This window comes from Cricetulus griseus, chromosome 2, assembly GCF_003668045.3.
Source record: "Cricetulus griseus strain 17A/GY chromosome 2, alternate assembly CriGri-PICRH-1.0, whole genome shotgun sequence".
Lineage (NCBI taxonomy): Eukaryota > Metazoa > Chordata > Mammalia > Rodentia > Cricetidae > Cricetulus > Cricetulus griseus.
In genome coordinates this window covers 341,567,693-341,819,454 of record NC_048595.1, presented here as the reverse complement: position 1 = coordinate 341,819,454, position 251,762 = coordinate 341,567,693, and the positions used below count along the sequence as shown (strand labels likewise).

At 39.6% G+C, this 251,762-nt stretch overlaps 1 protein-coding gene across 1 annotated transcript; it reads left to right on the top strand.

The window, feature by feature from the left end:
* Nucleotides 1-12,886: 12,886 nt before the first annotated feature.
* Nucleotides 12,887-239,347, top strand: Wdr70 (WD repeat domain 70). Its single transcript, XM_027401331.2, has 18 exons — nucleotides 12,887-13,016; nucleotides 13,113-13,178; nucleotides 15,958-16,041; nucleotides 28,001-28,121; nucleotides 32,736-32,931; nucleotides 60,879-60,938; nucleotides 62,630-62,763; nucleotides 72,596-72,749; nucleotides 94,420-94,496; nucleotides 151,110-151,284; nucleotides 198,158-198,257; nucleotides 200,217-200,301; nucleotides 201,728-201,866; nucleotides 223,966-224,066; nucleotides 225,847-225,926; nucleotides 227,738-227,854; nucleotides 229,793-229,955; nucleotides 239,145-239,347. Exons 1-18 carry the CDS (start codon nucleotides 12,992-12,994, stop codon nucleotides 239,230-239,232), a joined length of 1,965 nt encoding a protein of 654 aa, XP_027257132.1. The 5' UTR covers nucleotides 12,887-12,991; the 3' UTR covers nucleotides 239,233-239,347.
* Nucleotides 239,348-251,762: the final 12,415 nt, after the last annotated feature.

Sequence of the window (251,762 nt, the reverse complement as noted above, 5' to 3'; positions counted from 1 at the left end):
AGTCTCATGATGTCCAGGCACACACCTGTAATTGGAAGCCAGCCTGGGCTATGTAGTGAGACCTGTCTCAGAAACAAAAAGATAAAAAATACTATGATGATAGGCTTCGCTGTAGATTTTCTAAGGTGGAATATATATATATATATATATATATATATATATATATATATATATATATATATTACTTCAGAGGAGCAATGAGAGAGAACAAGGACTTTGTTTGCAACAGAAAGAAACTTCAGTAGAGAAGGCAACCACCCACCTGCTCAAAGCTGCCAGGGTGTTGTCTTTTTGTCGTGTCATGTTGTCCCCCCCCATACATCCATCCGTCTTTCCTGTCAGTGTCGGTCCTCCTCCCCCTCCGCCTACAGAGTTTCTCTGTGTAGCCCTGGATGTCCCAGAACTTGCTCTGTAGACCAGGCTGGCCTGGTCCAACTCACAGAGATTCACCTGCCTTTGCCTTCTGAGTGCTGGGATTAAAGGCATGTTCCACCAATATCACCTGACTTTTTTGTTTTTGTCATTTTTTTTCTCTCTTTTTATTATTATTAATTCAAGTTAGGGAACAGGCTTGTTTCACATGTACTTCCCCTCTCCCTCTCCCTCTCCCTCTCCCTCCCCTTACCCCCATTCCTTCTCCCCCACCTCCAACCTACCCCCCACCCCATCCACCCACCACTCCCCAGGCAGGGTAGGGTCCCCAACCGGGGCTCCAAGTCCACCAAATCTTCCTGTGCTGAGCCTGGGTCCCTCCCCATGTGTTCAGAGACAGAGTGCATCCCTTCAAGTGGGATGGGCTCTCGAAGTCCCCCACATACACCAGGGCAAAAAGCCAGTCCACCTCCGGAGGCTCCCAGGAGTGCAGGAGCCTCCCGGATGGCATCCATGATCAGGGGGCTGGATTAGTCCCGTACTGGCCTCCCAAAGAGCATCTGGGGTCGATATGCTTTCCCTTTTTCAGGCCACTTTTTTTTTTTTTTTAAGAGACAGTGTTTCACTAATTCCTGAACTCACAATGTAGTCCATGCAGGATTCAAATTTACAATCCTCCTGCCTCAAGGACCAGAATAGCTGTGATTATAAGCATCATCTACCATACCCAGCCCAATTTTTTTAAGTGTGTCTGTGTAGACAGGGTTCTCTCTGTAACCACCCTGGCTGTCCTGGAACTCACTCTATAGGCTATAGTGGCCTTGAGCTCACAAGAAATCTGCCTGTCTCTGCCTCCCAAGTGATGGGATTAAAGGTGTGTGCGACCTCCACATAGCCGCCTTATTTTCTTAAATAAGACTCTAAATTCCTGTTAATTGTATATGTTCTGAGGAAGTCAGTCTGCTGAAGGAGAGATACTTTGTATTCTATGTTTAATTAAAGATTTTTATTTGTCTATGTGAATGTATGTCATGTGTGCAAATGGCCACAGAGGCCAGAAGAGGGCATCTGACACCCTGGATCTGAAGTTACAGGCAGATGTTATTAATCCCAAAGATAGAAGGAGAAAGACCACCAACCCAAATCATAATGGCAAAATTAATTAAAACAAGCAATTAATTAAGAAGCTTTTTATTAACGTACACAGGCTGCTTCCCCTTAAAGCAGCGTTTGAGAGATCTGTATTGGATGTGAGGACAATAAGGCTTTTATAGATCAGGGGTAGGAGGTTTCCAAATGGATTTGGCAGGTAAAATAGGTTGGGTCACAGGAGCAGAACATAAGCATAACAAATTAGTCTTTCCTGTAACAAAAGAGGTAGTTGCAAGGTGGGCAAAACAAGTTAGTCATAGTCATAACAAGATAGTCACATAGCCTTTTGAAATAAAGTTGGGGTTGCAAGATAGTTATAAACAACTTTTGAAATAAGACATAATTGTCATTCATGGAACAGGCAGTACAGAACCATTTGTAGTTAAGGTTGCATGTGGGTCATACCCCAGTCCTTGAAAAACCTAGGTTTAATCATAAACAGGAATGAACCTAGTTTGGCTTTACTATAAGATGGCTTTTAATCCCAGCACTCAGGAGGCAGAGGCAGGAGGATCTCTGTGAGTTTGAAGCAAGCCTGGTCTACAGAGCGAGTGCCAGGATAGGCTCCAAAGCTACACAGAGAAACCCTGTCTCAAAAAACCAAAAAAAAAAAAAAAAAAAAAAAGGCTTTTAAGGTTAAGATGGAGGCAAACAAGCTGGTTCTTCAGTGTGTTTTGTTCTTAACAAAATCTGAATTGTTTGATTTTATCAATAAAGACTCAGTAGCCAGATGCTGGGGTGAAAGTCTGCTACCTCAGAGAGGCTGAGAAAGCACCCAGCTGGCCTTCTTCCTCTGTTGCTGTATCTGAAAACCCCCTTTTCTCCTATGTCATCTCAAACAAAAATCTCCAACTGACTGTCTGTTCCTTCTACTGCCTGTGTGCCTCTCTACCCACCTCCTGACTCTCTCTTATTCTCTATTGTTTTCTCTTAATCATCCTATAATCACTTCCTGTCAACTGATTGCTTGCTCTGCTTCTTGACCTATGGTTGGCTTTATTTAATCCTGTTTACAATATTCAAAGAGAAAGCTCTTGAATTATAGGTGTGTGCTAAGGTTGAGCCACACCACAACTAGAAACAGGTTTTCCCAGCAAATAACACAATCTCAGGGTTCACAGTGTGATAAAATAACCTGCAACAGATGTGAGCTGCCCAGTGTGGGTGCTTGGAAAGCAGACTCAGGTGTTCTGGAAGAGCAGGAAGCACTTTAATCATGGAGCCACCTCTCCACCTCTTTAATCTGAATAATTAATGCAGCATTTATGCATTATGTCTTTAATTTTAAGGCAAATATTTATATTGCCTATAGGATACCAATTATGTGATAATGTGACTTCCTATCTCTCTTACTGAATGCATACCTCAAGATACTGTCTCCTCCTTTGGAAATGTGGCATTAGAGGGGAACTACAGTAAGAAAAGCAGTTACTGGGCTGGAGAGATGGCTCAGTGGTTAAGAGCACTGACTGTTCTTCCAGAGGTCCTGAGTTCAATTCCCAGAAACCACATGGTGGCTCCAAACCACCTTGAATGAGATCTGGTGCCCTCTGCTGGCATGCAGGCAAAAGACTTTAAACATAATAAATAAATAAAAATATAAAAATCTTTAAAAATAAAAAAGAAAAGCAGGAACTTTGGATGTTTACTGGGGAGAACTTAGTAATGAGCAGGCCAGAATATATCCCATGTGGCTATGGTAAGGTTGAAATTATCATTGCTATGGTAAGGTTGAAATTATCATTACATTGCCATTAATGTCTCCATGGGAATTCTGAAAAATACCATTCCTTATTTCTTCTTAATTAAGGAAGCTTTTTTTCAGTTCATGTTTTGGCAAGTCAATACTTGAGTTGCTCAAAACTGTGTTTAGCCAATTGAATTGATTTTTACCTCCTAAAATAAAAAATTCTTTTTTTGTTGTTACTTTTTGAGACAGGGTTTTTCTGTGTAGCCGTGGCTGTCCTGGAACTTGATTTGTAGACCACTCTAACCTTGAACGCACAAAGATTTATCTGTGTTTCTGAGATTAAAGGTGTGTGCCTCCACTACCTGTCCAAATTTCTCAATATTAAAATTTCCCCAGCATTACTTATCTACTTATATTTTCACCTTATAGCAAAGCAGTTCCACCTTATCTAAAGGAAATGGTCCCATGTTCTCAGAGAAACCATAGTAGAGCACAGCCTAAGATAAACTTTGTTTTTCCCATACATTTGAAGCTATGATAAACTTTATAATAGGCATGGTCAGAGATTAACAACAATAATAAGGTAACACTATCAAAACAATATCCTGCAATTAGGATTTACACTTGGGAGGCAATAGGTGAAAATAAGTGTTACTTGCACAAAAGTAGTGTGACACCATTGTGACAGTGAATTCTGTGTGCACACACTGGACAAAAGGGTGGTTCACATTTATGCAGGACAGAGCAGCTCGGTGTGACATTTCATCATGGCTCAGAACAGTGTCCATTCAAAACTTATAATTGGTTTCTTAAAAAAAAACTATTTTACGTGTACCTGTATATGCCTGAGTGAATGTCTGTGTACCATATGCATGCAGTCCCTAAAAGGTGAGAAGAGGCTGTCAGATCTCTGGAACTGGATGGCTGTGAACTGCCATATAGGTGCTGGGAATTGAATTCAGGTCCACTGGAAGAGCTGCCAGTGCTTTTAACTGCCAATGGCTCTCTCCAGTCACAAGTTGTTTTGTTTCTGATATTTTCTGTTTAATATTTTTGGACAGCAATTGACCCATGGGTAACTAAAATTACAGAAAATAAAACAATATAAAGATCTAATATACCAAGAAAAAAATAAAACTTTTGTTATTGATTTGTAAACAAGCAGTTGTGTCTCTGTATGTTAATTTACTCTCATTTTGTAGATCACAGGTCTGGCCTGGTGACTATTTTTATTTTTGTTTACTTTGTGTTTTGTCTTCATGTATCTATATGCACCACCATACATGTGCCTAGTGCCCTCAGAGTTCAGAAGAAGGCATTGAATACACTGGAGCTGGAGTTCAGGATGTTTTTGAGGCACTCTGTGGATGCTGGGAACCTAACCCAGATCTTTTCAAGGACCAAAATGCTCTTATCAGCCGAGCCATTCTCCAGACCCCCGATAGTTGTTCTTAAGTTGACATAAAATAGATGCTTGAGTGATTTCTATCACATAAACTGAATGATCTAACATTGTTGGCCTAATATTTCTTCATAGTAACAGTGTTCCCAAAAGTTAAACTCAGCTGCTTCTATTTTAAAAAATATGTGTATGTGTGTGAATACAGTGTTTAGCAGATAAAAGTGATATTTCAATGTCATCAACAGCCCAATTATTGATTGTTTTCTTTTAGATAACTGTGGTTCTTTGATAAATATCAGAAGCACATTATGCATAATTCTCAATTTGCTGACTAAGTGAAGGGAGCAGGCAAAAACTTGGCCTGAGTATTGCCATTTTGAGTTCAGACCCCATTTTGCCTGTAGGGTGAAATAAAGTTCAGGTTCCCAAGCCCTAGAGGAGCTGAGAACGTTCCGATGGCTGATCAACCTCCTCCTTAAACAATGGAAACAGTCTGCTATGCCCCTTAGTTCTCATATGGTCCTAACAACCGAAAAGACAAATGAATCTGATTGGATGTACTGAAAAGCTTATGTACTCTATCTGTTTACAATGATGGAATGCACAAAGAAGTCCCTAATCTTTGACTCTTGATTGGTGAAAAATGTAATTATAACATGGCAACAAATGTTTGTGGGTTTTGAGCTTATAAATACCACATCTGCCCCTGTTTGGAGCTGCCAGGAGAAGCAAGGCTCCCAAGTCCTTGTCCAGCAGCCCTGGATCAGCTACTCCACCTATGTGGTGATTTATTAAAGACTTTGGAACCCATAACTGTTGTCTCTCTCCTTTCTTGTGGTGCGCAATGGACACAGGTGTAATGTAAGTACTAGAAAGACATACTCAGGGGTCAAGACCTAGTTAATACTGTTTCGTTAAAGACATTTTTAAAAGGAAGTGATTCCTTTGTAGCAGGGATACGACATAAGTAAACATAAGGATTACAACTCCAATTTGCTTGTCACTGCCTTGGTTTTTGCTTTAGCTCCTGCTTTACCAACTGTGGAAGTGATGACTTGGGAGACAGTAGACCAAAGCAGCTCCAGAACCCCAAGTTCTTACAGAAGCAGGAGCTGGGGACGGGCTCAGGAGTTAAAGTGCTTTCCATCAAGCATGAGGACCCACGCTGAGATCCCCAGGATCCATGTCAGAAGCCGGGCAATAAAGTGGAGGCCAGTCAGAAGTATTTCTGGGGCTTACTGGGGTTTGCTGACCAGCTAGTCTTCAGGAATTAGTGAGTCCCAGGTTCTGTAAGAGATGCTGTGTCAAGTAATAAGGTTGAGGAATGGAAGACACCCGCCATTGATATCTGATCTCCACACATGTGTATGTGCATTTGCATGCACACAAACATGAACACATGCATACACTACACACACACCAAAATTCTGATTTGCTATAAATGCTCATATTTTACACCTATCAGCAACATGACTGGGACTGGAGAGATGGTTTAAGAGCACTTACGGCTGTTCCACAGGAGTTGAGTTTGATTCCCAGTGTCCATATGGTGACTTATAACCATCTATAACTCCAGTTCCAGGGGATCTAATACACTCTTCTGGCCTCCACAGACACCAGGCATGCATGTGATGTACAGACAGACACCCATACACATAGAATTAAAAAAAAAGACTCAGCTGGGCATTGGTGTTGAACGCTTTTAATCCCAGCACTGGGGAGACAGAGGCAGGTGGATCTCTGTGAGTTCCAGGCCAGCCTGGTCTACAGAGCAAGTTCCAGGACAGGCCCCAAAGCAATACAGAGAAACTCTGTCTCGAAAAACCAAAAAAAAAAAAAAAGACTCGAAACCATCTGTAACTCCAGTCTTAGGAGATACAATGCCATCTCTAGCTTCTGAGGTTACAGGGCACATATGTGGTGCACATACATGCATGCAGGCAACATACTCTTATATATAAAAGAGAATCTTAGAAATGAAACAGAACTGAGCCTAGCATTGTGGCCTGTATTCCCAACATTTGGGAGGCAGAGAGAGAAGAGTCATTATTGTAAGGCCAGTTTCTGCTATAGCTATGCAGATAGTTTGAAATCATTCTGGGCTACATGACGCCCTGCTTCCAAAATAAAATCAAGAACTAACCTCAAAGACTGTTTATTCTCTTAAGAAAAATTTTTGGTCAGTCATGGTGGTGCACACTTTTCATCTCAATACTGGAAAGGTAGAGGCAGGCAGATCTCTGAGTTCAAGGCAAGCCTGGTCACAGAGTGAGTTCCAGTATTTCCAGGGCTACACAGAGAAACCCTGTCTTGAAAAAGAAATAAAGGAAAGGAAAGGAAAGGAAAGAAAGAAAGAAAGAAAGAAAGAAAGAAAGAAAGAGAGAAAGGGAGTGAGAGTGAGAGAGAGAAAGGAAGGAAAGAAGAGAGAAAAGAAAGAAAGAAAGAAAGAAAGAAAGAAAGAAAGAAGGGAAGGAAGGAAGAAAGGAATAATGATTGGGGGCTTGAGAAATTGTTCAGTGATTAGAACTAGATGGGACTTATGCTCCATTCCAGTACCGACACAGAGGCTCACAACTTTATGTAACTCAGGTTCTGGGGACCTGTGATGGCATCTTCTGGCCTTAAAAATGAAAAAAATACATTACTGTGTATGTGTGTGCTTGAATATATACTTGTAAATAATACATGTCGAGGTCAGAGCCCAACTTGTGGGAGTTGGTTCTCACCTTTCACCTTATGGAACTTGGGGGTTGCACTCAAGTACTTAGCCTTATTGCCAAACACCTTTATCCATTGAGCCATCCTGTAAGCCCAAGGAATACATTATCTTTTTTGATGGGGAGGATTTCAAGACAGGGTTTCTCTGTGCAACAGTCCTGGATGTCCTAGAACTCACTTTGTAGACAAGGCTGGCCTTGAACTCACATCCACCTGCCTCTGCCTCCCAAGTGCTGGGACTAAAGGCATGTGCCACAACTGCCTGGCTGGAATATATTAGTCTAACCAATGGGAGATTACAGACTAACCTGTAAGGACTTTCCACTAGAATGATCCAAAGCTGCTATTCTACTGTAAGCAATCATTTTCTTTGCTTTGGTTTTTTGGTCCTTCTTGCCCAGTGGGTAAACTTAAATGGCCTACTATCTATCCTTACCCAACTGATGAATCACTGAGTGTTCAGAAAAACCAATATTCTAGTGTGCCCTATTTTATGTTCTAACACATCATTATTTTTGCTTCTTAGTCAAATTAATAGTATAGTGAAGCAATCCCCAAATGATATCTTAGAATTATTTACAGAGTTTTGATCTCCTGGGCACTCTAAGGCAGGTCTGCTGATTGCACTGGGAATCTGCTTGAGTGGCTTCCTGTTTTGATTAATGAATACATTCATTTTCTTCAAGAAAAGTAAATTGCTCATTATGCTTATAAAGTTGTTTCACACAGACACAACAGAAATACTTTAATGTGGAAGCTGCTCATATAAAAATATTGTCTATCATTTATCAAGAATGAAACCATCTTTTTGTGATGTTTATGGTGATGGGCCTCAATTCCAATGGGCGATGGAGTAACTATTGCCTATTATTGTTTTCCCTCTAGTGCTTTGAAGTTTAAAGTTTAATAAACCATGCATCCCAAAATTTCACCTACTTGACTACTGAGGAACTGAAATAGCTATTGAAGAGCTTACGGCCATGGTTTCATAGTAAACTTCATTCATAAAGTGCTACTCCAGCTGGGGTGGGGGGCACACACCTTTAATCCCAGCACTCAGGAGACTGAGGCAGACAGATCTCTGTGAATTCGAGGCCAGCCTGGTCTACAAACTGAGTTCTAGGACAGCCAGGACTCTTACCTAGAGAAACACTGCCTTGAAAAAACAAGCAACAATAACAAAAGATAAAGTTCTACTCTAGTACGTAATCTGTGCACAGGAAAGACATATCAGCATTAGCAATAACTTATTTTAGTGTAACATAAATTAGCCTTACTGATTGAAATTCAGGGTGTTTTTTGTGGTTAATAATCTCTTGGGACAGACACAAACTTTGTTGCTACAAATTATATGCATCTTGCGCATAGGAAAAGTAACTTTTGCCTGCAGAAGTATTTCTTTTATGAATTCATTTAACCAAGTACTCAGACTGCCTTCCCAGCAATTGTACTATCACGGAAGAGTAAGGCACCATGTGGTAGGTGGGCCTTATGTAGTTGGAGGTCTACAAAGTTCTACAGATGCTTGCTAAGAGCTCATTAGCTTAGTTTGACAACTGGATGATGAGTGGTAGAATCAAGGGCCCAGAGCTTGGTAAAGAGTCAAAGATTTCAGGACACTATGTTCTGAGGTTGCTTATTGCACCAAATGACTGCTGAAGTTGAATGGAAAAGTTTGGGAAATCATGCTTACTTTTTTTGTTTTAATTTGTTCTTTTGGTGCTGGATATCCAATACAGAGCCTTGTACTATGCTCAGCAACCACAAATTTACAGTTTCCTATTACTAATAAGTCTGCATTTTATTACAAGGATAATGGAAATGTCAGATGATGTTTTCATTTAAGAGGTTCAGATAAACAAAACAGAGAGAGAGATAGGACATTAATACTAAAGCTCATGAGTAACTTTATCAAACTATTTTCATTCTTGAGTGAGTAAGAAGGCTCAGTAGGGAAAGGTGTTTTCTACTAAACCTGTTACCTGAGTTCTACCCCCAGAACCCAGAGGGTGGAAGAATACATTTTCAAGTTGTTCTCTAATCCCCAAATGCCCACCATGGTATGTTTATGCCATTTCCCCAATAAATAAATCTACCTGAAATGGTCACACACACCTTTAAAACAACATTTGGGAATAAGGCAGATGGGTTATGAGTTCAAGGTCAGACATGGGTTACATTGTGAGACTCTGATTCAAAACAATTTTTTAAAAGATTTTATTTATTTATTATGTATACAACATTCTGCTTCCATGGTTGTTAGCCACCATGTGGTTGCTGGGAATTGAACTCAGGACTTCTGGAAGAGCAGTCAGTGCTCTTAACCTCTGCTCCATCTCTCCAGCCCCAAAACAATTTTTTTTATTCAACCAAGTATTTCTCTTTTTTTTTTTTGTTTGTTGTTTTGTTTTTTTGAGACACGGTTTCTCTGTAGCCTTGGAGCCCGTCCTGGAAGCCACTCTGTAGACCAGGGTGGCCTGGAACTCAGAGGTCTGCCTGCCTCTGCCTCCCAAATGCTGGAATTAAAGGCGTGAGCCACCACCACCCGGCTCACCCAAGCATTTTTTTTAGACTTTAAAAACAGAATAAATGACATGCCATTAATTCATAGCTTAAGTAAGGAACTAAGTTGTAAATAAGCCAAAATAAATCGGAAACACAGTAGACATGTAACATTTGGAACCCTTGCTCTGTAAACAAGGCTAGCCAGGACTGTTATTCTTTTGTTTAAGCTGCAGCTGCTAATAAGGAAAGGAACAACGAATAAGCAATCCACGTGGAGTTTATTTACCAGAAAGGGGGGAAAGGGGGGATGGGCAGTCAGCCAACCCTAGGGGAGCCTAGAGAAAGAGAGAGCGAGGGGTATGGGGCAGGACCTTTTAAAGGGAAGGTTGCATATGCGCAGTAGGGCAAAGGTCGAAAGGCATGGTGGGTGAGTGAGTGCCTGGGTTGTTAGGGGGCGGGGTTAGGGTCATCCAGGTGTTTTGTTCTTACAATCCCGGCTGTTGTTTATTATAAAAGTTAGAGAATTGGGCGTGGCAGGTTAGGGAAGTAGGGGCGAAGATGTCTTAAGGCTGCTTCCTGCTGGCCTGGGGCGTTGACCATCTTTGGGGGGGTTGGGGGTGCTGCCATGTCCTGGAGTTGATTGTTGTTTCATTGTAGTCCGGGCCACTCTGGTGCCTTTTAGTCCTGGCAAGATGTTTGTGAAAGACCCGCTCGGAATGCTTCTGCATGCCCCCTGCCCCTCTGTCTTCCCCGCCTGTGCCGGTGCTGGGTGTTCTCTCTGGAGCAGGCGGGAGCAGCAGTTGATTGAGGGCAGCGCGGCGGGGACTGAGCAGGGCAGGGCCAGGGTTCGGCCAGGGGCTGGAGAATGCAGCGCGGGCGGCGCCTGGAAGGGGAACTTGAGCTGGGAGAGCAGCGGTGCTGCTTGTCCAGGAGCTGCGAGCGGGGAGCCGCCTCCAAGGCCAAGGACACGGGGGCCGCGGAGCTGCCGGGGCCTCCCAAGCCTTCACCCCGGCAGGGCTCGCGCCCCCGGCCCGCCCCGCCTGGCACCGCGCCTCGGGGCTGGGGCCGAGCAACGAGCACCAGGTGGGCCGGCCCGAGGGCGAGCACCAGGTGCGTTGGCCCGAGGGCGAGAGCACCAGTTAGGCCGGCCCGGGGCCCCGCCCCCACACCCCCACCCTCCGTCCCAAGGTCAGCTATCTGGACGCGGAGGGAATTGAATCTGTTGTACCAGACACCAGACCTTGAGAATATGCTGATCTGGAATGGCTCTGTGTCTCATTTGAACCATCCAATAGAAATGATTCTGTATTTCGCCTCATTTGAAAGACTCTGTGTTTCACCTCATTTGAATGACTCTATACTTCGCCTCATTTGAATAACCCTGTATAGCGCCTCATTTACATTGACCAATGGGAATAGCTCTGTACAATGCCTCATTAGAATTATCCAATAGAATCCCTGCTTCTAGCTTGCGCCTTTTTCCCTATATAAGGACCCCTTTCCCTTGGCTTGGCGCGCTTGGCCTAACAGAAGCTAAGTCGCCCCGGGTACCCGCGTCTCTAATAAAACCTCTTGCAGTTTGCATCCAAGTTCGTGGTCTCGCTGGTTCCTGGGTACGGGTCTCCTTCTACGAAAGTACCTCTTCCGGGGTCTTTCATTTGTAGAGGACATTTGTATAGAGGACAAGGTTAAGTTTAGGAAAAAAAATTTTTTCTTAGGTCCTGTCATTTGACGGGAAGATTATAAGATGAGGGAGGAGTTCCCGAGGAGTCCCAAGATGAGGGAAGGGAAATTGGGACTGGGGAAGGGTTGGATATTACCTGGAGTGAATCTGACCTGTTTGGATCTGATTCGGCTCCCTGGAACTTATAAGAGTCCTTAAAGTTTGGGAAAACAAAGATTAGACATATTAAATCATATCTAGGTGGTATGAAATCTTTCTGGTTACCTTTAACCAGAAGGCACAAACACTTGGTGATCCTTGTATCTTTAGATCCATGGTTTTTAGGCTGGCATTCCTGTAACAACAGCTAAGTTGGGCGCCAAAATGTTATTGTTTTGTTTAAAAAGAAGAAAAGAGAAATTATGAGACAGACATATTGACTATAAGTTTATTATAAGGGCCGGTAGAATGGGGAGACTAAGAAGAGGAACAGGGTAATGGCTGACCGCCATGGCCAGTCGCCATAGACAGACAGAGCAGGAAACAGAGAAACGGGGAGAGAGAGACAGACAGACAGAGAGAGTAAAGAGGAGTAAAGGGGCAGGAGCCTATCTTTTAAAGGGGTCCTCTGCACCTGCGTGCAGACTTCTTTCCCATGGAACCTTGGGCTGACCAGGGTATTGCCTGAGTGGATTCCACCAGGTAACAGGGGCAGGCCAGCATAATGCCTGAACCTTTCAAGGACAGTGGGAGTCTGTGACCGAGGGCAAACATTTAAACATTCCCCGCAATTCTCAGTGTTTTGGCTCCTTAGTGCTTGAGTCATATCTAGATCCTAGTTTCTTCCTTCGAGGACACGGAGAAGGTGAGCAACTGTGTGAGCTTCGTCATGTACATCATAGAGGAAGAGTAGCACTAAAAGAACAAGATCCTGTTGACTTCTTAGAAATATGCGAGGGCCGGGCATTGGGGGCGCATGTCTTTAATCCCAGCATCGGGAGGCAGAGGCAGGTGGATCTCTGTGAGTTCGAGGCCAGCCTGGTCTCCAGAGCGAGTGCCAGGATAGGCTCCAAAGCTACACGAGAAACCCTGTCTCGAAAAACAACAACAACAACAAAAGAGAAAGAAAGAAAGAAAGAAAGAAAGAAAGAAAGAAAGAAAGAAAGAAAGAAGGAAAGAAAGAAAGAAAGAAGGAAAGAAAGAAAGGGAGAGAAAGAAAGGGAGAGAAAGAAAGAAAGGAAGAAAGAAACATGCGAGGACTATCACCTTTCTGTCAAAGTTTTTAGGACTGATCCACAGTTTGAATTGGGATGCGGTCTCCGTGACGCGTTCCCTCCGCGCCGCTAGGGGGCGAGAGTCTGAATGCCTCTCTTACTGCGCGCGCTCTTGGCGACGCGGAAGGGGGAGATGGTACTTCCGGTTTGGCTCGCCGGCAGTGGCGCGCTGCTTGCACGGGTGCTTCTGGAGAGCCTGTGGGGCTCCGTCAGCCATGGAACCCTCCGGGCCCAGCGAAGGTGGGTTCGACGCGGCCAGCGGGGGTGGTGGGCCGTGCTGGGGTGGGGGGCCGGAGCGCCGCGCTGACGGGCTGTTTGTCTTCCCTTCTTGTCCAGTGACAGGCGCAGACGCGGCGGGACCCGACCCTCAGCTGGCGGTCACCATGGGCTTCACAGGGTTCGGTGAGTGACTGACCTCGGCAGAGCCCAGCGTGGTTTGCAGAGGGCTTAAGAGCTGACGGTTAGGAGAGCTGTCACTTTTGACCCGCGTCTTCTGCCGGTCCAAAACCGAATTGCTTCGGTCCCACTTAGTTTGTTGAGACCAGTTCAGATGACACTTGGGGACCTTGACTGGAAGGGATTACTGTTGCGACCCAGTCTGAGAAGGACATTTATTGGTGGCCATTAAGTAATATTATGGTGGCTGTCGATTCCTTCTTTTTGGTTAGTCTTTCTCGTCCAGAATCCGCACTTCAATCTTTCTATAAACCTTAGATATGACAATTATTAGGCGATAAAAGATGTTAAAACATCTAATGTTAAAAACATTAGTGCTAGAGCTGGAGAGATGGCTCAGAGGTTAAGAGTACTGACTGCTCTTCCAGAGGTCCTGAGTTCAATTCCCAGCAACCACATGGTGGTTCACAGCCATCCGTTATGAGATCTGGTGCCCTCTTCTGGTGTGCAGATATACATGGAAGCAGAATGTTGTGTACATAAATAAATAAATAAATAAATAAATAAATAAATAAATAAATAAAATCTTTAAAAAAATTAGTGTTAGCAAAATTCGAGTGGAACTTGTTTTGTAATTCCTTCTTTCCTTCCTTCCTTCCTTCCTGCCTTCCTTCCTTCCTCCCTTCCTTTCTTCTTTCCTTCCTTTTTTAATTTTTTGGGACAGGTTTTCTCTGTGTAGCATTGGAGCCTGGCCTGGCACTCGCTCTGTAGACCAGGCTGGTCTCAAACTCACAGAGATCCGCCTGTCTGTGCCTCCCTAGTGTGTGTGTGTGTGTGTGTGTGTGTGTGTGTGTGTGTGTGTGTATAATTTAACTGCTCCTGTAACAAATTGTAACATATTTAGCACTTTAAAACAACACAAAGGATTGTGGGTTTAGTGAGCATAGGGCCCTAGGTTCCACCCCCCAGATCCAATACATAAAACAACCCACAGATATTTTTCTGGTAGCTTTGTAAGTTCATGTGAGCCGAATTGAGTTCCGTCTTCTAGATACCAAGCCTGAAATTAGTTGTAAATGCGTGTAGGCTGTAATCTGGTAGCTCTGTTAAGGAAGTTGCTTTTATTTCTTGGTAATAGGACTGTAGTATCTTTGCTTCCCGCTGTCTCTTAGCTCATTAGATTATCTTTAATTCTCATTTGCTACTTTTCTCTAAGTCAGTGGTTCTCAATCTGTCAATTGCAACCCATTCACAGGGATCACATATCTGATAACCGGCATATCATATATTTACATTACAGTTTATAACAGCAAAATTACAGTTATGAAGTAGCAATGAAATATTTATGGGCGGGAATCACCACACCATGAGGAACTGTATGAAAGGGTCACAGCATTAGGAAGACTGAGAACCACTGCTCTAAGTCAACTACAGTGCCTTGATTCTTTGTCAGGCTTTGACTTTTGAATTCTGACATACCTGTTCTTTTTTTTTTTTTTTTTTTTTTTGTTTCTTTTTTTTTTGGATTTTGGAGACAGGGTTTCTCTGTGTAGCTTTGGAGCCTATCCTGGCACTTGCTCTGGAGACCAGGCTGGCCTCGAACTCACAGAGATCCACCTGCCTCTGCCTCCCAATGCTGGGATTAAAGGGGTGGGCCACCAATGCCCAGCTGACATATCTGTTGTTAAGGACTTCTTTGAATAGAATTGGCTAACTAGGATAGTCTATCTATTTTATTTTCTTGTCGGAGAAATGGTCGTCTTATTTATCCTAGGTTCACCTTGCATAGATAAGGGTAATCTTGAACTTCTGATCCCTTTGCCTCCATATTCTGAGTGCTGAGATGATCGGCATGTATATGCAGTGCTGTGGCTCAAACTGTGGGCCTTGTGGTACTAGACAAGCACAGTTGTAGGGCATCCCTGAGTCAGGTAGTCTTTCTGTCTGAAGTCTGTATTGTTATATCTGAGGAGTCCCTCTGCCATGTGTCAGGGTATTCTCAAAGTCTCAAAGGATAGTTCTCATTTTCCCTGACAATCAATGTTGTTTCAAGGTGTAGATATCTAGCTAAGTTAGGTGAAGATGAGGAAGTTGGCTGGTTAATGTTTGGTAGGCTCACAGTCCTAATTTAAGAATCTAAAATTTGTAGTTTTTAAGCATTATGTTCTCAGATGTTTTGGATTTTTGCTTACTATGTTTGTGGATAACTGTAATAATCCCAACCCTTGAGAGGCTGAGACAGGAAGATTGTGAGTTTGAGCCTAGCAAGACTATGTCTCTAGAAAAACTGACAACAAAAAGTTTTGTATTTTATATTTTGAATTAGGGATGCTAAACTAGTAATAGCTGTTTATAAATATCCCAAAGTTCAATAAACAAACAAACAACTCTTGATACTTAAAACACTCTGGTCCCAAGCATTTTGGGTAATGGGTAAACTTGTATTGTTTTTCCTGTTACTGTTTTATCATTATCATGGAAACATGCTGTCAAGTAGATAGACTTGAGTGGTTATTGATCAGTCAGTAAAACTGGAGTGACTATAGCTGGTTGATAGTGCCACATGTCTTTAATCCCAGCACTTGGAAGGCAAGGCAAGTGGATCTCTGTGAGTGTGAGGCCAGCCTGGCCTACAAGGTGAATTCCAGGATAGTCAGGACTACATAGAGAAACTCTGTCTCAAAAAACAGAACAAACAAACAAAACAAACAAAAAACCTAGAGTGCCTTGAGTCCCTGGTCAGCTCATTGCAAGAAAGTCACAGTAATGTTTGTTCTGATCCTAGGGAAGAAAGCCCGAACATTTGACTTGGAGGCCATGTTTGAGCAAACTCGAAGGACAGCTGTGGAAAGAAGTCGGAAAACACTAGGTAAGAAGCACAGATATTTCCTCCTTCTATTGGCTTAAATGTTATATAAACATACAATTATGTTGACAGGAATAAGACAAAAAAAAAAAAACTCTCAAATTCTTGTTTTTATTACAGACACCCATCTTTAATCAGAATTGTTAAGCGATTGTAATTGTTGGTTCCTTTTGAAGCAGAATTTAAAGCATTTATTTTCTGTTTTAAACATGACAAAACTTGTATTTTGATGCGCGGTGGTAATCATGCCTTTAATATCAGTACTTGAGAGGCAGAGATAAGTGGATCCTTTGAATTTAAGGCCAGCCTGGTCTATAGAGTGAGTCTCAGGATTGCCAGGACTGTCTTGAAAAACCAAAACCCCCCAAAACTTTTATTTTGCTTGGATAAAGAACGTCTACATAACCTGTAGAACACATGTGAAAGTGTGTTCTATGGGGGCTGGAGAGATGAATCAGTGTTTAAGAGCACTGGCTGCTCTTCCAAAGGACCTGGGTTCAATTCCCAGCACCCATATCGCTGCTGTGATTCCAGTCCCAGGATCAGATACTCTCTTAGGGTCTCTGTAGATAGTAGGCACATGTGGTTCACAGACATAGATGCACAGAAGATTTAAACAACAACACAAAATGTGTTTATGAACTATTATTACAGGACGCAGAATAGCGGTTTCTTAATTATCTCTCCTCCCTTCTCTGTCTGACTTTCATTTCATTTTTTCTTTCCTGCTTACAGCGGAACCAGTATTTGGAAGGCTGGGCCAGAATGGCTGTCACCATTGCTTGTTGACCCAGACAGTATAGAACATTGTGACATACACTGAATGTGGCTGCTGCTGGTGACTCCCTGGTTTAATGAGCTGTAGGAGATACTTACTGAAGCCTTATTTCCAGCCTGGCTTGATAGCAGATGGCTGGCATTTCTAGGGACCACCTCAGGGTCTTCAGAGGACATTGGTGCTTTGCTTTCTGTGGATATAACTCAGATCTCTCTTACACTAGAAGAAGGTCTGGAGTCTGGGAACAACTGGATTTAAATCAGTGCTGTGATAGTACTTCTCATGTTAATTTATTTCATCTTGTTTGTTTCTTGTCTTGTTTTTGTTTATCGTTTTGAGACAGGGTCACACTGTAATCCTGGGTGACTTGAACTCCCTGTGTAGACCAAGCTGGCTTTGACTTCTGCCAGTATCTACCTCAGGCTCCTGAATGCTGAGATTATAGGAACGAGCCACCGATATCTTGATCATACTCTAGAGGAGATATGGGGGATCTTACTGTGTTACCCTGGGTGGACCAAGTTATCCTTCCATCTCAGCCTCCTGAGTAGCAGATATTACAGGAGTGTACCATTGTGTGCAGTAGTTGGTTTCGGTTTTAAAATGATGAATTGTGGGGCTGCAAAGTGGCTCTGTGATTAAGAGCACTAGCTATTCTTCCAAGGCACCTGGGTGGAATTCCCAGCACCTATTTGATGGCTCACAACTCTGAACTCTAGTCCCTGGGATATGACGCCCTCTTCTGGCATCTGTGGAGACTGCACATATATGGTACCCAGACATACATGCAAACAAAATATTCATACATATAAAAATAATAAATAAAATGCTCAAAAATTAAAATGGTGAATTATTTAGCAATAACATTTAATATTTGGTTTGTGAACTTGAAACTAATATCTTTGGAAGTAAGCCTTTTATGTGTGATGAAAAAGCAGCTATACATACATAGTTTTTTGAGAGACGCTCTCACAATTTAGTCTTGGCTGTTTTGGAACTCCTCATGTAGACCAGGCTGACCTCAAACTTATAGAAATTCTCTGTCTTTGTTTACTGAATGCTGGAATGAAAGGCATGTGCCACCATGCCTACTTTTTTTTTTTAAGACAAAGTCTTACTATATAATCTGCAACTTGGTATGTAGGCTAGACTGGCTTCTAACTCACAGAGATCCACCTACCTCTACCTCCCTAGTAGTGGAATTAAAGGCATATGACCCTATATCTGCTGGCTATTACTATTATTTCTTTTTTAAAAAACTTCATTATGAGAAATTTCAAAACCACAAGTATTACTATTTATATAAATTACTATAATTATTCATGGCTAGTTTTGTTTTTTTTTGTTTTTTGTTTTTTTTTGCTTTCTTTTTATCTGAGACAGGGTTTCTCTGTGTAGCTTTGGAGGTTCTTCTGGAACTTGATCTATAGAACAGGCTAGCCTTGAACTTACAGAGACCTGCCTGCCTCTGCCTCCCCAATGCTGGGATTAAAGGCATGAGCCACCACCCCCCAGCTGGCTAGTGTTATTTCTATTTGCTAAATCTTAGCCATGTTGTGTCATCAATAAATATACGAGTATGTATCTTACCCCTCTTCCATTGCATTGCCTGTACCCAACTCCCCATGCAGTTGATTGAACCCAGTTCCTAGCATATGCTTAGGCAAGTGCTCTACCAGTGAAGTACATCTTTGTTCATGTTTTTTTTTGTGACAGTCTTTTAAGTCTCAGCTATTGAACTCTCAATCATCTTACTTTAGTCTCTCAAATTTGGGATCATGGGGATGTACCACCATGTCTAATAGTGTATTTGTATCTATTTACATGTAAAGCTAGACATGGTAGTATGCATCTCTAATCCCATTGTTCTTACATCGGGATCACATGGAGACAGGAGATTCTTTGGAATTCATGGGTCAACTAGTCTGATGTACTCAGAGGCAAAAGAAAAGCACTTTACTTGACAATAAGGTAGAGGGCAATAACACCTGAAGTTGATCTCCGATCCGGGGGCAGGGGAAAAAAAAACCCCAAAACCCCCCAACAACTCAGTATTTTCTAAAAGGATGAACTAAATTGTTTTTCCTACTTAATACTTGTACCAGGAAGTGTGAGAGTAAAACAAATAGATGATTTGTTGGCCCAACTGAGTATCCAGCAATTTAGTTCAGTTTTGTTGTCATCTACCTAGAGAAGTCATAGGATTTCTTCAATTTCAGATGCTAATCATTGATCTGTATAATGTGACTTTGTATCTGATCCCCTAGGAAACGATTATGCTGACTGGTTTCTATGAATTCAGGGTTCCATGCTTTCTTTGTTTAACCCTCCCGCCTCCATATTCAGCAGGTCTAGCTATGCCAGATCTAGTACTTTTCAGAAGCATTTAGAGGATGAATCTCTGTCCACTGCACTACTTTCCTACAGTAGTGGGCTGCTAGGGACCCTCCCTAACTCCAGTAAGGTAAATGCTGGTGTGGCCAACGGGTTCCTAGTAAATAACAAAAGACAGTTTTTATCACCTTAAGTATTTTAGGAGCCTTAGGACAAAATGTATTTTACATCTGAAAAGGTCAATTCTGATGATGAGTTCAAAACAAAATTAAAAAAAAAAACATGCTGTCTGGGTATATTTGGAAATACTTCAAACACAAAGGTTTTAGTGAGTGTCTTTATTATCAGAGGAGTCTTATGTTGAAGTATCTCATATTAAATGCTTTGGACAGTGGTTGTTTTATTTAAATAAGTTTTGTAGTTCCTGGCAATGTAGGTTCTTAATACACACTTGAGAAGATTAAATTTAATTTAGAACTAAAATAATCACATTATTTATCATCTATCTATCTATCTGTCTGTCTACCCACTTATTTTCATGTAGCCCAAGCTGGCCTGGAAACTATATATAGCCTTGACCCTACTGTCTCTACATCTCATTTACTGGCATTTCAGTTATATCAATAATGCCTGTTTTATGTGCTACTGGGGGTGGAACCTAAGGCTTTGTGAAAGCCTCGTCTATATCACCAACCCAAATACTGCTTTAATAATCAAATCCTTATTATTTGGAGATGGTTTTAAATGGCCCAACCTGTTAGAGCTTGGCATTTCAAGTTGGAGAACCTAGGTTTAAAAAGCAGATTCACATTCCACTTGAAAACTGGACAGGATTTCAGATTTTTGACCTTGGTAAGTGGTATGATATCCTCAGCAAGTTCTTAGGTAGGCTAAAACATTGGACATAGTACCTTATAAAGGACTGCTTATGTATCCTTTTTAATTTTCTTTTTCCTAAAGTATGTGTCATACTCTTCTTCTTCTTCTTCTTCTTCTTCTTCTTCTTCTTCTTCTTCTTCTTCTTCTTCTTCTTTTTTTTTTTTTTTTTTTTGTTTTTTTTTGTGTGTGTGTGTGTTTTTGAGACAGGGTTTCTCTGTGGCTTTGGAGGCTGTCCTGGAACTAGCTCTTGTAGACCAGTTTGGTCTCAAACTCACAGAGATCCATCTGCTCTATCTCCCGAGTATGGGATTAAAGGTGTGCGCCACCAACGCCTGGCTCATGTGTCATACTCTTATAGGTTTTGAGGAATAAGGTTTGAACATTAAGAAATAGTTTGTGGGCCGGGTGGTGGTGGCACACTCCTTTAATCCCAGCATCGGGAGGCAGAGGCAGGTAGATCTGTGTGAGTTCCAAGCCAGCCTGGTCTACAAAGCAAGTTCCAGGACAGGCTCCAAAGCTACAGAGAAAACCTGTCTTGAAAAATAAAAACAAAAAAGAAATAAAAAAGTTTGTGGATAAATTCAATGTGTCTTTGTTGGCCTAGTACCACATTCTTGGTTTGACTTTGACTGGCTTCTACTGATTTGAACATGTGAATATTGAACACTGCTGGAGAAGTGAACCAGGGTTCTCCTTAGCTTTACTATTGTTTGGGATATTTATGTGTATACAGAAAAAATCACATTCTGTGGGAAATTATTCATTGTTATAGTTGTTAGAGATTATTTCTGTGTTTTCCCAACCTTGGTCATTAAATTATATTCAGATTATAAAATTAAAGCTGATATGCAAGTTCACTGACTTCTAAAAACAATATTTGTGTGTGTGTGTGTGTGTGTGTGTGTGTGTGTGTGTGTGTATCTGTGTCTGTAGGAGGATTGAGAGTTACAAGATGATTTGCAGGAGTTGTTTCTCCCATCATGTAGGACATGGGGCTTGAACTTGGGTCAATAGGTTTGGCAGCAGGTGCTTTAACTCTTCTCAAAAAGTGGACAAATTGTAATATGCACCATGATTCTTTTTTTGGGGGGGGGGCTGGTTTTGAGACCGGGTTTCTCTGTGACTTTGGAGGCTGTCCTGGAACTAGCTCTTGTAGACCAGGCTGGTTTCGAACTCACAGAGATCCGCTTGCCTCTGCCTCCCGAGTGCTGGGACTAAAGGTGTGCGCCACCAACGCCCGGCTGCATCATGATTCTTATGGTTGATCTTGTTACTGAAATCATACTTAAGGGAATAAGTCAAACTTGATGTGTGGCTGAGGATGGCCTTGAACTCCTGATCTTTCTGCTTTCACTTCCCATATCCTGTGATTACAGACGTGTAATCCTGCCTGGGCTTTGAATATGATTTCAGTGAGTAAAGTCTGAAAAGAGAAAATGCTGAAGAAAAATTTAGAAACTAAGACTTGTTTTTAAACCTCAAGTTTTTTCCTCTAGTTAAATCCTACATCTTCCACTGACCTAGATTATATCTTACCTTTTCCTGGGATTATTTCATACCTTGTTCCATTAGTACTTTATAAAATATTTAGTTTAATATTTTCTATGTTTTGAAGCCAAACCTCTTTATTTTTGTTTGCTTTCATAATTAGAGTCCCTAACTTGATCCATAGTAGTATATTGCCAATATTTAATGTGACTAATATAGTTTAAATGCCAACATCTAATTTTGTTTTCTTAGTATTTTGTTATTAAATAGATTAAAGTTAAGAGTGAATCTTAAGAAAATGGGAGGCTAGTGAGTTGGTACAAATAAACAAGTGAAACATTTTCTTTTTTGAAACATTTTCACATTTAATTCCTATGGGTAAATCACATTAGAAAATATTCAGATTCATATTTTTAGTGATTTCTGTTGTCTTGGCTTTTGTTGTTTTTGTTTTGAGACAGGGTCTCTAGCTGGAGCTCACCTGGAGCTCAGTGTGTATGCAGCTGAAGCTGGCCTCAGATTCATAATAGTCCTTCTCCCGCCTGCTGAGCACTGAGATAACAAGCATGAGCCACAATGCCTGGCTTGCCTTGATACTTACTGTCTTCCTTTCTACAGTGGTTCTGAGTGGTTGACTGAAGTTTTTAGATGATAAATTTCGTTCATTTGACTCTGTTATTTAGCTTAGTACAGATTAGCCGTAAATAGTTAGGCTGTCCATTTAAAGTTGCATAAAATATGATGTGCTTTTAAAGAAATGGTTATCTAAAATTGATATCCAGACCCTTAGAAGAAAAAAAAATGTGTAAGGAGTAGGTTTGCTTTTGTAAGGGCAAGGCATATGTAGAGTTTTCACTGTATTAGATTCTGAATTGGGTAAAAATGCTAGGGCATCTGGTCTGTGGAATTCTGTTTAGCTTTGGTTTTTCATCAGCCCATAATGAAAACACTAATTTTTTTTTTTTTTTTACTCTGCAGTTTCTTCCTTGAACCCAACCCCCCACTTTGATCTAATGAAGCAATAGATGAACACAAAACATTCCTCAATTGAAACGTTAAAGTTTTGGTAGTAAAAACAAAAGTTAACTCTTTTTTGTTTGTTTCTTGAAGTGTGATGTCACTATATAATTTGTCTGGCCTGGAACTCACTTCTCACTTTATAGACTAGACTGGGCTTGGACTCAGAGATCCTGTCTCCTGAGAGTTGGGATTAAAGGTATGCACTAGCTTGCCCGGCAAAAGTTGGGAAAAAACCCTAATGTTTCACTAGAATGAGACAAGTAGTTTGGAGTACTTATTACTGTTAAATTCTGGATGCCAGGCTTTGGTGGTGCATGCCTTTAATCCTAGCACTCAGGAGGCAGAGGCAGACATATCTCCATGAGTTTGAGACCAGCCTGGTCTGCAGAGAGACCAGGACAGTTCCAGGACAGGTTCCAAAGCTACACAGGAATTCTGGTAGTGGGTGGGTCTGCTGTACAAGCAAGTGGTGAAGGTTGATAGGCCTTGGAAGAGAAGCATGGTTACTATTATACAAGGTATCGGATGTTTGTTAGTTACTCTTATAGCCACTAGAAGTCTAATCACATCAAGGAAGGGCCCAGCTGTGGGCCCAGACCTCTTGTTGTTGCTGAGGAAACTAATGTTTCTATTCAGTGGGCAAGTTAGTTTATGCATTGGGGTTTTCACCTGGAAAGTAGGATAATAGTTAATTTCAGAGGTTGTTACAAAGATTAATTTGTAGGGAAGTTTTAAAAGCACCTTGCACTTAGTGGGCTCCATCTATGTGGTGACTTATTTGTGCTAAGGTAAGATTGATGGCAACACGCTATGATTCCTTGCAGAGACATCATAGAAGACCCAATTAAGAATGACTCATGTAAGAAAAATTTAGTATCTCTTAGGACAAGAATTCTAGCATGGGGCCTTTATCTTCTGAGTCCTGGCATGAGGGCCGTGAAGCTTTCCTCCCTTTTTCTGCTTTGCCAGCTTTAGAGTGTTGGTTTGTCCTGAATGAATGTCTTCATGACCCCTAATTGTCAGAAATTTGAATTGTCCAACACAGATGAGCACATGATAGTCACCGGAGGGGAGCTGTTTTGAATACCTGTTTGGGAATAAAAAATGTATACCTAGTATACATAATATTGTATTCCAAAAATGGCCATTGAAAGAACAATGTATTTTAACATGGAATGGAGTTCTGCCTTCCCTGGGCAGGGAGAGGCCCAGCATGACCAGAAGCATCATATCGACCTCTCCCTGTAGATTTCTGCCTTTCTGTCTGTCCTGATTAGGGACAGAATATGCCTTAAAACCTGGGAGAGAATCAGAGTGTAGAGAACAGATGTCTCCAACTGTCATCAGGTGGAAAGATTGACGAAGAATATGTGAGGATAGGAACAAAGCTGCTCTGCTCATTAAACTGACCACAAGGCTTCTGTTCTTTATGTTGTCCAGGCACCTTCAGCATCAGAATATCAGCTCTTGCCCACATTGGTTCAGTGGAGAGCACAGAGAAAACAGCATTTGCCTTTCCTCTTCCTGGAGGGTTCTTACTTTCTGTGTTTAACATGAAACACTAGTTTCTTTAAATACTTGCTGGGTATCTCTTTGTTTCTTGTCTTCTATGACCCAGCAACAAAGACTCCAAAGTGTGCCCGGTGGTGGTAGTGCACGTCTTGAATCGTACCACTCAGGAGGCAGAGGCAGGAGTGTCTCTGTGAGTTTGAGGCCAGCCTGGTCTACAGAGTGAGTGCCAGGACAGGCTCCAAAGATACAGAGAAACCCTGTCTCGAAAAACAAAAACAAACAAACAAAAACAAAATTAAAAAAAAAACTCCAAAGAATATAATATTCTCTCCTTTTTTCATTTTTTTGAGACAGGGTTGTAGCACAGGTTGGTCTTGAGCTCTTGGCAATCCCCCTGCTTCTGTCTCCCAAGCACTAGGATTGTAACTATAGGCAACAACTCTCAGCTTTATTGCTTAAAGAGGAAATAAAAAGTTAAGATTATTAGGATGGTAGCAAATGAAATGATTCATATAATCTTGCTATGTATGTACCCTTCTCAGTTGCCAAGTGAGATTAGCAAAGGAACAATTCTTTTGGATAACTTTTCTGTGTCTAAAAACCAACCAACCAACCCCTTAGAGACTTATTGTAGTTGAACATTTCTCAGATTTTGGTGGTCTGGTAAAAGGTCCAGTATAGGGAATTCAGAAATGAGTGAGGGCTGCTTCCAGCCTAAAACACTGAGAAGGAGTTACCCAGCATTTCACTTCTGAATGTTTTCCATGTCTATCTTTTTACATAGTGCATTTGTGTTTCACAAAAATTTGCTTTCTGTATCTATTTTCTCTATTTTTATTCACAGTAGTATGTAATACTACTACCATATTGTTTCATCTATATGAATGAAAAGAAAAAAAGATTTCTTCTAGCAGTCTATTGATAATTTTCCCCTCTTGACTATAGTATAGTTGCTTATCACTATTTTTATTGCCTGTATTTTATACTATATTGAAAGGCTTTATATAATAATTTTGTTCATTTCTTTTCTCACTGTTGGTCATTTTAGGTTGAGAATTTATTTTCTATTGTATAAAGTTGTGATAAAATACAGTATAATGGGCCGGGCGTTGGTGGCGCACGCCTTTAATCCCAGCACTCGGGAGGCAGAGGCAGGCGGATCTCTGTGAGTTCGAGGCCAGCCTGGTCTCCAGAGCGAGTGCCAGGATAGGCTCCAAAGCTACACAGAGAAACCCTGTCTCGAAAAACAAAAACAAAAATACAGTATAATGTTTATTATCTTAAACCTTTTTCTTGATTTGATACTGGATCTTGTTGTGTAGCTCAGGCTGACCTTGAACTTGTAGTTCTGCTTCTGCCTCAGGAGTATTGGGAGTACAGGCATACATCATCATGCTTGTCCAGCTCATTCATTAAAAAAAAAAAAAAAACTAGTTGTGTGTGTGTTGTGTGTGTCTGTGTGTGTCTGTGTGTGTCTGTGTGTTGTGTGTCTGTGTGGTGTGTGTGTGTGTGTGTGTGTGCACATGGAGGCCAGAAGGTGAAATTGTTTTCCTTCATCAATCTCTATATTATTGTTGTTATTATTATATTTTATTATTATTATTATTATTATTATTATTATTATTATTACTGTTATTAAACACCGGGTCTCTTTTTAGCCTTGGCTGTGCTGGTACATGCTATGTAGATCAGGCTGACCTGGAACTCACAGAGATTCAGCTCTCTCTGCCTGCCAAAGGTTGTAATAAAGGTGTGTGGCACCACACACAGCTCCTCTCAGTGAGCCTTTGTCACTGACTTGGTGCTGGCTGGTTCAGGAAGGTGGGGTCAGCAAGCTCTAGGGATCAGCAAGTCTCCACTTCTCACCTGAGACTATAGACACACTCACATGAGTTCAGCTTTAAAATAAATGGGTGCTGCTGGAGAGATGGCTCAGTGGTTAAGAGCACTGGCTGCTCTGCCAGACGACTCTGGTTCAATTCCCAGCACCCAGATGGCAGCTTACACCTGTTTGTAACTCCAGTTGCAGGGGACCTGACACATTCACATTGATACACATAAAATAAATAAATAAAAACTGAGGCATTTTTCCAGTGTCTTTAACTATTAAAACTTTGTGTTTTGTTTTTCAAGACAGGGTTTCTCTGCATAGTCCTGTCTATCCTAGAACTTACTCCGTAGACCAGGCTGGTCTTGAACTCACAGAGATCCTCCTGCCTCTTCCTCCCTACTGCTGGGATTAAAGGTGTGCAGCACAAGCTCTGTTAAAACCTTTAAAACCCCATCCATCCATCCATCCATCCATCCATCCATCCATCCATCCATCTATCCATCCATCCATCCAGTATGTGTGTTTTAGGGGGGCAGTAGCTATAGGCCATTGCACATAGGTCAGAGGACAACCTGCATGAGTTAGGTCTTGGGGATTGAACTGAGGTGGTCAGGCTTGGCAGCAAGCATCTTTACCTGCTGAGCCATCTGTCCCCATTTTGAAGTGTATAGCTGTAGCCACAGTCCATCTCTGTAACTCAATCCATCTTGTAAAACTGAAACTTTTTGTCATTTAATAAGTCCTTATTTTTCTTCAGCTATCGGCAACTCTGTTTTCTGTTTGATTTTTTACTGTTGTAGGTTATTTTGTACATCATACGCTAATGCATTGGTATATTCAATATTTATCTTTTTTTAAAAAAAGATTGTTATTTATTATGTATACAGTGCCTTGTCGGCATGTATGCTTACACATCAGAAGAAGGTGCCAGATCTCATTACAGATGGCTGTGAGCCACCATTTGGTTGCTGGGAATTGAACTCAGGACCTCTGGAAGAGCAGCCAGTGTTCTTAACCTCTGAGCCATTTCTCCAGCCCAGTATTTATCTTTTTTTTTTTTTTTTTTTTTTGTGGCTGGTTTATTTCACTTAGAATAGACTCCTTGACATTTATTCATTGCAGAATACCCTTTCATTTTAAGACTGAATTATAATAATCTATGTATGGATATATACTACATTTTTCTTACCAATTCATCTGTAAATGAACAGTTTCCTCCACTATTTTAGATTGGAATAATGCTGCTATGATTTTGGATGAACAACCACCTCTGAAAAACCCTGTTTTCAAAGCCAAGCAGAATGGCTCATGACTGTAATACTAGCACTCAAGAGGCAGAGGCAGGACAATACACTAGTAATTAGAGACCAGCAGGTCTATATAGCATGCTTCAGGCCAACCAGGACTATGTAGTCAGATCTTGTCTCAAAAGAACCAAAACCAAAAGATACAACAACAGAATACTCCTGGACTCTTTCTTCAGTTGCTCCTACACCTAGAAGTAGGATTGCTATGTCACATTGTAACTTTTTAACTTTTCTTATGGTGACTTTGCCATAGATTATTTAGTTTTTGCTGTTATTGACAATGTGGTCACTTTTTTTAAAAAATATTTTTTATTGTTTTTAATCGTGTGTATCTGTGTGTGGATATGTTCATATGAGTGCAGCTCTCTTGTAGGCTAGATAGATCAGATTCCCCCTGGAGCTGGAGTGACAGTCATGTATTGCCTGATGTGACTGCTGGGAACCTGGTTCTTGCTAGAGTTCTTCTGTAGACCAGGCTGAAACACACAGAGATCCCCCGCCTCCTTCTTCCTAGCTTTGGGGTGAAAGGTGTGTGTGGCCACACCTTCCTTTACTATTGAGCTATCTTTCCAGCTGGGTCTCATGAAACCCAGACTGGTGACCCTGAACTCCTGCTTCCATCTCCCAGGTATTGCGATTATAGGTGTGTGCCGTCACACCTGGTTCATGCTGTGCTGGGGATGGGAGCCAGGCCTTTGAATTGCTTTCTTAGCACCTCTACTCACATTTTCTTTTGTGACTTAATTTTCAGCCTAACATTGAATAAATTCCAAAGTCTAACTGTTGGAAATTATTTCTACTTTTAATCTTCAGAAGCAAGAGAAAAAGAGGAAGAAATGAACAGAGAGAAAGAATTAAGAAAACAAATTGAAGATGTTGAACCAACACCATCAAGCTCCAGTGCAATCAGAGAGCAGTCAAAATCATCATCCAGGTGCCTGAATTTCTCAAAAGGCTTCTCTGCTCCTAAATTCTCATTCTGCAGATGTTCATAATCTAGTGTAGCCAAAAAGATATTTATTTATTTATTTATTTATTTATTTAATACTATTTCTCCACATTAGACAGTTGTATACTCCTAGACTGTGAAAATGCTGAGAGTTGCTGGGTATTGGTGGTTCACGCCTTTAATCCCAGCACTGGGTGGGGGGGGGCGCAGAGGAAGGGGATCTCTGTGAGTTTGAGGCCAGCCTCCAAAGCAACAGAGAAACCCTGTCTCGAAAAACAAAACAAACAAGAAAAGAAAATGCCTAGAGTTAGCTTTGGAATCCAGGAAGTGTAAAAAACAACATCAATAATCTCTAACTTTACATCATAATCAAAAAGAAAAAAAATCATACTCTTTTAAATAACTATTTGCCTTTATAGAATTTTAGGAGAAATACTTGTCCCATGTATTTTGTTTAAATAGAAACCTATTATTTGTTATTTTAAAGTTTATTTTTGGATCATCTTTGTGATTACATTGAAGAGTCAAGTATGATTCCAAGATTTTATACTAAGGATGTTCTGGTTTATGATTTGGTGATCATTTTCATTTTCTTCACATTGAGGGTGGGTTCAGTGTTTTTGAGATGAGGTTTCTCTGTTTCTACTTTCCAAAGTAGCTGGGATTGAAGTATGTGCCATACTCAGCACTGTTTTTCTAGTGCAGTTTTGGGAAGGATATACTTGAGAACAAGTAAGAGCTGCGCATGCTAAGTGAGTGCTCTACTTTTGAACTGTGTTCCCAGCTCTTTGTTTTTTACACAGGGTCTCAGATTGGTCAGCTGCTCAGGCTGGCCAGGAACTTCTTGATCCTTCTGTCTCTTCTTCCTGAAGATGGGTATTATAGACATGTGCTGTCAATGCCTAGCAATGCACATAGTGGTAAACTGCTACTTACAGTTTGAATTCATTTCTGACCATTCTTCTGTATTCCTGTTTAATTGAGAAATGCATGTACACACACACACACACACACACACACACACACACACACACACACACGTACATACACACTATCTTATTTTTGTATTTACTTTTATTTACTTACTTATGCATTTATTTATTTTTGAGACACAGGCTTGCTCTGTAACCACCAATGATCTGGAACTCACAATAATCCTCCGGCCCTCATCTCTTGGAGCCTTAGGATTGCAGATTTGTACCACCATGCCTGATCATTAATATATCTCACACACACACACACACACACACACACACACACACACACACACACACAAACACACACTTATTATTGTTGTTGAGACAGGTCTCGATAGGCATTGTGTAGACTAGACTGGCATTAATGTCACAGAGATCTGCTTGCTTCTACCTCGAGTGTTGGTATTAAATGTGTACCTCACTTTGCTCAGTTTTTAATATGTTCTTAAATAACTACTAGATTATTATTATTTTGCCTTTGTAGTGTGTTGGGAGTCAGTATCACATACCATGTAATACTAATACTTCCACATTTATTGGCTTTAAAGAAATTGTATGGGGCAGGTATGGTGGTGCATACCTTTAATCTCAGCACTTGGAAAGAAGCAGTAGGTGGATCTTTGTGAGTTCCAGGCCAGCTAGGACTATGGAGTAAGACCATGTCTCAAAAACAAAAACAAAAACAAAAGTTATGTGAACCTACCATGGTGGCACATGTAATTTTAGTTTGTATGAAGTCAAAGTGGGAAGATTAGGAGCTCAAGGAAGGGCTGTATGAGATCCTTCTCAATCAAATACCCAAAGCTAAATGATAACAAGAAGAAGCATTTTATCGATATAAGTTGTCACTCAATAATCATGAAAGACAGGTATCATTGAGCCAATGGACTGTCACTTCAGTTAGGAGAGAAATGTCATGTACTTACCATCTGATTTGTAAGGTAGAAGCTGGTTGGTCATTTGCCTTTCCTTTTAAGAGATTCACAGAAGGGGGCTGGAGAGATGGCTCAGAGGTTAAGAGCACTGGCTGGCTGCTCCTCCAGGGGTCCTGAGTTCAATTCTCAGCACCCACATGGTAGGTACTCATGCAGGCAGAACACTATATACGCAATACATAAATAAATAAAATCTAAAAAAAGTTATTTATAAAAAAAAGAGATTCAACCGGGCATTGGTGGTGCACACTTTTAATCCCAACACTCGGGAGGCAGAGGCAGGTGGATCTCTGTGAGTTCGAGGCCAGCCAGGTCTCCAGAGCGAGTGCCAGGATAGGCTCCAAAACTACACAGAGAAACCCTGTCTCGAAAAACCAAAAAAAAAAAAAAAAAAAAAAAAAGAAAAGATTCACAGTAAAAGTAGTGAATTTTGCTTACAAATTTACTTCCTGTACTAAAATTGGATTGTAGATATCGTTTTATGTTCAGTTACAAATGTCTTGTAAACAAGTCTGCTGGGAAAACAGAGCAGAAAACTTGACTCTTGGCTGTCTTCCTACCCAGTATGGACTGTTTTTCAGTCTCCAGTTCCTGTTTTGGCACCATACAGAATCAAGGAATACTTTAAACATGGAATGTATTTTGCTTTCTATCAGACATTTTTGAACATAATTTCATGGACTTTGTTTTTCAGAATTCTGAAAATATGTTGAATTCAATAAATTTTGGCTTGAGAATATTAGAAGTAAAAAGCCAGAAATGGAATTAGGAGCTAACACATTCCATCCAGATTTTATGGATATATTAGGCTTAGATAATGAACCATGAAATTAACACGGATCAACTTAGTTCCCAGTTTAATGCTTACCTCTGAACTAGTTAACACAGTTAACTTAGCATAGCTGCTAAGGATCAACATTTTAGTTTAATGGTCTCAATGGTCAGATATTTTTAAAAAGTCTGTGACTTCTCATATAATTGGAAAATTGGACTTTAGAACAGGGTGCATAACTGAGTATAAAGTTATTCAGCTGTTATTTATTATTTATTGAACATCCTCAGTGGGTAAACACTCTTAGGCAGTGGGTTATAGCTAGCAAGTCAGCTCTGTCTGTTCTCACTCACTATGTTCTTTTTTTTTTTGTTTTTGAGACAGGGTTTCTCTGTGGCTTTGGAGGCTGTCCTGGAACTAGCTGTTGTAGACCAGGCTGGTCTCAAACTCACAGAGATCCGCCTGCCTTTGCCTCCTAAGTGCTGGGATTAAAGGTGTGTGCTATCACCGCTCAGCATTCACTATGTTTTTATTGGAGCAGGAGCACTAAGAAGTAGATAACAGTCCGTGAACAACCAAATACCTGACCAAACATGGTAATTCAGCATCATGTAATGAAGATGAACAAAATAAAGTAGTTAGGCTAATGGTGACTGGTAGAAAGGTGTGCCCTGAAGCCTCTGAGGAGGTGACAAGCCATAGAACAAGCTATAGGGAGCGTGGTTCAACAGAGCAAAGACCCTTATGGTGAGCTTGTCTTACCCTGTCTAGTTAGGAAGGTGGTGCTGCTGTCATTGGAGAGTTGTGCTATCTCTTTATGTAAGGTTGACATGTATGTTAGACTGTTTTCCCTACAGTATTAAAACTAGATGAAAACAAAAGTTCCATTTTCCTTCAAGTAGCTATCGAGTGGCTTCTGTATACAAACACCATTGAGTTGCCAAAGAGCAATGGATAAGATAGAAATGTCTGCTTTCATGAAACTTCCTAGAGGGAGAAGTCAGTGCTATTTCATCTTATGAGATATTGAAAAGATTTACATATTTAGGGTTGCTTAGCTCTTTGGGGGGTGAAATAGAAGTATATTGGATGGTTTGTGGCCTTCAGAATGCCTGTAGATATTTGATGGAGACCTTAGTGAGAATGTGAAAGTTTCAGATGTGTGAGAGTAAAAGAAGAAAACAAAAACAAAAAAAAAATGGTCTGGGAATTAGTATGTTAAGGCCCAGAGCAAGGCATTTTTAGACTCTAAGAAGGCTATATTTGGTGCTTTAACCATGTGTAACTCTTGGGTTAGCATTGGAAAATAGTTCGTGTTTTCGAATTTGTGCCCCAAAGTTCTAGAATAATGCTAATTTCCTCACATGGATGGCTTTATTGGCTCCTTTGGTGACAGTGATTGGATTAAGTGCAGTTAACAGAGGCATTGGTTATCTCAGTGGTTTTCATGAATTAGTTTTTATAGTTTTCTTCTGAATTCTGCTGTCCTCCTGTCTCTTTTTATGGGTGATAATGACTTCATGAAGCTCCAACGGATAGTGCTTGAGTAAGATAACTAGATGAAAGTCTTTTTGTATGTTTCTATATTTTTTAAATACAGAGTCTTACTCTGAAACTCCAGCTGGCCTAGAACTCTCCATGTAGACTAGGCTGGCCTTAAACTCAGAGATCTATCTATGCTTTTTGAGTGCTGGGATTAAAGGTGTGAATGACCATGCCAGGCAAGATAGAGTAATATTTGAATACTGCATTTATTCACTTAATATTTGAACTGCAAATGTGAAAGTACTTGAAAAACTTGTCCATTATAAGGAGAGGTAGGATTTCCTGAGAACTTAGCGCTGTCTCCAGAGATACCCTGGAGAGGCAAAGGCTCTGTAGCAGAAGCAAAGAGTATCTGTTTCTGTGTTTTCAGGGACACAAGCAGCAGTGACAGTGAAGACAGTTCTGATTCATCTGATGATGAGTTAATTGGCCCTCCTTTACCCCCTAAAACGGTAGGAGAACCAGTTAACACTGTGGATGAAGATATCCTTGGCCCTTTACCTGCACCCCTCGGTGAAGGAGACGAAGATGATGATGATGATATAGAGGATGAAGGAGAAGAAGAAGTAAGTACTCAGAGGTTATGTAAGAACTCAGAGGAGTTACATCTTTAAAGTAGTAGAGAGAAGAGTTTCCTGCTAAATTGCCAGTCGAGTGGAATAGCCACCACATAGGGATTATGAAAATCAGACTTGGACAAGGTGTATAGCTTAGCCGGTAAAGGTGCCTGCCTCCAAGCCTGTAGACCTGAGTTCCATCCCCAGGATCATGTGGTGGAAAGGACAGAACTGACTCTGAAAGTTGCCCTCTGAACTCTACATGCACAGAGGCATACAACACATAAATAAATGGATGTAATAAAGTAGTTTTTAAAAGCAGATTTGTCTTAGTTAGTTTTAAATTTATTTCATTAGCCCAGGGTCTTTTGTATGCATGCAAGCACATATATGGTGGTGAAATGTCATGTGATCGTTGCCAGGCGATCACCACATAGGGCTATGTTTTTATGTGAGTGAAAGATGAAGCTGATTAGAAAAACATCCAGGAAGCTTGAAGATATGCTGTCAACAGGAGCAGAATTTAATTGACCATGTATCTGGTTACATGTTTTAGGGGCTTGGTCTGGGGTAAGTTTTATTCTAGCAAGAGTGATTGGAAGCAACAAAGGCACAGGGCACAATACAAGATTAAGGAGAAAATCAGCCTGTCTAGCACAGAAACTTCATAAGAAGAGCAGGCCTTTGACCTGGAACTGATGTGTGAGTAAACCCAAATTGTAGCTGTGCTGAAAAGTCAAAGTGTGGCTAAATTAAGGACTTTAGAAGTCCACTTGTAAGCTTAAGCTGTTCAACTTTTTACAAATGTATAAAATTATGTGGCAGTCAAAGCAAGGCTGTTAGTGATGCATGACCACTGGAGTTTAAAAGTACACACTTAGGGCTGGAGGGATAGCTCAGCCATTAAAGGCTAGGCTCACAACCGAAAGTGTACACTTAATGGTAATGCAAAGTGTATTAGTATCATTAGAGTCTTAAGTGAAACTTCCAAAGGAAAGACAGAATGGGATTGGGGAATTCCTTACATCTGTCCCTTCTTCCCTTCTTCCCTCCTTCCCCCCCTCCCCCCTCCCCTCCCTCCCTCCTTCCCTCCCTTTCCTTTTTTTTTCTTTTTCTCTTTTTGATTCATAGCACAGAATCTCCGAGAAGTTAGGGCAGTTATTTATGGTGGATGGCCATTTAGCTTGAGGATTTTGAAATGGGAATGACACCTTGCAGTGGCTTTCTTAGATCCCCAGAAATTATGTTACCTTCAAATAAAGGCTTCCCGTTTTCAGATGATAGTTTAATATTTGATAAGTGGAAGCTTCATGGGTTGTTTAAGGTTCTAAGTGAGCAGGCAACTTTCCTGTATTCTCACATTGATTCAGATATGTGGGATGCTGACAGCTTCTGAGGTCATATAACAGTAGAAATGAAGCTATTATGTCTTAAGCATAGATGTTATTATGAGATATAGCTGGATGATTTCAATAAGTGTATTACAGATAATTTATGTAGCAGTCATTGGCATGTATTTCAACATTGAATTCAAATTATTTCTGGCCTTAGAAATAATTTTATCTTGTCCCATTGTCTAGATTTTTGTACTTATTGATTTAGAAGCTAAGTTTAGTTCTTTCAGGAAACTGTTTCAAGGTAATAATCAGCAAAACTATAAGAGATTGTTTTACCAGGATGCTGTCTACATTTTTACAATCTAGGATATATCAGGTGGTCCATCTGCTTGAGCATTATGAAGTGCCTTTGCATTCTTCTTTTGTCTGTCTCGTATTTATATTTATACCATCAACCTTTTGTATCTTCTTTCCCTCCCCTTTCCCTCCAGCCTTTTCTTGTTTATTTACTCTTTGGCCCTAAGCTTATGAATTTACTGAAATCTTTTTGTAATCCACTTTTGTTTCCAAATTACTCACTGATCATCTTTCTCTATTACTGATGTTTCAGAAGTACTAATTTGTCCCACGTCACCAGTTTCCTTTCCAAGTCTGTGCTGTCAGCTTTTGCCCTTGTCACTGACACTCCTCTCAGATCAGTGACACTCTAAATATGCAAATTCAGTTTGGTGTGGTGGTACACCCCTGTGATTAGGAAGCTTAGGCTAGAGAATTGCTTTGATTTTGAAGCCAGCCTGGCCTATTATAGGGCATACCAGGCCAGCCATGGCTACATCAACACAAACCAATAACAAAACCAAACAGAATTAAAAGGAAAAAAAAATCCAAATCTAGACATCTTTTTCTCAGGTCTCATTCTACCACTGCTGCAACATAGAGCATAGTTGACCTGTGCCTTAACTCTTCCTTTCTTCCTTTGAGCTCTTGGTTTGCTGCCTGTCCCTTGACTTTTTTTTTTTCTTCCAGGAGATGTAGCTATCAAACACCTGTTATCAGTCAGGCACTTTCTACTGATGGGGGACACATGGGATAAAACATTCAAACTCTAGTAGTATTTACATTTCTGCTACTATTTCTTTGCACTAATATCGTCATGGGCATTTTCTAAGGACCTTGGCTTGCCTACCTTATCACTTGGTCTTGGGTAGTTTCTTGCATCTTTTTACCCTTATAACTTATGTTCATTCCTGGCAGCTAGTGAGTGGTATTGTGCAGTCTAGCTTACGGTCTAATTTCTGACTACTCATGAAACTAAGCTCTATGCTCCATATTCTAAATTCAACACATCTTGAGATCAAACTCAATGTTGTTTCTCTTGTGTAGACTCCTGTTTTAGCCTCTCAGCTGAACCGGTTGCTGTGGGATCTTCTATTTCAGTGTCTTCTCAGGGCTGCAGGGTTAAGCATTCCATAACAGGTCATGTCACAAACCATAGGAGAGGAGAGCAAAGCAGTCCATAGGCAGTGCTTCATCTGGAGGCTTCTGAAAATAATTTAAGCTTGTTGTTGCTCAGAAATCTTCAGAGCATTGTTACATCATATAGGAAAGCAGCCAAGTTCAAAGTCAAAAATACAAACTGGGACAACACTGAATATGAATGTAGAGTAAGTCTTAGGTACTGTTGAATAGTTTTACATCTTACCTTTTTCCAAGTGATTTGATACAGCAGTGTAAAAAATCATAAACTGGGAAAATGAAGAGAAAAGGAAAACAATGGGAAACTGAACTCTACCCTTGCTGGGTGAGGCACCATACCCTCCCCTCTTTAAAAAAAAAAGTCCAGGGGCAGGAGAGAGGACTTAACTGTTAGGAGCACTGACTGTTCTTCCAGAGGATCTGTGTTTGATTTCCAGTGCTTACATGGCATCTCATAAGTATCTGTAGCTCCAGTCCAAGGGGTTTGATGACCTCTCTGGCCTCCTATAGTCCCAGCACTTGGGAGCCAGAGGCAGAAAGATAAGGAGTTTTAAGTTCCAGACCACATAGGGCTATATAGTAAGACCTTGTCTCTAAAACACACCACACCACACACACACACACACCAGCAACACCCCCCCCCAAAAAAACACCAAGATGTTGTTGTATAGATATTCTCTTTAAAATTGGGATTAAAATACTTTCTTGTAATGTTTGTTGTTCTAGACATTTCTGCTCATTAAACAAAGATGATATGATCAGTCCTAAATTGAAGTGAGATTATTAATGGATATTAGTTTACCTTAGACTAAAAGGGACCGACTAAACTAGTTATATTGCTTCATTTTGGTTGAATAGCTTATAGTTCACAGATTTAAAAATTCAGAGGTTCTATTATAAAACATATAATACTCAACATTAGTAAATCTAGCATTTGATGTGTTTGTATATGAAGGAAAATAGACTTTTCAGTGCCTAAACTGTTCACTGAATAGTCAGTGAACATCTCTGTTTCCTTGTTTCTCCACAGAGATGAGCTAGTTAGCCCAACTTACTTACCTGCTTACTTCTGTCTGGCCATTAGATGGTGGATTGCTCTTTACATTGACACTGCCCATGGTATTTAACATCACTGTTTTACACCCCATTCTTGGAAGCCTCTCTGTGGCAAGCAGCCAGTCTATTTTACTACTTAGTACATTGTTGACTTGGCTGCCAGTGGCAGAAAATGCTGAGCAAAGATAGAAATCTTTTTCTCTCTTCCCACAAATCAGACATTAAATCAGTTTACAGGTCCAGTATATCACAGATAATTACTTTTTTTTTCTTTTAAATCCTGCCATCATTATTTGAACTTCAAGATGGATGTTCAAGCTGTAGTCATCATTTTTGTAGATCTGTCTGTCAGCAGGAAGACAGAAGAGATAAAGGGGCTACTTACTTTCAACCTAACTTCTTCCATTTGAGAAATATAGCATTTATTTTTAGTAGTCAAGATTCCAGCTAAAATTTAATGCTTCTCATACAAAGGATAAACTGATAGTAGGTAAAGTAGCTATCCTCCAAGCATATGTCTATACCTAGTATTTGATATTTGGTTATTGTAGTTGCAGATCTCTGCTTTGGATTTTAAAATTTTAGCCATTGTTAAACAATTTTTTCATAATGTATACTCTGTATATGTATATATTTGTAGTATATTTATTTGATGTTATTCATGCAGTTTGAACAAAAGCCACTCTCTCCAAGGGAACAAAAGACTTTTAAAATGTATACCCAAAAACAATGGCATTATTCAGTACTAAAAATGAATGGAAAGGTGGCTGGGTTGGGGATACAGCTCATTTGTTAGAGAGGTTGCCTATGATCTGGAATGACTCTGTGTGTGTGTGTGTGTGTGTGTGTGTGTGTGTGTGTGTGTGTGTGTGAGAGAGAGAGAGAGAGAGAGAGAGAGAGAGAGAGAACATTAGTAGGGTAATGAGTTTGAGACAAGCTTGAGCAAAACAGTGAGACTCTGTCTTAAACAAAAATACAGAACACCAAAGTTTGTGGCTTCTAATGCAATCTTTAGACTCTTAGGATTTGGTTCCGATCCCAGCTTGTGTGACTTTAATGTGAATTCTCTTGTGTCTGTCTGGTTTGCTATTTGCTTATTTTCTTTAGAAATCAAGTGCAATCTCTCTTTTTTTTTTTTTTTTTTTTTTTGAGACAGGGTTTCTTTGTACTGCTTTGGAAGTTGTCCTGGAACTCTCTCTGTAGACCAGGGTGGCCTCGAACTCACAGAGATCTGCTTGCCTCTGCCACCCGAGTTCTGGGACTAAAGGCGTGGGACACCAATCCCCGGCTGAAGTGCAGTCTTTGCAGTTCATTGAATTAAGGGAACACTCCATAAAACTAGCCTCAGCAAAGATCTTAGTTAGTGGAACTAAATATGTGTCCATTTCACTTGCAAAACCATTGAGATGCTTCTTTGGGAACTGAAGGCAGAGATTGTTTTGCTTTGTTGTGTTTGTTTTACAGAAGAATTTCCAGTAAAAGGTCTCATCAGAGAATGTGCATTTTAAATGCTTCCTGTAGAGTGACACTGTAGTGAAACAAGTTATAGAAGTAAACAACATAACTTTACCTCAGTTGAATTTGATCAACATTTTTAAAGAGGTTTCACGTCACCCCGATTCTTTCTACAACTAATAAGCAACTCAGCCCCCACTTCCTTTTTATGGACATGTCTAGATCTTCCATCAGAATAGGCTAAAATAGAAGCCTTGAATGACAGACAAATCAGATTTTTTTTTTCCTATTAAGTCTCTCTGACAAAGCAATCTGCTGGTGGAAATGAGCTCTTAATTGGTCTAGATAATAAAAACCTGGAGTCAGATATAGAGGAAAATGGTGTGGGATCAGAGAGAAGGAGCAAGCCACCGACACACCTTACCTCCTCCGAGTCTCAGCAGACAAGAGAGCCAGTTCCTGATTCTCCCTGCTTATATCCTGTTCCTGCCCAGCTACCTCACTGTCTGTCTGTCTGTACAGATGTCTAAACCTCTATGGTTAGCTAGTGGCAAGCTCCATTCTCTGACCTCCAGACAGGCTTTATTTGTACAAGCAAGATACCACCACATGCTGGTTTTTAGCTGATTCTAATTAAACCCTCAGTGCTCCTTTTCCATCCTCTGGATTCTCTTGATTAACGTTCTGACTCACCTTCGGGATGTGATGGCTAGTTTGCTGTCAACTTGACACAAGCTACGGTCTTCAGAGGGGAGCGAGCTTCAAATTAGAAAATGCCTCTATAAAATGGGCTTTAATCAAGCCTGTAGAGCATTTTCTTAATTAATGATCAATGAAGGAGGGCCCAGCCCATTGTGGGAGTTTCCATCCCTGTGCTGGTGGTCCTGGGTTCTGTAAGAAAGCAGGCCAGGAGAAGTAGTAGCACCCCTCTATGGCCTCTTTCATCAGCTTTTGCCCTGTTGTGTTCCTGTCCTGACTTCCTTCAATGATGGACTAAGATTTGGAATTGTAAACCAAATAAACCTTCCCTTGCCAACTTTCTTTTGGTCGTGGTATTTACTCATAGCAGTAGTATCCCTAATACAGAAGACCATTTCAAGTGTGATCTTCTTTCTCCACACCACTTTTCCTGATGCCAGCTGCATGTGCTACTTCCCAGGCTTGGTGAAGCTTGCTGTAGCAAACTTAACTTGCTCTTGTGATGCAAGGCGTTGGTGGTACACACCTTTAGTCCCAGCACTTAGGAGGCAGAGGCAGGCACATGTCTGAGTTGGAGACTAGCCTGGTCTACAAGAGCTAGTTCCAGGATAGCCTCCAAAGCCACAGAGAAACCCTGTCTCGAAAAAAAAACAACAACAAAAAAACAAAAACAAAACAAAACAAAAAAACTTGCTCCTATGTTGTCATTATTTGTGTGCTTACCTCCCCTGTCTCCCAATTGCAGTTATTTGTAATGACCTCAAATATAATTACTTTTTGGTGAAGTCTAATAGTTTTTAAAAGCTTCTAGTGCCTCTAGTACAGTGTTTTATGAATAGCAAGTATAGAATTGAATGTTTTTTGTTTTTACATTAAAATGTTAATTTTATGACAGTCGAGCTTTCTTTTTTAAATCATGGTGCATCCAAATGGAAGCAGAGATAGAGAATGGAAATAAAAAGCATAGAAATGCAAGTAAACCTGTCTCGGTAAGAACCATGATCTCTAAATATACGCAGTGTGTAGTGGTTAATGATTGTGAGTGAAGTAAATCATGTTGCCTGTGTCATAGTCACAGCACTTTGTAAAATGACTTTTTGATGGCTAGAGCTGGAAAGAAAAGCGCCAGAGCGCATTCAGTTTAGGACACTGTAAATGATGAAACCAAACTGTGATCAAATTACCTTTTTTCCTTTTTGTCAGCATCTTGCCTTAGTGCCCACCCGGCTCAGGAACTTTAAGAAGCTCCCTCTTCATCCACCTCTTTAGTTTGAGGATCACTGCTTTGAGTCCCCGGGTGGTTGGCTTTCTATCATTTTGCAATGCTGGACACTGAACTCAGAGCTCTGTATAAACATGACTGCTCCATGGTATGGTTAAGGGGAAGGCTTTTATTGTAGTTAGGAGGAGGAGGAGGACAAGCCAGAGGCACCTGGAGGCCAGCATGAGCTTTGATATGCTAACAGTCACCACAGGTGGCCATCTGTCCTTCTGTCAGAGGTAAGGGAAATGCCCCACCCCCCTCGCCCAAGTGGAGCCTATTTCTGGGTTTTTGGACTGCCCCTTGGAGTCTGAGGAATTGGAATTTCCTTTGGACCTGACAACCTCATTTTATTTTTATTTTTATTTTTTTTATCATTTTTTTACTTGAATTAGGAACAAGATTGATTTACATGACAATCCCAGTTCCCTTCTCCCTCCCGTCCACCCCTACCACCCCCCAACTAAAACCCTACCTATTACATATCCTTTCTTCTATTCTTTAACTGACTCAACCTTCCTGCTCCCTCATGACCTCTGCATCCTTCCTCTTCTTCCCTTCTCATTCTCATAGCTCTCTCCCCCCTCTTCCCATGCTCTCAATTTTGACAGCCTCATTTTAATATGCACATTTTACTTTAGTAGTAATTAGCTGGCTTTTGGGTTTAGTGTTACTGTTCAAGCTAGTGGATTGGAAATGTTAATATATTAAATTTTTTTAATGAATTTGCCTTTTACTCATACTTTATTCAGTTTTACTTATCTGAAGGGCAGTAAATTTGTTTATTCAAGTGGAATTTGAGGATTTATTTTTATTTTTAATTTTTTTTTGGTTTTTCGAGACAGGGTTTCTCTGTGTAGCTTTGGAGCCTATCCTGGCACTCGCTCTGGAGACCAGGCTGGCTTCGAACTCACAGAGATCAGCCTGCCTGTGCTGGGATTAAAGGCGTGCATCACCAACACCCAGCTTTTTATTCTTATTGTAAGTGAATAAATAACAGTTCAGATGGGAAATGCCAGAGTTGAGAAATAATTTTTTTTTTTAAAAACAATTCCTATTTGTAAATAATCCTGTTTTTATAACAAAGATTATAATGAGCAATTAAATGGCGACTTTGCAATTATTGAGGTTTTTCATTGACCTCCTGTTTTCATTGCTATCCTGTTTCACATTACAAGTTTAAATTTTATGACTGTAACTAAAGGCTAAGTGTAACAGTGATTTTTTTTTAGCTGTGAACACCTGTTTCCCATGAACTTTGTCTGACTCCCTGGCTGGCACGTTCTGTGGTAGAGTCCAAGTTTGGGCCACCACTGTTTTTCTCTGTCTTCTGGTCTAAAGCCTTTCATTCCCTTGGACTTGGTCCTTTCCAACCACCTGTATCAGTCAGTCTACTTCCTCATGCTTAGGGAAGGAGTGAAGAATTAAAAGTGGTGAATGTTCTCATTGAGTTTTGATGAGGTGATAAGGTAAGGTCATCATATATAATATAAACATGCTGGCCTTTTTCACTGCTTGTCTCTGTTTTAAAACAAAATAATTTTATTTGTGTGTGTGTGTGTGTGTGTGTGTGTGTGTGTGTGTGTGTGTGTTCGTGCGTGTGCAAATGCATGTGATAGTCAGAGGACAGTGTTCTCAGGTACTACCACATGTGGGGTTGAATTTAGGTCCTGAGGTTTGGAGCCAGAAGTCTTTACCTCCTGATCCATCTTGCCAGTCCTGTTGTTTTCATTGTCTATATTTGGTCACTTTAATTTGAAGCTGACTTTGAAGAGCTGTTTTATTTTAAAACAGTGGGAGGAAGCTGAATGACTTTTAACTTCAAAGGAGAATTAATATTAAAAAAAAAAAGTTACACCTGCCAAGTTCTGTCCACAGGGGGTGCTAGAAGCTTTCTTCCAAGTCCTCAGTGTGAGTCCATTGTGCTCATGTATACAGCCTCATTCTCTGACATGGGCACTAGGGGGAAGTAGAGACATTTTGGCAAGAGTCCATTTCCATTTCCAACTGTCTCCCGTTTATAGTGGAAGGGGAAAAGATTTTTTTGTTTGTTTTTTGTTTTAAAGCCAGGTCTGGCCTTGAAATTGTGAATCTCCTGCCTTTACCGCCCAAGTGGTAGTATTACAGGTGTGTACCATCATGCCTGGCTCAAGATCTTTGTTAAGTAATACTGCTTACAAATTGGCACAAGTGAGTTGTAGTTTGAGATAAATGCTGGAATGATTACTTTTAATTAAAGCACATAGTTTTAAATTTCATCTTAAAGCTTTTTAGTTAGCAGATTCCAATACAGGAAAAGGATTGCTAGCAGAAATTCTACATATAGGCACTTTATAATTTATGATTTTATTGGTAAGGTCAAATAACACTTATTTCTCTTATCTCCCAATTAAACAATATAAATCCAATCTTGTCAGGACCCTACTCTAAACCCTCTAATTCATTCCTATTATTTGAGAAGTAATGCAGGTTCCTTGCTTTGGACCCTGAGGTTTTGTTTGACTTGATTTCCACAGAGATTTCATGCTTATCCCCTTTAACTTCCTGGCTTTCTGCTTTTCTTTGAGCAACTAGAATGCTCCATGCAGAGCCCTTGCTTTTATCAGTCTTGTAAATGGCCTGATGCTCAAAGCTTTTGGTGGCCCCTTTGTCTTATTTGGACCTTTGTTTACTAGTCACTTGCTACTTTATATCAAAGTGGCTCCTCCAGCCCTCTGCTGTTCTCACTGTCTTATAGTACTGCTGTTGACATCTGACTGTTGGGTCAATGTCTCTCTCTGTGAGGGATTCACATTGACTCCATACTGCATCTCCAGTGGCTATAAAGGTACCTGGCATTGAGTAGGCCCTCGAGCAATATCTGTTGAATGAAATGGGAGAATGGGTCTTCTTGCTAGTGGTCACTTTTCTCTGGGCATATCATTGACTCAAACCAGATCTGATCTAATCTCAGTTTGCTTTAGAGACACTCAGAAGCCCTTATCCCACACTGGCAGGATGGTTCTGCCACAGTTATCTTGTAAAGGCTTTGGCCATTTTAAACTCTCAGTGTCAGGCAGGCCTTTTTTATCCATTCAAGTCCTCCATGCTTCTGAGCAGTGGTTTTTATTTTGTTCAGCAAACATCTTGTGACACCTGCTATGTGAATGGACAATGATAGTGGGGACTCTTCTCTTTTCTTTCTTCTCTTCTGTTTTAATGCGTGCGTGCGTGCGTGCGTGCGGCGTCTGGTGTATATACCTGTGTTCATGCACATGCCGGAGGAGGAGAGTGTGCCCTGCTGTTACCCTCTACCTTGTTCCCTTGAGACTGTCTTTCACTGAATCTGGTGCTAGGCTGACAGGCAGCAGTCCCCAGCAGTCCTGCTGTCTCTGCATCTCATGGTGCTGACTACTTCTCTTATAATCATGAAAAACTGCTGGGAGCATCTTGTTTGTATCTTACCATTTCTTCCCAGTGTGTGCTCATCTCCCCTCCCTGTGGCATGCCTGATGCTTTTTCTGAACCTTTCCCCCATTTCAACTAAGAATATTTTCTACCATCACAGTATTCTATAAACTAACAGTGACCTTTCTCATCATCTTTTATTCTTGCTTTCTTCTATTCTAGTTCTTCTCTCTTCCTGAATATACTTCATCTCTGGGCTGTTTTACCTATGTTTCATATTACCTTAAAACTTTTCTTTTGGGTGTGTGGAGTCAGAGTCTCAGTATGTAGCCAAGATTGGCATTGAATTTGTGATCCTCCTGCCTCAACCTACCAAATGTTGGCTTTGCAGGTTATGCCACCATTTCTAGTGAAGGTGGTGGTGACAGTAGCAGCTCTTTCCCTTCTTTCTTTTAGAACTGAATTTAGTGTAACAAAAAAGTTGTCCCTGTTTCTCAATCTCAGTTGTTTTACTTGCGTTACAATGTTAGACCCCCGAAACCTCAAGTATCCGGGGTCCCAGGCCACGTTCGCGGTCACCCCAATCACCAGGCGGATTCGAGAGCTTGCTGCAAACTGCATGAGGCTTTATTGTAATTTAACGAGCTAACCCCATGTTAGCTCGGGTCTTTCACCCACCCGCCATGGCGGATGGCTAGAAAAGACAGTTTGAAGCCGCTGCCTGATCTTTATAGGGCAGCGTAAGGGGAGTGTCTAGGGGTACGCACAGGCTCACGATTGGTGTGCCTCCAGGCTTGGAGGGCTTGCCCTGTGTTGATTGGTCAACTGGTTGTTATGGCCCATAGGCCCTCCCAGAGTGCTATGCTCTCTACTTCATTGCTGTGAGATTGTCCGTAAAGCACACCCAGGGTCGTAAAGCATAGCGCCACCAGCTAACTTCCGATTGGTTCCTTGTCACAAGACAGGCATCTGACTTTCTAGTGACTAACTTCTGATGGGTTCCTTGTCACGAGACAGGCATCTGACCTCTAAGTGACCAAGGCAGGTTTATGGCAAGCACGTGTTCGGCTGTTATGGCTGCCAAAAGGGAAGCTGGTCCCTTCAACAAGTTGGTATTTTCAACTAGTGACTGTTGCTAAAGAACTGAAATCACGTGATGATCTCATACAGTTCTCTGAATGTTGAAGGAAACGGCCATGGAAACTAGTGTCTCACCTCTTTTCAGTTCAGTAGGTGTAAGCATGGTGTTTGAAACTCAAGTAGAAGACTGTTTTGATTTTTTTTTTTAATACTGCTTGAGTCTTTTTTTTTTTTTAAGATTTATTTATTTATTGTGTGTATAGTGTTCTGCCTACATGTATGCCTGCAGGCCACAAGAGGGGACCAGATCTTATAATGAAAGGTTGTGAGCCACCATGTGGTTGCTGGGAATTGAACTCAGAACCTCTGGAAGAGCAGTCGGTGCTCTTAACCGCTGAGCCATCTCTCCAGCCGCTGCTTTGATCTTTGCCCCAATGTCTGTAAGTGTCAATTAGAAGACTTTGGCATGGAGTCAGCTACGATGGACAGCTAGGAGGCCTCAGGAGTCTCTTATCTCCATCTCCACCGTGTTGGAATTATAGGCACCCAGCACTTTGCCTGGGCATTTGTGTACTCAGAATGTGGGTGCTTGAGATTGAACTCAGCTCCTCATGCTTGTGTGGCAGTTACTTGAGGGACTGAGCCATCTCCCCAGTTCTGAATTGACAGACTAGCACACATGTATAAAAGAACTCACTTTTTAAAAGTCTCCAGACCTCGATCCTTGTCTGAAAGGACGGTCGTTCACTCCATTTGCTGCTAGGAGTGCAGCTAATTATGAGATAATTTGATACAAGAACAAGACCAGCAGCATGACTCCCGTGGCATGGCCTCCAGGCAGCTGTTAATGTGATTTTGCTGCTTCTATGTCAATCTGGGTGTGGCTGTTCTTTTGTAGCTGACAATGTGTGGCACACTCTAGACTAGATTTTTTTTTTTCATAAACTAATTAAATTAGTTATTTTTTACTGTTAAGGCACAGTCTTGATTTTTTACTGTCATAAAAGGTAATGCTGAAAAAAAAATTAGAGAAACCCTGTCTCAAAAAACCAAAAAAAACAAAAACAAACAAAAAAAAAAAAAAGGTAATGCTGCACCAGGTGGTGGTAGTGTGGTGCATGCCTTTAATTTCAGGAGATAGAAGCAGGCAGATCTCAGTTTGAAGTGATATTGCCGTGACCTGTACTGCTTTGAACTTGACCTGTGGCAGGAACTGAAGAAGTGACAGGTACTAAAGCTGGGATTAGGTGAGCTGTGTAGGTAGAATTGTACCTGCAGCAGCCCAGAAACTCAGTGCATCAGTTATGTATTGAACAAATGAGAGGATGCATCTTGGTAGGAAGTCTCTGTAGGAACAGTCTCAGGTTGCAGTTACCTGGGATGAGGAAGCTGCAGTTGCCACTTTCTGCACATACATACTAATTTTAGCTGAAATTCAACCATTCTCATAGCTCAGGGGGAACCTTTGCCATTCCCATGGGTCTGAGGCATTGGCATCCTTGACATAGATTGTCATGTCAACAATACACATTCACTTAGGACTTCATTTGCTCCCCACATGACAGCTATTTGTATTTTGATAAGTATTTTTCAAAATTTTATTTGTGGGGCTCTGGCTGCCCTGGAACTCACTCTGTAGACCAGGATGGCCTGGAATTCACAGAGATCCACCTGCCTCTGCCTTCCAAGTTCTGGGATTAAAGGCATGCACCACTACCACCTGCCCCACTCTGAGTCTTGAACCCAGGTCTTGTACATACAAAATAAGTTCTCTACTACTGAGCTACTTCCCAAACCTTTACCCTGTTTTAAATTGTGTTATTTTTTGCCCTATCTCGAAAAACAAAAAAAGCAAAACAAAACAAAGAAACCATCAGAATCATTAAAATTAATTAATTGATAAAATTGAAGCAAAAGACTTGAATAAGGAATTTCTCCAAAGATAAGCAAATGGACAATAATTTTTTCTTTCATAAAAAGAAAAAAAAACCTGCAATGTCACTAATGACTAAAACAAACACAAATCTAGATGGATGTAATGGCATATGCCTTTTATCCTGGCTCTCCCAAGGCAGAGACAAGTGGATTTCTGAGTTTTCAGCCAGCCTGGTCTGCATGCTGAGTTCTAGGCAAGCTGTGGCTGTACAATCAGACCCTGTCTTGGAAAAAAAAATCACCTGAGATGGAGCATTGGATTAAAAAGCACTTAATGCACACACCTGAATTCCTGAATTTTAACCCTTAAAGCCCATGTCAAAAGAGGGGACAGGGAAGTAGGGAGAGATATCTCTATGGTTAAAAAGCACTTATTGCTCTTGCAGAGGACTCAAGTTTGTTTTCTAGCACTGAAGTCCAGTAGCTCACAATAGCCTTTAACACCATCATCAGAGGATCCAACACCCTCTTCTGGCCTTTTAAAACACATACACTCAGGTGCACATGTACCCCCACACAGATACATATGCATACACATAATTAAAAATTAAAAAATGAATGATTTAAAAGTCGGATGTAATACCATGCACCTGTAATTCCAACACTCCTATAATGAGATGGGAGATAGAGACAGGAGAATTGCCTGAAGTCTTGCAGGGAACTAGCCTAGAGTGCACTGCATAGGAGAGACAAAAGAGAGCCTGCCTTAACATGGTTGAACAAGGGCTGGAGAGATGGCTCAGAGGTTAAGAGCACTGACTGCTCTTCCAGGGATCCTGAGTTCAATTCCTAGCATCCACATGGTACTTACAACCATCCGTTATGAGATCTGGTGCACTCTTCTGGTGTGTAGATATACATGGAAGCAGAATGTTGTATACATAATAAATAAAATCTTTTTTAAAAAAAAAACATGGTTGAACAAGAGAACTGACTACTGAATGTGGTTCTCAGACCTCCACAAACATACCATGGCACATGTGTCGTCCCTCTCAACACACGCACACACACAGAACTGACTACTGAATGTGGTTCTCAGACCTCCACAAACATACCATGGCACATGTGTCATCCCTCTCAACATACGCACACACACACAGGCACGCATATGCACACCACATCCATATGTCATTCCCCCATTTTGTGTGGGAGGGTATGTGCACATGTGCATAGGTGCCCCGGAGATCAGAGATCCCCAAGTAGTCTTTTTTATTATGGCTTATAGTATCAAACATACACAACTTTCTTAACTCTTGGCTTTTCACCTGAATGACTATGATTTGCAAATCTTTTGAAAACACTGTAGGGTGTTCCTCATATAGAATTGCCCAGGTTAGCCCAGATGTGCTTACTGTTGTTCTCTGAGATAGACCAAAGAGCCTGGGAAATACCCTTCAAGTGGCATTTAAAACTAATCCAAGACAGGAAGGAGTATCTTCTTTTTTCCATTAACATTGTAGCTTTTGTTAGGAGTTCTCCTTATTTTTTTTGACTTTTTTTTTATATGAATTACAAACAAGATTGAATTACATGACAATCCCAGTTCCCTTCTCCCTCCTGTCCTCCCCTACCACCCCTCTAACTAAAACCCTACCCATCACATATCCTTTCTTCTAATCTATACCTGACTCAACCTTTCTGTTCCCTCATGACCTCTGCATTGTTCCTCTTCTTCCCTTCTCATTCTTGTAGCTCCCTCCCCTCTCTTCCCATGCTCTCAGTTTGCTCAGGGGATTTGCCAAAGTAATTTAGTCTATGATGTTTCTTGGCAGCAAAATCTTGAAAATATTTTATTGTAATTGTGAATTTCACACTAAGCCATATTTCAAAGTCATTAGTAAAAAGTTCTGGAAAAAGTACAGTCACTAAGTGATAGGCTCCAAAAAGATGGATTGCTACTATTTTAGATGATTAAGTTCTGCCAGTTATATGGGCTTTTTATGAGTTATGCCCTCCATGATTTCCAGTAAAACTTTGGTTTTAAATGTAAACAACACTTTTAATTCACTCCTAATGTAAATATGAAGTTCTGTGGTCTAAGTTTTTGCTTAAGTGTTAGAAAGTGTCTATATATAGGCACATTCTGCACTGAATTAAACGAAATAATTCTCATACTAGCTTTTTTTTGTGATGGTATTTCTACTTGCTGAATGATTAAAAAGTAATTATGAAATGAAAGGCAGACTATAATAGTTTCTTCTTTTAAGTAATTAGTTATAAAATGAGATGGGGGTTATGATAGTTTCCTCTCTAACTCAAATGTTTCAAATGCTGTCGCCTAAACACAGATACAGCAGTGTCCTATGTAATTCAGTGGAGTGAGAGCTCAGAATCCATTTATTGGACATTTTAATTATTTTGATTTTGTGTTGGAATATTTTCATCTCTGAAATAGGTTATGTGTAATATTTCTCAGAAAATATTGAACCTTAAAGTACTATCTTTGTTTTGAAATAAACTGAAAATTCCCCAGCTGTTAATTTGTGTTCATCTCCCTTCTGGTTCCCAGTTGCCTTCAGTAATCTGTTGCAGCAGTAGACTATAGCAGCATTTCCCATGCACATGGCCTAAAACAAAACTGCCTTCACCTCTGTGCAGTTGTGGTGTTCAACCTGAATTTAGTTGTGATATAATCATTTCCTTACAAAGTTTTCATTTTGGGGTAACTGTTTATTGCTTCTCATTGGAAGCATGGACAGCATCTGCTTCTATTTATGGTCATACCCATCAATCCCAAAGTCTGACTTAAATGAACAATTACTGACTAACATGATCATCAAGATAGACAGGAGTAATTTATTCATTCCCAAAACTTTTCTGCATTTCCATGTGTTACATTCTTCATGAAGAGCTTTGTATGTGCCATGCCTTCATAGCAAACTCTACATAAATCCACAGTTTTCCAGGGAGGAGAATGAGAGTATCATTTAAGTTAATGACACAGTTAACAAGTGGCAGGACTACATTCTAGCATTCTTGGCCTTTTTATCCGGGGTGTTTTCGCTCAGGAAAGGACAGTTTAAAATGGAAAGATGGGTAGTCACCATGCTGTTGGGAAGCAGGCTAAGTCTGGGGCATTTACAGTGACTTGCTGATTTACTCAGTGCTTCTTGTGTGCCTTGATCAGTCCTAGGCACTAGGAATAAAATGACAGCTCACAAGTGGTAAAGTAGCAGATGGAAGGGAAAATAGAGACTAGGTGAAACCATACTTTGGAAAAAGCTTAATTGTGAGGGAAAAGGTAAACATTAGGTCATAAATATACATTAAATTGATAGTTTTTGTTTGCTTTGTTATGTTTGTCCTCAACTGCATGCCCTAACCCCCATTTGCTATACACAAGTACAGGGACTGGATTGAGGTATGCATTAGGCAGGCTTACTCTTCTCTTTCGGTGCAGCTAGGAGGCCTAGTTTATGGGAAGTACTTATCTGTTTTCATGTTAAGGAAAAAAGCCATAGCAGGAGAAAGATTGACGGTGGTGGTGGTGGTGGTGGGGGGAAGCACATATCCCATGTGTTTAGTTAAATGGATAACAAAGTAATCCATGAATTTTTGTTGCTCTTTTTGAGACAGAGTTTTGCTGTATAGCTCAGGCTGTTGTTTTTTTTAAAAAGTATTTATTTTATTGTATGTGTATGTGCTTGAGTGAATATATGTGTAGCATGTGCGTATGAGTCTGCAAAGGTCTAAAACGGTGCTAGATCCCCTGGAACTAGAGTTATAGAAGGTTGTGAACTGACATGTGGATGCTGGGAACTGAGTGTGGCTTCTCGACAAGAGCAGTAAGCTCTGTTAACCATAGCACACTCTTTCCAGCCCTGCAGGTTGGTTTTTAACCTACTATGTAGCCCAGGGTAGCCTTGAACTCAAGATCTACCCAAGCCTCTCAATTACTAAAACCACAGGCATAACCAGCATGTCTGGCTTGTAATGGACATAATTGTTGTTTTTTTATTATTCTTTTTACTCTTTGGATTTTTTAGGGGCATGGCACCTAGCTCCCAAATAAATCACACATAGTAGGCGTATTCTTATTTATGAGTGTCCGACTTTAGCTTGGCTTGTTTCTTGCCAGTTTTTCTTAACTTAAATTATCCAGACTACCTTTTGCCTCTGGGCCTTTTCCTTTCCTTACTTCCGTATATCTTACTTTCATTCTTACTCTGTGTCTTGCTGTGTAGCTGGGTGGTTGGCTCCTTGCATCCCCCTCTCCTTGTTCTGTCGTGCTGCTCCTCCCCTTCTTCCAGATTTCTCCTTCTATTTATACTCTCTGCCTGCCAGCCCAACCTATCCTTGTCCCTGCCTCCCTATTGGCTATTAAGCTCTTTACTAGACCATCAGGTGTTTTAGACAGGCAAAGAATCACAGTTTCACGGAGTTAAACAAATGCAGCATAAATAAAAGCAACACTGCTCTACATCGTTAAACAAATGTTCCAGAGCATAAACAAATGTAACACACATTAAAATAATATTCTACAACACATAGGATGTAAGTGTAATCTCCCTGCTTTTAGATAATGAAGATTTGATTAAATAATGAAGACTCATAATCACATGTTTATTGTGAACTCTTACATGTTATTCATGTGTCCTCTACTGTCTCTCACTTAATTGTTTCACACTTCTGTCATTTGTTACATTAAATTATAATCATAGCTGGGCAATGGAGGCATGTAACTTTAATCTCAGCACTCAGGCAGATGCAGGCAGATCTCTGTGAGTTTGAGGTCAGTCTAGTCTACAAAGCGAATTCCCAGATAGCCAGAAATGTTACATAGGGAAACCCTGTCTCAAAAAAGCAAAACCAAAAAATTGTAGTCATGCTGTCTGCCTCTTGGGTCATGAGCTTCTTGAGAGAGGAGGTTGGTAGATGCCTGATTCCACCTACTGGGTAGTATGACTTCACTTGAATAAATGGTTATTAAATAGGGGTGACTTATCATTCTACTTGGAGGTGTCTATATGTACTGTGTATGTGTTAAGTGTACATGGTATATATAGAGTGCAGAAAGAAGTGATCATGGTTTACTAAGATACAGCCAGATTTTTTCCAAGAAATTTTTTTTTATTAGTTCAAATTAGAAACAGCCTGCTTCACATGTCAATCCCTTCTCCCTCTCCCTCCCCACCCCTACAGCCATATTTTGATGTTTATTATTTATCTGAGAACAGTGTTTTATAGGATAAATTTATTTTAAATTTGTCATTAACATGATTGTTAGAGTAGTTTTAATTTCAAGCTAATTTATTGTTTCTTTAATGCCTGCTAGGTTCCCTTTATAATTGAGAATTTTGAAACATTCCCACATAATTTTGAGATGTATTTACTTATACAACAAAATACTGTACTTATAAAGATGTAGAGGTTTTGTTTTAAATTTATTCTTATGTGTATGAGTGTTTGGCCTACACAGATGTCTGGGTACCACATGCATTCCTGCTGCCTGTGGAAGCCAGAAGTCATTAGATTTTATAGAACAGGATTTGCAGATGGATATGAGCCACCATGTGATTGCTGGGAATCAAACCCAGTTTCTCTGCAAGACAGCACTTTTAACTGCTGATCTGTCTCTCCAGCCCCAATTTGGAGATATTTTTCAACTTTATTCAAATTTTTTTAACTGTAAACTTTATTAAAAACTTTTTTTTTCAAATTTATTTATTAGTTCTATTTAGGGAACAAGCTTGTTTCACATGTAAGTCCCTTCTCCCTCTCCCTCCCCTCACCCCATCCCTCCTCCCCCACCCCCAGCCTACCCCCCACCCCATCCACCCACCACTCCCCAGGCAGGGTAGGGCCCTCAACGGGGGCTCTGCAAAGTCCACCAAATCTTCCTGTGCTGTCCTGGGCCCTTCCCCATGTGTCCAGGGCCAGAGTGTAACCCTTCACTTGGGATGGGCTCTCAAAGTCCCTTCTTGCACCAGGGAAAAATACTAATCCACCACCAGAAGCTCCCTGGAGTGCAGAGGCCTCCTTATTGACATCCATGTTCAAGGGTCTGGATCAGTCTTGTAATGGCCTCCCAGACAGCATCTGGGGTGGATGTGCTCTCCCTTGTTCAGGCCAATTGTTCCTGTGGGTTTCTCCAACCTGGTACAGACCCCTTCGCTCTTCATTCCTCCCTCTCTTCAACTAAATTCCCGATTTCAGCTCAGTGTATATCTGTGGATGTCTGTCTCTGCTTCCATCAGCCACTGGATGAGGGCTCTAGGATGGCATAAAGAGAAGTCATCAATCTCATTTTAGGGGAAGGGCTTTTAGGTTATCCTCTCCACCATTGCCTGGATTGTCAGATCGTGTCATCCTTGTAGGTCTCTGGAGATCTCCCTGGTTCCAGATTCTTCTCGGACCTATAGTGGCTCCCTCTCATATGGTATCTCTCATCCTGCTCTCTCTCTTCTATTCTTCCTCCAACTCAATATTTCTGCCCCTCCATTTCCTCTCCTCTACTCCTCTTCTCTTGCTCTTATTGTAGCAGCTCCCTCCCCTCTCCCCTCATGCTCCCAATTAGTTCAGGAGTTCATGCCACTTCCATTCCTGGGGACCATTTATCCCTTAGAGTCCTTCATGTTTCCTAGTTTCTTTGGTGAAGAGGATTATAGGCTGGTAATCCTTTGCTCTATGTCTAAAATTCATATATGAGTGAGTACATACCATGTTTGTCTTTTTGTGACTGGGTTACCTCACTCAGGATGGTTTCTTCTAGTTCCATCCATTTGCCTGCGAATTTCAAGATTCCATTGCTTTTTTCTGCTGAGTAGTACTCCATTGTATAAATGTACCACATTTTCTCTATCCATTCTTCAGTTGAGGGGCATCTAGGTTGCTTCCAGGTTCTGGCTATTACAAACAATGCTGCTATGAACATGGTTGAACATATGTCCTTGTTGTATGAACATGCACTATTTGGGTATATACCCAAGAGAGGAATGGCTGGATCTTGAGGTAGACTGATTCCCATTTTTCTGAGCAGCCGCCATACTGATTTCCAGAGTGGTCTTACAAGTTCTCACTCCCACCAGCAATGGAGGAGTGTTCCTTTTTCTCCACATCCTCTCCAGCATAGATTGTCATTGGCATTTTTGATTTTAGCCATTCTGACAGGTGTGAGGTGGTATCTCAGAGTTGTTTTGAGTTGCATTTCTCTGATGGCCAATGATTTTGAGCACTTTCTTAAGTGTCTTTCAGCCATTTCAGATTCCTCTGTTGAGAATTCTCTATTTAGTTCTGCACCCCACTTTTTAATTTCATTGTTTGGTGTTTTGGTGGCTAGCTTCTTGAGCTCCTTATATATTTTGGAAATCAGTCCTCTGTCAGATGTGGGATTGGTGAAGATCTTTTCCCATTCTGTGGGTGGTCGTTTTGTCCTACTGACTGTTTCCTTTGCCTTGCAGAAGCTTTTCAGTTTCAGGAGGTCCCATTTATTAATTGCAGACCTCAATGTCTGTGCTACTGGCGTAATGTTCAGGAAGCCGTCTCCTGTGCCAATTTGTTCAAGGGTAATTCCCACTTTCTCTTCTAGGAGATTCAGTGTGGCTGGATTTATGCTGAGATCTTTGACCCATTTGCACTTAAGTTTTGTGCATGGTGACAGGTATGGATCTATCTGCAATTTTCTGCATGTCCAAATCCAATTGTACCAACGCCATTTGTTGAAGATGCTATCTTTTTTCCATTGTATATATTTAGCACCTTTTTAAAAAATAAGGTATTCGTAGGTGCTTGGGTCAATATCAGGGTTTTCAATTCGATTCCATTGGTCTATCTGTCTATTTTTGTGCCAGTACCAAGCTGTTTTCAGAACTATGCCTCTATATTGAAGTCGGGGATGGTGATACCTCCAGAAGATCCTTGATTGTAAAGAGTCGTTTTGGCTATCCTGGGTTTTTATTTTTCCATATAAAGTTAAGTATTGTTCTTTCAATGTCTGTGAAAAACTGTGTTGGGATTTTGACAGGGATTGCATTGAATCTGTAGATTGCTTTTGACAGGATTGCCATTTTTACTATGTTAATTCTACCTATCCAAGAGCATAGGAGATCTTTCCATTTTCTGGTATCTTCTTTAATTTCTTTCTTTAAATTCTCCAAGTTCTTATTGTACAGGTCTTTCACTTTTTTGGTTAGTGTTACCCCCAGATATTTTATGTTGCTTGTGGATATTGTGAAAGGTGATGTTTCCCTGATTTCTTTCTCATTGGATTTATCATCTGTATATAGTAGGGCTACTGATTTTTTTGAGTTAATTTTGTATCCTGCTACCTTGCTGAAGGTGTTTATCAGCCGTAGGAGTTCCCTGGTAGAGTTTTTCGGGTCACTAATGTAGACTATCATGTCGTCTGCAAATAGTGAAAGTTTTACTTCATCCTTTCCAATTTGTATCCCTTTGATCCCCTTTTCTTGTCTTATTGCTATAGCCAGAACTTCAAGTACAATATTGAAGAGATATGGAGAGAGTGGACAGCCTTGTCCTGTTCCTGATTTTAGAGGAAACGCTTTGAGTTTCTCTCCATTTAGTTTGATATTGGCTATTGCTTTGGTGTATATTGCGTTGATCATGTTTAGATATGTTCCTGTTATTCCTGTTCTCTCCAAGATCTTTATCATGAAGGGATGTTGGATTTTGTCAAAGGCTTTTTCAGCATCTAGTGAGATGATCATGTGGTTTTTCTTTTTCAGTTTGTTTATATAGTGGATTACATTGATGGATTTTCGTATGTTGAACCATCCTTGCATCCCTGGGATGAAGCCTACTTGATCATGGTGGATGATTTTTCTGATATGTTCTTGGATTCGGTTGGCCAATATTTTATTGAGTATTTTAGCATCGATGTTCATGAGGGATATTGGTCTGTAGTTCTCTTTCTTAGTCATATCTTTGTGTGGCTTGGGTATCAAAGTGATTGTAGCCTCGTAGAAAGAGTTTGGCAATATCCCATCTGCTTCTATTGTGCGGAACAGTTTGAGGAGTATTGGAATTAGCTCTTGTTTGAATTTCTGGTAGAATTCTGCAGTGAAGCCATCTGGCCCTGGGCTTTTTTTGGTTGGGAAGCTTTTGATGACTACTTCTATTTCATTAGGGGTTATATCTGATCTTGCTTTAATTTTGGTAATGATATTTATCCAGAAAGCTGTCCATTTCCTTTAGATTTTCCAATTTTGTGGAGTACAGGTTTTCAAAGTATGACCTGAAGATTCTCTGGATTTCCTCAGTGTCCGTTGTTATATCCCCCTTTTCATTTCTGATTTTGTTAATTAGCATGCTCTCTCTCTGACTTTTGGTTAGTTTGGCTAGAGGTTTGTCTATCTTATTGATCTTCTCAAAGAACCAACCCTTTGTTTCATTGATTCTTTGTACTGTTTTCCTAGTTTCTACTTTGTTGATTTCGGCTCTCAGGTTGATTATTTCATGGTGTCAACTCCTCCTTGGTGTGTTTGCTTCTTTTTGCTCTAAAGCTTTCAGTTCTGTCAATTCTCTAATGTGACTTTCCTCCAGTTTCTTCATGTGGGCACTTAGTGCTATGAACTTCCCTCTTAGCACTGCTTTCAGAGTGTCCCATAAGTTTGGGTATGTTGTGTCTACATTCTCATTAAATTCTAGGAAGTCTTTAATTTCTTTTTTTATTTCTTCCTCAACCCAGGAATGGTGCAATTGGGTGTTATTCATTTTCCACGAGAATGTAGGTTTTCTGTAATTCGTATTGCAGTTGAATTCTAGCTTTAATGCATGGTGGTCTGATAAGACACAGGGTGTTATTTCAATTCTTTTGTAACTGTGGAGGTTTGCTTTGCTGCCCACTATGTGGTCAATTTTTGAGAAGGTTCCATGTGGCGCTAAGAAGCAGGTAATTCTTTTGTGTTTGGATGGAATGCTCTATAGATATCTGTTAAACCCAGTTGGGTCATAACTTCTGTCAGATCCTTTGTTTCTTTGTTAAGTTTCTGTCTGGTGGTCCTGTCTAGTGGTGTAAGGGGGGTGTTGAAATCTCCTACTATAAGTGTGTGTGGTTTTACATGTGGTTTGAGCTTTAGTAATGTTTCTTTTACAAATGTGGGTGCTTTCGTATTTGGGGCATAGATAGATGTTCAGGATTGAGACTTCATCTTGATGGACTTTTCCTGTGATGAGTATGAAATGCCCTTCTTCATCTCTTTTGATTGCTTTTAGTTTAAAGTCTAATTTGTTAGATATTAGCATTGCTACACCAGCTTGTTTCTTGAGCCCATTTGATTGGAAAATTTTTTTCCCATCCTTTTACTCTGAGGTATTGCCTGTCTTTGAAATTGAGGTGTGTTTCTTGTAAACAGCAGAAGGATGGATTCTGTCTTCATATCCATTCTGTTAGCCTATATCTTTTATGGGTAAGTTAAGACCATTGACATTTAGTGATATTAATGTCCATTGTTCATTGGTTCTTCTTTGTTTTGGATTTATTGTTGGTGGTGGCATTGTGTGTAGATTTCGCCCTCCTGTTTCTTTTTGTGTTTGGTAAAATTAGATTATCTATTGCCAGTGTTTTAGTGAGTGTAGTTATGTTCGTTGAGTTAGAGTTTTCCTTCCAGAACCTTCTGTAGTGCTGGATTTGTGGATATGTATTGTTTAAATCTGTTTTTGTCATGGAATATCTTGTTTTCTCCATCTATAGTGATTGAAAGTTTTGCTGGGTACAGTAGTCTGGGTTGACATCCATGCTCCCTTAGTGCTTGTAGGGTATCTATCCAAGACCTTCTGGCTTTCAGAGTTTCCATTGAGAAGTCGGGTGTGATTCTGATTGGTTTGCCTTTATATGTTACTTGGCCTTTTTCCTTTGCTGCTCTTAATATTTTCTCTTTATTCTGTAGATTTGGTGTTTTGATTATTATGTGTCGGGGGACTTCTTTTTGTGGTCCAGTGTGTTTGGTGTCCTGTAAGCTTCTTGTATTTTCATAGGCATATCCTTCCATAGGTTGGGGAAGTTTTCTTCTATGATTTTGTTGCATATGTTTTCTGTACCTTTGAGCAGTGTTTCTTCACCTTCTTCTACACCTATTATTCTTAGGTTTGGTCTTTTTACAGTGTCCCATATTTCTTGGATATTTTGTGTTAGGGATTTGTTGGACTTGAGGTTTTCTTTGGTTGATGAATGTATATCCTCGAGCGAGTCTTCAATAGCTGAAATTCTCTCTTCCATCTCTTGAATTCTATTGGTTATACTCACATTTTTAGTTCCTGATCGTTTATCCAGCCTTTCCTTTTCCAGCATCACCTCATTCTGTGTTTTCTTTATTGTGTCTATTTCAGCTTTCATGCTTTGAAGTGTTTCAAGAACTTCCTTCAGTTGTTTGGATGTTTTTTCTTGGGTTTCTTTAGATTCTTTAAGAGATTTGTTTATTTCTTGAATTTTTTTGGTTTGTCTTTTCCTCCATTTCGTGTAATTTTTTTCTTGCTTTTTCTTCTATTTCTTTAAGGGATTTTCTTGTTTCCTCTTTAAAGGTCTCTATCATCTTGCTGAGATAATTTTTGAGGTCCATCTCTTCTTCATTTACTGTGTTGGGCTTTTCAGATCTCGCTGGAGTGGAGTCCCTTGATTCTGGTGGTGTCATATTGGTCTTTCTGTTGTTGAGTGAAATCTTATTCTGTCTTCTTCCCATATCTTCTTTTAGTGGGTGCAGGTGGGGTCTCTCTATCTCCTCTTGTGACCCAGTGGTGTGTGGGGGCCAGGAATTCAATGTCCACAAATCTGGATGGTCTTGCCTCTCTTGGTAGTCTCCTCACTCGTTGTGGATCGGTTGGCGGAAAGAGATGGAAGAGTGGGGTGTTTCCAGATTCAGGGAGCTCCTCCTTGTCTGTGGGTGTCTACCCCAAGCAGTCCTGGGGTCGTTGGGGTGAGTGATGGTTTGGGTGGGGGTTGGGTAAGGGTAGAGGCTCACTCACCTAGTTCCTGGGTCGGTCAGTGGAAAGGGATGGAAGAGTGGGGTGCTACCAGATTAAGGGAGCAGGGAGCTCCTCCATGCCAGGGTGTGTCTACTCCAAGCCGGCAGGCGCAGGTGGGGTGGGGGTGGGGTGTGGGTGGGGTGGGGGTGTGGGTGTGGGTGGTAATCGGGGTGAGTGATGTTTTGGGCGGGAGTTGGGAAAGGGCAGAGACTCACTCACCTAGTTCCTGGGTCGGTTGGCGGAAAGCTATTAAAAACTTTTTACATTTACCCTCTACCCACCTAGTCTCTCTCTATGTGTGTACACATGCTATGGGGTGCTTAGGGATGTTGAATGACAACATTTGGGAGTCAATTCTTTCCTTCCTTTATGTGTGGTCCTGAGATCCATCCCAGGCCATTAAGTCTGACAGCAAGTGCCTTTACCCATTGGGCCATCTCATTGGCCTTTCTTGTTTTTAAAAATATAACATTTTATTTATTAGTGTTGGGGGCATGCTTTTGCCATGTTACATGTTCGGAGGGCACGGGACAACTTGTGGGAGTCAGTTCTCTTCTATCCTGTTGGCCCCAGAGATAGAACTCAGGTAGTCAGCTTGCTAGCAATATTTTTGCCTATTGAGCCATCTCAGTGGCCCTAATAGAAAGTTAATCTTTTTTTTTTTTTTGATTTCTATAATTTGTGACTTTACGGAAAAACAGACCTTAATTTCTCAAATATTATCAGTATCTACTGATTTATTGTTCAATGTTTGATTTAGAATAAACAAGATATAATTTTTTTTAACCTAAAGAGTTTCTTGGAGCCAGGTGGTTGTGGCTTATGCCTTTAATCCCAGCACTTAGTTGTCAGAAACAGGTGAATCTCTGAGTGAGTTCCAGGACAGCGAGGCCTACACAGGGAAACCCTGTCTTGAATAACCCCTCCACCACTGGGAAAGGTTTCTTTGTTTAAAGTCAAGTTATTAATTGATAGGTCAGGATACCTGTAGACTCAACCACCAAGAAGGCTGAAGCAGGAACTCTAGGCATTCTAGAGTAGTTTGAGTAATCTAGTAAGAACTTCCACTTTAAAAACAAACAAACAAACAAAAAGACAGATAAAACAACAACAAAATGCTCAGGCTGGGTGGTGGTGGTTTATACCTTTGATCCCAGCACTTGGGAGGCAGAGACAGGCAGATATCTGTGAGTTGGAGGTCAGCCTGGTCTACAGTCAAAGCAACATAGAGAAACTCTGTCTCAAACAAACAAACAAAAAGAATGCTCAGATGACTTATAAGCGGAAATAGAGGAATTGTAGTGCATCTAGACACACAGAAGAAAGACATCCTCATTTATTTTCCTTTAAAGGAAAGATTTATTTATTATTTTTACATGTGTGTGTATGCCTGGGTGAGTGTGTGTGTACCACATGTGTGTAGGAGTCCATGGATTCCAGATGAGGGTGTTGTATCTCCTGGAGCTGGAGTTGTAAAGTTGTAATGAATTGTTGTGTGGGTGCTGGGTGCTCTTAACTGCTGAGCCATCTCTCCAGCTCCTTCTCCCTATTCCCCTTCTTTTTCTTTTAAGGCTTTGTGGTTAAAAACAAAGCACTGTCTCTGCTTATCAATTTATTTATTTGTTTGTTTGTTTGTTTATTCATTCACTCATCTATCTATCTATGTATATGTCCATTTATTTATTTTTGGGTTTTTCGAGACAGTGTTCCTATGTGTAGCTCTGGCTGTGCTCGAACTCTCTCTGTAGACCAGGCTGACTTGGAACTCACAGAGATCCTCCTGCTTCTGCCTCCCCAGTGCTGGGATTAAAGGTGTGTGCCACCACAGCTCAGCTGATTCTGTTAATCTTTATTTCACTGTGGACAGTGGCTCATGTTTTTGAGCACTAGCCACTCATGAGGGAGGCAGAAAGTTTGCAAGTTCAGAGCCTTTCTGGGCTATACAGCAAGTTGAAGGCTAGTGTGAGCAACTCAGAAAAATTTTGCTGAAAATTTTACACAAGAATTCAGAAAGGGCAGGTAAGATGGCTGGGTAGGTAAAGGCACTTGCTGCCAAGGGCGATGACCTGAGTTTCATCCCTGTGACCCACATAGAGGACACACATACACAAACACACACACACGCGCACACACATGCATGAATGCATGCTAGACAATTAGTAAGTTTTTTCAAACGTTCAAAGGGAAGAAAAGGAGGGACTGGGGAAGTAGCTGTGCCCTGGTAGAGTGCTTGTCATACATAGTCTTTGAGCATCGGTTGCACACACAGCAGTGTGCCCCCTTTAATGTGCTGCTTAGGTCCACATGCCTATCACTTCACTCATTGCTGTAATGGAACCTTCCTGTTTCAGAACCCCGTCCAAAGAATTCCTGACTCTCATGAGATAACACTGAAGCATGGCACTAAAACAGTAAGTTTAAATGTTGCTGTTCTTCTTTTCAGTTACATCTTTCCTTGTGCAGTCTGCTGATAAGATATTAACAAACCTAAGACCATTCTAAGGCCAGCAGATGTCATGAAAGGTTCAGACATCATGGAGTAGAAAGATGACTTTCACTTGCCGTCAGTGTTATTGTTGGCTTTAAGAACCTCTTTTCCTGGGATACAGAAACATTATAAAGTGACACTCAAATAATCGTTTTGTTTTTAATAGCTTGGGAAAATTTCCCATTGTCCTCAGTTTTATTCCCATATCATCGAAAGGCATGAATTTGTTCACATATGAATGCTGAGATAAGAACTACACTTTAAATGGTTTCTGTGTTGCTCTAAGATTACATCAATTGTATTGTATTTTCATATTATTTACCTACTTATGTTACTTAAAGCCTAATAATAGAAATACTTGCTATGTAAGATGAAATCACTAAGGGGAGGGGGAGGGAGAACGGATTGATATGTGAAACAAGCTTGTTCCTAATTTGAACTAATAAAAAAGAAAGAATACTAAAAATATATAAAAAATGATAAAAACTCTAAAAAAAAAGATGAAATCACTCTGTGTTACTGCAAAATTATTAAAAATGGTGGTTGAGTGAGCAAAGCTTGCATATGCACTGAAAGCATTAAAAACACTGAAATTGGGGCTGGAGAGATGGCCCATTGGTTAAGAACACTGACAGACCGTCCAGAGGCCATAAGTTCAATTCCCAGCAGCCCCATGGTGGCTCACAACCATCTATAGTGAGATCCGATGCCCTCTGCTTCTGGCATATAGGCTCTATGTGTAGATAGAGTACTATATACAGAAAATAAACAAATCTTTAAAAAAAAAACACTGAAATTTTAAATCATCATACTTTCTTATTTCACTGAAACTACCATTTATTTTTAGATGTATGGCAATAAGAAAACACATTGTATAATGAGAAAGAAAACATTAAGCAGAAGTAGATCCAGAAATGTGAAAATTAGTAGATAGGAATCTTATAATAGTGCTATTCATGCCACAGAAACTTTTCACTTGTAAAGATTGTTTTCATACATATATTTGTTAAGTATAATCAGTTTATTGTCATTTTCAATAATATGAAATGTCCTCATTTCTGGTGCTTAATATCAATACACATAAATATTGTATTAAAAATACTTTGTGGTCTTCAATAGATTCTGAATCTATTGATAGATTTTTAGCATTGGGAAGTTTCCCCCAAATATTTGAGAACCTCTGCCTTCATTTTTTTTAAAATTATCATATGCTTAAAAAATATCATGGGGCTGGAGAGATGCCTCAGAGGACTTGGGTTCAATTCCTGTACCCACACGGCAGCACATAACCTTCTGTCACTTCTCCATCTCTCAATAGCTCAGCCTTTATTTTTTTTTTATTTTTTTTGATGAACATATTCACAGATTCCATTCTGTGGATATACCATAATTCACTTATTTATTTACTTGTTGAGGCGTATCTTGTTTCCAGTCACTGATGATTAGGAAGGAGTAAAGCTTCGACAACGTGGACACATAGATTTTTCTGTGAACATGGGTTTTTAGTTCACTTTGGCAGTTGGCAGTGCCTTTCTGATAGCCATGGCACTGGGACTAGAAATGGGGATGGTAATGGTAACTTGCTTTCCTCCATTCATTGCTTGTTTTGGACAGGTTTCTGCTTTGGGTTTGGATCCCTCAGGTGCCCGTTTGGTCACTGGAGGATATGATTACGATGTTAAATTTTGGGATTTTGCTGGAATGGATGCTTCTTTCAAGGCATTTCGATCCCTTCAGCCTTGTGAGTGGTATGTATTTACTTATTCTCTTCATATTTGGCTTCTTTATCTTTATACTTGGAGACAATGCTGTTGTCATTTGACCTCAGTTTATAATGAATGATATTTAACTTATATAAATTATATCATTATTAAATGAAAATAAAACAAACCATACATTTCTTTTCCTTAGCTACACACACACACACACACACACACACACACACACACACGTATATGTGTATATATATGTGCATAAATGACAAGGTCTTATTGATTCTTAAAAAATTTTAATAAACTTAATTTCAGAAATTTTATTTATGGAAAATTGACAGATTAAATTTCTAAAATTAAACTTATTAATTGAGGATACTACTATTAAACAGGATAGAGAGTCTCACTATTCGTTGTCCTGGGGTATCACTGGCTTTAGGCAGAGTAAGCTAGAAAATACATGTTTATACTAATCTGTGTATGTCATATATCAGTAACTTTTGTATCTGTCTGAATCTGTATGAAGCTAATGTGAGTCGTAGGGTGCCTCTCATTCCAGTATCACCTGGGTTTATTCTGTCTACCTCTGTCTTGCATCTCCTCTTTTGAACACACCCACAGGGTAAGTGATCTAATGATCTGCTCTTGATATCTAGTTAGTCAGCAAAGCAATAGAACCTCTTGTGTTTTGGAAAGTATTCTTTAAGTTCCCTACCTAGTGTGACAGTTCCTGCACATAACCAGTGAATATTGGAAATATAGGTACCAGGTTATGCTTGTGTGAGTGTAGGAGCCCACGGAGGCCGGAAGAGGTGTCTGAGATATCCTGGAGCTGCTGCTACAGGTAGTTGTGAACTGCCTCACATGGATACTGGCAGCAATATTCGTTCTTAACTGCTGAACCGTCTCTTCAGAACCTAATGCACTTTTAAAAAGTGAAATGTTGTATGTGAGGGTGTTTCATTGTCCTAATTTTGTTGAATCATTATTCCAGTTCCTCATTCTATCTCTTAACATGTTAATGATCTGTCCTTTTTTGCCAATTAGAAATTTGATCCATTAATATCTCATTTAGTTAATAACAGTTGAATATGGTGGTTGTACTTGGCATGCCATTTGTGTTGTGAATCTGTTCTTTAAAATTCCTCAAAGTGGCTGAAGATGTAATCCAGCTTGTTGTTTTCTGACACTGTCCTATAGAAACCTGCTGTTGTACCACACACTCTGATTCCTTGGCTTGTTTCTGGCACGAGATATTACATGTTGAGTGTGTAAGCTCTCTATGTCTGTAGGTTCCAAATCCACAGATTCAGTCAACTGCAGATACAAAAGAATACTTGAAAAACATGCCTGTGAGGGATTTGAGCATCTGTAGACTTTGGTAACTGCAGTGACCCTTGAGTCAGTTCTTTCTGGGACTTGAGGGATGATTACATTATAACAGTACAATCTTATTCTTTGGAAATTAAGAAGTAATACTAGTAGCTGCTTCTTTCAAGGTCCTTTATGCATATTGTTATTATTTAATTTTGGATAAGTGTTATTTTATATGCATAGTTTTTTGTATATAGGTATTTGCTTGCATGTATGTATATGAAGCAAGTGCATGATATGTTCCTATAGAGAGGGTGTCCGATCCCCTGGAGCTGGAGTTACAGATGGTTGTAAATTACCCTGTGTGTGTGTTGGGAACCAAGTCCAAGTCTTTTTCAAGAGCAGCCAGAGCTCTTAATCTCAGAGTCTTTTCTCTATCTCCAGTGTATAGTATTATTTTTAAACCTTTATCTCAACCCCATAAGTTAAGTATTATTCTATTAATATTTAAAAGTTTTTTCAAAATTATATCTGGGTGTTTTGCCTGTCTGCATGTGCATCACATACATGCAGTGCCTGCAGTGCCCTGCAGAGACCAGAAGAGGGCATCAGATCCCCTGGAACAGGCATTACAGATAGTTGTAAGGAGCTATGCAGATGCTGGGAATTGAACCCAGGTCCTCTGGAAGAGCAGAGAGTGCTTAACCACTGAGTCATCTCTCCAGCACCAATATGTAATAATTGTTTTTAAAACCCTGTCCCAATCTTGTTAAGCTAAATATCCTCCCTCTTCAGTGGAGGAAACCAGGACTCAGCAGAATCACCTATGTAGCATATGAATGGTGTGGTTCAGGAACAGCTTTGTCTAGTCTGCCATCTGTTCCCATCTGTGGATTTTCTGTATAATAAGATGTCTGGAAGCAGAAGGGCTTGCTCATCATCATACAGCTAGTTAGCAGAGCAAGGACTTGGATCTCCAGACTTCTGACTCACATTCCGGTGCACTTTTCACTACAGCCGGACACCTTGGCTCATGAGCCCCAAGTGACAGCCCCAGACAGCTGTGTTTATCTGTCTTGCATGTCCCAGCTTGTTCTGCTAGCCAAGCAAAAAGTACTTAAAAGGATCCTCAATCTTCACCTTCCCACCCCCCTCACTTACACTCGTATACCCCCATTTTGCCCCATGAATAACTTCACAGAAAGAATTGTGCAATGCTACTAAGCCATTCTGTGGTGTCAGAGTTACTCCCCAAGAGAACATTCACTTCCTCATGACTCCAATTTACTGTCAGATTGGCTTTCTCTCTACTCTCTTTGATCGGAATCTCAGTTGTATAGGCAGGAATTTGAGGAGCAGATGTTCTGCCCCTTGAACAAGCCCTTTAATTCTCCTTAGTACTGTGTCTAATGATTCCTAATCCTGTCCTTTTAACTGAGTGGCTAGCAGAATTAATAGCAAAGTGGGACAGGAATGATGAGGCTGGTACTGGGCATTTTCATTTTAGCATGGGCAGAGTGGACTACAGAGAGCACATGAAAAATGTTAATGTTTCCCTTCCTAGCTAAACAGCAAGATGATGCTGATGTGGGATTGCTGAGAATTTAGGTCTCCCTCTGAATGTAAACAGAGCATTTGGTAGAGTGGTTAGCCAGGGCGATGGAGTCATTGCCTGTTTCTACTCCCACTCCGTACATTTTTGCTATTTTTAAGATTTTAACTTCACTTTGAAAACAAAAATTAATCACCAGAAAACACTGATAACACATAGGACTGGATCTCTTAGTCTTGATTGGAAAACAAAACAAAAAACAACTAGCACTTCTCAATGGGAATAGCAGAGATTTGTCCCATGCACTAGTAAGTTTTCCCAGTCTTAGAGACCTTTGTTGAGCAGTCTCAAATGTCTAATTATCAAAGATCTGATGTGTTTTGTTTATACATAAAAAACCCATTTGGTCTAAATAGACTATAATTTTCTCAGTTCCTGATTAATTGCTTAAAATTTGATCTGTCAGGGTCTTATTAGTATATAGAAATCTGATATAATTCGACTAGAAACACTATAATCAGCGTTTGGAAATGTGAAAGACTGATTGGTAAAAAGAGAAGTGTAAAGAATATGCACAGCAATACTATCTTTGGGGCTGACATAGCATTCAAGGAGGAGCCTCTGGGGTTAAGGTCCAGAGCTTTTCTGAAAGGGCATGTCTGTGGATCACTGATTAAGAGGAGTGGCTATGTTTCTATGATGGTAGAACTTTCCAGAAATCAGTCTCACCAGCCTAAGACTGTCTGAGGGAACTGCTGTTGGCAAACATGCACTCTAGGAACCTGATGTGGAGAAAACTGCCCATTTCTGGAGCTGGACACTGGCAAAGCTGTGACCATACAGAAGTCTGTCAAGAGGACCACACTAGACACTCCTTCCAATGTCTTTCTAATACCCTTTTGATAAAACTTAACAATTCTGTCTGTCTAACAAATGCCAGCTGGCAAAGCAAAAGTATTTCCAGGGTTCATTTCCATTTTTACAGAGCAGACACTGAAGGGTGGATTTGGAGCTGAGAGAAAATAAATGAGCAATTCATACATAGAATCAAACAAGTAATTTTATATTTTATGGGCAGACTTAAATGTAAGTCCAGAAGGTACGGTCTAAGGAAGTGCTTAGTGCACAATCCAGGACAGAACCTGCTTAAGAGTCTGATTCCCAGTATTTACAAAGGATGCCTTGAGTCCAGAGGTGCTGTCTTCCTCGGAGGTCCGGGGCGCTAGGGAGGCCTTTGCTTTTCTAGACCTGTCTCCCACAGCCTTTTGGTTTGCAGCATCACTTCTTTTAGTACTCTGACATGTTGATGATGAACTTGAGGTGACATGTCTCCTGTGGTCACACATTGTTTTATTTTTATGTGTGTGGAATATGTGTGTATCAGTGCGAGCATGCAGAGGAGGAGGTCAGATGTCCTGCTCTCCTCTTATTCCTTACAGAAAAGTGGTTTCGAGCAGCTCTGTGACTTAGCTGCCAGCCAGAATAATAATTTTCTTGAGCTTCTGACAGATAGACATGAATTTTATTTTATTTTATTCTTTTTCTTCTGTAAATTCTGGTTTTAGAAGATAAAATCATCACAAATTAATAGTTGCTTTTAGCATATGCATTTCTAAGCTTTGGAGTTACAAACAATAAATGGGATCAAATGGGCTAGAATTTGTTTAAATGATTAATATATAAAATAAACCAAAATCCATACCAATGTAAAATATTTTGAGATTGATTTTTAGATTAAGGTAGATTTAATAATCTGTCCTCCCCCCATTTTTATATCATATCCCCTTCTTCTTTAAAAAGAGATTGACTATGACCAATAACAATTTATAATCAACCCCCCTTAACCGAGAACAAACATTTATAAACAATATTTTGGGAATTTGAGTGTAGTTCTCTAGACTATCTCCTGCTGATTGTTGGGTGCTGGTAATCTTTGAGGAACTCTGAGAAAATTTAGAATATGGTTAAGTCCTTACTGGGGTGTTTTGTGTGGTTGATGCATCCCCTCCAGCAGCCTTGAGCTGTTGTGGATGTTGGATCACCTGGGCCATCGTTCCAGTGGAGACCTTTCAGGGGGTTTTGTTCAATCAAACCATCTGAACCTGGAAGGAATCTGCAGCTTCTCATCTTCTGTGGAAACAAAAGCAGAATCTCTTTTCCAAAGCAACATATCCTTATACCCAAATTTCGAAGTCAAGATACCTTTAAAATATATATGTTAGTGGTGGCACACGCCTTTAATCCCAGCACTTGGGAGGCAGAGGCAGGGGGATCTCTATGAGTTCGAGGTCAGCCTGGTCTACAGAGCGAGTGCCAGGATAGGTGCCAAAGCTACACAGAGAAACCTTGTCTCCAAAAATCCAAAATAAAAAAACAAACTATATATATTTATGTTGGTTTAACTTAGTGGCTTCCACAATCAAATATATTTGATCAGTTAGCTCATTAACAGTCAAAAATTCAAAGAAAACACAATAATATACATCATCCAGAATTTCCGTGTATTTTCCATCTTTACATGGCTTATTATAATTTTTTATTACTCTATTCCTTTTTCAAAGACTATTTTATTTTCTTTAGAGTATTCTTTTAATCTATGACTGTCTATCGTACCTTCTCTCTCTCCCAAGCCTATGTACATTTTTAAAACACACTGTGACACATTTAGAGTTTTTTTTTCTTTTTCTTTCTTTCTTTCTTTCTTTCTTTTTTTTTTTTTTGGTCTGAATTTGTCTTTATTGCATAACTGTAATTCTTTTCTGACCACTGCTTTAAACTGCTAAATGGGCATGGCTAGGACTAAAGTGGCAGCTTTTGCTGCTGGCTCCACCCCCTTAGGCTTTTCCACATTGTGGAGGTACCAACGAGCATCACTGGAGCATCACACTTACCTCCTGTAGACAGTGGCTGGGAGAAGCCCCTTTCTAAGAAGCCTCTTTGTAAGAGGCTGTGGGAAACCCACCATGCAGCATGGGCTGTGCTCTCAAGCCTCTTTGTACTGCAGCTGTGGAATACTGGGAGTCCGACCAGGGAACATAGTTCTGTACCTTGAACTGCAATGAGAGACATGAACTATGAAGCTGTTTTGGCTCCATTTATGTGTTCTAGAACTCTTTTTGAAAGCTTTCTCATGCCTTATGTAAATTTGAGAGGTCCACATTGGTATGCCATTTGCAACCTGAGGTTTCTTTCTTGCTCGTCAGTTCCTGAATAACCACTCAGAGGCTTGATGTTACCTATAAATGTTTGACTAATGGCTCAGGCTTATTATTGGCTATCTCTTACATCTTAAATTCACCTATGTATTACCACATGGCCGTGGAGTTATCTCATTTTATACATGTTGTGCTTCCTCAGTGGATTTCCTACCTAGCTCTATCCTGCCTTGCCATAGCCCAAGTAGCTTTATTTATCAATCAATGAGAGCAACACATATTCACAGTGTACAGAAAGAGCATCCCACAGCAACAAGATCTTATTTTTCTTTATACCAAGACTCACATTTATAAAGGAAACTATTACAAACAGCTTATAAAATTAATTTTTTTTGATTTTTCTCTTTTTATTTGAGACAGGGTCTCTCTAGTAGCTCTGGCTGGTCTGCAACTTATTGCATAGACTAATCTGGTCTTGGATTCACAGAGATCTGCCTGCCTCTGTCTCCTGAGTGCTGTGATTAAAGGCATCTGCCACCATGCCAGGCTTACAAAGTGACCATAAAAATTGTTCATTTTTATATTTGATAGAGAAATTTAGTATTTTGCATATTGACTGTTCTCTCTCTCTCTCTCTCTCTCTCTCTCTCTCTCTCTCTCTCTCTCTCTCTCTCTCTCTCAAGTAACCCTGAGACCGTTTGATATTGATGCTACCTGGGCATGGGGCATGGGCAGTTTACCAGTAGCCATGACCCCATAGGAGAGTGAATCTTGCCCTCTCTCAGCTTCATCAACTGACAGTAACTTCTCCATTAGTGGTAGATGCTCAGGGGTCTCTCTGCCATCCATGCTGGAATTTGACTGCCTTTATCTTATACAGGACTTACATAGGTAAACCACAGCTGCTGTCATAAACTGATGTGTGCAACAGCCATGTCATGTCCAGAAGTCATTACTTTACAGCTCTCTTCTCCATTTGCTTACTTACATTCTTTCTGCTCCCTCTGTGATGTTTCCTAAGCCTTGGACACGGGGAGGTTGATCAATATGATCATTCTATAGCTGAACATTCTAAGTTACTTATATTTATCTATTTGACCAGTTGTGAGTCTCTGTATTTACCACTACCCATTGTACAAAGAATATTCTCTGACAGAGGCTAAGAACTGTACACATCTATGGATATTGACATAAATATTTCAAAGGCAGTTTGATTGTTCAACAAACCAACAATAGTAGGTTTTCCCCTAAGGCCTATGAAGTTTGTAGACATGGCTTTCTGACTACATTTACTCTGCTGGGTATAAATTCCATCCTGGTGGAACAGGCCTCAGATACAATCAGAAGGTGACCCCAATAACAGTCATGCCACTATTTTACCATTGGACACATCTTGCCTGGTAGGCTGGTCTGGCATTGGGTAAGGCCATTGATAACTTTTCTTTCGTAACATCTTGCATAGCACCTGCTGACACTATGAAAGTAGACAAAAGGAAGGGAATTTTCTGGTTAGTTTGAGATTGATATCTGTGTTCTGCAACCTGTAGTAGTGTCTTAACCATATAGTTATGGTAGACAACCAAGAGCAATGGCAATACCTGTGCTAACAGAATTCTTTATGTACTTGCGTATTAAGTTTTTGTTTAATTATTTGTTTCTCATTCATACTTGCTTTGAACTTTCTTTACTAAGAGAAGGGTGCCAGTGGGCATGCCTTTTTCTCTTCATATATATATGCATGTATTTGTCTTTGAAATATTAAATTTTTATTTAATGCCTACATTCTTCCTAGGAGGTCAATGTCTATTCTTTTTAATATATTTTTGGCTTTAATTAAAATATACTTACTGTTTTCTTTTCAAACAGGGTTTCTCCTTGTACCCCTGGGTTGTCCTGGAACTCACTCTGTTGACCAGGCTGACCTTGAAATCAAGAGATCCACCTGCCCCTGCCTTCCTGAGGGCTGTGGGCTTGTCCTGAAGCACTGCATCACTCACCTGACTTTCTTTTCATTTTGCCTTCTGTGTCATGACCCCTGTGTTGCTCTCCCTTCCCTCTAAGCAAGCTGCATTAGTGAAGCTTGGGAGTAGATCCTGCCACCAACTGTGGTCACACGTTCATGGAACAAATGAATTAGGATTAGGTCCCACCAGTGATGGATCTCAATGTGCTTATGCAAATTTTCAAAACTTGGAAAAATCTGGGATGTCAGTTTTTTTCTTATAATTAGTTCCTGGTCTCTGTCTTTTTCTCTGCACATTTTCTGTGAATTACAGATATTTTTGGCCAGTTTTTCTCTCTTTAGAATAGATTTATTTTTTTTCTTATTCTGACACTATCTTTCACTGCCTCATAGGGATGTAGCATCGGTCCCACCATCTTAAACTGGAACTACCCTCTGCCTATTTTTAATTTTTATGGTTTTGAGGAATGAACACAGGGTCTTGAACATTCCCAGACAATCCCACATTTTCTATTCTTATCTGGAGAAATCTATTCCTAGTGAGTGAAAGCTCACCTCATTTGTATCTAATTGCTTGCTAAAGGCCTTATCTCCTAAGCCAGTCACACATAAATTTGGAGAGGGAGACTCCTGTGGTTTATTTAAAATGGAGACAGACTTAGTCTATTAATTTTTTTTCATATGGTAGCTTTCTTTATCTCTGAGGTTAGATTTTTTTAAAATAACATTTTAGAACCCCGATTTTTCAGATTCTAAGACAATTTTATAATTATTTCTTCTTAAAATCTTGACTTGTTTAAGCTGAATGTGGGGGTGGGGAGATGGTTCACCATTTAAGAGCACTTCCAGAAGATTCACAGCTGCCAGTGACTCTAGCTCCAAGGGACTCAAATACCATATTGTGGCCTCTACCTCATGCACGAGGGTGCTTGCACACACCATACATTCACACAAAGCACATGTGCATACATGTAAAAAAAAATAACAATTTAAATTGGATATGATGGCACACACCTGTAATCCTAGCACTTGGGGAGCTGAAGGTTCCGGCTCTCAAGTTTGGAGTATAGTACCAAAACGAAGAGAAAACAACAAAAATCATGTACAATTAAATTAGCTGTAGTCCCTTCCCCCCAAGTACCAGAAATTATACATATTCCTTCAACATGCAGGTAACTATAGGTTGGCTATCAGTTATCTGAAAAAGCCTGTGGGAAAACCATTGATTATCCCAATTTTTCTGACTTTAGAATATTTGCATGTACACATCAATTCCAGACATGAAATTTCATCTATACCTTGTGGCCATTGTTGAGGAAGTGATTAATGATAGGCTTTATCTCCTAGCATTCTGTGGGCTAGATTGGCAGAGGCTGTAATAACTTGCTTCAGCAAAATGCTTAAAATCCATTTTCTTTCCAATGAAGTAGAGGGCTTGTGTATGTAGTTGTGGAGAGATGATATCCTCATTTTTTTTTTCTTGTTTTTAAAGCTTTGTGGCTAAAAAATTCTGCACGTCTTTAACTCCAGCACTTTGGAGGCAGAGGCCGGAGGATCTCTGGGATTTCTATGCCAGTTTGGTCTACAGAGCAAGTTCCAGGGCAGCCAGAGTTATTACACAGAGAAAGCCTGTCCTGAAAAACCAAATAAATAAAAATCTGCAGATAAGGTTATTGGAAAAAAGCCAGAAGCCTTAACTGGATTGAAAGGTGTAAGGTTTAGGAGGTTTTAACAAATTGCTGTGATTGTAAAAAGCACTGGAGGATGATTTTGTGCCTTTTGGAATTATTAATGTTGTAATTGTATAACATTTCCTTTCCCGACCCTGCTAAATACAGCAAAGGTATAGAAAAAAAGCTCACTAAATTATTTTCTTTTGTATAGCCATCAGATCAAGTCATTACAATACAGTAACACCGGAGACATGATTCTTGTTGTATCTGGAAGCTCACAGGCCAAGGTGATTGACAGAGATGGTTTTGAAGTAATGGAATGTATAAAAGGAGACCAATATATTGTAGACATGGCCAACACCAAGGTAAGCATTCAACTGTATTTTAATGAATTTTAATCCAGCACTCCTTTCCCCCTTCAGTCCTGTCTTTCCTCCTTCCCTCCTCCTCTTCTCTATCCTTCTTTCACTTCCCTCCTCCCTTCCCCTCCTGACTCTCCCCTCCTACACTCCTTCCTCTCTCCCTCTTGCTTCACCTTCCTTCCCTCCTTCTTTCCCTTCCTCTGTTCCTCCTTCATGATTGGCCTGCCTCAGCTTTCTGAGTGTGGGGTCACAGTACCCTATCTTATCTCGTCAGCCCATTTATTAACAAATGGTTTCAGTTGTCATGTAATAATTCATCCTAAAAGTTACTAACTTAAGAAAGTAATATCATGCTGCTTTTCAAAATTGTATAGTTTGTTTGGGAGGTTCTTCTGCTAAGGGTAGTGTCAGCTGGTCCTCCCTCAGTAACAGTTGGAGCACCAGCCCATTGTATCTCTATCTCTCTTTGTCCCCTTTCTACTCCTAGCCCTATTTTGCTTGTGTTTATATGCCTGCTCTCTTGCTCTGCATCATGGTTTTGCTTTCTCTACTTGGGTAGTTTTCACCTTCTTCCACCGTGGTGCTTGTTGTGGCCAGTTCTCACTCTTGCTTTCTCTATTTGTCTAGTTTGGACTTCCTCACAGTATAACATTTCTGTGGAGCTTGACTTTTTTCTTGATGACTGGGTTCTATAAAGAGAGAATGGGAACTGTGTCCCGACCTGCAGGACGTCAACCTGGGGCAAGAGAGTCAGGGATAGGGAATGGGGACAAGAGACATAGAAAGAATGACCACAAGACAGGATTCTGATCAAGTGGCAAACTTTTTACTTTTCTCAGGCTAGCTTATATAGTCAGGATATGGGGAGGGGCAAAATGGGTTGTTTGTGCACCAGGTGTTGGTATAGGCAGGATATTAGGAAGCCACAAAGAGGATATTTGGCAGGGTAAAGAGTTCATGAGTAAGAGGTCCAGGAAGGGGTTGCCTGGGTGACTGAGCCTGCGGGTGGAGGACTGGGTTAAGTTGTTTCTTTTCTTGAGCTGAGGTTTTAAGGAGCTGCTATGTAAAGGTTAACTATGTGGCCTGCCAAGCATGGCCTAGGATCTCATGCCAAGCCCTGAGATTTGGCTCCCAACAAAACTGTATGTTTTTTAGCATCTAAATTTATCCTAGTGATGTCAGATACTTAGGAATTCTGGGAGTACAATTGAATCTTTGCTTATGTCATTTCCACTAATCTTCCATCAGCTAAAGTAAATCCACAACTATGATCCTTATCAATAGAATAGAAAAATGTGTCCTGATCCCTAGTGAGAGGAACTCAATCTTAAATTGCAGAAATTTGGATATAAGGAGGGATGGTAGACTGGAACAATAGTGCCATCTGCTACAGATAAAGTGTGAGCGGATATGTTTAATGCAGGTTTTTTTTTTTTAAAAAAAAAAAAAAACAAGGTATCTATCTCTGTGTAGTCCTGGTTGTCCTGGAGCTCACTATGTACACCAGACTGGCCTTGAACTTACAGAGATTTGTCTGCCTCTGCCTCTCCAGTGTTGGGATTAAAGGTATATGCCACCATGTCCAGCTTATTGCAGAATTTTTGTATTTCATTTTAGTTCCCATTTTTTACTTTTTCTACTCTTTCAATTCCCATATTCTTGTAAACTAATTCTCATGATTTTTGCCTAAGTCAAACTCCTGTATGAAATTCGTATGAATCCTGTATGAAATAATTCATATTGTGGTTTCTATGTTTGTGGACTTACCTATTTGCTTAAACTTTTTTGTAACTCCCAAATCAATACTCATTGCATTTTCATGGTTATATGTGACTGTGTGTTTACACAAAGTGGCCAAAAAAATTGAATTTGAACAAACCAGCACTGTCATTTTTCCTGTTTCAGGACTTAGGTTGTAATTAAGGGTTTTAAATATTGTCTTTTTTCCCCATGCTCCTCCCTTGCTTTTTGTTGATGATTTTACTGTTTAATATGTCTCCCCAATGTACTGTTCAAAGGGCTATGGTGCTGTCTAGTGTTCCTCAGCACAAGTCTGTGGTATGTATTATAAAGACATTGTATGTGTTAGCCAAACTACCTTTAGGTACAGCTAAATTGCCATTGACTGTAATATAAATTAAACAAGCTGTCCTTAAACACAGACACATTCAAATGAAGTTATGTATTGATTAATTGAAGGTATGACCAGAGACTTTCAGAAGACCACTTACATGCTAACTCACCATACTTAGATCATAAACTATGAATGAGGAAAATTGGCTGTAATATAATTATTTGCTTTAGGTGAGTTATTAGATTCAATTGACAATGTGTTTCAAATTGCCCCATGTTGAACCTGGAGAAATGCCGGGGTTCAGTCTTTTGTTTCCTGGTAGATTATTATTGAATCCTGAGTGTGTAGTAGATGATCCAGACAACATTTGAATAAAATTTAAAAATAATTTTTTACTTAAATTGTAGTGGTGACTTGAGTATTTTTTTAAAAAAATGGATGTATCTAGTATTTCTGACTTTCTTGTTTAAAATCATTGCCCTGACAAGAGATGGCTTAGCAGTTGTATAGTTAGTGAAGAGACTATTGCTGTGAAGAGTCACCATGAGCTTGGCAACTCTTATAAAGGCAAACATTTAACTGAGGCTGGGTTACAGTTTCAGAGGTTTAGTTCATTATCATTGTAGCAAGACATGGCAGCATGCAGACAGACATTGTGCTGGAGAAGCTGAGAGTTGTACTTCTGGATGGGCAGGCAGCAGGAAAAGCATGAGACACTGGACCTGGCTTGAGCATCTGAGACCTCAAAGCCAACCCCCAGTGACACACTTCCTCCAACAAAGCCACACCTACTAGTGCCACTCCCTTTGGGTCTGTAGAGACCATTTTCATTCAGATCACCACAGCTGGTAAATGTGTTACTGCCGTGCCTGGCAGTCTGATTTAGGTTCCTGGGACTCATATGGTGGAGAGAAGCAACTCCTCAACATTGTTCTTTGATCTGCACATGTGCATCATGGCACATGTGTACCCATATGAACACTCCTATGAATATATATGCATATATGTAAAATATTACAAAAAAACCTTCACTCTATTGGGGTTAATGCTGAAAAAGAAATATAGTTAGATGGGGCTCTGGACCTGAGAAACACTTCTGATGTCAGAATGCTTGTCTCTTAAGTCTTGGAGCCATGTTTTGTGTGTTGTACAGTTTTAGAAGTTATGTGCATGTACCTCAGAGACTGATGTGGATTGCATAGAGGTGTTATAGGAACTTTTTCTGGGAAGATGTGAATCAGTGACTCCCTCCATAGGTAGGGTACCAAAGGACAGACCAAAGAAAAGATTCCACTCAAATCTTGCTTGGTGAACCAGTGGGTTTAATTGGGGCTTAGGTGATAGGTTACAGGATAATGGGCAATTTATCAGAGGTTGTCAAAGAACTGTCAAAGAAAAGTTCCCCCTCCCCAGAAACTGTGAACCACTGTGCTGCCCCAGGAACCCCTATTCCCCTCTGTGAGAGAATGTTAATGTCTAGTCTCCTGAGGTTGCATGTGGGTAACTACAGGTATCTGATTTCAAGAGGGTAGCAATCATGTCACTCCAGCAGGATAGAAGTCCATAACGAGGCGGTGGATTCATATCTGTCTTGTGTTGGATTTCCCCATGAGATACAAGATACTTTTTGAAAATCAGATTCTGTGATGGTACGTGTCTACAATCCCAGCACTTGAGGAAGACAAGTTTGGGCCAGGTAGAGTACAGAGAGAGACCCCGTCTTGGCAAACAGTCAGGTTTTTGAGTTTTGAGATACAGTTGCTGCTTATCTAGGACAATGGGAGATTACTTCTGCAGGTGTAGGTAGTTAGAAAAGTAGGACAGTATTAACCAGGAATCACCGTATAATTAATACTTAAATGTTTCCAAAGTGCTCTTTTAGCAACTGTGGTCACAGAATAATCAAATACATTTATCCAAAACCAGAATTTGGGCACATTTCTTAGTCACAGAATATTTTCCTCTGTTACTTTCAACTTTTCAGCACACATTGTACTTGGGTTCATATGGGACTTCTTGGCACAGAGCCTAGAAACATGTGACTGTTAAGCTAATATAATTCAATAAATCAGAACTTCTTAACCAATAAACTTTTTTATGAAGTTAAATTCAAAGGTGTTTTAGTAGGTTTTTAATAAGTGGATACTTACTGTAATATTTATATAATCTCATCATTAATTTTCTTTTATGAATTCATCCCATCTCTCTCCATTCCATCATTGCTTTCAATCCCTTTCAACAGAAAAGCAAGTCTGTGCCATTTGGTTCTTAATTATATAACCAAACTGAATAGGGCTATTCGGGGATCCTAAAATCTTTGAAGCTTTTAGGGGGAAATTTTCTTTTCACAAGTGGAGAATTGAAGAGACATAAGAACCTGAGGGGAGGATTGTTTTAAAAACTGTATGTGTTTTTATTTTTATCATTTAATTTTTTTTCTATAATACTCTGATCTACTAGCTGAGCTATTAGAGGGATTGTGTTTATTTTTAAATACACAGGCAGTCATCCTTGATTTCTATCCATTCCAAATAATTACCCTTACTACTTGGAGAACAAACACATTAGTCATGTCTTTTTAGCAGTAAATTCTTTTCCGTAAGATGTAAAATTTTTAATATTTATTAAAATAACTGTGAATTCTATGTATGTTTTTGTTTCCTCAAGCAGTTTAAATTAATGCTTTTCTTTTATTTTTGTGATGCTGGGGATAGAATCCGGACCTCCTACGTGCTGGGCAAGCATTCCACCTCAAGCTGTAGCACCATCCCCAACTTTGGCTTTTGTCATAGATAAAACTATTTTTTATTTTAATTGGGTTTTTGAGACAGCATTTCTCTGTGTAGGCCTGGCTGGTCTCGAGCGTAGAGATTTTCCTGCTTCTGCCCCTGGGGTGCTAGGAGCAAAAGTTTGTGCCACCTGTCAAAACTTTAAAAAAATACACACAATGATTTGATTTATGCTGTATTTCTTTTCATTTGGTAGCCAAAGCTTTTTAATCTAATATAGTAGAAACTCCTTAATGTTAGATTCTGACCTTTTGATACATCTGTATCATTCTGGGGAGTCGGGATTACTTTCTTACACTCTGGTGCAATAGTGTTCTAGTCTCATTTTGTATGTCTCCTGTTCTGATAGTTCTTCAGGAACTCATCCCCTCCCTCCCCCCTCTCTCTCTATATGCATATATATAGAGAGAGTCTCACTATGTAGCCCTGGCTTTCCTGGAGCTCGCTATATAGACCAGGCTGGCCTCAAACTCATAAAGATCAACCTGTTTTTGCCCACCAAGTACTGGGGTTAAAGTTGTGCAACACCAGGTCCAGTAGCCATGACTACTTTTATTTATTGATTTATTTTAATTAAGTTTTATTGCTTATATGTTTGTCTGAGCACCATGTTTGTGCCTGGTGCCCACAGAGGCCAAAAGAGAGCATCAAGTCTCCTGGGACTGGAGTAGCAGACTTCAGTTTGTGAGCTGTCATGTGGGTGCTGGGGCTAGAACCCAGCAATTGCTTGTAACTGTTGAGCCATCCCTCCAGTTCTCCCCAACCCCCATGACTGCTTTTGATAGGGAATTCCTTTTAGAAATCAAGATCTGAGTACTAGATGTATTCATTGTCAGTTGATTGGCATTTCTTTTATATCCAGAAGGCAGACCAAGTACAGAGACAGACAAAACAAAAAATATTGAAACCAACGAATTCATATGGATGGATCTGATTCTAATCAAATCTCACAGCCTTTCTTAGTTCAATATTTATAATGCATTTTTTTCAGCAGCAAGAAGTTTGGCTTCCAACATCATAAGTATGTACTCATCTGTTCAATGCTGTTATACATAGAACATAGTTTTAGAGTTGCTGAATCTATAACTTTTGTTACTGGGAGAGTTTTCAGTGTTGCCCAGGAGTCTTCATTTTTCTTGATTGTGGATAGGAACTCTTAAGTAGAAAAGGATGATTATTCTGATTAGGTTATATGTCACAGTACTGTAGGAAAGAAAGAATATGTTTGTTGGATCCAGCTTACACAGAAGGACACTTAAAATTGATTCCTGAAGCCTGGTGTGGTGGTACATTCCTATAATTCCAGCTGTTTGAAAAGTTGAGAGGGTAGGATTGTGAGTTTGGTTAGTCTAGGCCACATAGCAAGACTTCTTTTAAAAAACAGACAGACAGACAGATGGTATTGAGATTCCTGGCAAAAAGATTCTATGTGTGGGGTGGATTTGATGTGGAGGAATGTTTACTGCTGAATTTTGGTCCAGGGCTGAAGATGTTACTATGCAAAATGGAAGTGCTGCTGCTTTCTTTTTGTTGTTTACATGAAATCTTGAGAGCAAGACAAGCTAAGCAAAGCCTTGCTAGAAGACTAGATTGGATGATTTAATTTTTAGTCTGTCTAGGTAGAAAATGATTCTAACAAATCACTTCCGAGAGTGTGGTGGAAGAAAAACAGCAAAAGTGTGTCTGTGGACCCCTGGAAGAACGGAAGAGTAGAGTTCTCAGCCATACAGTGAACTCTGATGTTAGTTCCAATGACATCAAGTAATGTCTAGAAGTTTCAAGATATTGATTCTCAGCTGTTTCAGCAGGGAGTATGGATAAAATTGTTTTGTAAACATCTGTTAGTTTGTCTTTTGTCTGATGCAGTATGAGAAAGATTTGCCCCTCTTGTCCTTGTAGATGGAGGGATACACAGCAAGGAACGGGCATGAATTATAGTAGCTAAGAGTGATACTCCTCTCCCACAGTGTATAAGCAGCAAAGACGTGAATCTGACTCCTTTAACCACAAAGACTTCTAAGCTGCCAACAGTTGAGTGTGCCTGGAAGCAGATTCTTCTTCATAGCTCCAAGAAAGGAATGTAATCCTCTTGGAATCCTTATTTCAATCTGTGAAACACTGCAGAGAGTTCAGCCACATTGTGAAATACAAAGTAATAAATGAGGGGTCTTATAAGCCCCTAAACTTGTGACATATGTTACTCAGCAATTGAAAACTAATGCAATTCTGGGAAAAAAAAAACAAAAACAACAACTCCCAAACAAGACATATTAAGCAGTGAGAAGGATCTTTGGAGAAGCAGTAAGGATTGTGATTAAGCCTAAAAGAAATGATTAGCACTGAAGGTAGGGAGAGAATATTTTTTATATTAATAATGGGAAGGACAGAAATAGGTTCATCTGAAAATACACATAATATTTTTCATAGTAATAGCCTCAGATTGGAAATGGCAAGTGCCACCATCTACAGGTGGAGCAGTTTTCTTGATTTGTGTTTGAATGTATCAGGGTGGGCTTTAAGTAGGATCATAAGGACTTAGAATTGCAGGGCTGGGGAGTTGGCTCAGTGGGTTAAGTGCTTGCTAGGCAAGCATGAGGACCTGAATTTGGATCCCAAGCACCTGTATTAAAGCCAGGCGTAGCAGCACTTGCTTCTGATCTCAGTGCTGGGGAGGCAGAGACAGTCAGATTTCTGGAGCTCACTGGATAGCTATTCTAGCTGAATTGGTGAGTTCCAGGTTCAATGAAGGTGGAACACAATTGAGGATGACACTTGATACTGACTTCTGACCTCCACATACATCCCCCTCCCCATTATCTCTGTTTTCCTCATGATATTCTTGAGTTTTATTTATGATTCTGGGTTTTGCATAGAATATTCTGATTGAGCAGTAGTGGGAAATTGTTCCAGAATAAAATTTTTTATTGTATTCACAAGAAAAGAGAACACTTAAGATTATACTGAGACAGTGACTAATGTTTAGGACTTAGAAAATAGGAAAGTTAAAAAATTGAAAGACAGATGGTTATGTGGTTAATAAGTGGACTATCTAGAACTTATACATATCTGGAGAAAAATATTTGTCAAAGTAAATAAATATTAAGAGTTTACGGTTTCAGAAGAAGAACCTTGTGGTAAACACAAAGTAAGCCATAGTTAGTGCTGCTGGACTATCTTAGGTCATTGGAGTGGTGTAAGCCAAAGAAGAGTGAATTTCTCTGTGATGTATTGAGATGGGTGTTTATGTCTCTCAGATGTTTGAAGGTCATGGTCCTTAGAGTATTTGGTTCATGGAAGGAAATGATTGAGTGTGATTGATTACAAAGGGTTGGGTTGGTAAGGGATGACCTGTGTGCCAAATCCAGCCTCCATCTGATTTTGTAACTTTAAGTTTTATTGGAAGACAGCCTTATCTCTTAGTTTCTTGTTTGTAGTTCCTTTTGTATTCCAATGGTAAAGTTAAGAAGGTGGACTATAAAGCTTAGAGTACTTATTATCTGAATCTTTAGAGAAAAAGTATTATGACTCCCAAATTAACACTGTGAACACACCCAAAAAAATGTTCTTAAACAGATTTAATTTGAAGTGATTACTAAGACTGATAAACTGCTTAAGCACTTCAGGGTCAGTCGACAGCATCTTCCTTGCTGCATTTCATCTCTTCACAGGAGCAGGTTGTTGGCTCAGCATGCCAATGACAGGGGCACCTTTATTTTGTGGAACTTGAGGCTCCCATTATTCTCTGACAACAAACAGTACTTCTACAGCTTGTTCTTTTTATGTTGTTATCTTTGGAACAGCCACAGAGTGGCTAGATTAGTATAGATCAGGTGTGTGTGTGTGTGTGTGTGTGTGTGTGTGTGTGTGTGTGTGAGAGAGAGAGAGAGAGAGAGAGAGAGAGAGAGAGAGAGAGAGAGAGAGAGAGAGAGAGAGAGAGAGAGAAGATAGAGATTGAAACAGAGAAGTGAGGCAGAGACAGAGATCCAAGTGCTACACACTGCGAGGGCACATGTTTCCCTAGAGTTTCAGTCTCTAATCATATTGGAGGAAGTGAAGAATGATTTCACAGCCTCTGGCCTTGTATAGTAAGCAACAAGAAGGCAGAGGCTGGTCTCCACCTTGCAGGACTGGACCTCCCTGAGGGTCCAGGCATGTGTGTGTGTGTGTGTGTGTGTGTGTGTGTAGGTGATACAAGATACAATATTGGTCATGGCTATGTAGCGTTCTCTATGCAAAGTAGAGCATATCATGAAACATAAGAAGTTGCTTACTTCTTCCATGCAATTTGCTATTAAGGCCATTGAGTAAAGGGATATTCTTGCCTCCCCTAAGACATATTGCTTAGATAAAGAGGGAAAGACCAAAACTAATTTATTTGATGAAAAGGTGTTTTAGTCATGAATGGTTCTTATGTGTCACTTTAAAATTCTTCACTAATGTTTGCTGTGGTACTGAATCTGTTTAGATCCAGTTAAGAATCCTTAGCTGAACTTCATTTTGTTATGACTAATTTTGGGCTCTGTTTGAACACAGGAGCTCTTAACATTCCCCTTGCCTTTGTCATGCTTCTGTCTTTACAAACAAGAAATAACATTCAGTCTTTGGAGCTTTTTCAATGTAATGTATTTATTTGTGTTCTTCTGACTGCTCAACAGCTAAGGTGTTCCTTCCTTTGTGTTAACATCTTCTGGATGCCATTTTCTCTTGGTTTATTTATTTTTTTAATATTCTAAGGTGGTATTTCAACTCTAATCCACAATTATTAGTTTTTTTTTGGGGGGGGGTCAGCTTTGATGGATAGATTGAGTAAGATGTTGGATTGGTGTTTGAATAAGAAAAGGCAGCTTGCTCCTGTCTGAGATGGTTAAATAGGAGATGTCTGTAGAATCCCTGAGTCTGGGCGTAAGGGGAGGGGGAAATAGTGAACTGGAGCTCACTGGGCAGGAAACCAGCTATGCCTCTGATTGTGATATCAGGCAGCTTTCTGCTTGGGTCAGGCCAGTTCAACCTTTTGATAATTTCGATACAAAGTTGTCTATGGAGTTTACACTCAGATCTGCAAATTGAGCTACAAAAATAGATTGCAAAAACCTACCTCAAAGTGCTTTAAATAAGTATATGGTTTTATGGGAAGGGAGAGGGACCTGGGATTAACATGTAAAATACTCTTCTTTATAATTAAAATAAAAAACAAAAAACTAAATAAAATATTAAAAAATAAATATATGGTTTTATGCTGAGCCACATTCTTTGCTGTCATCGAGTCCATGTGGGGCTCATAACTTTGCTGTTATGAGCCATCAACTGACATACCTGAATCCAGTGAATTTGTTTGAACAGCAGAAGAATGGGAATGTGGAGTAATGTGCCAGATTGGGAGAGCCACGGCAGTTCAGTGTCTAAGTTCTCAAAGACTGGGTGTGTCTTGAATTGTTAGGGTTTTCCTTTTATTGTAGCTCAAAAGTTGTTCCTGGCCCAAAGTTAGATATTAATAGACCAAATTGGGCCAGATACCTGCTAACTGCAAGTCATTGAAAAATTCTTTTCTCTCCTTAAATAATTGTCAGATTATTTCCATTTTAGAAAGATTAATCGGCTCCCTAATGAGCCTATATATTTGAGTGAACTTATCATTTAATTATTATTTTTCAGTCCCTTAGTTGTGCTTAAATCACTTATGTGTTCTTGCCATTTGTCCTTATCTTACCCAGTGGCCTGTCTCAGTTCTTACAGTACTGATTAACTCTAATTAGTATGTGGCATAGTGGATTTGCCTTCCCAAAACATCTTTCTTTGACTAGCAATGTACCGATTTGGTTTTCTTACTGCTTCACTGAGTGTTCCTTTTCATCCTTTTTCAATTCAGCCTCTAAATGTTGGAGTGTTCCAGGCTTATTGTTGAGCCCTGTCTCATAGTTATACTTGGGGAGCCCCACTAGGGAATCATGGGTCTGATGGGCCGACCTGCTGGACACTAATTGTCACCTGCTGTGTATTTTCACAGCAGCTCTCATCAATGCTTGCCTTCTGACTGCTCTCATCTGGTCAGACAATTTTAGATACCCTATGTTGACATTGACATCTTAGACATGCACAGCTCTTCCCTTGTCTTCTCTTACTACCTGATGGTCAGACTCAGTGAATATATAACAGGCCCTCAGCATAACTGTGAAAAAGGAGATTATGGCTTTTCTTCATAGATCTGTTTCTGTAGTTGTTTATTATCTCGACAGTGGCATCACCATTCAATAGCTAATGAAGCAGAAAAGCCTCTGAGCTCTCTCCCTCTTAACCTACAAGCAGATCATTGACTGTTCTGACAACACAGTCATGTGAACAAAGCTGTTCTAAACATTTGTGTGTAGACTTTGGATGGACCAGTTTTTATGATGTAGCCTCTAGCAATGAGGGCTGTTGATTTTTTGATTTTAGCCATTATAATAGATGTTTAATGGATTTCATTTGTATTTCCAATAGAAACATTTTAATGACCAATGATATTGAGCATCTTTTTGCCATTCTTATTGTGTGTATGTGTGTGTATGAGTAGGAGCGCACACACTCCCATGCAATCATGTGTGGAGTCCAGAAGTTTGACCCAGGAATATCCAATTGCTTCTCCACCTTAGTTTTTTTTTTTTAATTTATTTATTAGTTCAAGTTTGGGAACAAGCTTGTTTCACATGTAAGTCCCTTCTCCCTCTCCTTCCCCTCACCCCATCCACCTTAGTTTTTGAGATACATTTTCTCAGAGCTCAGGGTTAGGGGTAGACTAGAGTTTTCTCCATAGCCGTGGGGGGTGGGGGGGAGTTTTAAGCATAGTCCTTCCTTTGGTTCTGTATCCTGTACCAACCAAAGTGTGTGGTGTCTACAGTGATACTCTCTTACCATCTAGTTTTGTTGGGCAACTAAGGGCAGTGGTCATAGCCTGTATTCATTTGGAGACCTGTAAGACCTCTCCGAATGCCTGCATTTTTCAGGCTCTGAGGACCAAGCCCAGGTCCCTAATGCTTGCAAGGCAGTGCCTGTGCGTGCTTTCTGGGTTCTGAGGACCAAGCCCAGGTCCTTGTGCTTGCAAGGCAAGTGTAACAATAACTCTTTCCACCAGGTGCTTGATTTCTGCCACCACATTAGGGCCCCTAAATAACACACAGAGTCTTATATTAGTTGCAGTGTTGTTGGTCAATGACTAGGATTTCTTATTTGCTAGCTTTGTCTTAAGTATCAACCATAACCATTAATCTATATATTTTATAAAGACTTATCTTATTGAGGATTCCAGCGGCATGAGTCCTCTCTTCCCGGGCTCACATGGCGACTCTCCTCTTTACTACATTTCCCAGAATCCTCCTCGACTCCTAGCCCCCACCTATCTTGTTTCCCTGTTGGCCAACAGTGCTTTATTTATCAACCAATAAGACAAACATACACAGAAGGACTTCCCCTATCAGGCAAGCGCTTCTCTGACTGAGTCATCACCCAGTTTCCTTTTTCTCTTTTAAAATTCTTTGGAATTATTTGAATATTTTTCAAATTGTATTCTTGCCTTCTGACTTTAAATTTCCTTTTTAGATTTATATATTTCATTTGCCTACATGTGTGTATGTATACCACATACATGCCTAGTGCCCTTGGAGGTTTGAAGAGGGCATCACATTCCCTGGAATTGGAGTTATGGATACTTGTGAACCTCATATAGGTGCTTTGAAACAAAGCCAGGTCCTTTATAGGAGTGATGGGTACACTTAACCACTGAGCCATCTCTCCAGCTCCTATCTGCTGGCTTTTATTATGTGTCTTTGTATAGTTTTTTTCTTTGGTAAATGGTGGCTATAGGTTATATTCTGTTCATTTACACACAGTATTATCCCTTTGTATTTATGGGATATTGGACCTACATCTGATTTCCCACTGGATAACCAAATTTCACAGATGCTCAAGTCTTTCATATAAAATGACATATATACTAGCATGCAGAGGGGGAAGGAGTGAGAGTGGGTATTGTCTTGGGTTCAGTTATAAGCATTGCTAATGCCTCCAAAGAAAATTGGTAACTGGTAAAAATGTTTCAGATAATTGTGGCGCTGATAGCAGGGCTATTTCCAACTGGAATATAGGCTGGGCCCCAGAACTAAGAACTGTTAGCTGCCTAAGAAATCATGGCATTAGCATAGCCAGTAGGGCAAGAGAGATTACTCAGAGAAGACTTTGTCATATTTGATTATATACTATGTATAGAAGGCAATCTGAGAAAATTGGATAAAAAAAGTAATCAAGTTAAAAACTGCAAAGCTAAGATTGAGCTAATTGGGAACTAGGATCCACAGAAACGATTTGTCATTGATAATCCAATGATTCCCACTTCAAGCTCATGTACTAGCAATGCCTCAGGTGCTTCAAGGCCTTCCTGGAGGTCAGCTCACCCAGCAGTGCTATGCCTAAGAGTGTTGGTGGTCCATAGCGAACACCTCACCTGTCTTTTCTGCTGATTTACTGCATATCTTAAAAGTAATTGTAGATGCAAATTAGGAGTATTTTCAGAAGAATAAAAATGTTTGCATAAGGAAAAGAAAGAAAAGTAGCTCTGGTTTAGATTATTAGAGCTTTGCCACACAGGGGATTCATCTCTCCCTACTTTATCTCCAGCCTCCCACCTAGACACAGTAGCCTTGTGCAAGCCAGGAGAGCCATGCTTTTCCATGCTGGCTTACTCTTTGCCAGTTGTGGTGGCCCTAGAGCTTAAGATTGGACATACAGAAGGCAAACATTACCCCACGGACTAACCACCTAACTTTTTAAGTGTTGTATTCCATACTTATTCCACTTTCTTCTCTTACATGTTATTCAGACAACCACCTCCTATGATCTCCTTAGTGATTTCTGTAAGAATCAGATAAAGAATAGGGTAGCATGTGGGTATTCTACCTGACTGGCAGCGGAGCTAAGAATATTTTAATACTTTGTAGTTCTTTACCAACTGAGGAGCTGGGTTTCAGTACCCTTTCCCTATTTTGCATATAATAAGAATATTTCTGGGGAACTGAGGGAATGGGGTGGATTTGATGAAAACCCATCATTACATGTATGAAATTCTAAAACAATACAAATAGTTACGAAGTTAATAAATAATATATTACAAATAATATATTTGATAAAATTTTTTCTCATTCATTTAATCAGTGATTTATGCTTTCAATTATTTTCTTGGCATGTATTTTCATATTTTCTGAATACTTACTAGCCACCAGGGATGAAACAGAAGTGCAATGATAGGTGACTTAATAGGATGCGTTGTAAAAAAATTTAAGAATATACAGAGCCTCACTGTTGCCAGTTTTTAAGCCTTGAAAAGGTGCCTAGGATAGACCAAGGAGTTGGCAAAATTAAGTGTTGAAAGGGCTAGTATGCTCTGGTTGATGCTAATGTACAGAAAGAATATGCTGTAGATCTTAATCTTTCTCCTCCCCCAGTCATTCCCAGATCCTTCCCAACCCCATACCTCCCAATTTTGTGTGCTCTCTCACTCACAGAAAAAAAAAAAAGGATAAAAAAAATAACAAATCAAACGAGTTTATTTTGTGTTAACCAGCGACTCCTGGGCATGGGGCATGCCCTGGAGTGTTGATATACCTAGTGCCCCTCCATTGGGAAAAACCGATCTCCCCTCCCCAGCCAGTATCAATGCAGATAGCTTCTGGGTTAGGGGTGGGACTTTGTGCCCACTTCCCCTTGTCAGTGCTGGGATTCTGTCTGGCTTGAGTGTGTATAGGTCTTGTGCACCGTGCTACAATCTCTGAGATTCTATGTTTACCAGCCCTGTTGTGTCTGCAGGCAGTGTTTCCTTGGAGTCTACCACCTCTGGCTCTCACAGTCTTCCTGCCTTCTCTTCCATATAGATCCCTGAGCCTTGAGGGGAGGGGTTTACATCCATGTAAGGGCTGAGTGTGCCAAAGGCTTTCTGTCTCCACCCTGTCTAGTTGTGGGTCTCTGTGGTAATTGCCATCTACTGAAAGAAGCTGCTTCTCTGATGAGGGCTGAGCATGGCACTGATCTGAGTCCCAGCCTAGTGTCAGGTTTTGTGTTAAGACTATCACCAAAATAATACTGTGTCCTTATTTCATCATGTGAGTTCATGATGTCTATTTGCACTGTATTAATAATGTAAACTTTGATTACTTGTTTAAGGTGTTGTATATCAAGTTTTTCCACTGTAAAATTTTTCTTTTTTTGTAATTAATTTTTATTAGTTGAAATTAGGAACAAGCTGCTTCATATGTCAATCCCTTCTCCCTTTCTTCCCTCCCAATCTTCTCCCCATCCCTTCCCCCAGTCCCCCATCTGCCCCCCACCGCATCCACCCTCCACTCCCCAGGCTGGCTAGGGCCCTCGACGGGGCTCCTCAAAGTCCACCACATCATCCTAGGTCGGGCCTAGGCCCTCCCTCATGTGTTCAGGCCAAGAGTGCATCCCTTCACATGGGATGGGCTCTCAAAGTTCCTTCTTACACCAGGGAAAAATACTGATCCACTAGCAGGGGTCCCCTAGAGTTCGGAGGCCTCCTCATTGATATCCATGTTCAGGGGTCTGATTCAGTCCTGTGCTGGCCTCCCAGACAGCAGTCTGGGGTCCATGTGCTCCCCCTTGTTCAGGCCAGTTGATTCTGTGGGTTTCACCAGCCTGGTACCGACCCCTTTGATCTTTATTCCTCCTTCTCTGCAACTAGGTTCCAGAGTTCAGTTCAGTGTATTATCTGTGGATGTCTGTCTCTACTTCCTTCAGCCACTGGATGAGGGCTCTAGGATGGCATAAAAAGTAGTCATCAGTCTCGTTATAGGGGAAGGGAATTTAGGTTATCCTCTCCACCATTGCCTAGATTGTCAGTTTTTGTCATCCATGTAGATCTCTGGAAATCCCTAGTGCCAGATCTCTCCTCGGACCTATAATGGCTCCCTCTGATATGGTGTCTCTCATTCGGCTATGCTCTATTCTTCCCCCAACTCAACATTTCTGGTCCTCCATTTCCTCCTCTCCCCTCCTCTTCTCCTCCTTTCATTCTGGCAGCTCCCTCTCCCCTACCCTCATGCTCCCAATTAGCTAATGAGATCCTGCCTCTTCCCATTCTCTGGGGGGTTCATGCATTTTTCTTTTAGAGTCCTTCTTTTTTCCTAGTTTCTTAGGTGAAGAGGATTGTAGGCTGGTAATCCTTTGCTCTATGTCTAAAATTCATATATGAGTAAGTACATACCATGTTTGTCTTTTTGTGACTGGATTACCTCACTCAGGATGATTTCTTCTAGTTCCATCCATTTGCCTGCGAATTTCAAGATTCCATTGCTTTTTTCTGCTGAGTAGTACTCCATTGTATAAATGTACCACATTTTCTCTATCCATTCTTCAGTTGAGGGGCATCTAGGTTGCTTCCAGGTTCTGGCTATTACAAACAATGCTGCTAAGAACATGACTGAACATATGTCCTTGTTGTATGAACATGCACTATTTGGGTATATGCCCAAGAGAGGAATGGCTGGATCTTGAGGTAGACTGAGTCCCATTTTTTCTGAGCCACCGCCATACTGATTTCCAGAGTGGTCTTACAAGTTTGCACTCCCTGTCTCGAAAAACCAAAAGAAAAAAAGATGTGTTTTTCTTCTTTTTAATTATTGAATAATTTGCAGAGAGAGAGTTTGTGGTCCTGTAAATATCAAGTTCAGTTTCAAGTTTTCCTCTACTAGTTTTCAGATTTATTGATGATTCTTTTCTGAAAAATTATTTCTGTGATGATTGCAAAATCTTTTTTTTTTTTTTTTTTTTTTTTTTTTTTTTTTGGTTTTTCAAGACAGGGTTTCTCTGTGTAGCTTTGGAGTCTATCCTGGCACTCACTCTGTAGACCAGGCTGGCCTCAAACTCACAGAGATCCGCCTGCCTCTGCCTCCCGAGTACTGGGATTAAAGGCATGCGCCACCAATGCCCAGCTGCAAAATCATTTTCTATTTATCAATTAACATCATTTTATAAGGAGGTAGGTTGGAAAAATCTCTCTCCCCCCATCTCTTTCTTCCCCTTTCACCCTTCCGCTCCCTCCCTCTCCCTGCTGTGTAGCATTGAACTGCTTCTTTCCTTTATTTTGAGTTCTGGGATTAGAGGTTGTACCACTATTCCTGGAATTTTAAATAATTAGCTTAATGTATTAGTATGCACTCAAAGGTTCTTATTATAGTCAATGGTTTATAGTCCCTTATTATCATTATTTGTTTTGATGTTGTAACTCTCCCAGAAGTTGAAGCCCCTCCAACCTGTATTTTAACCCTTTTCCTCCCTCATCATTTTTGCAGTGCTGTCTTTTTGGCAGAGTGTGATGTTTCAGGTTCTGCTTTTTCTTTGGCAGCACTGTAGTCAGTCATTTCTCCAGGAAGCTCTGGGTCCTCTTTATTGGAAATTCATCTTTAGAATAAAAGATCTCTTTTCTAAATTCCCAATGGTGCATGGTTTCCAGATACTCGGCGTACGGAGTGGGAGAATGGCATGTCCATATATGCATAAGCAACTCTGTTTGTTTGTATCTACATATTAGTTTAAAACACCACAAAGTTTATGATGGTACTTGCTATTTTCTCCAACAGTGAGAAAACCTGATTCACATCAACCTCAGCATCATTCTTTACTGGATTAATTCTTCACTCAATTGAAAGCAGTTTAGAATTTTTAATGCATACCACTGCAAAGAGAAAACAAATGTATTAATTAAAATTCAATACATATAATTTTGGTCTTAAACTGAGAGTATTTTCTAGTTTCTGCAGACTACTGTAATTAGTTACCACAAATGTGGGTTTTTTTGGATTTTATTTTTTATATATTTTGAATTACAAACAAGATTGAATTACATGACAATCCCAGTTCCCTTCTCCCTCCCTTCCTCCTCTACCACCCCCCCACTAAAATCCTACCCATCATATGTCCTTTCTTCTAATCTACACCTGACTCAAAATTTCTGCTTCCTCATGATCTCTGCATCCTTCCTTTTCTTCACTTCTCACTCTCGTAGCTTCCTCCCCCCTTTTCCCATGTTCTCAGTTTGCTCAGGGGATGGTGGCCCTTTCCCTTTCTCCAGTAGACAAAGTTTGTCTCTTTTAGGGTCTTCCTTGTTTACTAGTTTCTCTGGCAGTGTGGATTGTAGGATGGTAATCTCTTACTATATGTCTAAAAACCAAAATGTGGTGGTTTTAAACATGATTAATTCCTTCACAAATCTTGAGGCCAGAAATCACAAACAAAGGTAGAAGCAGGATTGTATTCCCTACAGTGGCCATAAGGCAGTGAGAGCTTCTCAAACTTCCTAATGTTGTGACCCTTTAAACAGTTTCTAGTAGTGTGATGACCCAACCATGAAGTTATTTTAGTTGCTACTTTGTATCTGTAATTTTGCTGCTATTATAAATTGTGATATGCAGGATATCTGATATTGGGACCCCTGTGAAAGGGTCCTTTGACTCATAAAGGGGTTGCCACCCACATGTTGAGAACCACTGCTCTAAGGGATAACTCTTCCTTGTTTCTGTTTTACTTTGGAGATTCTAGGTGCCCTTATCTTGCAGCTAGATAACTCTAGTACTAACCTTCACCTATCTTTACATAGGTTTCTCTTGTGTCCTCTACTCTTGTCTTTAGAAGGATACTCAAGATTGGGTGTAAATTCTTGAATTAAGACCGAAATCATAAATATTGAATTCCTATTTTTTTATTTTTTGAGAATTCCATACATGAATACTATATTTACATAATTTTCATCTTACGTTTTCCCCCTTCCAATCCCTCTACTCACTCAAATTTGTGACTTCTTTCTCTTTATTATTGTTTCACATATAGTCAGAGATCTGCGCGCGCGCGCACACACACACACACACACACACACACACACACACACACACACACACACACACACACACACACACACACACAAACCCTACTGGAGTCCATTTAGAGTTGCTTGTATGTAGATGTGTTTAAGGCTTCCCCATCAGGGAGCTTATCCCTAGAGAAACTGATTCTCTCTCTCATCTGCCACTGATTGCCCATAGCTTTTATCTAGGAGTGGGACCTTGTGAAATTTCCCCTAATCCATATTGGCATACCAGCTGGTGTTGGCATTATGCAGGTCATGTTTAGGCAACCATATTTTTGAGATTCTTTGGGTGAAGCTTCCCTGTTATATCTGGATGATGCTATGCATAAGCAGTTGTCCTGGTGCCCTGTCTCTATACTCTGTACTCTTCTGTTCTAACTTCTGTGGTTTTTCCTGAGCCTTAGGGATTGTAGATTTATCCACTGAGATCCTTATTTATGCCTGAAAATACTGTTTTTCCAAACAAGATTCCCTTTAAAGATCCTAGGGATAAGGACACATTTTGGGAGACCATAATTCAGTCCATTGTAGGGGTATACATCCCTCTACCTTCCTCTTACCCTTTCATAAACACAGCAAGGTTCATTTGTTTGCATTCATGTTAAGATTTAGATTGTCCCATCTATATTTGTTTGTGAATACTCAAGTATGAAAACTTCACTTTTTTTCAAAAGCCAAATAAATGAATAAAGAATCTTACATTATGATTGCTATTATTAGGGAAATAGGTGATGTGGGAAAGAACAGTGGGTTAAGCTATGTTTATTTAAAGTTCTGGGGTTAGTTATTGGATCAAGTGGCCTGTAAACTGAGGTTGGAAGAATGCAAAAGCCATCATAAGAAAGTGAAAATAGGGCTGGTGAGATGGCTCAGTGGTTAAGAGCACTGACTGCTCTTCCAGAGGTCCTGAGTTCAATTCCCGGCAACCACATGATGGCTCACAACCACCTTGAATGAGATCTGGTGCCCTCTGCTGGCCTGCAGGCAGAAGACTGTATACATAATAAATAAATAAAATCTTAAAAAAAAAAAAAAAAACTTTAAAAAATGAAAGTGAAAATAAGCGAGGCTTCCAGCAGGTGGGAAAGCATGCTATCTGTAGAAGGAGCTCTGTGTAGTAGAGAGAGCCAAAAGGCAGGCAGCAGCTGGTGCATTTGGGCAAGAAGGAACACAGTGAAGTTGTAAGGAAACCAATAAGCAGAAAATACAATTTGTTTAGACTTGTTTAAAGATATTAGAAGCTAAAGGGCTAGATACAGAGGAGTAGCATTAGAACTGTATCTTTTTCTTTAATTTATTCTTTGACAATTTCTTTTCTTTTTCTTAAAAAAATTAAAAAAAAACTTTATGTGCATTTTTTCCATAGGTGTTTCATCCTGGAAATGTCCATGTGGGTTCTTGGAATTGAACCTGGGTCCTCTGGAAGAGCAGTCAGTGCTCTTAACCCCCGAGCCATCTTTCCAGCCTCCCTTGACAGTTTCTTATGTGTGCAATACATTCTGGTGGCATTCACGAGTCTGCATTAGCTACAATAGATGGATATTTTAAAGTACTTACCATGGTGTGTGGAACACATAAGAGTTAAAGTAAAGAGACTGTTAACATAAAAAAAAAAAAAAAAACTGATGAGGAAACATGAGACAACGTTTGCTTATAGAAGAGTAACAGTGGTGTAAGAGATGTGAAATGAATTTTGATAGACTCAGCAAGAGACTGGTTGGTAGATGGAATTTGTATCTGGAAGATTGGAGGATTAGGCTAGGGGAGTATTTAAGGAAGACTCCTAAGTTTGTAGCTTGACTGAGAAATGAATTGAAAATTAGTTAGAGACTATAAATCAAGGTTTTCCTATTGTACATAGATGTTTGAAGTTTAGGTAGATAGGCAAGTAGAGGGAAACATTGTTGCAAGTTCAAATATAGGGAAGGAGATCCCCATCTTTCTGTCTGGTTCCCATAGGGATTGCTTCAATTCATGTCTCCTACTGTAGTCCAAGAGTCTCCACCTTGGTGGTCCATGCTTGTTTTATAGAATTGTTAGGATGACACCAAATGCTATTTGAGGTATTGTGGACAATTTGGACAGGAAATATTCTCCAGGTACCAATTTCCAATTCATTCTTTCCAGAGAGGTACTGTTATTTTCCCTGTAAGGTGTTTTAATCTGTATATTCTGCTTCTTTTTTTTTTAAAGGTATAGCTTTATTTTGGACTTTGTTAGAGACACTGTCATAACTCTATTAAAAGAACATTAGCCTCTTTTCTGGCCTGCTTGATCCTGACTTACTGTATATGAGAGTCTACCTAACTGTGCTACCTGAGTGTGGTGTGGGAGGTATTCATATATGCATGTGAATTTGATGTGCACTCTGGTTGACTTGGTTGAACACTAATTTTTAGAACATTACCATGTTGCTTCAATTCTATTATTGTTGTGTTCTCTATGTTAGGTAGAGAAAATTTCCCTGCTAATTGTAAATATTTTTCTCTTACGTTTATTCTTATAGCTAGATTGTAGAATCAGTGTTAACATAGTTTCAGGAAGTAATGATTTTCTTCCTTGATCTCTTGCTTTGCTTATTTGTAAATTATTTTCTTAATTATTTTCCATTTAAGTAAACTTTAAAGAAGGCCCTATCTGCCTTGAGTTCTCCCTTTAATTTTTTTCCTAACGAGAACACATCACTTATTCTACTTCCCCCTTATTAGGTACCTGTTAGAGGTAAGCACTGATAGTTCCCAGAGTTGTCAGAGAGGGGTAGAAAAGTGAAATAAAACATGTTATGAGATGAGATTGGGATAAAATAATGCTGATTTAAAAGTAAAATAGAATGCTTTTGAGGGATCTTTAAATGTGTAATGTCAGTTTATGTTTTACCCTTTAACACCACCTCTTTTTTTCTTTAAGGGTCATACAGCAATGCTTCATACTGGCTCATGGCATCCCAAAATAAAAGGAGAATTTATGACTTGCTCAAATGATGCGTGAGTATTGTTGATACTTTTTGAATGCTTTCATATCTTTCAGTATCTCTTAACAGTTGTATCATGGCAACCCTGGTATAGTAAGAAATAGTAATCCTGATGTTTATGTGTTCCTATTCTTGACTTTCTTTGACTTTAGTTGTAGTGTAAAGTTTAGTTAAACAAATAAGGACACTGTGGAAATGAGAAATTTTGTAAATTCCAGTAGAGTTTATCATGGGACACACTGGATTAGATTGATGCTAGTAAGAGGATCCAAATAACTTTGAAAGTATGACTAACAATTCCCTGCAGTGAAGACTGACTTCCATTTGAAATGGGAATGCATCAGTTTTCTTTCCTTGAACTGTATAAGCTGGCCTTCTTTTCAACCAGAGTTCTGTGTGGGGATCACTAAACTTGAAGCACAATATCCTTTACCACATTTAAGAGAAGTCTGTCCGCTTGACCTTTTTTTTTTTTTTTTTTTTTGGCTTTTGACTTAGAATAGTAGTTAGTTATAGTCTGAATTGTGGAACATTATAGTCATAGAATGCTCACCAAGTATACTTCACTGCGTCTCTGTCATGGGTCTGTGTTCCATTGGAAGTGAGTGCTACAAGACAAAAGTGCGGGTATACCCAAAGCTAAATAGAGTAGTTTTATGTGTGGTAAGTGTTGTTTAGGATAAAGTTAAACTAAGGAAAAGAAGGTTAAAAGGGCTGATGAGATAGATGGTGTAGAGGGTGAGAGCACCTGCCTCCATGCCTGACAACTTGAGCTTGATCTTGGTTGATCACATAATGGAGTGAGAGAATAGACTCCTGCAAGTGGTCCTATGACTTCCACAGGTATACTATGGAGAGAGAGAGAGAGAGAGAGAGAGAGAGAGAGAGAGAGAGAGAGAGAGAGAGTGAGAGGTATAGGTATGTACACGTGTGCAGATGCCTATGGAGTCCTGAGGCATCAGCTTCCCCGGACCAGCCACTTGATGTGGATGCTAGGAACTGAACTTATGTCCTCTGGAAGAGTAGTAAAGGGTCTGAGCTCTGAGCCATCTCTCCAGCTCCCTGTCTGGATTTTAATAGGGGCAATTAGACTTTAAGCAAAGATTATGTGAACAGGTCTCAGCAGTGATACTCTGTTTTGCCTGCTCCTCATTCTTGCTTTATGCTGTTCTTTGTCTCATTTTGGACAACTGGAAAAAAGGCATAGTTTCTATAAAAAGTTCACGGCATAGATAGCCATTGACCTCAACCTCCTATGTCATTACAGTGCTATGCACTTAGTGCTTAACACATCCAAGAATGTTTGCTAACCTGTGGCTTTACAGCAGTGTTGGAGTAGAGGGAAGAATTTTGATGGCTTTTGCCAATCATGCATGGAAGGAACACAAGTGTGAATTAGCTTTGGTGTAAGAGGAGTGAGAAATGGTTCCAGTGGAGGCTAAGGTGGCACTTACTGTTTTGTTCTGGCATAACTTGCACCAGGTTAAGTTGAGGATCTCTGAATGGGTGTCATAGATATTAGTGTTCTGATGTTTCAATTCCAGAAAATTCGGTGTGAAAGGGAGATTGAGGTTAGTCTGATGGAGGCATGAAATGAAAAAAGGAAGAAGGGAAATGGCAGTCTCTTTCATGTCATCAACTTTACTGGAGTGGAAAGTGCATAATAAAGCAGAATTTAATAAAATTTTCTTGGAAGTAAATGGTGATGATGGCATTGAAGATAAAAATGGTTATAAAAGAAATTCATTTTTACTTGTGGGTTGATAACATGTGATGGGGAGTCATGTTGTAATTTGTAGTAGCTTACAGGCTAACAGTGTGACATAGGGTAAGGGTAGGGGCACTAATACCATCTGAGTCCTCAGCAGAGAATCTGTCTAAAGTGGGAAGGACATGTATTACGGATTTTGTTCCTCAGTACTCAGTATTTTAGAGCGTGACTGTTTTTGGAGTTAATGAGTGTGTGCTTGCAGAGGCAGAAGAGGGCATTAGATCCCTGGAACTGGAGTTATAGAGCGTGAGTTGCCTGATGTGGGCACTAGGATCAGAACTCTGGACCCCTGAAAGAGCAGCAAGCACTCTTTAACTACTGAGCCATCTCTCCAGCCCCCTTTGTTATGGTAGCTATAACAAACTAATGTAGGGAGGAAAAGTTGGGATATTATGTACCAAATAATAGAATGTGTAAGGTTTCTTGATTGAGACTCCTTACCATTCTACCTATTATCACTTTAACTGTCTTCCTACGTCTGAGATTTATGAGGTAATCACCCATCTTTGTTCAGTTAGTGCTCAAGATACTGACACAAAGGGATCCAGGGTTAGCACCCTTCCCGGGATCTTCCGTGCTTTGAGCTCCAAAGATTTTATCTTAATTTAAATGATCATATTATTTGCAAGGTAGATCTAGGCACATTGTTTTGTGGTTTTCTTGGAGATTTCAATTGAAAAAAGATTCAGGGCTTTTTATTTACTTAGTATTGGATTATGAAAAATGAATAGTGGCAAGAATTTTTTATTTCTTTGGCAGATTTTTATTGAATTGTTGGTAGAATACTACAAAACTTACTACAAAACTATATAATGGGCCGGGTGTTGGTGGCACATGCCTTTAATCCCAGCACTTGGAAGGCAGAGGCAGGCAGATCTCTGTGAGTTCGAGGTCAGCCTGGTCTCCAGAGTGAGTGCCAGCTCAAAAGCTACACAGAGAAACCCTGTCTCGAAAAAACCAAAAAAAAAAAAAAAAAAACCAAAAAAAAACAACCCCCCCAAAAAAAAACAAAACCAAAACTATATAATGATTCTGTTTTCTTTATGTTAATTAAAATTTAAGTATAAGCCTACATGAAGTATCACTAAGATTTATTACTGGCAAATAACTGACAATTGAGTGTTCTCTATAGCTCCAGGTAAAAACATAGTGAAGTAGGGTTTTTGTTTGTTTGTTTGTTTTGTTTTTTTGAGGCAGTGAGTTTCTTTGTGCAGCTTTGGAGCTTGTCCTGGAATGCACTCTTTAGATCAGGCTAGTCCTGAACTCACAGTGATCTGCCGCCTCTGCCTCCTGAGTGCTGGGATTAAAGGTGTGCACCACCACCTCCTGGCTGTGCTCTACCCAGCAGTGTCTGAAAGGCTTTGATATTCACCTCTAAGTCTATGCATTTTCATACCACTTCAGAATTGTGATGATTAACTTCCTTTTTTAAAAAAGATTTATTTATTATTTTTATTTTATGTGGATTTTTTTTTCCCCCTGAATGTATGTTTGCTTGCCACATGTGTGCTGGAAGAGGGCGTCAGATCCTCTGGAATTGGAGTTACATTTAGCTACTATGTGGCCTTGGAACCAAACTCCAGTCTCCTGTAAGAGCAACAAGTGCTCTTAACTACTGAGCCAACTCTCCAATCCCATTATGAATATTAACTTTCAGTTAAATCTTAAAAGTCTTTCCTTGTCTTGCAGTTTATCTATATCATCTAGTAAAAAGCTTGCTCACAGCTGAAATGGTTAGATTTGGCTGTTATTTTGTATACATTTTTAAAATATAATTTTAAGTTGAAATTTAAAAAAATAGTTCATGTCCTTAGAGTTCAAAGTTCATCATGATTTTGTGATGATAAAGAAATAACTGGCATTTTTTTTCTGTGTTCATCTATATATTTTGATATTTTCTTTAAAAAGAACCCATAAAGGGCTGTTGAGATTGTTCAGTGGGTCAGAGTTCCATATCTGGAGCTTACATGGTAGGAGAGAACTAACTCTTGTCCTCTGACTTCCATATGTCTACCATAGCATGTGTATCCACACACATTCATTGAAGTAAATCAATTCATACCTGAATGCAGGACTCACTTAAAAGTTATTAAGGAAGTGTGTGGAAGACAGCTGCTGATTAAAGCACACGTACCTCCAGCTCTAAAATGCTTCCATCTGTTTGTGTGGTGAGAGCAGCAGTTAAATCAGCCGTCATTGAGCACTTCGGCATGCATGTAACAGTCACAGAGTTTTAAGAAAGAGAGAGCATCTCACCTGTCACAGTTACCTTACTTTTCTATAAAGTAAATCGGAAGTGCTTTTGTCGGGCCACCTCCTTGTGGCAGAGTGGTCCCCTCCCTCTCTGTTCACTCTGCTTCCCATTGCAGCCTTAATAGAAGACTCAAGTAATGTGAAAGGGAAAGCAAAATGTTAGAGCTAAGAATTTGTGAGTTTTTTCCTCCCTTATAATGAAAAATTGGTAAAAGTTTCAGCTGCAGGAAATTGCTTTTTGAGGCAGAAGTAGTGGGTTGTGTTTTGAAGAAAACTTTCAACTGTTTGCATTTTAATGCCTTTTTTTTTTTTGGCAAAGTTTTGTCATCCCCTCAGTGCTTGTTATTCCTTTCTAATCCTGTCTATTTTTCTGTAGTAACTCACTGTGAAATGTTTGTCTATGAATTCCAGGGTTTTAAAGCTGGATAATAGTGTTTGTCTCCATCAGTCATCAGGAGAGACAGAATATGGAGGAGTAGCTGGGCAGTGGCACACATACAGTAACTCAGTGAAGAAAAACTACAGTGGCTGCTAAAGAACCAAGACTTTAGTGAAAGAGGAGGAGCCAGAGATGTGGCAGAGTCACAGTTTGTGAGTTGAGGGTAGACTTCTGCAGTCATGGGAGAAGTTCAGATCTAGAAACTTCTTTTGACGCATCTAAGTTCAGTTTTTAACAAAGACTGCAGTGGTCTGGAGAAAGTTAGGCCACACATGCAATATTAAATGTTCACCAGCAATGGCATCAGGTAGATGACAGGCAGCAGTATCGAAGGGTTGTCAGTGCTACCTTCTTTTCGGGAAAAACATGGGGCAATTTCACATGGGACTTTAAAGTGTGTGTGTGTGTGTGTGTGTGTGTGTGTGTGTGTGTGTGTGTGTGTATGTTACTGTAAGTTGCTTTTATGGAAATTAATGAAAGAGGAAATGGATTTACTAATGGATAAAAGGAAATTGTAATTTAAATCCTTAAAGATGTTACTATCTATAATTTGCAAAATATATGAGGAATCTATAACTTGCAAAATATATGAGGAATTAGGATGATTTTTCCTATAAGTAAAAGATATATGCAGTATTTATTTTATTATTTTAAACTATTGTCTATCTCTCTATATCTATCATCTCTCTATCCATCTATCATCTACCTAATGCACATATCTCTATCATCTCTCTCTCTATTACCTACCTAATGCACATATCTCTATCATCTGTCTGTCTGTCTGTCTTCATCTGTCTATCAACTACCCTAATGTGTGGAGCATGTACCCACCACAAGGTGTGTGTGGAGCCAGAGAGTTCTCTCCTTACACCTTGTGGGCCTTGGCAATGGCACTCAGGTTGTCATGCTTAGTGTCAAGCTTCTTTACTGACTCAGCCATCTCACCAGCCCTAAGTTTAACTTTATGTACTGTGAAATGAGTAGACCTTAAAATTTAGTTCATTTTGCTTCTGAATGGAAAAGGGAATGTTTTGAAGAGACAGAAAAGGTAGGGGTGACTTTGAAGTAAAAGATCATGGGAGCCATTACACAGTCATATAACCTGTGAATCCTGATTTCATTTCTTTTTCTTCCAAGAAAAGAAGAGAAAAAAAAAAGAACAGAAAAAGCAGCAGTGAAGGGACATTTGGGGACATTTTAATAATGGATCAGAGTACTGAAAAAATGACTCCAATTCTTTATCTTTCCTTACCTCATGCTTTTTTTGCAATATGTCTGTGTAACAACTTCCATTAGGAAGTGGTGGCTAGTCCCCACACCATTTGTCTGAGCTAGCCTACAGTGTCACAGAAATGATGTGTTCTCAGCATAAGGTTCTTCAGAGTTAGTGCATACTTTTGCTCCCTTAGGCTGTCGCATTGCTCTCTGATCAAGTCCTGTTTACCCTTCTGCAGGGTGAATGATCCAGTGGAGAAGAAAGAGTTCAATCTTAGTTTATTCTAGACTAGCTTATAGTCAGCTAAACTTCAAACTTGAGCTTGGACTACATTGGCAGGTTGACTGTGGAATACACACGTTAACCCAGTTAGGAGTGGACAACTCTGGACTGCTAGTCTCCTGAGAAATAGTATGTGCTTGTTCTTCTAAACATTATGAATGAGTTATTACACATCAGGTATAAACTACACAGGTAGTTGTATATGTAAGATTGTGGCTATAAAGAAAGATGTTATTCCCATATAACAATGAAGATGCAGAGAAACAAAATATAATGAGATGTGCAAGATTTACATAGCATAGCAAAATCAGCAAGAATGAGATTGTGAGTACAGAGTCGATGCACTGTTAAATTGTATGTGCTGTTTGTTGTAAATAGTATATAGGTGTTTGTTGTGCCATTTTTAGCTTTAAAAACCTTTGAAGCCTTCAAAATAAAAGTATTATGGGGGATCCTTCTTAATATCTACTTATATAGATACCACCCCCCCAAAAAGCTGATCTTAAGATGTAGAAAGGGAGAGTTCATGAGACTTAATAGCTAACTAGCCAACCTTTCTCCACTTAATCAGTTTTTTTCTTGGCATTATTTTCAGAGTATTTTAAGCTCTGCACATCAATACTGCTTAAATTATGAGATTTGAGTAGTCAGTGATTTTCTACATTGAATTTTTATACTAGAGTTTCCTCTGTGTGTCTCAGACTGCGAGGATGTGTAAGACATCTGTGGAGAAAAGATTCTCTGGTCTTCATTTGGAGAGTTCAGAATCAAAGAGTAAATGCAGGAAAGATCCAAAGAGTCATACTTACAAACAAACAAGCAAAACAAAACCCAAAGAAACAAAACAAAACAAAACAAAACAAAAACAAAGCCCCAAACAATTGATACCCTAACACCCGAAAGTGTTTTCTCAACATAACAGTGCAACTCTTTGTCTTTGCCACAGCTAGGAACATGTATTGCACTCTCAGGGTAGAGTCCCAGGAACACACCTTGAGAAATGAAGATTCATAATAAATTATTTTGATGACTGAATTCAATAAATTATAAATATTTTTAAAAGTTTTGAAGGCTATAAAAATGAATTATACTGTTAAAAAAATTCCCATCATGGCATCATGGGAACAGAATGGACTTTGTAGTTAGAACCAGAGGACATTGGGTACACTACAAGTAGGTGTGAGCAAGTAATTTGCTGTCAGATTTTAGATTTCTATAAAATAAGCCGATGCTGACTCACAGATTCGATTCTGGAATGACTGTGTAGAGTCTTGAGTGTAGTTGGTGTTCATGCATAGGTCTACGGGCTAATGTGAATGTGAAGCTTTCTTTCACAGCTTGGTGAGCATCTCCTCTTAGAGCATGTGTGGAACATACTGAATTTTGCAGGCTTTTTCTGGAAAGCTGCTAGGCAGATTTCATTTGGCTTTTACAATCAATAACATATGTAAACATAATTGTACAATTCTCCAAGGAATGATGGTTCACATAAATGGATTTCAAAAAAATAAATTTCCTATAACTCAAAAGTTTTTTCTCCTCTATTTTAAGTATTTTGGAGGGAAACTTAAAAAACATTAGTTTTCTGCATTATTCACGAGTGTTTTGAATACAGCTTAACATTTTCATAATTTATAAATTACTATATTGTGGTATACTATGCCTGAGAGTGCCTTGGCAATGTAGACCTAGTTATAGTGTTTTGAGGGACTGCTCCCTTCGTTTCTGTTGCTGTTTTTCAGTCTAGTTCTACAGAAACACTTCAGTTTCTCCTTCAGTTTTCTGCTTCTACCAAGAAGGCTAGAGCCAGAATAGATCTGGTTTCCCTTCCTCTTCCCTTTCCCCTTCCCCTCCCCTCTTTCCTACCTTCCTTCCATCCATCCTTCTTTCCTTTCTTTTTTTTTTTTTAGAAGTATAGCAAAAAAAAAAGAAGGAATAATTAATTTAAATAGCATGATTTTTTTAACACAGATTTTGCCGTCCTCTTAGGAGTCTTTTCTTTCTGATTCTGGGCAGGTATGCATTGTCTGGGTTGCTGAATGAGTAAGATAGAGTTAGATTAACAGTGGTTCTTTATGTGATGTGGTCATTGAAACTGAAAATGCACAGTTTAGAGCAAGGTCCTGCCATATCATGCATAGCTCATATCTACATAAATTCTGTATCTTGTGCAGGTTTTATGGGGCTAAGCATCGATGTTGTGAGTTCCTGGGTGAAAAGTCCCTTTCATATGTGGACTATGGCAGTTGACAGCATTCCTTCCTATCCCAGGGCTCTGACATTCATCTACCCTCCTCTCTTCCGTGATGTTCCTACCTTCAGGGATGGATATAAATGTTCCATTTAGTGCTGCACACTCAAACCTCACTTCTCAGCATTGTGACCAATTATGAGTGAGCATTCATTACTGCCTGCCACACCAAGAAATTGTTTGACCAAGGCTGAGAGCAGCATTAATCTGTGTATATAAGCATAAAGATTTTGAAGGCAGTTTGACAGCATTTTCATTTAGCAAAACAGCAGTCTAGGATCCTAGTAGGACCTGTGACCTCCCTAGATTTTTAGTACTAGGCATGAATTCCCTCCTGTGGAGCAGCCCTTGAATCCAATCAGAAAACCACAAATTCTTAAACAGGTGGTACTTGGAACTTATAATTACGGCTCATGGCTGCAATTGCCTTGTAAATATTACCATTTAGGTTCATGTGTGAGTACTACGGTTTTAATCCTTCACTTAAAATTCAACCACAGTTATCTAAAATCTGAATTAGAGTGTTTGAGTATTAAAAATAGTTTCCTTTAAAAAAGATTGATTTTTTTCATGTGTATGTGTATATGTATGCACGAGTTCTCTGTGCATGTGTTCAGCGCTCTTGGAGGTCAAAAGAGGATGTCAGATCCTCTGGAACTGGTGTTACAGGCAGCTGTGAGCCTTCTGATGTGGGTTCTGGGAACCGAACTTGTGTCATCTGCAAGAGCAGCAAGCACTAAACAGCCGAGTCATCGCTCATGCCCCAAGTTATCTGTTTGTACATGATTTAATTTTCTACAAAGAGACCAAGAGATGGCCTTATTTTTACTTGTAATGTAGCATAGAGAAAACATCGAGTAGCATGTATGTGTGTACATGTGTGTGGAGTTGGAGAGTGATGTCAAGCATCTCCTCAATTGCTCAATTTTATTTATAGTTATGGTAGGATTAATTTTAGGTGGTAAAAAGTAGTATTTTTCTATTCTTTTCACCCTCTAATGGGAATGAATCCCCTCCTTTTCTTTTCCTTCCTTCCTTCCTTCCTTCCTTCCTTCCTTCCTTCCTTCCTTCCTTCCTTCCTTCCTTCCTCCCTTCCTTCCTTCCTTCCTTCCCTTTTTGAGGCAGGGATTCTTGCTGAATTTTGAACTAATTCAGCTAGAGTGGCTTACTAGCAAGCCCCTTGATCCTCCTGTCTCTACTTCCCTGATGTACTGCTGTGCCTGGCTTTCCCACCCCTCAGTGTGAGTGCTGGGATCAAGCTTAGGTCCTCTTGGTTGTGTGGTATCTTCTAACCCCATTGTCATCTTGCTTAGTTTTAAAGAAAAGCTTCAGTTTCTATCAAGAAACATATTACTATGAAACTTAGGATCCTAGAAAAGTATCAGTTGAGTGAGAAGCTGAGACTCCAGGATAAGTTTTTGTTAGGAATCATCAAGAGCATAAAATAGGGCTTTATTTATTCAGTCACTTTCAAGACATTTGAAAGAATGCATCAAAAACTATCTGAGGGCCTGGGAGGTGGCACTTTGGTAGGGTGTATCTTTGTGTGTGCAAAGCCCTGGGTTTGTCTAGCATCACACACAAAACAGCAAGAACTGTTGGGAGATTTATTAACTATATTTTGGATGTTTAGTGATTTAAAGTAAATATATGCTAATCTACATTATTTAAAAGTGCTAGGTGGAAGAGAATTTCCGTGTTTGACTTTAAAGATGAAATGCATTATTAGACTGGTGACATGATTGGGGCTGCTTATAAATCTATTATGTCACACCTCAAAACCTGTAACATGATTTCTCAGTTTTACTAATGAAACAGATGCAGAATTCTTCTTACCACTAATGCTTTCTTTACTCAAAACAATTAATAAAATATTGTGGAGGAATTGAATTTCTGAACAGTCAAAAGAATTATTTAGAAGTAACCATGTATATGGTTGTCCCCGTTATGCTTGAATAGTCTTTGTTTAATCTATAGTTTTCCTAGGACTTTCAAGATTTATCATATTATGGTAAAGAGTGCACCTTATATGTCCAGGGATAAGTCATATAATTTATTAATGCCACATTGACCGTGATGTGTTTTATATAGCTTTTACATGAAATGTCTATGCATTCTGCATTTCCATGTGCAGAGAGCATAAGATATTTACACCTTTAAAAATGGAGGAATGCTTGATGAATTGCAAGTTTATTGTAGTTCACTGTACTTTCACAGCTTTTAATTGGCAGTCTCTTCTGTTCAGGAAACATCAATACTGAAGAATAATTCATATATGGGATTATAAACTAGGGAATGCTAATTAGCATTTTCTTTCTTTTTTTGAGAAAACTGTTAATACAATTTTTAAAATTTCAGAATAACTGTTAATTTATGTACTTGTTTTATTAATTTATAGACTTATTTCAAAAGGAGAATGTAGAAGTCTACAAAGAGTTGAATACTTGTTTACCAGTATCCCATTAACAGAGGATTTGACAGAGGGTAGTTTGAATTTCTTCTGGGGATTTCTCATGCAAGGTGGCATCAGTTCAACTAGTGCAGTGCCTGTATTTCTTTTATTTATTCATTCATTTATTTATTTCTATTTTCTTTTTTTTTCTTTTTTACAAAATTATAATTTCACATGTCAATCCCCCCCCCACTCCAGCCCTTCACCAGCCACCCTCTGTGGGGGCTCCCCAAATTCCACAACATCATCATGGGCCAGGCCCAGGCCCTCTCCCACGTGTCCAGGCCGAGAGAGCATTCCCTCACGTGGAATGGGCTCCCAAAGTCCCCTCTTCCACCAGGGAAAAACACTGATCTACCACCAGAGGCCCCATAGGGTGCCGAGGCCTCCCCGTTGACATCTACTTTCAGGGATCTGGATCAGTCCCGTGATGGCCTCCCAGACAGCAGTCCATGTGCTCCCCCTTGCTTGGGCCAGCTGTCTCTGTGGGATTCACCAGCCTGGTCCTGACTTGATCCTCATTTCTCCCTCTCTGCACCTGGGTTCCAGAGTTCAGTTCAGTGTATAGCTGTGGGTGTCTGCCTCTGCTTCCATCAGCCACTGGATGAGGGCTCTAGGATCAGTGCCTGTATTTCTAAATGAATATGTGTGTTAACAGGACTGTTGTGGTGTGTGCTGTGTTGGCCACTTATTAGATTGTATTGTGGGAAGAAGAATGTTGTTGCTGTGAAAATCCATGAAATAAATTTCATTGTGGGAATGGGAATTAAAGGTATTTACATAGTATATATTTTGTGATTCTTGAAACTCATAATAAAAGATAAAAAGTTTTTTTTTTTTGACTGGAGTCCCCCCCCCCCAAAAAAAAAAGACTTGGATATAATAGGAATTATTTTGTGGTCAAAATTATCAAATTTATTTGCATTGTATTTCCTAATCTCTTTTCTATTGTGCCTTATACTGCTGAATCCATCCCAAATGTGGACTAGTATCCTCATCTTTTTGGTTTCATGTTAACATGAGTTAGAGTGGCGGGTTGACAGGCATGCTTTTTAAGGAAGTGTGAATAATGAGTTGCCCTTTCCACTCTGTTTCTAAACTTTGTAAGTTTATACAACTTGGTAAGCTATTTCTGTCTTGTAAACTGTCCTTCCTTGTGATAATGCTTCTAAAATTTGTCTTGATGAAAACATTAGCTTTTGTTGCTGGCTTTAAAAATGTGCTCTGAGTAAAGCCAGTAGCTTTTTCCTGGAGAATTCTTCCTGTTATAATAGTAACAAAATAAAGTAGGAGAAAATGTGAAGGTCTCACAAACTATTAACTACAGGCTTCTCTTAGATGCTTGGTTATGAAGTGGGCTTAGACCTATTACTTAGAATGAAGCAAAAGTGATCTGTATTAGCTTATGAAGAACATCTTACATTATGCAGGTGGGTTTAAACCTCATATGGTCCCTTGAGTCCTGTAGTAACATTCAAACATGGGTTTAGCCAGAAACTGTAGATAAGTGAAAGAGTTCTTAGAATTTGTAATACAATAGACATTCACAGTACACATCAAACAGTGAGTATGTGTTCTACTAAGAGATCTATGAGGAGGCCTAAAGTAGTCTGGAGAATACAAGTTTCTGAGGAATTGATGTTTAAACTGAGATTTAAAAAAAAAAAAAAGTCACTGTTTGTGTGACGACAGAGGAAGATGCCTCTTTTTGTTTTGTTTTTCCAGACATTGTCTCTCTGTATGACCCTGATTATCCTGGAACTCGCTCTGTAGACCTGGCTGGCCTTGAACTCACAGAGATCCACCCACTTCTGCTTCCTGAGTGCTGGGATTAAAGGTGTTTGCCACCACTACTTGGCTAGGAAGATGCCTCTTTAGATATAGTGAACAGCATTATAAAACACATTTTAAGATGAGTGTGGTAGCTCAGACTTGTAATCCTAGCCCTTCAAATGCTAAAGGAGGAGGTTCTCAGCAAATTTGAAGCCATCCTGGGCTATATAATGAGTTCCAGACCAGCCTGGGCTAGTGAGAGCCTGTTTCAAACAACAAGAAGACAATAAGAACAGCAACAAAATCCAGACAGGCATGTTTTAGAAACACAGAAATCTGACATTATCAAGTCAGAGGGGAAAGAATGGAGAGCAGCATAAGGTAAGGTCTTAGCAGGTCACAGCATTTGCATTTTCTAACAACTCAATGGTACCAGATTTTAAGAAGGGGAATGACTGATCAGATTTACATGAAAAATGCTCTAGCATCTTTTTGTAGAATAAATTTGGTGGACAAGGAGGAAGGAATCATTTGTATGCTAGGTCAGTATTTTTATTGTCATTGGTAGGTGTTTTGTTTTTCTATTTTGAAACAGATTCTTTCTCTGTAGTCTAGGCTGGCTTGAAACTATTTATGTAGCTTAACCTGGCTTAAAACTCATAGCTGTCTTCCTGTCTCAGCCCTCCCAAGTACCCATTTACTACTGCTTCTTTTTAAAATGATATTCATTTTGACTGTAAGAAGTTGAACCCAGCACCTCCTTCATGCTAGACACACACTCTACCACTGAGCAGTGACCCCACCCTGGTTCTTTTCTGCCTGTGGAGTTTTCACAGATCCATCCATATAATGTGGATACAAGAGGTAATAATCATTAAACCAGTCTAACTATTACTTGGGTTTCCTAATAGAAAAGTTAGCATCAACAGAAGTGACTCCAAGCTGGTCACAATAAACAATTGAGATTACCCAGATTCCTTTACATAATTTGTTTTAGATTTAGGAGATTAACATAATTCATATGCCTTTCTCCCCATACTATGAATTGGGTAGTAGATAGCAAAATATATATGGGAGACAATGCTGAATAAGAAATAGTTTGCTGTAGCAACTTTTTGAGTGTCTCAGCAAGGTCTCTGAGATCCTAAAGCTGATCTCTAAGTCAGAATTATGTTCATAATGATATTAAACTTAAATTTGCCATTTGTAGTGATGGCAGAGATACAGTGAAAAACATCCTGGCACCTTGGCATATATCAAGGTAGTGGAACCAACTTGAACTGATGGTCACTGTATTTTGCACTGTTGCAAACTGATAACTAAAAAGGAAACAAAAATAAAATCACACCAGTTAGTTAAGAATGTCCTTGATGGAGCAGTAAAGATTAGTTTTGTAAATGGCAACCCCACATACATCTTTTTATTCTTCTGTCTGAGATGGGAAGGTACTTCAAGGCTCTGATGCAGACAGAGTTGCCAGCAGGAAAACAACTGGGAGCTTTTGTACCCATTGATTTTTTTTTTTTAAGCTGAATTTAAAAATTTTAGAATATATATCTGTGTCTCAAATTTGATAGCCACCAGGTATTTAAAAGCTTTCTTGAGATCATGGTCATATTAACGAATACTTTAGAAAATCATGCACTGAAATATATCAACATTTTAGCCAACAGTATTTTTTAAATGACCAGTGCACATGTCTCAGAGTCATGCACAGCTCAAGTCCAAATCAAGGTGCAAAATAGACCTTTACATTTCAGTGAAGAATGTGAAAGGTTTATCACCAGTATTCTATATTAAACTGACTCAAGAAACTTCCCCTTTTAAGAATCCACAACCATCTTAAGTGGTTACTAAAAGTGTTTCTTCTACTATATCTCTGTGTGAGGGACTTCATTCATAAGATGTAACAAAACAGGATGTTGCTGTAGACTAAAGAAGTAGAAAAATCTAGCTCTTCTACATTAACTGTGTTCTTAAAAATACAGAAAAAAATTGCCATTTTCTCAGTATAAAGATTTATACTGTTCTGTCTTTTGTAAAATACTTTGTTTAAATTTTTTTTTTTTGGTGAGGATGTATCATTGAACATTTAATGAGTTTTTTAGTACTCTTAATACATATTTTATTTTTTATACTTTTTTTATTCTTTAACTACTACTCATATTTACATATCCATCCCCCCATCCCCTTGCCCTCCCATCCTCCCGTGTTCCCCCTCACCCCCCCAACCCACCCCTCCAAACTCCTCCCCAAGGATAGTGAGGCTCTCCATGGGGGAACCTTCAAAGTCTGTCATATCATTTGGGGGAGGACCTAGGCCCTTCTTTCTGTATCTGGGCTGCAATAGTATCCCTCCATAGGGAATGGGCTCCCAAAGTCCATTTGTGCTCTAGGATTAAAGACTGGCTCCACTGTTAGAGGTCCCATAGACTGTCTTGGCCTCCTAGCTGGCACCCACATTCAGAGGGCTTGGTTTGGTCCAATGCTGTTTCCCCAGCTTTATGACTAGGGTCTCCATGCTCTCACTAGGTCAGGTCCACTGTTTCCGTCTTGGCTTCTTTGCTCATCCTTCCTCCCTCTCCACAACTGAATTCCAGTAGTATGGTTCAGTGCTTAGCTCTGGGTGCCTGTTTTTGCTTCGAACAGCTACTGGATAAAGGCTTCAGGAATGGTAACCAAGGTAGGCATCAATCTCATTATAGGGGAAGGCATTAATGGCATCTTCTCCACCACTGCCTGGATTCTTAGTTGGGGTCATCCCTGTGAATCCCCTAACATTTTCCCTGTGCCAGACCTCTCTCCAAACCTGTACTGTCTTCCTCTATCAAGGCATCTCCTTTCTTGCCCTCCTCTATTCCTCCCGTCTCAGTCCTCTTGTTCTCCTCCCCCCTTCCCTTCTCCCCTTCCCACCTCCTTCATATTTTATTTTTAATCATTTGTTGTGGTAAACATTTAATATTGTGCATTTTGTTAAGTTGCTGTCTTTTATTAGTTTTGTAGGGATTGCTTTGTTACAGTACATAATTTGATTCTATTGGTAGCATGCAATTAAAGGTTCATATTCACTTGATGACTTTAAATATGTAATTTATTGTTTTTAGTCATTCATATGAGGTTTCTCTAATTAGCACACTGTACTAGAGCTAATGTGTATCTGCATCTAAATGTGCAGAGAAACGGTGGTGTATGTCTTGGTTTTCACGTTACCTAAGAATTACTATCATTCCTTTGTATCTGGAGGGCATTCTTACAGCATACCTCTACCCCAACATCCCATAGATATAAAAATGCATCATCATTCAATTCCTTAATATAAAGTGGCATTGTGTTTTAATGTGACATAGGTACATCCTTCCGTGTATTTGAAATCATCCTTAGGTTACTTATTATCCCTAAAACAATGTAAATGCTATGTAAATAGCTGCTGTGCTGTGTTATTTAGAGAATGATGATAAAGACAGTGTCAGTATATGTACAATAGCTTTTTGTGAATGCTTTCCATCTTTGGTGGATATCTTCAGCTAAACACAATAGCCATTTATGCTACTTCTGTTGTGAATCCCACCATGCATTTGACAATAGACTTTGACCTGAATACAACGAGGGGAATACTCTACCGTCTATGGGATGCTTTCCAGTCTCCTGTGATCCTTGAGCAGTGATGTACTATTTTTACAGGCACAGGATGGGAATGGATATTGGATTGTTTCTTCCTAGAACACTAGGTTCTTGAGGACGTAGGGTTGGAGCAGTGTTTTCCTTTTGGTGCTTTTTAGCCTGGGAGCCAAGCTGATCTGGGAAAGAGTAAATCTTTCTAGATAAAATGGTGCTGGAGCCTTCAGTAAATCATGGTATCCTTTCTGGATCCTTTCTGTTTCAAAATAACCCAACCCCTGCTTTTGTAAAAACTGTTTAAACCAACAGAGTAAACTTGAAAAGGCATGTGGGAAGAAAATTCATTTTTCCTATTATAATTTGTGCAGTGGTCAGGAACTTTGGATATTCTGTTTATTTAATTGGCACAACATTGACTCAAAGAAGGAAATGATGGGCTTGGTCACTACCTATTTCAGGGTGGAGTTAGGAGCTGGAGCTCATGTCTGGCTTCATTACCACACTTTCTTCCTTAGGTTTAAGTACCTCAAGCCCATAACTATGTGTACCTGCCTTAGAGCATCTTCCTTCAGACTCCAGGGCTGGACAGTGAAGCAGGTCCTGGCTCAGACTGCATGGAAAGAACCTTTTGGAGTCTTGATGAGCATTTTTTCTTAAACTAAACTAATAGAGTAAGTATTGTCAGAGTGTCACATGTAGTACTGTTTCCTGAAACTTGTTTTGATTGTATGTGTGTGTGTGTGTGTGTGTGTGTGTGTGTGTGTGTGTGTGTCTGCATGTGTGTTCTCTCATGCTTACACATGCACACACATTTGGTCTTGATAGAATGTGTTTTCCATTGTGTAAATGTCCACTTCTGCTTTTGAGTATAGGACATGGTCACAAATTCCTTATTGTCTCTTTTCTCCAAAGCTTCAAAAACAATCCCTGTTTCTTCAGTTATAAGGTAGAACAATGTAGCACTTGTGGTGGTCTTTGGAGCTGGATTGTCTAGGTTTGAGTCCAGCTCTGCTGCTCACTAGTTGTGTGCCTTTAACAAGTGTCTCGACTTCTCTGTGACACCATGTTGACTTATGAATAATGTGCCGGTGTAAGCATAATTGTGTGTAGAATAGTTGATCACCCAGTAGCACTCCACTAAAAGCTAGTTGCTGTTACTGTTTTGAGTGTTAATTACTGAAAGGCTTGCTTTTCTCCTGGAGGGACTTTTCACATAGGGCCTCAGTATCAGATTCCCATAAAAGAGGCAATTGTTTTTTCCTTTGGCTAGTTAATTTATTGCAAACTTCATTGTATACAGGAATTCTAACTTTGTGTTAATTTATGGAAGGCCATCGGTCTCTTTTACAAAACACACCCAGATTATTCCTACTTTACTAAGTGATTTACCTGTGTAAGAGATGTTGTGGGAATTTGTGAATCTGACTCTGCTACATACTGGCCTGTGGAGTCTGTGAGTTTGGCTTACAGCTGAATTTAATAGTGGCCATAGACTATCATTGTTGGCTCATCAAACACATGTACCATGTTCTTGTTTACTGTTACCAAGAGCTATGCACATGCCTATGTCTGTGACCTAAGCTTTGTGTGGTGTTTGGAGGATGATGTGACTGGATGACCAAGAGTCTTCACAGTAGGTACAGTACTTGAATTTGGGGTTCAGTGTAGATAAGATTATTCAACGAAAGGAAAGTAGCTTAAGGGAAAAAATTCCAGGTACCCATGGAATTTCATACCAAGTCATGAATCTTGGAATGCTTATAATGGGAGAAAAATAAGCAGAAGAAAGTCTTTTCTTTTCTTTTCTTTTCTTTTCTTTTCTTTTCTTTTCTTTTCTTTTCTTTTCCCTTTCCTTTCCGTTCCCTTTCTTTTCCCTTTCCTTTCCTTTCCTTTCCCTTCCCTTCCCTTCCCTTCCCTTCCCTTCTCTTCCCTTCCCTTTTCCTTCCCTTCCCTTCCCTTTTTCCTTCCCTTCCCTTCCCTTCCCTTTTTCCTTCCCTTCCCTTTTTCCTTCCCTTCCCCTTTTCCCTTCCCTTCTTCCTTCCCTTCCCTTTTTCCTTCCCTTCCCTTTTTCCTTCCCTTCCCTTTTCCCTTCCCTTCCCTTCCCTTCCCTTCCCTTCCCTTCCCTTCCCTTCCCTTCCCTTTTCCCTTCCCTTCCCTTTTTCCCTTCCCTTCCTTCCCTTCCCTTCCCTTCCCTTCCCTTCTCCTTTTCCCTTCCCTTCTTTCCCTTCCCTTTTTCCTTCCCTTCCTTCCTTCCCTTCCCTTTTTCCTTCCCTTCCCTTCCCTTCCCTTCCCTTCCCTTCCCTTCCCTTCCCTTCCCTTCCCTTCCCTTTTTTCCTTCCCTTCCCCTTTTCCTTCCCTTCCCTTCTCTTCCCTTCCCTTCCCTTCCCTTCCCTTCCCCTTTTCCCTTCCCTTCTCTTCCCTTCCCTTCCCTTCCCTTTTTCCTTCCCTTCCCCTTTTCCTTCCCTTCCCCTTTTCCTTCCCTTCCCTTCCCTTCCCTTCCCTTCTCCTTTTCCCTTCCCTTCTCTTCCCTTCCCTTTTTCCTTCCCTTCCCCTTTTCCTTCCCTTCCCTTTTTCCTTCCCTTCCCTTCCCTTCCCTTCCCTTCCCTTCCCTTCCCTTCCCTTCCCTTCCCTTCCCTTCCCTTTTTCCTCCCCTTCCCTTCCTTCCCTTTCCCTTCCCTTTCCTTTTTCCTTCCCTTTCCTTCCTTCCTTCCCTTCCCTTCCCTTCCCTTCCTTCCCTTCCCTTCCCTTCCCTTCCTTCCCTTCCCTTCCCTTTTTCCCTTCCCTTCCCCTTTTCCTTCCCTTCCTTCCTTTCCCTTCCCTTCCCTTCCCCCTTCCCCTTCCCTTCCTTCCTTCCCTTCCCTTCCCTTCCCTTCCCTTCCTTCCCTTCCCTTCCCTTCCCTTCCCTTTTTCCTTCCCTTCCCTTTTCCTTCCCTTCCCTTCCCTTTCCTCTCCTTTTCTTTCCTTTCCTTTCCTTTGTTTTTTTTTTTTTTTTGTTGTTGTTGTTTGTTTTTTGTTTTGTTTTTCAAGACAGGGTTTCTCTGTGTAGCTTTGGAGCCTGTCCTGGAACTCGCTCTGTAGAACAGGCCTGCGTCTGCCTCCACAGTGCTGGTATTAAAGGCTTGTGCCCACCACCACAAGGCCACCCTTCTGTACTCTTAAGTACACATACTAATGTTTGAATTACTGTTCTCTTTCATTTTTTTCAGGAAAGTGTTGTTTCATTAAATGATCTTTTAAATTTATTCTTACTAAATTTATTCTATAATTTTAGTCAGGTTTTATCTCTTCTAAATCACTACTGGTCTTCTTACCTAGACAAGCTGTCTTGGAACTGTGGGGAATTTATAGTTGTAATTTGTGGAAGATGGGAAAGGATTGGCCATCAATCCTAGAAAGCAGAGTAAATGGAGCCCTCATCAAGGTGTGGTAATGAAGCTTGAGTCAAAGTGAATTCCTTATATGTGGAATTCAAGTGCCACTCAATTCCTGATACAGTGAGACCCTGCTATAGCAATGTAAGAGGGTCTTTATATGTTCAGTTGTCTAGGTTATAGAACATTAAACATAGGATCACCATGTATGAAATGGATCAAGTGACTGAGGTGAGCCACTGTTGATGGTGGGAGTCAATTGCCAATCACTATATATCCAAATTAGTGTTATAAAAGAATATATTATTGAGGGGATTCAACATTTTATATTTTTATTTCCTGTTTGAGTTGGAATCATAATTAGAAATAGAATCATGGAGACTTAAAAAACAAAACTAGCCAGGTGGTGATGATGGTGACTTTAATCCCAGCACTCGGGAGACAGAGGCAGGCAGATCTCAGTGAGTTCAAAGCCAGCCAGGTTTACAAAGTGAGTTACAGGACAGCTTGGACTGTTACACCAAGAAACCCTATCTCAAAAAACCAACCAACCAACCAACCAACCAACCAACCAACCAACCAACCAACCAACCAACCAACCAAAACCCCTAAGTAACTTTGGGGGGAAATCAGCTGACTTGAATTGGGTCTTTCTGGTGGCAGTTGTTACAGGGTGTGTAATATGGAGTGAAATGTGTGGTCTGTCAGTGCGAGAAATTGTTAGCTGTTGTTGCACAACTGTGCTTGACATTTATGAAGTTCATTTTAAAGAAGCTTTAACAACATCACTGATGCTGATGACCACCCAAGCAGCTATCATGATTAATGTCATGGGCCCAAAGAGCACTGGTGAGGCACAAACCCTGAATAAATCAAAAAAGAGTTTACCAAATATGGGCTATTTATTTTCTCAGTGAGTTTATGGAGACCAAGATTTATCATGAGGCAGTTTTTGTGTCACTGATCAGTTGTTACATGCCAGGTGCACCCTCGTAAGTGCTTTTCCTATTAACTCATTTAATTTTCTCACAAACCCAGCTGAGAATTCCCAGCTCCTCCATTTCCCCCTTCTTTTCCATACCTGCTTTGCAGAAAATTGAAGTTATTTCTACACATGATAGCCAAGAACAGGACATGGGTCAGTCTTAGTGAAAAGAGGATAGATAGTGTTAGTGTTGGCTGTGGTGGCAAGTGACTGTAGTTTAAAAGTGCCCGACTTCTTATAATGAGAGCATCCTCTGCTGGTTCATGGTAATCCTGAATATTTTGTTAAGTATCTCATTCCATTTATTATGAGATATACAGGAGATGAATATATCATGTCACTAATATTCCTTTACTAAATAATCTCATTTACTAAGAAATAGTGACCTCTGTGTTGTAATTTAAATGTGAGAACTATCCTGATCAGCCTAGTTCTAGTAATACTATCATCTATAGGAATTTCTGGTTTAAGATGCAGAGAAAGCCTCTTTGAGTGCTATTTTCAAAAGAAGTATAAGTCATTTTTTTGGATGACTTACTGTGATACCTGTCTAGATGCTTCTAACAGTTTGCTAAGCATTTTGTAAATTCTGAATTGTATATGTAGTTGGTCCTAAATTTCATTTATTTATTTACTTGAGTGTGTGATGTGTGTATTTATTGATACACGTTTGCCAACGTGCATATGTGGTGGTAGGAGGACCACATTCTGGAGTCAGCTCTTTCTACCTTTATGCAGGTGCCAGGGATCAACTGAGAATGTCAAGCCTGTAGGGCTGATGCTCTCCCTGCTAAGCCATCTCTCCCCCTGAATGTGTTTGAATGCATCACATTTCACTTTGACTCTTAATTTTTTTATTTACAAATACTACTTGATGAAAGTTTATTTCTTTTCTCTATATTATTATATTCCTATTAAAAGTGGTGTTGTATTTAAGATAACCTAAATGCATCCTTCTGTGTATTTGAAATTATCCCGAGATTACTTATGATCCCTAAAAGAATGCAAATGCTGTGGAAATAGCTGGTGTGCTGTGTTGTGTAGGGAATGAGGATAAAAATAATGTCAGTACCATTTGATAGCTTTTATCTGAACACTTTTTTTTTTGTTTTTGTTTTTGTTTTTTGAGACAGGGTTTCTCTGTAGCTTTGGAGCCTGTCCTGGCACTCTCTTTGGAGACCAGGCTGGCCTCGAACTCACAGAGATCCGCCTGCCTCTACCTCCCGAGTGCTGGGATTAAAGGCGTGCGCCACCAACGCTGCCCTCTGAATGACTTTTATCCCCTGTTGGTCGGCATGTTCGTTAAATGCAGCCATCAGGTGTTTTTTTTTTATTTTTATTTTTTTAATTTCTGTTGGTAACGAGTCATACCATGTACTTTGATGAACACAGTGAGAGGAACATTCCATGATCCTTACTCTGGGATGATTCTTAGTTACTGTTGATTATTGAACACCATTTTATTATATCTTGCAGCAAGAGGAGGAGGATTGCTCATAATTATATTTGTTTTTTCCTAGAGCCGTGGTATTCCTTCCTGAGGGATGTAGGGTAATAGCAGCGTTTGTAAATACCTCTTTCTTGGTGAAAGTTTCTTTTTCCTGAATTGTCTTCCAGCTGCACATATTTAGAGATGAACTTTAAGTTTTCTGTAGAGAAAAACAGCTAGTTTCACAGTAATCTCATTCTTGAGCTGGAATGTCTAGCTTTGCTGTATCTGGTTTTACCCATTCATAGGAATATTAAAAGTTCATCTTCCATTGATGTTCTTATAATTACATATATTCATTTCCCACACTTTTCCCATTAAGAAAGATGAACTTTTCTCCTGAAGTGGCTTTGTATTACTTCTGTCCTCTATTCTTCTTCCCCTTTTCCACCTCCTTACTCACCTTTCCCTATCTGTTTTTTCATTCCTCTTTCCTTCCTCACCTTTTCTCCACATCCTCCATCTCACTTAATCCCAGATATATGAATCCAGCATCAACCTCTGTAAAGTTGTTTACCAAAAATATTAATTAATTAATTAATAGTAATACATTTTTGGAAATTCTTGAGAAATTATAAATCAATTATGTTAACTTTTAGTGACTTTAAATTCATTTTGTTATTTTCTTTTTATATTTGAAAATGTCATCTGCTTTAGTTTCTATTTCTGCTTTGACTAGTAAAGTCCATTGTATTTAACACTTATGTTCGTTAATAAAAAAAATATTTGATGCTAGAACAAGATTCTGATATTTTGATTAGCCAATTTAAAACTAGTGATAATAATGAGAGAATTTCAAGCCAAGAAAGGCTTGACTGAGTGTTCTCATTCAGTATAAATCATGAGTTTCCATAACTCAAGAGACATAGGGCCAGATACTGCATTTACTTTAATGGTCAGAGGATGTGTTCTGGAACCATTGTAGATTAGTCACTTCTTTTCAGTACATCATTCCTTTTCCTCTTTATCTGAAGCCATCTCCATGACCTCTTGTGTAATATGTTCTCCTTAAAGTGGAACGTTTTCATTGAGATCTAGACCACTTAATTGTAGAGATGAAGGGAAGGTTCCCCTCTGCTTCTCTGACTCAGTGGTACAACATGGTGGTAGACTACTTAAACAGGGAGGGGCAGAAAATTTTATTAAGCAAAAGGGACAATCACAACATGTAGGAAAACAATCAAGTGTGATTGCTCACAAGCTGTAGAACTTTACACATCCATTTTCTATAGACAACTTCTAGAGGAATACAAGTGATTTTTAGGAAAATTCAGTGGTCAAAAGGTTGTAAAGTGGCTTGGAATGAAGTCTCTGGGGTTGCTGAACAGTGTGAAGAATTCCAGTGGGATGGAAATAGAGGTCAGTAGTGTGACAGAAGTCTCTTCAGGTGTGCTTCTTCAGCCAGTGAAATTCTAGTATGACTGAAGGCAGCTGTGTTCTTCTGGTATAACTGATCATAAAGGAACTTTACAGAAATTTTGTCTCTACCCCTGGCTTGGTGAGAATAAAGAGGAGGTCATAGGGATCCTAATTCTGAGGTAGGTTCTCAACCTGCCCCAGCTTGTCAAAGTATTAGTCTTTGGTGTATTGTTTCTGAGCACCCATATTCTTGAACTCCTGTGAACATGGACTGTTTCTTAGACAAGGGTAACCCTTCACAGGATTCCCAGTTTAAAATAGGATCATCTGTTGGATAAGCCATATAAGAACGATCATCTGACCAAATCAAGTTGAGAACCTTCCTTTTAAAAAAGGAATGAAATGCTGTTTCAAATTCTTTTTAAATTTTTTTTTTATTGTTTTGTGTTTTGATTGCACTTATATGTGCACACCATGCACACACAGGACACTGGATCCTTTTAAACTGGAATTATAGCTGGCTAAGAGTCACCTTGTGGGAGCTGGGAATCAAACCTGGGTTCTCTGGTAGAGCAGCCAGATGCTGTCGGGGAGGCCAGTACAAGACTGATCCAGACCCCTGAACATGGATGTCAATAAGGAGGCCTCTGCACTCCAGGGATCCTCTGGTGGTGGATTAGTATTTTTCCCTGGTGCATCTCTTAATCACAGAGGCAACTTTCCAGCTCCTGCTTCAAATCCTCTAAGTTTTTGCTCATTGCTACTGAACTAAATTTATGTATAGTTATTATTGGTTCCTATAACTATTCAATTTTTTATTTTATTTTATTTTATTAGTTCTAGTTAGGGAACAAGCTTATTTCAAGTCCCTTCTCCCTCTCCCTCCCCTCACCCCCAACCCTCCTCCCACCCCCAGCCTACCCCCCACCCCATCCACCCACCACTCCCCAGGCAGGGTAGGGCCCTCAACGGGGGCTCTGCAAAGTCCACCAAGTCTTCCTATGCTGGTCCTGGGCCCTTCCCCATGTGTCCAGGGCCAGAGTGTAACCCTTCACGTGGGATGGGCTCTCAAAGTCCCTTCTTGCACCAGGGAAAAATACTAATCCACCACCAGAGGCTCCCTGGAGTGCAGAGGCCTCCTTATTGACATCCATGTTCAGGGGTCTGGATCAGTCATGTACTGGCCTCCCCGACAGCATCTGGGGTCGATGTGCTCTCTCTTGTCCAGGTCAACTGTTCCTGTGGGTTTCTCCAACCTGGTACAGACCCCTTCGTTCTTCATTCCTCCCTCTCTTCAACTAAATTCCCGATTTCAGCTCAGTGTATATCTGTGGATGTCTGTCTCTGCTTCCATCAGCCACTGGGCGAGGGCTCTAGGATTGCATAAAGAGAAGTCATCAATCTCATTTTAGGGGAAGGGCTTTTGGGTTATCCTCTCCACCGTTGCCTGGATTGTCAGATCGTGTCATCCTTGTAGGTCTCTGGAGATCTGCCTGGATCCAGATCTTTTCTCGGTCCTATAGTGGCTCCCTCTGATATGATATTTCTCATCCTGCTCTCTTTCCTCTATTCTTCCCCCAACCCAATGTTTCTGCCCCTCCATTTCCTCTCCTCTTCTCCTCTTCTCTTGCTCTTATTGTAGCAGCTCCTTCCCCCCCTACCCTCATGCCCCCAATTAGTTCGGGAGTTCATGCCATTTCCATTCCTGGGGACCCTTAGAGTCCTTCATGTTTCCTAGTTTCTTTGGTGAAGAGCATTATAGACTGGTAATCCTTTGCTCTATGTCTAAAATTCATATATGAGTGAGTACATACCATGTTTGTCTTTTTGTGACTGGGTTACCTCACTCAGGATGGTTTCCTCTAGTTCCATCCATTTGCCTGCGAATTTCAAGATTCCATTGCTTTTTTCTGCTGAGTAGTACTCCATTGTATAGATGTACCACATTTTCTCTATCCATTCTTCAGTTGAGGGGCATCTAGGTTGCTTCCAGGTTCTGGCTATTACAAACAATGCTGCTATGAACATGGTTGAACATATGTCCTTGTTGTATGAACATGCACTATTTGGGTATATACCCAAGAGAGGAATGCTGGATCTTGAGGTAGACTGATTCCCATTTTTCTGAGCAGCCGCCATACTGATTTCCAGAGTGGTCTTACAAGTTCTCACTCCCACCAGCAATGGAGGAGTGTTCCTTTTTCTCCACATCCTCTCCAGCATAGATTGTCATTGGCATTTTTGATTTTAGCCATTCTGACAGGTGTGAGGTGGTATCTCAGAGTTGTTTTGAGTTGCATTTCTCTGATGGCCAATGATTTTGAGCACTTTCTTAAGTGTCTTTCAGCCATTTCAGATTCCTCTGTTGAGAATTCTCTATTTAGTTCTGCACCCCACTTTTTAATTTCATTGTTTGGTGTTTTGGTGGCTAGCTTCTTGAGCTCCTTATATATTTTGGAAATCAGTCCTCTGTCAGATGTGGGATTGGTGAAGATCTTTTCCCATTCTGTGGGTGGTCGTTTTGTCCTACTGACTGTTTCCTTTGCCTTGCAGAAGCTTCTCTGTTGCAGGAATGGAAGAGTGGGTTGCTAGCAGATTCGGTGTGCAGGGAGCGCCTCCCTGCCTGGGCGTGTCTAACCCAAGCCCGCAGGCGCAAGCGCAGGCGGGGGTAGGGGGGTGGGGGTGTTTGGGGTGTATGATGTTTTGGACTGGAGTCGTGAGCAGGCAGAGACTCACTCACCTAGTTCCCGGGTCTGTTGGTGGAATGGAAGAATGGGGTGCTAGCAGATTCGGGCCGCAGGGAGCTCCTCCCTGCCTGGGCATGTCTAGCCCAAGCCCGCAGGCGCAGGCGGGGGTTGGCGGGTGGGGGGTGGTTGGGGTGTATGATGTTTTGGGCTGGAGTCGGGAGCGGGCAGAGACTCACTCACCTAGTTCCTGGGTCGGTTGGCGGCGGAATGAACTATTCAAATTTTATGGCTATGTACTCAAATTATAATAATCTGATGTGCTTCAGTTGTTCATGCTAAAACAAAACAAAACAAAAAAATGAAACAAAACAAGAAACCCTCAAGGAAACAAAGCCAGGGAGATAGCTCAGCTGGTAAAAGCACAGGGACCAGAGTTCAAGCCTTAGCACTTACTCATAAAAAGCTTTGCATGCACTTGTAATCCCAGAACTGGGAGGCACAGCAGGTTGGTGTGGGACTTGCTGACCAGGCAGACAAGCGTAATGGGTGAGCTCCAGGTCACCTTGACCAGACTCCTGAGAATAGTACCTAAGGTTGATCTCTGATCTCCATATACACAAATGCACATGTATCACATTCCTCCTCATAGCACCCCAAGGGGGAAATAGCAGGGACTAGGCAGTCTGCCTTTTCAAAGCTCTGAGACAGTAGATCTTCACTGGGCCTTCCATGGATAATCTACCAGTTACTAATTCATTTGTTATATGAACAAGACTTGTATAGCCTGAGGCAAAAATGTAAGTTAAAACAATTAAGTCTCCCTAGTTAGATGTTGACTTTGACTAAGGCAATCCTGAGCGACTGGCAGGCTCATATTAGTAGTAGATGTGTCATTATTATTTTGTTTTGTTTTTCGAGACAGGGTTTCTCTGTGACTTTGGAGGCTGTCCTGGAACTAGCTCTTGTAGACCAGGCTGGTCTTGAACTCACAGAGATTCGCTTGCCTCTGTCTCCTGAGTGCTGGGATTAAAGGTGTGCGCTACTACCGCCCAGCAGATGAGTCATTATTAAATTACTTCACAATGGGGTATATTCTGTCATACAACCTTTCAAAGGAGATCTATGAAGGATAGTCATGATGAACTTTTATAGCTTCTCTATACCTCATAATACTGTTACAGTATAGAACTCATTAGGAAATGAGATATACTACAATTCTCTTAAATGCTTTCTGATTCTCTTCTGAGTGATTTTTAGTTGCCCTGAAGCAGGTATATTTTGTATTTCTTGGTATCCTCTATAGCCTCTTCCGGAATGTTGGAAGATAAGAGCTAATATAGGAAACAGGGATTAGATGATTATGGTTGATGTCTAAACCCATACTTAAAATTCTTTCATAAATATTTATCTTTCTGCCAGTTGTGGTGGCACATGCAGGTAGTTGCAGCACTCTGGAAACTGAGGAAGAAGGATTATGGATTTGTGGCCAGCATGAACTACATAGTGAAAGAGAAAACAAGAAATCTTCCTGACTGATTAAAGAGATGCTCAACATTATGCCAACAACAATTGTTTAATTGTATATGCTACATATTTAAAACATAGAAGTAAATAACCTTCATGGAGAAAAGGAAGGACAATAGAATAGAGTCAGGAAGGATTCGTTCTGGCAGCTGTTTCGTTGGCAGGCTGCTAGAGCTTGTTTCCCTCAAAAGGACAGGATCTACTGTAGGAGGGTCTCGGCAAGGGGCCAAATCATAATAAAGTTATTTTTATAAAATAGGTCTTACTGTATTGGCAAAGATTAGTCCTCTGTGAATAGAGTCACTTTTATTATAGTTCACATTTGACATACTACTTTTCAGTAATAAATGAGGAAGAGCCTATCTGTTGATTTAATGGAAGCATAGTATAAGAAGTTATAAGTGGATTTGTTATTTACATGCAAAAAATTGTTTCATGTGTTAAGTGTCACTTATGGAATTAAAGCTGAAGGAAACCATGATAATAATAAAAAAAGAAACAGATTTTATCTTGTTGTGTAGGCTGTTTGCTCTGCCGATTGTTTACTTTGTATATGGAATTTCATTTTCATGTAGTCACATCTGTTGGTACTTGGGGTTAGTTCCTTTGCTATTGGTGTTCTAGTCACAAAGTTCTTACCCCAGTATCTTGAGGTGTCCTCTAGGTTTTCCTCTAGAAGCTGCAGAGCTTTAGGTTTTACAGTAAGGTCTTTGATCCATTTTAAACTGTTTTTTGTACAGGGTGAAGGTAAGAATCTAGTTTTAATCTTTTGTAGTTAGAAATCCAATTTTGCTGATACTGTTGAATAGCTGTCATTTTTTCAGGTGTTTTTGCTTCAGATGAGGGACTAAAATCTAGAATTTACAAAACTTCAACAATTATATACTGAGGAAACAAATTGGCAATCAACAAATGGGCAAATAAACTGAAAAGACAGTTTTTAAGAAAAACAAATGTCCAGTAACCTTTTTTAGAAGTGTCCTGATGCCTAGTCATTAGGAAAATGCAAAGTAAAAGTACTTTGAGATGCCATTTCACCTTGGTTGGAATGCTATCATTAACAAATCTGACCACAAATGTTGGTGACCACAAATGCTGCCAAGGATGTGGAGAGAAAGGAACTATTATTCACTGCTGGAGGAGCAAAAAGTTTATACAGCCATCACGGAACCAGTCTGGAGATATCAAAATAATTTAAAATAGAACTACCCATATGACCCAACTGTTTCATTTCAGGGCATATACCCAGCTAACTCCTTACCCTAGTCTAGAGAAATTTGCACCCCCCCCCCATGTTTATTGCTCCTTTATTCATTGTAGCAAAGAATTGGAATTAATTGTTCATCAACAGATAAGGGCTACTGAAAGTTTGGTATGTATTCATGTATGTGTGTACTATTCAGCTCCAAGGGAATAAAACATAATTACAAAATTTTTAGGAAAATAGATGGATTTTCTATTTCTGTACAGCTCAGGCTTGCACACCACACCCGGTTTATTGGTGTTGAGGTTTGAAACTAGGCAAACAGTATGTCAGCTGAGCTACATCCCTACCCTCATTGCAGTATTTCTGAATTATGTGCTGGAAAGGATTCTGTTCTATTGATGTTAGATGATGTTTTTCTAATTGTTTTTTATTTCTAGGGGTAATGTAAGTAAAGCCCATGCTTTATAGGCTTTTGTAATTGAGATTTATAGACAAAACTTTTTAGCCATTTAGGAATAATTGCATCATAAATCTATTTGAAAATTATTATTTTTTAAAGATCTAGTAGCAAGAGAAGAAGATCCCATAGATCTTGCCCTTCTTTGATTCCTCAGTGGTGGCAAAATGACATTAGGTAGTTGTGAGAAGGGGCCGTTAATAGAGCATTGCTTTTGGAGAACTTAAAGTGTCAGCTAAGAGAGAGTTTGTCATGTTCTTTGTCAGCAGCATTCAGGGCAATATTTCTGGATACATAATGCACTAAAGTGTAATTTACAGTTACAAAGCAATTTATAGCCTTGACGAATCAAGTCTTTTCATGGTGTGCACTGTTTCTTCTTTTTACTGCTTCACTCCAAGGCTGCTTGGAGTGAACTGGTGAAATAGTTTAGCTAGTAGGCAAAAGTCATTCTTATTTGCTGTAAAAGTCATTCTCTTTTGATTTTAATGAGATGAATCCTACTCATTTATCATTAGAGTCAGGGTTTTTCTGTGTAACAGCTCTGGCTGTCCTGGAACTCGATTTGTAGACCAGGCTGGCCTTGCATTCATAGAGATCTGCCTGCGTCTACTTCCCTACTGCTGAGACTAAAGGCATGCACCACCACCACCACCTGGCTGTAATTATTTTAATTAGAAATGCTCATAATTAATATAAACATTGCTGTTACTGGATTTTAACAACACACTCATCTAGATATAATTCATATACTATAGATCTCGCCCTTTAAAATGGTGGCTTCTCACATACTCAAGAGTTGTATGGCTATCTAAGTTTAAGAGCAGTTTTGTCATCATGAGATGATGTACCTGTCAATGGTTACTGCCATTTCCTCTTTATCCCAGCCTCTGGTAATTGCTGACCTACTTTTGGTTATCTTTTGAATTTTATCTAGTTTTGTCTAATTCAGTCCAAGAATTGAGAGTAGAGTGTGTAAATGGAGTTCTCTCTCTCTCTCTCTCTCTCTCTCTCTCTCTCTCTCTCTCTCTCTCAACATTTTTAGATTTATTTATTATGTATACAGCGTCTATATGCTTGCAGGCCAGAAGAGGGTGCCAGATCTTATTACAGAATGTTGTGAGCCACCATGTGGATGTTGGGAATTGAACCTAGGGCCTCTGGAAGAACAGCCAATGCTCTTAACCTCTGAGCCATTTCTTCAGCCCCCATAAATGGAGTTTTTTTTTTTTTTTTTTTTTAGATTTATTTATTTATTATGTCTTCTGTCTGCAGGCCAGCAGAGGGCACCAGTTCTCATTCAAGGTAGTTGTGAGCTACCATGTGGTTGCTGGGAATTGAACTCAGGACCTCTGGAAGAACAGTCAGTGCTCTTAACTGCTGAACCATCTCTCCAGCCCCATAAATGGAGTTCTTAATAGGTGTAAATAATAAAAGCCCAGAGTCAGATATAGAGGAAAATGCTGAGAGATCAAGAGAGAAGGAGCAAACCAAAGGCACCTTTACCTCATTAGCTTCCCAGTAGAAAAGAGAGCAAGTTCCTCTTTCTTTCCACTTATATCCTCTCTCCACCCAGCCATTTCACTCTCTGTCTGTCTGTACAGATTCCAGATCTGTAGTTAGCTAGCGATGAGCTCCATCCTTTGATCTTCAGACAAGCTTTATTTGTACAAGTAAGATATTACCTCAAGAGTGAAAGATAAAGGAATTATTTTTGAGGTTGGCAATTGAATGGATTTTTTTAAAAAAAAGATTTAATTTTTACTTATGTTTCTCTGTATGTATATATGTGTATGCAAGTGCCCATGAGTGCCAGGAGAGGGCATTAGACCTCTGGAGCTAGAGTTACATGCAATTGAGTTCCCTGATATGGGTGCTGGGAATTGAACTCTAGGCATCTGGAGCAGCAGCAAGTGTTCTTAACCACCTTTTATTTTTATTGAGCCATCTTTTTATTCTGGATTAGAGGATTCCCCCCCTCCCTTTTTTTTTTCTCCTCTGAGGCAGGGTTTCTCTGTGGCTTTGGAGGCTGTCCTAGAACTAATTCTTGTAGACCAAGCTGGTCTCAAACTCACAGAGCTCTGCCTGCCTCTGCCTCCTGAGTTCTGGGACTAAAGGCATGCGCCACCACTGCCCGGTGAGGATTCTTAATATAGAAGTCTTCTGTGTAGCCAGCCCCCTGATACTAGCTCAGGTGAGAACCGTCACACTCACTCTTGGTGCCTGCCACCATACCTGACAACCAGTTCCTGGGATCCACTGGTGGAAGCAGAGAAACATCTCCAGACATCTACAAGTTGTCCTCTGACCTTCATGTGTGTGCTCCTGCACTTACATTTGCATATGTATGAGATGCAATAATAAAAAAGAGAAAACTGTTAGGAGCATTCTAAAACTGCTGTTGTATAAAGTTCTAACATGTGAAGTGAAGAGGATGTTGTCAGTGGATTTTATAACAGTTCGGAGAAAGACATGCCCAAGAAACATCACTCTAAGACTGTGGTTCTCAACCTTCCCAATCCTGTACCCTTTAATATAGTTTCTCATGTTGTGGTAACTTCCCCAGCCATAAAATTATCTTCATTATTACTTCATGACTATAATTTTGCTACTGTTATGAATTGTAATGTAAATATCTGATAGTTGGGATATCTGCTATTCCACCCCTGTGAAAGGGTCATTTTGCCCTAAAGAGGTCATGACTCACAGGTTGAGAACAACTACCCACTTGTCTAAGGAGTCTCAGACTTCTTTTTGAAAGTGATGATGCAATGTAGGGTCCCAAATCTTAATTGCCTCAATTGTTATGTGATTGTTTCTGCAAGTTTTTTTTTTTTCTTCCTGCCTTTGTAATAGGATAGCAGGACATGCCCATTAACACTTAAGGTACTAGGTAAACACATAGGCTGAAAAGATATTCCATTCCGTGCTTTAGGTTTCTTCTAAGATTTAAAAATCAAAACATTAGTTTTGAATTGGGGATAGCCAAGAGGGTTAAACATTAGCAGTGCTAGCTATTGAAACAGATGCTCAGAGCCTAGATGGACTAGGCAGGTGGAGAATGAGTAGTTAGTGTGGTTATCACACTGCAACTTTTATTGTGGCACACAAAAATATAACCTAAATCCATGGTCTCAGGAGCATGCTTATATATAGACACACATGCTGGATTTTATAATAGCTCTCAGAGGAAGAATGGGTTTCACTTTACAAAATTTTGTTCTGCCTACAGAATTTAAGAATAAATTGATTGCATAACTTGACACTTTTTATGTAAAATGAGAAAATGAAAAGCCATACTGCTTTAAAAATGACAAAATAGGTTTTGACAGGAAATGATAACACTATAGTCATGTTCAGAAATTTTTGTTTTTTGCTGAATTCTTCTTTCAGTGCTAGGTTACCTGCTCCATAGGAAACCTCCAAAGAATGCATTTTATTATGGCACGTCACATTTTCACTGTGTGGACAGACAGGTTCACCTGTGCCGGTAGAAGCCTGATTTCACTGCCCTATTATAATGCCTGACTTGTGTAATTGGGTAGTCATCAGAAAAAAACAGGGAGGGGGATTTTTTTTTTTTTAACCTTTGAAAGTGATACCCTTTTCAGCCTTGGCAGATCTCAGTGTTCTATCTTTGTCTCTAAAATCCACATCGGAAATGCTAAGAGTTCCCGGGCTGGAGTTAGGAGAGGTCGTTGTCAGGAGGATCCTGTAGCACTTTTCAGAAATTAGAGGGTCATCCAGCAAAAGTAGGCCACGTAGTCCAAGGATCAAGTGCACCCAGCAGCATCGCTTGGATTTGAAGATGTGCAGCTTTTCAGCTGTTCTGTAGTGTGATCTGGTTTCTATTTACCTATTCAAGCCCAGCAGTTTTGGAGTTGCTGAAAATGCATTGCTAATGACAGTTTGCAGATATAAACATATTTTCCGTTTCCAGCTAGTTTTCTTTCCAGTGGGCTGCCAAGCTACGCATGTTTGCCACAGGCACTGTTTGTCTCTGTCCATCTACCCACTCAGCTACCTGCTTGTGGCACAAAGGTTAGGGAACCATTCAGTCAATTCCCCAGAGAGCCATACCTGTGTGGCAGGTGTTTGGGGAGTGATGCCAGGGTCTGATCCTTTTGCTGAACTGTAGAAATAGTTTCCCCTGCATATTACAAAGATCTTACTTCTAGCTATCCTTTATCTTAAGAGAACCTTTTTATAAGTTCTACAGTGGACTAGCCTATTAATTGTCTCAAACTTTGTTCATATCATTTACAGTGTACAAGCAGAATATAATGCAATTTGAACAATGTTCTCTGAAGTCACTAAGGTATTATGGTAAAGTGAGTTATCTAAGGCAAATCTTGTAACATTTGCTGCATGGAGCTTTTGAGAATGGTTTTCCTGCTTATAATACACTGAATATTATTTAACTCTATTGTATTTGAGTTATCATTATGAGTATTCTCTACTGAGCTGTATTGCTCAAGACAAGCGTGTATCACAGGACAGTGGGGTCTGAGAAGAAGACAAATTCCTAAGTGTTAAATTTGAAGTGTATGTGAAAATTTTAAGTGTACAGAGGCATACTAGTATTTGGGCCTCTAAAGGTCAAGAAAACCTTTTATGGAAGACAGGCTCAAAATTCATGGATGTATAGAATAGGGTTGAAATCAGCTAGACAGAAAGCTTTTCACTTGGGAAAGAAAGACCAGAGACAAGGAATATTGAATAGGTAGGAAAAGGAAGAAACATGTGTTACAGTGTCACATATTATACCCAGGGTCAGCATGGAAGACATGGGAGAAAGGGAATTGTTGGGAAAAGGAAGATTGACAGAAGGGGCGAGAAGAGCAGTTGAGAGCAAATATAATTAAAGTAAGTTATATGTAGTTATAAAATGTCACAATTGTTCATTTTTATGCAGTTCATATATGCTAATAAAAAATAAGAGTGCCATGAAACTTAAAGAGTGTGTTAATATGCATAAGGATCAGAAACTTCTGTGACAACGAGGAGAATAATGTCTTTTGGTTGGGGAAACACATACATACTCTTTGTAAGGACCATGATTTTTTTCTGCTTAGTATATTCTTTGCCTATTTTTCTTCCTTTTGAACTTACCTTCCAAGATGTTTGTCAAATGTCTCCAAGCAGAATTATTTCCTTGCCTAGTTTTCCCATCTCTGTAGCACTTATAAGACTCTCAATGGATTTGGAGAACATCTCTGTGTTTTGACATCGGGTGTGAGCTCAGATTTTTAGGACTTGTACCTTGTATCACACACCTTTTGAAAAACTTGTAACACTCCATAGGATGCCTGGCAAGCAATAAATGTTTATGGTTTTAAATGTTTGATTCTGGATATAATCTTAGCAACATTTCAAAATTCATAATAACATCATTTCAAACTCAAAATATGTAAATTGAGCTGCACATTTTATGAACTTTATTCTGTGATTCTTTCTCTGATATCTCTGATTATACATTTTGTATCCTGTCCCAAATATATATTATTGCATAACACTGAAGAATGAGGGAAGATAGGTAGTTTTCTGCAATTGGCTATGAACAGACTATTTTTTTCTCACTAGTGTGTCTCTGGATCAGAAATGTTCTTTCAGAAAGGTGCTGGAATATTTAAATCAAAGAATCTCTTCTTGCCAGGAAGTTAAGAATAGATTTGATCATTTCTAGAAAACCAAAATCATGTATCCATTTGGGGTGAGTACACCAAACCACTTCAAGCTGAACAATTAGGTTATCCAATGGATTTACATCTGACCAAAGTTGCTCTTAAAATTGACTGGAGGGATAGAATGTAGCTGTCAGTAAAGTGCTTGCCTTGCTATCACAGAGACCCAGGTTCAGTCCCCACAATCCACATGAAAGAAGCCAGGTGTGGTTGCTCATGCTTGGAAAGTTCTGGGGAGGCAGAGACAGGTGGATCCCTGAGACCATCTAGCCAGCCAGCCTACTCTAATTAAGCAGTCCTCAGGCCAATGAGAGGCCTTGTCTGAAAAACAAAACAAACAAGCAAAACCCAACCTTGTCCTCTAATCTCCACACACATGCATATGTATGTGCACACATACATAGGTATATACACATATAAGAATTTGGCTGAGTATACTAGTATTAGTTACTATTGGTTTAGCATGAAGTATCATTATGTTGAATAAGAAAACCCATATAGTTTATATTTTGGATTTTAACTTTGAAAGTTGGTGATACTCCTCCCTCCCTCCTGACAGTTTTTAATGTGCTTAATGTACTGCAACTTCTATAACATTTTTTTGGTGCAGGGATAGAGCATTTGATAATTTTATGTATATGTCTATATAACATACTTAGAACTGCAAATCAGTAAGAATGATCTGTGGCCAGTGTGGTGACACATGTCATCAGTCCCAGCACTCTGGAAGCAGAGGCAGGTGGATCTCTGAGTTTGAGGCTGGCCTGGTCTACAGACTGATTTCCAGTCCAGCCAGGGCTCCACAGAGAAACTCTGTCTTGAAACAAAACAAAACAAAATCTGTGTAGTGAAAAAGAAAAAAACAAAGAGACATTGCGATCTGGCTTGTGGAGTTTTATGAGCATTTTAAACAACAGAAGCAAGAATCAGCTCAAGATTAGATGAGCGTTTCTAGTTCCTGTGAAAGCTAAAAGGATAAGCCAGTGATAACAGCCTCAGAAACTCCCCATAAATAAATTGCTGGATTGAGGAATTATTGCCTGTCATTGAAGTATGTCTAAAATTATATATGAAGGTCAAGAGAGCAACATTAATATGCATGACCAGATTCCAACTCTAGTAGGCAATCTTTCCCTCAGGCCAAAAATGAGATAGTTGAAGACTGTAGGAGAAATATGCTGTGTAAGCCTGTGTCTTAGGGTTACGATTGCTGTGATGAAATACCATGACCAAAGCAACTTGGTGAGGAAGGGGTTTATTTCACTCAAAAGCAGCAAGGGCAGGAACTCAAGCAGGGCAGGAACTTGGAGGAAGTGGCCATGGACAAGCACTTTTTACTGGCTTGCTTCCCATGGCTTGCTCATAGTGCTTTCTTATGGAACCCAGGACCACCTGCCCAGGGATGGCCCCACCCACACAAAGAAACAGCCTCAAGTCCGTGGTGCATGCCTTTAATTCCAGCACTCAGGAGGCAGAGGCAGAGTTTGAGGCCAGTTTGATCTATACAGGGAGTTCCAAGCCAGCCACGGTTATATGGAAAAAAACTGAAGACTCTTGTACTTCATACTCATTCAATTATTGCCATTTTATTGTCGTTCACTCTCTATAAAACTTTCAAAGTTGTCTTACTTTCTGTCTCTTTCCTCACCTGCCATTCCCCACACAAGCCATTCCAGTTAAGCGTTGATTCTAATCACACCACTGAAGGTGCCCTCTTCAGAGTTCTTAATATCCATTTTGCCAAGTTCATTACTCAGTTCATTTTTCTATTCCTTCCTTAATTTGTAAGGACTCTTCAACATAGCAGGCTACCTTTCTATTGAAATGCCTTCCCTATTGGCTAATTCTGTCTTAAGTATTAATCCATAACCACTAATATATATATTTCTCAGGGTCTTATCTTACTGAGAACGCCAAACTCTTGAGTCCTCTCCTCCTGGCATTGCATGGCGACTCCCTACTACATTTTCCAGAAACCTCCTCCTCTCTCCTAGTCCTGCCTATCTTGCTTCCCTATTGGCCAACAGTGTTTTATTCATTAACCAATAAGACAGATATATACACAGAAGGCCTTCCCCCATCACTCCCCCTGGACTTTTGTGGCATTCCAAGTTATAGGTGCTAAAATGGGATGAGATTGATAAGAGATGGTGGGCGAGGTTGCCTGTGAGTGGTACAGGGCAAAAGAATTAGCTTTAGTCTTCCCATCAAGATCTGATACCTGTGTAGAGTTAGGAGGAAGTAGGATTGAACAGGGGAAGCTCTAGACTGTGACACTGGTCTAAGTGTTTGATAACCAAACTGGGAGTTCTGGAGAAAATGTTGCTCATTAAAGGATAACTGACAGTAGGTAGAGATGACCAGACCTTACTGTACACAGTATATACTCAGCAATGGGCTGGGGAAGAGACTAAGTGGATCTATAGTCTGTAAGATGAGGTTGTCAGTAAACCATCATGTATAGCTAAATGGCAGATAGTTTCCTGAAGGGAGGTCCCAGCAGCATGTACCATTCCACAGAAACTACCCACATCCACTGTACTAATTCTTTCCTCCTGTGTCCTTTGCTTCCTTCTCTGCCCAGCCACTTAAAGAATGTATCACTGTTTGATCCTGCAACTACAGATATGCACTGGTACTAGATAGATATACAGACAGTAAATTGAGTACTAACAATTATAGTGTAGGTAATGCTTGAAGTACTAGAAGTTGTAACTTGACTCAGAACACCGGAGGACCAGCTTTTAAAAGACAAAAGACAGATGTACTTGAGAAGAGACAGAAAAATTGAAGGGCAAATAGGAAAAGGCCTTCTGGTGTAGAATTGTGTATAACTATACCAGGCATCATTGCTGATCTTATAGGATTTTATTTCAGTACAATAGTACAGATAAGTGCAAAACCGCATGGAAAAATGGGAAAGTGATAGGGAAGAAAGGAGTCCTGGTAGGATAGAAACAGCAACAGCAGCAGAATACAGATTGTGCATGAAGTAAAGAGGAAGAAGGAAGCTACAGATAGGAATAATTGTGTATGTGTCAGTGTCCTAGCATTTTTGTGTTGTCTGTTTTGGGGTGTTTTCACTGTTAGTAGACCTGTGTGGATGTCAGAGAGTGGTAGACCAGCAGAATGATCAACAAGTAGAGGTGGCTTTTCTGTAGGTAACATTGGCCAGACTTGCACCTGACTTACTTTAATAAAACACCAATTTCTTCTTTACTGTAATGATTTTTAGTTTCATTGAAGTTTAAAACAAGTCTGGATTAATTAATTAACTAATTAATTAAATTCTTAAATGTGATTAATTCAATCAAATTATTTGGGCTTATTTGCATAATTCTGTTGTCAAGGGCAAAAAGATTTATAAACCTACACTGTCCACAAGGAATTTAGAATGTGAGATGGGAGAGAAAGGTGTACTTGTATAAAATACGTATATGACCAGTGATGTAGGTGGAGTGCAGCTCAGAAGCCCTTAGAAACAAAGTGACACATTTGGCCAGAGAAGCCAGGAACTGCTTCCTGAGTGGGCACAGACCTGAACCTGATCAAAAGCCTCCAGTGTAATGTGTTCCTTTTCAATAGGCTATTTGAGAATTTAGCTTTCCTGCATAATTTTAGCTCTGAAGTTGATATGCAGTTCTCTGTGTGTCCTGAACTGTGTTCTTTGAATGCTCACCATTAGAAGAGGTGCTGGCATAAAGGAGCAAGCAATGAATCACTGCATGTAACCAGACTGATAGCTTCAGGGGGATGTGGATTTTTGGCTCTTTTGCTTAGTGCTTTATTTCAGCACTTAGGCCAGTGTTTGGCATACTTCTAATGTCTAAATATTTTCTGAATGACTAGAAGGAAGGAAGAAGTAAAACAGAAAAGCTTTGGAAACAGGTGGATCTCTGTGGGTTCAAGGCCAGCCCAGTCTACAATAGTGAGTTCCAGGCCAGCAACCAGGCCAGCAAGGGCTACACATGAGACCTTGGAGGTTTGTTTGTTTGTTTTTAATTTAGTTCTGGGAGAGTGAAAAAGACCATACAATGCAGTTCTAACAGTAAGTAGCTATGGAAAAGTTAAAGATTTGAAGGAGAGATTTGAGTATTTTCAAAAGGAATTGAATTTCATTGTACTTATTTATTTCATTATTGTGAATAATTACACATGATCTAATTTTCTTACAATTTTTAGTAGACTGGTCATAATGGACAGATAGAGGTGTTCCTGTTTGAGAGAGAGTGTGTGTGTGTGTGTGTGTGTGTGTGTGAGAGAGAGAGAGAGAGAGAGAGAGAGAGAGAGAGAGAGAGAGGAGATAAAAGAACAGTGTTTATGAAAAGTGAGAAATTACCATTTCACAGAATGTTTTTCTTTAGAAGATCATTTCTGCCTTGCCATCATAGTTTCTTCTGTGTTTTCTTAATTCTCTAGAATTTTCAGAAAATATACTTACAAGTAAAGATTCTATCCTACCTTATAGATTCTTTGGAGATTATGCTTGTCTTCTTGGAAAAAAATCCCTTATTTCCGTGTGCCTAAGACAACCCTTGACAGCTCATGCAGTTACAGTATCCATAGAAACTCAACTGTTCCTGATATCAACATATAGCAGTGAACTTTCTTTGTTATTCTATTGACTTTGTGAATTCCCTTAATTTTTTCACTTTCCTGTTTTTAATTTTCTACTCTCCACATGTGAACCCAATTAAGATGGTTTATTTGGAGGCTGGACTGCCAAGCAGCCGTGGAAAGCTTCACCGGACTGCATTTGGAAAATTTTTCCTTTGTCTTTGGCCAATAGCTCAACCCCTTTGGTTTCCCATCTGTTTAACACACGGCAGCTATGGCGCATTTCCATTTATCTGGGTCAGAAAACAGTTCTATAAGTCAGCCTGGATGTTACCTGCCGTGTGGTGGGTCCAAAAAGGGAAAGACAGAAATTTTTTTGTTTCTCACAGGAACTGATACAAAGAAACACATAATTGCAGGTAACATCCTTTTGACATCTTGTTCTTTGAATTCCAGAAGTCACTGAATTTTTGGAATACAAACACTCTCCCCAAAGTAACAGCCTGTTAATGCATTCCCCTATTATTTGATTACTTTTCATATTAAGATCTCATGATTGGTGCAGGAGAGATGGCTCAGCAATTAAGAGTCCATAGCACTCTAGTGGAGGACCTGAGTTCAGTTCCCAGCACCCAGTTGGGCAGCTTTCAGCTGCCTGTGGCTCTGGCTCCAGGGCCATCCAGTGCTTCTGGCCTCCAGAGCACCTGCACTTTCATGTCCACAAGCCCTCCTCCCACACAGATTAACAGTAAAATAAACCTTAATACCTCACGACCATAATGAGGGCTTTCTTTTATGTTCTTGACTCTGGATTCAGCTCCTTTTTGAGGGGTTAAACTGGTCTAGAACAGATTCACTTTTGAAAGTTAAACATGCTTTATTTTTCTCCCACATGGTAAATATCTTTGAATTAGGAAAACAGTCCCTACTCCAGATTATATTGACTTCAAAGCCACACTATTTTTCTATTGACTCACTTGTTTTCTTATTTATTTTCAAATAATGTACCCATCCCCCAAAGGAATTTGAGGGCTGCTGAGATGGCTCAGTGAGTAAAGGCTCTTGCATGCAAGCCTGATGACCTGATTTCATCCAGAGATCCCATGTGAGAGGACATGGAAATTGTCCTCTCACATCCACACATGCACTTGCTCCCTTCCTTACACACACACACACACAGGATTTGAGAAGGTAATATATGTGCTATATATAATACATGTAATATAACATTACCAAAAGTAAAGCGTTGAGTGTAACATGAAAAAATAAAAGACCCAGAGACAGATGCTAGGCTTCAACCAGAAGATCAGGGAAACAAAGTAGTGGGCCACTAGCTCTTACCTCTACCTCAGGCTGAATGGGCTGAATGTGCTGATCCTGTCTCCATGAGCTCTCACCAAACTTCAGACTGTTGCCTCTTCTCAGCATGGCTGGAGAAGGAATGCCTCCTTATTGAAAACTGAAGACCCTGCTTTTATCTTTTATACTTTTTAGTGCTGGGATTAAAGGCATGTTATCTGTTATTCTTTTAGATTCAATCTCATGTATCCCTGGGTGGCCTTGAACTCAGAGAGATCTGTCTACCTCTTAATCCTGAGTCCCAGGATTAAAGGCGTGTACCACCACCTCCTCCTAGCTTCTGGCTGCTGGGTTTAAAGGTTCATTCCTGGCTTCTCTGGCTTGTGGCTGACTTTGCTTTCTGAATCCTCAGGCAAGTTTAATAAATCATAAATAACATATCACTACAATTGAAAATCACAGGGAAGGGTAATGATAGCTCTGAGTTATTTAGAGAAGGCAAAGTTCAGCAGAAATAGGCTGTACATTCAGCTTCTAAACTTGCTAGTGACCAAAAATGATAGTTATTTGCTCGGTTAAGAATTCTAGGATTCCCCCACCCCTGAAAATATAGATTTTATTCCTTTTAGTAAAATGTAAAGCAAAACCTGGCCTAGGGACTCTCACTTAGAGAATATCGGTTGAGTAGGCCCTCCCAACAGTAAACAGAGGAGTGAAATTTATAACTGGGTATTACTATACTACAGGATATATATATATATATATCTCACCCAGTCATTCTCATCCAGTCTCTTAGAATGACAGTAAAACATCATCTTCAGATTAGGAAACACAAGTTCTGAATGTTGTGGTTTGATCTTGAAATATCCTCAATGGGCTTCTGCATTTGAATCTTGGTCCCCAGATGTCAGTGCCGCTTTGGAAGATTGTGGGACCTTTTGAGAGGAGGAAGCTCACTGAGGGCTTGGGGTCTTACAGGTTGGTTTGCTTCTCTCTCCCTGAATCTGGACACAGTGTAACGGTGTATCTGCTGCTATGCCGGCCCCACTATGATACACTGTATCCTTTCTGAAGCTATAAGGCAAACTCTCCTTTTGTTACTGCAAGGAGAAAAGTAGCTAAAATATTAAGTGACTTGTCTAAGATGTCATATTAAGTTGTGAGAACAGATTTTTTATTTAAATTTTTTAAAAATTAAAAACAATCTTAGTTCCTGCTGCCTCCTGTCCTCCCACTCCCCCCTCCATCATCCCCTCCCACCCCTTTCCACTCCTTAGAGAGGGCAAGGCTTCCCATGGGGAATCACCAAAGTCTGTCACATCATTTGGAGCAGGACTGAGGCCCTCCCCCCTGTATCTAGGCTGAGCAAGGAAGGTATCCCTCATAGGGAATGGGCTCTAAAAAACCAGTTCATGCACTAGGGATAAATAATGGATCCACTGCTAGTGGTCCCATAGACTGTCCAAGCCCCCTTAGTGATACCCACATTCTTATACAGGTTCTCCACCTGTCTGGAGTCAGTGAGCTCCTATTTTCTTGAGTCAGCTGTTTCTGTGGGTTTCCCCAACATGGTCTTGACCCCTTTGCTCATCACTCTACAACTGGACTTAAGGAGTTGAGCTCAGTGCTTAGCTGTGAATCTCTGTATCTGCTTCCATCAGTTACTGGATGAGGGTTCTATGATGGCATTTAAGGTAGTCATCAATCTCATTATAGGGAAAGGGTAATTAAGGTACCATCTCTACTATTGCTAGGATTCTTAGCTGGGGTCATCCTTGTGGATACCTGGGAATTTCTGTAGTACCAGGTTTCTCCTTAAGTCCATAACTGCTCCCTCTATCAGGTTATCTCTTTCCATGTTCTCCTTCTCTGTCTGGGAGAACAGATTTAAGAACAGACAAATTTGACTTCCAGTCTTAAGCATTGTTATGTACTACATGCATGTAGCCAGGTTTTTGCTACCTACCCAAACACATGTCAAAGCAGGACTCTGAGGTGTAAAGAAAAGACATTCTAAGAAGGGGTCAAAGCAATACAGTTTATTGTAAGATAAGCTCTCAGGTCTTTTGTAGACCAAGGTAAACTGTAGATTACTCAGAACTTAAAAAAAAGAATACTGGAATTCTTTGATGACATAAGGGTACTATAGACCACTGCAAAAAGCACATGAGAGCTTGCCAGTCTCTCTTTACATCCCACCCCACAAAAATGGAGAACACTCCCCAAAGGTCTGGAGTAGGGAAGTGGGGACTGAGGCTCTGAGCATATGCTAATAGATGCTGAATATGTCCAATGGGGACACATGCTTCGGCTTCAACTAGTAGCTGAATGTCATACGATATATCCCTCTTTAAGGGTTCAGTCAGGAGAACCTTCACCAAGTCCCCACACCTATTTCTCACCATAGTTTAGACAACTCCTGTCAAATAAGGTGAACAAAACAGATAAAACTACAAAAAATGTAGTGAAGTAGTAGTTGCCTGACAAGGATATTTAACATGACTTTTGCCGATCTGGCTGGTAGTTACATGATGGATCATTTGAGCAGTTACATGCTGGCCCTCATTTATGTGAGAGAACTTAAGTATACTTTAGATTAATTTACATAGGAATAAGGGGACGAGCAAAGGATAAAATCAAATTTTGTGATACTTTGGGAACCATGAAATGAATTCTAGTCCCTGAAACTTAACAACTGTTTAAGTATTTGTCATGACACCTAGCAAGTACCTCAAGAATGTTCAGTTTACATAGCAGTATCTGGTCTAACTTTACACAGTGATCATACAACTAGAGGTTCCTACACATACTTAATATATCAGAGAACCATGCTGTTCTGAGTTAACATCTTACCTCCGGACCTGAGGACAACTCATGGTTAACATATATAAAACCTAGGATTCAACCCCCAGTGCCACATAAACTTGGCATGTTGCCATACACCTGTAATCCCAGTACTTGGGAGCTGGAGGCAGGATCCACATCTACATAGCTTGTGGAATGCAGCCAAGGATGCTTGAGACCGTTCTACAATCAATCAACCAATACAATCAATCACAATAAGCAATCCTAGTTCTGTAAGAGGTGACTGTGACCATGGTCAGACTATTTCTCTTACCTCATTTCTGATATGAACCTGAAAACACTTCTCTCCTCATAATGGTAAGACTTGATGATGTAATATGGACCTGACACTTGTTTAGCTTTTGCTGTACTTAATGGTCATGCTGCAGACAGTTTATTTTTCAGCACATTTGCTTGTGCAAACATAAAGGCCTCAAGTGACTGGATAGCATAGCAGAGTGCCATGTTCTTGCATGGCTCCAGAGGTTTGACCTGCCAGTGGTGGAGAGGGAATGAAGAGAAGACAAACAGCATACAGAAGAGTGAGGACCAGGTGGACTGGGCTCAATGATGGAGAAGCTGTAGCATCCTGGAAGCTCACTGTGTGTTTATTATATACAGTTGGATGGTTTGTGAGGTTCTTGCATACAGCTGAGCAAGGAGGCAGGGTTTATGGTACACAGCTGAGTCAAGGAGACAGGATTTGCTGATCTGGGTAGGAGAAGTCTTCGTAGGGGAGCAGTCTTCAGGATTGTAAACATCTGGGAGGACATGAAAAAGCTCAAAACATTTTCTGTACTCACTGTCATCATTCACACTTAGACCAGGAGGGAAAGCTTTGCTATCCTCTCAGCCTTACCCACAGAAGTGATTGTCATTTGCCATGAGGCTGAGGCATTGGGGTCTTTAACTTGGCATTTTTCCAGCATCTTCATACCAGGTCATCTTCTCAGACTTTTGTAATGTCTGAATGATGTTTGCACTGTCCCATATGCTCTTCTGATAGGTCATAGGTATTTGCAAGGTGTTACACTGTGTTATGATGAATTTCAAAAACCCTGTCTGGATCCGTCTTTTTATCTGCCCATTTGCACTCAGCCTTGCCCCCTGCTTAGTATTCTCTATGCTGTTACTGTCCCTCTACTCACAGAAAATTTATACCCCTAAAGATACTTAGGAGAATAGAACAGGGTTTATTCTGGGGCAAATACCAAGCTCCATGAACAGATGTGTCGCAGGTCTGAGGGAAGGAGAAAATACAAGGAGCAGGAAGTTGAGACCAGTGGTGGGTGCCATCTCTCATACTTCCATCTTTTTGAAAGTGTTTGCTCACTGATTATTTTCATAGTTTTTAAAAATTGTTTGCTTATTTATTTTGTGTATGTGAGTTTTACATACATGCATGCTTGTATAGTGCCTGAAGAGGCCAGAAGTCAGTGTTGGATCTTCTAGGACTAGAGTTAGACAGTTGTTAACTGCTCTGTGGTTGCTGGGAACCAAACCCCAGACCTCTGGAAGAGCAGCCAGTGCTGAAAACTGCTGAGCTGTCTCTCTAGCACCCTTTATCGACAGAGGAGAAATTAGTATTTATTCCTTTAGATAGTAAAGGCTGCATTTCTGTAGCCCATGATGTACTTGACAGTAATAAGACTTTCAAAATAATAACTGCCTTTTCTTCGAAGATGCAAAAATACAAATCCTATTCAGCTTTATTTTGTATTTGATTTATAGATATAGAAAATTTGCATTATTCTTTCCCAAGTAAAACTATCACTTGAACCATTAATACTCTTAGCATATAAGTCCAAAATTGTTAGGACTTTGTTATCATGGATCCATGTAGACAGATCATGCTGTGAAACCTGAGGTGTACCATATGTATACCTATTGCTATCAAGAGACACTGTGACCATGGCAACTCTTATAAAGGAAAATATTCAGTTGAGACTGGCTTACAGTTCAGAGGTTTAAGTTCTTTGTCATCGTGGCAGGAAGCATGGTGGTGGGCCGGCAGATGTGGTGCTGGAGAGATAGCTGAGAGTTCTGTGTTCTGATTGGCAGACATCTGGAAGAGTGAGAACCTGGGCCTGGGTTGAGTACTTGAAACATCAAAGCCCACCCCTAGTGACACACTTCATCCAACAAGGCCACACCTCCTAATAGTGCCACTCCTTAGGAGCCTATGGAGGCCATTTTCATTCAGAACACCACATAGTGCTACACGGTGAGGTGCTGATATAAGTGCTTGCTTCACTGTGAGCACTTACATATCAGTGAGCACTTTCATGACTGTGAGTACAAATTTTACTGCATATTCAGTTCCTATTCAGACCACAGAATGGCATTTTTAATTTATTACCAAACACATTTTGTCTTTTTATGACTCCTGAGAAAAAAATCCTTCAAGTTCAAGAGTTGTGCAGTGGATTAATTTGTTAGATATTGAAGACTCACTGTTTTTAGTGTATACTTGTAACATTGACTTCATTACTTAACTCTACAACTTGATTAAGTATTGTTTAGTTCTTCAGTCAGGAGAAACTATTCCCTTCTGAGAGACGAATATTTATCTCATTTTCAAATTTGCACTGAATCACTCTTTGGCAATGCAATTTTATCTTTGGAATCTGTTTTGCAGATGTAGAGTCTGCTACATTTATATTTGGTTGGTTAAGTGAAAATTTGTATATGTATTGTATTTTGGAAGCTGTTAAAAATAGAGTAATAGCAAAAGTCATGTTCAACTTTAGTAGCTTGTTGGGCATCCTGCTGGCACCTGGTGGTTCCAGGGGGAGTTGGGCTGGCAGCACTGGTGATCCCTGGCAGGACTGGTAGTAGAGTGGGTACAAGCAGATTGCTGTAGGATGCGTCGTACTCCCTTTATTGTGTGCTGGCCACCATCACTTCTGTCCTCTGTCCATGTCTCCATCTTCTACCTCTACCTAGTTACCCAGTAACTGTCCAGTTACTTCCTACTTATGAATAAAAGCCAGCAGTAACCACAGACATACTGTGTCACATGGTCTCCACATTCTTAGCTCAAAACATGCTACAAGAGGAAGTCATTAGTGGAGCAGAACTGAGTGACTTGCTTTATGACACACATGGATTCACTTTGAGTTTCTTGCTTTCCAGTCAGGTACTTAGAGATGCAATTGGAGAACTGCAGAATTTTGTTTTGGGGCCCTTCTCAAAAAGTTGATTTCTCCAAGAGACCCACTCACTTTGAATTCTGGTTAGTCAGAAATTGGTGTATTTAAATCATTAAATCTTTAATATTTTATCTACTTTCTAGTGTCTTGGTCTCTTAAGTTCTCCACTTAATGTGACTAACAGCCTCTTTCTCACATTTGTTAGGGACATTGTCTTCATTTACTTGGCTCTATACTCTGTAGGTTGAGCTATGTGCTAGAGCATGAAGTTGGACTTGAGGGTACAGTGTAGCTTATGTTGTTTCTCTGCTGTCTTCTTGGATTTTACACTTATTTATTTACTTTACTTGGGAGGGCATGCATGAGGAGGTCAAAGGACAACTTGGGAGAATCAGTTCCACCCTGTGGGTTCTGGGGCTCAAACTCAGGTTGTCATTCTTGTGGGCAAGCACCTTTGCCCACCGAGCAATCTTGCCATCACTCTTTATTTAGGATACTATGCACAGGCCTTACTCTGTGTGCAAGGCCTTTCCCACTGAAGCCTGCTTAGAAACCTCCATGTTCAGATACACAAGTATCCTATCTATACTACAGCATAATCACACACACCTGTGTACAAAAACACACAAGTGCCCACTCATACAGAAATGCTCAACACACAAATGCATACTCCTGGCTCCTGACTTTTCTTCTACCTAAAACTCCCTCAGTGCTACCTGCTGACCCTAGTTATCATTCAGGACTCAAATTGAGTGCTACACCCTCACCCCAGAATCTCTTCCTGCTCTTTCTCTTAGCCAGCTTTATTTGTCTGTTATTTGTTTGTTTGAGACAGCTTGCATTATAGCTTAGGTCAGCAGTTCTCAACCTATGGGTCAGGACCCCTTTGGGAAGTCGCATATGAGATATAACATTATGATTCACAACACCAGCAAAATTATGAAGTATCAACAAAATAATTTTATAGTTGGGGTCACCACAACACGAGAAAGTGCATTAAAGAGTCACAGTGTTAGGGCGGTTGAGAACCACTGCCCCAGTACTATATAGCAGAATACTCTATCTGAATGTCACAAAGGCACTTAAACTGTGTGACCTGTCATTACCTCTTGCAAAGTTAACAGCCTGTGTCTTATGGCTCATCTTGTACTGGTCTGCCTGCCTGATTGAGATCACCCTTCTAGCTGACCTCAGAGTTATTTTTCTTATCTTCCTCATTCCATTGCTTTGGTGTGGAACTTGGACATCTTTCATTTGGGTTGTCTAACCTACATGTTTTTCCTCCTCTAACAGTTTCCCTACAGCTATCCAAGTGATTTTCTAAAACACAAGTCTGATGTGTTGAGCTATTCTTTACATTTTTTTTTAAATTTTATTTTATGTGTATGGGTATGTGCAATGCCCACAGAGGTCAGAGGATGGTGTTAGATACCCTGGAATGGACTTTAGATAGTTGTGAGCCTACCATATTGGTGCTGGGAATTGAACCCTAGAAGAACAACAAGTGCTGTTAACCACTGAACTATCTCTCCAGCCACCCATTCTTTTTAGTAGTTCTACAGTTTTAAGTGTGTAGATCCCATAATCCCAATGCATTCCATGGGATCATGCTGGTGTTTTTTACTGTCTCATCTTCCACTTACAATGTATACTTCATGTTCTTGTCAAAGAAAACTGTTTTTTATTTCAGAAAGAGGCTACCTTTTCAAGCCTCTTTGCACGTTCTCCATCAGTTTCTAGGATTTACGCCCTACTTCAACCCTTACCCCAGTCTATGAAGTTTACTTTGAGAATACCAGCCCTCCTGAAAAATCCCACCTCAGAGAAATTACTTCAAGGCTTGCCAACAAAATGCTTCCTCTTCTCTGGGTGGTAGCCTTATTATGTGATGTTATTCTCCTAGTTTTATCTATTCCAGGAGAACTGACGTTGTTGTATCCTCGTATGTCCACCAAGTACCTGACTTATAGAAAGTATTTATAATTACTAAATTGTGACCCCATATGTCTTGGAGTGCCTAGAAGACAGTTCTACCAGATAGAATGTGATTCCGTATGGAATCTTAAATGCAGAAATACTGTTCATGTTTAAATAGCCCTTGTTAAGGCTATTTAACATAGTAGTGAGGACTATATTGGAAATATACTTTATTTAAAATAAATAATAAACAATAATTTTAAAACAAATAATAAAGAACAAATAAATAGTCAATATTTATTTAAAATAAATAGCTTTATTTTGGAGTGAGAAGAAAGGTTCCTTTTCCCATGTTGTTGGACTCACATTCTTTCCCTACAGTACACTGGACTTGTGGACTGAGTGCAGATACATGTCTTAGGTCCTTTAGCACCTATTCCTGAATAAGTGGGAAAAGGTTACTGCAGGAGCTGAAGGGGTCCAGTTAGTATACGTTTGTCAAATGGAAATCAACTGTAAAGCTGTGCTTCATGTCCATTTATATTGTAAATCTATAAAGTCCCATCTGAGGCTGGTTCAGATGATGCATTGTCATCGCTCTTTACCATCTCTGTTCATCTCTGCTCAGTGTGAGCCTGACTATTCTATCAGTCCACATCCAGTAAGAGAACATCATAGGAGTCCAACACTCTTCACTTTGTGTATTTATGCTCTCTGAGCCTAAATGATCTACTTGTTAATACCTCCTGCTTACCCATTTATTCTTGCCCTTGAGCAGTAGTCACCCCTTAAAAGCAAGTCCTTGCCAGCTTCACAAGCTTGCACAAATTCTTTGTGAATCTGTTTCTTTTAAAAAATTCTATTTTTTGATATTATATCATTACGTTATTTTCTCCCTTCAAACCCTCCCAAATACCTCTCTTTGTTCTTTTTCTAATTCATTGCCTCTTTTCTCATTAATGTTGTTACTTACATAAATGTACATAATTATATCCTAAATACAAGATTATGCCCAGGCGTTGGTGGCGCACGCCTTTAATCCCAGCACTCGGGAGGCAGAGACAGGCGCATCTCTGTGAGTTCAAGGCCAGCCTGGTCTACAGAGCGAGTGCCAAGATAGGCTCCAAAGCCACACTGAAACCCTGTCTTGAAAAAAAAAAAATCATACATGCATACATACATACATACATACATACATACATACATACATACATACACACACACACATGATTTCAGCCTGCTCAAGTTGTATGTTACCTGTATGTATGTTTTCTGGGCTGTTTGTTTGGTATCGGACAACGAGTTGTATGCTCTTCCCTGAGGAAGACGATCTCTCCTGTTCTCATCATTTCTCACTTGCCAGCAGTTCTCTGTGTAGGGTTGAGGTCTCATGGGCTTTTCCTTTCTCACTTTTGCATGTCTACTGTTGTTGTCCTTGTTCAGGTCATGTTTAGGCGGTCATGTTGGTGAGACTTTGTATGTACAACTTCTGATCTTCTTAGGAAACACAATCTCATGGAGAACTTCCTGTTCCTCTAGCGTATACAGTCTTTCTGCCCTTCTTCCACAATGAACCCTGAACCTTAAGTATAGAAGCTGTATTGTAGATATATCCACGGGCCTGGGCCCCACAACACTGCATTTTGATTGTTTGTGGTTTTCTGTAATGTTTTCTATGTGTTGGAAAGAGATGTTTCTTTGATGAGGGTGAGAACTACTACGTTTTTCTATGGGTGTAAGAACAAATATTTAGAAGGAAGTTAAGGATTATGCTGGTCTAGTAGAGTGCTGTTTGTAGATTCTCCTCTAAGATTTATGACTTCACTAGACCTGGCTAGTTAGCTAGGTTCCTAGTAACAGTTGTGATTTCCCTTGGTTTCCATGATATCCTTAAAGTTACTGTTCATGTTGGTCCTTGTGGGTGGATTATAGACATCATAGCTGGGTAGGATTGTTGGTTGCTTCCCTATGGAAACTTGCAAGGTGCTTTCAGGTCAGTTCCAGGTTTGGGCCCATTTCTGAAGTGCATGGTGTCTTCAGCAATAAGTACTTACCTTCCCACCACTTGGGGACAACCAAGGGAAATAACAAATAGCCTGTAATGTTTTGGGAATCTTTTGGAAAATTCTGGCCAACAGCTCAAAGGAGGACTTCTCATACATGAGACAGGTGTTTTTGTGAGATGGTCATTGGCCCTTAGAGGGAACATTATCAGTCCAGGTGGGAAAATGTTACTGTTTTACTATTGGTGGGATTTTGGTCTGATTCAGCTACCCTGGAAGTCAGTGTTGGAAAATTCTGAAAAAGCTAAAATAAATCTACTACATGCCCCAGTGTAGTCTGACTTTCCTTTGTGGGATCACCAGTCCTTAAATAATGACACAGAGACTTATTATTAATTATGAAAGCTTGGCCTTTAGCTTCGGCTTGTTCCCAACTAGCTCTTGTAACTCAAATTAACCTCTTACTAATCTACATTCTGCCACATGGCTTTTACCTCTCTCCCATTATGTAAGTCTGACATGTCTGCATCTCACTGGCATCTCCTGCAGGCCTAGATTAATCTCCAATTCCTCACTCTCCCCAGAAGTCCCACCTATTTTCTCCTGCCCAGCTATTGGCCATTCAGCTCTTTATAAGGTGCCTTAGGCAGGTGAGGCAAAACATAGACACGTCTTCCTGCAGTGTGAACAAATATCCCACAACAACCCAGCTATACTACTTCTTGGTACATGCCCAAAGGAAAGGACTTTATATCCTACTCCACAGGTTTTTACCCAGCCACTTTCATTGCTGCTTTATTCACAATAGCTAGAAAATGGAAACAACCAAAATGTCCTTCAACCAATGATGATGAATGGATAAAGAAAATATGGTACATATACACTATGGAATAATACTCAGCTGTAAAGGAGAATAAAATTAGGAACTTTGCAGGTACATGGGGGAATTAGAAAAGATCATATTCAGTGAAACCCAGACCCCAGACCCAGAAAGACAAAGAACATGTTCTCTGTCATCAGAGGCTCCTACCTCCAAAATTTCAGATTTGAGTACATATCCTGGAGTGACTATAGAAGCCAGGAAAGTAAATAGGGACTATTGTCTTCTCACTGCAGTTACTAAGTATATGTATATGAACTTCCTGTCAAGTGTGTATTCATAAAGACAGTTGTGGGTTTATATAAAAGCTAGAACATTGTCTTCATTTCTGTGGAACTTGAATGCCTTAATATTTTTTTAAAAGGCCTTTCTTTTTTTTTATATCAAGAGAGTCAAGTTTCAGGATCTTATATCAGTTGAATTGCTTGTGTAGTCTTTTGAGAAAAATTAAACCAAGATCTAAGTGATTTCCATGCAAAATTGATGCTTCCCCCGACTTCTGCCAAGTGCCGTGATGCATTTATGCAGCAGATGCCAGAAAGTTTAGAACTTGTATCTGGAAACAATCCAAAATTCTAAAGACAGAAAGCATTTGTGCCTGGGGCAATGTAATGACCCCACCTGTGTCTTTTTCTTGTCTTCTGGATGTTTTCATTTTATGTCCAGAAAAGCCCAGGCAGGCCCTTCTTCTATTTTTAAATCTTCCTTCTGGAGCTCAGTTTTAATTTTACAAGACCAGATCTCACTCCAAGTTTCAAAATATGTGTTCCTCAGCATAAAATGTTCTGACAGATACCTAATGGCCTAGCACTTTAGCATCTATTTTTTAGCCATAAATAGAGAATCAGAGCCATAAAACCATAGTGTAATCAGTCATTATCAGATGTTTCATGAACTTGTATTTCACACATCTATATGCTAGGTAAATTACTTTCCACTTTCTCATTATTTTGATGACTATCCCAAACTGTTAATAAACTAAAATAGATGGAAATACTTAGTTGTTGGATTTACTAGCTTTGTTTTTTATTTATGACCTAAGGCAAAATGCGGAAAGGAGCAAGTACTTATTGAGTGCCTATTGTGTTCCAAATATTGTCCTAGATATGTTTACATCCCTAGTCTCATTTGGTCATCACAGCCCCTCATTGTCCTAGTTTTAGAGATGATGAACTTTAAACAAACCACATGATGGTTCTTTATACTTGTGTGGGGTCTTTCACATCATAAGTTTAAGGTGCCATCTGTCATTGGGAATGTTCAGTTATAAAAAAGACGAGTTGATTGTTGTAATTTATCCTCACCACTGCAGAGTTGGGGCCAGAAAAATAAAAACACGTGTAGTATGTCTCAATTTCTTGTGATTGTTAATTATGGGAAGCAGTTAACAGAGATAGGGGACAAGTAAGCAATACAGGATACCTTCAGCAAGGGGAAGGCTTTATAATGCTTAGATACTCATAATCCTGTCCCAGTGGACGTCATGTGCAAAACTATTAATTAGTCTTGGACTGTGTATCAAAACCAGTTCAGATAGACAATCTAGTCATAAAATTTAAAATTATAAAACTTACAGAAGTAATAAAGGGAACTTCTGTGATATTTGGTTAGGTTTTAAGTATATGCTCCAAAATACTAATAAATTAAACTGTATAAAAAATTTAAAAAGGGGGGCTGGAGAGATGGCTCAGAGGTTTATAAGATCTGGTGCCCCTTTCTGGTGTGTAGATATACATGGAAGCAGAATGTTGTATACATAATAAATAAATAAAATCTTAAAAAAATTTAAGAAGGGGGTTTTAGCTTAGTTGGTAGATTGCTGGCCTAGTGTGTTCAAGCTCTGGATTCAATTCCCAATACCATGTAGACCAGGCATGGTGGCACACATTTATAATACTAGCACATAGGAGGTGGAGGGAGGAGGATCAAAAGTTCCAGATCTTTGGGGATGTTTGAGAGCCAATCTCAAATAATTTTTAAAGATTTTTTTATTTTATGTGTATGTGTGCTTTGCCAGCATGAATGTTTGCACACCATATGCTTGTTATCAGATTCCCTGGAACTGGAGGTGCAGATATTGTTAGCAGCCATGTAGGTACTGAGAGCTCAACCCTGGTCCTCTGCAGGACACTTATGTAAGTGTCCATATCTGCTGAGATATTTTTCCCGTCCATCAACAGTTTTTTTTTAAAGTCTGTTATTTGAAACACTTTTTAAAAATGAAAATCATGTTAATAGACTTGCTATTTATAAATACATTTCTCAACAAAATCTTAGATCCATAGCTGGAGATTAATTTAGTTAGTTTGCTTGCCTAACATGTGCATGGCTCTGGGTTTGTGTCCCTGCCCCCCACTTCCTGCTCTCCCAACCAACCAACAAAAGAAAAAAAAAACTTATATCTAGAATAAAGAGCTGTCAGCATCTAGTAAAAGGAAAATGAACTACTTAATATTGAAAGCAGTCAAACATTTGAGTAATTCCTTCACCAAAGAAGAAAAATGGTGTGAAGAACAATCCTCAATATCACTGGGCATTTGGGAACTGCAAATTAAATCCATAGTGCATGGTATTCAAATTCATATTCAGATAACTGCCAGTCAAAAGAGTAAAGAATACATACAAAGAAGGAACTGTAATCTTCTGAGAGACTTCCTTGAGATCCTCTCTCATTTACATCCAGTTGGTCAAATTTAGCTGCACAGGAGTCTGGGAAATGCAGACACTGAAGAGCACAGCTAGAAGATTCTGTTGGAGGCTTGAAGAGGTCTTCCTGTTGATGTACCTAGCAGCTCGATGCTCATTACCTCCAGGTAGACTATTTGAACCTTGCAGTCCCATTATCCCTTCTGGTTTTCCAGTGACTGATTCCAAACCCTTGTTTGAGCTTACATTAGGCAGTATGACCTTTTTTGTTTGTTTGTTTTTTAAAGGCAGGGTCTTGCTACATAGCTCAGGCTGGCTTCTAACTTGCAGTCTTGCTGTCTCATCCTTCTGAGTGGTGGGACTACAGGCCGTTGCCACCACTTATAGCTGATACTATCTTAAAATAAGATACAGCACCTGGTTGACAACTCTTAATACTGGAGCTTTGATCATTTCAAGCAGTTGTTGGCGGTATTATACTTTGAAATATTGTAAGACTTTTGAGTGTTGTAGGTTCTGAGCTTTTAGAGAGAATTCAACAGTAAAGTTGTCTTGACTTTTCTTAACGGGGATTTTTTTTTCTTTTGGCAGGATAGGGCTTCACATTTGCTCACACTGACCTAGATCTCACTATATAGCTCATGCTGGTTTTGAACTCATGGCAGGCTTTCTTCCTCAGCCTTCTAAGTGCTGGGACTATAGGAACAAGCTACCACACCCAGGTAGTGGGGAGGTTTTAAATCACATATTTGGCTTTTTACATATATATTATATTATGTAAATTTATACTTTAGTAATACATTTGGATTAATATAAATGAGTAATAGTAAATTCTTATTTTTGAGTGAACTCTGTTTCTGGGAAATTTGTTCACTTTTTCTAAATTGTCAAATTTATTTACTTATGTGTTTATGTCCTTTCAACTAGATTGATAGTGTAGCCACTTTGGGAACAAGGAAGAGAGGATACCTCTTCTCCTCCAAGTCTACCTCTGGGGTTCTGACATGAGAATAGGGTTTAAATAGAATCAAGAGACATACATAGCTGAGCAGTCCAGAATACGGTGGTCCCTGCCTACCATTCTGTCAAAGCTGGCTTTGTAAATTTGTTCCTAAAATACTGATTAACATTTTAACGTTGTCAAGCTCCAGAGATGGTGTCTTTCATTTAGGACACTTGTCCATATCATCTATGCTCATTAGTTTCATGTTGATCACATTATTCTTACTGGTTCTTCTTAGTTCTAATAGAAGTGACTGTCTCCGTTATCACATTTATTTTGTATTATAGTGCTAGTGACTGTGATGAGATTTAGGAACTATATCTTTAACTTTTCAAAGTCTTTCTTCCATTCTTTCTTTTCACCCTGTGTGCTGTTACTGTCATGTTTTATTTGAACGAGTATTACAGACTTTGGTGATCCCCCATGGGTGGCCTCACCCTCCCTGAGGCGTGGATGCAGGGTGGGATGCTGGGTTGGTGGGGGGAAGGGAGAGGGAACTGGGAATGGTATGTAAAATAAGATTCTTTTTAATTTAAATAAAAATTAAAAAATAAGCCTCACAATATGTTATTTTAATGTTGCTTCATGGCCATGTAATTTTTAAAGAGACTTAAACATTTTTTAAAAATGTTTTCTGTTTGCCTCCAATTTCTTTGTGTAGATTTGGGTTTCTATTTGTTTTTGGATTTTACTTTTAAGAACTTCCTTTAGTATATCTTTTATCACATATTAGGTTACAGTAACTAGGTCACGTATTATCTCAGATTTGTCTATTTGAAGAGGCCTTGATTTCAGCTTGCCTTTAAAATATATTTTCATTGGCTATAAAATATTAGATTCCTTTCTCCCCCAAACATTAAGGATGTTCTTTGTGTCTTGGCTGCATAGTTTCTACCAAGAAGTTTTGACCTCATCTTTGTTTTTCTGTATGTAATGATTTTTTATTTAAACCTCCTCCAAGGCAGTGCTCCTGCCCCTGTAGTGAATAGGTGTTTATTCTGCCCCTGTCCTCGACCCAAGCTGCTGGAATTCACTGCTTGGTGAAAGCTCAGAAGCCAAGAGCAATGCTTCTGCTTAGCTCCCAGAGGCATGAGGTCATTGTCTGGACTCTATGTGGTTTTCATTTTTTTTGTTTTACTTTAATGCATTTTCTGGGTTATACTATAGAGCAGTTCATTGATACTTGTAGATAATTTATAATTTAATGAACATTAAAGAGGAGGCATATGCTTAACAGCTCTCCTGGTCAAGATATACAGCCATAAGAGTTTATAGTATATTGCATTATAGGGCATGAGCTATAAATAACTGATAGATTTGAAGTAGGATTTGCCATTTGTCTTTTAATCTGATGACATCATTCAAATGGTTCACTTTATTTCCATGAGTATTCAGAAATGTGACTTTCTTATCGTGTATAAAAAAATCCTTAAAAAACAAGGTCGTCTTTATTGGACCTGTTCCTTCAGTCTATGTTAATACATGATATGCTCTGTTTTCCTTTTAGGACTGTAAGGCTCTGGGAAGTTGAAAATCCAAAGAAGCAAAAAAGTGTTTTTAAACCTCGGACGATGCAGGGTAAAAAGGTCATTCCTACTACGTGTACATATAGTAGAGATGGGAACCTTGTGGCAGCTGCTTGTCAGAACGGAAGCATCCAGATCTGGGATCGAAACTTGACAGTAAGTCAAAGCCTCTTTTGTTTGTTTTTTGAGATGAGGTTTCTCTGTGTAGCACTGGATGCCCTCCTGTCCATGAACTCACTATGGTGACTTGGCTGACTTTGAGTTCTCAGAAATCGGTCTGCCTCTGCCTCTGGAGTGCTGAATTAAAGATGTGTATCACCATGCCCAACTGAAGTCAGTGACTTTTAAATGTTCTTTTTTGAAAAAGACAGCTAAATCATAATGACAAATATCATGTTAAAACACTATGGATCTCAATTTCCTGAATTTAGAATAATTTAAACTGCAGTATTAGTTTGCCAAGAGCTGGGACTTTTATAGTAACCAGTATTTTGGTCAGCATTCCAGCTCTGAATTTTTCAGTGTGTAATATTAAAGTAAATTTACTCTTTTGACATAAAATTTAAAAAGTATAATACAGCTTATTACATAAAATCTCAGTTTGACTTTGGAAAGAAAGGTTTAACAATAATACAGAATAATACTAAATAGAGAACTAGAAAAGACTAAAGGATGTTAGAAAACCATAAAAAATCTAAAGTTATTTATTTGTTTTGTGATGATTTCTATAATGTTTAAATGTTTTATTTTAATATTCTTTCCTATGCCAGACTATTTTAATGGGTTCATGTTTACTCTCTATAGTTTTAGCTATTAGGATAAATTTTTGAACTGAAATGGATCATGCAATCTACAGAAATTATAAAAGTGAAATCTCTTGACTCATTCGATAAATTACCAATTATCTTTAAAAGGCTTGTGTTTGTGTAGGATGTAAAAGGAGAAAATTTGATAGGTAAATGAGGCGAGGCTACCAGTATTAAAATTGTATGCAAATATTTTAAGATCTTTTTACATTTTTGTGTGCTATGTTGTGGGGGCTTATGCTATGCCATGGTGTGTGTGTGGCCGACAGAGGAAAACTTGCTGGAATCTGTTTTCTCCTTTCACTATGGGTCCCAGCAATTAAACCCAAGTCACTTTTAGGATTGTAGGCAAGTGTTCTTTAGCCACAGAGCATCTCACCAGCCCCTACAAATGTTATAGTATGGTTTTGGATCTTTATTTGAGTGAAAGGTTCTTGTCAAATTATTCATTAATATTTATTGACTTTATAGTATATGCCTGACATTAATCTAGGTTTTAAGAGTATTGATCAAAAATTCCTGCCCTAGTGGAGTTTACATTTGTATTAAAAAATTTGTATTATAGGAGACTGGAGAGAGGACTCAGCAGTGAAGAACACTGGCTGCTCTTCCAGAGGACCCAGGTTCAATTCTCAGTGCCCATATGTGACTCACAACTGTCTGTCACTCCAGTTTTAGGGAACCCAGTGCCCTCTTCTGGCCTTGGAGGGCATCAGACACATGGTGCAGAAACACATGCAGGCAAACATCCATATATATAAAATAAAAACAATCTGTTCAACTTTGTTCCCCAAAAGTTTATATTTTAAAACATTTACGTTTTGAACAGGACCCTAGGGAGCACACTTGTCTTTTCAGGGAGTTAAGCCAGTTGTGTTGAAATGAAGTACAACGTAATGGTTGGGGGAAATTCATACTGATAATGCTGGAAGTATCTTTGGCATTTTCTGTTTGTCAGATCTTTTTATTTCTGTTTTCATCTCCACTGTAAACTCCATAAAGCTTCATAACAGCACAGAGACTTTAAAATGCCTTTGAATTGTAAACTGAATTTTAACCTAGCAGTAAATCTTTTAGTAACTGGCTTTCATCGTCTCTGGGTACTGCTAACTTAAACATAGAAATTCTAAAACACGTAGCTTTCTTGTGTAGTTTTTAAGAGTACTGTTTTCAGAATGCTGTATACACATGTGCTGTTCTCTTATGACTTGTATCTGTTATTATTTTTTATTTAAAATAAAGTTGAGTGTAAGTTTTGAAGATCAAGTCTTGAAACAGTGGCAGTCTGTTATTTCCAATTTTGTAGGAAGCAAAACAAGGTGTGAGTGTCAGGTTTCTGAGCCATCTCCTAAAGGATTATGGCCCAAGACACCTGGCTGATCCCAGTCTTTAATTCTGTTTTGCTGGAACTTAGTAACATGTGAGCATATAGTTTACTATACTGTATCCCATTTGTAATATTTTATTCATTTTTATACTAGTGTATCAGTGTAAACTGGAAACAAATTGAGAAGAAAAAACTCACTGTCAGGAAATATTCCTTGACTTAAAACAGTTCTTAAAATAATTCTGAACGGTTACATATATTCTGTGATATATATCACAGAAACACAAGAGCTGAAGTATAGTGGGAAATTACCAATACGGAGTCAGGTAGAAATATAAGGGTATTTAATAGGGAAAAGCCTTACTTACAGAGCGACCTAGCCAGCCGGCGTGGCAGCAGTCTGTCCAGCAAGTACCAAAGTGAAACCGAAATAGAAAACACAGTAATGGTCTACATCACCCTGACCATGCCCTCGCAAGCGTGGTCATGCACACCTGTAGCCAGCCCCTAAGTAGGCGTGGCTACAGCTTCCCCTACAATTCCCCTTTTAGTCTAAAAGAGGATTAAAACTTAACAGTGTAAAGTATCCAAAATTAACAATCATAAAGGTAAAATATAAGAAGATACAACAATCTGCTTATGTCACATCCTAACTATCTATTTTAACTAAACCCTAAAAGTCGTGTGAAAGAGGTGTCCAAGCCTGAACACCTCTTTGCAATCCCAACCATAAACAATAGGAAGCTATCCCTAACTAGGTATATGCACTATCCTAAGTGACAACAATGGGGAAAGGGGACGTAGCATCCTCCAAGTTACTTCCTGCTGAAATGGGACGATGATAGTCATGTGGGGTCCTGTAGGAAGAAAATATTAGTGTAGTAAAAGTCTTGAATGGATTGTATTCAGTCCATGTTAGATGGGATTCTCTTGATAGAAGATCTTGATTGAAATCCTCAACTTGATTGAAGTCAGTATCCGAAGCTTTGGCCGGAGTGTCACTTGAAATGGAGCAAGTTGGATCCAGTGCAGTCGAGGAGGTGTGGCCCATTTTCTTTCCAGGGTGTCCAGGGATTGCTGTCAGGCAGGTTTTAAAGAAAAAAAAAAGGGGGGGGGGATAGGATATAGGAATGAATACTTTACATTGGTATAGATTTTCATTCATTGATACAACTTTAAGGTCAATTTTGTGATATATATATGTCTCCTCTTGTTTAGGTATTGTGTTTATACAGGTCTTTTATCTATAATAGTCAGAACTTATAATTAGGTTAGTTAGGTTTTCTAGATATACAGAGATGTATTTGAGATGGATAGGTATTCTTCAAACCTGTCAAAGACCTACAGAAATATGGCATTTAAATGGTTTAGGGTTTTTCTTGGCAGTGAGACACAACTGCTCCTGGCACACCAATTACATTAGAAAGGAGGATGGACATTGAAGAAACTTGTTATGGAGTTTGCTTTCAACATGGCAAGATTAGCTTTTTGGGCAAGAAACTGCTCTTGCCTGGACTGTTTGTTGCTGTATAAACTGGACATGCAGGACCCACAAGAAAATGACTGCTGGACTTACAAAACAAGACATTACTGAAGGGTTCCTATTAAAATAGAGAAGTATGTAGACACACTGTGGCCTATAGGCTGAAGATAGATGCCCCAACGTTAAAGAGGAACTTTGGGTGACTGTCCAGGTAGCGAGAAGTCTCTGTCAATTCTAGAGTTTATATATTATCCTTCTGTGGTCTTTGATAGAGTTGAAGACAGATAGTTATGGTTATAGTTTTCTTCAGTTATTATAAAAGATAAGTTATCCCTTTTATTTAGACAGAAAAGAGGAGATGATGGGGAATGTACTGTGTATGTTTATCTTATTGATTGTTAAATAAAATACTGTTTGGCCAATGAGACAGCAAGTAGACGGGATTAAGAGTCATAGAGGATTCTGGGAAATGTAGTAGGGAAGTGATGATCCAGGCAGGAAGTGACATAGCAAAGAGACTCATTTAAGTAAAGGAGAAACAGGAAGCACTCCTTTCCCCTTGGCTCCTGCTCCTGAGGCAAGATGTGATCCACCGACAAGGGATAAGATAAGTCTTATAAAATATATAGATGTATTATAGTTAAGACTGAGCTAACAGATGAGAATCCTAGTCATTGGCCAAGCAGCTTTGAACCTAATACAAGTTTCTGTGTATTCATTTGGCCCTGACTTGGGCAGGCGACTTGCCTAAAGCTCACACGTGGCAGTGGGGCTCAGACAGCATATGGTGGAAAGATTTATCGTAACACTGAAGGGAGAAAACCTAATAGCACCAGATTTCTACACAGGGCAAGGTAGTGTAATGGCACGTTTGTAATGAGTAGGTAAAACTGTCATAGTTGCCACATTTAATCCTGGAGCTCTCATTTAATCCACTCCGACACACATTGAACATAGTGCATCCTCACAAACGCATTATCTCTGTTAGTGACAGACCCTTGTGCCCCGAGGATCTCTCTCTGCTCTAGAGCAGTGTTTTCCACCTTCCTAACCCTGTGAGCCTTTAACACAGTTCCTCATTTTGTAGTGACCCAATAATAAAATTATTTCATTACTACTTCATTACTGTAATATTGCTACTGTTATGAATCATAATTTAAATTTCTGATATGTTGAATATCTGATATATGACTCCTGTGAAGGGGTTGCTCAGCTCCCAAAGGAGTCGTGACTCACACAGGTTGATAACCTCTGCTCTAGACCTACACTAGCCAGTATGCTATCAGCCACACAGTTCAGCAGGAGTGGTAGACAAATTGATAATGGAGTAGATGTGATAAGAAATACATTATATGCCTGCATGAAAATCTCATGATAGTCTGTTATTACTTACAACTAATATATACTAATTAATTTAAAAGAATTGTATAATAGGACATACATTAAGTTTATACTTTTCAGAGAATTTGTTTTCTTACTGGGTTTGCTACCTCTTCTCTGTGCTCCTCTCCTTGTCCACCGTCCTAGTGTTTATAGGTTACCTATATGTGTTCTCTGCTGTTCACTTTAGCTATCTGCCTATTAGTCTACTCGAGGAGCATTTTAATTGATATTCTTGTGACCCTATTACCTCACTGAGAATAAGAGGAAAGAAATTTAAATGAGGATTATCTGTGAGATGATCTCCGAGCAAGTGTTATCTTACATATGTAATGACTCACCGGGTCTCTGGGGGCTTTCAAGTTGCTTGAAGACTCATGGACACTATCTGCTGCCTTATGTTAAAATAGTCCCCAGGATTTAGAATTTTTAGCATTATTTTCTATTAAAAGTTCATAATGTACCTTTTAAAAGGTACTGGCATTTGTACATATTCATTGTAAAGACGTTGAGCTTCATCATGAAATTTTCATGTTTGCCATGTGCATTGCTCATGTTCACTTCTTGCCTTCCCTCTTTCCAAATAGACCCCTTCTTCTTTCATTTTTGAAAAAAATAAATCTAGATTCTGCATGAGAGAAAACAGCAGCATGTGTCTCTATTTTGTGTAATATGATCTTTAGTTCCATAACTCATCTTTTGTAATCCTTTTTCTCACCTCAAGTACCGAATTCTCCCGTTTGTTAACTTCTTTCTATAACTTTTCCTGTGGTGTGTTTTGGGTACAAGAGTTCATGTGTGTGTGTGGAGATAAGAAGTCAGACTTGGGTGTTGTTCCTCTGGGGCTACCAACTTTGGTTTTTGAGACAGGGTCTGTCCCTGGGACCTGGAGCTCTCCCAATAGGCTAGGCTTGCTGAGCAGAGAGCACCTTGCATCTCCTAGGATTTGCCTCTCCAGCACTGCCATTACAGGCTCACACTACCACTCCAAGCTTTCTCTATGGGTTCAGGCTCCCCTGTTTGCCCAGCAAGTACATTACCAGTTGAACTGTTTCCTCAGCCCTGTTTTTCTTGTATTTGGACATTCTTCTGATGCTACCGCAGCCCCTGAAAATAAGAACATTATTTCATTTTGTAAGGGCTTATATATTTTATAAGTGTATGTACTGTGATTGACTATGAAGAAGAAAAAAATATGAAGGTTCTCTTTTTTTTGCCCTTCTCATTATACTCAATGCAGTAACCCAATTTTCCTTTATATGCAATGTTAACATGTTAAAAATTAAGATTTTGGAAATTTGTGATATTTTGACATATTATTTTGTGTGCTCATTCCTAGACTTGCTTTGTGATAAATCTGTCCTGGATTGCGTATTTTTCAAGAGTCGTATAACTTTGACTTGGAAAATATTTTACACAGTTATTAATCATTTTCTACTATCTACAAATGTGAAGATGTGTGAGGAATTATTAAAAATTTATCTTTGAGATTATTTCAACCAAAAGTAATTGCTTTTGGGTTTGTTTTTAAAATTTCTGTGACATACCACTTTGTGTCAACCTCAAACATAATGTATGGAGGACCTTTTGGTAACTAATTACTCTATAGTCTGTGAATGCAACTTCATCTTTCTAATAGTGGTAGTATCACAAAGGTCATTAAACAGGACCTCCAGCGGCTAAGGCTCACTTACAGCCCTGTCTCCTGTCCCATGTCCTCTGCCAGGTGTCTTGCTTTCCACAAAGACTGATCACTTAATAATAATTCACAGCCTTTTTATCCCATTGTAGAGAGTCAAGTCAGAGTGTTACAATGCTGACTCTAAGTGGGAAGGACGGTAGTAACTTATAGAGGATAATAATATTTTAACAATTTAATTACCAAATAACTTGGAAAAAGTTTTTGGTATCTTACGTTGAGGGGGAAAATGCCCTACCTCTGAAAAATTCAAAGAGCAATGTTAGAACTCAAATATAGGTTTTTGTCTCTTCTTAGACTTGATAGTGAGGGCCTAGAAAAATATGAAAAGTAGAGTGTAGTGCATCGCTGTATATTTGTAAATGCCACCCAGGACACCCAAGCAAAACATGTATTATTTGCTGCTAGGGAGTACTGAGTTCCTAAGCTACATAGTACCCTGAAATCAAACTCTGCCATTCTACAAAAACTCTTAAGTAGTTTAACAACTAAAGGGGAAAAGGAGGTAAACCAATAGTTACTAAGATGGTGCTCTGTGCATGCCCTGTCTGGGTGCTTTGAATACATTATCAATTACAAAACTCATGATCCAACTAGGTAGGGATCACACATTCATGCCATAAGTAAATTATTTCAATGACTGCTTTTGGTAAAAAGCACATCTCTAATTGAAAACACAGATAACAAGGGCTGGGTGGCCCAGTACGTAACTCAGGGTGAATAAGTAGAGTACCAGGTCTAACCTCTGATACCACAAAAAAAAAAAAACAACTGTATAAACTGTCCCAAATTACTTCAATTCTAAGTTTTCAAATATTAAATAAAAATTATAAAGATTTGTATAAGGTTTTAGAAAGACCCCTTAGTCTAGATAAAAGTGAAATAAGCTGCAAATCTTTATATGGGCTGTCATTCCTTCTCTTCTGTTGTAGTTGATTGCTTTTATGGAGTACTGTCACTGCCTAGGTGATATTTTAATAATTTAATATAATTTATATGTAACATTTCACTTACTCCTCATAGCTGCCCTAAGATATAAATGCTATTCTTATGAGGAAACTTAGACGCAAAGAGAGTGGGTTGCCTACTCAGTATCACTGATACTAAATATCATAACTGAAGCCAGTCCTAGACCATTTGGTCATGAGTTTGAGTTAGAAAGATTCCCCATAGGCTCCTGTATTTGAATACTTTTCCCTTGGTTAGTGGTACTGTTAGTGGAGAGGTGAGCTTGCCTAGAGGAACTATGTTACTTGAATCAGGCTTTGAGTGTTTATAATTTCACCCCTCTTCCAGGAAAACTAGACGGGTACACGGGGACAGGAGAGAGTATAGGCACATTGTAAAGTGTGAGTAAGTTATTTAAGAAGACCAATAAAGCAACTGAAAATCAAATCAATTGCATATAAAACCCACGGTGCTCTAATAGTTTTTATTTACTCATTCAGTTTCTTAATAAATGATCTTCTAAGGCATAGAAAAACTGCAATTAAGGCACAAATATCCCAACGTTATGAAGCTTAGTGGGAGATGAAATGACTAAGCACTTGAAAAAAATAGTGGCCAGTGAGATAGCTCAGCAGGTAAAGGCTCTTGCTGCTAAGCCTGAAGACCTAGGTTGACCACTGAAGCCCACATGGTAAAAGAAGAAAGCCAATTTTTGTAAGTTGTCTGTGCTGAATAGTTTTATGTCAACACAAGATAAAGTCAACTGGAAAAATGCCTCCATATGATCTGACTGTAGACAAGCCTATAGGGCATTTGCTTAATTAGTGATTGATGGAGGAGGGCCCAGCCCATTGTGGATGGTGTTATCCTTGGGCTGGTAGTCTTGGGTTCTACAAGAAAGCAGACCGAGCAAGCCATGAGGTGCAAGCCAGTAAGCAGCACTCCTCCATGGCCTCTGCATCAGCTCCTGCCTCCAGTTCCTGTCCTGACTTCCTTCAATAATGAGCAGTGATGTGGAAGAATAAGCCAAATAACATAAGCCTTCCCACATTGTTTGGGTCATAGTATTTCATCACAGCAATAGAAACCTTAAGTAAAATTGCCTTTTGTAGGCTGGTATTCCTTTACTCTATGTCTAAAATCCACATATGAGTGAGTACATACCATGTTTGTCTTTTTGTGATTGGGTTACCTTGCCCAGAATGGTTTCTTCTAGTTCCATCCATTTTCCTGCAAATTTCAAGATTCCATTGTTTTTTTTTCTGCTGAGTAGTACTCCATTGTGTAAATATACCACATTTTCTCTATCCAACTAATCTCTGAACTGAACTGGAATCCAGTTGCAGAGAATATGGGCAAAGGGGGCCAGACGAAGCTGGTGAAACCCACAGAAAAAGCTGACCTGACCAACAGGGAGCTCTTGGTCCCCAGACTGATACCTGCAATACCAGCATGGGACTGATCCAGACCCCAGGAACGTGGGTTTCAGTGAGGAGACCTCGGAAATCTACAGGACTTCCTGTAGTAGATCAGTACTTCTCCCTAGCATAGGTGTGGACTTTGGGAGCCCAATCCACATACAGGGATACTCCCTGAGCTAAGACACACGGGGGTAGGCCTAGGTCCTATCCCAAAGCATATGATAGACTCCGATGATCCCCCCCCCATGGAAGGCCTCATCCTCCCTGGGGAGCAGAAAGGATATGCGATAGGTAGGGTTTCAGTTGGGGGTAGGTTGGAAGACGAGGACAGGAAGGAGTGGGAACTGGGATTGACATGTAAAACAATCTTGTTTATAAGTCAAAAAAAATTTCTGTTAATAAAAAATCTTTTGACTTCACACACACAGAGAAATAAAATTGTAAGACAAATAGGTAATGAAATGATTACAGTTATGAATGTTATAAACTAAAAAAAAAACAGGCAAACCAGTTGGAGACATGGGCACAGGAGAGCGTACATGCATGGCTCTAACTGGCAGCTTGGCTCTAGAACCATTCTTTTGTTTTGTTTTGTTTTTTTGAGACAGGGTTTCTCTGTGTAGCTTTGGAGCCTATCCTGGCAGTTGCTGTGGAGACCAGGCTGGCCTTGAACTCACAGAGATCCACCTGCCTCTGCCTCCCAAGTGCTGGGATTAAAGGCGTGCGCCTCTAGAACCATTCTTAATCTCTACTCTGTCATTACATTGTATTGGGTTATTTGAAATGCTATTTCTAGAAGTCAGGATGAAGCAGCATATCATGGGCAATAGTTGGTGTATAGGTCCACAGGCAGCAGTAGTAATAAGTGCAAAGACCACATGGAAGGGCAAGGCTTAGCAAACTGATTGAGGCCAACTAGTCTGCAGCTTATTTAGCCTGAGGAAGACAGGCGGAAGAGTAAGGCAGACACCAACCAGATCACTGCAATGTTTCACTAATTGAATCGTTCCTTCCCTATCCAACAGCTTGAGCCAATTTCATTTCATCAGCTGGGTATATCTGCTGTTTGAGTAAGTTCACCATCACCAGGGGCCAAACTACAGCAAAACACTTTTCACTCACTGAAAAGATGAGATTTTTAAAATGAAAGGTTTTTGTTGTTGTTGTTGTTGTTGTTGTTGTTGTTTTTAAATGTGAACCCAGGAGTTTACTGGACCATTTTCAGGCTTCGTACTCCTTTGTGTTTAGTGTTCTAGCTAGGTGGGCAAAGTCTGGGGTGAGGTAATCAAATGAGTGTGCTGTAGATTGATTTAGCCTTTAGTGTATGGTGATGTTTATTTGCACTAACAATATTTTCAGCCCTTTGTCTTCTAAAGCATATGGTATTAATAATAGATACTCTTTATTAAACATTTACTTTGTGCCAGATAATGTTCCAAGTGTTTCATTCACTCTTATGTGCACCACACATGCACACATGAAGATATATGTGTGTATTCAATTTATCCTATAGGATAATACCATGATGTAAGTGCTGTTGTTAGGTAATGTTGTAGATGAGGAAATTAAAATAAAGAAGAGAAAAATTAAATGACTTGCCCAGGGTTACACAGCTAGTAAGTTGTAGAGCCAGAAACTCTGACCCTAGGATATCACTTTATGGCACAAAAAGGAATAATTCTGATGGAAACATGCTGAAAATAATTGACTCAAAAGAATGATGAGATTGTTTTGTCATGGTTTACTGACTTGAATTCAGACAAAGAGACTTTTTCAGACAAGATAAAGTATCTCCCTCAACTCTCTGTTTCTTGAGATGGGATCTTGCTGTGTAGCCCAAGCTAACCTTGAGCTAGCTTTGAACTTACAGGGTGGCACTGAACTCACAGTACTTCCCTAATTCATATTCTTGAGTGCTAGGATTATAGGTGTATGCCTCCACACTTGTCTCTAAATTGAATATCTCACTATTTAGCCCAGGCTGGCCTTGAATTCTCATCCACATTATGTGTAATCAAAAGTGATTTCATAGCTCTGTCTTCAATTTCACTAGACTACACATCCAAAACATAACTCATGATTTCCTCTGGAAACACACCCCCAGCTTTGCTCAATTTAATGGCCATCAAATAGAGTTGATTTTGGCTAATTGTTTTCTGATTGCAAAAATAGCTCATATTTATTTGAATAAAAATATTCATTGAAAATAGAAAAGTTTATAAAGAAAATGAGTCAGCTCTAAACACACCACGAAGAGATAGGAATTTTTAGGTCATTCTGTATAGTCATATACAAGGGGGGTGTGCCTTGTGTGTATGTGCTCTGAGGTTTTAGGGCTTGTAGTTGCCTGTGTAATTAGTAATCTTCCTTGCTTAGGGTCTAAACAGATTGGAAAATAAGACTCTTTACTCAAGCATGATGGATGAAGGCCAGAATTTACCATTATTACAGATAGAGTAGAGGAAAAGCCAGAAATTCCTACAGACTAACTCCTGCAATGGGACAGGAGTCCACGGGGACCTTAGCCAGAGCTGCTGAAGGGAGATAGTGCAGGAACAGAAAATCACTCCCTTGGGGCAACTTGTGTCCAAGAAAGGAAAGGAGAGGACCGCCAAGGCCTGTCTGTTATTCCTCCCACATTCCCACAGCTGCTAAACTAGCTTCATTCTAAGGGAGGTGTGAATAGGGAGGTAGGCACAGGTTGGGGTGAGAAATTCTAAGGGTCATAGGAAGTTTGGGTGGAATTGAAGAGATGAATAACAGGATCTAGGCTACATTTTAAGAAGAATGATTCTGGCCATTCTGAATGGAGCAGCCATAAAGATGTTGGAGCAGGGAGACTAGGAGGCATTTCACATACCTGGGCAGTTTCCTGGATGAAAATGGTAGTGCTAGATACTTGGATTTTGATGATACTTAATACAAGAGTATTCAGCATAAGGCACATTTTAAAATATACTTTTGTTGTTGCTTGAGATAGGGTTTCATATATACCAGGCTAGCTGGGAACTCACTGTATAACCCAGGCTGGCTGTAACTTTAATCCCCTTGTTGCCTTTTCCTCCCAAGTGCTACAGTCGCCTAGTAAACACCACCATGGGTCAGCCATAAATCATGCCTTAAAAAAATAAAATAGAGGCCTTAATTTGGAAAATGATTATGTAAATCACTTTTATTGTCCCGTGTCTTACAACTTAATATTCTAATAGTAAATAGACTCCAGAGTTGAGAATTTGGATTACAGTAAAGGGAGGATGCTTGCCTTGATTTTGTGCTACCTTAGCTAATTTTGATTATTATTTCAATTGATAATAGGGGGTAATGCATACTAAAACGAAAAACTAACTAAATAATATATTTTGGCATTTTTGAAGCACAAGTAAAGACCTTTTTCAGATATCTAGCCAGGGCTAGACATGTTAATGTCCTTTGCCATGGCCAGACTCTGCTGATGGGCATAGTCTCTAGAAGGCCTATATAAGGGATGCCTCTCTCTCTTGTAGAGTTATTTCCCCAGCCATGTTTCTCAGCTTCAGGACATCTATGATTTATTTTGTAAGCCGACAAGGCCAAACATTACTGTTTTAAGCATTATAAACAAAATAGTAAATGTTAAATGTTCATTTAATAGAGCCACTAGTAGGGCTTTTATATACAGAAAGCACAGCCTGAGCCAAAACTGTGAAGCAGTTCTCTGGTCTGCTTGCATTGGTTTTTAACCTACTCTTTGATTCATTGCAACTGGAAGAGTAATGCAACCAGTGGTAAGTCAGCTCTGAATCTCAGTGCTCTGGAGTCCTCTCTCTTTTCTTGTCTTTTCTCTCTAGTAATTACTCAAGACTTAGTAATTGACCACATTTCTTGCAGCTTCTCAGAATTTTTTTGTCTGGTAGAGTCAAATTAAAGGGCATAGCAAGACTCTGTTGTACCTTAATACTTCAAAGTGCTTTAAATATTTATCAAGTTGGTTCTTTATCTGAGTTTTTGTGTTTTTTTTTTTTCTTTCTTTCATGTTATGAAGTAGGGAGGAACAAATCCTCATTTAGACAGGTTTTTAAATTTATCGTCCAGGTTTCTTTACAGATAGCTGTCACTTTACTTTTGGCCACCAGTAGTTCACCATGGGTAGAAAGCACTGAGGCTACACTGGTTGACACAGCTAGTAGTTGAGTATTCAACATAGAATGACTCTTGTTCTGAAGGCAGTTCTTAGATGTGAGCCATCTGAAGGCATAGTAAAGAGAAAGCAATGCTGTGTAAAGCTGTATATTTTTAACTACCCCAAATTACATTTTATATTAGAACCAAATACAGACATGCCTTTGCACAAACAGAGATATATCAAATTGGAAAAAATGAAGCTGGGGGTGTAGTTCAGTGCTGGAGTGTAAGCAGCTACAAGGTCCTGGGTTCAGTCCCCATCTCCAAGAAAACAAATAGAAACATTCTTGGAAAAAAATTACCATAACCTTTTCTAATTTTAGAATATGTAGTATATTGCAGCTTGCTTCATTCATTCATTCATTTTCAATTATTCATTCATTCATCTTTTGAGACAGGGTTTCTCTGTATATCCTGACTGTTCTAGAACTAGCTCTATAGACCAGGCTGTTCTCAAACTCGCAGAAATCCTTCTGCCTCTGCCTCCCAAGTGCTGGGATTAAAGGCCTGCACCATGACTGCCTGGCACATTACAGTATTTTTATTACACACTATTCTGTTTCTTAAAATGCTGATTATGACCTTTTAAATTGATTTTTATGACCCATTGAATTAGAACCAGAGTTTGCAAAACACTTTGGTAGCATAGTGTGTCCTAATATATGATTTTTCTAGCAGCTTTTAAAGTGGGAAAGGCTTATATTAATCCTTTCAAAATGCAGCTGAATGCACTTGGAAAATGGGAAGTTATACAGAGCAATCGGATATAAGAAATAGTTTGTTCATGGAAGAAAATAGACCAGCAGGAATATGACAAGACACTTAATCACTGCATGAGAGAAAGAGCAGCACAGTAATTTAGACTGAGAGTTAGGTAAATGAAAAAGGTAAGTTGTCTGTCCTGGAATTTTTGTCTAAGCCTGGGACAACTTCTGCTGTGACATCAGGAATCATCCGTGGTTAGAATGTGCTAGGTAATGGTGTCCTGAAAAGCCCCTCCTTTAAATTAGAGAATTCTTACCACCATCTTCACGCTGCCTTAGAAATCTCATTGCACCACTGCAGCTCAGTTTCCTTAAGGAAATCTATGTCCTGAAGCTCTTGTTGGTGTGCTGCACTTTTCATTATCTATGTTTACTTCACTGTTAAAATTAATTTATTAAAAAATCCTAAATACTTAAAAAATTCAGTGACAGTTACTTAAGTGTTGTGCAGCCATCAGCTCCCTCTAGCTTCCAAATTGTTTATCAAGCCATAAAGCATCCCATCGCTATCAAGTTCCCTGTCCCCTTATTTTTAAAGAAAGCATAGTAACACAACCACAAATAGAAAATAGAACACTACTGTTTTTAAAGTGTACCAAGAATAAAGCAATTGCAAATACCAACTGGTTACTGTTGGCAGCCAAGGTCTGAATCATAGATTTTTCTGGTAAAGGATACTTAGCACATGATATACATACATGGAAGTATCAGCAGTACCCACTATCTTTTTTACAATTAATATATGCTAGTAAAAAGGGGGATGCTAGCACATATTATGGAATATTAAAGAGAACAGCAGTGGAACATGGTGGTGTACACCTGCACTTCCAGCACTCCTGAAAATGGAAACAGGAGGATCAGCAGTTCAAGGCCAGCTCAGCTACATAGTGAGTTCAGAGCCAGCCTGGACTTATGAGACTCTGTTTTACCATCCCTTCACCCAAATAAAATGACAAACTACCACTAAATCAAAACTTTCTGGTTATTCAGATTAATTAAAGAGAACTCTACAAACAAATTTCTCATCATGAAGTTTATTTGTATTTAGTGGGATTATTTTTCCATCTAAATATATTTTGGTGTAGCTCTATTCACCTTCTCTTTTACTTGATTATTAAAGGGAGTGTCTACTATCCCAAGAGTCTGGTATAACTAAATCTTTGAAGTCAGAGTGTATTTTATTTAGTACAGTGTTTGTTTTTCTTGATCTTAGTAACAGTAAACTAGATGCTTTGAGAGTTTTGAAGAAAATATATAGGTACTACTCTCATGATATAAAGCTTTGTGGTAAAGATCAGATTTTCATGGTTTACAACTTAAAATCAAACTAATAATAATTGATAGACAAGTGGATTGTATTCATAAAGTTTACTGGTTTAAATTGTCTATAATCTGTAGACCTTTTAGCTATTATTATTAACACTCTGGACTAATCCAACATAACATCTTTTTGTCCTGTTATGCCCTCCTAAAATAGCTGTGACTTGATAAAAGCCCCAATTTATCATATAAAAACAATGACCTTCATGCTTATCTCGTAATAAGGGTCAAATAAGGTAACTTTTGTGAAAGAGCCTAAGACAATGCCTGATACTTAGTTGAAGGTCACTAAGTGTCCATTCATTTATTCAACACACATTCATAATTTTGTTAGTATGTTATAGAACTGCAGCAAGACAGGTAGTCCCCCAAATTGGTGGTGGTGGTGGTGGCTGGACAGATGCCTCAGCAGTTAAGAGCACTTGTTGTGCTTGCAGAGGAACTGGGTGGTTCCCAGCACCCATGTGGGGACGTCACAGTCATTCACAAACTCAGTTTTAGAGGATCCAGCTCCCCCTTCTGGCAATATACATACGTACATGTAGGCAAAAACACTCATACACATACAAATTAAAAATAAGTATATATTTTTTTAAAGTAGCTGTCGTTGTTTTAACATAACATGCAAAGCTTGACTGGAGAACTCTCACCTTCCCAATACTACTCACCTCAACATTAATAATAACAGTACCAACAATAATAATACTGGAAATAGTAGTAGTAATTATAGCAGTCAACATTATGATATAATAGTTATTATAAATGCTTTCAGTGTACGTGGTCATCACACAGCTCCAATGTCTAAAGGAGACTGAGTAGATCACATGGCCACCCCCCCGCCAAAGTCTGACCCTGCATTTTCAGATGCAATCTCTGGGTCTCAGGACCCAACTGTCATTTTTGTGTTGCACTGTAAGGACTGGCACTCAAGGAAGACCTGGATTCTCCCCTAGAGGCTTCTTAAAGAAGAAACATATTATCAAGGGTTTATTTGTCTGATAGAAGATCTGGGTTACATAGAAAAATCCCACTTCTTATCTGTTGGCCCACAGAGAATGAGCAAAGCTGAGAAAAAGAAATAGAACCAGGCAAGACAGCAGAAATGAGTACAGTAAGGAGGGACTCGCAGTGAAATGGAGTAGAAGTTGAAAAAGAGATCAGTCTAGACTCAGCACTCAGGCAAGGAGCCACTGCCAGAGGCCTTTGCACATTAGCTGTATTTTTAAGTGATATCACTTAAACTGAAAGTACTTCTAAATTTTATATGTATTTTACTTAAGGAAAATATAGTGACAAGTCTATATACACATTGAAGGCACTAACTCATCTTGTACTATATTTATGTATTATATTTTATTACTGAGATAGTGAATCAAGATTATAAAAATGGCATAAAATTAAAATATTTTGCTAAGTTTAAGTGGCCATAAGTTAAATTGAATTGTCATTGACTAGATCTAGTAGCCAGATGACATTTTGCTATTTTTATCTTTAAACCTAGGGAGGTTTGCCTATAAACTATTTAGTAGCAGAACAAAGCTTTCCAAATGCTGAGTTAAAACATATGGAGATACTAAAGATACTTAGATGGGACATGAATGTTTTCCCACACATAAATTGTGTTCAACAAGGGAAGGATATCTTAGACAGTTCACTGAACTTCTGGTTTGACGTTATAGCAAAAAAAAAAAAGCTACAGCAAAATATGTAATATTTATTTTGTTAAAAGTTTTATTTTGTATTTTATATGTATGGCTGCTTTGCTTACGTGTATGTCTCTGTATCCTGTGCATTGTAGTGCCCCTGGATGCCAGAAGAGGGTGTCAGATCTATTGGAATTACAGATGGTTGTGAGCAGCCATGTGGGTGCTAGGGATCAAACTCCAGTCCTCTGAAAGATTAGCCTGAGCTCTTAATCATTGAGACATCTCTCTAGCCTTGATAATGATAGTAATAATAATAGTATGTGTATTGATAAATTAAGAATAATTTTACACAAGGCAGTGGTGGTATATGCCTTTAATCCCAGCATTCGGGGGCCAGAATCCAGCCTGGTCTGCAAATTGAATTCTAGGACAGCCCTGGCTATTACACAGAGAAACCCTGTTTGAAGCACCCTCCCCCAAAACAAAAACAAAATAAAAATAATTTTACTTTACAAAATAAAAACCCGAAACAGTCTGTTGTATTCCTATATCCATCTTCTTAGAAAGGCACATCTTATGCCAGGCAGACTGTCCCTGACTTCGATGGTACAAATTAGAACTCTGAGTCTTCTCTGTGTGAGTGCACACTCAGTAGAAGCTTGTGGGGAAGGGGAAACCTTTTCCTGCATTGGCAGTGGGTGTTACACAGCATACTCTCCCTTGATTTGAGTAGTAGAGAGCTCAGCTCCCAGTCACCCTGTGGTCACAAAAGAGGTAACTTGTGCTCTGCACTGCAGTGTACTGTGACACTGTCATGTGGGCAGGCGAGGTATGTAAAACCTGCACTTAAGAGCGTGTTACGTTCAAGTTTGATACTGGTTGGTAGTTATTGTGGAGCTTTCACACTAGAAGAGATGAAGTGCTTCTGTTTTATCCAACAGGAAAATATTTTCCAGTACTCAAGAAACGCTGTGTGTCATAAAACAATGAACAGATTGTATATGTTTCTCAAACTTATCTCTATTTTTACCACATACAGTTATCCTCAGCACCCTTTGGTAATATTTGGGGTGAGGTAAGTTTTGACTGGGCTGTTTTAAGCAAGAGAGAATTATCAGCCTTAGGATTATTTGTTTTTCTTCATTTTTATGCTGTATGTCTGGGTGTTCTGCTTGCATGTATGTCTATGTGCCACATATATGCAGTTCTGGTGGAAGTCCTGGGATTGGAGTTACAGATAGTTGTAAGCCACCATGTGTGTCTGGGAATTGAAGCCAGGTCCTCTGTAAGAGCAGGCAGTGCTCTTAAGTGCTGAGCACTCATATTTTATTTATTGTTGTAGTCACTAAGAAGTTAGTTTAGAAGCCGGGAATGGTAGTATGTGCTTTTAATCCCAGCACTGAGTGGGAGAGGTAGGCTGATCTCTGAGTTCACTGCCAGCCTAGTCTACAAAGCAAGTTCCAGGCCAGGCAGGCAAGACAGCAAACACAAGCAGACCTTAATTTTGAGGAAATTAAGGTAAGAGGCAGATATTGGATACCAGCTTTTGTGTAAGTGCAATCCTAAGTAAAAGGTAGTAAGAGGTCAACCAAGTATGTGGAGTGAAAATAAAGAACAGAGTGGATTTAAAGACATAGGAAGGATATAGGAGACATGAGATATACCTTGTAAGTGTATGTAAGAGAGATGAAGGGTTTATGGGAGTGATTGGAGCTGTAGGGCCCCTGTTAATATGGGATTTGTCTGTGTGAGGTAAAGGGGAAAAGGAATGTCCCAATTTATTGTAAAATCCTCAGCTCCATATCCAACTTGGTTAGTAAGTAAGTGAATTAATTAACTTATTGCTGGGGTTTATATTCATGCCTGTTACCCTTTTCATTAGAATCTGACTGAAAAACACTCAGATGATTTTTGGCTTTGGGCTAGGTTTCTCTTTCCAAACTCACACTGTTGGTTTTCCTCTGTGGTTACTCAACTTCACTTTCCCTCCTCCTGTGTGTGTGTGTGTGTGTGTGTGTGTGTGTGTGTGTGTGTGTGTGTGTGTGTGTGTGTGTCAGAGAGAGAGAGAGAGAGAGAGAGAGAGAGAGAGAGAGAGAGAGAGAGAAAGCATGTATGCACCCCTCTTTAAGTATAGGTTTCAGAAACATAGAAGATTCATTGGCAAGTGCAAGTGTTCTCAGGGACTCAAACCACCATAGATTGGCTGAAGCCAATGCCTTTGAAGTTAAATAGGTCTGGGTTTCTTAGCTATAAATCTTTCTGGCTCTATGGCAGTAAGCAAGTATTTAATAGCTTTATTATTGGTATTAATAGGTTTTCTGTATCCTAATAATAGTTTTCTCCATCAACAAATTAAGCCACATCAAGCCGAATTGAAAAAGTAGAGCAACAGGTTTATTTGAACCCAGGAGGTTCTCCAGTCCCAGAGATAAAGGTGGGAGAAGCTACACACCAGAACTAAATCAGGGAGATTATATAGCTTGTAGGTGAGGGGTGATAATGTGTCCACCACAAGCTGGGTTTGTGCCCAAGTATGGTCAATGTATGGAATGCTTAGGCAGGGATGTGGGCTGTTGGTAGCAACAGGGGAGAAAGTTGCAGTAGTCTCTATGAATGCGTAATTCGGCTTTTTGGCACCTATTCTTTGTTGGAGATTCTCTGAGAGGATCGAGAAAGTGAAGGAGTGAGACTCAGAATGTTCACACATAAGTAACAGCACAGAGTAGAGTCCCTGGCCCACAAATGAGGCAGAAAAGCATTCAAGAGTAATTCTTAAACTTTTTATCAACAGTCCCAGTGAGAAATCTGCTTTTCTTTAATGGACTGCTAACTCACCACAGTAAAACTCCGAGGAAAGTTTAGATGATTCTGCAGAGATGGATAACAGTTCATATCTATCAGGAGTCTTGTTTGTAATACAATGACTAGACCTGCCTCACTGAGTCTTAATACACGATCCAAATTTTGAAACTGAGGAGCTGTTTCTCTGGGCCTCCATCACAGTATGAGTCTGTTTCCAGTGGGCAGTTAGGGATAGGCCCTCATATCCTTGCTCGGCACAGTGATTGATGCTGTTGCTCTTTATGTGAAGATTTACTCCATTTGGGTTTGTCTGAATGTTTTAATTACCTCTGGAGAAGGTAATGAACAGCCTTGCTGTGTTCTTTTGGCTTTAAAGAATACATATGTATTTCCTTTAAGTACCACGTATAAGAAATTGTTCTAGAAAATGTTGAAGATAAGTGAAGAGAATTACCATGACCATAAAAACATAATCATGAAAAACAGAAATATTTGATTTCTGACCCAGAACTCACTATATAGGACAGGCTGGCCTTGAACTCAAAACTGTCATTCTACCTTAACCTCTTAAGGGTTGGGAGCCACTGAAGCTAGCTATTTTCAGTTTAGTAGGTAGGGAGAGTCTAAAAACTGTTGCAGAATATTAAACATGTGTTACATTCATTTATGTTGTGAAACATTTGTTTAATGATGCAAAGATGTGCTGCATTCTTTTATGTTGCATTTGTTTAACTCTGTGAAGCTGTGTTATTTTGCCTGCCTAAAACACCTGATTGGTCTAATAAAGAGTAGGCAGGAGAGAGAAATAGGTGGGGCTGGTGTGAAGACAGAATAAATAGGAGGAAGAAAGGAGGAGCAAGAAAAGGAAAAGGAGAGCAAGACTCTAGGGGCCAGCCCCCCAGGCACACTGCCAGACACGGAATTAGAACGAAAGAAAGAAAAGATATACAGAAATAGAGAAAGGTAAAAGTCCAGAGGCAAAGTTAGACAGGATAAAATAAGTTAAGAAAAGGTGGTTAGGCCGGGCGTTGGTGGCAAACACCTTGAATCCCAGTACTCAGGAGACAGAGGCAGATGGATCTCTGTGAGTTCAAGTCCAGCCTGGTCTACAGAGTGAGTGCCAGGATAGGTTCTAAAGCTACACAGAGAAACCCTGTCTTGAAAAACAAAACCAAAACCGAAAGAAAGAAAGAAAGAAAGAAAGAAAGAAAGAAAGAAAGGATGAAAGAAAGAAAGGAAGAAAGGAAGGAAAAAGAAAGAAAGAAGAAAGAAAGAAAGAAAGGAAGGAAGGAAGGAAGGAAGGAAGGAAGGAAGGAAGAAAGGAAAGGTGGTTAGAAATAAGCCAAGCTAAGGCCGGGCATTTATAAGTAATAACAAGTTTCCATGTGATTATTCGGGAGCTGGGTGGCGGGCTCCCAAAGAGTAATAACAGAAAACTTTAAAAATACCTATTCTTTGTAATATACTTTTATTCTTTGAAAGTTTGGTGCATTTAGACAGTGTATTTTGAGCACATCTAGCCACCTCTACCTCCCTCCAGTTCTCCCTATTGCTTCCTATTCCATCTCCCTTCTAGGTTAATATCCTCTTTTCTCATCTTTACTTTTAAAAATTATTTCTTGTATTTTTGAGATTATAATATAATTACATAGTTTCCCCTCCCTTCCCTCCAAACTCTCCTGTATACCTTTCCTTGATCTCTTTGAGATTCATGACCTCTTTTTCCACTAGTTGCTGTTACATGCATGTATATCCATATCTATATGTGCATATGCTTATGTATTCCTATGTATAACCTGCTCAGTCTGTATAATGTTACTTGTATATTTGGTTTCAGGGCTGACCCTTTGGTAGTAGGTAACCAATCTGTGTGCTCTACCTAGGGAAGATAACTACTTCTACCCTAAGCATTCCTTAGTTGCCTGTATTCCTTTGTGTAGGGTTGAGGCCGCATGGGCTTTCCCCATCAACGTTAGCATGTCTGTTTTCCTTGTTGAGGTCATATTAGACACTCCTGCTGCTGAGGTTTCATGTGTGTAGCTTCTGACATTCCTAGGAGACACAGTCTCACAGTAACATCCTTGATTTTCTGGCTTTTTGCTATCTTTCTGCCTCTCTTCCTCAGGAATCCCGGAGCCTTAGGTACAGATTAGAATTGTGTTCACAACTCTGCATTTTGATGGGTTGTGGGTTTTTATAATGTTTTTCATTTTTTGCAAAGAGAAGTTTCTTAATGGGGGTGAGAACTACACCTATCTCTGGGTATAGGGACAAATATTTAGGACGAATATAAATCGGTAGACTTCCTATATACCCCCCCACACACACACACTCCCCCCCCACCCCAGGAATAAATGTAACCAAGGAAATGAAAGACATCTACAATAAAAACTTCCTTTTATTGCCAATGCCACTTGGAACCTAGAATGAACATTCCTGACAGTTGTTGTCACTGTATTTTCCTGATAATTTTGTAGATACATCTTACTCTTTCTGATGTGCTATCCACTAGCCCTGGTAAATAGATCATATTGTATGTTTTTTTTTTAATTGAGAGAATGATGGAGTTAAAAATAACCACAGTAATAGTTTTAAAAGGACATGCTGACATTTAGATCTAAAGACTTTCCCTCTAGGCTAAAAAGTTATGGAAATAGGTCACATTTTGGTTTAAACTCTGAACAGATACTTGCCTTCTGTACTAACTTACCTTTTGATCTTAAAGCAGTGCTTATTCATGACCTCAGTAAGCTGGAGATTGTCCCTTCAAATTTAGAAATGGTCTATGCAATGACAAAATGACCAGCCATTTAAAAGAGAAAGTTAAAGAAGCAGATTTGACACTTTTCTCTCTGTCTCCTTTTCTTCAGTGTCCCAGCTAGAAATATAAGGTAGTATAAAATACTGAAGTTAGTGCTGACTGGAAGAAAGTTGAGATATGGTAATACCCTTAAATTTTTCTTTAGGATTACTTTTATATACGTTATATATTACTTTTTTATACTTTATATAGGCTGCATACTTAACATTGCATGCTTACTGAGCTAGCATAGCTGTCCATACATCTGCTTCCTAGAATTCTGTTCATGACAAGCACACTGCTGTGTGTCTCTGGAATCACTTTTGCTATTATTATTACTACTGACCTTTGAGAAATGTGACCTTCAGCTCTTTCTCGTTTATTCCTTTGGTGCCTTGTGCTCTTTTTTGTACTTAGAATTTCTTTTTCATATCCTTCTACCCCATTCAGTCTAGTCCTGTATGTATGTATGTATGTATGTATGTATGTATGTATGTATGTATAAGTATTCTTGCTAGTAATTTTGATAAGTAAGCACTTATTTTATATATTGGTCATGGGTTTCTTATAGTAGCACCTGTTTATTTCAAGAGCAACTAAGTAACTGGAGGTGGCTCATTTCAATTTGCTTCTTAGCCATTGTTAGCACTGGCCAGCCCCAGGTACCCTGATTGGTCTTGTTCTTTATTGCTCCATATCTGCCTCCCAAAGGTTAGCAGAGTTTATTATTTCTTTCTTACTCCATCTTTTGTGTCTTTAGTTACTAAAAATAATAATTTTTCATCAAGTTTATTTTTTTCTATTTTTCTTTTATTGAATTTTTTTCATATAATATGTTCTGATTATAGTGTCCCCTCCTCTTACTTCTGCAAAACTCTTTCCACCTACTTTCCCATCCAAATTCACACCCCTTCCTTCTTTCATTGGAAAACAAACAGGCATCTAAATAATAATAATCAGAGTAGAACAAAACAAACAAACAGAAGAAAAGGCCAAATAAAAAGTAAAAAAAACACATACATGTGCAGAGACACACATGTTCACAGACACAGAAATCCTATAATAACAGAAAACCAGAAGCCATAATATGTGCAAAATGAACCTATTTGGTTTAAAAAAGAAGGGGCAGGGGAGCCCTGACAAAGCCTTCTGAGACAGACCTGCATGGATGCCAGTAGGTTTGCTTAGTGTTGGCTATCTACTGCTATGCATGGGGTCTTCCCTGAAGAGTAGTTTGAATCCCTGGTGAGACTCAGTTGGAGAAAACTAAATTTTCATTTGTAAGTGGTTAACAATTGGAGATAGCTTTGAGTTCTCATCTCTGTGCTGGGACCCTATCTAGTGCAGACAAGGCTGGAACCTGTGCATGCTGCTCCATTCTCTGTCAATTCACATGTGCATTGGTTCTGCTGTGTTTAGAAGGCCTTGTTTCTTTAGTGTCCTCCACCCCCCTGGCTCTTACAATCTTTCTGTCCTCTCTTCTACTGAGTTCCCTGAGTCCCCAGGGAAGGGATTTGATGCAGACATTGGACTGTGTGCTCCAAAGTCTCACCCGCTGCACATTGTTTGTCTGTGGATCTCTGTATTTGTTCCATGTACTGCAAGAAGAAGCTTCTCTGATGATGGCTGAGCAAGATACTGATCTATGAGTATAGCAGAATGTTGTTAGGAGTCATTTTATTGTCATACTCATTCAACAGAACAGTAGTGTTTGGTTTTCCCCCAGGCATATTCAGTCTCAGGTTCTTTGCCACCCTCTGAGCAGTGTCAAGGATGGGTTTCATCTCACAGAATGGGTCTTAACTCCATTTGCAAAAACCACATGATTATCTCATTAGATCCAGTCTGACAAAATCCAACATCTCTTCAGGATAAAAGTCTTGGAGAGACTAGGGATACAAGTGACATATCTCAAAATAATAGAACAACATCAACCTACATAGAGAGAAACTCAAAGGACCAATGAGACAAGATTGTCTACTCTTTCCATACTTATTCAATATAGTACTTGAAGTCTTAGCTAGAGGAATAAGACTATTGAAGGAGATTAAGGGGATACAAATAGGAAGGGAAGAAGTCAAAGTATCTTTATTTGCAAATGATACGATTATATGCATAAGTGACCCTAAAAATTCCACCAGGAATCTCCTACAGTTGATAAACATTTTCAGCAAAGTAGGCGGATACACAATTAATATATAAAAAATCTATATACAAATGACAAATGGACTAAGAATATAATTAGGAAAGTAATATTGTTTACAATAGTCAAATAACCCTCTCCCTCTCTCCCTCTCTCCCTCTCTCCCTCCCTCTCTCCCTCTCTCCCTCTCTCCCTCTCTCTCCTCTCCCTCTCTCCCTCCCTTCCTCCCTCCCTCCCTCTCCCTCCCTCCCTCCCTCCCTCTCCTCCTCCCTCCCTCCCTCCCTCCCTCCCTCCCTCTTCTCTCTCTCTCTCTCCCTCCCTCCTCTCTCTCTCTCTCTCTCTCTCTCTCTCTCTCTCTCTCTCTCTCTCTCTCTCTCTCTCTCTCTCTGCCTGCCTGCCTGCCTGCCTGCCTGCCTATCTTGGGGTAACCTTAACCAAGCAAAAGACTTGTATAATAAAAACTTGAAGACTTTGAAGAAAGAAATTGAAGAAGATACCAGAAGATAGAAAGATCTCTCATGCTCACAGATCAGAAGGATTAACTTAATAAAAGCTATCCTGCCAAAAGTAATAGACATATTCAATTTAGTTCCCATCAAAATTTCAACACAGTTCTTCACAGATCTTTACAGATCCTGAAAGGACTACTTTCAACTTCATGTGGAAACACAAAATCCCAGGATATCTAAAACAATTCTGAATAATAAAAGAACTGCTGGAGGTATCACCATTGCTGGTATCAAATTGTACTACAGAGGTATAGTAATAAAAACAGCAAGGTATTGGTACAAAAACAGATAGGTTGATCAATGGGATTAAATTGAAGACCCAGAAATGAGGCCACACACCTATAAGCACCTTATTTTTGTTAAATTCACAAAATTCAATATGTATGAGTTTTTGTTACTTGCTTTTGACATTACAACTGTGATCTCTGCTATGAAAACTTGGGACAGTTGAAGATGAGCACCCCAGTATAGTCCTATGTGCAAATATTTAAGGGGTCCTACTTAAAAGTGACCAAACAAGAACATTTCCAGTATTATTGTAAGATGAAATATACACTAGCTGCACAGCACAACCAGGAGCTTGGGAAGTAAAATTAGAATCAGAATAAGAACCCTGTTGGAGGCACAACACCTAGGAGTACACAGTGAGCATATGCTTTATACTGATTGATTAAGTGCAAACAGTGAGAAATCTGTCTTTGTCCTGCTTATAAGAAACAGGAAGGAAGTAATAGGAAGTGTGACACTGGGAGAAGAGCTTCAGTAGGAAGTGAGTGGAAAATAATCACTCTGAAGATGTTTTAGTTTACTTTTTAAATTAATCATTTCCTTATTACTAGCTTAATTTCATCAGATGTTTGTTAATAATAAAATGATTCAACATCCTTAATTAAACTAATATTTACTAGGCAATACTACTGTTAGGTCCATTTACTTCTTATGATTATGACCCAGGTAAAATGGAAAGTAATTCAAAACTGACTGAACTATTATTTTTATTGGGAATGGTTGTTTTTTTTTTTTTTTTTTTTTTTTTTTGCGAGCATTAAATAAGGATACAGCTAGAACATCGAAGTGTGTGGGATGGAGAATGGAGGAGGGACAAGTGAGAACAAAGTGTAATGGCACATATATATGAAAATGCCATGATGAAGCGTATTACTTTTGATGCTAACCTAAAAATTAATAATTGTCATGCTTCAATTTTTATGGCTTCCTTTGGTGTTTGGAGGAATAGTTGCTTGGTTTTTATCCTTGCTAAAGTGAAAAGAGAAAATAAGAACCAATTCCCTTCTCAGCATTTTTAACGGGAAGGTGAAGCTTCATTTCGGCGGTTGTTGCTTTTAAGTGGTTTCAGAGAAAGTAGTGAAACAGGTGAGGTCTTTCCAGCTGTTTTTTTTTTTTTTTTTATATAGTGTGTGATCATCGTGACACTGTGCAGACTATAACCAGACACACCCACTGAAAGGCTGCCTGCTCAAACAGTAGTTCTCATGGGGTCTAAAATCAGAGTCAATGCTTGCTCTTTTTAGGTGGCTTATAATTCATAAAAGAAAAAAACAGCTCTGTTTTAGGTAATCTGCTGGTATTTGCAACTCCACTGAAGCTTTGCCGTGTAGTAAAGAAATTTAGCCACAAGTGACATCTATTTACAAGAAAGACTGCCAATTGCTGCTACTCAGTGTTAGGCCACTCTAGCTCACTTTAGTCATCACTGACCTGCATCAGCTATGGTATTCATGTGCAGATACTTCCTGTGTGATAGGAAGTCCCAAACCTCAATTATTTTTTTCATGAAAGGAAGTTATATTTCAGCTCTTAGTATCCTCTTGAAAGTCAGGATCATGGCCAATCTTGAAACTTGCTTCTTCTTGGTATGTCTTTCTTAGTGGAGTCCTGCAACTTCAGTTTTCCTTATGTGGCTCTGCACTTTTTTGTTTGTTTGTTTGTTTTGTTTTTTCACAAAAGGGTTTGTCTGTGTAGCTTTGGAGGCTGTCCTGGAACTCTCTGTAGACCAGGCTGGCCTCAAACTCACAGAGATCTGCCTGCGTCTGACTCCTGAGTGCTGGAATTAAAGGTCTGTGCCCCTGCAGTTTTTAAGGAGGGGCCCTTTAAGTTTTATTTTGTACACTTTAACCAGAGTGTTGTTTGATTGTTACCTTTACAATAATTTCTGGAGATGCTGGTATGGGTAATTTATAGATGGAAACATCTTTACTGGAAACAGTAATTTTTTGTTCTGTTTTTTGAGATAGGATTTTTCTGTGTAGCCCTGGCTGTCCTGGAACTTGCTTTGTAGATGATGCTGGCCTTGAACTCACAGAGATATGCTTGCCTCTGCCTCCAAGTGTTGATATTGAAGGCATGCTCTACCATTCCCAGTCATGGAAACAATAGTTTTATATTCCTAAATACATAAACACGTCTTAGTCTGTATGTTACTTGTATGTATACCTCAAAGAATAAAAAATTTTAAAACTTTTAGACTTGGATTCCTAGTTAGTATAGAAGCCAAAATCTTAAGTTTGTAATTTAAACACCACACACACACACCCACCCACACACACACACCCACCCACCCACACACACACACACACACACACACACACACACACACACACACACACACACACTACATTAGCTGGCTTGATCTTGAATTGATCTTATGTAGGTAACCACAGCTTCTGTGAGTTCATTGGAGGGGCTCCCAAGCACTGACCCCTGATTGAAGAGCTAAGTTGACTGCAGGGGGAAAGAGTCATTTTTTCTTTAGGTGTGTGGTCACGGGTAGTTTCTTCAGTGGATGGTCCCACCACCTCCATGTGTGTATGAGTAGCACCATTTGTACGCAGGGGGTTAAAATAAATGGAGGGCATGAAATCAGGAGAGAGATGTGATGTGGGATGTTGGGGGGATTGAAGGGGTAGATTTGGTCAAGATACATTGTGTACATGTGTGAAATTTGAAAGGAGTGAATAAAAATTAAAATTAAAAAGATAGCTGCACTAATAGGTCACTTTCTTACCATACCAGCTTCTACTAGTTACTTTAATAATTTCTTTTTTTAGAAATTACAGTTTATCTTAGTGAATTTTTTTTTTTAATGAGTGAATGGTATTGGGGAATTGAACTCAGAACTTCATAACTGAGGTAAGTACACTTATCACTGTACAAAACCCCTAGCTCTAATTTCCTTTTTAAAGATGTTGTTGTTGTTGTTGTTGCTGTGTGTGTGTGTGTGTGTGTGTGTTATGCATATGTGAGTGTGGGTACGTATCATGCATGTGTATGGTGTGTAGAGGTCAGAGGACAACTCTTGGGATAGTAAACTGTATACTAAACTCAGGTTGCCATGTTTCCATGGCATGTGTCTTTTTACCTACTGAGCCACCTTGCCACCTCCTACTTTACTTCTTTTAATTCTTTGTCTATTTGTATTCAACATGTTTTAAAATATGCTATAATTTATTATCTTATTATGTAATGTTAGGATATGACTTAACTCTCTCTGAACATTTCAGAAGGATACCATCTTTACCAGTTTACACATTCTAAGACATCATACGGGGTACATATATGTGAGGGGGAGGAGTTGACTGTATCCTTTAGGATACAGTAGGAGTCTTTAGGGGTGCGGCTCAGTGGTCTTGAATGGTTCAGTCTAAAAGTAATGTAAATAGGCATGCAAAGCATTTTACTTCCAAATGAGAGTGCAGATTACTTCAGCATGTGTGTCATCTGGAGTTGGTGGTCAAAACTGGTAGTTGTCTTTGGCTTTGAATAAAACATCCCTGGGTTCAATCCTCAGCACTGGCTGGGCAGCATCCCCACCCACATGCCAGAGTAACCAAACACTGAAAATACTATAACTGAGTTCTTCCTACTCTTTTAACCTTGTTCATGGCATTTTGAATCACAACTAGAATAACCATACCTTTTTTTTTTTTTATGGAAGGAAAAATCAACTTGAGATCTTATTTCATATGAAAACAATCATTTGAAGCAATAATTCACTACTACTATTATTATTCACTGTTTTTAAATAAGTGCTGCTTGGGAATCAAACTCAGGAATTCTTTTCTGGGCAAGCTAGGCAAGCTCAGTTTTTAAAGTTTTATTGATCCTGTTAAACTTTTGCTGTAGGATATTAGGGCTAGCTAGATGGCTCAGCTGTGGGGTCTGGTAGCCTGAGTTGTGTCCTTGGGGCCCACATGGTGAAGGGAAAGAAAGTACTTTCTGCAGGGTGTTCTCTGACCTCAACATGTATGCCCTCACATGTGATTCTGCCCTTTCCCAAATAAGTGGATTTTTTTATTTTAAAAAGACATTAATTTCCTTTTTATTAGTAGTATTGTGAGTTGACTCTATATGAGGTTTGAAGTGACCCTTAAAAAGGACATGAAGCTTAACATTGTGAATTTTTACTAGTAAGTTCTCTAAGATCATAGTTCATTGTCTAACTTTATAAAAACCAAATAAAAAGGAAAAACATTTTAAGAAGCATTCTGTATGTACACTCGAAGAAATTCATATAGGAAAAAATGTCTGAACTACAGTGTACAGGACAGAGGAAAGAGTCAAGTTCTCATACAATATCTAAGGTACAAAGTGTGTGATTGGTTTTTCTAATGGAAAGGAATTCAGGGTTATCTAGAATTAAGGATTTTCAACAAGTGAATAGGAACTAAGTTCAGGATTTTAAATTTGGATGAAATGAACTTAGTTTTAGACATATATTTACTTTCTTTGCAATATCAGCTTCAGAAGGTTTATGCATGTAGAGCTAATGTGACCAACAGAGTGCTTCAGGAAGATGGGTGTGGTAAAGACAGACAAGATGGATGGAATGAGCTCACGGAGACTGCTGCTTATTTGGGGTTATAAAAATTGACACGAAGGAGGGGAGCATTGTGAGAAGTAGGATTTGTGATCTGAATGGGTCAGTTAACATTTCTGATCCATTGTGGGTCTGTATATGATTCATAAAATTTGGCATCTTTCTTTCCTAATCATGCCAGTGTATATTTGAAAGTATAAAATGTTATTTGCACATGCATGTGTTTTGTAAACTGTAAAGCTTGTACATATTCAGGCTGCTACTATAATTATATCATTTTTGACTTTGGCAATTCAGGGGCATGGATATTTTAATAGTTGCTAGAAGGAAGTATGTCAGATATTGTCAGTGAGTACTTAGTAAAACTCAAGATAATGTTTAATGTTGGGTGTGGTGTGCACATCTCTAAGTCCAGCACTTGGGAGGCAGACACAGGATGGTGGACTCAAGGCTGTCCTCTGTTACAATGTGAATTTGGCACTAGTCTGGCCCATATAACTTCTTGTCTCAAAAAAACCTGAAAAATAAAAGTCTGATAAAAAATATTGTAGATTAATTGAGGGTAGGGCCTGGAGAGAGAGTTCAGTAGTTCAAAGCATTTGCTTTTCTTCCAGAGGACCTGAGTTTTGTTTCTAGCAACCATGTCAAGCAACTCACTGCTGTCTAATTCTGGCTTTCAGGATTCCAGTGCCTCTGGCCTACATGGGTGCCTGCAATTATTTTTTATACCTATATGCAGGTAAACACACTAATCTGTAACTAAAAATAATAGAAATAAATTTTATAAAATCATTTATAAAAGTAAGCCAGGTGGTGTTGGTACACACCTTTAGTCCCAGCACTTGGGAGGCAGAGGTAGCCAGATCTCTGTGAGTTCTTCACCAGTTCAAGACCAGCCTGGTCTACAAGAGCTAGTTCCAGGGCAGCCTCCAAAGCCACAGAGAAACCCTGTCTTGAACCCCCCCCCCAAAAAAAAATCATTTATGAAAGTATAGTAGATTAATTTTGTAAAGAAGTGAAGACTAAGGCCAGGCTTACATCTTTGGAGACAAAAAAATTATGAATTGAGTTCTAGGACTATTGATTGGAGGAGGTGGTAATACATGTAAATGTCCATTATCATTAGAAATAAACTTTTTTTCTTGAGAGCAAGCCATAGGCTGGAGTGAGATGTTTTTTGCATCATGGATAATTGAGATACTCTTTCTCTCCCTCTCTGTCTCTCCCCCTCCCTGTGTTTTTGTTCCTGCATGCTGTAGAGCTGCTGTGTAGTACATGCCTCACCATATAGCTCTGGGTGGCCTTGAACTTGGTGCAATCTTCCTGTCTCTGCCTCCTGAGTTTTTAAATTACAGCTGTGCAACACTGTGTCCAGCTTTCTTTGTGTTCTTGAGCTTTTGGGGAGGTTGTGGAGGAAAAGGCAAGCATTTCAGGGCAAACCTGTACATGTGTTTACTCCTCATAAACTCTCATGTACTTTCTCTATTCCCACTTAAGGAAGAAAAGAAACTGGCCCCATCACCCACCCATTCTTCGCCTGTCCCTTAAACCCTCTCTTGGAACAGCAACACTTCTTTCAACAGACGTTTGTTTGAGAACATCAGTCAATCTCATGTGCTTTATTTTTATAGGGCAAAGTGCTAGAGGGGTTAATTGGATGTTGGCCACTAGATTTGGAAGGGGAAGGATGGGTCCTTTATCCCTGGATAGCTTCTTCTGCCACTGATTTAGAAAGCCTGCTGCTACACATTGCTTGAGAGTGAGCAGCTAAGAATAGCTCACCTGATCAGACCCCAGGTCAAGAGAGTTATTGGAGTCCAAGTCCCTTTGTCAGTCGTTGCAGCCGTCCCAGCTGCCATGTCAAACCCTGGTAACCTACTGCTAATCTTCCTGCTTTACCTTCTATGTTCTGTGTTCTACCCAAATCGGTGTCTGTAATATTTCCAAACATCTGTGAACGTCCCACCTCAGGACCTTCGACTTAGTAGTTTCCTCAGTTTCAATGCTCAGCTATTTTCCTTCGAGACCTAGCTGTAATGGTGTCTGTCTCCTGGGAAATAAGTGACTGTTCTTTCTTTAATTATCCTAAACGTTTCCTATCAGTTCTAGGTAAGAGATCAGATGCCAGAATGAAACTGGGTAGATTTAAATTTAAGTTAATTGATTCTAATTGGGTATATAGCCTATTTTCTCACTTGTGAAAATGGTTGTTTATAAATGGAAAATAAAATAATGTAAGGGAAAACACATTATAAGAATAAATACTCTGAAGCCGGGCATTGGTGGCACACGCATTTAATCCCAGCACTTGGGAGGCAGAGGCAGGTGGATCTCTGTGAGTTCGAAACCAGCCTGGTCTACAAGAGCTAGTTCCAGGACAGCCTCCAAAGCCACAGAGAAACCCTGTCTCGGAAAAAAAACAAAAAAACAAAAAAACAAAACAAACAAAACCCCCAAAAAACTCTCATGTTTGCAATTGTGTCTTGTGATTTTATTCTTTAGCCTTCACATTTGTATGCATTTTGTCATCTTTGTACGGTAGAGTGATCTGGGATTAGAAACTGTTGTCCTCTTGGACCTACAGGTCCCAGCACAGTGCCTCACATGTAGGGGAATTCACTGCTTATGTGGAAGTGTAACTGAGCAGCCAGTTAGGTATTGCAGGGGAGTAGCAATCACTGTTTAATCTATCACCATGGGATTCCACATTTAAAGTTGCAACATTTGATTGTATTTCCTTTAAGACTGTTAGACCCCCAGAAAACTCAGGTATCCAGGGTCCCAGGCCACGACCATGGTCACCCCAATCACCAGGCGGATTTGAGAGCTTGCTGCAAACTGCATGAGGCTTTATTGTTTTTTTTTTTTAACGAGCTAACCCCATGTTAGCTTGGGTCTTTCACCCACCCGCCATGGCAGATGGCTAGCAAAGACAGCTCCTACGGGCTCCCTAGAGATCTTGTAAGGCAGCGTAAGGGGAGTGTCTAGGGGACGCACAGGCTCAGGATTGGTGTGCCTCCAGGCTTGGAGGACTTGCCCTGTGTTGATTGGCCAACTGGTTGTTATGGCCCATAGGCCCTCCCAGGGTGGTTGCTATGCTCTGGGCGTCATTGCTGTGTGATTGTCCATAAAGTACACCCAGGGTCGTAAAGCATAGTGCCACCAGCTAACTTCTGATTGGTTCCTTGTCACGAGGCAGGCGTCTGACCTCTAAGTGACCAAGGCAAGGTTATGGCAAGCACGTGTTACTGTTATGGCTGCCGAAATGGGGAGCTGGTCCCTTCAAGACTATTACCTAATTTCACCGAGGAAAACCATACCTGTTAATTTATTTTTGTTGAGGTGAGTAATTTAAAAAAAAAATGTTGATAGATATGGGTAAGTTTTTTAATCACCCAGATAGGTTAATATGGTCACAGATTGGGATCCCTATACTATTTTATGTTGAAGATGAAAGCTATTTAGGTTTGTATGCTTTCATTACTCCACAAAGGCTCATAATCACTATTTAAAAAGACACATGCTCACAGTAGGTATTTTTTCAGTGGAAACTCAAGTATTTAAACTGTTATAATCTCAAAAATAAAGAAAAATCAAGAACACTAGTATTGCCTTTGCCAAGAAAACATTTTACCCCCTTTTGTAAATAATGACTTACAAATTGTGATGGTTTGACGAAGAATGTGTGAGTCACCCTGCCCCTTTTATTTGAATGCTTGGTAACCTTTTGAAAGGATTAGGAGGATTAGGAGGTGTGGCCTTGTTGGAGGAAGTGTGTCTTTGGAGGTGGGCTTGAGGTTTCAAAAGCCTTTGTCAGGTCAGTGTCTATCTCTCTCTGCCTATGGATCATGGATCAGGATGTAGCTCTTAGCTACTGCTCCAGCAACATTCCTGTCAGTCTCTTGAAAACATTGCTCTCCTCATGGGAATCCCTAATAAATTCATTTTATCCTGTTTAACCCTGTAGAGCTCCCACATCCAAATACCAGAACCATTATAAAATGAATTTAGGGGAAGAAATGGTTGGTCCATAAAAGTCCCTCCAAATTTGATAATTTTTTAATGTTTTAACAAACACAAAATGTATTATAATTTTCTTTTGTAATACTTTTTTGAGTTATGGAATATTTATAATTATGTGGTATAATTTCCACATATTTGGTTTTTTTATTAATTGTTTAATTTTAATTCCTTTCTGTCCTGATAGTATACTTGGTAATATACTTTGAATATATAAAATTCTTGAGGGGAATTTATTCAGACTGTAGTCTGTCTTAGTAAGTGCTGTTTTTATACTTAGATTGAGAGTTTATTCTCTTCTGGGATGTTCTGTACCTGTCCGTTAATGAACCTGTTTGAGGGTTTTAGCATGTCAGCCACTTTATGTCTAGTGTTTTATCAATTCCTGAAAGAAATGTCAAAATCTAAAATATGATTGTGAATATGTCTCTTTCCCCTTTCCTTTTCTTTTCGTAGCCTAAGGCAGTCCTTATTCTAAGTGTGTACAGGCAGTAGAAAGTAACTGTCTTCTAAAGATAAACTGAAGAGATGAACTGAAGTGGTAATGCTAAAGAGATTTTTGTTGACATATTGATTGTGTTGCTTTGGAGCCTGTCCTGGAACTTGCTCTGTAGACCAGGCTGGCTTTGAACTCACAGAGATCCGCCTGCCTCTGCCTCCTGAATGCTGGAATTAAAGGCATGTGCCACCAGCGCCTGTTTGATTGTGAATCCCTAAGATTGTAGTCATTCTGAAAAAATAGTGCTGGGTGCTGGGATTAAGGCATGCGCCATTATTCCTGGCTGAAAAAAGATAACCTGACTTCAAATGCAGACAGTTTTATTTGTGTTGCAGACTCTTTCTCTTCTGTTGTTATTTTTATTTTGCTGTGTGTAAACAAGAGAAGTCTTCCTCTTATTTTTTGAAAGAACCTGTAAACAACCAATTTCTTGAATGCCCACAGGTTCTTAGAGACTTCCATACATTTCTTCATCTTTTCTCTCCTTCAGATTGAAAAATATATGAGACTACAATTTTATTTTTACTTTTCAGGTGTTTTTGTGGTTTCAGCTGAACATAAGGATAATCATAAGGATTGTTTTACATTTAAGAAGTTTCCCCCTTTCTCTCTCTCTCTCTCTTTTTTTTTTTTACTTTTTATTTTTGAGATTATAATATAATTGCATTCCCTCCAGACTCTACCATATACTCCTGCCCAGTCTCCTTCAAATTCACGGCCTCTTCTTTCATTGTTACTTCATGCATATATGTATACTTATCTTCATATGTATTTTTAAATGTATTCAGCTCAGCCCATAATTTACTTATGTTTTTCAGGCCTGACCATTTGGCACTGGACAACAGTTAGTATGCTCTTCCCTGGGGAAGATCACCTCCCCCACTCTCAGCTTTCCTCAGTTGCCTATAGTTCTTTGAAAGGTTGAAGTGTTTTGTGGATGTGTCCATTGAAGCTGGGCTTCACAAGTCAGCACTTGATTGGCTATGGTTTTCTGTAAGAAGTTTTTAACAATGAAAAGACACTATTAAAACACTTAGAAAATAATTTAAAGTTTATTTTCTTTAAAGAAGCTGTTAGATTTTTGTCTCCTTTCTCATGATGCCTAGGATCTCGAGGGCAAGGAACTAACAGTTTGCTTCAAATCAATTTCTTTCTTAAATTTATTTTTTATTTTACTTTGTGTGAATGGATATTTTGCTTACATATATGTATGTGTGACATGTTTGCCTGGTGCCCACAAAAGCCAGAGAGTATGTTGGCTCTCCTGGAACTGAAGTTAACCATCATGTGGGTATTGAGAAATGAACCTGGGTTTTCTGCAAGAGCAACCAGTGCTCTTAAGTGCTGAGCCACCTCTCCAGATTCTCAAATCAGTTTTTTAAGTCAGAGAAATTAGAACTGCTTTTTATCAAGTAAATTAATGCAATGCTTAGAATAAACAAAATATTGCTATTCTCATTTTTAGTTCTTATAGGGGCATTTTCTCTAGCAAACTATGCATTTAAAAGCAGGGAGCTTAACTTTTTATAGAGCTACTAATTTGAAAATGTATTACACTGACTACAACTTTGGGGCAAAAATGCTCATTTAACCCTTTTAACTCTGGAACACTGTTTAACAAGGAAAAGATGATTTGACTTTTACAGTATACTTTTTAGGCAGTATGTATTTTCCATGTTTTTCCCTGAAACACTGTAGTGTGATTTCTTGCTGTGCTCTGGCTGTGAGCCCAATTTGAGAACCTACTTTTACAGGTTAATGTCATTCCATACTTTCCAACACATATTTCTTTTCATCCTCTGCATCTTGGCAGGCCGTCTCTTTTTCCTTATTCAGGGAACTCTGTCATAATGAATCTCAATTTTTTCCTCCAAACTTTGCTGGACTCTTGTCCACTTCACCACCTCTCTACTCCCTATCAGTTACTCTCTATAAGGAAAAATGAAGCAAACACATTGGACTTCGGCTAGGCTTTGTGCCTTTCTACATGGAAATGTGTCCATGGCCTTGCACTTTGCTGCCTCTTTCTGTGTATTCTCCAAGGAAGAGGTCTTCTTCTTTTAGTCCCTCATAATCCTTCCACCTGCATACTTGGTCACACCCTTCCTGCTTCCTCTCTGACCCAGTTCTACCAGTTATTCAATTTCCTGTGTTTTTACCCTTTTCACTCCTATTGCCTTCTAGAAACTATGCTCAACTTTCTGCCTTTTCATTTGTTTTAGTTGGCAAAGGCCTAATCTACCTCCTTCTCTGTCCTCTGTCCATTGCCAGGTTCCTACCTATGACAGACTGTATTTGTTGCATCTCCTTCCCAAATTAACCAGAACTGACCATCCTCAAGCCACTGACTGTAGCTTAAACTGCTGTTTTCCGTACTTCTCCACGGCTCAGATTCAAGTCCTCACCTGACCCACGGCAGGTGTTTGACTCATTTCCCTGCTGTCAGTCTCCCCTCTTTCAGCTTGCCACAGCAAAGTGGTCTCTTAAAATGTTGATATGATCACATGGTCTATCAACATCACCCATGGAGTGAAAAATCAAACTGTGCAAAGACAAATACAGTCACCAATGAATAGAACCCTACAGCTTTGTCTACTACTCTGCTACTGTTGAGTCCTACCCACACTCCCAAAGAAATGTGTTGTTTCACACTTCTGAATCTTTGATATTTGTATGTTGTCCATTCACATAGTAGCCTACTTAACATTTCAAAGACCACAACTAAGCATTCTTATCAGACTTGACCTGGCTGTTCTTTCCTGCCTTCCCAAGCCACCACTGTTGCACTGCAGTGATTAAGGGTGTTCATTAAGCATTAATTGTACTATAGTTTGTGGTTACTGCCATTATTTAATTATTTGGTTGGAGCTCTTGCTAGTAAGCAATCATTTGCCAACCTTACTGCCTGTTACACCTGGCATATCTTACATACATAATTGTTTATACAATGGGTGACTTACAGCAAATGTTATTTGGTGCTTTATTTATGGACTTATTATTGTATTTTAAAACTTAGGTAATAAGTTTTGGATTGTATGACTTTAATGGTAAACTGAAAGCTGGTTGCTTGGTCATAGCTTTCAGCAGGGAAGATTGTGTAGCTGGTAACTTAATGTATCTGAATATGTAGGTCTTTTGTTCATTTTGTCTTAATGTACAGTGGCAGGTCATCCATGTATTTCTTTTCTACTCAGATTGTGTTAAATTAGAGAAAATCTTTCATAAAATTTATGATCAGCTTTCCCCCTAACTTTTAAGACCCCTTTATTTTTCTCTAGTTTTCAGAGAACTCTAAAATGCAAATCTTATTTAGTCTTAGCTCATGGTCTCCAGTTCTTCCTTCCCATTCATCTCTCTTCGTGTTGTTTTGATGGTCTCCTACTTTACCAAAGTTAGTTTGTTCTTGGTTAGTCTTCTTCAGAGAGTTTATTTTCCTGCACCCATTTTGCACCTGTAGCTGATAACACTCTTCTCCATGTCTTGAATGCAGTCCACAAGGATAAACGTCATTGTGCACTGACATTGTTTATGTTAAAGGAGTCAGTCTTCCCAGGCATCTGCTGCACAGGCAATAGTGTTCCAGCTATTGGCTGCTGTGAGAACAGAATGTTGTCACAACACAGTCGACAAACAGCCCCCCAAAGTCCTCAAGAAGTAGTGACTTCATACTGATGGAAACTCAAAATTAGGAAAGGACTGTAATTTCTGGTGATTGACTTCTGGCTTGATTCTCCACATCCCCATGTCGAGAGTGGACTGTTTTCTTCAGGAACTGGACCATCTTTAGAAGGGCACACTTAAGCTTTACTTAGTGTTGGTAAGAATGCAGATTTGAAATCTCTCTGGTCCCTGGCAGGTTGCTTGGTAGTGGGGCTGGATTGTGCTCTGTTTGGTAGTTTGGTCTTTTGACTGACTTTGATAAGGCTGACTCCCAGGAAACCCCAGCATCCTCTTTGCCTGGCGCCACTGGGCCGGCCACCCGCCCTCCCTCCCTCTTCCTTCTCCCGCCCCAACTGCCCCACCACCTCACTATTCCTCACTTGAACTGACTGCCAGAGTTCACAGACAGCTGGGCAGAGAGTGGCTAAGTCGCCCAGCTGCCCGGGAAGCTTGGCGGCCAGGCTGAGGGAAGGAAGCTTCGGCTCTCTTTGAAGGTCGGCTGCCAGTGAATCTCAGGCAGCTGGACTTCAAAGGGGGCACCGACGGGCTTTCCCTCCTGTCTAGGCAGGTCATTCCATGGCACTGTGCTTCCGGCATTGGCATGGTGGTTTTCAAGTTCCCCTTCAATTAAGGAGCTGAATATAAGCCACACTTATGTTCACATTTGTAGTTATGAGAAGTAGATAATCTAAATTCCCACCCTCTGTTACCCCAAAACTGAAGAGCTAGAGGAGAAAAAAAAATAAATGTCCCAGACGTTGGGATGCCCATATTGCCAGCCTCTTTTTTCTGTTATTTACCAAATTTCAATTACTTCAGAGACTTTTTATATGATCTTGAATAAACGCTCATCACTGCTTGCTTACAGAACAAATTTAGATATAGCCGTGAGTGGTACTTCTACCGGTTCTAGAAAGGGGTGTGGTGCTCAACTACTGTGGCACACTCTGTCTACTCTTGCTGTACTTCCCTACTTGTCACCTGCCAATTCCCTGTTCAGAGAGAGAAATAGCCTACTAAGGGAACAGTGGGATGCTGCCTCAACAGTCAAGGTCCACTTTAGTTGCAACTGACAGTCTGGAGGAGTCTGAATGTCACCTAACCCTGGACAGCTAGCCCTACCGTATTATGCATCCCATTCTCCTCTTGGAAATTGGTAATGATAGCACTTACAGCACTGATGAGAAAATGCAAAGGTAATAGGTTTATTAGATGCCTATCTCCCATTAACTGGAAAAAGAGGAGGGAACAAGTGGCTGCTTTATTGTTCTTGTTTGTTTTACTGGACAAAAGACAGCTAGTTTCTACCTTAGACTGATATATCTGTAATAGTGTACAGTGATGTATTACATAGTTTGAAGGAGGGATAGTTATTTCATGTTATCAATCTCTTGTACACTACGTCTCCTGGGACTATAAGGCAACTGGATTCACTGAGGTCTCTTACTGTTGTACTGCCCATACACACTCAAAGAAATGTAGGTATCTGACTGAATGGTGTATTTTCTGGGGCCAAAGTTGGTGTTTGACTTTTGCTCTGACAGTTTCTTGTCATTTGTGGATGGGCAAGTTGTCCTGCTGGTGAAGTGAGATAATTATGTTTAATTCAGAGAGGATGAAGGATAAAACTAGAATATGTAGTGTTGCTATCCCAAGTAGCAACATCTTCAATAAATGTAGCTGCTGCCATCATCATCACAATAATCATCACCATTATTTTGTTATTATTGCCACCACCAGTATAATAAATTAAGGTTATTTCTAAATTATAAGGAAACCTTCATTTGGCCTAACAATGATTTAGTAAGCAGAAGGCTTTTCCTTAAGGGTTGTTTTTTTCTAATCAGCAAATCGGCTAGTCTGGGGCAAAATTTAGTTTGCCATCTCCTTTGGTGGATGCTGTTTTGTAGGTTTTTTGTTTTTTTGACACACATCTGTGTCCATTTGTCCATGTATTGTAAGTGTCTGTCCATGCTACTCAGCAGAAGCAAATGGTTATGACAGAATCTGTGTAGTCCTTAAAGTCTAAAATAGTTACTAGTTAGTCTTTTCCAGAGAAGTTTGCTCCCCCATACTCAAGATGCATGCTTTCCCACTTATGGACCAGAGAATATTAGTTCAATGCATGCTGGTATATGTTAGCTGAAAAATAGTTCCATAGTCAAGTAAACTTTGGGGAATGTTAAAGAGGTTGATTTATTCCAGGATGATTACTTAAAAGACTCTGGTTTTTAATATACTGATGTGTATTGTGAATCTTCAAGACAAGGCCATGGTATGCAAATAAACTCCAGTTTCCCAGGCTTACTTGGCTGTAGCCCTCCGATATGATGATATTACACAAAACATTGTCTGGGAAACCCCTTTCTTGGGCTGTCTCTGGAAGGACTTTCCTAAATCATTCCTCTTGGTGATTTAGGTGATGTCCTCATTTGGAAACCTATAGAAGACTGTGAAATTCTATATTGGTTACCCCATTTTTTTCTAATCAAAGTTGTATTTGCTTAAAATCAAAACAGTGCAACATGCCAGATATTTAAATAGTGTAATCAGACATTATCCCCAACTTTAAATGACTCTATATGATGTCTCAAGATTATAAAACAGAGTCTTAAAGTCCAAGAAAAGACAAGCTGTTTCACTTTATGCCTTCTTGAAAATTTAAAAGCACAAATCCTTTGTTGGGCTTTTTTTTTTTTTTTTATATTTTTCCAACCACATTTCTGAACCATAAATCTAGAGTACCTAACTGGTATACCAACTGATCTCAGCTAGGGTTTATAAGAGGGGAGATTAATGTGAAGGTAACTTTTGCCCTAGCCATAAGGGGTTTGTTTTATAGACTAAAGTAAACACCTTGAATTTCAAGTTGCAAGCACACAGGGAGCCAAAGGATTCCAGAGCACTGGCGTCATATTCTGCCTGTGACTCACATATCTCAGTGGCTGAGCTTTCTCCCACAGCTGTAGCTTCCAGCTGGCCACCAGATAGAGCCCTAGGTAGTCATACACTGCAGTCACCTGGTCTGAGATGACCAAACAGGATAATTGCAACATAGTCTGGTTGTGAATGAAGGCTGGACAGTGCCTTTGCCAAACACAGATGAAAAAGAAATGCTAAATCATAGTTGTTTTCTGTGAGGTCACAGTGGTTATAGTAGCGAACCTGGACTAAGGGTGAGAACCCTACTTGGAAATGCAACCCTGCTCATAAATACATTCTTTGTTCTCTATCATGTCCGAGCTTCTTGTCAGTGGTTTAATGTCAATACTTAAGCATTCAGTTGCACACCATACCTGATGCAATGATGGACTTACAACTGTAGTAAATGTGGTCCTACATGTTTCCCCCTTTCCCAACTGCTTCATCATTTCAAGAAAATCTCATGCCTTATCTTTATTTCTTCTTTGCTATATGTATAAAGGGTTCTCAGTAAATATTATTGCATTGTAATTTGGATCCTAAATTTTTCATTATTTTATTTTACATTATGGGGAGTGATAAATGGACTGCTATGCCTGTGTGTGTGTGTGTGTGTGTGTGTGTGTGTGTGTGTGTGTGTGTGTGTGTGTGATGTGTACACTTGTGCATGTCTAGTGGTCAGAGGAGGGCATTCAGTAAGTTCCAGGGGTCCTCCAGGGTCCTCCTCTCTGCCTCCTCCATTGCTGGGTTACAATCATTCAAAGGACATTTATGCTAGAATCCAAAGTTCCCTCCTTATACTTCAGCAGAAATCATTTTTAACCCTGCATCATCTCTGTAGCCCTGTTGATGTCTTTTATCTTAAATTATTTCTTTAAAAGAAAGGAAAGAAAAAGGTAGTGATGAATGGGAGGATGGAAGGTTTGATCTCTAATTTTTACTCTGTTTGATTGGCTTAAACATTAGTGAGGCACATTTTGGGGTACGTCTCAGAGGGAGGTCCTTTCCAGATGTGGTTAACAGAGGGACAGAGACTGAATGTGATCGTAAGACTGAATGCCAAGGTTGCAAAGGATAAGGCCTCTGCATACTGGCATTGCTCTTTCTCCTATTCTAATCCTCCCAAATGTGAGCAAGTTCCTAGAACCATATTGGTGAGCTGCTTCTGCTGCTATGGGTTTCCTTGCCATGATGGATTGTAGTCTCAAATTATGAGCCAAGATAAATCCTCCTTTGCTTAAATTCCTTATTAGATATGTGGGCACAACAGTAAGTAACTAAAACAGAAGGGAAAATAGACAGGAAAAGCATCATGGTTTTAAACATAGTCTTCTTTATTTGAAGAACTCAGAAACTTGGACAATTGTGAAGTTACTATGAGTATATTGTTTCCATGCTCAAAAGTTCATGTGCTCAAAAAACCGTTTGTTCCATGAATGTAAGCGCTGTGATGTGCTATAACATGTGGTATTCTAATAGTCTTATTGGGGTTCTCAGAGTTCACTTGTGTGCCTGGGAAAGAAACAACCAGCCCCTGATCCACATGAAAGAAAAAATCAGAAATATGTGGAAGGGTTTATCCAGTACCATAAAGAAAAGCACCATAAGGTCAATTCTTTTGTGTCTTCCAAGGATGAGCTAACTCTAAACAGTCTCTTTTCTTAATTTTTAATCATCTATATTGCATTGTGTTACTTGATATCAAAGAACAAATTGGACACAAATTATAATTTCCTAGAGACAATGGATATATGAAACTAACCATGGGCAGAATTAACAGACTTACTAGAGTGAATTCGTACTCCCATAGGTGGATACAAAACAGACAGGAGAAGGGTGCCATGGTTATTTAAAGTGTGAGACATGGTGAAATGCAATTAACTTGAACTGAAAGGAGATAGGATGAATATTGTCTGGCAAAATGTTAAGTAGAGAAGAATTCTGAGAAAATTGTGTAGCACCATACAATACTTCTTGTCTGGGCTGGCATGACTGATTTCTGCTAGGTTGTATGTGTATTGTGCTTGTAGTTAACTAGAGATGAAATCAGTGCTAGATGGTTTAGGATGGCTCACTCATCTTGACCCCTTAACTACATGCCTATTGATGTTAAGGCAATGGTTCTCAACATTCCTCATGCTGTGACCCTTTAATACAGCTCTGATGGTGACCCCTGAACATAAAATTATTTCACTGATACTTCATAACTGTAACGTTTTTTACTGTTATGAATCATAATGCAAATATTTGATATGCAGGATATCTGATATGGAAACCATGTGAAAGGGTCTTTCAGTCCCAAAAGGGGTGGTGCCCCACAGGTTGAGAACTGCTGTGTTAAGGGATTAACTGAGCACATGTCTCTCTGATCATCTAGGAAACTAGTGCCTGTTTTCTTGTCCATTGGCTGGGCCCTAAACGCAGCAAGGCCATGCATGCATGTCTTTACTGACCTTTGCTTGTCTTGCTTCCTAATGTGTGTGTATTTGGGTTCTCTGGGAAGCAGATGCCAAGGCAGTGTTAGACACTAAAGAAACCTATTGCCAAAATGCCAATGAGGGGAAAATGAGAAGGAACTGAAAGAGGCCAATAGTCTTCAAGTATAGTTGGTGACTCAGGCCCCCAGGAAAAATACCAGGAAGGAAGGGATAGGGGAATGAAGAGTAGGAAAAATCTGAAACTCCAATGCAATTCTAGGCAAGTGTGGCCAGGTTAGTAGGAAGCCCCTGAGCCCAAGTCACCCTGAGCATTCATTGCTATGTTCCCACTATAGTTTTGATCACTATTTGATTAAATCTATAGTAGTCAGAAGTCCCTTTGTGGAAGAATTAGAAAAAATTAATACAGAATACACCTATCCTACTGAATTGCAGTGTCATTTCTTAGGGAATCAGACTGTTTTTCTTATTGGCAAGCAGTTGATCTGAAAAATGGCTCCAATATGGAAACAGAGCAAGGGGTCATTACTTATTATTGGGGTAACTCCTCTTAGCCACCTACTCTTCTGTTTATATTAAGCAGTATCATTGCCTGCTGCTCATTATTTGGTCCCTAGTAATACCATGTTCTCTTTGCCACCTTTGCAGCTCCCCATGCATCCAAGCCCCTGAGATGGCTCTGTTTTTTTTTTTTTTTCCCCAGCCATTATGGTTGCAGCTTCTTGGTACAAGTAATTAGACACTGGGAGCTGGCTTTTTATCAATTCAGACCCTGTGATTCCCATGGACATTATTAACTTACCTCTGACTAGTCCTGGTCTGTAGAGAAAAACTTTTTGGTGATTCAGGCACACTTCCACCTGTGTGTTTCTTGATAGTTTTAGTAAATGATTTTCTTTTGGACACCCACACAACTTTGGGCTAGTGACAGTCTCCATCTTCATCTATGGTTGCCGTATCCAAAGCCAGTGCTTAAACAGACTTAGGGGAATTATAGCTCAACTATCCATAGGAAGAAAGCAAAGTTTCTAGATACCGGTGATCAGTATTTGATACTGGAATGGAAAACCCAATTTAGGAACATAAGTGCTGCGTTTTGGACTTCAGTGAATCTATAAGTTTATCTCCTTTATTCTTCATTGATGCCTGGATCATGCTGTCTGCCTATGCCATTGGGGCATCCTTCCTAAATGTGGTGTCACAGACCTTGGTGTAGGAGATAGACAGCTTCATGAGCAAGAATCATCAAGCGTGTTAGTGGCAAGGAACAATGTATATGGATCAGAACAAGAAACAAAGGCCCAAGATTATAACTCAGTGGTAAAACTGGCTTACTTACCATGCTGTAAGCCATGGGTTTCATTCCCAACACTTAAAAGAAAAAAAAAAAGGAAGAGAGAAAGAATATGAAGACCAGAAATGTCTTGGGGAGGGTAAATTAGAGGGCATGAAAGGGCCCTTGATTAAAGTGAGAAAGGTGGGAGCTGGAGGGGTGGTTCAGCAGTTTAGAGAGCTTGCTGCTCTTCCAGAAGATCCAAGTTAGGTGCTACTGTGAGAGTTGCCCTCTTTGACAGTGGCTGAAGCAGTCTTGTTCTTTTCTCTCTCACTTTACCTGCCTTTGCAGAGTGTCATTGAAGCAGTAACCAACCACCACTTTGCACATATGAGGACATTTGTTCTACTTAGTTCACTTCCAGTGGCATCTGTGGCAATTGGAGCACTACCAAGTGCCTAGCTTCTTTCTGTGCCTAAATTGTACTAGGACAACTCAAACATATGATTGGAAATATTGAATTGTTTGCTTACAATTTAGCTTGAAAACAGATTCCCAATGAGAAGGGTCCTAGGGTTACAGGATCAGTCACATGTTAGCGAGCCCATTTTGTGGTGTAACTGAGTGCTTGCCTTCTCTTGCTCTCAGAATCTGCATTTATGCCACATAACTGCATTTCATCATCTTTCTGAGAAATAGCACCCATTTCAGGCTTCTTAAGCTTGTGGTTCTGACACAAGGCAGGGAGATTGCAGGATCAGGGTAACTTGGTCTCTTTATGAGTTGGTGTGATGGGGTATAAAGATATGGGCATGCATTTTAAAGATCAGTAAACTGGTAAGTAGAATAAGCACCTTAACTAGGTTCATACTTAAGGTTAGTAAGCCTTCAAGTTTAGGCAGACCAGCCTGATTCTAGAACCAGTATTCTCTAATATTTTTTTTCTGTTTTCATTTCTATAATTTATGTAGATTTCTCTATTTAAAATATTTGATTCTGTGCCTCCTATTTATTTTCACCACTTTGAGAGCTTTTTGTCTTTTGCTTGAATTTTTGCTTTTTTTTTTTTTTTTTTCTCTCGAGACAGGGTTTCTCTGTAGCTTTGGAGGCTGTCCTGGAACTAGCTCTTGTAGACCAGGCTGGTCTGGAACTCACAGAGATCCACCTGCCTCTGCCTCCCGAGTGCTGGGATTAAAGGCGTGCGCCATCACTGCCTGGCTTTTGCTTTTGTTTTTAAGATCTTACTCTAGTAGCCTGGACTTCACTGTACAGGCTGGCTTTGAGATCATGGGGTTCCACTTCAGCCTCCCAAATACTGGGGGTGCAGATGTGAGTCATCATGTCTGGCTGAGAGCTGTCCTTCTTGTTACATACATACATACATACATACATACATACCAAGATACAGACACTGGACTCTAGAAGCTACTACATGGAAACTCACTCATCCTTGATGACAAAATGAAATGCTTCCATGATTGGGAAGTCTAGAAACTGATACATTTAAGACTCTGTGGAAGACATTGTAGTTATCTTGCTAGGAAGGCTGTGAGAGTCCACTCTGGCCTACTTGGTGGGGCTTGTTAGCAATCACTGACTTTTTGGGTAGAAGCATCACCTTCATCTGTGCCTTCTCAGATGAACTTATTTGGAGATTGGGCTCTTGAAGATGTAGTTAGTGAATGTGAGATTCAGCTAGGTGAAGTAAATAAAAGACATAGTGCCTAGGATATTCTAGGCATTATGTAAGAGCTGCTGTCATCATCACTACCATCACCACCATCTGCAATAAATAGGCACGTTAGCTAGTTCAAGGCCCACCACTGTGTGCACCATGTCTAGAATATACTAAAAATAAAATTAGCATTTTGTATAAGTAAATAATATGCTCATTTACTTAATACAGAAGCATAATACAAAAATAGTTGTTATTTTATATTACTCAGGCCTTTCTAAAAATGTCTCCTCCTAGGACTTATCTTTTCTTCTTTGAAGCAAGTAAAATTTGTTGAAGCCTTTCATTTTTTTTTAAAGGAACAAGACTGTAGTCACTTGGAATTAGCATTTCACCTAAGATGTATATAATTTTCTGAATTTTAAATGTTGTTTGCACAAAATTTGTCTCTTCTGAATATAAGAGTGGATAATACCTTGGTTGTGTTTACTCACAGGTTCACCCTAAATTCCACTATAAACAGGCTCATGACCCTGGCACAGACACTTCTTGTGTGGCTTTTTCCTATGATGGTAATGTCCTTGCCTCTCGTGGAGGTAGGTAAACAGCTTTTTTTTTTTTTTTTTTTTTTTTTTGGTTTGTTTCTATATATAAGAAGATACTTTTTAACTCTTACCAACTGTCAGACCAATGTCTTAGTGTTGACTAAAGTTAGTTGTGCTGTTGTTAATGATGTGTTTGCCAGTCAGTTTTTTTTTTTTAATTAAAATGTGTTTTTATCTTGGCAACATTGTCTGTACCAAAATTTACTAACTAGACTTACAAGGTGGCTCAGCAGTCAAAGTGCTTGCTGCCAAGCCTGGTGACCTAAGGATCATTCAATTCCTAGGACTCACATGGTGGAGGGAGACCATAACTTCACAAAGTTGTCCTTTTGCCTCTACATCCAAGCTTTAGTATACTCATGTATATATATTCAATAGATAAATATGTATATGCATAAATAAACAAATATAAAACTATTATCAACCAAAATTTGGAAATTGTATGTTTTTTCCCTTTAGATATTTATTTTAGCTTCAGATTTCACAGAAATTTGGTCTTCATGGATGGCTTTTGCTTCTGCCTTGGGAATCTGTAATGATCACCTACATTCTTTTATTCTCTGTGTATACTTATAAGGCAAGCTCTCTACCACTAAGCCATGTCCATAAACCATGGTTTCTTTGAGCCAGAGTCTTTACAGGTCGCTCAGGCCTGAACTCAATAGGCTTGCTTCAAACTCTTGATCCCTCTGTCTCCTCAAGATGCTGGTTGTTGCACAAATGCATATCAATATGCCCAGCTATCTTCCTTTATTTGTTCCCTCCTAATCATTCCATGCCTGATATTTCAAATCCTCTGTTTGTTGACCATTAGTATGTGGTACTCTCCCCCTCTCTGAGTTCAAACACTAACACAAATTGGTTGAGGGGGCAGAGGGTTTTTATCTAGCTACTATATTTTATTCTGTATTATTGTATTCTAAGATTGGATATAATCATGGTTGCATGCTGGTTGTTCTTGATTTGTTTGCTACATCCATCTCACATGGATAAGAATGTGTGTTAATAGAGAGGGTAGATAACAGCCAGGGCAGCTTGTGAACTATACATTATGGGGCATGGCTGAGGATTTTTCTGTGAACTGGCTTGAGACAATACAGTCAAACAGGTGTGGATTAGTCCCTGCCCAAAGTCAGATTTCAGAGGAAGAGTCCCTAGGGACAGAATGGGTTTTATTAACAGTCCAGTCTCTCTTAGCACCAGATCTTGATTCCTTATTGGACCCACAGGGCTGAGGCCAGTCTTAGGCTGTGAGCACTAGGGAGAAAGAATAGCAGAGGCATTACTTATGTGAGCTTGGCTCTTGTTCTAGTCAGGAGTTTGTAAATAGCCCTGTAGAAATATAAAAACGCTTTTCCTAAAAGAATGTTCATTACTCTTTAAGCAGCTTGGAAAAGTAGTACTTTTGCAGCAAAATGAAGAAATAGCCACAAGTAGAATTACTCTGGTGGGCAAGGAATAACATGGCTTACATCATTAATTCTACCCACATACTGATGGGAAAAGTAATCTGTTGTGAGCTGAACTATTTTCAGTCCTGATGGTTCTGAAATTAAGGCCTTCCCAAGAAAGCAGGTTGTATTCGGCATACCACAGGGAGCTACCATCTTCTCTACTGTAGTGCTTTGGTGTAGGTTCTGTAGAGTTGCTGACAGATGCTAATCAATCTGGGAAGTAATTGCTAGGAGAATTACTTAGTATCACATCATTTATACGATTTTTGCAACTGCTACTGCCCTTTCAAACTCCCTAAACAATAAAAAAAAAAAAAAAAAGGTAAATGTGCTTATGTATGCTTGGGTTTTCCCTCCTACCCCCTCGATCCATCCTTTTTTACTTCTTCCCATCCTCCCTTTTTAATAGTTATATACTGTTTAGCAAACCTTAAGCTGGCATGAGTTCTTTTGTACAAAATTCACTTGTGTTTTCCTCCCTTCATTCCTCAATTAGGTGATGATACATTAAAATTATGGGATGTCCGACAATTTAATAAGCCATTATTTTCAGCCTCAGACCTTCCCACCTTGTTTCCAATGTAAGTCTGATTATATTTTCTAAGTTAAACATTTTTTTTTCATGCATGTGAATGTTTTTCTGTACCACATGTGTGCCTGGTAACTGAGAAGGCCAGAAGAGGGCATTAGATCCCCGGTGACTAGATGGTTATAGATGGTTGTGAGCCACCATCTGGGTACTGAGAATTGAACCTGGGTTCTCTGGAAGAGCAACCAGTACTTTTAAACATTGAGCCATTCTTCAGCGCCACAAGTAGCATATTTTTTATTTGATTAGCATCGGAGAACCGAAAAGAAATTTCTTTAATGTTAATTTGCATCAAGTATTTTAAATCTTCTAGGAAAGGGACTTGAGAAGTTTTTTTTTTTTTTATTTTACACATCTGTTTTGAAGATAAATTATGTCTATTTGTCCAAGATTTTATACATAAATTTATTACATACTCACAGAAGTCTTTTTGTTATTCACACTGTCTTGTCCGGAATGACCAAACATAGTTATCTCCAGTTTCCTAAGTCTGGCAACTGAAGCTTTCAAAGACTATTCTGAGGCAGCTGAGGTGGGATTTAACCTCTAAGTCCTATAATTGGTGCCTAGGAAACGGTTTCTATTTTGGAAGAAGTGAAACTTTACATCTATGTTAAATAATGACCAATGGGGAGGATATGCAGGTAATAGAAGCATCAAATAAGAGAAACCGTGTGGTAGTACGGCACCCACTCTAACACAGCCCATTGCCTATAATTTTACCTGCTAAGAACAAGCCTACCAACAAACATCAATCTAGAATAGAAAAGAGTTTTTTGAGCCACTACATCTGCTAAAACAATGCCGAGTACACAACTTCTTTAGATAGCGTGTGGATTATTCACAGTTAAGTGACCATGGCTGTGATAATAAAGCTGTGGAGTTAACGACCACAACTTGTTTGCAACAGCACAGCTTCCTTCTCTCAGATAGCTTGACTTGATGTGGCTGACACTGTTTGGAGGTGATAGTGGTGATGGGGGCAATACAAGTAGTTCTGAGAAATGGCCAAAGCTAATATGACTTCATCAGATGTGTTTGCTTGTCTGTAGATACTCTGTTGAATGTTGCTCACACTCTTTTTACATTAAAACATGTCATGGTGTGGAAATTAAGAGCAGACTCTGAAGTCAGACTGCCTTCATTTGAGTCCCAGATGTGTACCATATCCTTGTGTGATACTGAGCAAGGCTTAGTTAACCACTCGATGTTAGCCTCCTTGTTAGTGCAGTGACAAGAACATCTGTCTCATAATATTATTGTGAAGATTAAGTAAATTATTTAAAATGCCCGGTGTGTAAGCTAATGTGTAGAGGTTAGCTCCTTTATAGGGATGTGTATGTGTTTTTAGTTCACTCATTACTGTTACACTGTTTTCAGAGCCCCGAGTTTATACTTACCAGTGCTTTTGTGTGTAGGACCGACTGCTGTTTCAGTCCTGACGATAAACTCATAGTCACGGGTACCTCTGTTCAGAGGGGATGTGGCAACGGCAAACTTGTCTTCTTTGAGCGCAGGACTTTCCAAAGGGTGTATGAAATTGACATCACGGATGCGGTATGTGTCTTTCTTTTCTGTCTAGTCTTGAATGAAGTAAGTTGGCACCTGTTGTTTTGTTTGAATAGAATCCAAATTCTGGTCTTTACAGTATAGTGGTAGTTTCTTGTTCCCTCTAACATAATAAGACTTTTCTTGAGGGTGGGGACAGTGCTTCTCTGTGTAATAGCCTTGGTTGTCCTGGAACTCACCTTGTAGACAAGGCTGGCTTCAAACTCAGAGATCTACCTGTCTCCGAGTGTTGGGATTAAAGGCATGGGCCACCACACCCAGCCATCCTAAGACTTTCTAGGACATTGAAGATGGGCTGATCTACACTGACCCTTTCCCCATAGCATGATACTTTTTATAGGCTCAGACTTTAGTCAAAAGTTTAGCTGAGCCTGTGTTTTCTCCTGGAACCAAACTAAGGAAAGATAGGATGGTGACCTTGCAGTACATAGGAAGAGTGCCTACAGCATGCATGTTTCTATGCACTTGTGAAAGGCTGTGCCCTCAGACAGAAGGACGTTTATCATCACTTCCTAAATCTTTAAGACTTTGCAAAGATTCTGCATACGAAGGTCATAGCAATAAGAGAAGGCTTACCATCCATTGAACCTAATAGCTTTTAGTATGTGGAAATTTAAAACATTTATATTTAACTCTGACAAAAAAAAGACCCAGAACCTTTAGTTTTCTGTTTCTATTTATTCAAACACTAAAATATTAGCATTCATTCATTCATTCGTTCGTTCGTTCATTCACTCTTGTGTATCCTGAGAATGTAGAATATAATAATGATGAAAGTTCCAAGAAGACAATTTTAATTCCTTAAAGGTTTATTTTATTATTTAGGTGGCAAGACAAATGATTGTAATTTTCTCAGTATGAAATAGGGCAGTTAATGTCTCTGTCACTTTTCTATGGCTCAAATCCTTAATAATACCCCGTCTCACAGTGTTCTTCTGCTGCTTTCTCCAGTTGTTTCAGCTCTTTGTAAACAGTTGTGGCATATTATACACTTAAGTGATTCAGACAGTTGAACAACTGTGTTTAAATCACCAGCACAAAGCTCATGTCTCTAAATGTCTAGTATTACTTTGGGGTCTTAATGCATAGGTCCCAAATTGGAAGCCATGTTAGACTTTGAATGTTACAAATGTGAAGTAGCAAGGAAACAGATTCTAGATATCCATTCAGGTTTTATGGAATCTAATATCACGGCATCATTTGAAACTTGCTAGTACTTGAAATACAATTTTAGGGGTTATATCTGGGAGCCAAGAAAAACACTAAGAGAAATAATTTGCTTTATCAATTTTAATCTCAAAAAGTAAAAGTTCAGTACTCATGTGTGAAATTCCCCAAAATGTTTAAAAAGTAAAAGTATTGTAGTTGGTTATTTCTAAAGTAAGCTGTACCTCCAAATGACTGTACATTTCCAGTATTATTCTTGGTGTGGTGTTTTTAAATTATAATTTAAGTTGAAATATAAATAAATTAAGATAATATAGTCAGGCTCACACATCTAACAAGTTGGCCTTCATTTGCTTATTGGAAGAACATACTGTTTGTGGGAAAAATCTGTGTCTCATAATGTGATCATGTTTTCTCTCTGTTGCTTTTCTTCTCCGTGGTACTTTCATCACCTCATATTATATATTTATTTGTTCTTCGTGTCTTCAACTAGGTTCTAAATCACATGAGGGTAGAAACGTTTTCTTCTCTGTGGAATCCTTAGGGTCTGCTGCATAGATAATGTTTGGAAGGTAAAATATTTTACATAGTACAAAATAAAGAATCCTTAAAAGTGAAACAGGACAAAGGCTTTTTGAGTTATGGAGATGGAATTGAACTGCAATACCAGAATAAATAAGTGATTTTATTTCGTGGCCATCTTTTTAAACACAAGAAATGATACATTCAGACATGAGTTTTAGAGTTGTAGAGATGAAAGTGTTAGATTTACAAAATTTGTGAGCATTTGAATAGAAATGGGGTTAGATTTACAAGACTGGTGAGCATTTCTATATATGAAATGAGGTTTCTTACTTCAAACCTTAGTGAATGTTCTCTAAGATAATCATTTATCTTAAGACTGGAGCTGTAGCTCAGTGGTATGCATATATAATGCATGAATCTTCAGTTCAGTACCTATAACTGAATGGTTTAAACTGGATGTGGTAGTGTATGCCTGTGATCTCAGCACTCAGTTCTGAGATGAAGGCAGGAAGATCAGGAATTTAAGGGCATTCTTTACTGTACATGGAGTTTGAGGCCAAATCTGCTGCCAAAACAAATTTATCTATCTACCTATGTCTTTATCTTTAGGAAAGACACTGAATACTGTTTGTGATATGAAAATGGAAGTTTTTGTTATATTGGGGGTGTAGATTTTTACTACAGATGAGCCAAGTACATACATTTTGGGAGAATCATTTATAATTCACAGCTGAAATGGTTGATGAGTTTGACAGGAAAGAGTATAGAAGCCTGAAAAGATTACCTTTAAGTAATAGCATACAAGAGGAGTGAATAAACCAAGAGACATTAACAAAGGAAACAGTTCATTAAGTAAAATATACATTATCATGAGTGATTTTGGAGAAGCAAGGAAAGATTTTCAGATCCATTTGAATAGATAGTTGGAGAGAGATGTTGAGATGAGGACAGAACCACACAGCTTGGAAAGGCCTCTTTAAATCATTGATTGAGTGGTGGTGATGAGGGCATGTTAACATCTGACAGCCTAGTTGTCTGTTTATATAGTAGAACGTTAGGCTAAAGGGGCTTTAAACTGCCCTTTTGACCCATTGCTTCAAGTTTTGCCTTCTTGGAATGTAAGAAAATAAACACATCCCTTGGAATAGATAAAGAGTGGACACTTTGCTAGAAGAGTCAAAAGGGAGTGAGGGACCACTTCTTTTGTTGTATGGCATTTTTGTCATTAAAGGCCCTAACAGCCCCTATTCCCTTAATAATTTCATGATTCAGTATAGTGAGGAGCTTCTTGTTGAGTTTTGCTTTACATAAAAGGCAACATCTGATATTCTTAGCACTAACAGTTGGTACTGTTAGTGAATGCACAGACAGTGGCATTTAATGTCTACCTTAGTGGCTTTATTCTTCCAGTACCCTCTCCTAAAGCTGAAGAAACTCTTAAGTAGTTATAATCTAGGATAGGAAGCTCAAAAAAATGTGGACCTAAATATTTACAACCAAGAGATGTTGATCTATGCAATTAAAATCTTATTGACTAAATGTGGTCTATAATCTTTGTCCAAAAACAGCCTTTTAAAATTTAGCAGGTGCAGGCCAGCTAGATGGTTCAACTAGATAAGAACACTTGTTACACAGCCTGATGACCTGAGTGCAATTCCTGGAGCCCACATAAAGGCAGAAAGAGAATGAAATCCATAAGTCATTTTTTGACCTCCACATGCACTCCATGGTATACTCCAAGTAAATATCCATCCCAACAACAATAATAAAATGTAACAAGTGTGTTTGTTATGTTTTTAAAAAAATTTTTTTGGAAATCTTATTTTAACTCTGCCTTTTTTAATAGTTACAATCTGAATATTTTCCTTTCTGTATTTAGGGTAGATTCACCATGGAGACTCTTAGCTCTTCCAGTAGAAGATGACAGATGTTTGAATTTATTATTTTCATTCCATTCAGCAGGGTTTGCACACAGTTTACAATGCAGCTGTAGTTATTTTTGGATGCTTCATTTTGTCCAATTGTACCCTTCATACACAGACAGACCCCTCCTCTCCTCCTCCCTCCCTCCCTCCCTCCCTCCCTCCTCCCTCCCTCCCTCCCTCCCTCCCTCTCCCTCGTCTAATTTTCCATGACTTAACTAGTATGCTTGGTCTACTTCTAAAATGTTACTCCAGAATATAACTTACAGCTTGCATCTGTTGTTGCTTGTTTTTTATAGAGGTGTTCACTGTGTTAGCCTCATCTGGTTTAGAACTTGCTCTGTAGTCTAGAGGAAGGTCTTGGCCTCTGAATCCTTCTGTCCCAGCCTCCTGAGGGGGATCCCAGGCATGCATCATCCAGCCTTGCATAACTTGAATTTTGAGTTGACAAGTTCACTTTTGTTTTTGTGTAAATAGGACCTTAATGATTTTTAGATGTCACATAAAAGGCTTCCCATTGTTTTTTATGCACTAGGGAAAGAAGAATGGATAAAATAAAATTTTGAGGTGGCAAAAGAAATCATAGAAATTAAAACATTTCAAGCTGTATTATTTAGAAACATGCTTTGAAAAAACTAAATAAAAGTTAATGTCACAATCTTTCCTCACTCAAGCTGTAATTTATTGTGAAATGACTAGTAGAATTGTCTTTAAAAGCAGAAAATATAAAAATGAGCATGTTCGAATTACAGCGTGTTTTTCTCAGTTGTACTGCTATGCTAACACTTTTACAGTTTTAATTCAAGAATGGTTAGTAATACTGTTTTTCTCATTCACTTCTGGAAATAGTTTAAAAGAGATAGCTGACCTTCCCGGAGTAAAAGGAAAAACAACAGATACTGCAGCTGAGTCCTACTTCTTTTCAAGTTTGTTTCTTTGTTTCTCCCCCCAGGTATTATGGGGGAAGCCTTTCCTTTTTATAAAGATTGGATGAGCAAAGTGTGGGTAGGAAAGAAAAAAGAACACCATTTTCATTTTGGAAAGAAACAACAACAGCAACTCCATAGCATCTGGAACCGCCAATGTGGCACATGTTGTCTAGGGTGAGGGATGAATTTACTGGGTGTTTTATATATATTTCCACACATATAGACATAATCTGGTCAGGCAGTATAATGTTACTTATTTGTGTATGATTTTGAGGCTGACCACTTGGCATTAGATAACTAGGTGGAAGTGAAAGGCTCTTCCCTCTAGAAGGGCATTTTCCCTGCTGTCAGCATTTCTTAGTGGCCAGTAGTTTTTTGGTCTAAGGTTAGGATACCATGAGATTTCTGCCTTTCACCATAGCACGTCTATTGGTGTCATCCTTGTTTGAGTCTCATTTAGGCAGGTATTGTTGAAACCATAGATTCTCTGATATTTTTAGGAAATACATTCTCAGCGCAGTCTCTCACAGCCAGTGCATTCTCTTACAGTCTTTACTACCCCTCTTCCACCATGTTCCTTGAAACTTAGGTGCAAGAAGTTGTACTGTAGGTGGATCAGTTGGGACTCAGTACCACATGATCACATGTTCCCTCTTTTTGATAAGTGGTAGTTTTCTGCAATGGTCTCTGTTGCAAAGAGAAGTTTCCTTGATGAGTGGTGAGAACTACGCTTGTTTGGGGTATAAGGACAGATACTTAGAATGTGGTTACTAGATTTGCCAGGTTAGTCAAGTGTTGGTTGTGAGTTCTCCATCAGGATCCGTGACTGTACCAGTCCTGGGTAGTTGGCTATGTTTTCAGAATTTCCTCTTTTTAAGTGGGTCTTAAGTCCAGTTAGAGAGCTGTTGGTAACTATCAAGATATGTATGCCACTGTTATCATGCCATGCTGGTCATTGTTGTGGTTCATAGGCATCATAGCTAGGTAGGACTTTTGGTTGTTTTTCTCTCTTGGAATCTTGCACAGCACCTTCTGGTACCGTGAAGCTTGTCCTCAGGGAGGAGGCATTCAATTAGGTCAATCTCAGGGGCCTTTGGGTCCTGTGTCCAAATTGCATGGTGTCTTCAGTAATAGGTACTTACTTTCTGTCTTTAGCCAAGGGCAACACCAGTGGCCTGTAATGTTTTGGGAATCTCTTGGAAAACCCAAATAAACAACTGAAAAGGGAATGTCTCCTGCCTGGTGGTAGGGTTTTTATTAGAAAGTCCGTGGCTCTTTCAAGGAGCATTGTCAGCCCAGATGGGAAAATTTTATTAAGTTCTATATGTGTTTGCTCGTGCGCGCACGCGTGTGCACACACACAATTTTAGGTAGATAATATGATTTTTTATGATATTATTTTCTGTTGTTACTGTTTTGCCCTCCTCCATCCTTCTTTATCTCTTTCCCCTTCTCTGATTAAAACGTACCCATTTTTTTCCATTTCCTCCCTCCAAATTACTTTTATCCTGTTATTGCCCTCTCTATTTCTCCTCCCCTCCCCTGCCATGGCCCCCTTGTTTTTTCCTGGTTTATACATTTTCTTTTTCTCCCTCTGCCCTTCCCTCCTTCTGTCCCTCCCTCCTTACTCCCTCCCTTCTTTTTCTTTCTGACATTTTTTTTTTTTAAGTTGGAAGGCTTTTTACAACTGTTTCAATTTCTTTGTTACAAGTCGTTACAATCAATTTTCTTGATTTAATTTTGGTGATTTGGTTGAATGTAGAAATTTGTTCACTTCTTTTAGATTTTTTTCAACCTAATACAGATTTTTAAAGTATTTGAAGGAACATTCTTTAACCACTAGAGAGAATGGCTAACAAAGGCTAAGGGTAACTCTAGGTTTCTATTTCTTTCTTCACTGCTTGTTCTCCAGAATATCCCCTTTCTGTCTGAACTGTGATGTAGACCATGTACACTGTATCACACTTTTTAACAAAGGACAGCCCAGGATTTCTGAGCATCATGTACATTCTATGGATTTGAAGTCTTGTGATGAATTTTACATGGTTTGGAAACAGATATTGTGAACTTGACTTCCTGGAACTTTATCATTTCATTTTCAGTAAGGGGAGGAAAATGAAGTAAGCATAATAGTTTTAGAAAGAACTTGAAAGGTTTCTGCAAGAAGAGATTTTTTTATTGACTCACTTGGCTTCTACTGGCTTTTATCACTGTCACTTATTTTCATGAATATTGGTTGGACTATATATAACTTTTGCTAAAATTATGTTATTTTAAAGTTTATATGCTTAACCAGAAGAAAGGGAAATTGTCATCTACACCAACTGAGGAAAAAGTAAGGTCTATAATTCTGATTTGAAAACAAGAGATGGGCATAGTAGCTCATGGCTCTAGGGAGGCTAAGGCAGGAGGATCACTGTGATTTGAGGCCAGCCAGGGCTATATAGCTCTAGGAAAGCCTGGAGACAGAGTGAGCCCTGTCTTCAAATAAAATAATAAAATCAAATACTTTCCATGAGAATCTGGCTATGTCCTTTATTTAATTGTGTGAATTTTTGAAGAGAACTTGAGTTCACAACTTCCCTTGCCCTAAGATCTCATTCTTCTTCATAGACATATCCATTGTGAATAAGATTATGTATTAATTTTCTTTTTCTTATTGAAAATAGCATATACAAAATCTTAGAAAAAAGACATGAAGAAAATACTCCCACTACCCATACGTTATCCCAGATGGGACATTAAAATTAATTACATTGGTGTTCAATAAAATTGCTATATTTATTAACCTTAAGCATATAAAATGGTAATATCCCATAAAAGTATTACACACAATATATTTAACTTATTATATATATATATTGCTCTCTTTATATTTTATTTATTTATTTATTTATTTATTTTTGTGTATGAGTGCTTTATCTTCATGAATGCCTGCATACAAGAAGAGGGCATCAGACCTCATTATAAATGCTTGTGATTTGCCATGTAGTTGCTGGTTATTGAACTCAGGACTTCAGGACAAGTAGCCAGTGCTCTTAACCTCTGATTCATCTTTCCATCCCTCAAGTGTATTCTCATTAAGGGAGAGTACCAATATTTTAAGTATTAAGGAATTGAAGAGGAAGAATAGATGAATATAAAAGGGCCATAAAAGAAAAGACTGTTCATGAAGGTAGCTATTTACCTTAATTTATAAGTGATGACCACTCAGACTGTACTCATCCTCTATTATTTATGCCTGTGGAGGAGAGCGGAAAGGTAATTCAAATAAATGAATATTCCAGAAGTGCTCAGAGTTAATGTGTCTTTGTTCTTACATTTGAATACAGATATATGTGATCTGGGAATTCACTTCAAACAAATTACTGAAGCCCCACATGTGAGAGCTTGTCTCAGAAGGAGCAGAGGACTCCATCTGTTCTTCCTTTGCTAGTGAAAATAGACTAATCATGTCTCAGTGATACAAACTTCCAGTTCAGGCAGAAATGCCCCACTCTGAAGGCTTCTAGAAGTACAGGAGTTGAGCATCTTTGCCAGGTCAGGTTTATACCAGTAGTAATGCACAAGAGAACTTGAGCTACCAACAGTGCAAATGCCAACAGAAATGAAACTCCAAAGACTGCATTTGGTGTTTATCTGCCTTCTCAAATATAATGAAACCTTCTTAATGCAAAACACAGGGAGATGGAAAATGTGAGCTTTGAATTAACTAGCTTTCCATTATCTGATTTTTATTATAGAGCAATCAGGCTGCTGGTTGCCTAGAGAATAGCAGTTGCTTTGAATTATGTATTATGTTGAATAAAGTGATATCAGCTTAATGTCTTTTCACTTTAGTTCACTTCTTGAAGTATTAAACAATGCAGATCCTAGAAGGAACCTGATCAACATATTTGTATATAATAAGATTTGTAATATTTGCCCACAGCCAAATGATAGGGCAGTTTACCTAACAAAAAGGCAGGTTTTCAGAGGTTATTTCCTGATCTTCCAAGATTTCTGAATGTGATAAAGAAACCTGGACATAGTAGAAGATGTTGGTATTTAGTGTACATCAGCCAGTGTAGCAATGGTATGCTTTCTTTTCTAGTTATTTTTTCTAGGTCAACAAAGAATTTCTAGCATAGGTCCTAGGACAGTGTTTTACTGTCTGTTAGCACAGTGGTCAGTCAGTACTACTTTATCTAGGGGTAGGTTTTAGTCACCAGGGTAAAAAGATACTACCGAATATAGTGAAAGAAAGCATTCTGTTTTTGCTACCTTCATAATATGGAAGATGTGGCACCAGACAGCCACGAAACCCTTTCTGGGAAGGAGCGTGCTTATGCATACAATTTTCACATAACTAGAACTTAGCTTAAATTTTGCCTGCTAAGTTAGCCTCCTAATGTCCAAGAAGGACTTGGTGAAATGACCTCTTTGTTTTTAGAGAACCTGAAGGTACCATGCTGTGAATGTTCCATAACAGCAGTATCCAGGATGCATCTATAGGCACATCTGCATGTCCATCCGCAGGCACAATAGTGTTGAAAGAAAAGGAGCCATTGATTTCCTTGTAGACCATTAGTATCTGCTTTGTTAAGTCTTGGAGTATTTTAATAAAGGAAAATGGTAGGTACTAGTGCACTGCTGATTTCATTGTATTGTTTTAAAAAATAATTATACAATGAATTTCACCTCTTTCTAATGAGTGTGTATAGTAATTTTAAGACATTGTATAAAAGCATAATAGCCATCATCTTTATCATACCATTTTTGACTAATTGTAAGAGAACCCAGAGTATGGACCTATTTGCAATTCCCTTATGAGCTATAGGCTATTAATTGGAAGGGAAGACTCCCACTTATGTAGCTATGGAAAAGTCATCATCCATGCTGGGGTGAGACTTTGGTGATATGGCTGCTCTAGGGTCACCCATATGTCTGTAAACAACCCCTCAACCATGCTCCATAATTAAGCCTCATAACTCATTGGTTTGCAAAGTTGGACTTTAGTGGAATTATACTTTGGCTTGTCATTGGTGCCATATAAGGAGGGGCAATAGGTTTACATTTCCCCAAGAAGGAAATTCTTGGGAGGTATGGATTTATGTAGCCACCACCAATACAACCAATACAGAGAACAGTTCTATCAATAAAGTTTCATCTCCCCAGTCCCCCATATATCCCTGTCTATATTCCACTCTTGACCCCCAACTCCTAACCCTTGGCATTCACTATTCTTTAATCTATCAATGTTTTGTTATTTTTTCAAGAATTTCATAAAGTGTGTGACCTTTGGAGACTGGCATTTTTTTTTTCACCAGAATGCCTTTATAATTAGTGCAGATTATGTATACCAATAGTTTAATTAAATGATATTTATCATTTCAATCTTTTTGAAACTGTGAATAGAATTTCAATAAGCATTTCACATGTAAATTTTTGTGTAAACATAAATTATCATTTCCCTGAGACTACTGAGATTACCCTGAGATTGTTTTTTATATTCTATATACCAGGCTTTTGTGGGGTATATGATTTATAGGTCTTTTTCTCCTAGTCGTGTGTGTGTGTGTGTGTGTGTGTGTGTGTGTGTGAGAGAGAGAGAGAGAGAGAGAGAGAGAGAGAGAGAGAGAGAGAGAGAGAGAGAGAGAGGAGAGGAGGGAGGGAGGAGGGAGGGAGGGAGGGAGGGAGAGATGCCACAGCATGCATGTGTGTGTGTCAGGGGACAACTTTGTAGAGTTGGTTCTCTTCTACCTTCTCATAGGTTCCAGGCATCAAACTTGGGTCTTGACTTACATTGTTGGATCTGAAGGACATTTACCTGCCAAGTTATAACAATGTCCCTAAGAAAACAAAAGTTTAAAAACTTGATGAAATCAAGTCAAATGTATCAATTTGTTTCTTTTATAGATTATACTTTTGGTGACACTTCCAAGAACTTCTTGACTAACTCCAGATCTCCCTGATTTTCTCTTATAAAAAGTGTAGTTTTCTGTTTTACATTTAGGCCTACATCCCATTTTAAGCTAATTTTTGTACAATAGAGTAAGGTATAGTTAAGGCAGAACCAGAGCCTGCAGGGTAAAGTAGAGGGTTTTCTAAATGGTTAGGACTGTTTTATTTTCTTTTGTTGTGCTTTGCCTTGCTGGAAATCACACCCACAGCCTCTTGTGTGCTAAGTTCAGCTCCAAAATGTAAATAAGATAAGCCACCTCCATGCAACAGTATTTATTTATTCATTCATTTTTAATTCAGGGCTTGAGATGTAGTTCAGTTGATAAAGTGCTTGCACAAAGCCCAGGTTTCAATCCTCAGCACCTGTGTCCCATATGTACTTCTGTAATCCTTGTAGAAGCAGGAGGGTTGGGGGTTCAAGGTCTTTCTTAGCTGCATAGTGAGTATGTACTTCTGTAATCCTAGTAGAAACAGGAGAATCAGGGTTTCAAGGTCTTTCTTAGCTGCATAGTGAGTATGAGGTCAGCCCAGGCCACATGAAAATTCTGTCTCAAAATAAAAAGAAAATTTAGCTGGGCAGTGGTGACTCATGCCTTTAATCCCAGAACTTGGGAGGCAAAGGCAGGAGGATCTCTGTGAGTTAAAGGACAGTCTGGTCTAAAGAGTGAGTTCCAGGACAGGCTCCAAAGCTACAGAGAAACCCTGTTTAAAACAAAACAAAACAAAACAAAACAAAATAGAAAACAAACACCCATTTTAGTATAAGAAATCCACAATGTGTAAAATGCTAGAAAATTTTAAATAAAAATAGAATCAGTAATGCTGCGCTAAACTGTATTAGAGCCTGAGGGGAAAAGAAAACTCAGTTGGACTGATTCTCTTTATTTACCGTTTTGATATTTGCTGATCACAGGCATTATTTTATTTATTATTCACTTACTAACTTCTTGGTGGAGGACCATCTGACTCACTTTTACTTTAGTAATAACACTGAACACTAAACTTTGTCGCAGATTTACCTACTGATTTTCCTTCCCAGAGTCCTCCTGTCCTGTTTTGTGACCACATTCAGAGGGAGGGACTACGCAATCTGTGTTTCCTCTGTCTTACCCAAAACCAAACAGGAGCTTCTTTACATTAAAAAAAGTCACAATGGTAATGGGAAGCACAACATAAAACAGATCTCAGCAGATGTGCCCAGAGGGGGCCTTGGCATGGTAGGAGACAATGTCATTGTTCTTAGAGTAGCTTACTTTTCTTGCTCTGATGGTGTGTTCCCTCCACAGTAGTACCACTCCAGAGCTACTGGATTTGCTTAATTAGCTGCTGTCTGGAGTGAGGTATAATTTCTGCAAATTCTCCACATTATTCTAGAATCCATGTCTTTGTCTGAGAACTATGATTTTAACTGCCCTGTATAAAAAACTAGAGTTGCTTTTCACAGAAGAATTTTACAACCTCCCCGAAGGGTTCCTTTCCCTCTCTTTAGTCTCACATTCTCATGTTTAGAGCCCACATCCTTTACTCCAGTCCTCGTGGACTTGGAGAACAGCTGGTCAGTGTCCTCTGTTTCCTTGATGATTATAAAGTTGCTGTTCTGCCTTTTCTTGTCTGGGTGAACTGAACTTAATAAAATAAAAAGAAAAAAACCAAAAAAAAAAAAAAAAAAAGCAAAAACCCAAAAACCTTTTCCTTGATGATCGGATTTTCTCAGCACTTCCATGATCTTTGATAATGTTTCTCAGACATTCTACATTTTCCAGTGACCAAATTGGACTGGGAGGGCCTCTGGGGGGCTGCAGGTGCTGTGTGTGTGTGTGTGGTAAGTGCATGACATTCCTAATGCTTAGCATAGCACTTGGTATGTGGTAGGTATTTGCTAAAAATGTTTTCGTTGTTCTTGCTTTACTTTTGATTGCAAAATATTACAGAATGTTCTTATTGAGATTTACACTAATGGTCTGATCCCTCACTTTCTTTTGTTTTTATTTTTTAATGGTTTCAAAAAATAATTTGGAATGTCACAGCACGAGTATAATTTATTTTTAATTTGATGAAAGGAATGCTCATTTGTGTTTTGTCTGCTTATTTAAAACTTGAGATTGATTATCTTTTTTACACTTACTAAAAATAGCTGTTTGAATTCAGTGGAAGAAACCCAAATTTGCTAAAAATATTGGCAATCTAAACTCTGTTTAATATAATTTGCTTTGGTTGTTATACTATTAATGAATGTGGTCTATTGTAAAATACACAGTGATTTGAAGTGAGAAGAAAGAAAATCACATGTAACCCATGCCGGGGTGAAACTCATGATTGTGGATTGTGCTTCCTCAGCCTCCCGAGTTGGGATTGCAGGTGGGCACCACCATGGAACTTGAAGTGCATACTGCTTGTTAGCATTCGACATTTGTAGTGTTTGGTCAAGGAGCTGGGCAGGTGACTCAGTGGTTAAGAGTTGCTCTTCCAAAGGACCCAGGTCTGATTCCGGCCTCCATAGCTGCCCACAATGGCCTGCAATTCCTGTCCCAGGGGGCTCCAATGCCTTCTTCAGGAACTGCCCATACATGGTGTGTAGATACACATGCAGGCAAAAGACCCATTAAAGTAGATTTTTAAAAATTAAAATGTCTAATCAATATCTTTTCTTAGACTAGGAAGGAAACATATGACTATCACCCCGTTATTTCTTCAGTCTCTTTTAAAAGGATGGTTTTTAGGTTCTTTTAACAAGTGGATTCTTAATTCAGGTACACTTATTAGAGTCTTGATGTTCCAGATTTAATCCTATGGCTGAGTGTCTTTCCCTAAGATCATCTGATGGACCATGATCTCACTCTGAAGTCACTATGTTAGATGGGATGAAGGGCTATCACCATTGTCTCTGGCTTCCTGAGAGGAATGACAACTAGAAAGAGGACCACCCTGTTTGTCAATTTTCTGGGGGCATTTGCCTCTAACTGGATCTAGTAGAACTCCTCCCTGTGGTTTCGGCTCAGCTTTCACACCGAGTGCTTCTGCTTCCATTTCTAGTCCTTCACAACCTTTAAGCAATATTTCTTATTTCATTAAGTAGAAACTTTTATTCTGTCCTCCCCACAAAAGCTTATGTTTTATTTAACAGGTGTTTAAATGTGACTACATTTCCCTGTGTAGACATGCTGACCATGAATAGCAAAGGCAGATAGATAATCAGACACTAGATGATATAACCTTAGGGACAAGCACACTTAACTTACTCTATAAAATCAGACAAGGAGCCTGGAGAGATGGATTAGCAGTTAAGAGCCCTAGCTTTTCTTTAGAGGCCCTGGGTTCAAGTCTCGGCACCCACATGGTGGCTCAGAGCTGCTGTTAATTCCAGGACTAGAAGATCCAGTGTCTTCTTCTGGCCTCTCTGGGCACTAGGCACATAAGTGGTACACAGACATACATGCAGGCAAAAAACCTAAATAATTTTTAAAAATCAGAGAGGAGAGAGAGCGCATGTTTGAGTGTGAGTGCATGAGTGAACATGTGTTCATGAGTACATCTTGGTTTATAGATGCTTGGAGATGAACAGAAAAATACATTAGTCTTTAAATAATTTGTAAACATCTATTACAGTAATGCCTTGTGGCCAGCCATCTAATGAAGCACCATCCTTTGTTCACTGAGGGACTTGCTGCCCTGTAGGATTCCTGAGGTTTTCTTCTCTAACCTGAAGAAGGGTTTGTGCTAACACATTTTCCAGCTGTTTAGCAGAGCTCTGAATAAATTTTCACAACTTCATTTAGTGTGGAAGACACGAGCAGTGTATTATTACCATATCTCAGGTTAGTGTTTCCCCTTTCTGGAATCATAGATATTAGTCTTGTAGGAAGAGTTTTTGAGATCCCAAAGGGCTAAATAAAACAATATGATATTTAAAACATATTTACCTGTACTATTAGGTAAATGATGTTATTTTAATGCCCTGTATAACTCATCTATACCAGGAAAGTCTGCTCTTTTTTCTGTTTCTTTAAAGTTTTTCTTGCTTAATTATTTCCATTCTTTGATCACATATGTATTTTTTGTTTAGTAGTTAAGAGAGTTAGTATGTTTTATACATTTGTGTTTTGTCTGATAAACAAAGGATTGGCTGTTGTTTATAAGTTGTTGTTGTTGTTGTTATTATTATTATTATTATTATTGTCTGCATCTCTAAATATTGACAAATGAAACATAAAGGATCTAGGTCTGTAGATGAGGTTGTAAGAATTTTGATCAGGTTGGAAAAATTTTGACCACTGGAAATTTTTGATTGTATGAGAAAACATTCTTCAAGATACTAGAAGTGCTGCAAAAACACAACACTAATTCTTTTTGTGCATAAGTTCATTAAGTTGTGTAGTCTTTGGGTCTGGTTAATTTTGGTGAATGACATTTTTGTTTATTTCCAATTTTTATAATAAAGTAAAAGTATATTTTAAAAACACAATTCATAAGGAAAAGTTTAAAAAGTAAAAAATTAAATGTGGCTTACCTAGACAAGAAAAATATGAACATCAACTTTATAGCCTTCAAGGAAACAGAGGCTATCGACCATCCTCTTTGCTACTTGGTCCTTATAAAAAGTAACGTGTGATACCCAAAGATATGGCTGTTATTTGCCAGAAGTGGTTAGCCTGAGGTTCCAGTACCCCAAGTGCCATTGAGGTCTGAGAGGCCTCCTTGTCCTGAAACTCCAATAACCCTTGCTGTGCCCACTAGTGAGGGGTTGTGTTGTGTTAGATGGATTACCCCTGTCAGGCCCTTGGGTCTCTGAGCCATCCAGAAAGACCACCCACCAGTGTCACTGTGGATTCCAGCTACAGTGTCCTCTGTTTCCTGCTCCCAGGCTCTCATCAATAAAAGCAATTACCAGACTTTCTCCAGTCATGATTTGTGCTTTCTTTGTGATCATAATTTCTTCTCGAGCTCTGGGACTAGAGCAAACTAGCATTTGTTGTTTTGAATTAGATGAAGGAAATTGTATTTAATTTCTTTTACCCAAGAGACATTCTATTTTCTCTGAGAAATTTTTCTTGTGATGAAATTCTTCAAGTACATTATCAAATACAGATGTGGTTCATTTAGTATCAAGGACAACAACCAGGTTCCATATTTTTCTGCTCTAGTGGTTACCTCAATTTTAGAGTACAGTCTAAAGTAAGTTGGTCTTAATAGATATCAATTAATGGGAATTAATGTGGTAATTAGATGGAAATTTAAAAAGCATAGTATCTCTATTGCAGTGGTTCTCACCCTGTGGATCACAACCCCTTGAGGGCTTTGAATGACCCTTCCACAGGGGTTGCCTAAGACCATCGGAAAACACATATTTAAGTCATGATTCATAACAGTAACAAAATTACGGTTATGAAGTGGCAACAAAATAATTTTATGGTTGGGGGCATCACAACATGAGGAACTGTATTAAAGGGTCACAGCTGGGGCTGGAGAGATGGCTTAGAGGTTAAGAGCACTAGCTGCTCTTCCAGAGGTCCTGAGTTCAATTCCCAGCAACCACAAGGTGGCTCACAACCATCCATAATAAGATCTGGTGCCCTCTTCAGGCCTGCAGACATACATGGAGGCAGAATGTTGTATACATCAATGAATGAATGAATGAATGAATGAATGAATGAATGAATAAATAAATAAATAAATAAATAAATAAATAAATAAATAAATAAATAAATGGGTCACAGCACTAGGATGGCTGGGAAGCCCTGCTCTGTCAGGTATGGCAGATGCAGAGTTGTACACATGAGAATGCTCTAACTTTGCCCTAGCATCAGGCATCTGTCTGCTTTATCAAAGAAAGAACTATTTGGGACAGAGAAGGGAAAAGATTTCCATGAGAAATGATAAAGCTAGCCTATGATAGGACTGTCTGGAAATTGAGGTGCGTATGAAAAAAAGGAAAGATACGGAGAGAAGCCATCACAGTGAGACCCTATCTCAAAAGACCAAAAGGAGAAGTATAAAGAAAGTGTCTGGCTTTACTCTCTCCCTTCAGGGGATGTTTCTATGGGACCAGGTGGGTGTTGAGGACTTTTATTTTTTAGAGACTGTAGCTTATTCATCAGATTTACTGCCTGAGCCCAGAGGAATAAGGCCAACCCCCAGGCCCATATGTCTTAAACCAAAGTTGGGAAAAACAAGGCTTTGGGAGAGCAGAGGGAACAAGGACAAGACTAATAGTCTGAAAGAACTGAAGCAATTCCCTCTTTACTTCTCTCCCTCTCTCACTTAATATTTTAATGTAGAAAACAATTTTCTTTTTCTGTGAAATAAATCATGGGCTTGTGGAAATCTGGAACACTTTTTCTCTAGTACCTTCCCATTTTCAACTGTCTTCTTTCATTTGTTTTGGGCTGGCACCTTGATCTGTGTTCTTACTTGTGGGTCAGTACACATGCCACTGAAGTGTGTTGGGCAGTCCTGAGGATAGCTATGAGGCTAAGGCTTCTTATGCACAGGGCTTCGAAATTGTGGACATTGCCTTTATGAACAGGTGTCAGGCTGGTTATTGGAAATCGCTGAAAATGGCGTGTTCTTCCAAGGAATCAGGGTTTGCTTCTTCGTTCTTCTTCCACAAAAACCAAATGTGAGAAACACAGACAAAGTGTGGTTTTCAGTGAGGGTCGTCAGCAGCTAGGAAGGATCAGGAAGTGGTGTTTGAACATAATTGTGTTTAAGGTATAAAATTATTAGGGATTCTGGGCTTCTTTTTAACAGTGCTGTTTAGATATACACACTACACACATCTAAGATGTTGCTTGGGCATTGATTTCTTTTATAGCAACATTTGCAAACTTAGATTTTTCTTTTTTGGTTTTAGTGATACCATCTGTTCCTCAGCCTCTTGCATTTTTGAGGATCAGATGTAAGGTATTTGAACACTGGTCAATCATTTTACCATTGAGCCCCAGCTCTAGCCCCCTTATTTTCCTTTGAAAATCAATTTGCCAAGATTCTACTTCTGAGTTAGGAAGCTTTGGAAATGATTTAAAACCTGCCAGTTTTCTTCATCTTTCAATGTAAGGTTCCATATGATATATAGTATAAGGAAATGAATGTTGGAATTGGAGGTACCTGGCCCATTCCGTCGACTCTGGTTGTAAGTTGGGTAACCCAGAAGAATCTCAGTTTTTTTCATCTGTGAGATGGAATGAGGTTACTTTTTTTATATAAAGACTCGATTATATAAAATAATATAAACTTCCAGGGCCAGTGAGATTGTTCAGTGGGAGGAGACACTTGCTACCAAAACACATGTCCAGTCGTTGCCTTTCTTCCCTCCTCTCCCCATTTCCATGGTTTCACTTAAAGTAAACCAGAAAACCACAGAAATAATTATTTGGAGTTTTTATGGCAATCTCACTTTTACCAAGGGGTAATTCCAAAATTCCTGTTTTGGAATCTTGACACTGTTGATAGTACACACTGCTGTTTCCATCTCCCCTTTTCTTTTGGTCTCTGCAGGGATGGAGGGTCTCTGTGGTTGGCACATTCATGTATTGTAACTCATCCTAACCATCTTGCTTATGATTTGCAACCTTAGTTACTATCTCTTGGTGGCAGCGGCTAGAGCTAAGTACTTCAGGGCATTTTGTGGTTATTCTGTATGCCCAGATTCTAAAATAAAATTAGAGATGGCTTTGGGAAAGAATCAGACTAACTTTGAGCCAGAATGGAATTGAGCTTTGACAGTTAACAGTAGCCATTAGTTGACTCACATGTTTCAGTGAGATGAAATGGATTAGTGAAAGAATAAAACACTTTATCGGTTTAATTAGGCAAATTACTATAGTGTAGTGTGCAGATTAAATTCAGAACCTAGCTCTTGCATTGCAGTGGCCTTCTGCCACCTGGCTGTTCTAATATGAGGTAAGGTCTTTTTCTTTGCTATTGTAGGTCTTGTATCTCTGGGATCTTCTCTGGTCCCTTGATTTGGCAATGTCCCTTTCCTTGCTTTGCAGCATTAATTAGTACATGTCATGGTCCAGGCATGTTAACCAAAGAGGCATCTCTTAAGAAGACGAGTGTGGTCTGGTTGGCTGAGAGTGATTGCACTCTTTCTGTATATTTATAGCTCATCTGTCTTCTGATGGTTCTGGACTCCTAGCAGGCACGTGTCCATTGTTGTTAAGCAAAGCCCAGTATGTATGTTTGACAAGTTAGCAGTGTGGCAACTCTGCTTGCTGCTGCCGACTCAGGGATTGTTTGGTTTGGCAAATGGCCAGCTCTCTGCTATAAGATGCATTTCCTTGACAGGACAAAGTATGGAGGCGCATTAGCTGCAAAGTTTACAAAGGTTAGCTAAACACACACAATAAATATTAATAAACAAAAAAGGCCCACCCACCTTTGACTTTGAATTCTGTTTTTTCATTCTGTGTTTTGGAATCCCTGTAGTATTTGATTAATAACCAGTCTTAAGGTAATTGAGCCTTAAGTGTCCTTTGCCTAAGTTAGTCTGCTCACAGGCCCCTCATTGGCTGCTTTGATGACTCATCTCCACAATGGATAGATCTCTGGAATAACTGTTTAGTTCAAGGGCTCTTACTTGCCTTTTCCTGCTTCAGCATGAGAAGAGGGTAAATGTGCTTGTCCCTAGGAGCCTATGCTGAGCAGAGTCATGTGTGGTGTGTCTTAGAGCTCTGGAGATAAAGGATGTGAGCAGGAATAGAGGTGAAATGTCTTCAGCCTCCCTGGAAAGCAACCAGGCATTGGTCTTTTGGCCTGAACAGTTGCCTCTCTAACATTTACACCCTGGGTGGAGAGGGAGAGAGTAACAGTAACCTGCTGCCCCTGGAAACTGCCTATTTGGCTGGGTGTCTAGGAATTTATCAAGCCTACATTGTGGATGTTTTCCAACTCTTCACCCTGCTCACTTGAAAACATGTTTGAGAACCAGTAACTGCTTAGCCAGACCTCTAGAGAACCAAGGAAGAGAAAGAACTCTAAAGCTATGCCCTTAACATTATCCTGGGGCTGTTCACAGGTGACTGGGGTTTTGGAAGGTACTTGAAAGCCCCTTGGTGCCTTTTCTTGTTTTCTGGTTCCTGCACATGAAAGAAGGAACCAACCTTGCTAGATTTGTATGATAGTTGGTTATAATAGTGATACACAGAAATTAAATTTCTTCTTCATGGAAAGGAAGTATTTTTAACTTGAAAATTGTTTCCAACTCTACTTAACAAAGTAACCCAGCCAGGCATAGGTGACACAAAAGCTTTTAACTCATTTGCAGAGCACCAGACACTAGTCTAAGCACTTGGAGTAGACTGCCAAACAAATCTGATCCAGATCTCTGGCTGTGGGACATGAATTCTGCTTAAAAAGGCATAGCATGCATAATAAATAATAAATAAATTACATCCTACATTAAAGATGTATGTTATGGCATTAAAGAAAATCAGAGTGAACATAGTTAAAGAGGCATAGTTTAGTTTTTGTTTGTTATGCTTTGTTTTTCAAGACAGAGTTTCTCTTGAGTAACTTTGAATGTCCCAGAACTCACTCAGTAGACCAGGCTGGCCTGGAACTCACAAAGATTCCTCTGCCTTTGCCTCCTGAGTGCTAGAATTTAAAGGCGTGCACCACCATCGCCTGGATAAAGGGTCATAGTTTTAAATAAGGCAGTCTGAGAAGTCAGGACATTTAAGCAGAGCCCTGAGATGGTGTTGGCTCAGGTGATCTTAGCCTAGGTAGGGTTACAAAAACATGGTTAGGAAGTTGTGTTTGTGACTCTTCTCATGTTTCCACATACTCAACACCAGGAAGTTTTCAGTGGGCTAGACATAGTTCTCACATTAGTCTCAATGGCCGAGCACCTGCAAAGCATCAGCTGTTGACACATTTGATTCCATCTCACCAACCTGCAGCAGTTTTATCAGGGAGAGAATCTGACTTCAATACATATACATCCTAAAGTACTGTCCATGAACATCTGCACAAAGCAGCAGTGACAAAGAAGGGCTGAGCATAGGCAATAGAGAGCAAGAGGGTCTGGTGTGGTGGCTCAGCAGGTAGACTGGCCACCAAGTCTGACGACCTGAGTTCAGACTAGGAAACTGATGTAGTGGAAGAGGAGAACAGACTCCTACACATTCTCTGCTTTCCATAACTAACTAAATACATGTAAAACAGAGAGAAGTTGAAAAAAGGAAAACCAAACTGTCAAATATAATTGATTCATTTCAAATGTTTCTCCTGTTACTGTTGTTTTGTTTTGTTTTAGCACTTGTTAGCAGACATTGGATAGCAGCACCATAGATTTGAGGAAAATTGTTTAAAAGAAAGCTAAAATAATGTGAAAACCTGTCATTTCAATTTATATCTCCCTATCCCCCATCCCTGCTTCCAGTTGGGGAAATGCAAACACTGAATCAGTCCACTTCAGTGGCTCACAACTTAAGAACCACCTTGGAGTATTGTTGGATGTGAATTTTAAGTTTGCTGGCTCTTTTTAGCCTCTTCCATAGTTCCTCTGGAGTATCAGAAAAGGGTATGTAGCCATTTAACTATAGCCAGTCAGATGAGAGTCAGAATTTCTTTCTAAAGGGATCTCAGAGTTTCCCATCCTAATGAAAGAGTGGGATGGTTAGAGACAGAGATGTAAAGAACATTGGACACAGGAGACAGCTCCAGGACTTTGATTTTACCATGAGGCCCTCAAATGTCAGTGTCTGAATGTACTCTAGTCCACATGCATAGCGTGTCAGGAAATGGACTGTTGATGAATGCTGTATTAATGCTTCCCCTCATCTTGCTCCAAATGAGTCTGCAGAACTTGGTGTGTGGTGTTTGTGCTTTTCCAGTGTTAGCTTCAGATTTCCGCGTTTGATTCTCTGTGTGCTATGCCACCCATCTCTTCCCTCTTTCCCCAAAGAAAACTGAACACAGGCAGTGAGACTCAGGATGAGGTTCTTTGGGACTCCAGAGCACCACTCATTCCTCACCAGAATGAATGCAGAGGGTCACAGCTTTCAGTGAGCCACTTCTTTAAATAGCTTTCCATCAGGTTAATATCAAGGTTTTGCATTTGATATCTGCTTTATTTCTGTCGTGGTTTTGCTGTTTTATCTCATAGGCTGGGAGAGATTATTAATTGTCTACCAATATGTGCTTGTTGTAAAAAAGCTTAATGAAGCTTGGATCTTAGTGAACTAAAAACAATAACCACCTGGCCTCAATCTGAGTCCAGCGGGACATATTGTGTGTGTAAAAGCATGAAAACCAGATCTAAATCTGCTGCAGTGGTGTGCTTCGCAGGGAGTCAGCATTCCACAGTGCCAGGCTCACATGGAACGGGGACCGCCTAACTGTGGTTCCAAGGAGAAGCGGGGGGGTGTCATGTACACAAGTGAACATCTTGGGTTTTTGTGGGATTTTACATGGATAACAAGAGGTGGGATGGAATGTAACTTACAGAAAGCCATGTTATGATTTAAAAGAAAATATCTGAAATGTTACAGGTTACTCTCACACTGGCATTTGATGTGGTAAGCCATCCAAGTATCAGCAGCCTCCCACCCCCATTTTTATCCGGTGCCTTGACTTGACTTCCATACCTGTCCTTTCTAGAGTGTTGTCCGATGCCTGTGGCATCCAAAGCTGAACCAGATCATGGTTGGAACTGGAAATGGATTGGCAAAAGTGTACTACGACCCCAACAAAAGTCAGAGGTATTTCATAGGAATAGCCCGTTTGAGATGGATGACAACAACTGGGGGGAGGGCTTTGATTCACCCTTGCTTTTTGTTCCTTTCCCTCTTTGATGGAGATCCACCCTTTTAGAAAAGGCAGCTGGTACAAAGTAAAGCCTCAGACTCCTAGCATTGTGCTTTAAAGGGGATTTAGATCTCACCCTTGATGTGCACTGAATTCAAAGCCAGAGTTGCCTGGGGATTTGCAGGCCTTTGGTTGAAATGTTGAGTGCAGGGTGGGGGAATCCTGCCTGCTGTGGGTACAACCTGGGCAGTGACTTCAGCCATATACATACATACATGTGCCTGGTTAACGAGAAGGGGACTGGCCACTCAGAAGAAATGGAAGCAGCTTTTCTGTTTTCTTACCTTTCTTGTTTGGCTTTTAGCAGTTGCTAGTTTGGATATTTGACAAGCTTATGCTGTGTCAACAGGAAGGAATAGCTCATGAACTTTTCCCTCAGCCCTTAGTTCACCCCAGGCCAAACATAAGCATACCAATGTAATCCCAAGGTCTGGAAACTTCATGAGGGGCTCATCCAGTTCCTCAGATATTTCCGTTTTCTTTTGTAGGAGGTGGACATATGTTGCCACCCAAATAAGATGGTCTTTCCGCTTTCTGTTAGTACACAAATTCATGTGCTAAGTTCGTGGTCTTCCCTGTACGCCTGTTTTGAGGTCTTACATGCTTTTAGAGGAAAGCTAATTCTTGTGAATGAAGTTTCACCGACTGTAATTTTGCTTTAAATAAAAGTGGACAATCCTGTCTTCCTTTAGAGGTTTCTGAACTAGCATTGAAACCCTTGCTCTATAAAATAAAGTTATATAGTGGCATTTAAGAATGAGTAGGATTTTTTATTAATAAAGTAAAAATGTTAATGAATTAGTGTGGGGGGAGTCCGCTAACTTAAAAAGACAGTGTCCTTATATTATGACACCCATTTGGGAGGCGCTATCTCTACTTGGGATCTATAAGAATTGCTTACTTACATTCAAAGAGACAGGTTGGCATGGCTAAGGTGAGGTAAGGCACTTTAAATGGGCTTTTGGTTAATGAGGTTGTATCCCCAGAGCCACGCTGCTAGGTATCCTCCAGTTTAGACCCTTGAGATATAGACATGTGCCATGCTGGTGTCCTGCTGGTGTAGGATCCTAGGTGCTCTCCTCTGGAACATAGGCCAAAATTGGAGTCCCTTGACTTTTAAAATGAAGAGGTTGGTTAGTTTATAAAATTCTCTTTAACGTCTTATGTGTTAAAATTATTTTTGTGGATTTCTCTTTAAATCTGTGTCCTAAATGTCTTGACACCTCTTTCCCTTGGTGGTGGAAACTGACTGGTAGACTTGAATTTCTAGAAGTTCAGTAATCATTGTCATCAAGACCCCACCTGTCAGTCTCTCTCAGAAAGTCAACAATTCCACAGTATGGTCTGCATGGATTGTTTCTAAAAGCATTTCATGATTATGGGAATGCTACAATGAAACTTGTGTTCTGTATCTGAACTTTAAAATTAATTTAAAAAATGAATTGGCCAAGAACTTCCATTGTTTCAATGTTACCTAAATCAATCATGGAGTAATTTCTGCTGGGGTCTACTACATGCAGAGGGACAGAGGTAGGTGTGTATGTGTGTGTCTGTGTGTGTGTACCCGTGTGTGAATGCTTTGGGAAGTCTCTAACAGAACCAGAAGTTCAGTGTTTCAGCTCTATCTGTTACTAAGGTGAACTAAAGAAAATAATTTGTTTTAACTCCTTGTAGGGGAGCAAAATTATGTGTGGTTAAAACCCAGCGGAAGGCAAAACAAGCTGAGACACTAACCCAGGACTACATCATTACCCGTAAGTTGCTGTTAGCATTCCTCTCTGTCTTACATTTCTCTTATGTCGTCTTATTCATTGTTGGTTTTGAAAGTCGAAAAGGCCTCTATTACATCATCTCCTATCGTGTGGACACAGGTACAAGTCTTATGACAACATCACTTGAGTTTCTTGATTTTTTGCAGAAATGAGGCTTGCCTCACGTAACTCCTCATCCAAATGAGAAGCACCTATCTGAGCTGGATGCATTGTTTTATCACAGCATTTTAAAGGCTAATGTATTATTCTATGAATAAACAGGGAGTGCTGGGCTTAGATTCAGGAGTCCTGAATTTGCTTTTTTGTATTGTGGACTGGCAGTGTGATGTTGAACAATGAATTCATCAGTGAGATTAGTTAAGAAATCTATGGCCATGTAATAACACACTTGAGATATGAATAGAAAGCTTACCAGGGCATCATGGTTTCTCTCAGGTGGTCACATAACCTTATTAATTTGATAGGTCCATGTTCTAAAAACTACAGCCTCAGATCTATTACAGGTTAGGAAGAAATCTTGGATGCTACAGAGATGAGTAAGAGAGAGCAGCCATGTGGACTTTACCAGTGTCTCAGACTAAAGCCCACAGGGTGCTCTACTGCTGGCCTTCTTCATGATGAAGGGTCTCTTGTAAAACAAAGTTCCATGGAGTTTGTGATCAGTCAAGAGATCCCATGGCACTCTGCAAGAGTCCAGTGCATGGAATTACACATAGCTCATTTAAATTCTTCCAGCTATTTGAAGTGAAAAGCAGTTTTCCCTACCTAAGCATATTGTGTGTCATGTTGCCTGACAAAGTGATGAGGGGTCATTGCCTGTTCAGCTTCCCTGACTGGTCAGGCATGATTTACTGTGAGTGATAATAGACTGGTCTTAATTGGAAATAGGGGCAGACAGTATGAGGGTGGCTGGGAGAATTTTTGAGGTGTTAGGGATGTTTCATTTAGATTGTAAATTCCACTTAGCCTTTGGCTTCTCCAGTCCCCTGAAAATGTGTTCTCTTTGAAAACAGGTTTTAATCTGTATATAATGGCTGAAAGAAATTCCAGGTCAACAAAAAGATAGTTAACATTCCACAGTAACCCTTTCCCCCACAATATTACATGGTTTCTCCTTAAATCCATATTCTTTTTATGTTTAAAATGTAATTCTGAAACTGAGTGAACACCTGGCAGTAGTTGAACACATGTGCCTCTGTCAGCCGCCTCTTGTTTTGTGTACCAACCATGTGGAAGGAGGGCTAAGTGCCTATGCTGGGAGATTCAGGCACCCTGCATTCAAGGCAACCTTTATCCCACTTTCAGTGGGCTAAGTGTTCCTCCCTTCCTGTTGCTCAGTATTGTCACTCTTAAGCTGAGAGGTGGTCACATTTCAGAAACGTGTGAAGTGATTCCAGTGTTTATGGGGCATCTGAGGAAACTTGAGGACTGACAGGCACGCTGTTGGCGTTGTGATGTGTGGGTGCTGTAAGAACAAATAAGAAAGGGGTTCCATTTGAGTGTTTCTTTTCAAAACCACAGAAACTGAGCTTTAACCCATGGTTAGGGAGATGAGACTCACCGGTGTTTCCATGACAGTGTTTCCTGAGAGCCATTAGCTGCCAACAGAGGTGAACAATGAGTCTGGTATCAAACAAAATTGGCTAATTGGTTACAGTAAGGCTGTCTTTTATTATTAAATGAAGGCTGTCATTATGATTTCCATTTCCTGTTTCAGTTAGTCATGCATCAACTATGTTTTTGGATGAAGGGTTATTATTATAATGAAATTTTTCAAATGTGACTTCTCACAGCTCATGCCTTGCCCATGTTCCGTGAGCCCCGCCAACGAAGTACGAGGAAACAGCTGGAGAAGGACAGACTGGACCCCCTGAAGTCGCACAAGCCAGAACCTCCTGTAGCAGGCCCAGGTGACTATGGTCCACCCAGGTGTCCAGCAAGGGGATGAGGAGCCAGGGTGGTGTCACTGATATAGAGAAGCCTGAGTGCTTCTTGATCTTCAGAGAGACTTGTGTGGTTTTCAGATGTTTTCTTTTCTAGTCCCAGAATCATAATGTATAAAACTGATAGAGCTGCTGTACTGAAATTGAGGATGCCTGGGGCTTTTTCCTCTCTAGCTTGAGCCTTGGGTGACCTCACTAGAACTCTGGGGCTCCTTGGAAGCCAGCATTGAAAGTGCTGCTCTCAATATTGGCTTAATATATGACATTGGTCTCTTAGCCTGGGATCCAAGCTGGATTAGGTTTCACACAAGGCGGAAAGTGCCCATGACTTAGTTCACTGTGCTAAAATGGAGCTGCCCATTTCACTAGAAGGTACATGAAAGAACACATGTAGCAGAAGTAACACAGCACATTGTTTATAGTATGACATGATCCTTTCTCTAGAATTTCATTTTCTACTGTAGACACCCAAGCCTGCAGCCTTTGACTTGTCCATTTTCCAGAGTCTTATCTCTAGAACTACTATTTGCCCTTTCAACATTGAAAACATCTGTATTTCTGTTTTGATGATTCGTGGATCTTCCCTGATGCCAATCAAAGTTCCTAAATAATAATCTTGCCTAGATTATTTCAACTCTCTCTCTCCTTGTTTCTATTCTTCCTCCCTGTCTTGCACACAGCTCCCCCCCCCCCCCGTTCCTCTGACTTTAATGTTGCTGCTGCTCCCAAATGCCACCATTTCCCCCTACTCTGTATACTTTTATATGTCAGGGTTCTCTGTGGTCTGCTGGCTCACCTGTACAGTTTTGGACTTCATGCCTCTGCAGCTGTGCACAGTTGAACTTCCCCCTGCCTGCAGTTTTGTGCATAGCTCATCTGCTCATTGAAATCAGTACTCTCTGCTTTTTGGGCCTTCCCAAAATGATCCATTGCTTTCAAAAGACCTCTTCAGCCACCTCGGCCTGATGTTGTCCCCTTTCTCTAAAAGTTGTAATAGTTATTAGCCAGCCTCTGGCAGTGGGTCATTTTTCTTCTTAATTTAGAAGTTAATCTTCCAGTATTGTTTGGTTATTCATGTGTTTATCTTTCCAAAAATCAGATCTGAAATGAACTTTCTAAAATGTCAGTCCATTTTGTTTATCAGGCACCATGCTGGCTGAGAGAGACCCAGAAGGATGCAGCTCTTTGCCCTTGAGCTTGCTGTCTGCCTAAGAAGTCCTAGCAGAAAAGCAAGAAGAGTCAGTGTATTCACATGGCTTGTTTTCTCTCAGAACACAGAGCAGAGTGTCTATAGCATAACATACACAGGCTGTGGAAAGGCCTAAGATATATTTGTTTAAACAAAAATAGCAGCTAGTGAATAGTGGTTACTTTTAGTATTAAATGCCAATAAATTCATGCTAGGGGAATTTTTAATACAATCCTTAAGAGATTTTTTTTCTTTTTTTGTTTTAAATCAGTATAATTTAGCAAATCAAGCAACCAAACATTTTTTAAATTTTTTTTGCTTTTGTCTTTTTAATTTCATAAAGTATCTATACTTTAGAAATGTTGGAGCTGTCACAAACTTCAGAATCTTACAACTAGAAGGAACAATGACAATCTATCACAATACTCTCAGATTCTCAATCATCATGCTTATTTTTTTCTGAAAGATATTAGGAGAATCATGTACCTAAAATATACTTGACACTAGTAAGTACTTGATATGTACATACTGGATGAGGCAACCAAACATTTTAAAATGTCTCTTCCTGTTTTTAAGCATTAAAGGTTGACGGTTCCTTACTTTTTGATCATGAAAACTGCAAGGATGATAGAAGCACTCCATACATAGCATACACAGCTGCAATCATGTGTCATCTGTTTCTCTGTTTCTAATCGAGGGTTTTTATTTTGAAACAGGTCGTGGTGGCCGAGTTGGAACCCATGGGGGCACCCTGTCATCCTACATTGTGAAAAATATTGCTTTGGACAAAACTGATGACAGTAATCCCAGAGAAGCCATTTTGCGTCATGCCAAAGCAGCAGAAGATAACCCATATTGGGTGTCGCCAGCATATTCCAAGTAAGGAAGTAGCTGTTTCAAACAGAAAAGTGGGGTCTGGCAAGATGGCTTAGTGGTGAAGGCACTTGTCTGTAGACCCAGTGACCTCAGTTCAATCCCTGGAACCCACAGAAAGCTGCAAAGAAAACAGACTCTGCAGAGTTTTCTTCTGAACTCTGTAAACACACACACACACACACACACACACACACACACACACACACACACACACGATAATGATACTAATAATAAATTTAAAAAAATAAAATAAAATAGAAAAGTAGGACTGGCAGGATAGCTCAGTGGTAGAGTGTGTGCTTAGTATGTACAAACATAGATTTAAGCCCCAACACCAAAAAAGTAAATAAAATTGAAAATAGATAAATTATTATGTCTAATGAATTGGGAAGAATATAACAATAGTGCTTGGAAGTGTTAACTTCCTCTTTTTTATGTCATATTTGAGCACAAAGAATGGGCCAAGAAATGTGGGTGTGACAGCAATGCCTGTCATCTCATTTCACTGGCTCCATAATTTTTTTAATTCCTTTATCTCTATTGAAGTGATCCTATGATTTTCCTACTTTGATATACATATGATGAATTTTGATTCGACCTTCCTGTACTTTGTTATCTAGTTGTTAGGATGGCTTCCTAAAAAAAACAAACAAACAAAAAAAACTAACTTTTTAGAACTTATGAAGTTTGTAAATATTTAATTAATTATCTTATAAAACTGCCAAAGTATGGTCCTTCTGTAGAGGGCAAGGTGGAGAGTAATGCCTTTACCCACCCTTCAGTCTTTTCCACCGTCTCCTGTCATAGTCTGTCTAGATTGTATGATTTTTCCAAGGCAGCTTCATAATTAATATATTTCTTGAACAGTCACCCATCTGGCTTTTTAAGTTTATTTAAATAGAATTAATTGAAGCTCATGGTGCTTGTTGTGCTTGCTGATGACTTTACTACCTAAAGACTGGTTTTTCACCGTGAGTGATTTCTGTTTAGTTGAACAAATGTACTAGGTGGGGAGGAAAGGCACTGCCAGGTTGTCCCTTACTTGAGGACTGTGCTGCGTGGAGGGTCTGAAGCTGGTGCTAACCTCAGTGCCTTGAACCTGAGTACTACGCTCTTCCGGCCATACAGCTCTCTGTTGCATTTTCCTCCCACTCTTTCCTCCCACCCATTTTCAGTGCCTTGTGTTTGTTGCCTGCTAACTAAATTGAAGGCATTGCCTGTCTGTGGCATGTAATCTGTGATCTGGGCTCACGGCGCTGTTTCTTCTGTGTTCACCTGCTACAGTATACTGTTTACTGCCAAGTGGCAAAGTGTTTGAAGGGAAGCTAATATTTAAAGGGATCTTTTCATAAAGGTCACTGTAACTGAGAACGTGTGTCTGGTTGTTTTTCTTCGCTGCAATTGACTTCTGTCAGTGATGAAATGAAGGTGTATTTACTATATCTCTCTTTAACACAGAAAAGCACCGCTAGACACTCCACAAGTCTTCTTGCTGCACATAGCATATACTCATCTATATTCTTGGGTATTGCAAATGAAGTCTGAACACTTTGCATGTATCACTTGAGGATCTAAGCTCAGTCCTGACACTTGCAATGTAATAGCCATGAAAGTTTTCAAACATAGCAGGATTATAGAGGACTCTTGTTTAGCCACACATGGACAGATTCAGTTACAGTTTCTTGTTCAAAGATGCTGCTGGAGGGAGGGGAAGAGAGCTATCTGGGGAAGGGGCAGGATGTAGATCCAGAATGCTATTAGCTTACACATCAGACAGGGATAGATGTGTGGGAGCTCGGAGCCTGGCCAGCAGCCTGCCAGGATGACAGCTCTGTCAGCTATGGCTGCCCTTCTTGCCAGATAAGCTGCCATTATTGCTGGTTCAGTCAATTTAACTTCACAAGATGTGTGGATATGTGTGTTGTATATGTACTAAGATTTCATTCCCACCTATAAAGAATCCATTTAAAGTTATTTTGAGTTCATAAGACATATTTAAAGCAGTCATTGTGAGCAAGGAAAGGTTTATATGTGACTTGCGTCAGGAAGAGACAAACCCACAGAAGGAAAAGTATGTTTTCTTCCCCCTGAGTTATATTTATGTGCTGATTGTCACTGTCCACTATGTGCCTGTGTAGAAGACAGTATTTTTTAGGCTGGCTTTATAAACTGTCTGCCTCCTAGGCAGTCAGGAGGGGTTATTGGAGAGAGGAGTGAAATGTGAATTTCCAGGTCTATTCCAGACTAATGGACTCTGTGGGATTCCAACCGAGAATCTACATTTTAAGAAGTGCCGAAAGTGATGAGTTTGTATGCTAATGCTCCAAAATAATACAAAATCAATGATTTGGAATCATAAATTATTCCTCCTTAAGAAAGTTAACACTTATGGACTAGACAGCTTCAGTTATAAAACTCATGAGTGAATCATTTCCATAGAGAAAGAATTCTCCCTAGGATTTGAAAATATAGCATGTTGCAATATTGTATTTAACATATGAATTATTTTACTCAATATATTATAATAGAACTTTTGAAAAGATGTCAATTGTATGAAGAGTTCCAGTATCTAATGTAAGTTATGTAACACTGATGGCACTTTCATTGTACTAACACTGTGACAGACTTTTTAAAGAAGCTCAGTATGTTTTATCATATAATCCTCCTAACTCATTAAGGTAAGCAGTGTTATTGTTCCTGCTTTGTAAATGAGGAGACGGAAACATATAACTTGACTAGTGCCCCACAGGTATCAGGTGGCAGAACTGGGATTGAGTATAGATGGTCTGCCTTCATGATAGGCTTATGGTTTCTGAGTGCTGAGGATCATCTCTCCTCGTGGTACAGCTAATAGTAGCCACTGGGATGTTGAGATGATATTTGTGTGAGCCAGCATGGCTTAGCAGAGGGAACCCTAGACTGAGAATCCCAAGTCCTGAATGTACTTTCAGCTCTACTGCTGCCTGGTAAGTGCAGCTCTTGCCTTACTAAGGCTGTTTCCCTTATCTGCATCCATGCCCACTTGGGCATATACTTAGAAACATATAAATGAGAAGTTAGAGAGGACTTTCGTGAGACCAGACCTGTCTCTGGTTTGTTTGTTTGTTTGTTTGTTTGTTTTACAGAGTTCTTCTGTTTGTGCCCCCCTCCCCCACCTTTTCATTTTTTTATTCTGTGCCCACATTTCAAACTTGTCCTTTTTCTACTCTCATATTCTCTGGACTCTCAAGCATAGAGCACTACACTCTGTCTATGAGTCCTAGAAGTGTTTATTTTCCAAAATGTTATGTCTTCATTTCCCGAAGAAAATAGAAAATTCTTTATCTAAAAGCATTTTATTGCTTCTGATCTTCGTACACAACCCCAGTGTTTAAAAGAAAAAAAAAAATTGTCGATTAGCTCATCACAGACAGAAGGGGACATTTCAAGTTTAATCTTTTGGTCAAGCCTTTTATTTAATCTTAATAATTCTGCAATTGTGATGGCTGGGTCAGAGTTCACCCAGGCTGTATTCATCCTAACAGGGTTAACAAGTGTGTCAGATTGTCGAGTCATGGCTATAATTGGCTTTGGCTTTGAGGTTTTCCTTCATAATAAACAATGGGCCCCAAGCCAAAAAAGCTTGTGGTTTATACTCACATACTCATGATTAAATATTCCAAGTGATTTCCCCTTATATTTCTTCTATTGCCCAGGAGCTTACTTTCTGCTTCTTGTGTGAGTCATATCAGAAGCACACCCATAATTAAAGAGAATGTGACTTTCCATTGCCACTGAAAACATGATGATGTCACCCTGATTTTAGTTAGAGAAGGAGTTGCAGAGACACAGGTTAGAGCTGAGTCAGAAGAGAAAAGACAGTCCCCCTGACACCTGGAGTCTCTCATACAAACAGTGTACCATAAATGCTCATTAGAAGATTGTGGTGTGGGAATCTTTGCTCATCACAGCTCTTTCCATGGGGTCCTGTCATCTAGTTGGAACACACACTTGCCATGACTCACGTCATACAAATATATACAAATCTGAAGAATTTCTTTTAAACTATCAAAGGGAGTAATGGAATAAGTGTAACATGAAAGCAGGAAGGAGAACCAGAAAGGGGAGAAGAACCAGAAGAGGACAGGAACATGGAACAAGATGGACAAGAATGAAGTATAATGACACCTATGTGTGCAAATGTGTCAGTGAAACCCATTACTTTGTATACAAACTCTCAACTCTCACAAAGAACTTCAAACAACTAAGGATCCTGGGAGCAGGAGAAATAGTCTGCCCTAGAGAAGAGGATTTGGTTATCTGAAACCAAATGGTTAGCCCTGAAAATACACAAAGTAGTATTATAAAGCCCGAACAGGTTATATATATATAGAATATATAAACATAAACATGTATATTTATGCATGTAATAGGAACTAATGAAAATTATTTCAAAGAGAGCAAGGGTATATGGGAGGGTTTGAAGGGGGAAAGGGAAATAATGTAATTATATTATAAACTCAAAAATAAATAATACAGAATTTCTTGGATTCTAATGTTAACCCTTTTCATGTGTTAGCCTAAAACCTAAATGTACACAAGGCTGACGTGACACCTGCGTCATCTTGTTAATCAATACAGATTAACTTTTTAAAAACCAAGAAAAATTACCACAGTGTCACCAAATTATAATGTGTAGCTTTGATAGACATTTGCATAAGCTTCTGTGTTAGCTTCATGAAATCGTATATGCTTGTAGCAAATGCGGGATATACTGGAAATGTGACAGAGCAAGACCAAAAACACTCCTTTGATTAGTTTATTAGTGGTTGGCAGAATCAATTATACTGACATTGATAATCCAATGAACTGTTACCAAATTCAATCAGATGAAAAACTCTTACCCAAATGAGTTAATCAACCTGGAAGATGAAGGTGTCACATCAGCCTTGTGTACATTTAGGTTTTAGGCTAACACATGAAAAGGGTTAACATTAGAATCCAAGAAAAGAATGGATCTGGTTTCAATGATGCTGATTTCAATAAAGCAGATACTAGACAGGTTCTCCTTTGAAACTTAAGGTGTCTTCATGAACCTGCTGACACCCACAGGATTTTCACTGTTCCCTTCATTTATTTTAAGCTGTTCCCTTTAGAGGTTCTTGGTGATGGAAAGGGAGATGAGTCTGTCATGAAACTAAGTTCAAGGAACTGGCTATTAATAATTAGAAGATAAGGGGCTAGAAAGACGGCTCAGAGGTTAAAAGCACTGGTTGCTCTTTCTGAGGACCTCGGTTCAATTCCTAGCACTTAAACATGCTGGCTCTTGACCATCTATAATCCCAGTTCCTGGGGATTCAATGCCCTCTCCTGACCTCTGCAGACACCAGGCACAGATACACATACAGGCATAACACCCATGTACAAAGGAGAAAGATAAATAAATATTTTAAAAATAAGCATAAATAGAAAATAAGGAATGGTGGGCCATGTGAATGCTCTCTTGAAGAGGTAACATGTCTTTCTTGCACTTTTGTGTAATGTATGTATGAAGCTCTGAATTGCTACTGTGTTTTCATTCAAGCCACTTGGCTTGGCTTGTCACACTGTTTCTCATAGAAGTACCCAGTAGAGACTGTGCTAAGGTCAGTATACCAATTCTGTGTCTCTAAGCAGCTCTGAAAGGAATCTTCACTTACCAGACTTAAAGGATGTGCTGTTGCTGTTTGTTTCTTACTGGTTCCAAAAGCAGGAGTTCCTAGACCAGCTTTAAATTGTTTTCAAATGCATTAATACTTTGTCTGTTTGCATGTGTCACATCACTTTTTCTTGGCATTGTTGATTTATTTTTATAGTACTTTGGTGTGCCAAGGGCAAATTAGGCCATTCCCTAGAGAAGCAATCTGCTCGTTCTATTCTTAACTTTGTTTGAGATTGCCCAATCATCTCTGTTCTTCATTGTCTTGGTCAAGTAGTGACTAAAAAGCCTGTTTAAAATGCCCCAAGATAGACCTTAGTTGAATTGCTAAGATCATTCTCATGTGTGGAGTTACAATCTTTTTCAAAACAATAACTTATGGAAGTAAATTCAAAGGCAAGAATTGCTCTTGAGAAAGCTGCAAGGTTGAAAGCCACGGTTGTTTTGCTATGCTCCTGCAAAATGTATTCGTTAGGTCATAGGTGTCCCATGAACTAGTTCAAGAATCTTCTTAAAAGATCCTCATCTTTATTTAGCAAACAACAAAGAGCTCTTATTAGTGGTTCTAAACTGTTCTTTTTGAATGTTGTTTGGGGGAGCAACATGTATTGCTTCTGTGAGCTGTACCTCCCAACTTCCATCCCTTCCCTATGCTTCCCTTTCAGGAATAAGGCTATTTCTTTTTAAATACTTATTTTATTTTATGTGCATTGGTGTTTCACCCATATGCTTGTCTGTATGAGGGCATCAGACACCTCGTAAAGGAGTTACAGACAGTTGTGAGCTGCCATATGGATTCTGGGAATTGAACCCAGGTCCTCTGGAAGAGCAGCCAGTACTCTTAACCACTGAGCCATCTCTCTAGCCCCTAAAAGCTATTTCTTAAAGAATGGGCCTGAGAGTAAAACCCCAAACTTTGTACTTTATCATCTTCAGTCATTTCATACAATTTTCCAGAAAAGAAATATCTCACCGTAGTTGGAGACAGTTACACCTTTGTGTTAAGGAAAGTCAGTCTTCACCTTGTTGCAGAGTCTTGGTATTCTCTTTGCTCTCCCACCCCACACCTCAGGAGCAGGATGGAGATTTTTTTAGATATTTCCACTGTGGCCCACCAACCAGTGAGAGAAATTTATGTCTTTAGAGTAAGCACTTAAAATTCTTATAGAAAATTTGATACATTTGTTGAATCTAACAAATACTTTTAAATTATTTTAATTTATTATTTGGTAATGTCTTATGTGTATGTCATGTATTTTGGTTATCTTCATCCCCTGTTCTTCCTCCCACTCCCTCTGAGCCCTTCTCCCAAAAAACCCCTCCTACTTTAATGCCGTGTGTGTGTGTGTGTGTGTGTGTGTGTGTGTGTGTGTGTGTGTGAGTGAGAGAGAGAGAGGGGGGGGTATGTGTGTGAGTGTGTGTGAATGTATATGTGTCTGTGTGAGTGTGTCTCTGTGAAATGTGTGTGTGTGAGAGAGTGTGTGTGTGAGTGTGTGAATGTATATGTCTGTGTGAGTGTGTCTGTGTGAAATGTGTGTGTGTGAGAGAGAGTATGTGTGAGTATGAGTGAGTGTGTGTGTGTGTGTGTGTGTGAGAGAGTGTGTGTGTGTGTGAATGTATATGTATCTGTGTGGGTGTGTCTGTGTGAAATGTGTGCAGCTACACATGTGGAGACTAGACAATATCAGGTATCCGGTTCTGTCACTCTCTGCTTTACTACTTGAGACAGATTCTCAGACTGAACCTGGAACTTGTCTTATAGCCAGCAATCACCAGCTATACTCCAGTACCTGCCCCCTCTCCATCATGCCTTACTTGCCAAGTACTGGGTTATAACATCTGTATAACCATGTCCAACTTATACATGGGTGCTGAGGATTTGAACTCAGATCCTCATGTTTTCACAGCAAGCAATTTTACACGTGGAGCCACCTTCTCAGCTTCCAGTGTCAAGTTTCATGTTGTTATACACCCTCTCATCCCTTGGTCTGAACCTTCTCATTTGTTTTGATTGTGTTCATTAATGAACTTTATTGAGGTACAGTTTACATAAAGTATTAAATACAACCATTTTAAGTTTTGGCAAACACATATACCTATGTAACCAATACTTCAATCCAATACTTCACTCTCCATCCCACAAGGACGTGGCCTCCTGCCTCTGCAGCATTACTCTTTCCACCTGCTGTTAAACAGTTTCAGTTTTTCTGGACCTTGCCAGGTTAGTCACCAACCTGATTTTGGAAGTAGGTGGACTTTGTCAAAGTAACCCCTTCAGTCAAACAGCTCTAGGTGTTTTTCCTGGGACCTGCCACATCCATTTCATTTATAGTACTCTATCTGCAGAAGCATCCCACCTGCATCTCAGTACTTAGTCTCATCACAGTTGACACTGGTAAGCTGGTGTCTTGTGAAATATTGCCAGATAGCCCTAGAAGTTAAGTATCTATTTCAAAGGCTCTTTTAAGCTTGCACATGTGTTCCTCTGTAGATTTGTCTGGTGGTCAGCATCTTTGCTAGAATGTAACATATAGCAGACACCAATTGCTTGGCTACAGCACAGTGGAAAGCCCATGGTCCTGCTTTCTAGTAACTGGGGCCTATGAAAGTCTGCAGCTGCCTTTTGAATTTTTAGATGCCATAGCAGTGCTTGAAGTGACAAGGAGTTTAACCAGGTGGAGTGGGCATGAAGAAAGCTTTGGACCTGGGTAGTTGTGCAGATCACATAGCTTGAGTACTAAGGGGTAGTACATTATAATCTTCTGATATTTTCTTGGAATTTTTTCTTAAGGAATGGTGAAAGAGGAATGTCATCAAGCTAGGTATGCTTGCAAAGCACAGAAGATCCTCTCACAAAGATTGCATGATGACTTGTGTGGTGTCTAGCAGAGATACTCCATGGTGGTGTTACCAGTGTGTTCAGTGATGCGTCCTCAATGCTTGGTGCTTACATTCATTGATCTGGAGAGGGGACTCAATCGGTGCTCATTTATTTTACTTTAAAATTTTCCACTGGTACAAGTCACTGCATGTTTATTATTATTTTAAACTTACCAGATAAGAAACTGTTAACTCAGGTTCTCCCATTTGTACCACAGTCACATGTACCACATAAGACAAAGAATAACCCAGGTAGGTGTAAGTAAATATCATGTAGGGTCTTGTGTGGGCCCATAGTCTGTCCTTCCAAATGGTCACACTTTGCCTCAGTTGGCAGTAGAGGGAGGTTATGATAATGAGGGTCCACTGGATTCAATTCATTTTTGTTTTATTTAAGGGAAGGCCAGCAGACAGTGTCTGCCACAGAGGGAAAACCTTCAAAAGAATATTTGGCTCTCTTCCTGAACATAATTAAATTTTCACTATGCTTTTCTTTGCCTGAAATTTAATGATTTATGTTTAATAATTGAAATGCAATCAGTTCCCCAGGCTTGCTCCTGCTTAGTGAAAGAGTCAACGCCTAATACAAGAAATGCTGGCTCACAGTTTCTTCTTCTTTTTAACTTTCGCTTTAGAACTCAGCCCAAAACCATGTTTGCCCAAGTGGAATCTGATGATGAAGAATCAAAGAATGAGCCCGAATGGAAAAAACGTAAAATTTGAAGAATCTCATTTAAGAGCTGTTTGCATGGAGCAAGAGAAGTGCAGTGTTTCTCTCTCTCTCTCTCTCTCTCTCTCTCTCTCTCTCTCTCTCTCTCTCTCTCAATCTCAATGCTTATGAAATAAAAATACATTTTTACACACAGATTTTGTCCTTTCTGTTATTGAATTGTTCAAAGATTGATAGATGTTCACAGTGTTTATATTTTCTTAGCTACGGCTACTAGACTGTTCTATATGTATACAGACTCAGCTGGTTACTAAGTATTTTAGTTATTTTAGGCTTTAACAATTACTGATCTTGTGCAGATTCCCAGAACCTTAGAGGGGAAAACATACAATATTTATCTATCTTGAGCTAATCTAGAACATAGTGTGGAAATGGGGAATCAAGAAAGCTTAATATTTCTGTACAGTGTCACAACAGTTGTTTACATGACTGTAAATAATTAGATGAGCTCAAACCAAAGCGTGGCTGAGCTAGGAAAGCTTGTGTCTGATTATGTTCCACTGGAGCCTGTCTGTGATGCTTATGCTGGGAGAGCATGCTTTGAAGTCAGACTACTGCAGGCACTTTACTTTCTGGGTCTCCCTTCTGGCCTTGGGGTGTTAGTACTTACCCTATGGGTTTGTCAGGAGGGTTAAATAAAATATCCATGTAGAGCATTTGGCACTATACCTGGCATATAGTAAATCTATACTCAATATTTGCTAATCTCAAATATGATTAACAGTAATCACTTTGTGTTACTTTTGTCAGTAGTCAATGAGGAAGGAAATACAAGGGAGCTTTGAAAATACAAGGGTGATATAAATAAAAAACATCAAGAATCATTCTAAAAGTTGTGGCCAGGCAGTGGTGGCACACACCTTTAATCCCAACACTCAGGAGGCAGAAGTAGGCAGTTCTCTGTGAGTGTGAGGCCAGCCTGTCTACAAAGCAAGTTCCAGGACAGCCAGGCCTACACACAGAAACCCTGTCTCTGAAAAAAAAAAAAGTTATATTTATGAATGAAAACAAATGTCCGTAGTTTGTCCAAAGCAATGATGAGTCAATAGAGTAAAATTTTATTGGCTAATTCCCCGTACACATGGGTCATTTTTGCATGTAAGCCCCACTAGACAATCGAGTTTTAATACTTGGGTTTTACCCTCCTGTTCTTATTTGTTCTAGTGGATTAGGTAATTATAAAATTGATTATAAACCAAAAGTATGTCCAAAAGTCTCAGTTCTATACATTTCATCTTACTCCCATCCCTTAAAAATATATTTTAGCAAACTCATGCCCAGCTCGTTTATTGCTACACTTTCTGGGGTGGTGGTAGCTATACTATAAATAAAACTTTAGAAACTTCATTCTTGTCGCTTCACCCTCACTTACATCCCATCTCCTTCTCTTTGTGACTTAAGCTTATAAGGTCACAGGTGATACGAGAAAGAACTAGTGTCGACTGAGTGTGGTTTATATGGTAAGTCCTAACCTTGCTTTCTTGCATTAAATGGCTGGATTACCACAAAGACCTCATGATTTAGGTACAGTTACTAAATCAGTTTGATGAGACACAAGGGGTTCTTGTCAGTCTATGCAAGGTCACAGCCCATGGAGGACTGTGTGAAGACCTAGGGTCTAGCCAGTAATTAACAAATGTGTCCAATTTCCTATCCCTGTTGAGATGCACTGTACCTGAAATCAATTTCAGACCAATGTGTTGTTCTGCATGCTGAGAATTTATAAATTTATTGCAGTCAGGATGAAGTTTACCAAAATTTTACCACATACATCACCACCACCATCATCACCACCACCCCGACACCTAACATAAACATTACACCATATGGAAATATGCAGCCTAAGGTGATTGGGTGTAGGGAGAAATCCTGATTAGAGGTACCGCTGACCATGCCTGCTTGGGCGTAGTCAGAATTACATAACAAGGGTTTAAGAAGGAGGGAGGTCTCTCTTTCACCTGGCTGAGCTGACTAGGAAGCATTAATGGGTCCATCCTGCTCAGGTGCAAACCTGGTCACTGGCACCCTTGTGTGAGTACTTTTCCCCAATAAACTACCGGTTATCAACCTATTTCTGACTCCACTTTGTAAACATCAATAATTGGGGTTAGGAATAAATGCTTGATCATAGTAGTCTTGGCAACATCTGCTCTGGTGTAAGGGCCGAAAAAGACAAGCAGAAGCATGATTTTCTCACTGTTGTCCACACATAGGCCTTTCTGTCTTTGAGATTAACTGTGTTACTCTAGAGCTGAATAGAGAATTACTTCTATACAAGTTTGGCAGGCATATAAGGATTTAAGTTTTTTAATTTGTTGAGGGAAGGACTTTAGAACTGGATGAAAAGGTGTTCATTTGACTGTGGTCTTGTCACCACTGTGGACAATCAGAACTCTTGCCTGCCACCATTGAATCTTATATGTCCTCTACTGTGATTGACTGTGTTACCAGTTCCTTAAAGAAGATCATGGAAGCTGTCATTATGATGCTAACCCACCATTCCTACCTCATTAATTATGTGCCATTTCTGCCATGCTCTGTGAGTCTCTTACATTTGCCCTTCTCCCTTACTGAAAGTCAGGCCCTCTTTCAGCCTTCAGCCGACACTCAGGAGCCTCTTTCACAACTCATCTCTGTTTTTTGCTTGTTTTGTTTTGGTTTTTGGTTTTTTGAAACAGGGTTTCTCTATGGCTTTGGAGGTTGTCCTGGAACTAGCTCTTGTAGACCAGGCTGGCCTCGAACTCACAGAGATCCACCTGCCTCTGCCTCCCAAGTGCTGGGATTAAAGGCGTGCACTACCAATGCCTGGCTCATCTTCTCTGGTTTTAATTTGTCCTGTAAGCCATCATTCATGATTAACTTAAGAGTTAAACCAAGAATCTATCTAAACTAAACCTATCCAGATCCATAATTTGTCATCATATTCCTTTACCAAGAACCTTCTAGAGTTAGTAATTCTAATCCACTTGTGTGGCATAGACATCCAAGTCTCTTGTATAGACTTCTGATCTCACGTTTCTGAGGTCCAATACATAGAAGGTGCCCAATCTTCAGCACCTGAGTGAATGTCTTTGCATGTGTTATACTTTCCCTCCCTTCCCTGTCAGCTTAGAGAATTCCCTTTTTTTTTTTTGCAGGGGGGCGGGGCAGGGATGGGAATCTATTCCCTTCCCTGAGCATGACTCACCTAAACACAGTCTATTCCTCCTGTGCCCTCATGATTGCTCACAAACTTCCTACTATCAACTTCCATTTATACTGCATTGTGAGTGGAGTGGATACACATGCGTGTGTGTGTGTGTGTGTGTGTGTGTGTGTGTGTGTGTGTGTGTGTGTGTGTGTGTGTGTTTCCTGGGAAAGAACATTTGATTACATATTTTGCTATTCTAAGATTTCTGAATTATCAGAAATTTTAAGTTATATTTTAATAAAAGATCTTAAAAGCCATTTTTAAAGTACTTCCCAAGTATCCATTTGCAATCATACTCATACAAAAAATACTGGGAAAGGAGGCTGGAAGGCTGGAGAGATGACTCAGCAGTTAAGAAAACTGGCTGCCCTACCAGACAACCTGCTTTTTATTCCCAGCACTCACATGGAAGCTCACAACCATCTATAACTCCAGGAGATCAAATGCTCTTTTCTGCTCTCCATGAACACGAGGCACACAAGTGGTATACAGACATCCATGCATGCAAAAGTCCCATGCACATCAAATAAAATGAAAAAAAAAATACTGAGAAAAGTTGGTGATACTGATATATTTAACACAGCCACAATTCTTTGGTATTCGTCCCATTTCTACCACAATTTGACCAATTAAATCATGACCTAAGTTAAGCTGGTACTTTCTCTTGGGACCTCTATTCCAGCAGCAAGGTAGCCATGATGTGAGAAAAGCTAAGGACCCAAACTGGAAGTAAAGGCATGCTGGTCACCAAACTCCAACCAAGCTCCCCATCTGAACAAACCCTCTCTTTGAGACAGGATCTTGTTAGACATCCAGACTGGCCCAAAACTCAAAATCCTGTTGCGCTTGCCTCACTGGTGCTGGGAGGTGTGAGCAACCACATCTGGCTTTTACCTTCTTATAAAGCAGAGTTGTGGTCACATGGAGCAGAGATGAGACAACCTATACAGACTCCTGACCAAGATGTAAATTAATGAGCAAAGTAAGTGATTGTTATCAGTTGAAGCTGCTGAGTTGTGAAGTTATGATACAGAAATATAACCACAACAGCTTTACAGATTAACTACTCAACCAACCATTAAAATACAAGTAACACTAATGTTAGATGAATCAGCTTTTTTTTTTTTTTTTTTTTTTTTTTTTTTTTTTTTGTTTTTCGAGACAGGGTTTCTCTGTGTGGCCCTGGCTGTCCTGTAACTTACTTTGTAGGCCAGGCTAGAACTCACAGAGATCCTCCTGCCTCTACCTTCCAAGTGCTGGGTTTAAAAGCATGCACCACCACTGCCTAGCTCTGAGTATTTTTCTTGAATGTAGTTTTTTTTTCTACTTCTTAAAAGCTTGATTACAATGATATAGGAATAAAATACTTATCTTTCACTTATTAAACATAAAATTTGTAAAACTACAAACTTTATTAGCCTCTTAGTTTTATTAGCCTCTTAGTCCATTATACGTGTGTAACATCTACTTAACTACTCCCCTGTTACTGCAAATATAGGTTGTTTTTAAACTGGCCATCATAAACAATGCTGATTTGAATGGTTCCATGTCTCAAGTGTTTTATGCATGCTACAATTATTTTGTTAGGAGCTGATACCAAAGATGGAATCATAGAGGCTCAAGAAGAGTGTCTCATCTTTGCTCAACACAGTCATTGTAATCTTAGATAGATAGTGCTTTGTCAATGGATGCCCAACTAACAAGAAAGAAGATAGTTATGGGCAATTCTGCTAGCATAGTACATTGGGTAGTGTCGTTCTGCAATCCATGTCCACCCAGAACCTTAAAATGTGACTTTATTTGGAAGAGTCTTTGCAGATATTAAATTAAAATGAGATCATACTAGATTAAGGAAGGTCTGAAATCCAATGGCTAGTGTCCATATGAAAACAGAGTCACATACAACAGAAAATGACCCTGGGGAAACAAAGGAAATTATGATGTAGCTACAAGTCAAGGAATGCCAAAAGTTGTGGCAACCACAAGTTAGGAAGAGGCAAAGCGGCAAGACAAGATTCCTTCCTGGAGTTGTAAGAGAAAGCATTTCCCTTCCCACACCTTGGTTCCTGATTGCTGGCCTCCAGAGCTATGAGAGAATAAGCTCTAAGGGAATTTCTTTTGTTTTAAGCCATTCCATCTGTGCTAAGTTTTTAAGCAAGTTCTAGAAAACAAGTACACTTAGCAACAAGATGTGAGGAAATGTTTGGATCCAGTTGAAGCTGCACGAGGTTTGTATCACCTCACTTCACTAAAGACTCTGAAAATAAAGAAAGAATAAAACCACAAAAGATGCTGAGTGTCTAACAGCAGAATTCAAAATTCTCTCCTCCATCCATCCTTTAGTGTGGGCTTGGATAATAATTTTCTCAATCTACTAAATTTTGAAGCAACTTGTTATATAGCAACACACAACTAACACAATTTCAAATTTGGGTAATTCTTCTTACATTTTGAATACCCAGTCACCAGTTTAGTACTTCTTTCTCAGTCTTCTGAGGTGATGCAATAAGAATTTTTCTTATGGCAATGTAATCTGATTACTTGATCTTCCGGACTATTTGCTCTAGAGAGTAGGATAATTGACATGACTTGGGTTGGCTTGGAGATTATATCTCAAGGAGATAATGATATCTCCCCATTTCTATTGAGGCAACAAAGTTGATGTCTCCTTCTCTGTCCACTCCCCACCTCACACAAACCCCACTAATTTATCTGGTAGTGATTACCCATGTCTCTGTAGCTTCTGCAGTTGGTTGTATCCTTGGGGCATATACAGCTAGCATCATGCCCCTAATTAGCTTCCTAATTCCAAGCATTATTGGCCCTATGAGCAAATCTTCACTGCTGAATAATTACTGATAGTTTTACTGTTTATAATTCACTTTGAAGTGTGGGTGGCTGACAACAACTGGACTTTCTCCTCATAGCTGCCTGACAGAGCGTGCCTGACCAGATACCTGGTGCCTCTCCTCAGATCTCTGCTGTTTATCAACCACAGTAGAAGATAAACAAATGATGGAATTCTATTTATTACATTAATCATGGTGTCTTAAGTAGCATGGTTGGTATCTTAGAATTCACACGAGTTTAGAACTTAAGTTCATTTGCTTTGTCATGATTGTGTGAGCATATTCAGGACATAAACTAGGATCCCTCTTATTGTCTGTGATAGTCATTGTCTTATCCATCTAGTCAGCATCCAGAGTGATTATTTTAATTTTTAAATTTAATTTTGGAGACTAGAGAGAAGGCTCAGCTGTTAAGGACACTAGCTGTTCTTGCAGAAGACCCAGGTTTGATTCCCGGCACCAACATGGTGGCTCACTACCATCTGTATCTCCAGTTCTAAGGGATTTGATGCTTTTTTGTGGTTACAGGTACCAGACAAGAACAGGGTGCACAGATGTGTATGCACACAAAAATCCACAAACATGATGATGATGATTGATAACATGTATGCACCTGTTCCTGTAGGGTGGTATGCATACAGATGAATGCAAGGCCCTTGGAAGTAAAAAATCATTGTATCCTTTGTAGTTGGTGTTATAGGAAGTTGTGAGCTGCTTTACATGGGTGCTGGAAACCAAGCTCGGGTCCTTTGTGAGAGGAGTACATGTTCTCAGCCCCTGATCCATCTCTCTAGCACCCAGAAGAATGTTTTATGGTTTAATTAAAAGAGAAGGAGAAGGGAAGAGGGAAAAAGGAGAAGTAGAGATATTGTCAAACTATGAAATACTAATATGGCTTTGGCCTTATATATTAATATCTCAGTGAATGTGCATGAAAGTCCTATTCTCAGACAACAGTCCCAAGTCTATATCAGCCCCATAATCATGAGTTGTTGTGGTAACCAAGAGGATGCCCTATTAACAGGGAAATTGTGATTCTGTATGTTTGAGAAGTTACCATTCAATGTGAAAGTTATCCAGGATTTGGCTAATGTTGTCCTGGGTGAGGCTCTGGTCTGGTTGATTCAGCTTCTCCTGGAGCCAACTGGGACCCTGACTTAGTACCTATAAGCCTCACTGTTGGCTGTATTCAACACAAGGGACCTCATGATGCTAGCTGTGACATCTGAAACCTTTCCAGATTTAGAAGACTGGGAAAGTTGTCTTCTGCATTTCTCATAGGTTATTTTGATACCGCCTCCCTCTTTCTGCCCTTCTCCTCCCACTGTATGAACAAGTATTGTGCTCATTTCATGGAGAGCTGTTTGGTCCCTTTGACTCTACGGCCTCTTGTTTATGAAAAATAGCCAGTTAACCATGAAAAATGGCCAGCAGCAATCTTGCCTCTAAAGCACAGAGACTTTCTTCTTCCTGATTTAAAAATGAGAAATCTGGCTTTTTTTGGTGTGAGGAATCTTCTCATTCAGAGGTACACAGAATAGAGAAAAGCTTTGGAGGCAACAGACCTGGGTTCAGCTCAGATATTGGACAAATTATATGATCTCTGTGGCTCTTCAGTGACTCTGAGGAAGATCATAGACTTTGAAATCACCTTTCAAGGTGATTTCAAAGTGAAAACAAACAAACAAAAAAACCAGCACACAAACATTCCAAGTTCTGTGTCTCTTTTTAGAGAGACCCTAGGAGGAGGAATACACAGGCTTTTTCTCCCTGAGATTCTAATTCAGTATTTTTTTTAATCCAAGAAAAAGACTGTGTGTGTGTGTGTGTGTGTGTGTGTGTGTGTGTGTGTGTGAGAGAGAGAGAGAGAGAGAGAGAGAGAGAGAGAGAGAGAGAGAGAGAGAGAGAAATAAGAAATAAGAAATAAGAAAACACAACAAAACATGTTATAGATCTACCTCTTTGCTTCAGATGTCTATAGTCCTTTTAGAATCTATCCCCTTCCTGCTCAGTGACTCTCACAGCCAAGGATCCTCCTAGGAAGTAGCAGCTGGCCTCTGGGCCATGCCCTGAGCCCTTCTCCTGTTGATCTGTCATTTTCTTTCTTCTACTCAGATCTCAGACTGGCTGTCAACCAAGAGTGTTACACATGGTGACTCTCCTTTATCTGACAGAAAAGCGTAGTGCATCTACTTTAGCACCAGATGTGAAATCCTAACCTTGCTGTAAGTGCAATTCCTTGGCTTTTTCAAGATTTGAGTCATTATAAACAATCAACAACAGTATTATTATTTTAATTTATGTGAAATCATCTTTCAATTTTCTCCTTTATATAGCACCACAGATGTAAACAAAATGACAGAATACCACAACAAAATATATGATATTCTTTTAATCTCTGAGAGCTGACAGACAGTCTCTTGCCTTTGCCTCAGTGCACCCTGACAGTGCACCATAACCTGTGCTGTGGCAAAGCAGACACATGTCAAGCAGATTGCATTTACCTATAAGAATAATGTTATAACTGGGAGTCTTAGAAGATCAAGGACTGAGTATCCCATAAGTCATTATTATGACCGACCATGTGTCATGAAACCCAGTAATGACAGCAGAAGGCCTCCAGAATGATGTGCATAAGCAAATATATAATTAGAAAGATGAGTAGCCCTCAAGGGAATATTGGAGACCTCCACTCTAAGCCCTGTTTTCAGCTCTGGGGGTGCCAGGATATACTATTAGCCAATAGTAGTTACCCAGTGCTCCTTTAGCTTTGCCATATTTGGGTCCAGGTTCTAGAATTACACAGTGAAATGATATAGGCCTATGCTGGGACACCAGCTCTGTCATGTATGGTGAGCTGAATTGAGTTATTTCATGTCTGTGAACCTCAGTGTCCCTATTATGGGCTGAATTGTACCATCTATAAATTTATATGAATCCTTAATCCCAGTAGCTAAGATTGTAATTATTTAGACTTAGGGCCTTGCTTGTGTTTTTACCTTGAGGGACCTTCAAAGCCCTACTTGTAGAAAGTTTGGTTCCCAGGGTGGTACTAGTTAGAAGTACCTACTGGAGGTCTCCAGGTAATTGGGAGAATGCCTTTGAAAGCAACTGTGATGGGGAATGTTCTTCTGTGTATATGTTTGTCTTATTGGTTGATGAATAAAGCACTGATGGCCAATAGGGAAGCAAGATAGGTGTTACTAGAAGTCAAGGAGGATTCTGGAAAATGTAGTAAAGAGAAATCACCATGTGATCCAGGCAGGAAGTGACGTATGTAGCAGGGCAGAATCAGTATATAAGCAGGGATAAGCAGGAAATTGCTCTCTTCTCTCCTCTCCTCTCCTCTCCTCTCCTCTCCTCTCCTCTCCTCTCCTCTCCTCTCCTCTCCTCTCCTCTCTTCTCCTCTCGTCTCTTCTCTTCTCTTTTCTCTTTTTTCTCTTCTCTTCTGAGATGCTGAGCAGACGCAATGTAGACCCCAAGGGAGTAAGAGGCCCAGACCTTTCCTCTATTAAGAGAAGACCACCACATGGAAATACTTACATTATTAGAAATGGGTTAATAATTAAGACTGAGCTAGCAAATAAGAAACCTTAGCTAAAGGCCAACAGTATTCATAACTAATATAGTGTACAAGTATTTATCTGGGGTTCTGAGGCCGCTGTGGAATTGGGCAGAAAACCTCATGTTACAACTGTGGGACAGATCCCAGCCCACTCCCCACTCTTTTTGGCATCTTGACTATGAGGTAAGCAGCTTTGTTATACCATAGTACCCTTGCCACAATGTGCTGTCTCACTATAGGCCCCACATAATGAGGCCAATCAACCATAGTCTAAGCCTTCATAAATGTGAGCCAATATAAACCTTCTTCATGTATTGATATTTCACAGGTATTTTAGTATAAAGATAGAAAACTGACTAACACACAGGCCTTTAAGGAAGTAACTAAGGATAGACAAAACAATCCTTAACAAGAAGAACACAGTTGGATGTATTACAACACCTGACTTCAAACTATACTAAAGAGCCATAGTGACTGAGGCAGCTTGGTACTGGCACAAAAATAGACATGTAGACAAGTAGAACAGAAGGGAGGACACAGAAATAAGTTGACACAGTTATGGTCACCTAGGTTTTTTTCAAATGTGTCAACAACATACACTGGAAGAAAAGAGAATCTTTTCAACAAATAATCCTGGGGAAACTGCCAGTAGGTGAATAAAAATAAGTCCATATCTCTTACCCCGTGCAACAATCAATTATAAAACGTGTTCAATATCCTTAGCCATCAGAGAAATGGAAATTGAAACTACTTTGATATTCCATCTAACCTCACCCATATGACTATCTGTAAGACACAACAACACATGTTGGTAAGGGTACAGAGAAAGAGGAATCTCTAATCATTGCTGGCGAGAGTGCAACCTAGTATAGCCCCCTATGGAAATCAGTAGGTTTCTCAAAAAACTTAAAAACAGAGCTACTATATGACCCAGCTACTACTACATATATCACTCCTGTGATATAGCTTTATAGCTACCAAAAATCCCTTGATAGCTACCTGCACATCCATTTTTGTTGCTGCAATATTCATAACAGCAAGAAAATAGAAGCAGCCAAAATGTCTGTCACAGAAGAACAGATAATTTAAAAATTGTGATGTAGATACACAGTGGGATTTTTTTCAGATCCAAAGAAAATTTAAATGAAATTTGCAGCAAAGTAAATTGATCTGAAAAGTAGGTAACTCAGACTCATAAAGATGAAAATCTCATGTTCTCTTTCACATACATCCTAGCTTTTCATACTTTATATAAGTGGGATTGAGCTTGGGTATAGATTATGAAATTACAAAGCATATCCACAAGCTTGCGGGCATGGGAAGGTAAAGGTGTTGAGGAAAGTAGGGGCAATAGGGCACAAGTGACATGAAAACAAAAAGGGGACTATGGCGGTTGGTTGGAAGCCGTACAAGAGCAGAGAGAGTGGGAGGGGTTGGGGAGAAGGTGATAGGGTGGAATCAATAAAAACAAATTTAGCTTGAGAATGCTAGAATTAAAGAACATATGAAGTCAGGAGGGGGTCGAGAGGGGAGGAGATCTTGGATGAGTATGAGGCAGAGTGGAGTCTGAATATGACCAAAATCTATTTTACACATCTATGAGATTCTTAAAGAATTCATAAAAATATTATGATTAGAAAAGAAAATGCCAGAATGAAACCTAATGCTGCGCAGGGTAAGTTAAATAAATGTAAGAAACAAAGCAAAAGAAAATCCACCTTCATACACCCCAACTCATTTGGTGTAGGAACTGAAATTAGGGTTTAACTACATCATAATTAAATGTGAGGCAGCAGAGGTCAATGTTAAGAATATCAGTAAAAATCAGACATCGCCAATTAAACTTTCTGATCGGTTTCCATAAACTCTGAGATTGAAACAGTCAGAATGGAGCTTAGATTCTCCTGCTGGGCTCCATGCTCACTGGAGCCAAGAAAGTAACAGTTTCTGATGACACACGAGATATCCCCTTATAGTAGTAACAGTGAAAATAAGCTTACTTAATGACTTGTTTTGGCTCAGCAAATAAAAATGTAGAGTTTCATAATTAGGTTTATTAGTAGTTTTTCAAGTATTTAAGCATATAAATAAAATTAATTTAAAAACAAGTGATTAAGTTAAAAGAGACTGTGATGGTGAGTTCTGACCCATTTTGACTTCAAGGAAGAGGAAGAGATAGTCCCATAACCCTAGATAGCATTGAGGCCGAGGCAGGAGGCCCTGTCTAGTCTACAGAGTGAGTTCAAAGCTAGCCTGGGCAACTTAGTGAGACTCTGCTGCAAAGTAAAACAATATGTAGAAATGGGGCTGAACACATTGCTCAGTGGTAAGGCACTTGGATAGTATGACTAAAGCCTTGGGTTCAATCCTCAGAATTACTTCCCTCCCCTCCAAAAAGTAAACTTGGACCCGAGAAAGGGCAACTCAGATGGACATGTGTACATAGAGAGGTCATGTGAGGAGAACAGATACTTCAGAAGACACCAGACCTGCCAACACCTTGATTTGGGACTTCTAGCCAGCCTCTAGGACTGAGACAAAAAATTTCTGTGTTTACGCTCCCCCATGTGTGGTAGTTTGCTACGGTAGCCTTAGCAGATGAATGTAACTCCCTCCCATAAAACCTGAGATGCGGATATCATGGGGGTTGTTGTCAAGATCAAGTGAGATATTTAATCTAAGAAAAAGACTTAGACACAGGCCAAGATGGGTAAGCAGTAGTGGTTTGGTTGTGTAAAGGGCCAGTAAGGTGGACCTAAGTCACTCAACTGTGATCTCAGTTTGGCTCACTAAAACAAACTTGCCTGTAATTCTGGACTAAAGTCCCTTATTTTCTCTCAGTTTAGTTTGCCTTCTATTGGTCTTTGAGAGGCTTGTCAGACAGATGAGGTTGTCTGAATGTCCTTTGTCTCTTAAATG

Coding starts and splice junctions, on each gene's coding strand:
- Wdr70 (XM_027401331.2), top strand. CDS start 12,992: ATGGAACCCTCCGGGCCCAGCGAAG. Junction 32,932..60,878: donor AGGATGAAGGAGAAGAAGAA/GTAAGTACTCAG, acceptor TTCCTGTTTCAG/AACCCCGTCCAAAGAATTCC. Junction 225,927..227,737: donor CCAGGACTACATCATTACCC/GTAAGTTGCTGT, acceptor GACTTCTCACAG/CTCATGCCTTGCCCATGTTC.